Source organism: Lissotriton helveticus, chromosome 1_1, assembly GCF_964261635.1.
Source record: "Lissotriton helveticus chromosome 1_1, aLisHel1.1, whole genome shotgun sequence".
Classification (NCBI taxonomy): domain Eukaryota; kingdom Metazoa; phylum Chordata; class Amphibia; order Caudata; family Salamandridae; genus Lissotriton; species Lissotriton helveticus.
Genome location: NC_136057.1, coordinates 1,703,204,070 through 1,703,492,427, shown reverse-complemented (window position 1 = coordinate 1,703,492,427; position 288,358 = coordinate 1,703,204,070). Strand labels below are relative to the sequence as shown.

The following is a 288,358-nucleotide window of genomic DNA, read 5'->3' as shown; positions in this document are numbered from 1 at the left end:
AATTGATTAATTTTATTTCATTTTATATAATTTGTAACATTGAATACTATTTCTTTTAGTTTTTGTTTGAAACTTTTCACTGTTTTTGTAAATAGCACTACAATAACCAGAATGCCTTGCCAAGTAAGGGGGAGGTTATCAAGGTAACTCATGATCTTTAAAAACGAATGGAAAGAGAAGGGCGGCACCGTGATCAAGATCTCAGTCAGAGATTGAAACGCGTTGGTGTTTGGAGTGTTTGGAGTTGGTTAAAAATAAACATTTGGAATCTACTTTAAATGAGTATTGTGTGCGATCCAACTTCTTTTCCTTGTGGAGATAGATTATCATATATATATATATATATATATATATATATATATATATATATATATATATATATATATATATATATATATATATATATATATATATATATATATATATATATATATATATATATATATATATATTACCTACTGGCAGTCGCCAGTAGGTATATATAGTTAGGATTTTTTTGAATAGGGATTTCTGAAAATTCTATGTTGAATAACTTTGGCGTTGATGGACGGAATTGGCTGAAATTTTCAGGAAAATGGCACATTTTGTTTCTGAGCGTCCCCTGAAAGTTTGGGGGGGGTTTTGTCAAGCGGGGGCCGAGAAAAAAGGGGGGTCCCAAAACGTGTTTTTAACATTGAGTTTTCCATAGGGCGGTTGGACTCACTTTTAGCTCGAACGACTGAATGGATTTCCACAAAACTTGGCAAAATTGTAGGGACTGGTAGCCCAATGTGCCTTTGCTATGTCTCAAGATATATGCTCCAGTGGTTTTTACGAAAATTAATTTTGAAAAATATATATTGGGCTACATTGGGCTATATATATGTTAGAGCCCAAATGTAGCCCAATGTAGCCCAATGTAGCCCAAAGATGGCCACCAGAGACAAAAAAAAACAAATGTAGCCCAAATATCAGCCAGATGTAGCCCAACTATAGCCCAGTGACAGAATGTCCCAGAGTGTTCTAAAGAACAACTAGAGCGCTAACAGTCTTACTTATGACAAAAGTATGGCACACCTGAAGTCATCTTGATTGGAATAAAGTGTTAACACTTAAAACATTTAATTTGCAAAGGAACAAAATGAGGGGGTTCATTTTGCCATAGAAATTATGATTAGTGCTGAAGAAAGAAAAATTAGGGCACATTTTGAGTGACTTCTCAAATCCTCTTATATTTCATTAAAAAAAATTCTGATATGCAGTCTCCCAAGATGGCCACCAGAGACAAAAGAGCCCAACTGTAGCCCAAATATCAGCCAGATGTAGCCCAACTATAGCCCAATGACAGAATGTCCCAGAGTGTTCTAAAGAACAACTAGAACGCTAACAGTCTTACTTATGACAAAAGTATGGTACACCTGAAGTCATCTTGATTGGAATAAAGTGGTAACACTTAATACATTTTTTTTTTTTTTTTAAAACCTTTATTCGAGAAAAAACAGAAAGATACATATGCAGGCCCACAACCATCATAGCCGGCCACAAAACAGTCGATCAAAAAACAGGAGAAAGGCATACCAATATGCAAACAGGATATGTGAAAAAGCATCAAACCTGGTCGTGGGGGCTGTGACAAAGGATATGAGGTTTTCATTTTTAAATTTACAAAGAAGAGTAGGGGCTGTCACAACAAGGATAATGCACCTCCAAGGGAACAAAAGACATGGGGGACATACCCCAATGGCGCACTGAGGCAGGCAATGACTATAATGACTAAATAAGCAAGACAACCGAGACGGTAATATCAAATAACAGGCCACAATACAAGAAACGACATTCCCAGATATCCCCCCAGAAGTCCCACCCCAGAAAAGAGAAAGACAGGGGCTGAAGAAAACGCCCGAGAAGAAAGAAGGCACAAAACCAGGGGACAGCCAGCCCTACAAAAGAGGAAAGAACCCTCCCAAGCTAGAAAAGAGCGAAAGGGACCATAGAACAAAAAAAAACTAAAATAATAAACCCCCCCCCACACCCGCCACCCTGCACCCCTGTGATGGCTACGGCCTAGCCCATAAACAGCGTGCCTCTCGCCCCGGAACTGCCCCAAAGAAGGGAAAAAGTACAACAAGTACAAGAAATGGAGGAGGAGAGAATGAAACAATGAAGGTGGTAAGGATCAGCAGAAGAATAAGAAGACCACCCACAAATATGTACCCGGCCGCCCGCTACCGGCTCCCACACCCAACAGGATACCAACGGTCGGTGCAATCAATGTCCCGCTCACGCAACACAGTCCCAGCAACGGAAGGAATAACGATCCAAAAACACTGTCTTAACCTTGCCCCTTGCGATCATGTTGGTTGATCGAGTCGAGCCGTCCGGCCAGTGCCGCGGATGAAAGAAGCTCTCTGAACAGCCAGCATAGGATAGGAGGTCGCCCACAAAAGTCCACGCTAACCACAGTCACATGTCCAGGAGTGATACAAACAGAAACAGGGCAGTGCGATTGTATGTCGGAAGCAGCCGGCCAGAGCGACGACAACAGTCCCAGGAAGGGATGAAAAGTCACGCTACCAGCACACAAAGAAGACGACGAACATGGCGCCCCGGGATGGTATCCCCGCCTGTATATGAAATCACGAACTCCAGACCTCTTCCGGAGCATCGTGGTCGGCACCTCAGCAAAATCAGATCCATAATCCGCCAACCTCTCGATAAGCACCTCGGCATGGAGATCAACAGGAATTGGCCCAGGGTGTGGCGCAGTGTGCAGCACTGGGGGGTAACAACAGCCCACAGGAGAAATAGCCTCAAGCCTGCACCCCAGATCTTGGACATGGACACGAAGAGCAACTCCAACCGCCTCCAGAGCACACAGGACAGCACCGGTCCCCAGCGGTTTCTCAGGCAGAGATAGTATGGCAGCGTCTGCCACACCAAGCTCACAAATGGAAGGCAGCCCGGGAAGCCGATCGCCATCATCACTCGGCGCCCACAGATCACTGCGCCGACTTTTCGCTAGGGACCACCGGGCCAGAGACATGGGGGCGACTGGGGGCATCGCAGTACAGGCTCAGTCGTTTTAAACCATCATCAGGACCCCAAAGGAGCTCCGAGATCTCCACTGTCGGAAGCCGAGGTGCTGTGCAGAAAATGGCGTCCGTTACCGGCCGAGGAAACAAAGAAACTGTTCCGACCTCTTCAAAGCCAGGCAATAGCATAGGACGATTCCAGCAGATACAGTGTATCTAGGCGCACAAAATCACAGAGCGGGATGAGGCACTGCAGCGACTCGCACAACTCGGCAGACTTCCCCCAGCCGATCGGCTCCTCCTCCTCCGCGCTGACCGCTGCTGCTGTGGCCGAGGCCGGCAGATTCAACAAACAAAGCCCCGGTCCCCCAGCCGCGCCGGGCCGGGAAAAGAGCAAGGACGGATCATCGCCAATAAGGCTCGGATTTCGCCGGGAAACACACCGGAGTAGTCAGGATAGATTCCCCGTTACAATCGCTGGGTGGAAGGACAGGATAGGAAACAGGATAATAAAGAAAAGCGCTAGGGTCGGCGGAGCCGATAGCCTAGGCGGCCATCTCGATTGCAGGCTAGGCTCCTCCAACACTTAATACATTTAATTTGAAAAGGAACAAAATGAGGGGTTTCATTTTGCCATAGAAATGTTATATATATATATATATATATATATATATATATATATATATATATATATATATATATATATATATATATATATATATATTACCTACTGGCGGTCGCCAGTAGGTATATATAGTTAGAATTTTTTTGAATAGGGATTTCTGAAAATTCCATGTTGAATAACTTTGGCGTTGATGGACGGAATTGGCTGAAATTTTCAGGAAAATGGCACATTGTGTTTCTGAGCGTCCCCTGAAAGTTTGGGGGGGTTTCGTCAAGTGGGGGCCGAGAAAAAAGGGGGTCCCAAAACGTGTTTTTAACATTGAGTTTTCCATAGGGCGGTTGGACTCACTTTTAGCTCGAACGACTGAATGGATTTCTATGAAACTTGGCAAAATTGTAGAGACTGTTTGCCCGATGTGCCTTTGCTAGGTCTCAAGATATGTGCTCCAGTGGATTTTGAGAAATTAACGTTCCCAAAAATATATATATCTGTGACAGCATCCCGGTTAGCGCCCCGGTTCGCGTACCAGACGCGTAACGGAACTTCGCGAGGAGAAGCGGATTGGCTCTCCGGTGACTGTCAACATTCTAAACAGTCCGGAGCGGCCGCCATCTTGTCTCTCGGTAGGATCGAGAGACAAGAGGTGGACATAAACGAAGGGGGAATGAATGAAAGGGGGCAAGGTAGACCCCTCCTGACCTCCTAGGATTGATGTGGGGGCTATTAAAGGGCCCCGGGGGTCAAAAAAAGAAAATTAATTTTTTTTCGATTTTTCGCGGTGGAAGCGCTACCCGGTACGCGAACCGGGTAGCTCACCGGTAGCGTAACGGGAGTCCGCCATCTTGTGTTTTGGACGAATTTAGTCACAAGATGGAGGATAAACAATGTTGGGAATGGGTATAAGGGGGCACGGGAGACATATCCTGACCCCCTAGGTTTTCTGAGGGTGGCTGAGGAGGCCCATATATGTAAAAAAAAAACCTTTTTTTTTCCAAATTTTCGCACGGTTAGCGCCCGGTCCGCGCACCGGGTAGCGTTCCAGAAAGCGTAACAAGGGGAAAACCAAGGGAAATATTAAAATAATATTTTAGAGTGCTTTGAGGTAGGGTAGCTCTGAATAGAGCTGTTGTGTTGTGTGGGTGATGTAAGTACCAACATGTAGGTACCAATGAAGAGTCTAAAATTCAATGTACACCGTCTCCTCTGTAGATATTTTGTATGATCTAATATGGGTTATTTAAATGTAAATGTGTGGAAAAGCACTTCATGCTTTAAAGCAATTGTATTTTTGAACTGATTGTTCTTTCCTCTTAGTCCTCCTCTTTGTTTTGTTTCCCCACACTCTTCTTCAGCATGATAGTTGATAAATTCGTTCCCTCAAAAAAATTATATACATAAAAAAATTATATTAAATACATATAAAATATATTTTTCCTTTAAAAGAAGAATACATTTTACAGCTTTTGATATTTGCTATTAAAAAACATTGAAATTCCTTGAAAAAACCATAGGTTATAGACCATATATAGTTAGGAATTAGCATTTACAAAACCTTGAAAATTCACTGAAAAAACCATAGGTTATAGACCATATATAGTTAGGAATTAGCATTTACAAAACCTTATTTTACTCACACAAAACCATTGAAATTCGCATATATAGTTAGTTGCACTAACTATATATCGCGCACCCGCAATCCACTGCTGATCATGTCACATATTACATCATTCATGACATGGTCAGTGACATCACTGATGATATCACTGATGACATCTCAAATGACATCACTGATGACAACATCCAGTGACTGTATGTTTCTGTAAAGTTAAAATATGTCTTACATATTGAAGAATGAGTGGATGTATAAGTGTCTGGATAAAGGATTTAGTAGGTGCATGACTGACTATGAGTGAGTGATTAAATGTGTCTCACTGAGTGCATGGGTTAGTGACTAAACTGTCTTAATTTGTGCATCACTATGTCTGTTGTTCTGTAAACTGCTGCATGTGTTGATCAGTAGCTATATGAGTAACTATATGGGTTATTGATTGGTTGCCCAAGTATTTGTATGGGAGACTGAGTGTGTGTGTGGGTGGCTGGGAGGTGTATGACTCTGTGCATAGATGTGTGAGCAGTTGATTCACTAGATGTATGGGTTCAAAAGTGCATGTGGAAACAGCTGTATGGGCGGTTGACTGTGTGCATGAGTGTATTGGTGAGTGAATGGATATCTCAGTGCTACATGTCAAAGTAAGTACATATGTAAAACACAGTACATGTGAGAGTTGACATATATAAATAACTGTGCATAAGAGCCAGTGAATGTGTGAGTGGCTGTATGGATCATTGTGAACTTGTATCAGGGATTGTATAAGAGAGTAAATATGATTTAGTATATGTTTGAATAAGTAAGGTGTGTATAACTGTATAGTTGAGGAAATGGAGGTGTGATTGATTCTTTGCATGACTGACTAGGTGTGTGAGTAACTCCATGGATGAGTGACAGTCTGTGAGTGTCTGTTTACACTGAGTGTAGCTAAGGTTATATTAGAGTCTGAAGAGGTTCATCGTATTATCACATGAATGATGTCATCAGTGATGTGATCAGTAATGTCAAATGAGATGTCATCAGTGATGTCATCAGTGATGTCATTTGAGATGTCATCAGTGATGTCATCAGTGATGTCATTTGAGATGTCATCAGTGATGTCATCAGTGATGTTATCAGTGATGTCATTTGAGATGTCATCAGTGATGTCATCAGTGATGTCATTTGAGATGTCATCAGTGATGTAATCAGTGATGTCATTTGAGATGTCATCAGTGATGTCATCAGTGATGTCAATGACCATGTCATGAATGATGTAATATGTGACATGATCAGCAGTGGATTGCGGGTGCGCGATATATAGTTAGTGCAACTAACTATATATGCGAATTTCAATGGTTTTGTGTGAGTAAAATAAGGTTTTGTAAATGCTAATTCCTAACTATATATGGTCTATAACCTATGGTTTTTTCAGTGAATATATATATATCTATATATATATAGATATATATATATATTTTCACTGAAAAAACCAAAGGTATCAGGCACGTTATAGTTAGTTGGACATTTTAGTCATACAAAACCATATAAATTCCCCCGTTATAATTAGTTCAGCTAACTATAACTCGCGCCCCAGCAATGCACTGCTGATTACGTCACATATTCCATCATTCATGACATGGTCAGTGACATCACTCATGACATCACTCATGGTCATCATCCATGTGACAATCTGATGACCTTCTCACACCCTAATATAACCTTTCAAACACCGTCTCCAAAATACAGAATACCATTTTTGAAACCATAGACACACCGATACCAGTTACTACATATCTAGTCACTGATTTTTAGGTCTACACATACATCCACTCATTAACCCATACAATCACTCATACATGCAGTCAATCATCAATACAACACTATCATATGCACTCATACACCTACACAGGCACTCATACACCAGCACTCCTCCACAGCTACTCACACACCTAGTCAGGCAGGCAAAGAATCAATCACACTTTAATTTACTGACCTATACAGTTATACACACACCACCTCACTTATTCAAACATATACTAACACATACTTACTCTATTATACACCCACTGATATAAGTACACACTCATCCATATAGCCACTTTTACAATCACCGACTCTTACATATAGTAATTTTTATACACCAACTCTCACATAAACTGCCTTTCACATATGTACTTAGGGGCCGATTAGGATGGTGGACGGACTTTGTCCGTCCGCCATCCCGTTGTAGGAAGGGACCGTCCGCCACAGGGGCGGAGGTCCCGTGCATCGAATTAGGATGCACCCGCCACAGTGGTGGGTGCATCCCGCATTTTTAACATTGCGGTGGGCGGTGCTGAAAGCACCGTCTGCCGCAATGCTAAAAATTCATGTTGGGCGTTTCAAAGCACAACATGACAGGCACAGCGTGGTGCCTGCCATGTTGTACTTTGAAACGCAGGGGGGTGCCATAGGTACCCTCATGTGCACCCCCCCCCTTCACCCTGGGGGCCCGCAACGGGCCCCCAAAGCAAAGACCGTATGCCTTTCCACGGCGGCAATGCCGCCGTGGAAAGGCGTAGGACCGCCGGCCTCGTAATATGGTCGCAGACACCGCCACCATATGTAAGCACTTTTTTCCGCCGGTCGTGAAGGTGACCGGCGGAAAAGCGGCGGAGGGTCTTGCCGTCCGCCGCGGACTCCCCCGCCATCCTAATGTGGTGGGAGGTCATTTCTGTGAGGATGGCGGACGGATTGTCCCCGCCGGGCCGGCGTTGGCTACCGCCAGCCCGGAGGGGCAATCCGTCCGCCATCCTAATCGGCTCCTTAGTTGGACATGTACCACTGAGACATCCATTCAGTGATGTCATTTAACCATGTCATGAATGATGTAATCTGTGACATCATCATCAGCAGTGGATTGTGGGCGCATGAGTTATAGTTCAATGGAATTTCAATGGTTTTGTACGAGTGAAATGTCCAGCTAACTATAATACCCCTAAAACCTATCTTTTTTTCAGTGAATTTCTAAGGTTTTTTAAATGTTAATTCCTAACTATAACATGTCTGAAACCTATGGTTTTTTCAGTGAATTTCAAAGGTTTTTTTAAATGCTAATTCCTAACTATAACATGTCTGAAACCTATGGGTTTTTTCAGTGAATTTCAAAGGTTTTTTAAATGACAATTTTTAAATGTATTAATTGTTATATTTATTTGTTTGATACTGATTTACTAAATTTTTTTAAACTATTTATTTTTAGATATTTTATTTTTTTAACTACATTATAATTGCATTATACATTACATTTCAAAATATACTTTCTCAGAATGAATTACTTTAGTTTAAATACTATGGAAATAGGCAATAGACTTTTAAGTACAGTAGTTACAGTTGTTGCAATTGGCACAAGGCACGGTTCAGGCACGCCAACATCCCAAAACACAGTTCCACCAGAAACTATATATATATATATATATATATATATATATATATATATATAAGGCTGATGGTGGTGTTTCTTTTAAATAAATCAACTGGCACGAAATTGTGGTCTGCTCTCGTCTTTGTCCTCGCAAGTCCTGTGCATACTGTGGAAGTTGCGTTGGAGTGGAAAGCAAGGCTTTTTGCATGATCAATCTATTGTGACTCAACATACAAGCAGGTCTACTTCGCAAAAAGAATTCTACTGCTCGAATCCCATCCATATGATTTATACTCGTGTAAAGGGCAGTCACATCAAGTGTGATCAGTAGGTAACTGTCATGCCATTCTATTGGTCCGATCTTTTCCAAAAAGTCACCAGTGTCCCGCAGATATGATGGTAAAGCTCTTACATGCTCCTGGAGAAAGTGATCAATATATCTAGATGTATTTTCAAACATACTGCGCTTGGCCGAAATAATCGGTCTCCCCGGCGGCTTCACAGGATTTTTATGTATTTTCGGGATTAAGTAGAAAACCGGAATCACAGGATAATCTGTTTTTAGAAATTTGAATTCGTTGCCACTTAATATATATATATATTACCTACTGGCGGTCTCCAGTAGGTAGTTATAGTTTGGACCTAGTTTCCATAGGAAATCCGCAACATTCTATTTGGAATAACTTAGGCGCCGGACGACGAATCTTCGCAAAATTCTCCAAGAAAATGGCCTGCTCCGCTCGGCTCCTTCCCTGAAAGTTTCGGGGTGATTTGTCAAGTGGGGGCCGAGAAAAAAGGGGGGTCCCAAAACGTGTTTTCCCCATGCAATTTTCCATAGGGTTCTTTGAGGCTACAGCCCGAACTGCTGAACGGAATTACACCAAATTTGGCAAAACGGTAGAGTTTGGTTCGCAGATTACGCTGTTTGTTAAATGGTGTAAATCCGTTCAGTAGTTCACTAGAAAATCAAAAGTAAATTCATAGATATATCTATAGACGAAGTACCGTACACGTACCATCCGAGGACAGTACGCGTACCATTACGAGTACGAGCTGCATGCTAATTGTCTAAAAACTGTCTGTCGGGGCGTGGCTTGACCGGCGATGTGAGCTGACGCACTGCTGCGGAGCTCCCGCCGCCGTTGGGCCTTTCATTGGCGATTAAAGCGGATCTCGGGGTGTCCAGACCCACTACACACCTCCCCGGAGCCCCCGACAAGCTGGGCAGTACTTTTGTGTTTGGTGCCTCCGTGCTACGCCTAGTGGAAGGCAGAAGCGAGCGGACGGCTCACTCCAGGCGGGACCGGCCGGCCCGTCCGCCATCTTGCGACCCTGAGGGAGCGGCCTACGGCGGAGCCCAGCGGACGCTGTGAGCGTCGGCGGCCACCAGCTGAAGCTACCCCCGCCCTTCCCACACAGGGAGACTACCGCGCCCTTACCTGTGGCCGCTGAGGTGAGAGGTGGTGACCGGGCTGAGACCCCTGGGTGGCTTCTGTGTCCGGTGCGCTCAGGCCCCCGCGTGTCAAGGCGGAGCTGGGAGGCAGCGGGACCTGCTGCCCGGACCCAACGGGGGTCGGAGGTGCTCCTGATCTCGCCTCCCCAGCGTGCTGCGGAGGAGAAGCGGAACTGCGGCGGGGAGCGGCGGTGAGGATCGGAGCGGAGCTCTGGTGCGGACGGTGCCCCTGGGGCACTTTGAAGAGCGGACGGCGCCAGCCACGATACAGGCCCGCATAGAGACGCCGTGACAGCGCGGCAATACAGCGGCTCCTCCCTGGGGGTGAGTGAAGACTTGGGACTGCTGTGGGTGGCGCTATCTGGTGCCGGCGCCCCCCCCCTGGGGAGATAGTGACCTCCTCTGACCGTTACCAGTGGGAGTTGAATGCGAGCACTGCGTGGGTCCCCACTGCTGAGGGAGGTCTGTTCCCTGGCCTGACCGGCCTCTCATACCTGAGGCATACCCCTGAGCTGGAAGATTCCTGCGGAAGGTCTGATCCGCGTCGGTGCGTTCGAAAGTGAGGTGCTGTTGCCTGGTGATCCCTGGTCTACCTGCTCTGCCACGGGGGGTGTGCTGGGAGCTCTCCGCTGCGGGGGGTGACAGTGCAGAGCCCGGAACCCCTGGGTGCGTTGGGATTTCGCGCCAGTGTTCCCCCCCCCTTTTTTGACTTTGCCCGCACGACCTACAACGGGCAGGGGCCCTGACACGGCTTAGGCGGCACTCTTTAGACCGCGCGGAGGATGACGCGCACGAACAGGAGCAGCAAGGCGGAACCGGCGCCGACCCCCAAGGGAAACCCGGTGACGGCCATGTGGGGCAAAGTGGGAGTACCAGCGGCCAGTGGGGGCCCACCTGCGGAAATGGTGGATTCCCTCCGGTCACACAAGCGTTCATGGCCGCCTTCATGACTGACCTTAAGGCCGAGATCGGATCCCTGAGGACAGAGGTCCACTCCTGCGTCACAGAACTCAGGAAGGAGGTCGCGGAACTGGGGGACCGCGTGGACAGTCTGGAGAGAACCGCGGACACGCGCACCGAGGACCAGGAACACCTATGGCAGCGCTTAACCGCCCTGGAGGAACAAAATATTGAACTCCAAATCAAGCAGGAGGACTTGGAGAATCGGGGTCGACGAAACAACCTCCGCATCCACGGCGTGCCACTCGGCGAAGAAGGGGAGGACGTAATGGACTTTGTGGCGCAATTCCTCCACGAGGTGCGGGGCGACGAGGATGTATCACCTCCCACACTAGACCGGGCTCACCGGGTGGCGGCGCCTGCGGGGAGATCGGGGCTTCTCCCGGACATTATTACGCGGGTGCATTTCTTTGTGGAGAAGGAGGAGATTTGGAAGCGCGCACGAGACAAGCCGGATCTACAATACAAGGGCCACAAGATACAACTCTTCCAAGACCTAGCACCCAATACTCTGAAGCGACGACGCGCTTTTCGCCCAGTAACGGAGAAGCTGCTGTCCATGAACATCCCATATCAATGGGGCCATCCCTTTGCACTTATCTCTCAATGGGAGGGTAAGCGTAAATTCTTGCGGTCCTACAACGGTCCTACAACGAGGCGGCGCGGCTCCTCAACATTGCGGGCTCTCCTCCGGTGAGCCCCTCTCGACACCCTCCACGCAAGAGGACACCGCTTGCCCCGGACTGGACCACGGTGCCGAGGAGACAGCGAGCGTCACCTGTTGACGCACCAACAACCAGCCAAGCCAGGCAGGACGTTATCGCCCACATTAGAGCGCTAGAGGAAGCGGAGATCGACCATGCCCCTGCGGGGCGGCCCTCTACACCGTGAGATGGACAGCGCACATGCGGCACACTACTTGAGGTACTGTTCCCTCACACCCCTCCGGCGGGCAGGGGATGGCTGTGTGGCGGGAGGGAGGTTGCTTGGACTCCTGATCCCCTTGTGCCGGGCCTGGGAGGGTGGGGGCTCCATACCCCCTAGTGTTTCCGGCCAGTCATGTCCCACCAGAACTGTCTCCTGGGGAGTGACATCCCGATGGACATTCAAACCCGTGGGTGTAGGATGCCCTACTCTGGAGACAGTGTAATTTGGCCCTGTTGGCCACACCTTAACGGTCTATGCCGTCAGCCCTACAGGCTGCTGAAAGTTTGGCTTCTTCATTTGGCTTTCTTTCTCCTCTCCTTTCTCTCTTTCCTTCCTTTTTCTGTCTATTATGGGGGGCTGGGGGTGGGGGGTGGTGGGGGGGGCGTGCTCTCTGGGTGGGGCTCTTGGCCAGTGGGTGCTCTGCTGCGCGTAGCTTTGCGTTCCTATTTCAGGGATCCCTACGATGATGAATGATGCGACCAGACCCCTTAAGATTTTATCACTCAATGTTAAGGGCCTTAATTCACCTAATAAGCGCCAACAGCTCTGGCATTATTTCCTGCGACATGACCCGGACATCATTTTCATACAAGAGACCCACCTTCTCCGGGCTGATACAAGGCGCATGGCGCACCCTAGATACCCCCTCCAATACTGGGCGGCTGCGGACACGAAAACGGCAGGGGTGGCAATTTTGTGCAAGGCTGGCATCAGGCGGGGTTCTGACAAGCTCTTCCGGGGTGGTGACGGCGGTTTCCTCAAGGTGTCGGTCGAGGTGGGTTCCCGCCATCTTACGCTGTGCAATGTGTATGCGCCCAACCTGGCACAGGATCGCTTCCTTCGGGATCTTCTGCGCGATCACGTCCTCCGGGGTGGGCCCTCGATTGTTCTCGGGGGCGACTTTAACCTGGTATGGTGCCCTACGATGGACCGGAGTGCGGGCTCCTTTCATGGAGCAGGGGCGATGTCCTCGGCTCTACGCAAGCAAATAGGCGACTTAGGTCTCTTCGACGCGTGGCGCTACTTCTCCCCCGAAAAAAGGGAATACTCTTTTTATTCTGGTGCTCACCGCTCTTACTCCCGCATTGATCATATGTTCATATCTCACGATCTGCTTTGTGATGTGGTGGATGTGGAGATGTCGGACATATCCATCTCGGACCATGCGCATGTGGAGCTGCTTCTTAGAGATCTGCGGAGCGGCCCTCCTAGGGAACGGAAATGGCATCTGCCCCCGTACCTCCTCAGAGATGCAGCGTCGGTTGACGACATCCGCATGGCCATTACCTCCTACTTTGAGTTCAACGATCTGCCGGAAACGCCGTTCCCAGTGGTGTGGGACGCCTTTAAGGCTACAATTCGGGGCCATATCACCTCCCTCGAGATTGCGAGGGCACGGGAGAGGAGGGCGGTGAAGGAAAGCCTGGTAACGGACCTGCGGGTGGCGGAGGTGCAGAATCAGGAGGAGTCCACACTAACGACGCGGAGACGCCTGGCTAATCTGCGGGGGCAGTTGCGCATGCTACGAGGGAACCGGGCGGAGAAATCTCTCTTGGCACTGAAGCGCTTGCACTTTGACGGGGGGGATAAGGTGGGGAAACTTTTGGCGAGACGACTGAGGGTCAAGGCGGCCAAATCCCACATTGCGAACGTGCTGCTCCCAGACGGGTCCCGGGCGACGGCGATGGAGACTAAAATGGAGGCGTTTCGAGACTACTACGCCTCCTTGTACGCGGCGGCTCCGCTGGCCCCTGCCCAGTCGGAGGAGGTTCTGGAGCATTACGGCGGGACGCGCTTACATTCCGATGCGGCGGAACGGTTAGAAGAGCCACTCTCGCTTGCTGAGGTGACTGAGGCCATCAAAGATCTGAACTTGGGGAAGACGCCAGGCCCTGACGGCTTGCCGCTCTCCTTTTACCGCCTTTTCCAGGGGCTATTGAGTCCTTATCTTCTCAGACTCTTTGCCTCCTTCGATAAAGGGCCAGGGTCCCTCCTCGGACATGGGGATGGCGGAAATAGCTCTAGTTCCTAAGCCTTGGAAAGATCCAGCACTTTGCTCGTCGTATCGCCCGATTGCGCTGCTTAATACTGATTTTAAAATTTACACGAAGGTGCTGGCTAAAAGACTTGATCCCCACATGCCGGACCTTGTTGACCCTGATCAAGTGGGCTTCATCCGGGGCCGCCAAGGGGCCGATAATGTGGGGAGATTGGCACACTTGGTGGGGAAAGTGCATCACTGGCACATTCCGGCGTGCCTCCTGTCATTGGACGCTGAGAAAGCGTTTGATCGCGTGGACTGGGTGTTCCTCCAAGCGGTCCTCTGGAAGATGGGGCTCGGTCCAAAGATGATTGCCAGGATCATGGCACCTTATGTTGCGCCGCGGGCACGGGTCCCTAAGCGTAAATTCTTGCGGTCCTACAACGAGGCGGCGCGGCTCCTCAACATTGCGGGCTCTCCTCCGGTGAGCCCCTCTCGACACCCTCCACGCAAGAGGACACCGCTTGCCCCGGACTGGACCACGGTGCCGAGGAGACAGCGAGCGTCACCTGTTGACGCACCAACAACCAGCCAAGCCAGGCAGGACGTTATCGCCCACATTAGAGCGCTAGAGGAAGCGGAGATCGACCATGCGGAACGCTCCCCTGCGGGGCGGCCCTCTACACCGTGAGATGGACAGCGCACATGCGGCACACTACTTGAGGTACTGTTCCCTCACACCCCTCCGGCGGGCAGGGGATGGCTGTGTGGCGGGAGGGAGGTTGCTTGGACTCCTGATCCCCTTGTGCCGGGCCTGGGAGGGTGGGGGCTCCATACCTCCTAGTGTTTCCGGCCAGTCATGTCCCACCAGAACTGTCTCCTGGGGAGTGACATCCCGATGGACCTTCAAACCCGTGGGTGTAGGATGCCCTACTCTGGAGACAGTGTAATTTGGCCCTGTTGGCCACACCTTAACGGTCTATGCCGTCAGCCCTACAGGCTGCTGAAAGTTTGGCTTCTTCATTTGGCTTTCTTTCTCATCTCCTTTCTCTCTTTCCTTCCTTTTTCTGTCTATTATGGGGGCTGGGGGTGGGGGGGGCGTGCTCTCTGGGTGGGGCTCTTGGCCAGTGGGTGCTCTGCTGCGCGTAGCTTTGCGTTCCTATTTCAGGGATCCCTACGATGATGAATGATGCGACCAGACCCCTTAAGATTTTATCACTCAATGTTAAGGGCCTTAATTCACCTTATTTAGCGCCAACAGCTCTGGCATTATTTCCTGCGACATGACCCGGACATCATTTTCATACAAGAGACCCACCTTCTCCGGGCTGATACAAGGCGCATGGCGCACCCTAGATACCCCCTCCAATACTGGGCGGCTGCGGACACGAAAACGGCAGGGGTGGCAATTTTGTGCAAGGCTGGCATCAGGCGGGGTTCTGACAAGCTCTTCCGGGGTGGTGACGGCCGTTTCCTCAAGGTGTCGGTCGAGGTGGGTTCCCACCATCTTACGCTGTGCAATGTGTATGCGCCCAACCTGGCACAGGATCGCTTCCTTCGGGATCTTCTGCGCGATCACGTCCTCCGGGGTGGGCCCTCGATTGTTCTCGGGGGCGACTTTAACCTGGTATGGTGCCCTACGATGGACCGGAGTGCGGGCTCCTTTCATGGAGCAGGGGCGATGTCCTCGGCTCTACGCAAGCAAATAGGCGACTTAGGTCTCTTCGACGCGTGGCGCTACTTCTCCCCCGAAAAAAGGGAATACTCTTTTTATTCTGGTGCTCACCGCTCTTACTCCCGCATTGATCATATGTTCATATCTCACGATCTGCTTTGTGATGTGGTGGATGTGGAGATGTCGGACATATCCATCTCGGACCATGCGCATGTGGAGCTGCTTCTTAGAGATCTGCGGAGCGGCCCTCCTAGGGAACGGAAATGGCATCTGCCCCCGTACCTCCTCAGAGATGCAGCGTCGGTTGACGACATCCGCATGGCCATTACCTCCTACTTTGAGTTCAACGATCTGCCGGAAACGCCGTTCCCAGTGGTGTGGGACGCCTTTAAGGCTACAATTCGGTGCCATATCACCTCCCTCGAGATTGCGAGGGCACGGGAGAGGAGGGCGGTGGAGGAAAGCCTGGTAACGGACCTGCGGGTGGCGGGGGCGCAGAATCAGGAGGAGTCCACACTAACGACGCGGTGACGCCTGGCTAATCTGCGGGGGCAGTTGCGCATGCTACGAGGGAACCGGGCGGAGAAATCTCTCTTGGCACTGAAGCGCTTGCACTTTGACGGGGGTGATAAGGTGGGGAAACTTTTGGCGAGACGACTGAGGGTCAAGGCGGCCAAATCCCACATTGCGAACGTGCTGCTCCCAGACGGGTCCCGGGCGACGGCGATGGAGACTAAAATGGAGGCGTTTCGAGACTACTACGCCTCCTTGTACGCGGCGGCTCCGCTGGCCCCTGCCCAGTCGGAGGAGGTTCTGGAGCATTACGGCGGGACGCGCTTACATTCCGAAGCGGTGGAACGGTTAGAAGAGCCACTCTCGCTTGCTGAGGTGACTGAGGCCATCAAAGATCTGAACTTGGGGAAGACGCCAGGCCCTGACGGCTTGCCGCTCTCCTTTTACCGCCTTTTCCAGGGGCTATTGAGTCCTTATCTTCTCAGACTCTTTGCCTCCTTCGATAAAGGGCCAGGGTCCCTCCCCGGACATGGGGATGGCGGAAATAGCTCTAGTTCCTAAGCCTTGGAAAGATCCAGCACTTTGCTCGTCGTATCGCCCGATTGCGCTGCTTAATACTGATTTTAAAATGTACACGAAGGTGCTGGCTAAAAGACTTGATCCCCACATGCCGGACCTTGTTGACCCTGATCAAGTGGGCTTCATCCGGGGCCGCCAAGGGGCCGATAATGTGCGGAGATTGGCACACTTGGTGGGGAAAGTGCATCACTGGCACATTCCGGCGTGCCTCCTGTCATTGGACGCTGAGAAAGCGTTTGATCGCGTGGACTGGGTGTTCCTCCAAGCGGTCCTCTGGAAGATGGGGCTCGGTCCAAAGATGATTGGCAGGATCATGGCACCTTATGTTGCGCCGCGGGCACGGGTCAGGGTGAATGGGAGGTTGACGGAACCGTTCGCCATTGGCAGAGGGACGAGGCAGGGCTGCCCCCTCTCGCCCCTGCTGTTCGGTCTGGCGATTGAGCCTCTGGCGGACTTGATCAGGCGAAACCCAGACATCCGCGGCGTTCGGATGGGTGGGCAAGTCCATAAGGTGGCATTATATGCGGACGACCTCATCCTCACTCTCACGGAGCCCCGACAGTCCTTACCGGCGCTCCACGCAGTGCTCTGCTCCTTCGAAGGCGCCTCCGGCTTGAAAATTAATCACGATAAGTCGTGGGTACTCAACCTTACGATCCCTCGGGCCGATATCCCTCTCCTAGAGCGATTGTGCCCCTATCGATGGACGGATCAACATATCCGATACCTCGGTCTCTCCCTGACTCCCTCTTTGGAGGGTTGGTCGGCACTCAACTGGGCAGAATGTCGCAAATCTGTCCTCAATGATCTGCAGCGGTGGAAGCCTCTTATCCCCTCTTGGCTGGGTAGATTGAACGCAATCAAAATGTCTATACTACCCAAAGTACTCTACCTGTTTCAATGCCTTCCTACGCCGATCCCTCTGCCGAAGATTAGAGCCTTGCAAAGGGACTGTACTAAATTCATTTGGGGGGGCAAGAGACCCCGCTTCTCTCAGGCACTCCTTATGGCCCCGCGAGATCGCGGAGGACTGGGATGCCCAAATCTGGTGGACTATTATTGGACTGCTCACTTGCGGTTTGTGATTGAGTGGGGTATTCGGCGGAGTGAGAAGGGGTGGCTACATCTGGATCGGGCGGTCACAGGTCGCACCATCTGGAACTTGGCCTGGATCCATAGGGCGGGACGGTCCCCTAGTGCTTATTTGGCGGCCCCCACGAAGACGGTTCTGAACGTGTGGGACGGGGTGGCGGTACGGAGAGGCCTGACGACTTTTCCCTCACCACACACCCCCATAGAGGATAACCCATGGTTTCCACCGGCCAACCACACTACCGCCTTTCGCAGGTGGACGCGAGAGGACTGCAAAGTCCTTACGGATCTTTTTGATGGAAGCTCCTTTAAGTCCTTTGCCCATTGTCGGGACGAGTTCCATCTTCCCCCAGAGGCCGAATTGCAGTTTCTCCAACTGCGTCATTGGGCCTTATCGGATGCGGTATACCCGGGGGCCACCCGGGCCTTCACCCCGTTCGAGCGGCTAGCCCGTTCTGGTGCGGGCACGACTGGCCTTATATCTAAGATCTATCGAATTCTGCAACATCCGCATACTCCCCCTGCTCATCCGTATCAGCGGCGATGGCAGGAGATGCTGGGCTCTGATATCGATCAGGCACAATGGGCCCGCCTCTGGAGGGATGTCCCTAAGATATATCGCAGCGTGCCACAACAAGAAAACGCATATAAGGTAATGACGCAGTGGTACTACACGCCACAACGTCTGCACAGGATGTTCCCCTCTGTGCCGCCCGGTTGCTGGAGGTGCCATCATGTGCCTGGAGACTTCCTACACATCAGGTGGACTTGCCCCGTGATCGCTATCTTTTGGAAGGAGGTGTTGAGCCACATTCGGGGGGTGGTGGGATTTCCTCTGCCTGATGCAGCTAGTACAATGTTGCTGGGAATTAAACCTGCCGACTTGCTGGCCCTGACCCGCAGTGACTGGACCATAGCGATGCAAATGTTGGGTGCCGCCAGACAACTTATCGCCCTGTATTGGAAGAAGGTGGAGGCTCCCCCTCTAGCTATATGGTTTGGCAGATTGTGGCAGGTCATCACTATGGAGCTACTCTCGGCTAGGCTACAGTCTCGCACGACCCGCTTTGATAAGGTTTGGCGGCCCCTGGTGACTTATCTTTGCAGGAGCGAATATGCTAGGAATATGCCCCCGGCGCTGCGAGCATTGCAGCTGGTGGAGGATGCGGTGCTCCCCTTTACCCCTCGCAACCTGTGACACTGGAGTGGACCTTCTGAAGGGTGCTCCGTAGGCTGCGCCCCCCCCCCTCCCCGGGCTCTTTTCGCCCTCGCTGCCCTGGCTGTCCCCCCTAGCTCCCTCTGCTCTTCCTTTCTGCTCCCTCTAGTCTCTGTCTCTACTCTTTTTGCTGCCTTCTGATAGGCTTCTGGTTGAGTGTTGGGCCCCTACGGCCCGTTGTTTGTTTCTGTTTGAACGGTTCGTACCGGCCCACCTTTCGGGGTGGTGTATAAGGCGGGGTATCACTGGGGCGTGGTGGACTGCGCTTACGGACCTCCCCTTTAAGCGACTTACTGGGGTTCTGGACTGACCTTGATGCGCACGACGACGATTATGATTGAACGTACCAGCTCACGCAGAGTCTACGCCACGAGTTATACAACGCGGCCGGCCCCATGAGGGTTGTAGGCTTATCGCTGTGTCAATGTGACCCTTTTATTATGTGTGTCTCAGAATGGGACTTAATAAAAAAAGATGTTGAAATAAAAAAACTGTCTGTCAACACTCCAAACCAGGAAACGTTGGCAGCCATCTTGTGCCGCGGTAGAACCGAGGCACACGAAAACAGAAAAAGAAACGCGAATAACGTGAAAAGACCTGCTTAGGGGGTCCCACAAGGACCCCCAAGGCCCTAAAAAAATGTTTTCTTTTTTTTTTTTAACTTGCGGGATAAGCGTATGGTACCCGTACCCTGCCGATCCCCCCCAAAAAAATGAAGGCACCACTCTGCAAACGCGCCCCCTGGTGCGTTTGCAGAGGGGTAAATAATTCCCCTTGAATACTGGGGGTATTTTTACACCTCTCTGCAACGCAGCCCCCTGGCTCATACTAGAGGTTCCTGGTGGGCTTGTTGGCCCCCAGGGACCCCCAGTATGCAAGGGGAATTAGTTCCCCCTCTGCAAACGCGCCAGGGGGTTGCGTTGCAGAGGGGTGTAAAAAGGGGCGTGGCCTCATTACACCTCTCTGCAATGCAGCCCCCTGGCGCATACTGGAGGTTCCTGTTGGGCAAGTTGGCCCCCAGGGATCCCCAGTATGCAAGGGGAATTAGTTCCCCCTCTGCAAACGCACCAGCCGAACTACGAATTCCGATTTACTCACCTGTTATCAGAAGAGACCTCAGTGCTGCATCTTTCAGCTCACTACTGATCCTGAAAAGTAATTCTAACCATACTTACAGTAACTTGAATTTCCTTCCATAGGCTAACATTGACTGGTTTCACTTGGAAATTCTTTTAAGTGTGGAGTTTTGGAACTTTAAAAAATTCCTTTAAAATCAGTCGAACTACGAATTCCGATTTACTCACCTGTTATCAGGCGAGACCTCAGTGCTGCATCTTTCAGCTCACTACTGTCCCTGAAAAGTAATTTTAACCGTACTTACCAGTAACATGAATTTCCTTTCCTAGGATATCATTGCCTGCTATATAAAATATATATAAATTTAAAAAATATAAAATAAAAAAAATATATTACAATTTCAATATTTTTAAAAACATTTTTTTCAATTTATATTAAAAATATGTAATGTAATTTAAAAAATAAAATATCTAAAAAATAAATACTTTAAAACAATGTAGTAAATCAGTATAAAAAATATAACAATTAATACATTTAAAAATTTTCATTTACAAAACCTTTGAAATTCACTGAAAAACCATAGGTTTCAGCCACATTATAGTTAGGAATTAGCATTTAAAAAACCTTAGAAATTCACTGAAAAAACCATAGGTTTCACACGTTATAGATAGCTGGACATTTCACGCATATAAAACCATTGAAATTTCCCATTTATAGTTAGTTCAGCTAACTATAACTCGCGCGCCCGCAATGCACTGCTGATGACCTCACATATTACATCACTCATGACATGGTCAGTGACATCACTGATGACATCTCAAATGACATCACTGATGACATCATCCTTGTGAAAGAGTGGCAGACCTCCTCTCAGCGTAATATAACCTTTGATACACACATTCAAAAATAGAAACTAACATTTTTTTTAAAATGGAGATACCAATACCAGTTACAACAACCTATTCAGTAATTCCACCATCTACATACACATCCACTCATTCAACAACAGTTCTATATAGTCACTCATGCATGTACTCACTCAAAATATGTACTCATACACCTAAACATCCTGTTACACACCGACACTCATCCATAGAGTTACTCACACACATACTCACACATGCAAATAAACTACCAAACATCCATTTATTTGCATATACAGCTATACACACACCACTACACTTACTTTTACAGAAACGTACACACACTTACTCTCTTAAACAATCACATATAGAAACACATACTTATTTATACAGGAACTCTTCCAATCTCTCACTAATCACTTATATACATCAATACTCACATATACTAGATTAAAACATATGTAGTTACTCATAAAGATACTATTAAGACAGTCATTCACTCACTAACACACCCATACACACACTCATCCACCCATTCAGTCCTGCACACATGCTGTCTTCAAGTAATACCCCCCACCGAACCATACAGACACTCAAACTGATACTCAGAAAACCAACTAATAACCCATATAGACACTCATGAAGCTACTCACCAACCCATGCAGCCACTTATAGACAAAGTGAGACACTGATACAGATATTTACATATTTAAACATTACTCGCTAATACATGTATTCCCTAAGATACACTTAATAAGTCAGTTATGCAATCATTTTTACAAAAAAAACATCCATTTAGACACTTATTTACCCATTTATTCTTCCATAGACCTTTAGATATACATATATAAAAAATATTTATTTTTCAGAAAGACACACATTCACTGGATGATGTCATCAGTGATGTCATTTGAGATGTCATCAGTGATGTCATGAGTGATGTCACTGACCATGTCATGAGTGATGTAATATGGGTCGTCTTCAGCAGTGCATTGCAGGCGCGCGAGTTATAGTTAGCTGAAATAACTATAATGGGGGAATTTCAATGGTTTTGTATGAGTGAAATGTCCAGCTAACTATAACATGTGTGAAACCTATGGTTTTTTCAGTGAAGATACACATATATATATAGTGATACATTGTGGTCAGTCGCCAGCAAAAGTACTGGTTGCAATTCATGGATAGTGACGAAATACTCATGTTTTCAGCATTTCCAACATTCAATTTGCAATTCATTTCGGGATTATAATCATTGGTCTTCAATGTTGTATACCATAATTGAAAGAGCATGCCATTTGCAAATATTTCATCCTTTAAATTATATAGAATCAAAATTCAATAAAGTTTTCAATTCAAAAGGATTGATCGCTAACAATTATTTCCCAACCAAACTCATGGTACCATCCTGATGATGTACAAATGGGATTAAAATGTGAAAAACATAAACAATATATTGGAACCCACTAGGTTACATTCTTGTTACAATGCTAACTAGTCCCTTCCTGATGTATTTTGACTCCACTATGGGAATGGTGGTAATATATGGGATGTGGCCTGGAATCTAGATGTTCTTAGACTCTACGGGATGACATTGCAAAAACAGCATATAAAGAATTTAATAAAGTTTACAATTTAAATTGCCTCATACGTGTTTAGAACACACATCTAATGCATGTCAAAGAAAATCATAAGGCATAGGGCCTGAAACAAAATTGCAGTAAGCTCCAAAGCCAATATTACTGGTTGACAGCATATTCGGTGTAAAAAAGAAATCGATAATATACTGAATATCGCCGCAAATGCACCATCGCTTAAGTTTGGCATTCAAATCCCCTCCAACACAATTCAGACTACAGCAACTGCTAGTCAAACGATAAAATGAGACTTGAACCAGGTTTGTACGCCCTAAAGACAATAATACATTCAGCAAAATCCAGGTCACATCTAAGAATACCCAGATCACAAGGTGAAACACAAGTGATTTCTCGTCACCACCCTTAATAGCAACTGCACAGTGATCACAAGGCAAAATTGTGAGACATAATCATGTGTGTGTGCCGGATAGAAGTTAGAAATCGTGATATAAGGGGGAGTAAAATTAATGAATGAGTTTTAAATCTTGGAGTTGAGTTTTTTACGAATTCTCTCCAGGTCGTGTCCCTGACCTTCATCTCCCTTCTCTAATATACCACAACATATCGGGAATACTGCTATCAGATACTAGTATCTATGATACTGTCAGTCAAAAATAATTCCATAGACAAGTGTCTTAAGACTACAGGAACATCTAACCTCGATATTGTAAATATGCACTCGTTGTGTCAGGGACACGACCTGGAGAAAATTCGTAAAAAATCCCAAAAAGTAAAATCCAAGATTTAAAACTCATTAATTAAAAGTCATTAATTAATGTTACTTGATTGAGCAGAATGTATCACTTGAGAAAGTCTTTGCCGAAAAGCGTCGCATTGTGCACAATAAATTATTGTGCTGCCCTCAGGTGTTCCGCTTTGTTTTTTCTGTATATTCCAGAATTTTGTTTGGATTATATTATTTTGACGGCAGGTGGGATGGTAGAAAGGCCTCGCACAGCAAATGTTTGGATATATATCTATGAGGCAACAGCTGATAGTAAATAGCCCGGAAAGTGATTAAGACAGAGGGGTGGTTGAAAGCTAATCCAGGTTTTAATAAATGCCAGAAATGCAAGGCATGTCAACATGGAGTCAACAAAAAGGAAATTCACTCACCCTTGCTGCGTAAACCTTAGGAAATTCTTGTTTCTTCAATTGTGTGAGTGACCATGTGGTTTACATTCTTCAGTGCACCGGCCCTAAGGTAAATGTGGGTAGCACGATCCACATGGTACACGTTAGGAACCTTCAACACCTAAGGGCAGTAAAAAACAAAGATAGAACTTATCCAGTAGCCAGACACATTAATGAGGCCCATTGAGGCAATTCAAATGAGCGTTCTTACTATGTAATAGATTCAGTCCCAAAGAACAGACGAGGGGGAAATCGTGAGATAAAGCTCAGGCAACTCGAATCACGCTATATATTAATGCATGACACTAAAACACCCAGAGGCCTGGATTCAGAAGAAGACATGTATGTCCATCTCTGAGTAAGAAGCAAATTAACTTGACCAGTCTATAGTCAAATATGAGAAAAAGTATGAATTTTACCAATGCTTTAGGAAATTTGCAGAACTAAAAAGACATATTTTATTTTATTTTAAGATTGTGCCCCTATTCTTGGCATTGTGCAGAGGCAAATCGATTGTAAAAGAAATGAAGAGAGAATATGAATGCTTAAGTATGGGTTAATATCAGGTTTCTGGATAATTAACGTGATTGGACATCGATCAAAGTAATAGATTTTGGACTGCACTAGCACTTTAGATATTGCAAGTGCTGACAATGCTTGTTATTATCTGAAAGGCAGAAAGATATTGTTCTTCCCTTGATGTAGATGCAAGAATGCCAGCAGCAAGAAAGTAGGAGTCATCATTTGTATGCGATATTTGCAGGAGAATACGAATAGGGCACTTGCACTTTCGTATTTAAAATAATTTTTCATAGCTTCATTTGCACTTTGAGCCCAAAGTTTAAATGAGAATATGAAAAAGGCACTTGCACTTTCATATTTAGCAATATTGTACAATTGCACTTGCACATTAGAATGTGGGTAAGGCACTTGCACTTTGATATTAAAGCAGTCTTGCACAAATGATTGAGTCCTTATACTAGCATATTATTGTACCGGACTATGACTAGAGAAGAACCATAATGGGTTCATTGAATAACGCTAATTTACATTTGTACTTTAGTATGAAAATGTATTGCCTCGGGTGAGTATCAAACACCAGTGCACTTGCATTATGTGCTTTTTATTACGAGCATTGATGAAACATGATATATTTGTACAATTGGGCGAAAAGAGAGTAGAATTTGAGGTACCATGCCAAGAACACAAGATTGAGTGTTATATAAGGGGCATAGTTTAGTAGCACTTAAGAAAATCACCATTATGGGATTACTAGATAAACATGGATTTAACCATAGGGTAGCACTGTATTACTTTTCACGGTCTATGCACAAGAATGGAAATTAAAATAAAAACTAACAAATGGAAAAACGAATCGAAAAATAAACAATACAAAAAATAGATTTAAAAAGTATAAATAAAGATACCAAGAAATGAGGAAGATAAATTGTTGGCATGACAAATTCATAAGGTTTTGATTTTAATATGTGCATTAGTAATGTTTACGTGTTGGAATGTGTTTAACACATGATTGTATCTTTATAACAAGAACGATGTTTAAACAATGATGGTCAAATAACAAGTGTTGAATTCAAGAAGTATGTTGTTCATATCTATGGAATCATGTGACTGACACTCCTAAAAAAGGGAGAGTAGCAGTGGATCTCGATGGATAAGAAAGGCAGGGGATCCTTTTGAAACGCATTACAGCACATCAAATAAACGTACTTAAAACTGAAACTGCGGTGTCGGTATCTCGCTGTTGGAATTGGAATGCTGGAGTTGGATGTGGATCTATCTGTCTCTCTCTCTCTCTCTCTATATATATATATATATATATATATATATATATATATATATATATATATATATATATCAATATATATAGTTACATACACATAAACAGAATTAATACATGTAACAAATAAACTGCAAAAAATGTAGCATATTTCTAAGTTAATTATACGTAAAACAGTATACAACAATAAAGATATGTTTTACTTAAATATGTTGACAAATATAAAACTACATGTATAAAAATATAAAACTAAATACACAAACACATTATATTGAATATGTAAACAATACTAAAAAAAAGTCTTGAATTTCAATAAATGTCCTATTACTTACCGATAATCTTCAAATAAGTAATAGGGCATTACCCCCTCACCTCCATCCTCCTTGTTCTAGTCCTGACTTGTGAGGATATACCAAGAAAGAAGCACACCGCCACAAAAATCGGATACAACAAGTCTTTATAAGAGAACAATTACACCATTGTTGTTTGCAAAACAGATATCCTAAAAGAACGCTTAGCCCCAGTCAAATCCAGACGATAATGACAGGCAAAAGTCAGCTGAGAAGACACAGTCGCAGCACAATAGATCTCCTGAATAGAAGAGCCACCAGCCTCAGAACAGGAAGCAGCCACTGCACGTGTAGAACACCCCAAACCTCAGAAGGAGGAGACACATCAGCAGAGGTATAGCCTGGATGATAGCCTGTTTCACCCATCGGCCAATAGACTGGGAAGAAACCTTGTTACCCAGTGTACCGGATCCAAAGGAGACAAACAAACTTAAGGACTTCCGAAACTCAAGTGTTCTAAACAAATGATTAGGCAGGGCGTGACCCACATCTAAGGAAGGCGTAACCCCCTCTGAGGGAAATGCCAGCAAAACAAATTCTTGGTTCAGGTGGAAAGAAGGGGAGACTTCAGGAAGAAAGGTAGGATCTACCTCGTCCTTGTCCGGAAAGAAGGGCAAGAAGGCAAAAGAAGACAGACAGACGCAGACACCTAGCAGACATGATGGCAACCAGGAAAGGTCTTAGCAGACAACCAAGACGTAGGACAGGAAACCAAGTCTTCAAATGGGGCCAGCTGGAAACCTTTAAGGACCACCGACAATTCCCACGAAGGGACAGATTTCTGCACCACCGGTCTCTTAAACCTGAAACTATTCAGGAGACGAGACACCAAAGTTGAAACCTTGGAAAAATCCCCTTGCACAGGAAAAGCCCGGACAGCAGCCCACTGGGCACAAAGAGTGGAAGGAGCCAGGCCTTTCAGAAACTCATCACGCAAAAAGTCAAGAATAGAAAAACTATTCACAGTCAGGGGATCCAAATTCTCAGAAACATACCATTTCTGAAAAGAACACAACAGTGTTTTTGTGCGTCTTCACTGCCAAAGGTTTATGCGATTCCTGAATATCAAGAGCTACAACACTAGAACACCCCAGACTCTTCAATCTAGTCCTTTCACAAACCAGGCTGTCAGCTGAAGATGACAAAATGTGACACTGGGAGAGAGGAAAACTGGAGTGGAAAATGCTAGAGGGATGGGGAAGATACATCCCCTGAGAAAGAGACAATAGCAGAGGGAACCAAGGCCTCCGAAGCCAAAAAGGAGCAATCAGAATAACCGATTTCATCTCCTCCTGAATCTTCTGCAGCTCCCTCAGAGAAGGGGAATAGGAGGGAGCACATAGAGAATCCCCTTAGGCCACGGGACTGAGAGGGAATCGACCACCCACACCCTGGGAACTAAAGTCTCAGAAAAGAGGAAGCTGCGCATTGTGTGGAGATGCCTACAGATCCAGCCAGGGATCCCCGAATGCCGCGCACAGTCGACTGAACTCTTGATCTGAGATGTGAAACATCACCGAAGATGGCATGTTCCTGTTCAGAAAGTTGGATGTTGAGTGACCCATGCACATACACAGCAGAAAGAGCAAGAAGATTGACCTCCACCCAATTAAAGATCTGAGCAGCAATGCCATTCAGACTCCAACACCTGGTCCCCCCTTGTCTGTTCAGATAAGACCTGAAGACCTGATTATCCATATTAACCACAACATGCTGCCCCACCAACAGGGGAAACAACCCTCAGGGCCTGCTGGACTTCCGACAACTCCCTCCAATTGGGGACTGACGTGCTTCCCAAGCCGTCCAGGAACCCTGCTTCTTCTGATCTCCTAACACCTCCGCCCAAACTCACATGCTGGCATCTGTAGTGAGATATACTGGTGGGGGATAGTAGAATGGCATGCCTCATGCCAGATTCGCCTCCAACTTCCACCAAGTCAAAGCGTTCCTGACTGCGGGTGTCACAGGGATCAGATGGTCATAATTGCATGAGCTGGGACTCCAAATGCAAAGGACATGAGTCACTAGGGGCTTGAGATTAAACCATGCCCACAGGACCACCACCTTTGAATCCGCCATCAGGTCCTGAACTCTCAGCCAAGCCCTGGACGACATGGATGGATGCCCCAGAAGAAGATCCACAGAGGCACAAATTGCCAATACCCTCTGTGCAGGAAGGCGAGCCAACCCCTGCAATGTGTCGAACAGAACCCCAATAAAGAGCTTTTTTCTGAGTCGGCTCCAACTGGGATTTCGGAAGGTTGACAAGAAAGACCAAGTCCCACAGTGCCTGAAGCACAAGACAGAGGTCTTCCTGAGCCCTAAAAATAGAAGGAGCAGATAAGAGCGAGTCATCAAGGTACGGAAAAACAGAAATACGTTGTAAGTGAAATAGGGCCACCACTGGGGCTAATACCATGGTAAAGACACTCAGAGAGGTGCCCAGATCCCAAAGGGCAAGACCTGGAACTGAAAGTGGTCTTCGCCAACAGCAAACCCAAGATACCTCTGACCTGTCTGATAAATGGGGACATGAAAGTACGCATCCTGGAGGTGTAATGTGACTGAAACCATCTTGAAGTGTTCTACCATCAGATCTTTGTTCAGCAATTTGAGGTCCAGGACAGGCCGTAGACGCCCATCGTGTTTTAGAACTACGAACAGCAGTGAATAAAATCCATTTCTCCTTTGTAAGGGAGGTACAGGAATGATCGCCCCAATCTCTAGCAATAACTGAATCCCCTGGATCACCGTCAGTTTTTTTGATTTTCCCCTTACAATAGGATAGCAAGGAAACAATCCTGGGGAGGGGATGCCTGGAAGGGATTCTGATAGTCCTGAATGAAAAACTGTCGGACCCATTCATCAGTAATCGTGTCACGCCACTGAGGATAAAAATGACATAGCTGTGCTTCCAACCTATGATAGTCATTTGGGTGATTGTTCACCTCCAATCTGGAAGTTACGTCAGGATTTTCTGGCAAATGCAGCCCCCTGAACATGGACCCAGCCACAAAAGGGACGTTTGTCTGGAGGAGCAGGTTTAATTTAAACAAAAGAGCTTCTGTCCAAAGACAATTGGAAAGCCTGCAAAGTCTTTTTTTCCTCTGCAGCTTTTTGCATCCAGTTCTGGCCCAAAAAGTAGCGGTAGAGAATGACGTGATGGCCAGTAACTGTCCACAATGTGACTGGTTTATAGGTCACACGCAAAATACCCCAACCCTTCAAGCCCCTATCCAGTAGACTGGCGAGTATCCAGTAGGCAGACCTCCAGGGAGAAAAAGCAGAGGAAGGGAGGGCAAGAGGTTACCTTTCAAGGCTTGTACCTCAATACTAGATCTATCCCTAAACATGCTGGGGAAGTCTGGGACCTCCTGGATGATCTGAAACCAGACATCTGTTTTTTTACAGAGACCTGGTTGCATTCTCAATCTGCTCCTTCCTTATCGACAGCCTTTCCAGCAGAATATACAGTAGCTAGATCAGACATAACAGGCCAGAGGGGAGGAGGGCTGGCCATAGCTACCCGCTTAGCCCATCAGATAAAAATCCTAGATACCATTTCCACCCCTAGTATGGAATTATTGGTATTTAAAAAGGAGCCTGCCCAAACCACTAGGCTGATGGGAGCGGCACCTCCCCGGGGAAAGCAAAAAGGCCTTCTGTGTGTCATTATTGGAGAATCTGGCCCCATATACCATGCGAGCTGATAATTATTCACTCCTAGGGGATTTTAACCATCATTTAGACATTAGCTCTATTACAGGTTCCTTAGGCTTGCTAGCAGCCATGGAGTCCTCAGGCCTTTTTCCCAGAATACATAGTTCAACACACACAGCAGGACATACGCTGGATAACATCTTCACGAACATTAAGGATCTCCTAGTAGAACCTCCGCTAGCATTAACCTGGACGGACCATATGGCTCTAGGATTCTCCTTGGTAGTTCCGACGCCATTAAGCCTGGCCCAAGGGCGGAAGAGTTCCCGTAGGTCATGGAGAAAAGTGACTTTATTAGCATTTAACTCAGTATTTTCTCCCCTGTCACTCAGCAACATACTGTTAGTAATTCAGCCCTCCCCGACCAAGCCCCACTTTTGGTGGCAAGGTTGGCGGAAAATGAGTAGTCAGGAGAGGTGTGGCCCTTCTCTTTCAGCACCACCCATAAGGTGCCCTGGACAGAGGGGACCCCCTCCTTAGAAAATCCTCCACCTTGAATGGAAGGATTTTAGCCAATCAGGTTAAGGGATTACCCCTTCCCAAAGGGAGGGGACATACTAAGGGTGTAGTCAGCCCAAAAGGCAAGTAGCCTATTGGCTGCCATCTGCCAGTACTGTAACACCCCTAAATTCAGTATTTAGGAGCCCCCCTGAATCTTGATCATCAGATTCCTGCTCCCTAAGGAGAAAAGGACGGAGAAGATGCTGTGCAGCCAAGCCTGAAGAAGACTACAGGTTTGGCCCCGGCCCTACTGGCCTGTCTCCTACTCAAAAGTCCTGTGGAAAAAAACCACACCTGTCCGTTCGACAGCAAGTTCCAGAACCCGAAGACGACTGCTCATGCTTCAACAAAGACCTAATCTTCAGAGGCCACGGCCTTGTCCAGAAGAATCCATCTATAAGAAATCTGGATCCAGCTCGAACTGCGATCCCTGCCCTCTCGGCACCAGACGCCCATGGCCGAGTCTGAGTTGCTAACCTGTCCAGTGAAGTCTCCCCTACGATCCTGACCTCCAATCCAGCATTGACTGATCTCTCCTGGACTCCACAAGGACGTCTACAGCCTCATCTTGAAGGGTCCCCCTGACTGCGACCAGCTCGGGTAAAGAAATCCGACACCAAAGGGCACCCGTACATATTCAGCCCCCTTCCGACCTTGGGGAGCCCAGCTAATGGTGCCCAGCCCTCCTCTGACATCTCAACTTACCTGCCCAGCCAGTAGCCACCTTCAACCAGTATCCTGGGCCGAGCCTGCAGCCTCTTTGTGCGACCAAGATTCCCCATTGTATCGCATTGGGTGCCCACCGCTGATTTGCACCCTGCACCCGGCCGACTCTGTGCCACTGGTGGTGTAAGGTCAGTGCTACCATGTGACCTCTCTGTGCTTGCTTTAACCCTTGGGGCCGGTGCCCTGAAACCGCGGATACTTACCTGCAAACCACATCTCTTGTGGGTAACCCCAGTCTCCATTGACTAACATTGGGCCCAGTGACCTTTGCACATGGCTGCCCCAGTGCCACTAGTGGTGCAGTATCTACCTTGATCTGACTCTGGCCCAGTGTTGCTCCAATCCCCCAAAGATTGTCCATGTATGTCGAGTACTTACCTGTAACTTCATATAACTGTTTTGCTTCCATAGGATTGCATTACATGTCTATCTTTTGCATTTGCTACTGTTTGATTAACATTGGCAATGTGTTTTTATACTACTGTAAAGTATTTGATTGCCATTACAATTAATACCTACTGCAGTTAACTATCCTTAAAATTGTTACTTACCTGCAAATGAGTTCATCTTGGTTATAAAATAAATAAAAAAGTAATAACTTTTTATACAAAACAATTGGTCTTGGATTCAGTCTATGAGTGCATGCAATCATTTCTTGCCTGACTGTGTACAACAAATGCGTAACATAGCCCTCTGATAAGCCTAACTGCTCGACCACACTACTACCAATAGAGGTTTTAGCAATATCTACTTAAGCCTCAGTAAGTCTCTAGGGATCCACCGGACTCTGTGCACACTATACCTTACTTTGGTATAGTATATACAGAGCCAGCTTCCTACAAAGTGGCAGCGGGATAGCCAGCACAGGTTCAGTCTATGAAGACTCTACCATTGATGTCTGAGCTGGTGGCATCTGAGCACAAGTTGCTATCGACCACTGACATGTGGCACTGCAGGAACTCTCAGCCCTCAGGAAAGGGCAACATGTGTGGCCTGTCTACCACCCTCAAAGCTGGTTTTACCATGGTTGCAGAAACCAAGTATATAGTATTATAGTGAGCCTTAGTCACTGTATTCAGCATACAAAGACTGACCTTACCTTGGCCACCGTGATGTTTTCGTTGTCCCACTTTCCATCCTTCTTTTTCTCCCTTTTTGTCCAGTGAAGGGAGTCGTGAGAAAAGCACAGACAGAGAAACCATTTTATTCTATATAAAGAACACTGATGGAAGGTATGGATGATTGGCAGTAGTTTGAACATGGGTCAGGTGCTGCCAGCCCTAGCAATGAGGTGCACCCATCACAAAATACAGCAGCAAAATTTAAAGTTAGGAATTTGTAGCCTTTAAACAAACATGGCAACATTTTAAAAGTGTAAAGAGAGACTATAAAATAAATTGGTTTAACAAATTAGAAGTTTCCCTCCTGAATTGGGTATGATGGCATGTATGCCTTTAAAGGGAGTCCCTTGAACTGTGGCCACCTCAGACGTTTCCATGGACATCATGTGATGATATTAAAAACAAGCATTTGCAATTCAATAGGTCTCACATTTACGCAAGTTTAAGCTATTGGCATTGTAAATGACAATGCCTATTATTTTTGTTTTTTAAATCGTAAATAAAAGGCATTGTCATTTACAATGCCAATACCTTAAACTTGCGTAAATATGAGACCTATTGCATTGCAAATACTTGTTTAAGTGTAAAACTGAGCACGGCGCCGCTTCAAGGACACCGCGCTCGGTTTCTTTCTTTTTTTTTTTACTTTAACAGTGAGCGCGGTGTTCTTGTAGTGGGCCCTGCCATAGGTGTTAAAGTTTTAAAAAGAAATAAAGAAACCGAGTGCAGTGTCTTTGAAGAGGTAGCGCGCTCAGTTTTGCAGTTAAAAAGAAATTCTTAAACAGAGCACGGTGTCCCAGAAGTGGACGCCACGCTCAGTATTAAATTAAAATAAATAAATAAATAAATAATCTGAGCGTGGTGTCCCTAAAGCGGGGGCGTGCTCAGGATACAAATAAAAAAATAAATAGCAGCTGCAATTGGCCCCATAAGTGCCCATAAACAAAATAGTGCTCACCCCCTAGATAAAGACTGTGTACGGAACCAAGTAAAAGATCCAGTCGTCAAAGGCGGTCAAAAATGGAGGCAGGGCGGTTACAAAGAGGGACTAACAAGCCTCATAATGAATCAGAAGCCAGCATTTAACAAGGACAATGACACCAGCCACTCAAAAATTTCCAAGGATGCTGCGTGGGACATCGAATTTTCATGTTATCTGTAAATTTTCTTGCATTTATCCCCAGGTTGGGGTACTCGCTTCTGGACATTTCTCCTTGTTGTTATATTCATGCAAATTTATTTGTTATATTCATGCAAATTTATTTATTTATTTATTTATTTTATTCTTTAATTTAATTTCATGTATTCTCCAACGTTTTGTATCAATATATGTGAACCTTCTAGCATTAACCGCTCGGGTTTGTACCCCTTGGTGTAGATATGCCGCGTTACTCCACTCTTTTCCTTTAGTCCTTTGTTTAGCTCTAGTTTTTGACCCCGTGTCACGTGCACTCCATCGTATTTACACTTCCGTGTCAGTTTCCTGTTCACGGCGCAGTGTTTTGAACCTTCGCTCATGATGCTGCTGTGATTTTTCACTCACGTAAGTTCACAGAACCCTTCTTAAAGCATGTTAGTTAAAATCTTTACCGTTTGACACGCTGGGTTAAATCTGGTAACGTTCGCACGCAGCCATATCACGTACCATTTATTCTACACTACTTGGGTGAACTTTATTTACGCGGGTTCGGGTTAACGTTTACTTTTTACTTTTGCACGCCTCCGAGCACTATTTTTCGGTGTAGTTCTCTTATCAAGCCGTTTTTCACGTACCTCGACTACCATGTTTTATTCGTTTCCTACACTGGTTTCCAAATTAACTGCCACATAACGCTCACTCTTATTCATCACACCCGTATTTTTTCCAATTGAATTTATCAGGTATATATACAGACCTGTGTGTATGTCGTTCTTTTTCTAGATGCTCCCCGATGAAGGACAATGTCCGAAATGCATTGGAGCAAGAGAAATCATGTTATATAATATGTGGATGAACATATTAAAATCAAATACAATGGATTAAAATTCATTTGGTCCGAAAGATATTCTTTATCTTTGGTTCTTTATAAACTGTGGAGGCAAGAATCGCCATTTAGTGTGCCCCAGGGGATGCTATTAGTTTTCAATTGATAGCACATTTTGCTGTGAACTTTACTCGTCCAAAGGGCAGAGGACGACACTCTGAGAGCACCTACCTTATCTTTTGAATAGCAACGCTGAATAGATTTGAATTATAGCTGTGCACTTGTCCACTAACTTTACTCATTATTTACGTGGATCTACCCAACGGCCAGGTGGCACGCCAGAAATTTCATAATGAATTTTGAAGACATAGCCCGCTCAACGGAAGCAAGAGCAGATACGTTTGCCTTCGGCATTGAAGAAGCAAATAAAATCTATGCATTAATTCAGGACGACATCACTCAATCATCAACAACAAGGAGCAAAGAACAGAACGCCAAACAATTGTTATATCTGTCTAAACGCAAGATTAACCAGACATTACATGCAGCGACCCTAATTAAATACCATAAAACATTGCGCATCCCCAGGGGCTTGCAAATTGCACTCAAACCTTCCTTGTGCAAGAACTCTAAACCATTTCAAGATCGATGGTATGCGATATTAAATAAATGCAGCCTTGATTTGATTCTTTTAATAGTGGAAGAGTTATCTAAAATCATAATGGAAATTGAAAAAGAAATCGAAGAAACCAGGGAAGAGCTGACTAAGAACATTCCCACGGAAGAATGGGATGAATTTATAGCTGATATCAAACAACAACTGGATAAACATCAAAACGAAATTAACGATCGAAAAATCCGAAAGTTCAGGCGTGACACGCTTGATTACAAGTTAGATGAGGTATATACCTGGGCGGAAGTTTACGCCCAGAGAAGAAGATCTCGTCCATATACCCAAAATACAGACACGTCTTCGTCGGAAGGGGATTTCACTGAACGTCAACAGAAATCTGGACAACAGAGAGGTCGTTCATTAGGAGCACGGCAAACTGTAAGAATACAAGAATCGATTCCGAGTACTTCAATTGATACTACAACAACTCCTTTTTTAGAACAGGTTGTGGAACAAGACGACCCCGGAGGGGCAAAACAAAAAAGCATGCCGCAAACAAGAAGTGTAACTCTACCAAAGGAGAAAGAGAGGAAAAAGAAATGAACGAAGACAACCAGTTGGTCATCAACATATCCGACTATACCTTCACAAGTCAAGATATGCAAATACTACAGAAAGGCACTTCTTTTGTACCTGCCAGCAAATCCAACCTGTTGGAATTAGAAATAGCAACTTTCAAACTAGTCAGAAAATTGAGACTCAGACATTTTTTCGATAACATCGTTATCCAACAAGGAGAGAAAAAAGAGGACCCATTAATGGGTCTAAAACCATCAAGTACTTTTCAGGCTCCAGTAAGCCACAAAACGATTGATCTCTTTGAACAACTTATCAAAAAGGATTTGACGAGGTTTAATTATAACAAAAACTCATACAAGAACATGACTCAGAAAGACCAAGATCGTTTAAAATCTATAGCTCACAACGACAAGATAATTTGCACTAAAGCTGATAAAGGAGGCGCAATTGTTGTTATGAACGCTTTGATGTACCATCAAAAACTACATGAACACGTTTCTGATGAAATGGTTTACATGAAATTACCCAGTAATCCGACACAACAGTTTGCCACAGAGTTAAAAACCATCATTGACAAAGCCCATTCTCAGGGCATTATTGACCAAAGAACCAGAAACTTTCTCCTGCAATCTCATCCTAAAAGTCCATCGATATATGCCATGCCCAAGATACACAAAGATCTGATGAATCCACCAATTCGCCGCATAGTATCTACATGTGGCAGTATTCATGAACCTGTAGGACAGTATCTGGATCGGAAACTACAACCCACGGTTCAATCACTGGCAAGCTACATTAGAGATACAACTGATTTTTTGTGCAAACTACAAGAGTTAGACATTCATCCTAATGAAAAATTGTGGTTATGCACTGCTGACGTCAGTGCACTATACACCTCTATTCCGCATGCAGGAGGAATAGAAGCCATCGAACAAGCGGTTTTAAATTTAGACTTGGACGAAGCCACCAAAATCTTCCTGATGGAATTAATGACTTTCACACTTTACCATAGTTATTTTAAATATCGTGATAACTGGTATTTGCAACTCGTGGGCACCAGCATGGGGAACTCTGCAGCTCCTGTCTACGCCAATATCTATATGGGAGAATTCGAACAAACTAACATCTGGTCAAGATCCGAATGGAACAATAACCTCAAAATTTATGTACGCTACATTGATGACCTATTTATTGTGTGGAAGGATACCAAAGAAAGCCTAGAAACAGCCCTTGACACGTTAAATCACACTGATGACAGAATAAAATTCACATGGAACATTGAACCTAACTCGATTACTTTTTTGGATGTAAGAATTACACTCAAGGATAACCAGATAATCACAGACATTTTCTGAAAACCTACAGATCGCAATAACACTTTGCACTATACCAGTTTTCACCAGCCATCCTTAAAAAGACATCTACCCAGATCACAACTACTCAGAGTCAAACGTATAACGTCGGATCCCACCACTTCAGAAACACGCAACAATGAAATGACAGAGAGATTCCGCTCAAGAGGATACCCAGATCAAATCTTGGAGTCGGCCAAAACGTTCATCCAACCTATGAAGCGTGAAGAGATTCTAAAAAAAAACACCCAAAAGTCTAAAAGCGACCGGCTGGTCGTTGTTTCAAAATTTTCTAACGTTAGTACCACCTACAAAAGTACCATACTAAAATATTGGCCACTACTACAATTAGAGACTGACTTCAATGACATTTTTAAGTCGTTACCACTATTCGCTTATACCAGGGGCAAAAATTTAGGAGAACTCCTCAAAGAGACCAAAACATTGAACGTTCAATTCCGTGGTACCAGACCTTGCAACAATTGCAATAACTGTCATAACATAATAACAGGCACAGAAATCACGCATCCTATGAAAGGACATAAAATTCAATTACGAGTTACTGCTACTTGTGATACCAATAATTGTGTCTACCTTTTGAAATGCCCTTGCGGAAAGACCTATGTTGGCAAAACTAAATGCAAAGTCAAAACACGCCTCAATGAACATAAATCCAACATCCGCACCATGAACCAGAAATCGACTGTAGCAACCCATTTCAATGAAATGAAACATTCTATTTCTCAACTAAAATACACAATTCTTGAAGTCATCAATAAAGAAGAGGGAAAAGATAATAATAAACAATTGCTCCAAAGAGAAAATCATTGGATTTATAGACTGCAATCAATGAAGCCATATGGGCTTAACGAACGCATCGAATTTTCATGTTATCTGTAAATTTTCTTGCATTTATCCCCAGGTTGGGGTACTCGCTTCTGGACATTTCTCCTTGTTGTTATATTCATGCAAATTTATTTATTTATTTTATTCTTTAATTTAATTTTTAATTTCATGTATTCTCCAACGTTTTGTATCATTATATGTGAACCTTCTAGCATTAACCGCTCGGGTTTGTACCCCTTGGTGTAGATATGCCGCGTTACTCCACTCTTTTCCTTTAGTCCTTTGTTTAGCTCTAGTTTTTGACCCCGTGTCACGTGCACTCCATCGTATTTACACTTCCGTGTCAGTTTCCTGTTCACGGTGCAGTGTTTTGAACCTTCGCTCATGATGCTGCTGTGATTTTTCACTCACGTAAGTTCACAGAACCCTTCTTAAAGCATGTTAGTTAAAATCTTTACCGTTTGACACGCTGGGTTAAATCTGGTAACGTTCGCACGCAGCCATATCACGTACCATTTATTCTACACTACTTGGGTGAACTTTATTTACGCGGGTTCGGGTTAACGTTTACTTTTTACTTTTGCACGCCTCCGAGCACTATTTTTCGGTGTAGTTCTCTTATCAAGCCGTTTTTCACGTACCTCGACTACCATGTTTTATTCGTTTCCTACACTGGTTTCCGAATTAACTGCCACATAACGCTCACTCTTATTCATCACACCCGTATTTTTTCCAATTGAATTTATCAGGTATATATACAGACCTGTGTGTATGTCGTTCTTTTTCTAGATGCTCCCCGATGAAGGACAATGTCCGAAATGCATTGGAGCAAGAGAAATCATGTTATATAATATGTGGATGAACATATTAAAATCAAATACAATGGATTAAAATTCATTTGGTCCGAAAGATATTCTTTATCTTTGGTTCTTTATAAACTGTGGAGGCAAGAATCGCCATTTAGTGTGCCCCAGGGGATGCTATTAGTTTTCAATTGATAGCACATTTTGCTGTGAACTTTACTCGTCCAAAGGGCAGAGGACGACACTCTGAGAGCACCTACCTTATCTTTTGAATAGCAACGCTGAATAGATTTGAATTATAGCTGTGCACTTGTCCACTAACTTTACTCATCACCCACAGCAACACCCGTGGAACCCCCCTTTCACGCAGAGTAATGAGTGAAAAGGGGCCATATTTACAAGGCCATAAAAAGCCAGGCTTTATGTGGCCTCGTAAATATAGGCAGGCACACAGCGCTGTCAGTGCAACACAAAAAGTAACTCACAAGACATACAATGGGCTTGTAAATAAGCCCTTTTGTCTTTTGTGATCCAGTATTTGTGTCCATAGCTCTCCCCTAACCCAGGTAGTTTGGTAATGGCGACTCCTCTAAACACCACCTTTACTGCGTCCCACTCAGTTGCTCTAGAGTTTATTGCGTATATCAAAGTGATCCAGGATTACGTTCTTAATTCTTATGGTGAATTCTGCATCTTGCAGGCTTATGACCTCACCCGCCTGAGCGTTTGTTGTATAGAGGTAAAGGCCTATGTATTCAGTGCAAATGCAGCCTGCAGTTCATTCCTGACTGATGCAGATACAGGGAAGCCTGCTAAAGGAACCTTGGGGGGAGGGGTTGTAGGAAGGTGGATATCTGACTATGGTTACCCCCAACTTTTTGCCTGGTGTTTTGCTGGTTTTTGACTTAGTTGGCCTGGGATCCTGCTATTCAGGACCCCAGGCTTCCTGCTCTCTCTGTTAAAATGGATTCCATGTACCTTAGGTACATATCTAATTGGTACTGGGCCAACTTATCAGTCCCTGTACAGTATACCTTAGGTATCCAGGGCATAGGTGTACCCAGGGCCTACCAGGGGCTGAAGCATGTATTATGCCACCCCTGGCTGGCCATCTAAATCTGACACAACTGGCTGCATGACAGCTGGGGCAAGGTGGTGTAAACACCCTTTGCTGTAGATATAGTATACCTATATCTAACCCTAAAATGGACACATATATTCCTATCAGTCACTCCTATGGAAGGCCTTAACAATCCTGAAGGCAATTATGTGAGATGGTGCTCTGGCATGAGCTGAGCCCGTTTGCAGCTTGCGGAATCAAGTCCTAATAGCTGTTCCATGATAACGCTATACCATATACTCTTAAGTGCATTATAATCCTTGCGGTTAAATGCTAACTCTGGTATAACATTATCAAAACATGTCGAGTAAGGTGTCAACCGATTTGGAATACTACCCCCTCGCCAATTCTGGCGACGGGGGTAGCATTCCACCCTTCTAGAGGGACATGACATGTATGTAACTGTGAACCCCGGTTAAAGTTAACTCGAGCCTCAGCATCACAAAATGGATGCTGCCACCACAGACACAAGTCTGACCTCCTGCTGCTGGGAGTCCTTCCAGCAAGGATGGCTTGGACAAAGGGTTTCCTGCCTTGGGAGGTGCTAGCACCACCCCAGACAGGACTTTGTGTATTGAGGTAGGGAGGCCTGAAAGGAATGAGACATGCCTGGGGCACACAAGGTGCCCTGTGCATACACCGGTTCAAACCAGTTGCTGGGGCACTCCAGCCCCAGGTCTGGCGGGAAACCGGACAAAGGATAGGGGGTGTAGCCACCCCCCTTCCTGGTCCCACCCAGGGGAGGGACCTAGTCAGTAGTGCAGCCCCCTTTAGGAGAATAAAGGTAGGAGATGGTCCCATTCCAAATTGGATTATCCTGAACTATTCAACAAGATGAAACTCTGGCCTTCGACGTTCTGCTCCACAGAAGACTGAAGAATCTCCCTTGTGGGCAAGGAGTGTCCATCCTGCAACTGCAGGCACCATCAAGCGTCCAGCGGCTTCACTTTGTCGTCTTCCCTCGAGGATCCAGACTTCAGAGCCCGACGAGACCCGGATTCCCAGACCTCTCCGACCTCAACTCACATCTACAGCAAAGCTGAGACCCGTGGGTGCGACGAGACACGTGGGACCGGCCATCTTGAACGAACCTGCACTTCGCTTCCAGCACGACTCCCGAGGTAAACTCGACCAAGTGCTTTGGGGACTGAGAAGCCCCAGCCCCGAGCAGCTCCTGCACCGAAGATCAGCCCTCCAGCCTCCACGAGATCTGCGTGGGGCCCTTCTGCTTGTTTGCTGCTCGACGCGTTGTCTGGTCACTTGCCGGCTGGCTAGTGGCCTCCTAGACGACGAACCTTTGAATTTTCACTGCTGATCTGGTTGCTCCAGATTGGCCCTTGCTCCCTTCCAAAAGAAGGGCACCCCGGACTCTCTTAGTCCGCACCAAACGCTTTCTTCACTCACCGCGTGGGTTGCCTTTGCCAAGGCCTGTTGCCTCCAATCCCGGATCCAACACCGCCGACAGCGAGAGCATGCGTGGGACAGCTTGTGCCTCCATCCTGGTCATCGAAGACACCTCCTGGTCCACGTGGCTGCAGAGTCAAGCGTCCACTCTTCACCTGATCGCGACAACGACATCTGGTTCCTTCCTGGTTCCACTCCAGTCACTGGCTAGTGACTTTGAACATTGTCCCCTCTGCTTTCAGGTCTCCTTCTTCACCAATCCACCCTTGGATTGCACCAGACATCTTCCTCCTGGTCGCCTGCAGCATCTTTTCTTTCAGGCTCCATAGACTTCAACGCGAGAACCCAACGCACTTTGACACCTATGCACCCGCGGCCGTGGGTGAGGTAACGAGAGCATTTCGGTGCTCAAGGGTAGTTTAACTGTCCTAGTGTCCAGTTCTACAGTCGTTGTTGTCCTAACTAGTCAGGATTGTCCGTACTCACCTTTTCTTTGAACTGTACTGTCCATAGACGTTGTTACGCATCTCGCGTGTGAGTTCACACTCTGCACACGCATTCCGTGGGCCTCCTATTACTTACCTGAAGTTAGTATAGCGTGGTCCCATCGATCCTACAGCCTCTGGACAGCTCCATTCCTCTTATCGACTTTCACATCCCACTTACTTAGTATATGGTTTGTCGTGCCCCTGGGGCACCATTGTAATTTTGTGCAACTTGTAGTGTTTTTCGTAAGAGATTGTCATGTGCTTAGCCCTCTGACCTCATAAAGAGTTCAGAGGTGTTGTTATTAATAAATAGACTGTTTATTTTCATAACAACCTGTGTGGTGTCCTTTCATCTGGTATTCAAGGGGTTATATTGTGGTAAAACAGCTGGCTTCACATGCCAAAAGAGTTTAGCCTAAGACTGCTTTGTCCATGCTACCATTAGGATAGCTGGTCTATAAGGTTGACTTACAACCAATCACCATAAGGGTTGTTTGGACTGATACAAGGTGATCACTAGAACTAGTGAGCATCATATATCAGGCCAACTTCTCACATTGGTGTGCAGCGGTTGGGATTTGAGCTTGCTGTTGTTTTTACCAAATATAATCTTGAAATATCATTTGAAAGATCACATAAGGTACCTAGGTACATATAACAAGCTTAGAAATACTCTGAGTTCTACTGAACCAGCTGTTGTAGTAGAAAGGGCCTAGCACACCCTGACTACAACTCTTAGCAAGGGATCAGTAGGAAAACCCATAGTGTAGGTAGGTGCATCACTTACACCTCACTAGAAGCATGTCTATCCATGGAGAGTCTTCACAGACTCCCCTAGTGGTTAGTGACCCTCCACAGGTCCTTTCCAGATATGCAGCTCTCAGTTTCCAGGAGATGAGACAGTTGTGTACCTCCAGGAAATTGAAACAGGGTTCTAACCCTACCACTCCTTTTCTGTTAGGTCTCTTAGAGACATATGATGCCAGAAGGGCTGCCAACACAGACCCCTCTAATCCAGATAGGAGCATGCCCCCCTTAGAAGGTACTCTTGGAGATCCAGACCTCCCTGAAACAGAGAATGTAGAAGAGGAGGAGGAAGAAGAAGAACAGTCTGGGGATGAGGCAGACAATGGTTCTGTGATAGTCAGCAGACTCACAAGGGCCAACTTAGACATGCATATGGATAATACTAGGGGACCCGCAGTACTGTCCATAAGCAGGCCTAACCATGGAGTTAGAAGAGATAGGTCTCATTCTAGGGACTCCATTAGATCTGTGCACTCTCGTGCCTCTTATGCATCTGCTCAGAGGAGGATGAGTTCCCCCCAGAGGAGAGAGCATGAGGGAAAGATGAAGGAGGCTAATTTGAGGATCCAAAGGGAAGAACTTTCCCTGGCCAAAGAGAAGCTTGCCTTTGCTAGAGAGCAACAGTTGAGTGGGGTAGTCCCCACTGGTGGCAGCAATATCCCTAGGGATAGAGACAGGAGTTTTGATAATAGACACCTGAGTAAAATAGTGCCCTCCTATAAGACAGGAGATGATATCCACAAGTGGATAACTGCTTTGGAGAGAGCCTGCAAAGTACAGCAGGTACCCCAGAGTCAGTGGGCAGCTATATTGTGGCTCTCCTTTGAAGGTAAAGGTAGAGACAAGCTCCTCACTGTTAGAGATGAGGATGCTAATGATTACCAAGTCTTGAAAACTGCTCTGATTGATGGGTTTGGCTTAACCACTGAACAGTACAGGTTGATGTTCAGAGACACCCAGAAAACTCAGACTCAAGATTGGACTGACTTTGTTGATTGTGCCACTAAGGCTTTGGAAGGCTGGCTACTGGGAAGTAAGGTTACTGATTACAAAGGATTGTATAATCTAATTATGAGAGAGAAAGTCTTAAATAATTGTCAGAACCAGTTATTACACCAGCACCTGGTAGACTCTGATCTGACCTCTCCACAAGAATTAGGTAAGAGGGCAGACAAATGGGTCAGAACCAGGATTAGGTCTAAGAACCAAGGTGGTGACCAAAAGAAGGAATCAACCAAGCCTCAAGAGAAGGGTGGGAATAAATCTACAGATCAAACCACATCAGGGCCCCAAAAATCCTCTGAGGGGGGTGGGTCCCAGAATCCTTCCAATACCCAGAAGAAACCTTCTTGCTATACCTGCAAACAGGTAGGCCATTGGAAAACTGACAGCAGTTGCCCAAGGGCCAATAACAATAAGGAGAACATACCCCCAAGTAACACTTCCAAGCCTCCTGTAACTACTAGTAGTAATCCCCCAGGTGGTGGGAGTGCCCCCAAGAATTTGGGTGGATTTACTTTGGGAGTTCCTGGGGACTCTGGCCTAACCAGGTCCCCTAACTCAGATACTCTTGTCTGTGAGACTGGCATGGGGTTTGCCAACTTCACTGATTGTCCCAACACTTTGGGCAAATACAGACAGGAGCCCCTCATCAATGGTCTGAAAGTTGAGGCCTATAGAGACACAGGGGCTAGCATCACCATGGTGACTGAGAGCCTAGTCCCCTCAAGGCAACTTTTACCTGGTGCCACATACCAGGTGACAAACATTGATGGAGTGCAGAAAAATCATCCCATGGCAGTGGTAAATCTCAGCTGGGGAGGTGTCACTGGCCCCAAGAGAGTGGCAGTGTCATCAAACTTGCCTGTAGATTGTCTACTGGGAATGATTTAGAAATCTCAGCCTGGGCTGAGGTGGAACAAGAAACCCATTCTAAAATGGTAAATCTTCCTGAGCAGGTTAGGAGGGCTGTGCCAGTCTCAGCCCAATCTCAAATAGATTCCTTCCCTGAAAAAGTTAGCAGGGCTGTGATGGTAACAGCCCATACCCAAACTAAGTCCCTTCCTAAAAAGGTTGGTGGGGCTGTGATGGCCACAGCCCAAACTCAGACTGATAATAGTGTTGTGAAGCCTGAAACTATGGATCACTCCACTCAAACAGAGAGCACTGAGGAGAAAGAGAAGTCTCCCTCCCACCAGACATTAGGAAAGGGTCAGCCTCCTCAGGGAACTGATCTTACCCCTTGTGAAGAAACTGCCCCAGAGGTAGTCAGGCCTAGCCTGGCAGAACCCCTCATGTCAGTGGACCCTTCCAAGGTGGGACCCAGTCTGGAGCAGGTAACCTGCCCCTCTCTACCCTGCCTCAGTCAGCCCAGGGCTGTAGAGGTCAGGGAGGCCAGTGGTGGACCCCAAAGGGCCCCCTGTCCAAAAGAACTCCCCAATCAGCAAATTAAGGGCACTGAAGCTAGTAGTCCTAGCCAAGTGAAAATAAAACAAATTCCTGAGGGATCCCCCTTAAAATTAGTTAGGGACCTCCCACAGATGGACACTGTTGGGCACAGCCAAACCTGGGACCTAAGGGCCCCAAACCTGACCTGTCCCTCCAGTAAGCCAAACAGAGGGACCCAGCCTCCAGCTTTAGGTAGCCAGAGGTTGACCCTGAGAGCATACAGCAACTCAGTCCTGGAAAGAAAGACATATATGGTGGATAGAGATTGGAGGAAGTTGAGCCCAACATTAGTGGAGCCTCACTTCAGTACTCCACCCCAGCACCAGCCTTTTACTTTGCCAAAACACTCCACAGGTAGAGATTCCCTATGGTGGAGACCCTCAGATACCCTTAGGGTGAGGGGTTGCTTAGTGGACCATGAGATAGGGGGTAACCATGCCAGTGCATGCACCTCCTCATATAGCCACTCAGGCAATATAGGCTTACCTGGTCAAGGATAGCCTTATCTCCTTTCGTTTGGGGGGGGGGGGGGTTATGTAGGAAGGTGGATATCTGACTATGGTTACCCCCAACTTTTTGCCTGGTGTTTTGCTGGTTTTTGACTTAGTTGGCCTGGGATCCTGCTATTCAGGACCCCAGGCTTCCTGCTCTCTCTGTTAAAATGGATTCCATGTACCTTAGGTACATATCTAATTGGTACTGGGCCACTTTATCAGTCCCTGTACAGTATATCTTAGGTATCCAGGGCATAGGTGTACCCAGGGCCTATCAGGGGCTGAAGCATGTATTATGCCACACCTGGCTGGCCATCTAAATCTGACACAACTGGCTGCATGACAGCTGGGGCAAGGTGGTGTAAACACCCTTTGCTGTAGATATAGTATACCTATATCTAACCCTAAAATGGACACATATATTCCTATCAGTCACTCCTATGGAAGGCCTTAACAATCCTGAAGGCAGAGTGCTTGGAATTATGTGAGATGGTGCTCTGGCATGTGCTGAGCCCGTTTGCAGCTTGCGGAATCAAGTCCTAATAGCTGTTCCATGATAACGCTATACCATATACTCTTAAGTGCATTATAATCCTCGCGGTTAAATGCTAACTCTGGTATAACATTATCAAAACATGTCGAGTAAGGTGTCATACGATTTGGAATACTACCCCCTCCCCAATTCTGGCGACGAGGGTAGCATTCCACCCTTCTAGAGGGACACGACATGTATGTAACTGTGAACCCCGGTTAAAGTTAACTCGAGCCTCAGCATCACAAAATGGATGCTGCCACCACAGACACAAGCCTGACCTCCTGCTGCTGGGAGTCCTTCCAGCGAGGGAGGCTTGGACAAAGGGTTTCCTGCCTTGGGAGGTGCTAGCACCACCCCAGACAGGACTTTGTGTATTGAGGTAGGGAGGCCTGAAAGGAATGAGACATGCCTGGGGCACACAAGGTGCCCTGTGCATACACCGGTTCAAACCAGTTGCTGGGGCACTCCAGCCCCAGCTCTGGCGGGAAACCGGACAAAGGATAGGGGGTGTAGCCACCCCCCTCCCTGGTCCCACCCAGGGGAGGGACCTAGTCAGTAGTGCAGCCCCCTTTAGGAGAATAAAGGTAGGAGCTGGTCCCATTCCAAATTGGATTATCCTGAACTATTCAACAAGAAGAAACGCTGGCCTTCGACGTTCTGCTCCACAGAAGACTGAAGAATCTCCCTTGTGGGCAAGGAGTGTCCACCCTGCAACTGCAGGCACCATCAAGCGTCCAGCGGCTTCACTTTGTCGTCTTCCCTCGAGGATCCAGACTTTAGAGCCCGACGAGACCCGGATTCCCAGACCTCTCCGACCTCAACTGACATCTACAGCAAAGCTGAGACCCGTGGGTGCGACGAGACACGTGGGACCGGCCATCTTGAACGAATCTGCACTTCGCTTCCAGCATGACTCCCGAGGTAAACTCGACCAAGTGCTTTGGGGACTGAGAAGCCCCAGCCCCGAGCAGCTCCTGCACCAAAGATCAGCCCTCCAGCCTCCACGAGATCTGCGTGGGGCCCTTCTGCTTGTTTGCTGCTCGACGTGTTGTCTGGTCACTTGCCGGCTGGTTAGTGGCCTCCTAGACGACAAACCTTTGAATTTTCACTGCTGATCTGGTTGCTCCAGATTGGCCCTTGCTCCCTTCCAAAAGAGGGGCACCCCTGACTCTCCTAGTCCGCACCAGACGCTTTCTTCACTCACCGCGTGGGTTGCCTTTGCCAAGGCCTGTTGCCTCCAATCCCGGATCCAACACCGCCGACAGCGAGAGCCTGCATGGGACAGCTCGTGCCTTCATCCTGGTCGTCGAAGACACCTCCTGGGCCACGTGGCTGCAGAGTCAAGCGTCCACTCTTCACCTGATCGCGATGACGACATCTGGTTCCTTCCTGGTTCCACTCCAGTCACTGGCTAGTGACTTTGAAGATTGTCCCCTCTGCTTTCAGGTGTCCTTCTTCACCAATCCACCCTTGGATTGCACCGGACATCTTCCTCCTGGTCGCCTGCAGCATCTTTTCTTTCAGGCTCCATAGACTTCAACGCGAGAACCCGACGCACTTTGACACCTATGCACCCGCGGCCCGTGGGTGAGGTAACAAGAGCATTTCGGTGCTCAAGGGTAGTTTAACTGTCCTAGTGTCCAGTTCCACAGTCGTTGTTGTCCTAACTAGTCAGGATTGTCCGTACTCACCTTTTCTTTGAACTGTACTGTCCATAGACGTTGTTACGCATCTCGCGTGTGAGTTCACACCCTGCACATGCGTTCCGTGGGCCTCCTATTACTTACCTGAAGTTAGTATAGCGTGGTCCCACCGATCCTACAGCCTCTGGACAGCTCCATTCCTCTTATCGACTTTCACATCCCACTTACTTAGTATATGGTTTGTCGTGCCCCTAGGGCACCATTGTAATTTTGTGCAACTTGTAGTGTTTTTCGTAAGAGATTGTCATGTGCTTAGCCCTCTGACCTCATAAAGAGTTCAGAGGTGTTGTTATTAATAAATAGACTGTTTATTTTCATAACAACCTGTGTGGTGTCCTTTCATCTGGTATTCAAGGGGTTATATTGTGGTAAAACAGCTGGCTTCACATGCCAAAAGAGTTTAGCCTAAGACTGCTTTGTCCATGCTACCATTAGGATAGCTGGTCTATAAGGTTGACTTACAACCAATCACCATAAGGGTTGTTTGGACTGATACAAGGTGATCACTAGAACTAGTGAGCATCATATATCAGGCCAACTTCTCACAGGGGGGATTGGTGTAAACCAAATCGTCTGGGTTGGTCTAGCTCTTTAAGTCCATAGCACTCTGCGGATACGTAAACAGAAGATTATCCGCAGGTTTTCCAGTTGGAGTCAACAACATCCTTTGAACTTTACAATGTATTTGAGGACAATGCTTGCGAGTCACAACTAGCTCCGTCTTTAACGTAACTGCTTGGTTCACTTCAAAGAGCCCCTCTGGTGTCTAGACAGTGCTACACACTCTGGCATTTCAAAGGGTTTCCTAAAGATCTTGATCTAGTCTCACCTTTTTTCGCAAAAGGTCTTTTCAAGAAGGGAAACTCTGCTCTGGGCCTTTTCTTGGCCTCACTCACCAGAAAGTCCAGGGTTCAAGGGCGAGAGAGAGGGGCCGTTAGGGCAGACTCTATCCCACGTCTCCAAGGCGACGGTTGCAAATCCGGAAATTGGCCTCGCGAGGACTAATTTTATATTCTGCGCCATGAGGCCACTAAGCAGGCTGAGTGACAACCGATGCTCTAAAAGGCACCCTGCCAAATTATAAGACTGTATCTTAGTTTTTGTACCTGCACAAATACGCGCTGTAAAATACTATTACACTCTGTATTTTTTTCAGTATTATACAGCGCGAAGTGGGAGCAAGGACATTCGAGTGCTTTGCATGAGCATACGATTACATAAAACCAGATCACTTCTTTTTACAGACACAGGAAGTGTAAGTGATTTACAGAATTCAAACTGATGCCGGGACGCAAACCTGGCTCCCCAGTTCTAAATTTAGGAGCCTTCACCATTTTTCCATATCTCCGCATGGCAAACCTTGCGAGTTATTAACCTTGGAAGGGTGAAATTTCGAGGTGGTCATGCTCCAGAAGTGCAAAACAAAGCAAACAACTGTTTTCGAGCAGTGTGCAGCGAGCCCCGCAGCCTCAGCTCGGCGATCCGCGAGTGCAGCAGGGCCATGTGCGAGGGCAGTCGTGCGCCAGGCTTCCTTCTGCTGGGGGTGGGCGGTGGGTTCGGCCTTAGCGTGTCTGCGTGCGCTGCCGGTATCCCGGCAAAAAAGAGGAGACATTAAAATAAATATATAATAACTCCCCTGGGAAGAGCTCTCCTCCGCCCAGACCAGAGCTCTAAGAAAAGGAAGGCGGCATGAGGATGAAGTCAGCGTCTGTCCGCGGCCAGTGAGTGCTGACAAGCTAAAAGTGGGAGGGTTGAGAGTGCGGCCGAGAGCAACCAAAGCATTTCCCTTGCGAGAGCAAGCCAGGGGCACCATGTGTTTGCGATAATTACTAACACATGTCGCAGCTCGCTCCCGCAAGGGAATCGACAAACGTGCACACGTTGCCATTTAAAGCAATGCAACGCGTGCCCTTTTATGCCTGCAAACCTGGAGCGATTTCTAAAGGTCTCTTTCCTATGCAGGGCATGCGCGCTGCGTAGGACGAGACTTAAAAAGGGGAGAGACGGTAGGTAGTCCCCCATTTCACAGCATTATTAAACAAAATCCTAGGAAGCATGCAGGAAAGTTTCAGTTCTATTAAGGAACTGGAGGCAAAGATTATGCTTAGTCTTTCTTTACTGTCAACTCACAGTAGCCAATACAAATCAAACCTACATCACCCAATTTGTATGTTTTACAAAACTACAAAACACATGGTATCCAAATAACTAATCAGAACATACATAGTCCCATAAAACACACTTTAAACTGAATCCCTCCTCTTTCATTGCATGTGACTCAGGAGTACAACATTCCAGATGTGTTCCCTGCCTCAACATAGACATCACTGAAATGGGCTTAAAGTAAAATGTCTTGAAGGTGGAGCCAGAAGAATAGTCAGCTGACTTTAAAGTGTCCTCCAATCTAGTCCTAACAGTAAGGGCTTCTGAGGACATGGCACTTCTAGTGAAAGACTGAAGTATTGATAGCCGCCTCCTGCAGCATCCATCTGGTTAATGGAAATATCAATCAATCAATCAGGGGGATTGAAAGTGCGCTACTCACCTGTGAAGATCCCAAGGCGCTGCGGGGATAGGGGGGTAAGCAGCTCCGTTGAGTTGAACAGCCAGGTCTTGAACATCTTCCTGAAGATGTTCAGGGAAGGGCCGCGATGTCGGAGAAGGCTCATCCTCCTGTTCTGGCTCTGCGGATTCATGGGGTTTTGGCGAGGGCGAGGTCGGCGGATTGGGGGTTTCTCTTGGGTACGTGGAAGGAGATTCTCTCGTTGAGGTATTGGGGTCGGGTGTTGTGGAGGCATTTGTAGGCTTGGGTGAGTATCTTGCCTTCTTCTCGACGGGGAGCCAGTGGAGGTTGCGCAGGTGCTGGGTGATGTGTTCATACCGTGGGATGCCGAGGACGAGTCTGGTCGCAGTGTTCTGGATGGTCTGGAGTTTGCGGAGTACAGGGCATTTCTGTGGTCCAGTCTCCTGCTTATGAGTGCGTGGGTAACGGTCTTCCTTGATTCGGGTGGGTCCACTTGAAGGTCATCCGGAGGATGCGGAGGGTGTTGAAGCAGCTGGAGGTGACGGTGTTGACCCGTCGGGTAATGGAGAGGGAGGAGTTGAGTGCGATGCCGAGGTTCCGGGCATGGTTGGTGGGAGGGCTGCCGAGGGTGGTGGGCCACCAGGTGTTGTCCCATGCAGCGGGGGAAGTTCCGAGGATGAGGACCTCTGCCTTCTCCGAGTTGAGCTTCAGGTGGCTGCTGCTCATCCAGGATGCGATGTCCTTCATTCCTTTCTGGAAGTTGAGTCTGGTGGTGACGGGGTCCTTGGTGAGGGAGAAGATGAGCTGGGTATCATCGGCGTAGGATACTATGCTGAGTCCGTGCTGTCTTACGATGGCGGCAAGGGAGGAGATGTTGAAGAGCGTGGGGCTGAACGACGATCCTTGGGGTATTCCGCAGTTGACTTCCGTGGGTTCGGAGAGGAAGAGTGGTAGTCTGATCCTTTGGGTTCTGCTGGCGAGGAAGGAGTGGATACAGTTGAGGGCAGTTCCCTGTATGCCGGTGTTTTGGAGTCTGGTGGTGAGTGTGCGGTGGGAGACGGTGTCGAACGCTGCAGAGAGGTTGAGTAGGATCAGGGCTGCGGTGTGTCCTTGGTCGAGGAGGCTGCGAATGTCATCTGTGGCCGCGAGTAGAGTGGTCTCTGTGCTGTGGTTGCTACGGAATCCAGATTGGGAGGGTTTGAGGATGGAGTTTTCTTCGATGAATTTTGTTAGCTGGGCATTGGCGATCTTTTTGGTAACTTTGGCCGCGAAGGGGAGGAGGGAGTTGGGTCAGTAGTTCTTGAGGTCCGTGGGGTCTGCTGAGGGCTTCTTGGGCAGGGGTCTGACTTCTGCGCATTTCTAGTCATTGGGAAAGATGCCGATCGTGAGGGTGGTGTTGATGATGCGTCATAGTTCTGAAGTGATGGCGGCTCCATGGTAGTTGTGCGGCAGGCAGGGGTCCGTGGGGGCCCCAGAGTGGATGCCTTTCATGGTCGAAGTGGTGTCTTAGGTGGTGACTGTGGTCCAGGACGAGACAGTGGGCTGCCTGGCGTTACTGGAGAGGGAGGTGGTTTTGGAATCAGGTGTCTGGTCGCTGAAGTGTCTTAGATGCCCTTGATATTCAGATGGAAGTAGGATTCAAGCTTGTCGCAGAGGTCCTGGAGGGGGTGATGTCCGTGCTATCGCTGGGGGATTGGTAAATTCCTAGATGAGGCTGAGGAGTTCCTTGGAGTTGCTGGAGTTGGCGAGGATCTTATTTTGGATGAAGGTCCTCTTGGTGCATCTGATGCGTTGGTGATATTCGGTCATGGCGGTTTTTTAGGTAATGAAATATATCAACAACTGGTGAACTCCCTTGGATTGAATGTCTCTACACACACTCAAGTACTCTTGAAGATAACAAACCACACACAGTCTAGGGTTGTTAAGGAAAAATGGATACATTACTGTCCAGGTATTGGACTTGCTACATCTGGTGATAGCAAAGACACCCCCTTCCAGATTAAAAGAACGTCCCAGTAGATCCAATGCCTGCACATCAGAAACCTTTTTACATGATATAAGGCATAGTAACATGCTGAGGTGTGCAAAAAGTTGCTTTCTAGATAGATTTGTGTTGTCTGGCAAATTACTAAAGAGGTTCAGGCCTACATTAACATCCCATATTCAAACGTATTTGGGAGTGGGCTGGCAGGAAAGTGTAATACCCTTCATCAACCTACATAACCAGTGGATGAGACATGACTGGGTTGTTTGTTATGGGGAAAACCCTGCTGACATTGCTGAACTGAAAGAGTTAATGGTAAAGTATGATCTGCCCCCTTCTGCCAGCTGAGTCAGGAAGTTCAGAACAAAAGTAATGTCTAGCCAGCTACCGTGGCTAGCCCTGGAAGATTAACAGCCATCATACTTCCTTCCTTCTCCAGACAGTAATTCCAGAAGTCCTAAGCAATCTGTCAGGGTTCTTGAGCGGATTTCTCCTAGCTTGTTGAAATACTGGATTGCCAAGGTGTTTTCCATTTTCAGGAGACTACAACACATGACTTTGACTTAACAAGACTCAAGATGGCGAACAAGCCAGCCAGGAATTCCAAGCAATTGATGGGTAGGGACAATTTTCCTGGAGACCTTCATCCTCCTGTGAAAGTATCTCCACAATGAGCTCCCCAGCCCCACTGGCTAGCATCTGAGTCTATAACTATATCTAGTTAGATTCTGTAAAACTTTTCAAAGTTAGAGGTCCCTGCAATGGAGTGGGCCTAAGAATATCACTTGTATGGAAGAGGTGTGGCGCCGCGGCCAGGGCGACTGACTCCGGAATCTGGGGATCACGGTACGATCCCCGGCACCGGCGGCAGATTAGCCCAGCACCATGTGACTCTGGGCAATAGCTTGCTTAATCTTCCCGACGGCCCCCAGCACCTAGAGACCCTAACGGGTGATTGTGCGCTTTACAAATGTGGATATTATTATTATTATTACCTACCGTACTGGCAATGGATCGGAGAGACACTGATTGTTTTGAGATGAAATTGTGTAGCTCCTTTTTGATAACAGAAATGTTGGTGTTTAGGAGTTTCAAAGTTGTGAAATGTGAGCCTATTGTAAATACAAGAAAGTCCAACCTCTTCTTGGGGGTCAAGTCTGACCTCTCTGTGTTTATTTGGAAACCCAGATCCTCTAAAGGGATATGATCATCCGCAGCTGCTATAGGAGTGTGAGCTTTTCTTGAGACATCAAGATGATATTGTCCAGATAAATGATCCGCCTACAACCTAATATCTGTAGCCAAGCTACCACCGGTTTGAGAACTTTCAAAAAACACTAAGATGCCAATGAATACTGATTGGGAGAACCTTGAACTCCCAGATCTGTTGTTTCTAAAGGAATTCCAGGAAACGTCTGTGGGAGGCGGGGAGATTAGAATCGCTAGGTAGGTGTTTCTTAAGTCTACGCGAATCATCCAAAAACCCTGCCTTAGAATGTCCCTTGAAAGATTGTCAAGTGCCTTCAGACCAAAAAACCTTTGACTTCTCTCTGGTTTATGACTGGTCTTACTTCCTTGTCTTTGTTCTCTACTACAAATATGTTGCTTGAGAATCCATTTGGGTGTAAAAAGGATGCTACTTTAGCCCCCTTTCTTTTAGGGATTGGATTTCCTGGACTATCTCAATAGAGACCTCCTCTGAAAAGGATATAGAAGTTGTATTGGATAGCCCCAGAACTTCATCTGAAAACCTTGGACTTTTTGAATGGCCCAGGCATCTGAGGAGATTTCCCTCCACTTGTAAAGACACTTGGCCATCCTGCCTCTTAGACTTATGGAGGAAGAATAGCAGACTCTGAACTAGGGGAGTTAGGGCTCCTTGTCCAGCACATAATCTGTGGAATGTAGCTCAATGGTTAGAGCGGCAGACCCTGATGCAGAGGTTTAGCCCGGGACCAGTGTTCAATTCCCCGCCTCGGCGGGTCTTGGGCTCAAAATTCCACGGACCTGATAATTCTCGCCTTGGTGCCTATTCCAATCATGGAGTCCCACTCTGCAACTCTGGGCAATAGCTTGCTTAATCTCCACAACGGCCCCCACAACGCTAAGGATGCCTGGCCTCCACCTTGGGGGTGTCCAGGAGTGGACACCTCACAGGGAAAGCCAGGATGGGTTCCACAGCAGTATTTGTACAAGCGCCTTGAGACCCTTGTGGGTGAGTAGTGCGCTGTACAAGTATCAATTTACATTTAATGTACTGTGTGAAAGGTAGACGGGAGTGTATCCCCTTTTGTACGTCCAATCTCCTCTTCTTTGCACCAGGGCTTACCGAGAACTGATAGAAAACTAGTAGCTGGATGAGCGTCCACTTCCTCAACCGGCCCAGCCAAACCTTATAGGGGAACAAATTCTCTTAAGGGAGGATTGGGCTTTGTCCAACCTGTGACGCCTCAGATGAACTTTGAAAAGTCTTTGATGAAAGCCTCCCCAAATAGATTGTCATTGGCATCTTGAACCTCCTCTGAGAAAACCAGTTCCCCTTATTTTGGGTCCGAACAGAGTAAGATAGAACTTCTGCACTCTATGGACAAAGCACAATTTGCATTACCTAGTATGCATACTTCATGCTGGGCCCATCCTGGGAGGACCACTCGGTCTACAGGAGTCTCTGTTTCTTTAGCTGCCTCTGCAAGTCCCATGATCTTTATGTGGGGACCTGCTATGTCCAAAGGTTTGTCCTGGCAATATCGCCAGTATTTACCAATGCCACATTTCGGAACTTTAATTTGATAGCCCAACGATATTACCATCATGGCGTCTCGTTCTGAATAGTGGCAACTTTGTTGTCAATGGAGGGCCTCGGACATTCCACCCTGAGTCTGTTTCTAACCTCCTTATCTATAGGTTGGCTGAGTCCAGTAGTGGCTACTACCAGATGGGGGTGGTGGGTAGTCTATGGTGGGGGAGGTGGGGGGAATGAAAAAGAACAAAAAAAAACACTAACCTTGGAACAGTCGGCTGGCCGCCGCCTCTCCTCCATCCTCCTTATTTTCTTCCTGTCTGGAGTCCTGGCAGCAGGAAGCACCTGGTCTCCCCTTAGCTAAACACAACGCTGCTATGCAGCGTTGTGGTTGGTCTGGGCACTGTAGTTCAGCACTCAGATGGGGACTGGGAGCGTGCTCATGCTCTACACCCAGGCTGTACAATAATGCGGGGGGAGAACTTGCAAAGTGCGCATGACTGTTTGGCCGGCTCAAGACAGCCGGCCAAACCGTCATGCGCCTTTGGAGAGTGCCACCAGTCCTCCCCCTGCAGTGCTCTGGCATCACAGAGCCCAGCCGCACCTATACAAAACGAACTGAGCCACTGCAGTAGGAAAAATAAAATGATAATAAAGTTGCATTATCATCATTTTATTTTTCCTTTTTGAACTGCTCATGGAGCAGTGGAGCCCCGCTCCTCCGCCTTATTGGAGGATCCGCCATTGGCTGAGTCTTTTTTTCAATTAGTAAGCTATTGTAGGCATGGGTTCCCACTCCTGAGGAGCAGGAATGCCTAATATAGTCGGAATCAAAACGTCACCATGTTGATCCTGGTCATTGAAGGGTTTTGGCAAGTCGCACTTGCATTTTCTGGTGGCCCCTTCCGAAGAATACTAATCCCCCAATATTGTGGACTCTCTGTCATAGTTGCTCGATTAAGTAGAGCCAGTATCTCCGTGGGCATGGTCCAAGAGTTTAGAGGAGGTCAACATGCAGTGTAGCTGAATAGGACCTGCCATCTCTTCTGATAGCACATCTATTTGAGACGTGCAAAACCCTGCTCAATTTGGAGAAGGAATCCGCCTTATCTATGGGACCATTCAGTTCCGGCTCTCATGTGGGATTCTCACTTGCACCTGATCAGTTCGGCAAAGCAGGTATGCCTTGTGATACCAGCGGGGTCGTGGTGAGGGTGTCCTGCATTTCTGCAAGGCCTTAGACCATGAGTTATTTATAAAAATTAGATTGAGACAAAACTATTTGCTCCTGTCACTTCTAGTGAACTTTTACAGTTTAAATATAGGTAGTGCAACGATCTGGAAGATCAATCTCCTAATCTCCCACACAGGAGTCCAGCTCCATAATGTCTATTTTAAATGAGTGAGCAGTACACATCTTCCATTAAAACAATGTACGTCAATTACATATTATTCCATTTAACATAGTGCACAGACTCCATCCATGTTTTTCTAAAGGAGGTTACTTTATTCAAATCTTCTTATTCTCTTTACTAAAAACCTTTCTTTCAGAGTAGCCAACGTGTTTCGTCTAGTGAAAGAGACTTCTTTAGGGCTACAAGATACAGATAATGCATACATATTAAAATCAATTTTACAAAAATCCCTTTCTGCACAAAACACTGTTTTAGTAAATTGTTACTCTTATAGTGCATTATTTTATTTACAAGTTCAAAATTATCATCATGCCTAACACTTTGTGCACCTCTTATCGTACAGTTCATTCTGGTTCCAAACAGTGAACCCAATTATTGAGGCTTAAAATTCATATCCTAACCATATTTGATTTGTATGACACAGATTCAATATTTTATTAAACAAGGGGAAATTACTTTGAACTTTTATTTTCTCCCACGGAGGAAAACCATTCCATTAAAACCATTTTAGATATATCAAGTTGTAAATAAGGTACCTTATAGTAGCACCTATATTGACTATTGATTGTAGTCCACCACGTGATTTGATGACCACTCAAACGGTATATTCTTCTAACAAATGTTACTATCTACAAAACAAACAGTAAATCATTAAACACTTTATCGTTATCCTGTGGAGGTTGTGTCACTTTTTTCCAAATACCTCTTCTTCAATATACCTTGATTCACACACTCAAAGACTGAACTCCAGGCCAATTGTTTTTATATCAAAGATATAGTTGTTTTATTTTTAGAACCAACAGGTATCAAAATATACTGGTCTCAATATGAGAGGTCTCAGACGAGTACTTTGCAGGAAGGCAATAAACTTTGTAAACACAATAGGTACAGGGGTTGCAGTAGGCAACACAATTCTAAACACAATTTAGCATTGAACTCAATGGGTTTTTCTACATAAATACAGCTGATTACTTTGCAGATTACTCTGGTAGTTCCAGGACTGGATCCTAGATTCAGTCATGGGATCTAAGCTGAAAACAGTTTAGTAAAAACGTTTTAGTTATTGCAGTGATTTTTTAAGGAATATAAAGCTATTTTAAAAGTTCATACTTAGAAACTTTTTAATGAAAATCTGGCAATGTTATCCAATGGGAGAAAATTCAGGTTGCAGTTAAAGTACGATCTTGTTACTTTTGTAATCCAGAACTGGGCTCCAAGATCCAGCACTGGGGTCTCAACTTAAAACAGGTAAGTAATTACGTTTCAGTAAGGAACTGGAGGCAAAGATTATGCTTAGTCTTTCTTTACTGTCAACTCGCGGTAGCCAATACAAATCAAACCTATATCACCCAATGGGCATGTGTTTCAAAACTACAAAACACATGATATCCAAATAACCAATCAGAACATACATAGTCACATAAATCACACTTGAAACTGAATCCCTCCTCTTTCATTGCTTGTGAACCAGGAGTAAAACATTCCAGATGTGTTCCCCGCCTCAACATAGACATCACTGAAATGAAAGTCAGAAGAATAGTCAGCTGACTTTAAAGTGTCCTCCAATCTAGCCCTAACAGTAAGGGCTTCTGAGGACATGGCACTTCCAGTGAAAGACTGAAATATTGATAGCCGCCTCTTGGAGCATCCATCTGGCTAATGGAAATATCAATCAATCAATCAGGGGGAATGAAAATCTGGCAATGTTATCCAATGGGAGAAAATTCAGGTCGCAGTTAAAGTACGATCTCGTTACTTTTGTAATCCAGTACTGGGCACTAGGTCCAGCCCTGAGGTCTCAACTTAAAACAGGTAAGTAATTACGTTTCAGTATTTGGTATGATTTTTAAAGAATATTTCAAGTTTTCAAAAGTAGACACTTAGAAGAAATTTCACAGAAAAGCACACAATGGATTCCTATGGAGAAAATTTAAGTTACTAGTAAACCCGGCTAGGATTTCTTTTGCGGTTCAGTACTGCGCTACAAGATGCAGCACTGGCTTCTCTCCTGATCACAGGTGAGTACTTCGGAATTTGGTTGATTTTATGGGAATATTTTAAGTTTTCAAAACTTCACACTTAGAAGATTTTTCGAGTCAAACCAGTCAATGTTATCCAATAGCAGGTAAGTGAGTTACCGGTTTCCAGGTGAGTACTCGACTGGTGAGGTTAGGGTTCTGGGCAAAGACTCAGGGGTCCCCTAGGAGGGTCAGGTAGGTACAGTTGGTTCACCCTCAGCGGCACAGGGGCAGCCGGGTGTAGAGGTAGTTAGACCCAATGTTATCCAATGAGGGGAAGTGGGCCTTCGGTTGGTGGCTGCTGGCTAGCAGGCCCCGCAGCTGTGGGAGCTGGGTTCCTGGTCACTTGCTCCCGGCAAAGGGGGAAGTAGGATAGGACAAAGGTTGCACAGCCAGAGGCACTCGGGCGGTTGGGTGCAGGGTGCTTTTGAGCCGCCGGGCGCTCAATGTTATTCAATGGGAAAAGTAAAAAGGAAACAAAGGCTGCAGACTCGGGGACAGTGATTCTTCAGGTGCGACCACCACTTCGAGAGGTAAGTTGGGATCTTGGAGAAGAGGTAGGTACCCCAAAGGCAGGCACAGGGGGCTGCAGGAGCCGGGTGCAGGGGTGTCTTTTGGGCTCTGGAATCTTACCCTCGGCTGGTCGCGGTTGTGGGGGTCTCTGGTTCTTGAGGCTGCAGGCGACGTCTGGTTCGTCGAGGAGGGTCTTTGGGTACTGGACTTCGGGTCCCAGTCGCCGGGGGGATGTCCTCGTGGTCTTGGATCACTCGGGCAAGGGCCCGGCTAGGCGGGTGCAGAGTGGGCAGGTCTTGAGCTTCCTGGCTGGCACCAGGGGGTGGTTGTTGAAGCAGAGCCTCTGCTTATGGGAGTCCCAGGGCCAGATGTAGGTAGGCTTTTACCGGTCGGTAACGGCCGAATTCGGCCGTTACCGACCGGTAAATGGAATTTGAGATGTAGGGGGCATATTTTTACAGAATCGGTAAATTTACTGATCGGTAAATTTACCGATTCTGTAAAATACCGAATCGTTATTTTTACCGATTCGGTAAATTTGATATGTAGGTGGGACTCTTCTGAGTCCCACAAGCCTTACCGAATCTGTATTTTACCATCAAATTCAATTTGATGGTAAAATACCGATTCCGGTGTGCATGCACATGTGTGCATGCACACCTGTGCCATATGACAGGCAGACCTGCCCTTAGGGCATGTATGCCTGCCACATGGCACCCGGACCTGTTATGGGGGTGCTAGAGGGTGTCAAAGTGACACCCCCTGCACCCTTGTGAAATTCGGTATTTACCGATTCGGTAAATACCGAATCGGTAATGCCCATTCATTCCTATGGGTTTCAAAGCCCATAGGAATGAATGGCCATTACCGGTCGGTATTTACCGAATCGGTAAATACCGAATATTACCGATTCGGTAAATGCACATCTGGATTTACCTACATCTCAGTACTTCTATTTTACCGATTCATAAATACCGAATCGGTAAAATTCGGTATTTATGAGTCGGTAAAATAGATTTACCTACATCTGGCCCCCAGTCTTTAAGAGAGTCAAGGCAGGCAGGTCCTCTGGGTGTCCCAAGGTTGCTGTCCGTGGGAGTCGCCGGGATTAAGCAGGAGCAGGTTCCAGGATCGACAGGTCGGAAGGGCTGGGGCCAAGTCAGTGGGTGTCGTCCTGTTGTTAGCAGCTGCACGACGGGTCTTCTTCTTCTTGATCTTCTTTTCTTATCGGGATCAACGAAAGGAAGGTTCAGGGAGCCCCTAAATACTGAATTTAGGGGCGTTACAGGTAGGGTAAGGGCAGGGACCAATAGGTCCCTGTCCTGGGGTGGGTACACCCCTAGCCTGCTCCTCTCCCCTGGTGGGAGGAGGGCAGGAACCTAGCTGGGATTGGGCAGGGCTCCCCATCTTCAAGATGGCAGGAGCCCGGGTTCGTGCTTCACCTCGCCTTCCCCACCTGAGGGGTGGGGTTGGCACAGGCTGGCAACCCCCCCTTCCTGACGTAGGGTTTCCCACCAGTATTCCCGCCAGAGTGGGGGTCAGAACTGGTGGGGGGCAGTTGCTGGGTACAGCAACTGGTCTGGAGAAGCTCACAGAGGCGGCATGCCTTTGAAGCTTCCCCCTGCCCATCATGGGGGAGGAGACCTAGCACCTCGCCTAGGATGTGCATTGTTGCAGGCCCAGGAGAGTGGGGGGCTCTCCACCCAGGGGTCCAGCAACATGTCTGCTGTGTGGCAGCCGAGGCAGCCTCTCAGTCCAGACGTGGATTGTAGGTTTAGGTTACAGGGGGCATCTCTAAGATGCCCTCTGGTGCATTTTACATTAAACCTCTCACTGGCATCAGTGCGGGTTTAATGTGCTGAGCAGTTTGATACCAAACTTCTCAGTCTTCAGTGAAGCCATCATGGTGCTGTGGAGTTCGTCATGACGACTTCCGAGCACCATATACTCTTAAATGGCAGCACAGCACTTACAGTGCCCAGGAATGGCCCTGTGTACTGTAGGGGCACGGGCTCCTGCACCTGTGCCCACACCACTAGCATAGGGCACTCAGCTAGAGGGGTGACTGATGTATGCCAGGGCAGTGGGGGTTGTGGGCATGGCACACAGGGATGTGGGCCATGTGGACTCTCTGTTTAGTTCTATACTTAGACACTCAGCCTGCAAAGGCAGTGTGTGGGTGTCAGGGTACCGGGCCCCTAAGGGTGGCACAATAAGTGCTGCAGCCCTTAGGGGTCTTCTCTGGTCACCATGCCCTGAGTACCTAGGGTACCATTTACTAGGGGCTGATAGGTGGCCAGAGAAGCCAATTGGGTTTTGTTTCAATACAGCTTTAGGGAAGGAACACAGGCACTGGGTACCTGGTTAGCAGAAGCCCAGGGCACACGCAGTTAAAGCACATCAGCAGTTCAGCAAAGAGTGGGGGCATACCAATGCAAGAAAGATAGCACTTTCTCACCCCCCCCCAAACGAAAGGTGATGAGACTAACCTTGCCCTAAGGAGTCTTCATTGTCTAAGTGGAAGAACCTGGAAAGTCCATCTGCATTGACATGGGCAGTCCCTGGTCGGTGTTCCACTTCAAAGTCCATTCCCTGTAGGGATATGGACCATCTCAGTAGTTTTGGATTTCCCCCTTCATCTGCATTAGCCATCTGAGAGGTGTGAGGTCAGTTTGAACCAGGAAGTGAGTTCCAAACAAGTAGAGCCTCAACTTCTTCTGGGACCAAACCACAGCAAAGGCCTCCCTCTCAATGGCACTCCAGCGCTGCTCTCTCGGGGAGTAGCCTCCTGCTTATAAAAGCAACCGGTTGGTCTTGGCCTTCCTCATTGACCTGGGATAGGACCGCTCCTATTCCCAGCTCTGAGGCATCTGTCTGCACTATGAACTGCTTGGAGTAGTCTGGTGCTTTTAGAATGGGTGCTGAGCACATTGCTTCTTTCAGGGTGTCAAAAGCCTTTTGGCAGCTAGCAGTCCAGTTTTCGTTCTTGGGCATTTTCTTGGAGGTGAGTTCTGTGAGGGGAGTCACAATGGACCCATATCCCTTCACGAACTTCCTGTAGTATCCAGTCAAGCCAAGGAATGCCCTGACTTGGGTCTGGGTTGTTGGAGCTGCCCAGTCCATGATACTCTGGATCTTGGGCTGTAAGGGTTGGACCTGCCCTCCACCAACAAGGTGGCCCAAGTACACCACAGTGCCCTGCCCTATCTGGCATTTGGATGTCTTGATAGTCAGTCCTGCAGATTGCAGAGCTTGTAGAACCTTCCCAAGGTGGATCAGGTGATCCTGCCAGGTGGAGCTAAAGACAGCAATATCATCAAGATAAGCTGCACTAAAGGACTCCAATCCAGTCAGGACTTGGTTCACCAACCTCTGGAAGGTGGCAGGGGCATTCTTTAACCCAAAAGGTATTACAGTAAACTGATAGTGCCCAGCAGGGATGGAGAATAATGTTTTCTCTTTGGCTCCTAGGGCCATGCCAATCTGCCAGTACCCTGCAGTTAAGTCAAAGGTACTGAGGAATTTGGCTGCCCCTAAGTTGTCTATCAACTCATCTGCTCTTGGAATGGGATGAGCATCTGTCTTGGTGACAGAGTTGAGTTCTCTATAGTCCACACATAACCTCATCACTCTCTTTTCAACCTGTTGATGAGGCTTGGGTATCAGGACCACTGGGCTAGCCCAGGGGCTCTCAGAGGGTTCAATCACCCCTAGCTCCAGCATCTTGCTGACTTCAGCTTTGATGCTTTCCTTGACTTGGTCTGATTGTCGATAGATTTTGTTTTTGACAGGGTTACTGTCACCAGGGTCCACATCATGGGTACACCAGCTGGTCAGACCGGGGGTCAAGGAAAAGAGACTACCAAACTGTTGCAAGACTTGCTTGCAGTCAGTCTGCTGTTGGGTAGAGAGAGTGTCTGAAAAGACCACTCCATCCACTGACCCATCAGTTGGGCTGGAAGAGAGGAGATCAGGGAGCGGTTCACTCTCTGCTTCCTGTTCCTCATCAGTCACCATCAGCATGGTGAGGTCAGCCCTGTCATTGTAGAGTTTAAGGCGGTTCACATGGATAACCCTTTTGGGTGTTCTGCTGGTCCCCAAGTCCACTAAGTAAGTGACCTCACTCTTTTTCTCCAGGATAGGGTAAGGGCCACTCCATCTGTCTTGGAGAGCCCTTGGTGCCACTGGCTCCAAAACCCACACCCGTTGTTCAGGTTGAAATTCAACCATGGCAGCGTTTTGGTCATACCAGTGCTTCTGAAGCTCCTGGCTGGCCTCAAGATTCTTGGGTGCCTTTTCCATATACTCAGCCATTCTGGACCTTAGGCCAAGCACTTAGTCCACAATGTCTTGCTTGGGTTCTTGGAGAGGCCTCTCCCAACCCTCTTTCACAAGACAAAGTGGTTACCTAACAGGATGACCAAAAAGAAGTTCAAAGGGTGAAACCCCCACTCCTTTCTGTGGCACTTCCCTATAAGCGAAAAGCAGGCATGGCAACAGGACATCCCATCTCCTTTTGAGTTTTTCAGGTGTGTCCCATGATCATACCTTTCAATGTCTTGTTGAATCTTCCAACAAGACCATTGGTTTGTGGGTGATATGGGGTAGTAAACGTGTACTGCACACCACACTCCTTCCACATGTTTCAGGTACGCAGACATGAAGTTGGAACCTCTGTCTGAAACCACCTCCTTAGGAAACCCTACCCTGGTGAAGACACCCAGGAGGGCCTTGGCTACTGCGGGAGCTGTAGTAACCCTAAGGGGAATTGTTTCAGGGTACCTAGTAGCATGATCCATTACTACTAGAATGAATGTGTTCCCTGAGGCTGTGGGAGGTTCAAGTGGACCCACAATGTCCACACCTACCCTTTCAAAGGGTACCCACACCACTGGCAGTGGTATCAGGGGGGCCTTTGGGTGGCCACCTGTCTTGCCACTGGCCTGACCGGTAACACAGGAGCTCACAAACTCCTTCTCCTTTTGGTGCATCTGGGGCCAGTAGAAGTGGCTAACTAGCCTTTCCCAAGTATTGTCATTGCGTAAGGTCATTACAGAAAAGCCAAATATCATACACAGTAGGGGGAAAACACTCAGACAAACCTTATGTCACAGCTACCTGAGCTATGACCCAACCCAGTCAATACTTGGCTACCAGCATTGCCGTCTTGCTTCTACAAATGCGGGCAATGCAATATGTGCTGCCTAGCGAAAAACAAATTGACCGAGTTTCAATACAACACGCAAAAAGTTTATAAAATCAATGACTTTATTAACTGTAATTTGAAACATGTAGTATACTGTATTGTGTGCTGTTGCGGTTTGATTTACGTAGGCAGCACTATACGACCGTTGAAAGAACGGATCCAAGAGCATGTGCGAGCAATCAAGAACGGAAACATTGAATACCCATTAGCAACACACTATAAGAGCATGCACACAGTTGAGGGACAAATACAAATTGCCTTCCATGGAATTGAGACACTAAAGACTTCCAACAGAGGTTGGGATAGAACCCTTCACCTTGGACAATTGGGGAGCAGGTGGCTCATTAGACTCGGCAGTGGACATGGGTCTGAATTTAGACAGGGACCTTCACACTTTCCTGTAGCAAAGAAGTTCGATTGGAGTTCAGCAGCTATCTGTATTTGAACCAGGTTGTTGATAATGCTTTCTGTTTTGAATGCCCAAAGATATATGAATATCTTTTTAGGTGTAACAAGGACCATATTTGGCAAAAACTATCTACTGTAAGTCTCGAAAGACACATTCATGTATCATCTAACTATGTTACATGTATGGTCCTTGGACAGAGATGCTCATGTATGACCATTGTTCTGTGTTTAATGGAATCCCTATCAATCAACATTGTTGAATGATTTGATAAATGTATATACGCAAGTTATATAGCATATGGGGACATTCCGTCTCATGTATGACATAGAGATCTGTGTTGGCTATGACTCCGCCACCAAGCAATGTTAAATGGCCTGAGAAATGTATATAGGTTATCTCTTCTCTTTACTATATGGGGACCTCCCGCCAGATGGATTGTAATATGTGCCTTACCAATTTAACCCCTTCGGCGCTGATGACGAGCTCAGCTCGTCATCAGTTGCGCCGCTCGCGCGCAGATGACGAGCTGAGCTCGTCATGTAACACGGCTTTTGGAAAAGAGCCGCGCAGCGCGAAAATAGCCGCAGCCCGCATGCGGTTAATCCTTTGCATGTATTATCGGACGGTGATTAACTGAGGGATAATGCCGCAGGATTATGTGATGCAGTGTAGCCAAGCTTAACCCTAGGCTTCCACTTCGGACATCAGAATACATGTATTATATTCATTGTGTAATGTAAACACTAAGATAGTTGTGTGTAGATTTCTACAAACAGCATAAAACCATATAAACATATTTGTTGGACCTGAGAAGGTGGGTGGTTCTATACTACCGCACGCTATATAGTAGGATATGTATGAAAAAAGTCTATGTTAACTGGTCTCTTTCACGATCTTTGGTGATTAGAATACACTGTCTTTCATTCATTGGGCATCTAAGGACTATACTAACTATCTTTCCACCCTAATATGTGTATTTAGATCAGGGAATATGACACTACTGATTATCGATTTTAGAATATCATTCATAGTATGCATATCATAATAGATATGCTCTATTCATTCTTTAGGTATCAGGTGATCTATATTTTTTCAAACCTGATACTCGGTCGTTCGGGCTGTGTCGCCTTCTGTGCAATTCATGTATGGCGTCATTTGTACTTCATCTAAGCCATTTCACTGTTTTTTCACAATTCGAAGACGGCCCCCATGTCGAGGGACAAGAGTGTCTCTCCCCTATGTTTATTCCATGACCACGCATTTCTAATTCAAAACACGGGTCTCTAGGTGGTGGTTCGGCGCATCGGAGCAAGATGTGAGCCGTGCCGTCAGAGCTGAAGGTATGCTGATAGAGGAAGTTTTTTACCTTGTTTTTGCAACATGCAGCATATGAGGGACGTGTGCCATCAATTTTTGATGTGTGTCTTTTTAACAGTTGGCAGGCTTATCAGGGCTTGCCCTGTGAAACTGTGATAGCTGGGGCGGCCACGTACCGGTTCCTATCGCGACAGGTAATTTTTGTTTATACTATTCAGTCTCGTGTTTTTTTTGTTCTATTTTAAACACAGGACTATCATTTCCTTTATTATAACTTATGCAGACCCCTCCTCTCATGATACATATCCATGCTTGGATGTTGCTGTTTGTTACTCTTGTTGTAGCTGCCGTGTAGGTAAATTTAATTTCTTACCGCATCTGAAATGGCTCACACCTGTGGGAGCATAACGATGAAAACATACTGTGCAAATATGCTATGTTTATAAAAATGTGTTTATAATGCCCACAGTAGTTGTTTCTGCTAAATATACTTAGTTTACAATTGATAGATGCACTTTTTGTTATTCACAGTCTACATCTGCTGATCCCAATAATTCTGTTGAAACATCCGCTGCGTAGTTTTACTAGGATGTTTTCGTTTTACAGACAGTTTTTTCGGGTTTGAGACCATGACTTATAAGCTACTATTCATGGTCAGTCCATGGCTAGCATGTACGGTCATTTTCATTTCATGAAGCTTTATTCGGTTCATAACAATTAATGACCATAAAAGCACATAGCAAAATGCATCAAGATAAAATACAGGTTAATTATCATAATGTTTAAAAAATCATACTTTTCCTAAAAGCCATAGATTTACAAATAAAACTCGCAGTATAAAAACAAAGCATGTACGGTCAATCTTTGGTTGGTTTAATAGTGGGAATCGACATGTGTATCACACTCTAAGTCCCCAATATGTCTGCTACTGCGAGTGGCTACTGGTAGTTTATTGACCAATGGGATTGATATTGGAGTTTTTGGATTGTTTTTACAAGCTACTACTGACTTGCCAGTACAGCAGACATACCATGCTTACTTTGTGTTTTATGTCTGCATATCTACTAGGTTTCAAACCACAATTGCGGTTACAATCTTTTTTTTTAACACACTTACTTTGGAGCTACGACTCGCTCTACAATTTCTGTTAGGTAAGATGTGGTTTGTTTCTACACTATGCCAGCATCTCATGGTATGGAGACTGGCATTTTTTAAAATTTTTACGTTGATCACGGTTTTGGTGGTAGATCTTTTGGTGTTTTATATTCCTATGGACATGTCACGCTATGGTAGGGCTAGTATGTACATTTCTGCATGTATGCGCTCATTCTTTCCTATATTTATTATCTCTAGTGGAGAAATGTTAACACTGGGAATGTGGCCCCCCTTTTTTCTGGAGAATACAGCTACAGGGTACTTCCAACAGCACCTTTCTGACTCGTGGTTGCAAGATATTCTCCATCTCTACTTGTCTCTTTCATGGCGCTAGATTGGGTATTTCTGGTAGCAAATGGACATAAGTGCAATACTTTGTCCGTTTGTGCTAATGCAAGTTTTTGTTATGTTATGTTAAAAAGTATTTATTGAGCGCACTGCCACCGATTGGTTTCCTGGCGCTAGGGTAGATAGAGAACGGAGCCCGGGGACGTGAAAAGAGGGAAAATTAATGATACGCTTGTCTAAAAAGCCATGTTTGTAGAGTTTTCCTGTATGTCATGAGGTCCGAGCAGGATCTGATCTCGAAGGGAAAGGAGTTCCATAGGCGAGATGCAAGAACAGCAAATCTGCAGCCACCAGAACGTTTGCGTTTGAAGGCAGGTGTCTGGAGGAGGGCTTGGTGAGCAGAACGCAGATTGCGGGAGGGGGAGTGCTTGATGATGAGATTATCTATGAATTTGGGGCTTTTGCAATGAAGAGATTTAAAGATCATGCAGCCAGTTTTGAAAGAACAACGTTGGGCCAGAAGGAGCCAATGGAGGTCCCTGAGCAGGGGGGATGCTGAATGCCATCTAGGTTGTGCAGTGATCAGTCTGGCTGCATGGTTCTGGACCATTTGGAGGCGCTTCAATAGATATAAGGGTAAGCCTAGATATATCGAGTCTGCATAATCCAGGTGGGACAGAACGGTAGTAATCACCACCTGGATCATGGCCTCTGGAGTAAAAAAGCGTCGCACCTTTCGGATTTTTCTGAGTTGGAAAAAACACTTGGAGACCACTTGACCCACTTGTGTTTTTAAAGAGAGGTCGCTATTCAGGGTCACTCCGAGTGTCTTTGCAGAAGAAGAAGGGGTAGGAGCTTTGCACATGTCAGATGGCCAGTAATGAGGGCCCCATAATTTAGCACTATCCCCTGTGAGCACCAGCTCGGTTTTACCAGGATTTAATTTTAAGTGGTTTTGGTTCATCCAAGTACGGATGAACCGCATGGTAGACTGGAAATGAGCAATGGAGTTTGTGGAGTTGTCAACAGTGAAGAGCAATTGCAGGTCGTCCGTGTAGTTAAACACTGACACCCGCATGTCTCTTAAGGCCTGAATTAGAGGGAGAATGTAGATGTTAAACAGGTGGGGTGACAATGATGAACCCTGAGGGACTCCACAGGTAATGGACCGTTTAGGACCAACCAGGGTACCAAGGCGGACCGACTGGGAACGATTCTCCAGAAAGGACTTCAACCAGCAGGCTGCTAGGCCCCTGATGCCGGCCTGGTTGACACGGTCGATCAGTATGTCATGGTCGACCGTGTCAAAAGCGGCCGACAGATCTAAGAGTACCAGGGCCTGAGGACAATGTCTATCAGCGCTGTCACGGAGGGAGTCTAGGACCGCAACTACCACTGCCTCTGTTGAGTGGGCAGGGCGAAAGCCTGCCTGATGGGGATCTAGCCAGTTTGAGCTCTCCAAGAAATTAGACAGGTGTTTCGCGACATGGGCTTCCAAAACTTTAGCCAAGAAAGGGAGCAAAGAGATTGGCCGATAGTTTACCATGCAGGAGGGATCCGCCCCAGGTTTCTTCAGGAGTGGAATGACTGTTGCCTCCTTAAATGCAAGGGGTACTATGCCGGATGTCAGAGAAGCGTTCAATAGAGTATAGGCCGGCGTCAGGACGGAGGATAAACATTCTTTGAGGATGTAAGGGGGACATTTGTCAGCGGGTGCCCCAGATTTGACTCTTGCTAGTAATTCTAAGAATTGCTCAGGGGTCATAGTAGGAAACCTATTTAATGTGACCTTATTGGTGGAGGTGTAGTAAGCATATGGAGCAACACCAGGGGAACTAGGAATGCTCTCTTTGATGTCCACGATTTTATCAATGAAGTATGTGTTTAGGGCATCACAAAAGGTCTGCGTTGGAGCCACCTTAGGGCGGACGCTGTCTAAGTCAGTCAGCTCATTTAAGATTAAGAAGGTGTCCTTAGGTCTGTCTGCTGAGTTTAGAATACGTGAAGAAAAATAAGCAGATTTAGTGACAAGAATGGCCTTTATATATTCCTTCCTGGCCATAATGAACTCGGATTTTAAGTCAGGGGAGTAACAACGGCGCCATTTCCGCTCAAGTTGGCGCAAGGATAGCTTTTTGGCTTTTAAATCTTGGGAGAACCAACGTTGAGCATCAGCTCGCCGAGCCAGTCTAACAGTTTTTAACTTTTATAATAGGTATTTTCATATTATACTGTTTTAATGTATATCCATAATTGTGTGCAGCCTTGAGAAAGTCCCTTCGGACTAAACAGGTGTTTGGCTGCCTGTTTCTTATGTATGGATTATGACAAGAAATAAAGAACACATAGAAGGAGACAAAGATGAACTTGTGGACTTCCTCTCTCTGACTATGATGGTTAATGCCTACTTTACAGCTTTGGACTGATTTTAAATGTGCCTCGTCATTTGTGTAATACATGGGTCAGCTGTTCTGGCTGCATGATGTACAGCACGTCTCCCTCTGAGAAAATTGGGCATTGCAGCTCAGCGGACGGGCAGGAGGGAGGCCGGCAGGGACTAACAGAAGAGTGCTCTGGGCTTCTCTTCAGATACTAACAATCATACCGATTTCAAGATAAGAACAATGCAAAGAATGAAACACCATTACATAGACAAATCCTATAATATTTCCAACAGTTATTAACACAGTCCCAGTGGCTGGGCTTGGAGAACGGTCAGGTTTCCCTCACGATAGATCGCTTGATGAATGTGTGACTACAGACTGCATTGTCTCCTCGCAGATCAGGAAGCATAGTATCCTCTAAACTAGGGAAGCACTAATTATCTCTATGGTAGGACTCATCTTGATATTACTAATGTCACATTACTCTTACTGATGTTAGGTAGGTCAGTTCGTTAAGGGTGGCCCTTGGCCCTGAAGAATGTTCATAACCTTGAATTGGATAAGAATAGGGCAGAAACATGTTGGTGTAACATGGCTGGATTGGGTAATTAAGCCTGCACTCCATCCCATTATTGTTTTTAAACTCTAAAAGAGGTTCAATTAATAAAGTTGATAGCCTGAGTTTACCTATAAGTATTTTAGTTATCTCTTTCTGCCCAGTAGAATTTTATCTAAGAACTTCCTCCCTTTCTTCGAGGTTAAGTCCGCCCTGGTGGTACCATCCAACTAAGCTGGGGATAGGTTGGGTATGATGAAGCATGCTACAAAAAGTGGGTGGGGCTTCCTCTTCCAATAAGATTGGTATCTTGTAAGGAAATCTCCTAGTACTGCAATTAGGCCTATTATCACGCCATAGACAAAAACAGGTCAGCCCAATCAAGCCACTCCACCTGCTTGCGTTGATTAACACAGTAAAACATTTCAGAAATATAGGCAAGAATGTAATGGAACAGGAAAAAAAGTATCTTTATACACAGATGATATGATGATATTTACATCTGATTTTACAAAGGACATCACCTGTATATATAATTTAGCTGAGCAGTTCGGAAGGTTCTCAGGATATGAGATAAATCAATGTAAAACTGAATGCATGGCTTGGAATATTGATGTGCGTCCTACTAATTACTCTCTAAAAAAAGAAATAAGGTATTTGGGTATCAGAATCACTCAGAATGTTAATGATTTAGTTGATACAAATTTACATAGAGTTGACAAAGAACTTTCTGAATCTTTAAAAAACTGGGCACACTTACCTTTGACATAAATCGGTAGAGTTAACCTGGTAAAAATGATGCTCTTGCCAAAACGTATTTTTCTTTTTCAAAACATACCATTAGCATTTAAAGAAGTTGGACTGAAAAAAAATCCAGGCAAAAATAAATTCTTTTATATGGGCTTCTAAAGGAATTAGAATCTCGTACAAAAAGCTCAGGCGGAAAAAGAACAAGGGAGGCTTATATACACCGGATTTAACATATTTGGGTATTCTTAATAAAAGCAGGAAAAATGCTTATGTGGGAACCAAATAACTAAGATATAGGAAAAATGTTCAAGGTAATGCTCCAAGACACAAAAGGAGGAGATCAAGCTTTTTCGTATAAATTTGGAGACCCACATTTCTTCAAGAAGGTGCGTCTAACGATTTTAAAAGACTTAGCCAATACGTGGTATAAAATCAGGAAACTTCTGAAGATCAGTTATTACAGTGCATTGGATCCTATATGGGACACACCAGGGTCTCCTCAATGGACTAAAGATCTATTAGTGGCGCCACTAAAAGCAGTGAGGATCAACTCGTGGGCCCAACTTGTTCCGGAAGGTAGTATACTATCTTGGGAAGATCTCAAAGAAATAACAAACAATCAACTTTCAAAATTTAAATATATACAAATAAAAAGTTGGTCCCAGTCAATCGGCATTACTGTTGGCTATACAAATGATTTAGAGTTAGCTCTAAGAAAGAATCAACGGAACAAGAAAGTATTGGCAAATCTCTATTGGCTTCTGACTGAATTGGCAGATGAAGATTTTATCCTTCCAACACAACTGTGGGGAGAATGCTTGCTGGGATCCAGCACAGAAACGTTAAGGCAAGTATCTTATGATTTACTATACTCCACAGTACAAACTGCCAATTTAAGAAGAAACCATCTCTTCTCTCGTCACAGAGTGTATTGGTCTCCTTACAAGCTCTCCAAGTTTGCAAAGGGAGCAGCTCCCTGATGTCCAAAGTGCCAGCAGGATAAAGCAGATGATGAGCACATGTTTATAAGTTGCCCAGTGTTAAATCATTTCAGGAATTCAGTCACTAGAGTTATGACAGAAATATTTGTTTTCGATATACAGGTGAGCATTTCCTTGGTATTTTTTGGTCTGCTTTCAAACTATGAGTTATTAACATTAGATAAAAACAAGTTGTGTCTGTATCTTATTATATTAGCTCGGAGAGAAATATGTAAATGCGCGGGCGTAACACAGGCCCCCTTAGCCCCTGCGGAGCGGGCGGGGCCTCTAGCTCAAAGGGGCCCCCTCGGCACTGCACTCTGGCCGAAGAGCTCCTGATTGAGCCCGGAGGGAGCCCCTCTAAGTACCGTCCAGGGAGGCCCCCTCACTTTTCGTTACGCCAGTGTGTAAATGCTGGATTAAATCTTTACCCCCTACTTCTTTAGAATGGATAATTCTATTAAATATGTAATTAAATTGGACACAGCTGTAATGACAAATAAGAGCAAAAAAAAGAAAGAGTTCTGGTTATCATGTAAGACTTGGCTGGATAATTTATAAGAACTAAGAGAAATATTTCTAATGAGTAAGCCTCTACATAGAAATACTTTACTACTAGGGTCAGATCCGAAGGCCATCCAGTTAGTAGAGTGGGACAGACCGAAACGGAGTAGCTCTGATAATTAAGAAAACAATATATGAGGTTTCTCGTGAAAGAGATTCTAAATTTTGGTATACAAGATCTGAATCATGTTTTGTTTGTGTGCCCTGCACTCCACTCAATACGACGTAGACATTTAAGGATTGGCTTTTTAAAGTGTAACATCTCCACAGCAGAACAGGCCCGTAACTGCCTTCTGTCCCCTCCATCCAAATTGATGTGTTTTAAAAATTTTCGCTTTTTTAAAGAATTTTTAAATATTTATTAAGATCGTAAAAAGCTCTTTTGATTTTAATGTCTATAGCACTTGTATTTTCCCGTCATTGGCTAAAGAAATTGTATGGTGCTAGTTATTGTTGGTAAGACCATTCTATGTGGATGCATAGAACACTTGCACTTTATTGCGAATTTTATAAAAATACCCTGCTGCTAGGGGTGGTTGTGAAATACTTACCCAAACAGTTGCACAGAGCACTTGCACTTTTTTCGATGCGTCAGTTGTCTTGCTCAAGTTCTTACGTGCACTTTACAAGATACCTTTTGCTGCTAGTTAATTGTTGGTAAAGAGTGTTCCATAGAGGATGCTCAGAGCATTAGCATTTTATTGCGCACCTTATACAAACTTTTTGCTGCTAGTATTAAGTGGGAAAGCTTCTCCAAAAGAAGTTTCATGGAGCACTTGCACGTTTTTCTGACTTCAGCCCTCAGGTTTAGGTTTTTATGTTTACAACCAAACATGTGAAACTTTTCAAATGTTGAGTGTTGTTTGATATTTATTTTTGGATTATAAACTATTGTTGTATTTAAAATAAGTGTGTATATGTTGAAAGACCATTTGCCCTGTAATTAAGTTGACCGCTGCAAAGTATAGTTTAGTGAATAGAAAAATTGTTCTCTTTTAATTGAAAGCTTTTAGAAATAGAAGTAGCTTAAACAATCTGTATAAACTGGTAACAATCCATATACGGTAACTTTATTATCTGAAGCTCATGTCTTTTTAAAATGAAAATGAGAATCTGTAATTTTATTTGAATTTTTGGGTGTATGGAATTGTTTTAATTATGTATTTTATGTGGAATTCTTCGGAATTCTAAATCATAATAAATAATAATTGAATTGCATCAAACAACATATAATTTAGAAAAGCCCGAAACATCCTCTTAAAATTAAAATTGTTTCTATTTGTTTGTGAACTGAATAAAATATTTCATCATCATTTGAGTAGCTCTGTGTAAAGTGCTTCCATTTAAACCAAAGCGCTTACGGTGGTGCCAACCAGTTGGGGGGCCACAGTGGACATCAAATTACCTCTGGATGTATCTAATGGCCAATGAGGACTTTAAAAAAAACATGTAATGGAACATACTGATCTCAGCTGCTGTGAGCAGTAAAGAAAGAGGAGATTAAGTATTAAAGGTGTTTTACATGACTATAAATGTTATGGTTGGTTATTCGGACACCATGTGTTTTGTAGTTTTGTTACAGTGCCCATTGGGTAATGTAGTTTTGATGTGTATTGGCTGCTGCGTTGGAATTCAAAATTTGCAAACATTCGTGACAAGAATTTTCAATTCTATTAAGGACTAGGAGGCGAGGATTATGCTTAGACTCAATTTCTTTACTGAAATACAGCAGCCAATCACAGTACAGTAAAGAAACGAAAAACTACATTACCCATAAACCCTGGGTAACCATAGAGTACACCAATTGTATATAAACAGTCATAGAGGTAACCACTTCCTCTTTCTTTGTCCAAAATCCATTAGGAAGAACAACTTGAACACCAGAAAGCCATTAAGGACGTCCTCCAGAAAAGCCAACATCCAGACGAAGGGGCGAAGGAATCTCCCAAAGCCACAGGAACAAAAGCAGGCCAACGAGGAGTAGAAACTCGCAGCACACCTCATACAAGGACGAAGCCGGAGGAGCGTCACTTGGGATCAGAGCCTGAAAAGAGACACAAAGCCGTAATACACATTCCGTGTAATCCTGAGCATATAAAAAGGGTGGGTAGAGAAAAAATAAAGTAAACACAACAGTACAGTAGGAATAAATCCATGAATAAGTGCACAGTAACAATATGTGATATAGCAAATGCATAAACAATGGGTGGGATAATCCTCGGCTCCTAGTCCTTAATAGAATTGAAAATTCTTGTCACGAATGTTTGCAAATTTTGAATTCTATTTCAGGACAGGAGGCTCCGATTATGCTTGTTTAAAGCTCCTCCACCACAACAGAAGCAACAGTAGCAATAGGCTTAAAGTAAAAAGTTTTAAATACAGAATCCGATGACCAGTCAGCAGCTTTCATAATGTCCCACAAAGTGACACCCAAAGAAAAAGCCTTAGAGGCCATGGCCCCACGGGCAGAATGAGCACCAAACACAGAAACATCAATGCCCGCTTCCCCCATGAGCCACCGTACCCAACGAGCTAGCGTGGCCGGAGTAACGGGGCGAAAGGGCTTCTGCAATGCAATCAACAATTGACCTTGCATATCAGATCGATGAAGAGAAGTACTCACCTCATAATCCTTAAGGCATTGGACAACACAAAGGTTAGGCCGAGCGGGAAATGAAGGGTAAGAAATGACTTCAGTATTAGTTTTAGTGCGCCTGGAAAGGCGAAAGGTAACCCCTTCAGGCGTGAAGCTACGCCCCGCAAGATCCAAAGCGCGGACATCCGAGACTCATTTGCAGGAAAGCAAACACAACAACATAGTAAGCTTGGCCGAAAGTTGTTTACGATTCAATAAAGAATTAATTGGCCAAGCTTCCAGGAAACGTAAGACAACCGAGACGTCCCATAAAGAAACATATTTAGGACGTGGAGGAGTAGCCAGACGAATACCTTTAAGAACCTTAGCCACAAGTGGATGTTCACCCACAGGTTTCCCATCCACAGGAAGATGGCCCGCCGAGATAGCGGAACGGAAATTGTTGACGGTGCGGTAGGCCAAACCAGAAGAAGAAGATAGAGAAGCCAAAAAATTAACTATCAAAGAGACATCAGCTGATGTGGGATCAACTTGCCGTTGAGCACACCAATCACTCCAACGTTTCCAGGAACCTCTGTAACGTTTGTGAGTACCTGGGGCCCAGGCGTTGCTGAGAAATCTGGTAGTGTCTGCAGAAAGGCCTGACACCGCCCAACGTTCCCCGAAATCCGCCACGCCAGGAGAAGGAGGGAGCCTGACTGAACCAGGGGATGCGGATTCTGAAGCGGATCGAGCAGGAGATTCCACTTCTGAGGAAGAAGAAATGGCAATTCGCATGCCATTTCCAGGAGAACAGGGAACCACGGCTGAGCCCTCCACAGAGGGGCAATCAGAATCAACTCCGCCCGAAAGCGTGTCACATAAGCCAGAACCCTGGGGAGCATCATGAATGGGGGAAACGCATAACAGAGTGTCGACGGCCACGGTTGGAGGAAAGCATCCGTGGCCAGAGCTTCCGGATCCGGTCTCCAACTGAAGAACCGGGGAAGTTGGGTGTTGAGACGGGACGCAAAGAGGTCGATCAGACACGGGCCCCAAGTTCGAAGGAGTTGGCGAAACACACGAGGATGGAGCCTCCAGTCGCTGAAGTCCTTCAGGTACCTGGAGTTCCAGTCCGCCACAAGATTGCGAGAGCCGGGAAGGTACTCCGCAATAACTGTGATCTTGTGCTGAAGGCAATAGTGCCAAAACTCCTTGGCAATCTCTGCCAACAATCTCGATCGAGTCCCTCCCAGCTTGTTGATGTAGCGTACTGCTGAGACATTGTCCATCCGGAGAAGGATACAGCAGTGGGACCGAAGAGGCGACAGGCATTTGATCGCAAACGATCCCGCCAGCAATTCCAAACAATTTATGTGGAGTGAAAGTTCCTGCGGAGACCACCGTCCCCCCCGTCGAGATCGGACCGCAACGGGCCCCCCAGCCCCAACGACTGGCATCCGATTCGATCAAAATCTCCGGAGAGGAGCCGAAAAGAGCCCGGCCGTTCCAGGCTTCCATATGGTCCAACCACCATTGCATTTCCGATTTCGCTTCCTCCGAGAGAGGAATCAGATCGGAATAACGAAGACCCCGTTGAAGATGTTGAATCTTCAAACGCTGTAGGGCACGATAGTGCAGCGGAGCTGGACATATCGCTTGTAGGGAAGACGCTAAGAGACCGACAACTCGTGCTAACGACCTCAATGATACAGTCTGACTCGAGATGACGGAAGTCAATTCCCGTTTGATGTAACGAATCTTCTGTTGGGGAAGCAGAAGTTGACAAGTGAGGGAGTTGACCCTGAACCCCAAAAAGTCGATCACTTGAGTAGGTTGTAGCACAGACTTGGGAACATTCACCAGAAAACCGAGGGACTGAAGAAGGTCTATGGTCCAGTCCAGATGAGTCATCAGTTTGACAGGACAATCCGCCAGTAGGAGGATGTCGTCCAAATAGATGATCAAGCGAACTCCGCGACTGCGGAGAGATTCCACAACCGGACGTAACAACTTCGTGAAGCACCAAGGTGCTGACGAAAGGCCGAAGGGTAGAACCTGATACTGATACCAAGTCCCCAGCCACTGAAACTGCAGAAAGCGGCGATGGGGACGGAAGATCGGAACAGAGAGGTAAGCATCTTTGAGGTCCAGACGAACCATCCAATCCCGTTCCCGCAGGAGATCCCGCAGCAGATGGATGCCCTCAATCTTGAAGTGCCGATAAACTACTCCCGCGTTGAAGTCCTTCAGATTGAGAACCAACCTCGAGCCCCCTCCCTTCTTCTCCACCAGGAAGATTGAACTGGCAAAACCCTGAGGGTGGCGCACTGTCGGCACAATGGCCCCCTTCAATTCCAGAGACTTGAGTTCCTCTGTGATGAACTCTTGACTTTGCCTTGAGAAGTGAAGGGGAAAAGGAGGACGAGACTGGCGTAAGGGATGATAGAACTCGATTTTGAATCCCTGAACTGTCTCCAGCACCCAAGCATCGCCGGAGATTGCGCGCCAATTGGCTAGAAAATGGCGAATCCTGCCCCCCAGAACAACACTGCATGCAGGAAGAAGTCTCACCTGAAGTGGCGGAATCCTGATATCCTCCGGAGTTGCCACCTGATTGTCCTTTTTTGTATTGCCCACGGCCTTTTCTGGAAGGGTAGAAGTTAGAACGCTGGGCATAGCCTGAATCTTGCTGGCCTCCCCTATGGGACTGATACCCACGTTGACTGGGTTGGTGTTGACCACGGCCGGACGAGCGTCCCCTGTTTTGTCCGGCCCTGGTGAAAACCGGACGCATGGCCCGTTTTAAGGATGCCTGTGCTTTGTCAATACTGCTGAAAGTACTGACAAAATGAGTGAGTTCCTTTAAGAAAGGCTGGCCGAAAAGGAGGCCCTGAGCCGCAGCTCCCGCCTCAGAAGATGAAAGTTCAGACAATTTCGGGTCCAACTTAAGCAGAATGGAACGCCGACGCTCACTAGAGAGTGCACAGTTGGCGTTTCCCAACTGGCAAATGGCGCGCTGCGCCCATTCAATGAGTTCATCAGGATCAACTGTGGAGGATGCTTCCTTGGCCAAGAAACCCAGATCCAATATTTTAGTGAGAGGCCCTAGGAGGTCCAAGACCTTGTCCTGGCAAGCCCGCCAGGACCGATCCGGTCCCTTTTTGGGGTCCTTAGAAAACTTTTTTAAGTATGTCAACATTGTAGGGTCGACCTCAGGCGTGTCCGCCAGGTTATCCGCCAAATCAGGCCGCGGACAATCTGAGCGAAGACGCGCACGCACGTCCTTATCGAATGGATGGCGGATATGTTGTTGAACGTACTGCGCCACAGCCGGGGAGGGGAGCCACGCAGAGGAATGAGGATGCATTATATCCTCAGGTTCGAAAGTCAAGACAGGAGGGTGCGAAGGGGCATCAACAAAATGTTCTTTACATTTACGCTTTTTAGGCGGAGGAGGCAGAACCTCCGAGGAGGAGGAGGAAGCATGTTGGTCATCACTGTCAACATCCACTGGAACAGCCTTCAACTTGGAGGAGGACAAGGACCGCGCCAGTCTACGAAAGTCAGAAGTATGGGGATTACCAGGGGAAGAAGTGGACTTCTTGGAAGGCACCCAACCTTGCTTTTGCGCATACTGCGTTAAATGGCGCTTCAGGGGCGTAATGGCGCGTACCAGCGCCTTATTCATCGAATGCTGAACCCCTTTGTCCAGTGCCTCAACAAGGTCCTGCTCAAAAAACTCGGACCCCTCTTCCTCATAGTCACCCTCCTCCTCATAGTAAAATGAATCACTCATGGTACACAGAGAACGTGTAAATACAGCCCACTTGGTGACTAGAAATCCTGTATGTCAGTGACAAAGTCTGAGGGAGTGAAAAAACCTCGCAGCAAGCAAGTAAATGCAGAAAAAACTGCATGGAAACAACAATTAGAGAGTGGAGGGAGGCTTGCTGACACAAAATATGCTCACTCTCGGCAAAGCCTATGCAAATTATACGACCGGGACTTTTTCAGAAGCTCCGGTGTCAGAAGGGGCCAGCTGAGAGGCAGTGGGCGTCTTCGTCGTTCTGACGAGTTCAGGAGCCGGCGCTGCTAAGTAAACAAACGCAGCGTGAGGAGGAAATGCAGCGAGAGGAAAGCCGCGCATGCGCGGAGAACCGGCTGGCCAGACAGCACCGGAACCGCTCGCGCGAGGCAGTACCACCCCCAAAGTATGGGACAGAGGCGGCACGCGCCCGACCCAGGAAGGTGGCACACGCTCCCTACCGCGAGCGCCGGTCGCGGGGAACACACACAACGAACGGCAGCAAGTGCGCGAGATAAGCGCCCAACAAAGCGGTACACAGCGCAAGCAAAGCGGTAACAACAGCATAAAAATACACAAGTAAGCAAAGAATAACAACAAGAATGCACTTAACTGGCTGCGGAGCAGCAAAGAAAGAGGAAGTGGTTACCTCTATGACTGTTTATATACCATTGGTGTACTCTATGGTTACCCAGGGTTTATGGGTAATGTCGTTTTTCGTTTCTTTACTGTACTGTGATTGGCTGCTGTATTTCAGTAAAGAAATTGAGTCTAAGCATAATCGGAGCCTCCTGTCCTGAAATAGAATTGTGGAAAGACTGCATAATCTGAGCTTCTAGTCCCTAACCCTGTTTACAGGCCTTTCCAAAAGTTTCTCAAGGCCCAAGAGGGGGTAATTTCTTCTATCATCTCACTATATGGAGTTTGTTCTTGACTATCCTCACAATAATGTATTCCACAAACTGTCACACATTTTACAATAAAACGTCACTCATAGACACAATGAAAGCATGGAAATGTCACCGCTAAGCAGACTCGAAACTTGGCAGTTATGAAAGTATTAAGCATTAGAAAAGTAACATGAAGCCATTTCCTTTTGTAATAAATTCAGAAGGGTTGGCAGCTACAATCTAAGATCCAACCCCTCCTCTCTAAAATATTATCAGAATGAGAAAACATGCCCGAGGGACAAATTAGCTTTTTGTCTTCTTGTTGTATTGTCTACTGTGTAATGGATAAGCACCACCCATCTCAAAATGGCTACCACACTACAACTAGCAAGGCGTTGCCTGGGCAACCCTAGTTGACAGTTTGGTATTACGGATAGCACCCAAGACACGCGCGCGTAGTGTTTGTCCTGCCTACAACTAAAGACAACTATGGCGCGAGCAGAGCGCCCGGCAGGCGGGCATATGCGCAGTAGACGCACCATAAAAGCAGGAGGGAGGGGAGGTGGGAACGTGGAACACGGTGGAGTTCTCTAGAAAACGTGAACGTAACGGCTGTAAATTTCGCTGCGTCACCGTGCGTTGCACCAGCATAGAGGACGGACTACAGTGTCCGGCCGTTAGTGCTTTGTATTTGTCCGCTATTATCAAGAGGATTATTTTATAGCGTTATTAGAAAGGATGGGAAATAACCACTTGGAAGAAGCAGTTGTTTAATAGTAAATTGACACCCGCAATGGCCACAACGTACGCCGCGTTATTACAAATGTAAATCAATAAAATAAAATGGGTATTTTAATTGAGACTACAACATCTTTGTTTTATGTGATTGCTAAAACTTAGAATAATATATGCTATTTTCATTTGACTATGTGTTTTCTTTTCATTTCCTTTTTCCCGTTCATGCGATAAAAAGCACACCCATGTTTTAAAAATGGCCGTCTGGTAGTGCATTGCTATACAGCGTGCAGCCATTTTAGGCATTTTCATGTCCTATTTCTATGTTTGTTTTTAGCCGGGCTTAGCGTAGCGAGCGCGCGAGGTGGAGGTGATCGCGAGGAAGAAGCGGGCAGTGACAAACCGAGAGGTTGTTACCTGTCTGATTTAGAGAAAGCTGTTCTTAGACACGACGTGAGACGTATCTGATAATCCATAGACCCTCTTGAGACTAAGACAGGCGCCGACGGGGAGGAGAGAGGCCTTCTAGATCCACGGAAAAAGGCCGAGGCCCGTGCCCAATCCGACCATGTGAGTTTGGGTGGTGAAAGGGGAGTCGGGGTACGTGCTCTCCGTTTAATTTCCGCGAAGGGGTGTTTGGGTGTAGCCCTACCTATCCCCGCACGACCTTTCAGGACATATCCTCCTACACCAGAAAAGGCGTTATGTTTTTTATCTACACCAGGACGAATCCGTGGACTCTTGTCATAGCACATTGTAGCAGGTTTATGACATGACCCGAGAAGATAATAGCTTAATATTCTGGATAACAATATGTGTATATTCCAAAATGTAGCGTGGCAATAGTAGTGCACACCCCATCGTGCACAACGGGATCCGTGTCACCGAACATGCAGACAGAATATTTTGTGTGGGTGTTGCATGAGGGTGAATTTATTTCCTGCCTCTTTTTTTTTTTCTTACAAGGACTCGATGAAGGCCAGTTTCATTCATACTATCACGTATAAACTTGGAATCCTGAAGAATAATGTACTTTCTTTTTTACCGGGTCATAGTTTTCTTTTGGAAGAATATTATTCTACATTTGGTGTTATGACGGCTTTGCAATCGTACTTGTCAATGTATTCAATTTTTAATCGTAAAGCAAACTTGATTCTGTGCTTTAATTGAACAGGATTTTTGTCAAAGATGATTGCTGTCTTGCACAGTTAACTTGGAATTTCTAGTAAGAGTAATATTCTGGCATGGTGATCGGTTAAGAGAGCTGTCGCGTTGCACGGTTAAGAGGGTTGTTGCATCGTCCAATGTTTTACTCAGTTTACTTTTGGACTAGTAGATTAAACAAGCATTGAAAATGCAATAGGTCGCGTACTTCTGGAAAATATTTGTGAACTGCTTTTTAGCACTGGCAAATATGCAGTTGTACATTTGCTCATGCGAAAATCTTTTAAGCGTTAAGAACCTCACTTTACCTCCAACCACTTTTTCCCAACCCTGGAAGAAGTTTTACATCAGACATTATCAGGAGTACATTTCAAACCTTTTCTCAGTGTGGGAAAAGATTAGGGAAGAGCTGGAGAAAACACTTTAAACATGCCATTTAATACGTTTGCACAGAGTCAAAAGGGCATTATGACCCTGGAACTATGGCTTAACACTACCTCTAACCCCAGTATGCAGATCTGTGGAAATGTGGCAAAGCAAGGAAATGGTTAGAATTCAAACCCTACTACATACATTATGAGCCCTGGTATAATCAGAAAGGCTAATATCGGAGCTTTTATGTAATGAGGTTGCTGCCATAATTTGTCCCTGCACTACGTGCACCAAAGTGACAAGTATTTTTTTTTTAATTGGACAAGTAGATTATTGAAGCAACCTATCCAATGGACAAGTAGTGTATTGAATTCCACACCCCTGAAAGACCAGATCATTTGAAGTGTCTGTAATTTTTTTTAACACAAACAAATGATCTGGGTTTTCGCCAAGATGATTTCTAAACATTTGCCATAATGTTTCTCTCCAGAAAGCATAGGCTTCGCTTCAGACATACTGGGACTCTGTCCAGGAATACTACATTATGTATAATATATATATAATGCAGCCTACTCGTCTTCCATCCTAAGTAAAAATGCACAATCTAGTTCTCTTTTGCCATTTAAATGATATTCGGAGGTGTTGGGCACACAGGATTCTTTCACACCAAACTCGCTTATTATAGTCTCAGAATATTGCACTTAAAGTCAGCACAAGTGCCCCTGTACATAAAGATGATAATTTGGATTACCTAGTTGGGTAAATTACTGTGGGACATTTTTTCACTTGATGATCACCTTTTCATAGTGTAAAATGTTGCTAGAAAGTCCACAACTATACAGTACAGTGACTGATGTGTTGCATAAATCGTATGCTCAACCATCAAAGAAAGGGCCACTGCCTTTTGCATTGAGTATGTCCCTGCAAGAAAGCCTGTCTTTAGGTTAGCTGCAGTCTTCCCACCCTCCTTTCTAGGCCTGGCATAGAGATCGCTTTTTACACTTGTTATAGTTCCATAAAAATACATTTAAATATAAAGCGACATACAGGGCTTTTGGTTGGCTCTCATCACCTGTTGGTCTGTTAGTGTCAATTCATGTTTTGCATTTTAGGGTGACGCCCACTTCCATTGTTTGCCGTGCACTGAGTGGAGCTTTTTAGGTCGAGCCTAGGCAGCTCGCATGCACTGTCTGGAAGAACTGCAGTAATCACTGTACAGAGTTTAATTCTGCCTGCTGCTTGCCTTTGGTTCACTCCTACGTTGCTCTTTTTTTTTTCTTCACTCCTTATTGGTTGTTGCTTACGATAAATCATTTCCGTTTTATGCTGAGGACTACCTGCCAACTACAGTTTACTTACACTGTAGGTGGTTATGTGTTCTTTTAGGGACTACTTTTACTTTATGCTAGTCATTCACAACGGCGCCTGCTTCATGGGCCACCACGTGCAAAAAAAATGTGTACACCGACGCCACACTAAATGTTCTAGCACGGCGCTTGCTTTCATGTGGGCCGCTGTGCGAAGTTGGTCTTGTATATGATGTCCAATAATGAAAGTGGGCACCTTGCACCAGTCCAAGGAAATCTTACGGTGATTTTAAGAGGTCAAAGATAACCGTAGAAAGCTATCCAAATGGTAGCTGTGGAGAGCCGCCTTCAGACTTAGTCTTGAAGGAATGTTAAGCAACTTGTTTTACCAGGATGCGACCTTACTGTATTGGTTAAATGAAAGGAGAACCACACAGTTATAAAAATATGTATTTGTTAATATAACTCACATTAAATACCTTGCAGTATCTGCTACATGCAGATGAACACAAAGCACACAATACTGTACCACAGAAACAATCGTAAGTACCACTAATACACAGTGGGCTCCCGGACCAAACCATATACTAAAATAGTTGTGTAAGAACCACGACTCGAGTCAAGGCAGTGTCTATAGGTTGTAGAATCGCTGGAACCCCAAAGTGAGTAAGGAGGAACCCTACGGAGGACGGGTGCAGTGTGAGAACACGACCGCCTGCTATGTACAATTCAATGGGAGAGTCGTTGTTGCAATTTTAAAGTTTAAGAACCCTTCCCAATGGATTACGAGGAAGCCCTTTGGATCATAGAAGGTTGGAGGGCCACCCCACCCGTGGATACCGTAGTACCAGAGTTACCTATCCCAGGGAAGCTGGGTGCACAGGGCTGAAGTGGTGTTGGAAACCGCTGTCAATCTCAATGGAGGACTTCAAGGAAATGCCACTGTGGGAAGGAAGAAACGTGTCTGTTAGAATCCAAAGGTGGATTCTTGGTGAAGAGGACCTGAAAGTAGAGGGGACAGAGTCTGTGTCACTCGGGAGTGACCAGGGGCTCAGTAGACTAATGCCCACCTATGTCGAGTGCTTCAGGTGTGATGATATAGACCTTGACTACAGCTGCAGGGACGAGGAGACGTCGGACTACCATGAGCCAGATACGAGCTGTCCCACAGAGGATGTCGAGTGCTGATGGGTTGGTTTCTGGCTTGAGCACCAACAAGCCTTGGCAGCGGCAACCCACAAAGATGGTCAAGGAAGGTTAACGGTCTGGCCCAGCAAGGACCAGGGGACTCACCACAGCAATGGGAGTCGGTCCAGGCCTGGAGCAACCAGGGGAGCCCAGGAAAAGCAATGTTGACCCTCAAGAGGACCCACAGGCCGGAGGCACAGGAGTCGCGAGGGGACCTCGAGCAGATTTACAAAGCAACGGAGCGCTCGGTGCGAGGAGGCTGACGTTCTTTGGTGGAAATGTGACCAGAGGTTGGGGCTATTCGTAGCCCACTGCACTTGTTTGGGAAACACCAACAAGCATATGCACTTGCAAAAGTATGCGGTGCACAGGGGTTCGGGTTATGCGGTCTCTACACGAACTACTGGCCTCAGACTTGGTGAGAGGGCAGCTCGACCTCAAGGAACGTAGGAACCCACCTCCTGTGTTGCTGGAGCCTCCTGAGTCTGCAGGAGCTTAGAATCAGCAGCCCGGTCAGTTGCGTTACGGTGCCTGCAAATGCGTGGGAATGACTCCTTCACCTCAAGGGAGATCACGTCAGTTGTCCTTTATGGCGCACGTGCACAGACGATGCTTTGGATGGAGGGGGAGACTAAGTCTGGCCCAGTGGAAGTCCGGAGTGTCCAGACGGTCTAAGGTCAGTGGTTTTGTGTTCAGAATCTTTCTTGTCCACGTTGAATCTAGGGTCCTACAACCAGGTTAGCCTTTTTGTACCCACGGGAGAGGGTTGAACAGATTCAGGGGACCCTCCCAGGGAGGATACTCCCCTGTCTTTTGTCCAGTTTTGCATCAGAGCAGGAGCCAACGGCTCCCAGGACTGGTTTGAACTGAGCTATGCAGAGGGACACCAAGTGTGCCACTCGTGCAGACCCACCCAGCCTCAATACACTAAATCCTGTCTGGGAGGTGGTTACACCTCCCCGTGACAGGATGCCTATTGTGCTGCCTTCCCCTACTCAAGCTTGGCTCGGCAGCAGGAGGGCAGAATTGTGTCTCTGGTTGGCAGCAACCATTTTGTGCTGTCCGGGTTGAGAAGGCTGGTACCGGGAAGACCAGTGACCCCACAAAGCTCACTTCAGAAGGGTGGCATCATACCACCCACACCGGCGTGGAGGTATGATTCTAAGGTGTTCGATACCAAACACATGATTGGTTGCAGCCGTTTTTGTGATAGTATTTTACACAAGCACATATTGCGCCTCTGCCTATGTGTCTGGCTGCGTCACCGACAACCCAGGAGAATGGTCTTCAAAGGCTGTAGGAGTGTCCTGGTCAACGCATGGGCACCCTCTCACGTAAAACTCAGCATTGTTAAGACCTGCTAGAGGGGTTTTAAGTTTAGTGACCTATAGATAAAGGAAACCTATATCTTCCGTAAGTGGTGCAAGCACCAGCTTGCAGAGGCTGCACAGGCAGGCCTGTGGTTCCATTTTGCATGGTCACTCATGGGTGGCCTAATACATGCTTCAGCCCATGGGAGGCCTCTGGGGTACCTATGCCCTGGGTACATGTGTACCATATACTAGGGATTGATAAGGGTACCCCAGTATCCAATCTGGAGTGTACCTAAGTACATGACATACCATTTTAGGGAGAAAGCAGATAGACTGGGGTCCTGATAAGCAGGATTCCAGTCAGACTAGTCAAAAACAGTGTAACATCAAGCAAAGTGGGGGTAACCTTAGAAGCAGATCCTACTTTCCTACAGCCGCCATGCGCATAACTTTTATATAGAGGCGGTGCTCTTTGTTTCAGCACGGCGCCCACTTTCATTTTTGCGACTGACGCCACTCTTTGATTTAGCACAGCGCCTGCTTTTATTTTTATTATTCCAATAGCTTTGTCTCGCAAATGCGAGACCGATTGCATTGCAAAATGCATGTTATGTATTAGTGTTATTCACGCCCTCCATAAACGGCGGGCTTTTATCAATCCACATGATTGCATTGTAAACCAAGTCCAACAGTCAATCTGGGCTGCATTTTTAGAGGGCTCGGTGAAAGAGAAGCAATAAGAGTATTGTGGAGTGTGCAGGAGAGAAGCACGAGCAAGGGATTATGGGTTGGAGAAGAAAAGCAAAAGGTGACTGAAGGACACAGGTGGGTGAAGCAACACGGAGGCAGGAGAAGCAATGGATGAGACGTATGGCGCGGGCAGAGAAGCACACAGGCAAAAAAGCATTGGGGGGGTAAATGGAGGTGAGCGCAACATGCAGGAGAAGCAGGGAGAAGCGCATAGAAAGCAGCAAGGAGTGGAAGGGAAGTACACAAAGGTGACTGCTGGAAAAAAACATGCACTCATGGAGGGCTTAATCAAAAAGAAGAAACGTAGTGCTTGAGGGCAAGTGGTGGAAGCATAGAAGCCAAAGAAAAGTGTTTGTAGAAAGGCAGTCTTCAATGGGAGGGACAAGCACATGATTAACAAGATGGGACACTAATAGTATGCAGTGGCTAGCAATAGATTCCCCCAAGCTACCGTATGTTGTGCCTAAGCCCTTGCAGCAGACATCGCATGCACTGTGTAGTAGAAGACCTAAGTAGCTATTTAGACCCAAACTTGTTTGTGCTTTAGCTACGCCTTACATGAAACTCCCACTTCCCGACATTAAGCCCCATGGATATTAGTCCACTTGTATGCTGCTTTCGTAGAGGTTTGTCATGACCATTTTAGAATGATTCAACACATCCAGCTCTTATTCCTCTTTAGGTCTAAACCCTTCTTGAACATAACATTTTGACACCTGACTGAGCTTCTTACTTGAGTACGGTCTACCTCACCCTCAACAAGTAGCACTTTCTAAACTTCATGCGGAACCTGCTTATTTCATGAGAGATTCAAATGTTTTTAAATATCACAACATTGTCCTTCCTTACTATATTCGGACTGCCATTTGTTGTGCTGAAGTCACCGAAGACCTCAATATTTTCAGTCTGCATACCATCAGCAATGACATATTTTCATAAAGCCTATGGTGGTGGGGGTGTTAGCTAGCTTGCCTTATAGGCCTGCTGCCTTCATATAAGTAACATTTTATCTGACGTTCTCAAACACCGTAAGATTTTTTTTGCTTGCTAAAGTTTGGGTCCATGTGTTTACGTTGCTGTATCAGATGACGCTCTTCATGCAATCCAATAAATGTATGTCCCTATGGGTTACAAGTAACATGCCACTGATAATTGTGTAATCAATTATGGAAGCTGAGATAATTTTTAATCTTAGTGGTGTGAAAATCAAAACCCTTGCTGACATGCTCTGTCGTAGCTATACCACTGAAAATTGTTTTAAACCACTTTTATTTTTCCTTGAGTTTACAAAGTTGAGCAGTTATTGTGACTGTCGGATGGTACGTAAAACAATGAATATCAAGCATGTCAACAATATGACCATCTTTTGAATTGACCGAACATGAATAGAGGGGAAAGTATGAGAAAATCCAGTTACAACACCGCCCCCCTTTTGATCTGCTTATATTAGTGGGTTTAGAAACTGTCTCGAGTATGAGTAGGAATATGTGGTTGGTAGCCCCATGTTTTTTGTAAAGTATTATGTCTAATTGCAAAAGAACAATTGAATTGTTAGATCGACCTGTGTGCTATTGAGTCCTCCTGGGTTCCAATGAATTAGGGCAGCCATGCTGGTCATCCTCCAGTGTACCGAGATCTCTTCAGGTTGGTTACTTTTCTCCCAAGAGGTAGTTCTCATTTACTTCATTCTCCTGAGTCGTCATCGTTATGGATTTGGTTATCCAGTATTTTTGTTTATTTTCTGTCATGGACTTATTCGATTCATGAGGTAAGGGCCAACAAGTGTTGGGGTTTTTATTTATCTGCGATTTAGTACTTTAATTTGGGACGTTCTTGTTCACTGTCTGGTGTCTGTCTGAGAGCTATGTTTGAATCTTTTGTGGGACACACAAGATCACTGATGCGGGAACCAGTTCCAAAGTGTTGCCTTTGTAATTCCACCTGAACTAATGCCCACCACGTTGCTGATGTCCCCAGTTCTTTGTAATAATCGTTGACTTTCACATCACATTGGCTTCCAGAGCCTCCTTCCTATCTGATGCTTCCATAGATTTGGCAGTGGTTTTCAAACATCTGTCTTCCCTTTTTGTCCTTTTAGTTCTTGGCTTCCCTCAGGTGATATAGCATCTGTGTCCAATTTTATTTTCATCCATTTAAGAATTTTTATGCACATCACAAAAGTTGCTCCTTTCTCTGTTTCAGTTCAGAGCACGGGGTTCTTCAGTTGTCATTTCCCCCCACTAAAACAATTAAAATATAAATTAATAGGAAAATACTTTCAATTATTGTTACTTGTCCTTAAAGTCTTTAGTCAACCATTAGTGTGGCAGTGTCCATCTGGAGATACATTTTCAAACTTTTCTGAAGTTGTCTTTGCAGAAATATTTTGAATAGGTATGTATAAATGTGCTGTCGATAAGGTAAGTGGAACTCTAGCCATAAAAGTGTCAGTGAGGCTCGATGTATTTTTTTATTTTTTTTTGTCTAGTGCTTGATATGATGGGTGTTATGCGTCATTCCTCAACACATAAGAAAAGGTTATCTAGAAATAAGCAATTAGTTGTTTTACTGTTAGTTGAGAACCAGACTTGGCGACAAAAGGTTAAAAAGAGTAGCAACTCACTCCCCAATAAGTCTTTTGCTCATGCCTGTCTGCTAACTTAATAATCTTGTCGTTTTTAGTCATTTGCATTTTACTTGGTTTTTATTTCGTTCTCAACATTTCAACATTTTAGTTTGTGTTCTTCCAGAATCCATGCAATCTTGTTTGTTAAAAGAAAATGTACTACATACCCGATTTCTGGTTCAAGTCAAGCCTCAATACATTTTAACCCGTAAGATGAAGGCATTGCATTGATTTAGATTGCATTAAACTGCCCTATGCACGTGAACTAAACTCTGATTAATGTGTATATAGAAACAGTGTTCCTGGATACGACTCAAGACACAATTTATGTAACTCTTATTGTTAATATAAACAAATTCCAATTAAGCAGAATAAATCTGTACCTGAGATGTATGATTTGCAAACAACAATATTAATTTGCAATGAACCCAACACGTAAAAATCAAAAACCAAAAGTACTTTATATCACAAGTTTATTTACATAATCCTAAAAATAATTGATCCAGGAAAACTGCAGAATGCAGTGGACAGGAAGAAGATACAAAAGGGGTGCTCAAGTGGATTGAAAGGAAATAAGCTCAAAGGACAGAATTAAAATTATTCAGTACAACTCAAAAACCAAATTTTCCAGTTGAACAAACAAAGGCCTACCCACACATTTGTATATACATCAATTGAAACAGTAAGGGGGTGGGGCGAGGAAAAAATTGGGTGTAGGCCTTAGGTTAGGGGAATAGCCGTCGTCGTTTCGACCCAAGCGCAAAAAGGGGCGATTTTCAAGGCCTCTGCTGCGGGTCTTCTTCAGGACAAGGGTGGGAAGGGCGGGGACTGGACCAAAGGACCTAACATTTAATTAGTCAAATTAGATTTGCTATTCCAATACAAACGTTATGTTGAATTTACATGAATGGTGTTGGGTACATTACCAAGGATAAAGCAAAGGGGTCACGTCAACACAATTGGAACGGGCCACCTAAAAGGGGACAAAGAACAGACTCAGTGCCCATCTCCAAAAAGCACGGTCTAATGTCCAACATACCCAATGGTAATAGATTTACTCGAAAAACTAAACTCACCAATTATAGATGTATCAAGGAATCCGAACGATGGAAATGTCTACTCCGGATGTTATTGATACGTATCTAAATACAAAAAGGGGGTGTGAATACAATGTAATTCCCAATCTCCCAATGTTCAATCAACTGAGTCAGTCCTCTAAGTGAGGTAGAAAATCACTCACCCACGCCTGGAACCACAGACGTCTCAGTGTAGGATCAATTCGCTACAGGTAATCAAGTTGAGAGCGGGGTGGAGGGGGGACGAACCCACATAAGGTACCGAAGTTGATTGTAATGGCAATCCTATTATAAACATAAAATCAACCAGGGTCAATAAAGTATAGATCGATAATTTCGAATAATATAATGCCAATGGTTATACTAGCATTCGGGACCAAAACAGGTATATAATTACCTCAAACAATTGTTCCATACAAAAAGGTTTCTTTAAGTCAGGGTTACTCCATACAGAAAGGTTTCTTTTAAATCAGGGTCTACGTAGCTGGAGTTCTTCTCTGTTATAGGACAAGAAAGAAACGGAGAGGAGCCGTGATTAGGCTAAATCTATTCGTAATTAGTAAGTTCAAGGTAAACGGTCTGGCCAAACATACAACCAAGAGTTACCTTAGTCGAAGTAAACCGTGAGGGAAAATCCAAACCGCGTTCTGCCAGTAAACCCGAGCCGCGTCTCAGCCGAGTTTACAAAAACAGGGGGCGTGGCCAATGTTACACGCAACGTGACGTACGGTCACATGGTATCCCGCATTACAACTAAGTTCTGACACAGACTGCGTAGGGATAGAAAGAGGGCTTGCATTAGTGGTGCCCTACCGTACGAGAGTGACTTGTGTAGTTCGCTAGCCACTCAATGTGGCACGATACTAATGTAAATGTCTTCTTCGATTACTTGTAAATCGCGAGTCAAAGCTGCTCAAAAAACTATAGAGACGGTGCCGGTTGATTGGCCTGTAAAAAGGGGGCAGGCCTAAGTAGTTATTTATGTCATATATTATACATGGTGGCATACAATTTATACATAAAATTAGACTGATTAATACCAGGTTTAATTGGTATTACTTATTTGGACAGAATACAAAGACTCTCAATTAAAACAATACATTCAATACAGTACGATGCTGGGTATATAAGTATCCATATCTATTGCCAGAGCCCTGGACAACAGACATTATGTACATAAATACAATACCACAGTTATACGGATCATATACATAAACAATACAGATTATACATCAAAGAACACAGATGAAAATGTCATAGCTCTAGCAGAGGTTAATGCCAAGTGGTGCTCTCAGTGATGTTTTGACCTCTATGCCTAACTAATAGTCTCAATGAGGAAAGATATCAACCATTAGGGATCAAAGCCATCTGTCTGCTGACTTCCTCATGCTCATTCAGTCCCCTATTCACTGTATTTAATGTAACCCAGTCTTGTTTCGGTCTATCTCTTTCATTAATTTCTGTTGTAAATAATGCACCATGGTTTCCTAGTCTAAATATTAAACTTACAATTTGGATGAGTTTTATTTTTAATTTCACTTATTTTACTTAAGTAGTGGGTTAATGCTTTGTGCTCCTGAATATAGGGCACATTACTAATGTTTGTCTTTGAATCTCATGCGCTCCAGAATCTCTTAAATTCTTTGTGGAGAAAACGCTTTCATTTTTGAAAGGCAAACTCACTCCTTTAGCGTTTTAATGTGGGTGATCCAAAAGGTACTTTATGTGCAGATCGTTGCCTACTGGTAAAGGTAAGTATACTTGTTTAGCGCACTGTTACCCCATCTCGGGGTGTCCTGGCGCTGTATACCGCTGGGGAACCCGTCCTGGCTTTCCCTGTGAGATGGTCCCTCCTGGGCACCCCCAAGGTGTAGCCAGGCATCCCTGGCGTTAATGGGGCCATTGTGGAGATTAAGCAAGCTGTTGCCCAGAGTTGCAGAGTGGGACCCATGGTTAGCGTAGGCACCTCGGCGAGAATTGTCGAGTCCGCTGACATTGACCCAAGACCCTGCCGCGTCGGGAATTGAACCCTGGTCCCCGGCCGACCTCTGCTTCAGGGTCTGCCGCTTCTAACCAGTGAGCCACACTTCTTCACACATGTTCTCCACTACTGTTGCTTTTAATGCTTCCACCTCGACTGTAAATCGAGGTGTATGGTAGTCCTACACCGACCTAGTCATTGGGTCAATCTAAAGCCACTAAAAATGCCAGACGCTGGTTTCTTTTTAATCTATTCTTTCATTGGAAGCAGCACTTTTTATGTGTCTTTCTTGCGCGGGACATTTAAGGACAGATTGTTCTTTGAGTCGCTTATTCAGTGGTATGTTTACTGTAAATTTCAAAGCCACTTCGTTCCATCCCCCGTTTTGGTACAGATTCACACACTGACTCACTTGCTATTCAGACTATTGCCAAGACCCTTAGGTCATCCTTCCTTGTCTTAAGATTGCGCTATAATACCTGGCATACAGTGTACTTTTACTTTCTCCCATCTTGGCGGTGGCGTGTGGCTCATGTTTCAATGAATGACTTGCATGGTTCCGTTCATTTTTATAGGATTGGACACAGTGAGTCAATCTTGAATCTTGTACCCCAAGGGTCACCTTTCCCCCTTACTATTTGACGTTGCCATAAAGCCACTCTTCAAGGTGCCTAGACATAAAGCCCTCTCGTGTACAGTGGTCCTCATGATAACTTTTCTACCACGCGGCATGGCCTTCGTGAAATGGATGCGACTAGGAGGACTCAATTGATCAGGCTTTAAGACTGCAGCACTGGGTCATAGAGTCCTATATATGGATGAGCGTGCCCCCCAGCTTTTTGGTGTAACTGTTTTTACTAACGGCAAAAAATAAAACACTTGGGCAATTTGATCCTACTTTTGAAGTGCCCGTTGGACCAGTTGTGTTCTCTGCGTTCAAAAGAATTTGCATTCGTTGAAAACATTTTTTTTGTTTTCATTGAGCCAAATCATAAGGTGCTGTTCAGTGCTAAACTGGAATGTACGAATGCACTGATGGGAGAGGCAGGAAGATCTCTTTAAACGTCAGAAAGTTTGCAGTGTCTTCGATTCTAAACCTCATCTTTTGAGAGCATTTGTTATGGGATGAAAACACTACAGCCAGAAAGCACGATTTAAAAAAAAAAAGTTTTGTTTAGTCTATTCCAAAAATGAGCTTAGGGTCTTGACCTTTCAATTCTTGTTATGTCCTTGCCAGCACAACGTGTATTTAATGCCGGCCATCTCTCACTTGGATAGAGGAGCCCTGAGACAATTGTTTGTTGAACACACTGTATAAATAGACGAAGCAAACATTGCTGACAGTGTTCTTGGTCTTTCAGTCACAATGTATTAAAAGATCCCAACTCTTCGACCCATATCCTCCTAGACTATTGTTAATATGTAAAGAGCACTGTGGCAAATTACTGAAATCTTTTTGGAACTCTGAAGGCCGTTTTGGATGGAATGAGACCGTTTTGAACTCTCGGGCTTTAATACGACATTTGTTTTCATGTTACTTCTAAAATGGGAATGTCATAAGACTTATTCTGTTCTCCACAAATATTTGTGGTGTACGATATGCTGTTTTTGCTGATATACAAATTTGTCTCATCAGTCAACCATGCAGCATATTGTTAGTTTGAATATTCACTGAAAAGTAAGGACCCTCTGAGACCGTTTAAAATCTGGGTTTACACGTATATTATGAGAAATAGGCTTTTACTCCAGTTCACCTATTGGGGGAGTTAACAAAAATGTCGCAAAAGCTTATATTTTGAATTACATCCTGATTTCTGTACTCAAAGTGTGGATTTAAGCCAATTTCTAATCGGGTGGTTATGCTGATTCATCTCTGAGCGCATGTATTTTGCATACTTGTGAGTCAAACGTACGTGTGGAATCTGTGAGAGTATTTAGAGGATCAGCGATGCCACTTTAAAGAGTTTAGGATGACAAGCTGACTTCGCTGGCTCTCTAATTGGTTGTTTCCTTAGTGCTACCAGGAGTACCTCCTGTTAAGAAAAACCCTCTTCCAATATTTATTCCTCCAACATTAATGACTACTACTCTCCATGAAATATGAGGTGCTCAAACGGGGAACTACAAGTTGAATAAAGGCATTAGAATAAAGAACAAGTAAGACATAAACATGTCCAGCACATGCACAGGCTGCTTACTTTGGTAGTCCTCCCTGCTTTCCTTGCCTTTGTTAGAGATCAAGATGATTTGGCACAGGCTTGTGTGTTCATTTGCTCTTAGTGATTACCAACCGTGCCTCTGAAGGCACCAGGGTCGACAGACAAAGGAAAGTTTTACTGAAGGACACATGGGTGTTGAACGACTGAGTTCTTGGGGGATTCTCTTCCTTGGGGAAAGTCCGATATCAGTCTTGTTGCAACCCCAAGAGACAATGTAGAAACCATGCATCAGAGTTCCTGAAGAACAGTTCCAAAGAGGATGCCACATTAATGTCAGATAAAAACGACATTCCTGAAGCACCCATCAGTTTACTCTCCACACAGTAGTCGGACAGAATGAGTCTGGTTCTCTTTGGGTAGCGTGTAGATCATCCTCTCCCGACATGAAATACAAGCAGAAGTCTTCTGCGGAGACCAGAATCGCCAGTGAAGGATGTTGGGCAGATTATTACATCATGGCCTACCATCACTTAATTAGATTCACTGGCTCGAGGGTATTTGAGTATTAACATCTGAATTTTCCCTTTGTTGCATAAACCTCTTGAAGGAGGACACATCCTTCCATGAGGCAGTTATATACCTTCAAATGGATGTTTTTTTTGTCTTATTGTCTAAAAGAAGGTTGCTTCAAGGGTGTAAGAAAAAACTGTACATTTGTATCTGTACCTGGCCTCACATTTTACTCAAAATTCCATTTGGTTGCCACTGCTTCTTAACACTGGTTTCAGCCTAGGCTACACTGGTTTCAGCCTAGGGTATGTTTTTTTACTTAAAATACTGAGAAATTTTCATGGTGAGATTAAAGAAATTATATTGTATTGATTTTTAATTCTGGTCTGCCTTGTCAGATAAACATTATCTTTTCAACGCAAGCTAATGAACCCACATTTCGAACACGTGTGAACACCAGCATATTTCATAATGCGTTTACAATCCAGTAGATATTAGGTGCACTTTGTTTTAAAAAGCAATTCATAGTTTTCCACCTAAGAACTGTTCCTTATCCCTCTCACCCCGAGTCAGACCTCTGCAGCAGAAGGGTCACTGTACTTTAGAAGGCTAAGTGCTATGAGCTGTTGACTTAGTAAAGCAATTATTTGGCGTTATCTGCACTTATTAAAAATCCAGCAAACCAGTACTGGATGAAAAATGTAACTCCTCGAGAGGGACACTTTCTTCACTCGTGGAAAAGGGTTCCCTCTTCACATTTGCTCGGTAGCATCTTAGAAATCGAGCCACTGATTTTCGAAACATTACTGTTTTGATGTAGTAGCCGATTCCTTAAGAGGGTTAGGTAAGCCTTCCCTGTGCAGTTTTGTGACTTAAATCGGTTATTTACTATTTTCCGATTCTGGTTTACTTGCCTTCAAAGTTAAGAGGTACACCTGTTGCGTTCCACTTTTCCTGAACGTCAATGAAAATATCACATTGAAGAAGGAATAGCTACCCAGCTCACTCTAGCACAGGGAGGCTTTTGTATCCTTGCCGAAGAAGAGTAAACATTTAAAGAGTACTGTCGGTAAGCACCACTACCAGCTTTGGAGTTTAAAAAAAAAGGAATAATTAAAGTGGGTCTTCATGTCCAACTTGAAGAATTTTCGTTAGATTATTTATAATTGATTGGGGGGGGGGCAAAGTACAGTTCCTTTCTTTGTGAAAGTGTCAACATATTTGGTTTCTGAACACAGGCAGAGTTATTTTGCTAGTTATTAATTCCAAGAAGCTGCGCACACAGAGGAAACATTATTTCAAAGTAACTTTTTCCATTTTCATGAACCATATTCTTTCTGTGTTTCTAGGCAGCCAGCATCTGCAAAGTGGTATGACCGACGGGACTACGTTTTCATTGAGTTTTGTGTGGAAGACAGCAAAGAAGTTAAAATAGACTTTGAAAAAACTAAACTAACCTTCAGGTGAGAACTGTAGATTCTATCGATATAAATTATATATTTTCATTCCTGTTCCATTAAGCAATTTTTAATTGAGATGTTAATGTGCAGAAGAACCAGACCTATTGGTTGATTGAGCTCTTTCCATTTGGCGGTAGAACACTGCTACAGTTCCTGCAGAGTGAACTGCCTACTGGACCACTATACAGTTCAAGTTGGAAAAGATTTGATATTGAGGTGTATATATATATATATATATATATATATATGTGTGTGTGTGTGTGTGTGTGTATATATATATATATATCTGTTGTGAGACTAACCGATCGTTCTCTCTATTAGAAAGTGTTTGACGTCTGTGGCATAATCTAAAACACAACTTCAAGAAATATCTGATCGACTATTTCAATAGGTAGTAGCTGTTGGTGATTGAAGCCCTATGAACTCTCATCCAGTATCCGATGCCTTTGCGAAGCTTTATGCCCTAGTCCTTAACAAAATCGGAGCTCTGTGAAATTGTTACTGTGCCATTCCCTGACATCGCACGTGCAGTTCAATGATGAGTGCATGGCAGCAGGGTGTCGTTGCAGCAGCTCTGAACAAGTCTACTTCTAAAAAGTTTTCATTTGTGAAATTACTTTAATAGCTGGATAGCCAACAGTTTACAGTTATTTTCTTTTAGGCAGATCTTCTGTAGAGTAGTTCCTAGAACCCTATACAGGATCTACGCATTTAGACAACATAGGGCCAGATCTAGGTAATTCTATTTTACCGACTCATAAATACCGAATTTTACCGATTCGGTATTTATGAATTGGTAAAATAGAAGGTGGGAGATGTAGGTAAAATCGGTATTTGAAATACTGATTCTGTAAAAATAGGTATTTACCGATTCTGTAATTACAGAATCGGTATTTCCCATTGATTCCTATGGGCTTTGAAGCCCATAGGAATCAATGGGAAATACCGATTCTGTAATTACAGAATCGGTAAATACCGAATCCTGCAAGGGTGCCAGTGGGTGTCACTTTGACACCCTCTAGCACCCCAAATACAGGCATGTGTGCCATGTGGCACACAGACATGCCCTAAGGGCACGTCTGTCTGTCACATGGCATAGGTGTGCATGCACACATGTGCATGCACACCTGGATTCTGTATTTTACCACCCAATAGGATTGGGTGGTAAAATACCGAATTTGTAAGGCCTTTGGGACTCAGAAGAGTCCCACCTACATCTGGCAGTTACAGAATCGGTAAAAATACAGATTCTGTATTTTACCGATTCGGTAAATTTTACCAAATCGGTAAAATTGGCCCCCTACATCACAAATACCCATTTACCGGTCGGTAAATGGCCTCCTACATCTGGCCCATAGACTGTGGGATTGGTGTCCAAACTGATTCCAGACACCCCCACTGGGTATGTTTGCCTGTATACCAGCTAGTATGTAGGTGTAGAGCCAACAATACCTCTAGGATAAAGTCAACCCCATTACCTGGAGTGAGAGACTGTGGGACCCATTCTTGGTTTCGGGATGGACACCCAGTGAGGGTTGTCAAACCACTTTGAGCTGGAGTGTCTGCATGCAGGAACCTCAGCGTCTCGCGTCAGTGTGTCATCATGGAAGTACTTATTCTCCACTTCTTGACTCGGCAAAGATATGGTGTTTATATAACCAGAGTGGTACCCTCGGGGGACCTACCTTGCTGTCATGTCTGACTTAGCATGACGGAAGGAATGACCCTTATACATAGTTATTATGCAGGAGATGCTAGTCTTGCTGAGATTCCAAGAATCCTCATGCATAATGAATGATGCAAGTTTTTGGAGAAAACCCCACGTCCTGTAAGCACTACCATAACTAGGTAAAAGATCAGTCCCAAGAATTGTTATGTAGTGTAATGGCAAGGAAAATATAGGTGAAAGGTCTGGTTACTACCAGAGCCTATATCCAGGTACCTACATGAAACATAACCCTTCTGTAAATCCATTTACTTGAGTTAGATTCAATACAATTTGTCGTTCACTACTTCTTGTATGGGTATGTAATGTGTAGTTAAGATGTTCACTCATTTGCAACTTTATATTTATAGTCGCTTCTTTCATCCAGGGGAGCCTTGGATCTTAAGCTCGTTGCAACAAAGTGGGAAATTACTTTGTTGCTAAACATTTAGGTAAAAATAAGGACCGCTGCTATTTATGAAACTGTTAAAAAGAACATATTAGTTGCTCTCTAATGCTCTTTCTGGTGGACACTAGTTGACTGCAGATTCCTCAGCGGCACCAAAGTTACATTTAGCACTGGCTGTGAACTAGCTCCTGGACCCTGGCAGGTAGTGCCAGCGCTTCTGTTGCAACTTTGTTCTGCCTCCTGACATGACTGCCCATAACCACATGCAGGCACTGCCCCTGCATGCTAATGTAAATGTATTCAGTGGCACTCCCATGCGGAACTTGACTGGCATATTAAGAATATTGAACTCGTTCATGACCCAACTTTACACTTTACTACTGAACAGTCCACTACAGAGAACCTGGAGGAGGGCAGATGGAGTTATATGCAGGTAGAGTATTGTAAGAAAGTGGCTCTGTATATACTGGACCAAAGTAAGGTACAGTGTGCACAGAGTCCACAGTCTCCAGAGGTATGACGGAGGCTAAAATTAGATATAGCCTTACTCTCCAAAGTGGTAGCTTGGTAGAGCAGTAAGGCAGTACCAGAGGACAGTGCAAAGCATTTGTTGTACACACTCAGTCAGCAAAAGGTTTCGCACACTCGAGAACTGAACTCTAGGCCAATTGTTTTGTATCAAGATATAGGTATTTATTTTTAGAACCAACAAGATATCAAAATATACTTTCTTAGCATAGATTACTTAAGTTAAATACTTTTCAAATAGGTAAAAGTCTCTTTAAATACAATAGTTAGTTTGTTGCAATAGGCAACACAATTTCAAACACAATTTAACATTGAGCTCAATGGGGTTTTCTAGGTAAGTGCAATTGATTACTTTTTGGATTATTTTTCTAACCACCGGACTGGATCCTAGATTCAGTCCCGGGACAAACTGTAAACAGTTAAGTAAAAGCGTTTTGGTTATAGCAGTGATTTTTAGGAATATTATTGTTTTGCCACTTAGAAACTTTTTCAGATGAAATCACCAATGTTATCCTATGGAAGGAAATTCAACTTGCAGGTAAGGTATGTTCACGTTACTTTTGTCATCTAGTACTGGACTCCTAGGTTCAGCACTGAGACTTCTATCTAAGACAGGTAAGCAATTATGTTTTGGTAGTTGGTACGATTTTTTTATTTCTGTAATTTTTTATTGTGTAAAAAAATATATATTTACATGGAGCACGGAATATACATGAGTGGAGGAAAAAAGGGAGGAGAAAAGGCAAAAGAAAGAAAAAGAGAAAGACGCCGGGGGGGGGGGAGGTAGGAAGGGGGGGGGGGCGTTGGCCACCGTCGTTCCGTGGCTTTGTTCGAATGTCAGTTTCAAAGTCCAGTTTCCAAGTCCAGCTTGACGCCGATGACGTACTAATAGTCACAGAAGATCCAGAAAGATCAATCAAGGTACTGACTGACACTATCGAAAAATACGCGCAGGTATCCGGGAACAAACTCAATACAGACATATCGGAGTGCAAACCTTTAAACATCCACACGACAAGAACAGTACTAGGAATGTCTGGACTAACCTGGCAACAGAAGCCCATAAAATACTTAGGCATCCTCTTTGAGAGAGACCTAAGAACGACACTAGAACATAACGAACAAGCAACAATCCAGAAAATCAAGGATAAAGTAGAAGGGTGGTCTCCCAGATTCACAACATGGTGGGGAAGGGTAGAAGCGATTAAAAATGATGCTCACACCGATGGTCAACTACATACTAACCATGCTCCCACTTACCATCACAGAAGATTTCCACAAGAGACTGGACAAAATACTGAACAACTTCTTGTGGAGAGGGAAAAAACCTAGAATAAGCCTGCACAAGCTTAGACTCTCAAAAGACCAGGGTGGGCTAAACATAACTAATTTCAAACGATTCCAGGCAGCCTGCATAGCCAGACAGGGGCTACACTGGCTAGACCCAAGACAGGAATACACCCCAGCATGGCTCACACTCGAGCGAGGACTATTAAAAGGCATGAACCCCATCACCCTCCTCACCGACACCCAGCAGCCAAGGACAACCCAGTCCTAAAGAACACGAAATTAGCTCTCCTAAGTGTTGACAAACTCCTGACAACAAGCATCAAGGGAGGCCAATTAGAATCCATCTGGTATAACCCTAAGTTAAGATACAGGGATAGGGTTCTAGACATGCACGAATGGTACAAACATGGCATCTCCACTGCCCACGACCTGCAAAAGCAAGGCGAGTACACAACATTTGACACCCTCAAGGAAGCCCACAATCTACAAAGCATAGAGCTCTACAACTTCCTGAAAATAAAAGTGGCAATCAGGAAGGCGAACCTTAACAACCGGACACCATCACTCATACAGCTGGCAGCCAGTCTCAACACACTAGGACACCAAGTAGCACACCTCTACAAAACACTCCGCCCCAAAAAGACCAAACTCAATGATAAGCTTACAGATTTCTGGGGGGCGCAGCAGGAAAGGAACTTAGCGAGACCGAGAAAGCGGAACTATGGAGATAAACTTCTAGGAAAAAAATAACCAACTCTAAACCAGACCAAATACTGGCTAGTACACAAGGCGTACTGGACACCAGCCCGCCTGGCCTCCTTAGGGATCCGAGAGAGTGATGCATGCTGGAACTGCGACAGAGAGAAGGGGGACCTAGAACACCTGCTTCTCAGCTGCCCTAAGATCAGGGGATTCTGGGACAGAATTGGGACACTTATCAAAGAGATCACAGGAGTAGCCATACACATAGATTTCCCAAATCTAGTCCTAGGTTTTACTTCCCCGGCCATCACAACAAAAGAGGAACGAGACCTCATTGACCTACTGCTGACGGCTGCAGTCAAAATAGTCCTAAGTAGCTAACTGGAAGGACACCTCAAAGGCTGCGCCCCAGGCATGGCTAAATTGGGTCACGTTCCTAAGGGGGGCAGACAACATCACAGCGAAACGCAAGCCGAAAACTCATAGGCAGTCGAACATGTGGGAACCCCTTGACCTCTACCTATCCTCGCAGAAACCCCCATAGGCACGATTCTCGACCACCGCAGAGGGTCGCACCCTGCGGATCCACGCGCCAACAAAAGGAAAACTAATACGCAAGGCTCCTCCACTCTTTCATTCTCGACTTCTATCCTCCGCTATCCTCTCTTTCGTCCGGGGCGTGGGTCAAGGACACCAACCGAGCTTCGCGGAGGGGGCGGTAGTTGGTACGGTTTTTAAAGAAAATTTGTAGTTTGTAAAAATCAACACTTAGAAGAAATTTCACAGAAAAACTGTCAATGGTTTCCTATGGGAAAATTCAGGTTACTGGTAAGTACGGTAAAGATTACTTTGCAGGGTTTGTGCTGGGCTAAAAGAAGCAGCACTGAGGTTCTCCTGATAACAGGTGAGTAAATTGGAATTCGTCGCTCGACTGATTTTAGGTGACTATTTTAAAGTTCCAAAACTCCACACTTGGAAGAATTTCTAGCTGAAAAGCAGTCAGTTGGCCTATGGAAGAAAAGTGAGTTATCGGTTTTTAGGTAAGTACTCGTCTGGCAGAGTTAAGGTTCTGGGTATAGACTCAGGGGTCCCCCAGGGTCAGGTAGTTATAGTTGGTACACCCTCAGCGGCACAGTGGCAGCCGGGTGCAGAGGTAGTTAGGCCCAACGTTATCCAATGAGAGGCAGGGGGCCTTCGGTTGGTGGCTGCTGGCTAACAGGCCACGAGGCTGTGGGAGCTGAGCCCCTGGTCACTTGCTCAGGGCCAATGGTAAAGTAGAATAGGGCAAAGGTTGCACTGCCAGGGGCACTCGGGCGGCTGGGTGCTTTTGAGCAGTCGGGCGCTCCATGTTAATGGAGATCTTAGAAAGTGGAAAAAGTCTGCAGGCTCGGGGACGGAGTTTCTTCAGGAGCGACCAGCACTTCGAGAGGTAAGTTGGGGTCTTGGAGGATATGTAAGCACCCAGGAGTTGGGCACAGGGGGCCGTTGGGCGCCGGGTGCAGGGGTGTCTTTTGATGTCGGGAAATCTTACCCTCTGCTGCTCGCGGTTGGAGGGGTCCCTGGTTGTGAGGCTATAGGCATCGTCGAGCAGGGTCTTTGGGCACTGGACTTCGGGTCCCAGTCGCCGCGGTGACGTCATTGTGGTTTTGGGTCGCACAGGCCGGGCTTGGCGGGTGCAGAGTGTGCTGGATTCGCGGTTGCTGGCTGGCACCAGGGGTATTGCTGTTTGACCAGAACCACTGCTCGTAGGAGTCCCAGTCTTTCAGAGGGTGCAGGCGGGTCCTCCGGGGTCTTCAAGGTTGCTGCTCACAGGAGTCACCGGGATTTAGCAGGAGCAGGTTCAAGGATCGACAGGCCTGTAGCGCTGGGGCAAGTCAGTTGGTGTTGTCCTTTTGTTAGCAGCTGCACAACGGGTCGTCTTTTTGATCTTCTTGTTTTCGTATCTGGATCTGAGGAAGGAAGGTTCAGGGTGCCCCTAAATACTAAATTTAGGGGCGTTACAGGTAGGGTGAGATCAGGGACCAATATGTCCCTGTCCTGGGGTGGGTACACCCCCCTAACCTGCTCCTCTCCTTTGGGAGGGGGGCAGGAGCCTAGCTGTGAGCGGGTAGGGCTCCCAATCCTCAAGATGGCGGTAGCCCGGAGTTGTGCTTCACCTCCACCTGAGGGGTGGAGTTGGCACAGGCTGGCACACCCCCTTTCCTGACGTAGGGTTTCCCGCCAGAGTGGGGGTCAGAATTGGTGGGGGCCAGTTGCGGAGTACTGCAAGTGGCCTGGAGAAGCTCACAAAGGCGGCATGTCTTTGAAGCTTCCCCCTACCCATCCTGGGGGAGAAGACCTAGCACCTCGCCCAGGATGTGCATTGTTGCAGGCCCAGGAGAGTGGGGGGAGGGGGGCTCTCCGCCCAGGGGTCCAGCAACAGGTCTGCTGTGTGGTAGCCTAGGCAGCCTTACAGACCAGACGTGGATTGTAGGTTAGATTTCAGGGGGCATCTCTAAGATGCCCTCTGTAGTGCATTTTACATTAAATCCCACACTAGCATCAGTGTGGGTTTAATGTGCTAAGAAGTTTGATATCAAACTTGTCAGTCTTCAGTGTAGCCATTATGGTGCAGTGGAATTCGTAATGACAACCTCCCAGCACCATATACTCTTAATGGCATCACTGCACTTAGTTCCAAGGAATGCCCATGGGTACTGTAGGGGCACAGGGCTCATGCCCTTGTGCTCACGCCACTGGCATAAGGCACCCAGCTAGAGGGATGACTGATATATGCCAGGGCAATGGGGTTGTGGGCATAGCACACAGGGATGTGTGCCATGTCGACTCTTTGTTTAGTTCTGCACCAGGACACACAGCCTGTAAAGGCAGTGTGTGTGTGTGTGTGTGTGTGTGTGTGTGTGTCTGTGTGCGTGCGCGTGTTAGACCTGGCATCCTTGGCGTGGTTTCCCCCATCTGTTTGCCTCTACCTCCTAGATTTTTAATGCTGTGCTGGATTTCGTTTTTGCTTTTGTAGATGCTTTGGGCCCTTTGCCACTGCTGATCAGTGTCAAAGCGCAAGTGCTCCCTGTATAAATTGTTATTGTGCTTGGTTATCCCTGATTGGCATATTTGTATTACCAAGAAGTCCCTAGTAAAGTGCACTGAGAGTGCCTGGGCTGGTGATTCAAATGCTACTAGTAGGCCTGCAGCACTGATTGTGCCACCCACATGAGTAGCCCTAAAATGGTGTCTCGGGCCTTCCACCGCAGTGCTTGTGTGCAGTCTGTGAACTGCCATGTCCTCCTGGTCAGTGTCCCCACTGACCAGGCCTAACCTTTCCCTTTCTGTGCACATAGGTCACCCCTATGATAGGCCCATGGTACCCCCTTGGGCAGGGTGCAGTGCACGTGAAAGGTAGAGCATGTAGTAGTGCAGGTGACATGCTCTGGTAGTGAATTACAGCAATTTTCGTTTTTCACTATTGTAAGGCTATCTTGCCCCATAGGCTATCATGGGGAATGCTGGCTACAGTGGCTACCAGCATATCTTCCCATAGGAGCAAGATAGGACATAAAAGTCTGGTATTCCTGAACTCAGAATTTAATAACACATCTTTTAGGAAAGGTTGTTTTTAAATCCTGTTTTTGAGAACAGCACTTTTAGGAAGTGGCTGTTCTCTTGTCTGACCTTTCTGTATGCCTCGGCCTGTTTGTGAATTGACTGTCTGCTTTGTGAGTGACAGGGGCTGGGTGGCTCCATGAGGCTGAGTGGGCCATCCTTGGGCTGAAAAGCTCCATCTGCATCTAGAGTGGTGGGAGGGGATAGCACCTGGGCCTGAATAGGGCTGTGCCTGCCTTCCACAATGCTGGCTCCACCTCCTGCTGGGCGGCTGACGACCCTGCCCCTCACTCTGAAAGGAAAGGAGAAGCCAGGAAAACAAAGTACTCAAAGAACACCCAGAACTGATTCTGACCGGGCTCAGAGCCCTCCTGCACAAAGGGAATGAAGACGTTTAGGGGTATAAGTACAGGACCCCAGACTACAGAAAATTAGATCATCCTGGAATCAAGAAGGAACCTCTGCCAAGGAGAAAGCTGAAAGACTGAAGAAGGAAGACTGCCCTGCTGTTGCTTTGCTTGACTGACCTGCAGTTGCTTTGCTGCCAAGGGGAGGGGAAGGACTTTGTTGTTGGTTGGTCCCCTTGCTTGAAGAGATCTCCAAGGGCCTGTTGTGAGCTAGCCTCCTGTTAAGAAGTCCCAGGAACGAAAGGACTTCACCCCCCAGCTTTCCCTGAACTCTGCTGAGAGAGTTCTGCCCTTCCTGAGTGCTGAACCTGACTGAGGGGCATCTGGAAGTTGTGGCCTGCTGTTTGGAAAGCTGGAGAACAAGAAACTAAGACTATCTGCAAATTTTCACGCATAGTTCGCTTGCGGAGCACATCCCTGTCAGTGCGAGGAAATTCCCGCCGCCGTGAAAATAGTTCGTCGCAGCACCTGTTGCCACTGCAAGAACCGACGCATCCTTCGCTTGCAGAACACATCACTCCGGTGCGGGAAAAGTACCATCACTGCAAGTATCGTCGCAGAGCCTGTCGTCGCTGGGTGAGATCGCCGCATCACGTTGTCGCAGAGCCATCGCATCGAGGGGCCGCGAGAGAAGATAGACGCTGCGCCGCGCATTGCCGCTGCACCTGAGATTGTCGCCGTCCCGGAGATCGTCGCATCGTACCTTTTGCGAGACGCTCCCTACGGAACCTACGCACTGGAATCCATACATGGTATCACCTCCCTCCCCATACAGAGCGGATTCTTCGCAACACGCGCGGGGCTGTCTCATTGCCTCCCCAGGGTCTCAGGAGTGACACATAGTTTGTTTTCCACCGCACCAGCTTCTGTTTTGGAACTTTGTCGCATCTAAAGGTACTGTTGGCTAAACGTGACGCAACTGTGAACTATTCTAACGCAACTGTGGATTATTTTGACGCAACCACTAAGAACTCTTTAAAAAACATATCTTGAACTGTGTATGTTGGATTTTGTTGTTTTGATCTTGTCTAGTTTAGAACAAATACTTCTATTTTTCTAAACTGTTGTGGAGTCCATTTGTGGTGTTTTCACTGTGTTACTGTGAGTGTTGGTACAAATACTTTACACAGATTTAAGTTGGAGAGAATGGGCGGTCACTCGTTCTCCCACTTAGGCCCGAAGATCTGGAATTCCCTGCCTACCTCATTGAAAACTGAAACCGTTTATCTCAACTTTCGTAAAGGCCTCAAGACATGGCCCTTTCTGCAATAATCTACTTTTTGTTCACTTTTCATTCTTTTAATCTATCCCTTGGCGCCGGGAAACCCTGTGTGGGTAGCTGCGTGCATTAAAAGTTAAATAAATAAAATAAATAAATTGCCTTTGATAAGCCTGACTGCTCGTGCCAAGCTACCAAGGGGGTGAGCAGGGGTTATCTAAAGAGTGTATTCTCCTTACCCTGACTAGAAGCAAGGGTCCCTATTTGGACAGTGGTTCCTATCTCTGCCAACGAGAGACCCCCAGTTCGAACAGTGTGTGTTCGGGTGCAGGGCACCTAAGGGTGGCACAATGAGTGCTGCAGCCCTTAGGGGTCTTCTTTGGTCACAATGCCCTGGGTACTCGTGGTACCATTTACTAGGGGCTGACATGTGGCCAGAGATGCCAATTGGGTTTTAGCTTCAATACAGTTTTAGGGAAGGAACATAGACCCTGGGCTCCTGATTGGCAGGATCCCAGGGCACACTCCGTCAAAGTACATCAGCAATTCAGCAAAAAGTGGGGGCATACCATGCAAGAAAGATGGCACTTTCTCACAAGTATCCACAGAAAGCGCATTACAGCACGTAAGGAACTTGTTCTTCTGATGGATAATTCTAACCATAGGTTCCTCTGTCTGACTCCATACCCAGTTTATACCAGGACAAGATGACCTTTCTCTGAAAGAATAGGTTAGTTTCATTTATGGTGCCTGTTTAGGGTTCATTAGCCTACTTAGGAAGCCTTTCCAATGCCTGCCCCTCCAAACTAGAAAATCCCTCACTTAAGTAATGATTATAAGCAGCTTAGACTATGGCAAAGGTCTTATGGTATCCGCAAATGAAGCTCTTTTAGCTAAACTTCAGGTAGTGCAGAACACAGCTGCCCACCTAGTCTGTAAACTTCCACGTGCACACCTTCCGAGCCTACCTGTAAATCTCTACATTGGTTGCCAATGGAAAAGCTTTCCCATTTCAAACTGCTGCTTTGTACACAAGTATCTATGTGGTAACTGCCCACTTTACTTTAAAAAAAAAAAAAAAACGCCAGCCCTACCTTCCAACGTGTAACCTCTGGTCCAGTGGGCACTCTCTGCTACGCCCTCGCCACATATGTAAGGCTAGATACGGGGGGAAGATCTTTCTCATATCTTGCTCCTCACCACTGGAACAGACTACACCTACCTGCCTTGATTTGACCCTTTTCAAGAAACCTCTCAAAACCTGGCTCCTCTGACCTGTTTAATCTCTTCTTTCGGTTTATATGCCATTACGCTAAGAGGCCCTATTGTGGGTGATTTATTTGCTCTTGATAAATATAAATGGAATAACGTCCTGGAGGGCTGAGTGGGCAAAATGACCATCCTTGACAACCTCCAAATTGGTTCAGTAGTGCTCTATTCAAGTATGGACAGATGTCCAAGTGGTGGTGTGGCAGATGTCCAAAACCTGAACACCCCAAACCCGACCCATTGTAGCAGCCTTTACCTGGTGGTGAGAGCCTGAAGGGCCTCATAATTGCCCCCCTCCTTTTTTTGGGCAAGATAAAGTTTGACACAAACAACAAACCCTTGTGATATGGCCTGTTTTTGGATGATCACCCTTACTTCGCCACATCCCAATCTAGCAGAGTTTGGTGCTCTGTTTGTTCTGTCAGTGTATAAACCAAAGGCCCACTTAGGTTCCAGCAGGTATAGTCTTGATTCCATATAGGAATGTGGCAGAGGGATGAACACAAGCAGCTTATTGCACACTGCCTGGCAGTTGAGAATGGACTGTGCCCATGAAGATCAGGGTCTGTACAATTTTGCGTATGGTGGACCTCTGGCTAGGGTGGCATGGTGGGTGAAAAATGAATGATTCGCTGTAATTCTGTCTGAGCGAACCACCGAGGCTGAGATCAATTCAAGCATTCCATCCAGCATGCGTTGCAATTGATGCCCTAAGTGCAGTTGCTCTGCCTAGATGTGGGTGTCTACACTGTGCCATAGGACCCAAGCAGTCCCGTACTGAAGAAGGCCTAAGTGTGGAGTAGCTTGTGTTACCTTGTGGAGGACGCATCACCTGGAATTTTTGCATGGACTGTTCCCCATTGATGGCATGTAAGGTGAACAAGGACTAGAAAGTGTCCCTAAGTGATCGCCAGTGGTCATGATTGCTTAAAGCCTTCCGTTCATAACCTTGTCACTGCTACGTGAAAAGTCGACTCCACTTGTGGAAGCAAGGGTACGTGTCCGAAGTACCAATTTATCAGGAAACGAGGTGGCTGATTGATTGATTGATTGATACCTGTAATTCACTGACTCGACAATTACTGTGAGAAACCCTGACTTCAGAGTGAAGAACCTCCGGGCACAACTGTTCAGAGGCTCTTAAGGAGCACACTTCAAAGCAAGGAAAAAAACATAGATTCTGCTGCATAATGAGCAGTCTGGTATTGTGCGTCAGTTACCACTGTAAATTCTGAGTGGTTTAAGGAGAGTATTTCCGCCTTCTGAGTTTGCATCCTTCAAGCCCAACCAAAGATCCTGGGCTACTTTGTCCAAAAGGCACCTTAAATGAAGCATTTACTACTTGTCTGCATGTGCCAAGGAGCATTAGACACCAGCAGGATGCAGTATGCCATGGCCACTCTCTGGCATGCAAAAGCTGTTGCGTTTTTTTCTTTTTTTGTGGATTCAGTCTTGCACTTGGGGAGACTCTCTAAAGGTGAGGAATCTGCCTTTAGAAATATCTGAACTTCACCCTAAGGTGCATTTAATTATTGTAAAAAGCAACAAATAAATAAGAACAAGCCTGCTTGTGTTGGTTTTCTTCACTAAGAAACAAAAAGCAAGTGTATCCAAAGGTTTGTTAGACTATAAAAATATGAATCATGTCATTGAAGATGCATTCCTGGAAGAGTGAAGGATGAGTAAAATTGGAGAAAGTTGAATCTTTGCAAGGATTATAGCTTAATGAAAAGTGCAACCTGATGTAAAGCTTCTGTCAGATGTGATGCCCTAGTACGTTTTAAAATTAACCCCAAAGTAGAGCTTTATTAAAGTGGACCGTACTAGAGAATTACTATATGAACAAAATGATGGTAATGCGTTTTAAAACTGGCAAGAAAAATCCAAAGGATTAAAGCTGCATCTCCATGATGTTTTCTGTCTTGTCCGAAACTGGCCTGGGGTTGATTGTGTTCTGGTCTGTCTGCTTAGGCTTGCATTTCAGACTATACTCTTCCTATTGAAGTAGGACACAGTCTGATTTGACTATGGCTGATCACTGTCTGTGTAACATATTGGGCAAAACAACACTGGAATGGACTGCTGCCCGAGCAATCACCTATCACAGACACTTGTGCAAGCATTCCACATATCATTTTGGGTCTTAAATGTAATCCTCAAGCAGATAAGTCACAAGAGCTTCTTGCTAAAATACTCTACAATAAATAGTGATCCTGCTCTCGAATTATGCAGTCAACAATGGGGAAAAAAAGAATCAACGTGCTCTCTAAAACTGACAAGGAACCCCAATACACAATAGTGTTTATAGTACATACCAGCTAATCTCAATAATGGCTATACAGTAATCACCTTAAGTATCATTCTCTAGGTTCTAATACTTCAGAAGTAGGCCAACAACTGCAAGACTTGATAGGGATGCGAACTCGAGCACCAGAATGGTGATAGAACATGATGGCATGTTGGTAACCTGGTAGTAAGCTCCAGTACACTACTGAGAACAAAATGCACTAATCACTCTGGAGGTCTACCATCACGTGTTCATGGTAGACTTTTTTCTTGACATTTTTAAACTGTGCAAATGTCTAAAGAAGATTCCTTGAATTCCTTGATTCATATGGAAATCAAAGGGTACTTCTAAACAAAGGAGGCGGCAAAGCCCCATCAGTTACCGTTTTAATGTCCGAAATTCTGATCGATTTAAACTGTGATCATGGCAACAAGGCACCACTGTACATGGGCCACTGTTAAATGGAAGCCACGTAAAAGAAGGTCAAACGTTCAACAAACGTATTTTATTTAGAACCAGAAAGTCTGTTAAATTGTTTCTGTATGCTGCAATAGCAGCCAAACAATGTTAACAGAATTCTTTTTACTTATATAATGGTCTCAGTAAGAACCCAAATGTTAAATAGTCTATATCTACATTTTTAAACATGATCAAGTGTTCTCATACTGGAAACCAGTAAAATGTTTACATAGATGCTAGTACAGCTAACTAAGGCTTCATGAACAAAGCTTCCACAAATGAAGTGAGAGACAGAGAACTTAAACTTCTTGTTGGGTCCAAGGCAACTCTCCTGAATAATAGTTTCCTGCCACTGGCCAAAACAAGTGAAGTCTCAGAACTGCAATCTGTTCACATATCTGCAAACACTATCATAATCAACTGTCTTCACTACAGCCCGTCAGGTAAGAATGGTGGGGTGGGGTGGGGCTGGTGAGTTGACAGACGAGGGAAAATAACATAATAATTTTGAAAATCTCTAGGTTAATGTATTGGTTATTGTTGTGCTGACTCATATTTCATCTTTTGTTTGTGAGTTATAATCATGTTTACATTTCGCAGCATCTCTACATTGCTTCGCTATCACTGTTCTTGTTGATCTCTTTTGTTTGTGAGTTATAATCATGTTTACATTTCGCAGCATCTCTACATTGCTTCGCTATCACTGTTCTTGTTTATCTATGTATTTATATAAAGCCTTCTCTGGTGCGGGCTACGTTCTTGTTGCCAGAGTCCCTTAGAGCTGGAGATTCATAATGTACAAACTGATAAAATATGCAATATATTTCTTCAGAAGACCGGTATCTGATATATTCATCATACAAATAAATCGGGCAAAAGAGAACAGATGCAGGTTAATCGTTATCTGGCATCACTGGCATTCAAGTGGTTCCTAAGTGGCTAAAATTCTAGTTCACTCGAAGGCATGTAAAAGTAGTAAGAGTGTTCACTGGTGATAAGTAAATATAATTTAGTTCTGATATTTAATGAAATTACATGAAGACTTCCAGAATAGGTGTCAGAGACTTGTGAATCCTCTGAGATCAGAAGCGTCACTATTACTAAAGAATTTCTGAACAATATGAAAACATTTAGACCAATCCTTGTGAGTGTTAAACACACGGGTAGACAAATGTAACTGAGCATTGTGAATTGTTGTACATAACTTTTTTAGGCAAAACTTTATAGCATAGGGAAATAGTACAACGTTATGTTAACATCTCACTCCATTGAAGAAAGCATTGTGCATTTTTTTATAAGCGAGACAACAAGTGTGTAAACGTAACCAAAGAGACAAAATAGCAACTGGTGATGCATCTTGGGATAGCCTCAAGTGGCAAGTCCTCAACGTGAAATTATTATGATGGCCATGTTGGTTGCGCCAAAATCAGTCATTCTTAATTTTCTTATGTAACTCTGCCCAATTAGCTGCCACTTTTCAAGGTGACTGCAAGTTAAGTAACTTTGATGGGAGGGTTAGAAAAGGATAATGGACGTCTTCTCTATTTCTGGTCATATCAATAGCAGTCTTGCTTGGTCGCTCCTGTACCTTTTATCCTATTGCACAGTTTTTTTTACTGATGGTAACCACAGATGTTGCCATTGAGAGAATGATGCTGGGCCAGAGGCTATGCTGTCAGCTTAACTACCGACCCATCTACATACATATTTTGTCATCCACAATTTTTATTCCTCATCACCAGGACTTTAGGAGTCCACAGAGCTCTCTGTTTTGGATTGGATGCAACAAAACTTAGAAGTATTGAATATTTGCTCTGGAAACACTTACCAGAGGCTCTCAAGTTATGAAACCATAGACTGAATGTAGTTGTTCTGAAATTGTACTTTTTTACTTAAATTTGTGAGGATGGGTATGTTTCTTGTGTGAAATCCTACCATTTGATGTTCTTAATGGTAAGAGATTTCATAGGTGTGAAAGGTTGATGAAACCAGTTGGTATGCATTCGGTATTGTCCTTTTTTGCAGTATTAGTTTTGCGGGCTCAGTAGAATTAGCACGAGGGCAGACACCAGAGAAAGATTGAAAATATTGGTGTCCCATGTCCATAATGGTATTCAGGTAGCTAATGTTACAGATAAGTAACTTTTTACTCTGTCTAGTTTCACACTAGACAGTGTTGCACACTAAAGCTTATAGCAGTGCCTCGTTTGCATCTATTTTTTTAGGCGGTACAAAAACGAAACCCAGCCACACGTTTCTCCAGCTATCATTTTCAAATAATTCCATTGATGAGGATACTGGTAGTGGACTGTTATGGTCAGTTACATAGGAGGTGTTGCAATGTTTTTACTATATTATTTAATAATAAAAATTTAATAATAATTGCCATAGAAATTGTGCATTACATTCTACAAATACTACCTCTGAAATAAAAAAACATTCTTAACACCACATCAACTGTAATGTGAACTTTTGTAGTTTTCTTTGCCTTTTATAGACCATAAACCATTTCTAAAAGAGGAAAAAAAAAATATCTGAACTTTTGGTGACTCTTTAAATGTGACTAACAGTAAGTTACGTTTGTTGCTTCATTCATTTTGTTGGAATTTTAGACTTGATTGGTGGCGTTTATTAAATTTGAAAGGGGCCACTTTCTGATTTGTGGCTTATGGACTACTATTTTGGTTGACTTGATACTCCTAATTGCTGTCTTGGTTAAACAAAAAATATGGTACATTTTGGGTAAAGATCTTACATAAGTCGGTGCCTCAATGAGTACTTAAATGAAGACTTGTATCTGGGTATGATTTAAACAAATATATTTAGCTAATTGGCAGCATTGTAAGCTTCAGTCTTGGTACTGGTACCTGGAGTGTGCGTTAAAATTAACATTAAATTCCCACGAAAAATACAGAACAAAAGAAGGGAAGCAATCGCTGAACTTGTCCATACAATCAATAAATGTGACAACTAGAATCTTGCTTAAATCTTCCAGTTGATTTGAGCAATGTGTCTTGACTCGCCCATTATTTTTTATTGTGAAGTCCACATAGGAGGTAGTCCTTTCGGTGGTCTCACATGGAGTACAATTCGGTCCGCTGTTTTTTTAGATGTCCAAAGCATTCCTTTATTTATTCCATATTAGATGACTACTCCAAATGAAAGTGTCTACTCTTTTCATCCCTCATTACTGTGTGCCTCTTCAGGACAATGGAAGAAGGAAGTGCCGCCTTTGATATTTATTGGTTTGTATAGCGCTGGAATCAACTCTCAATGGAGTATCTCTGCGCTTTGACACCTGTAGAACACCAAGAAATAAATGGGGGTGGAAGCAAAATTTCATTTTTTAACAGTATTGTTTTCAATTGTTTTCGAAATTTTAGATGGTCTGTGCATTGTTTGAGTGACAGAGGGAGTTTATTCCAGAGAGTAGGTCCTGGTATGGAAAGTGCCTTGTTCCCGTATCTGGCTTTCTTAGCCCGTGGTACCTGCAAAAGAAGGTCATTACTGGACCTAAGAGATCGAGTGGGGGTGTAAGGGACAAATTTCTTTTTCAAATAAGCAGGTCCTTGGCCATTTAGGCACTTGTGAATCAGGCAGCATGTTTTACATTTCGTTCTCTGCCGGACAGAAAGCCAGTGTAATTGGTCAAGAAGGGGTTTGGAGGCAGTTCTGGGAGGGGCATTAAGAACCAAGCGGGCCGCAGTATTCTGGATGACTTGTAGTTTATCCAATACCCCTTCATTGGCATCAAGCAGTAGACCATTACAGTAATCAATCCTGCTTAAAACAAGTGCCTGAACTAGAGTTCTCCTCACCGAATCAGGCAGAAGAGGAAAAACCTTGCGCAGTAGGCTGATGGTATGAAAGCATATACCTGAGATATAATTAACATGTTGCTTGAGTGTCAGATCTTGATCCAGACGGACCCCTAAGTTCTTTACAATCGACTTGGGTTCGGGAACAACACCCAAGTCGCTGGGCTACCAGTCCGGGGACCAAAGCAATTTACTTCCCCAAACAACATAACCTCAGTTTTACTGACATTGCGTTGAAGGCAGTTGGCCGACATCCATTGTGCCACTGCCTTCATACCAGCTGAGAAAGAGCTCTTCACTTCAGCGGAGATAGTTTTGAACGGGAAGGGGAGCTGCGTGTCATCAGCATATGACACGGGGATGAAACCGTACTTACGCATCACTCTTGCCAGGGGTGCCACATAGATGTTAAAAAGAGTAGGGCTCAAACAAGAGCCCTGTGGCACCCCTTTGGAAATCTCTACCTCCGCTGACCGGTATGCACCCATGGTGACACTCTGGGTGCGGTCGGATAGGAAGCTCTCTAGCCAGGCAAGGGCTTTATTTTTGTTCACGGCGTCGAACGCCGCTGATAGATCTAACAAAACCAGGATCACTGAAAAGCCCCTGTCTTGGTACATGTGTAAGTCGTCAGTCACAGATACCAAAGTGGATTTCGTACTATGCCTTGGCCTAAACCCAGACTGGGAATAGTCAAGAACGTCCGCCACTTCGATATATCTGGATAGATGGAAATTAACATGCTTTTCAGATATTTTCCCCAGAAAAGGTAGCAGTGAGATTGGCCTTAGATTAGTCAATTCCGTCCAAGGGATGGCAGTGTTTTTCCGAATGGGTCTGACAAGGGCTCGTTTCCAATCTTTGGGGACATGGCCGGAACTGAGAGAGAAATTCACAAGTTGCTCAAAAACAAGGCAGAGCTGCCCTGTCAGAGCAGGTATAATCCTGGCTGGAATAATGTCCTCCGGGCTCCCACTTTTAATACTGGTCATCAATGTCAAAATTTCCTCCCCAGAAATGGGGGGGAAAGATTCCAAAGAATGTGTATCCTGTTTCCACTCTGTGTCCGCTTGAGAGAATGCTGTTCTAGAGGAAACCTTATCATTACCAGCACTAATTATTTTTTCATAGATTTTATCAATTTTCGTGGTGAAAAAATAGGATATCTCATCACACAACTGCTGGGATGCTATTTCTACAGATTCGCAAGCTGTGGGCTTAACAAAAGATTGCAGAATCTGATAGAGAACTCCTGGAGGAGTTTCCAGCCTCGGCAATTTGCACTGTTGTGTGTCTTTCGTGCTGTCCGAATTGCCTTATGGTAGATAGAAAGTGAATCCCAGTATCTTTTTTTTATCTTCTACCAAGTGGGTGGTTCTCCATCTCTTCTCTAACTTCCTCGCAGAAAGTTTTAGGGTCCTTAAGTGATCTGAAAACCACACTTCCTGTTTAGCGGCTGGTCGAGGTTTAAAATGTCTCAAAGGGGCTATTTTATCAATGGCTATTTTAGTCGCCTTATTGAATTTAATTAATGCCCTATCAATATTCTCAGTAGGAAGAATAGTGGGCACAATAAACTTCTCTTGTGATGCAAGGCTTCCCCAGACAGGGGAAATTCCACCACCTGAGGCCTGGACCCATTTAACACCAAGACAGACTAGAAAATAAGCTAGTCAGGAGGCGTGTTACCCATAAGGCTAGTTCCACCCCTAAGGTCCCCTTTCTTGATGTGAATACAATACTTAGAATTCCACTGGGCCAGGAATATGCTTATTTCCCACAGGAAATGGTCATATAGAGGGTGTAGTCACCCTTAAGGTAAGTAGCCTATTTGCTTCTACTGGTCACTCCCCTTAAAGCCCCTAAATTGAATATTTAGAAGGCACCCCTGAAGGCAGGAACTTTGATTAGATTCACATGCCTGAATCATTCCCCGTCGTCGAGATGGGAGTCCCCGGTACATAAATAAAGTAATGTCCTATAGACATATAGGGAATAGTAGGCCTAAAGGCCTCACATTAGTAACATATCCATGTCCTTTTGTAAAAAGGACCAAACTCTAGAGAAGAGCCAATCAGCTGTCACCTCCCTCTAGAACCCTCCTGGCAGGAGCCTCAGTCGCTCAGATTTTCTACCGCACGTTGTGCTAAGGGAGTCTCTCCTGAGTTCTGCTCACGTTTGTTTCTTCACAGCTTTTTTCTTCAGCATTTTGGAATATTTTCCAGTTTTTCCTCAAGTGGAAGCTATACACTATGGCTGACACTCCAAAGAAGGGTCTCTTTAAAGCCTGTGGCTCTTGTGGGAAGAAAAGACTACACATTTATGACCAACATAAGGACTGCCTGTACTGCCTATACCCAGATCATTCTGCTAAGGATTGCAAGGTATGTCAAACCTTTTCAACTAAGACCCTCCGAGATCGAGAAGGACGCCTTTTAATCTGGCTCCAAAGGCTTAAAGATAGAGATAACTTGGAATCCTCTGAGGAAAGTGAATGTTCTTCAATCTCCTCAAAATTATCTCTGAAAAGGCCAAGGGTAGCTTCCCCATGTCCCTTGGACACTCCTCAAAAGAATACATCAAAAAAGTCTTCAGAGGCTATGTCAAAAACAGCTTCTGAGAAAGAGGTTCACACCTTCAAGAAGCCTGCACCGTTGACGACCACAATATCGTCGATGACATCTTCAGCAACGAAGAAAGCAGTGTCTCCTGCTTATGTGTCTACGCCGACGACGACCGTCTCGACGATGACGACCTCGTCATTATCATCATCGACGACCCCATCATCGACGGCGGTTAAGGCTTTATCGTCGATGTCCAAGATCCTGTCGACGATTGCCTCGCCGACGACAGCGTCGACGAAGGCCTCGTCAACGATTGTCGAAGGCACCGTCGACGATGGCAGCATCTATGACCGCTTCACCGGCTATGGCAACTGTCGACGATCTCACCGACGGGCCCGTTGACGGGCCGTGATTCTGGCTTCCAAACAGCTTCTGTGCGTCTAAAGATCACAAGAAAGACGCTGACGCCGGAGTTAACTTCTCCTAGCCGTGTGCAACTATTGCCACCAGCATGTCTCCTTCAAGATGAGGATTCTGACTGGGATATGTTCCAGTTGGCAACTAGCCCCTCAGAACTACATGTTAAATGCCAGAGCTCAGATGAGGAGGATGTTCAGGAAAAGGGTAGTTCGTCTACCAGCTACACCTATGGTCTGTCTTCCAGCATCCCTAGTTACAGATCTGCGATACCTCATCCAAGATTACAAGCAGAGGTTCCCAGAATCTCCGGCTCCTCCAACTTCCACGGCAGCTCCATCACCAAGACCGCGACCCCTGCCCTTTACCATTCAAAAGGAACGAGTGGATTTGCCAGGTCCTCAATCTTCTGATGAAGAAGAGGAGGAACAGTAAGAAGGTGAATTGCAGGACGATCAATCTGTCCATGAGGCCTGGGAGGATTAAGTCATACATTCGCCAGCATCTCCAGTGCCCGCAACCTCGGATTCTCCACCGGTTGACATCGGCGGTTTCCATAATGTGGTGGAAAGGGCCGCTAAGAGCTTCCAAATTACTATGGGTTCCAAGGAGCAGGACTGTTTCCTGTACGATTTCAAGGAATCTCTCAAGAAATCAACGAGGTCAATTCCTATTATTGATTAGCTTTGGACATATGGGGTTCAGGTTATGTAGAATCCCGCCTCTGTTTCACCAGTGGTCCCTCGATTGGAGGAAAAGTACAAAGCTCCAAATACGGCACCGGCCTGTCTGACGGGTCATCCTAAACCGGATTCAGTGGTGACACAGGCGGCCCAAAAGAACTCCAGAAATCCTTCATCTCCTTCACCTGATAAAGACGGAAGAAAGTTGGACAACATCGGGAAACTGTTTTCCTCAATGTCTGCAATGACCGTCAAGGCAGCAAATGCCCTAGCGTTTCTTGGGCGTTATAATAGACAATTGTGGGCAGATATAGCCCCATACCTCTCTGAATTACCTGACGCGTCCAAAGAGGATGTAAAGAAAATACTACTGGAGGGTGAAACATCCGCATCGGAGATTATAGACTGTGCAATGGATGTCGCTATGACAGGATTCCGCCAACTGGCTGGAGCAGCGGTTTTGAGGCGCCAAGGATGGCTAAAAGCAACCTCATTCCGTCCTGAGGTGCAGACAAAGGTTTTGGATATGCCATATGACGGCCAACTATTATTTGGATCCAAAATTGACGAGGCTCTACAAAATATAAAAAAGGACACACACTGCAAGAACCTTGGGCACACTCCAATATAAAAATCAGTCCTTTCGGGGAAATAGAAGAAGAGGTCAATCTTCCTACAAAGGAGGTTTTCAATACAGGTCCTCTTACTCTTCCAACCAGAGTAGGCCACAGTACCAGCAACGCCAGCAGCAACAAGGCCAACAATCCTCGTATGGAAAGTCGTCCTTTCGGGGTAGAGGACAAAGGAGAAACAACGGACGCAGCCAATGACTTGTTTATTCAGCCAGTCCAGACCTCATCTCACTTATTAAAAATTTGAGGAAAAATTACCAATTTTCTGCAAAATTGGAAGATAGTTACTACGGACCGTTGGGTCCTTCAATTAATACAATTCGGCCATTCTATGGAATTCATACGCACCCCTCCACAAACTCCGCCTCGCCCAATGCATCACAAAAACCTACGGCTGCTTCTACGAGAAATCTGTTATGCTACAGAAAGGAGCAATAGAGAAGGTCTCCAAAATTAGAGAGTCTCCCAGGGACCAGAAAGGACTGGGTAACAAGAACTATGTCAAAAAAGATTCCTTTCTGTGTATTAATCTTTCAATTGGTGACCATGAGGCCTACACATTTAAATCAATTATTATCACTTTTTGATTATAATTTTAGTTACCAATAGTACGCCACACATGAATGTCATTCTTTCTAACTCTCAAAATTTTATTTTTTTAGAATTTTTTTTTAAAAAGAAAGAAAAACATATTACATCGGTAAACCTTGTGGATACACTTACAATTATAAAAAGTGTGCTCTGTTACACTCTTAACCACTTTCTAACAATTCCAAATTACGGTATCTAATGCAGAGTCACACCAGTTAAAATCTTTATGTAATCAAATTAAATACATGATACAAACAATTTATACATAATAAAAAGTCCCATTGTCGACGCGTTTCGGTGCGTAGAAGTACATTTGTGGCACCTTCCTCAGGACAGACGAAATATTAAAAACCAATGATTTTAACTTCTTTCTAAAAAAGAAAAAATGAATATAATCAGTGCATTATTCCTATAGAGAGTTTTTTTAGACTAACTGTGGGCTAATCTAGTGGTGTTCACTGTTGGTATATTAAATGCCCTTACTTGAAGTATAGGGTTTACGGTCCTTGTATTCACTTTCAGGACTTCTTCGCTTTTCGTTTGGCGTTCGCATAAACTCGCTCACACCGTGATATTATTCGTTCATTAACTTTCTATGGAGGGAAAGCATGGAATTATATACCATACTAGAACAAGGTATTGGCTGATTTATCCATATCTCATGTGTTACTTACTCATAGGGTTTTAGATGACCCCTTAAAAAGGATGTCTATCAAAGCAGATGCCTTTTTCCAAATATGCCCCGTATGTATTCTGTAATTTTACTGCGCCTATAAAGAGTACACAGTTACTCGGGTTTTTTTTTATCATTTACAATTGCTAATTATGCATGGGATCAATCACACCTATACATACCGATAGCTTTTGCAACTAATGCCGGCACCCAGGCTGTTCTTGCTCGCACCCTCTCACGTAGTGTCTTTATACCTGTGCTCAAGTGACATAGACTTGTATTTTAGTGAGTTCGATGTCTTGTATCTTCCGATTATACCCTAGCGGAGGATGTGATGTACATACCTAGTTGGGGTGAAGAGTTCTTTAATCGCCCGAGATGCAGCTGTTAGTTTTCTTTGGCCGCTACTGGTTTCACCGTTTGGTGGAGATTTGTTTTCAATTCAATCTTTTCCAACCTGAACAGTAAATACAGCATATTTAGTAGGGTACTAAATAAGTCGATTGGTGTTGCTTTATCTAACTCACATAATTGCACTATATCGCAGCAACCGATACTGGTCGCTACTACTGGGGCTTTGACCGAGTCTAGGGCTCCTTTACATAGTGCTAGTTTTAGTCAAGGTTAAATGCTATATTAGCACTGTCTGCCCCAAAACGCTTGCTATTTTGATGGTCATACATTAGTATGGGGTCGGCGATCTTCGTCCCAGGGGCAGAGGTTCACACTCCTTGTTCAAAACCCACCGCTGCCTGACTCCCAGGGACAGAATGCTCACCTTCTAGTTACGGGCGTTCGGCGGACCTTCTTCCGACGGCTTCCTGCTTCCGGCTGCTTCTGATGGCATCAGTCAGAAGCGCCGGCCTTAAATACCTATTCCTTTGTTTAATTGGTACCAATCATTCAATTACGAAGCATATCCGGCGCCATAGTTGTAGTTTTTGCGGCTGTGGATATGGTTGAAAACTACCGAACTCTCGGTTATATTTTCGTCCTCATTTTGTGGTTCGTTAACGGGACCCAAAATTAAGCATTCGTTTCCTTGATATATATAAATCACAGAGTTAATAATACTCTCCAAATGTGGCTTACACTTAGTACTTGTTATATTCTAACTTTGCGGCGCCCGTGTGTCAGCGCCATTTTGGTAGTTTTTGGTGATTATTCTCTATGAACTACAGGGCTGCGTGTTCGAGCCCCCTATTCTCTTAAAGTTTATTCCTATTTTTCAATTCTTTACCTTTGCGCGCTGACTACGCGCTCGATGTTTATATTTATTTTTCGAAATTTAGCACGGACCCTTGCCCTTGTATTGAGGCCACATTTCTCCTGTTTTCTAAAGTAAACATCATCCTCTAGGGACTCCATGGTTACCGGTTCGAGTCGTGAGCTCGCTGTGTTTTCCCAATAACCCTTTAGTCGATCGTCCATATTTCAACATAATTACACATTTTATATAGGTAAATTTATAATCAACCTTCATATGTAAATTTAGACATTCCCTTTTCATCAAAATTTCCAGATATCGATATTTTTAGAAACAAATTTCCACTTACAAAGCCAGGTTTAATTACAGTCTTTCTTGCATCAATGTCTCATTTTACTTGTAGTCCCTGATCGTATATGCATAAAACCCACTACTGTCTTTGCAGGTCGAGATGGTGGTAACTTATATTTCATAGTCAGTTTTTAATGTTTAACACAGACTTAATCACTTTCAAAAGACAGATCTACTTCAATTACCCAGTTCATTAAAACAATTCCAGTGATCAATCTTGTTCGGACAAATAGTCAATACATAGAATATTGCAGCATGTTTATCACATTCTACAGGTATTGCACAAATTCCATAAGGGAGGCATATGTCAACATGTATAATATTATCTAATCATTCTATCCCACTCCTCCCGGCAGTTTAGTCCATGATAGTATGACTTGAATTTAGACATATATGAAATTGTTCCCTTTGTTTTCGTTTTTTATTAAGGTCACCTCCTCTTGCTGAAATCTTAATCTTTTCCAAAATGAACCACTTAATTTCATCAATGTTGTGATTTTCCGCTATCCAGTGCTCTACCAATGGGGCGTTCTTTTTTTTGATTTCTGATCGCGGAGCGATGTTCTGTAAGACGTAGGCGCATTTCGCGCCCTGTCTCTCCAATATAGCATTTATTGCATGGACACAACAATAGGTACACTACATTTGTAGTGCGACAATTGACGTGTTCATTCATCCAGTGGGTTATTCCCTGCACCTCCAACTTGTCAGTCTTAATGATATTCTTACAATGTGTGCAGGAACCACAGGGCAAATTTCCCCTAATGGGATTATTGGTCACAACATCTTTGTCCTCCTCTTTTTGACTCTTTAAAAGTGTGTACTAAGTGATTTCTTATGGTCTTGTTTCTCCTGTACGCATAGACTGGTTTTGTCATAGGTGTTATTCCTGCTTTGTTTAGTATGGTCCAGTTTTTGTTTATAAGATTCTTTACTTTATTACTGAAACCATTATAGTCAGTAACCATAATAATTTTTTCTTCATTGCTGTTCTTTTGTTTAGATGATACCTCAAACAGACTGTCGCGATTGTAGTACTTCGCACGCTTATATGCTTGTTTTATTAAGCGTTTGGGATAGCCTCTTTGGGCGAGCTTGGTTTTTAAGTTGGCTGCATGTTTTTCATAGCTCGTTCTATCACTACAATTCCGCCTTATTCTTAGTAACTGACTAAAAGGTATCCCATCTTTGTGACATCTGGGGTGGTAGCTTTTATGGTGAAGGAGCGTGTTTCGGTCAGTTGGCTTTACAAACAAGTCCACATTGAGGACTCCTTCTTTTTCATGGATTTTAATATCGAGGAAGTCTACTGCTACTTGGCTTTTATTTGAAGTAAACTTGAGGTTAGGGTCCCCACAGTTTATCCATTCTAAAAAGGTGTCTAGATCCTTTTCCTCGCCCTCCCAAATAAAGAAAATGTCATCTATAAAACATGACCAGCACTTCACATTCTCGAAAAAAGGACACATTTCATTGTAAATATGCTGAGTCTCGAAATTACCAACATATAGGCATGCCAGGCTGGGAGCACATGTGGCTCCCATACTGGTGCCCTTGATCTGACAATAATAGTCCTGTTTAAATAAAAAGATATTGTTTTTTAAGATTATCTCTATACATTCTATTAGGAATGTATTTTGCGAAGTTAAGTCACCATTTTCATCGCTTAAAATGTCCTTCATCATCTTAACAGTATCTTCTTGCGGGATGTTTGTATATAACGCTTCGATATCAAGACACACCAGCCATTGTGTGTCTTTATTGAACTCTCTCCCTTCTATTTTTGAGATCATGTGGGTAGTATCTTTTATATACGAAGGTAATTTCGTGACCAAAGCTTGAATGAAGTGGTCAACGTATTTACTGAGGGGCTCAGTCAAAGATTCTATTCCAGACACTATCGGGCGCATTGGAGGATCTTCCAAATTTTTGTGCACCTTAGGCAACCCGTATAGTGCCGGGATTTTAGGATTTTCATTTATCAGGAATCTGTATTCCTCCTCACAGATGATATTGTCTTCTTTCGCAAAGTTAATAACATCATGGACTTTTTTCTTAAGATTGTTCCATTCCCTCACATTGCTGGGTTTGTAATGTGACTCATTATTTAAAAGTATTAGCATTCTACTTTCATAGTCTTCTGTGTCTAAAACCACTATGCTGCCTCCCTTATCTCCAGGTTTTATCGTTATTTGATCACAGGAAGCTAGGGATTTTAATGCATCCCTTTCCTCTTTTGATAAGTTGTTTTCAGTCCATGCCTGTGTCTAGTAGCTTTTCTAGGCCAATGGTCACCGCTTTTTCAAAAGTATCTACCTCTGGTCCTACCATCCCGATATTGGGAGTCCATGTGGACAAAGGTTTTAGGCCAGATTTGTTGGTGGTTTCTCTACCTTCCTTGCCCATGAAAAACTTCCTGATTCTGATTTTTCTGAATAGGTCCCTTACGTCCCTTTCGATGTTGAATCTACAACCTGTTGTACTAGGGGCAAAACCCAAACCCTTTTCTAAGACACTAGTTTCGTGTTTACTTAATACTTTATTTGAAAGGTTAATTATTGGGGCTTTTAAGACTTCACCCTCTATTCTCTGTTCCTGATTAGGGAATATGGGGTTTTCTCCTATTAATCCCATTCCTTTTGGCTGCGAGTCCGCATGTATGGTCTCCTTGTCATTCCCCCTGCTTGTTGGTTGCCCTGACGTCCCCTCCCCCGGGCTCTGAAGCCACGTTGTTGTCGCCTCTGTGGCTGGCCTAAAAAAACTGGTTGGTATTCTCTGTTTGTCTGGCCTCCTTGTCTTTCCTCAGTTCTATTTCTAGGGTCCTGATGGTTATCCCCTTCTGATTCAGAGCTGTTATAGGAGGTATCAGAGAATGTTACATTCTTTTTGTAATACCTATTCCTGTTGTAGTTAAAGTGTTTCCCATTATATTCTGTAGGTGCTGGTTGCTCATAAGTCTTTTTGGATGTATGGGTACACAGTTTCAATTTTATAATTAGCTATATCTTTACGCAGCTTATTTGTTTTTTTGTTTATCATGTACTCCTGGTATCCACTAATGTCCTCCTTTATCTCATCTAGTTTTTTCTTAGCGTCCTCCAACGCTGTACTATCATTTAGTTGTTTTTCAAGGGTCTCGATTTCCTCCCTCTCAATTATGATTATGGCTTGTGCGGTCTCTATTATGAGCAACATCCAGTCGTGACTGCATCTGTTCGCGATTAGTGTCCAGCTCTCCTTAAACTTCTCATTATTAACGAACAATCCTGGTTCGTTCCTAATTTGAAGTCCTACTGGTATAATCCCTTTCCTACAATACTGAATTATAAACTCAGAATGTAATTCTGTTCTTATCATCTTTTTCTTTAGGTTCCAGAGTTTATTCCACCTCTCATCATCATTTTTAGTAAGTGTCTGTCCTGAGGAAGGTGCCACAAATGTACTTCTACGCACCGAAACGCGTCGACAATGGGACTTTTTATTATGTATAAATTGTTTGTATCATGTATTTAATTTGATTACATAAAGATTTTAACTGTGGTTTGACTCTGCATTAGATACCGTAATTTGGAATTGTTAGAAAGTGGTTAAGAGTGTAACAGAGCACACTTTTTATAATTGTAAGTGTATCCACAAGGTTTACCGATGTAATGTTTTTCTTTCTTTTTAAAAAAAAAATCCCCCAAAAAAATTTCTAAAAAAATAAAATTTTGAGAGTTAGAAAGAATGACATTCATGTGTGGCGTACTATTGGTAACTAAAATTATAATCAAAAAGTGATAATAATTGATTTAAATGTGTAGGCCTCATGGTCACCAATTGAAAGATTAATACACAGAAAGGAATCTTTTTTGACATAGCAATAGGGAAGGTACCACCATCCCAAAGGGGAAAAAGATTTTATTCCCGATTCTTTCTGATCCAGAAAAAAGAAAGAAAATGGAGGCCAATCCTAGACCTCAGGGCCCTAACAAATTCCTGAAGAAGCAGTCGTTCCGCATGGTAACGATCCAGGAGGTCTTGCATCTTCTGGAAGAGGAAGATTTCATGGCGTCACTAGACTTACAGGACGCTTACTTCCATATACCAATTTACAAGAATCACAAAAAGTACTTGAGGTTTGCAGTAGCGGGCAGGCATTTCCAGTTCTGCGTCCTGCCCTTTGGACTCAAGTCTGCGCCCCGCATCTTCACGAAATGTCTTTCCCCAGTGGCGGCATATCTCACAGCGCCGTCATCCAGTCTTTCCATATCTGGACGACTGGCTGATCAAGGCACCATCCTTCGAAGACTAATCCAGGTCTTCCAACGGCTGTCTAAGTCTTCAATTGCCTGGGTCTCACACTCAACCAGGAGAAATCGACCATACGACCTTCTCAAACATCAACTTTCTGGGTGCAACCTTGGACACACGTTCTGCAAAAGCGTTCCCATCTCAGGAGAGGAAAAACAAACTCCTAGCACTAGCGTCTGGAGTAGCCTCGAAAAGAGTGTTGACTGTCCGCCTCTTCAAATCCCCTTTGGGGATGATGTCATCGTGCATCCTTTTGATCCCTCATTGCCATCTACGGATGCGTCCTCTGCAGGAGGCACTCTCGAGGCAGTGGGTCCAATGCGCAGGGTCATTCGACGACCGCATAAAAGGTGACTTCTCAGATGGTCAAAGCTTTGCGATGGTGGATGTCATCACGAAACCTGTCTCAAGGATTGACATTCCTGCTTCCAGCGGCTCCTCATGTCATCACAACAGACGTATGCTTAGAAGGTTGGGGAGCCTTCCTACAGGAGCTGCAGATACGCGGAAAATGGTCAGCTGCAGAGAAGAAACTCAATATCAATCTGCTCGAGCTGAGAGCGGTCTTCCTGGCCCTGCAGTCTTTCCTACCAAGGATCAAAAACTCCCTAGCGCTCGTCAGGACAGACGACACTACGACGATGAACTACTTCAACAAACAGGGAGGGACGCGCGTGCTGACACTCTCGCGAGTCGCAGAAAATCTGGAACTGGCTAATAACGAACAATATAGCCCTATGGGCGGAATATGTCCCAGGCATGAACAATGTACTCGCCGCCTCGTTGAGCAGGCAGAAAACATCATCTCACGAGTGGGAGCTAGATTGGAAGATCCTCAACCAAATCTTCTCCAGATGGGGCACGCCACAGATCGATCTCTTCGCTACAAGGATCAACGCCAAATGCCCACACATCGCAAATTGGCATCCCCAGTCAGGATCTCTAGGGAATGCATTTTCCATTGCATGGCGCAACGTCTTTGCGTAGCCTTTCCGCCATTCACGATGCTTCCCAGAGTCCTCAGGAAGATGAAAGTGGAGCATTGTACTCTCATTCTAATAGCCCCAACTTGGCCAAGACAACATTGGTTCACAGAACTCCACCGTCTATCCCTGAAACCGCCGATCCGTCTGAAGCAGTGTCCGTCTCTGTTCACAATGAACAACCGGCAAGTTCAACATCCGGATCTGAAGTCTCTCAAGTTAACCGCCTGGCTCGAGAGTTTCGAAATTTGAATATTCCACAGCACTGTAGAGACATCCTTGCCAGAGCACAAGCGGATAGCACCACCAAAACGTATTCCCTGAAATGGAAGAGGTTTTGTGTTTGGTGTGCAGATCAAGGGATACACCCTTTCTCTTCCTCACCGGAGCAAGTTTTACCTTACCTGTTACATCTGGCAAAGTCGGGCCTAGCCACCTCTTCCATTAAAGTCCACTTGGCTGCAATATCCCGTTATAAGAGTACTTCAGCGGGTCGATCCCTCTGGTCAAACAGGTTGATCAAACAATTTTTGAAGGGATAATACAGGTCTTTCCCTCCAGTAAGGATGTTGCCACCTACCTGGCATCTGAATGTAGTTCTTAATCAGCTCATGAAGCATCCATTCGAGCCAGTGCACAGAGCTGACCTGAAATACATCTCTTGGAAGACCGCGCTCCTTCTTGCGCTCACCTCTGCAAGGAGGGTGAGTGAACTGGAGGCATTTTCAATTCAGGATCCTTTTATGCAATTTAAAAATGACAGGGTGGGGGAGGAGCCTAGCTCGAGAGCGTAATGGCCGCCTTTTAGCTCGGCTCCGTCGGCCCTCCGGCCAACCTCGAATATCCTGCAATATATCCTGTACTGCGACGATACTTCACTACAGATTTTGGAATTTAACGACCCACTCTTACTCACAGTCTGGTCCGGAGGCTCCTGCGTGCTGTGGGTCCGCAGCTGTGCCCTCGGTGGGATTGGGGCCTCCGGGCGCTCGAGACCGGGACCCGACCGGCGGTGCTGAGATTGCCGTCCCCGGCCGCGAGAGTGAGCCACTGGTGGGAGCCGTTGTGTGTACGCCCCGGCGATCCTGAACCGGCCCCGATTTGTGGACCGTGCGGCTGGAGGGGGACGAGATGTGTCGGGGGCTGACTGTGTGAAGGGGTCCCTTCGCCTTTGTTCTGTCCGGTAGCCCTGGACCCCGCGCCTGGCTCTCGCTTGTGGGGCCCGCCACTGTTCGGAGGGGCCCCCCCCCCCCCATTGAGCGCCGGCCTGTTCTGTGCCGGTGAGGCCATCGTTGGGAACCTCCGGAGGTCTGTAAAGTCCTACATTTGGCAACTGTTTGGGGGCCCACGGTGGAGTGCGGGGCGGCGAAACTCACAAAATGGCTACCAACAATGTGTGGGGTGATCCGCTCTGCACCGACGAACCTTGCTGGCCGGATTGCGCGGAGGCTTGGGCGTGTGCTTGAGCGCCCACGCTCGGAGATGTCCTGGACGCCTTGATGTCCCTGTATGCTGGCTTGGCCCCCGGTGCTTCTACCGACCCCATGCGGCCCACCGCCATTTTGGGTCGTCGCTCTTTCATGCACCCCTATCGTCCTGATGCCTCCATTGTTTTGCCCCCTTCGGCTGCGCCAGGTGTCGCTGTCGCTGTTCTTCGGCCGCTTGATGGGCTGGTGGCTTTTGAACCTCCGCTTTCTCACTGCCCGGACTTCGAGGACCTGCACACGACGCGGAGATCTGCTCCTTCCCGGACTATTGGGAACTATGGTGGACCGCTGTTTGCTCCCGCTTTGATGGATTCAAGCTTTTGTCCTGGTGGGGTACCTTTGCATTGTCGAACTGCGAAACTGGACTCCGGCTTGCTTTTGCTTGCCCTGTCGTTGCTGCTACAATTGACTTGCTTCATTGACTTTTTGTATTCCATTAGTATGGTGGCTCTCCCTACTCTACATCACTGCCGTAACCCTGGTCAACATTACGATTATTCTGTGCTGGGTGGTCCGCTCCATGTTATCCTGTATTGGGTTGGTTTTGTGATTAGGAAGGGCTGGGGGTGAGTTGCAAGACACTGATATACTGCTGGTTTACCTATCCGTTGCACTGCTGCTTGTACTCTCGACATTGTGAAACGTTAACATTCCCCCCCCCCCCCCCCCCCCCCCCCTTGCCGGTTTTTGCTGTATGTGAAGGTGTAGCATTGATTTGATAATTATTCATTTGCTGGCCGGGGGAGGGTCGTAGCCGAGTGTGTTTGTTCATATCCTTTGGCTCCTCCCTCACATCTTATTTTTGTTTCATATTCCCTTTCCTCCTTCTTTTTGTCTCCTTATTCTACTTTCTTTCTTTACTATATTTCGGGTTTCGGATTAGGGCGACAGGCACGCTGTTTGGAGGGTAGGCCGTAGCCTTCTGCAGGGGTGCGGGGTGGGACAGGTGGGCGGGGTCTTTCAGATGTTTCTTTTTTGGTTCTATGGCCCTCTTCTATCCCTTTATAGCGGTGCCGCTTCTGTCCTCGCTTCTCTGGCATGAGTGGGTTGGGGTCTGTCGCTATGCCACTTTTATCTGTTTCGATGCTCCGTCGCGACTGCCATACCCTTCTTCTCGCCAGCTCTCTACTTTCTTCTGTATTATTAGCCGCGGGATGCCTGGCCCGGGGTGGCGCCCATCTTGCACGATTGTGTTTCTCCTCTTATATTTCTTTTATTTCTTTTTCCTTTTTCATTTTTCGTATATTTTAGATCAGACGGGGGGGTCGGGTGGTGTTCCTTTTGGGTAGGATTTAGCACTCTGTGCTTATGTTGTATGCACTGTTTATTGGATTTTGTGTGTACGGCGTTGATATTAGTACATAGCCATTGAATGCTCGCATATCCTGTTTTCCCTTCCCGATTATATTTCTTAGAGGGCCTGTATCCTCCTACATGGCTTGTTCCGCGTAATACTTGCTTTATTGTATGACACTGGATCCTTTCTTCCTGCTGTAAGAATGTGCCCTCTCATGTCCTGTTATATAGTGGTTAAGTTTGCAAATGAATCCTGCAGTGATATATTGACTGGGTGGGCACTGACTGGCGCGGAATGAAGTATAGTGTTTCTGTATCCTGCCTACAATGTTCAACGCACAAATCCTAACTATTGCTGCTCCTTTAGTTGATACTATGTCGTATGGCTCGCCCTTTCGGTTGTCTGGTCTGAATGTATGACACCTCTTTAAATTTATAAAATGAAACCTACGTTATTCTTATGTCTGCTGCTACTACACCGTGGCTCTCTTATTTTTAGCTTTTCCGCATAGTAAGACGACCTGGAATGTTGTTGATTGTCATAGCGGCCGGCCCGTAGTGGTTGTAGGCAGACGCTGTGTACTATGCATAAGATAAATAAAGGTTTTAAAAAAAAAAAAAAATGACAGGGTGATCCTGAGGACCATTCCGAAATTTATCCCAAAAGTTCTGTCGGATTTCCACCTTAATGAGCCTGTGGTTTTGCGTTCCTTCTTCCCAAATCCCAGTACAGCAGCAGAGAGATCATTGCATTCCTTGGATCTCAAGCGATGCTTAAACTTTTACACCGACAAAACAAAAGCGTTCAGGAAGTCAAGCCAGCTTTTTGTCGCTTACAGCAGACCTAGGAACGGTCTCCCACTTTCTAAACAGAGCATCTCACACTGGATTTCTGCGGCCATCTCTTTCCGTCATGAACTAGCAGGACAGCCACTATACTCTAAGGTGCGAGCCCACTCCACGAGAGCTATGTCCACTTCTATGGCACTCTTTGCAGGGGTGCCGGTCATTGACATTTGCAGAGCGGCAACATGGAAGTCGCCACATACCTTCACTAGGCATTACTGCCTGGACACGAAGCTTATGAAAGATGCAGCGGTGGGACAAGCAGTACTACGCCATCTATTTCACTGAGGTGAGCCTTCTTTCGTCCCTCCATCCTTCTCTTGTATGCACATTTCTTTACTGATACTTGTTGTTGGCATCTATTGGCTATTACTAGTCGCTTAATGTTATTATCTAATGACTTGTATATGCTGTACCATCCGAAATGTGCATTCTGCATTGCTTGCTACTCTGATCAGGCATGTGAATCTATGAAAGACACCCATAATACTGGATAAGAAATGCGTTACTTACCTGTAACTGCAGTTATCCAGTATTGGTGTCTTTCATAGATTCACATGCAACCTTCCCGCCTCCCCTGGAAGGACTCACCTAATTCTCTCACTAACACGCCTACTTAGCTTAGTGCGTACGAAAATCTGAGGGACTGAGGCTCCTGCCAGGAGGGTTCTAGAGGGAGGTAATAGCTGATTGGCTCTTCTCTAGAGTTTGGTCCTTTTTACAAAAGGACATGGATATGTTACTAATGTGAGGCCTTTAGGCCTACTATTCTCTATATTTCTATAGGACATTACTTTATTTATGTACCGGGGACTCCCATCTCGACGACGGGGAATGATTCAGGCATGTGAATCTATGAAAGACACCAATACTGGATAACTGCAGTTACAGGTAAGTATCACATTTCTTCAGTGGATCCAGAAGAAGGGGGCAAAGGAGAGCAGGGGGACAATGAGAACTAAGGCTGCTGTGGACTTTTGACAGAAAACCCTGTCTGCACCAGTCTCGACAATCGTGACAGAGTGACTCGTCCTGCAGCTGAGCACCTACCAAAATCCCTGGTAGACTGCCAACCCTTCCCAAATTGCCAGCAATCCCCCATGGAGTGGAGGAGCTACTCCCCTGTAGTTCGTAGGCACAGACAAAGCAGAAACTGGTTTACCGTGTTGCTGCTTTCCAGCCAGTCCGATGCCGCAGCCAACCAGGAAGAGGTGCCTGTGCTACTGAAGGTCAGATCTGTCCACCCACTGACCGAGAGGACACCAGAACCGACCAACACCAATATCCAGGATACCGGACCCCTTGCAGCAAACAGCCTGTGAGAGTCCAATCTGGCTTCACTGTGACCGGGCAGTCATCAAGGAACCTCTGCACCCCAGAAATCCTTTCCACAGTGACCCAGCTGTCCTGATTTCTGCCCCCCTCAACCAGCGAGACCAACAACTGCGAGGACCTTGGATGCGCAGAGCCCTGCCAACCTATCTGCTCTCCACCTGATCGTCCCAGCCCGGGTACCAACACACCTATTGTGCCCCTGTGCTCTCAGGACTCTTGTGACTCGAGCCCCCCTTTTGGAGCTCCTGGACTTGTCGCCCCTCTGCAGCCTGTGTTCAGGTTCCCCCCTTCTCTCCACCAGGGTGGAGTGCCAAGCTAACCACCCGACCAGCACCCGGATGCCCTAGGGCAGGTAACGAGTAACTGCTGGTGATATTTTGGACCTTGGCCCCCTACGTTCCTAAGTCCTGAAGGAGACCCCAGGAAACAGACCATAAATATCGGTATGCAACACATGCCTTTTTTTCCCCATAGGAAAGCATTGCTGCCTAATGAAACATTAAAGTGAGATTTTACTTACCTGTAAAGATCGATATTTTAAGAAGTACTTACTTGATAATTAAGTTCTTGGTATCAACATGTATATGAAATATGACGGTCAAGTCTTTTATTTGGAATACATCCATGAAAGATGCACAGAATACAGTATTATATCAATTAGATACATAAAACCAGCTAAATATTAAAAGATCTTCTAAGAATATAGATAATATACAGGTACAGAGGTTTTATGGTGGCGTAAACAGTGGGGTTGATGTTTATATATTAAGCATCAATCGGACATTAGAGACATTTAGGTAAGCTCTTCCACATGCCCATTCTTGGGACTGCTACTACAATGTGTAGTGTTCCTAACTAAAGTCGCGTTTTAATAAAACCTTACCTGAGTGTTAGTTACAAGTAATAAATATCTTGGAATTTCCTTATACCATTTACCCCCAATTTATATCTGCTCTGTTTTTTTATCACACTCGCCGGATTCCCGGATAGCTTCTCTATGACTCTTGAGAACCATCTTTAGTTACTTTTTACTATAGTATAAAATGCTTGTAAGGTCATCCAGAGTAGATTTTTTTTCTATTAATGTTGTCTTTTCACAGCACAAACCAAGGGATTTTGTCCCTACAGTCAAAAGGCCAGGCAATCTCTTATTATTTCTTTGGTAAACTTAGTTTCGGCCATGGTCAAAATACTATTCCTGGTCAAAAGTACACCGGTATTAATGGGATCTTCAATATAAAGAATCGCTAATTCACTGTGAACAATATACAATGAAGTGGATCTAGGTACCGCCAATAGTCTATGTAGAAAATGATTCTCGAGCATTTGTAAAGATTTGCAATTTGACGTGCCCTACAAGGCTGCCCCATAACCCACACTGCTAATACATTTGCTCTTATAGAGTTACATCCTCTCCCTTCTGGGTTTATTTCTAACTTTGGTTTCGAATCTAAAAATACTTATGAACCCCCTAATACATTTCAGCTTTCCAATTATTTAAAAAAAAAAATCTTTTTATTGTAAAACACCGCTCCATAACAGGGCACATCAGTCCGCATCGGAAGTTCATTGGCAAATACAGACAAATTCTATCAACAAAAAAACATCACCCAGATCAGCCTACCCACAATAAACAATCCCTTATGAACATCCTCAATACAATAGAAGGCCACCTTTAGTACCCCAGCCTAAATCCTCCCCCCTACAGTCAACCACCCCAACCCGCACCCTCTCCATCCCACCCATGTCATAATGCGTCCAATTCCCTCCAAGTCAGCGGTCCATTGGGCCCCATGGGAACAGGGCAACCCACATCTTCACTATAAACATTTCACACATGAGGCAGATTGATATTAACATGCACTCTATTAAGCCATTGCAGACCCAGTCTGGGCGTCCATCCATTCCCCCCTGTACCGCCTCCACGCCACCCATATTTTCTCCCATTTCTTGGGGCAACCTCGACTTTCATAGATGACCTTCTCCGCCCTCTGGCATCAATCCAAGTCACGCTCCCACTCTTCCACCGTTGGCAATAGATCACTCCCACATAACCTCGCTAGATTTCTCTTTGCCACCATGCTTGCCAGGGCCAGCCATGTCTTGTCCCATTTTGGCCATGTAATGTCGCCTGTCTCCCCCAGGAAATGCCATCGGGCCTCTAGCGGGACCTCCGCCCCACCACCTCCTCCATTATACCTGTCTGTCTAGTCCAGTACGCTCGAATTTTGGGGCAGTCCCATAGAATGTGGAAGAAAGTGCCCACATCCCCGCAAGCAAAATCGTGACGCTACATACCCAATCCTGTACTGTACCGTACGTGGGGTGTAGGACCTGTGGAGAATACGTAACTGAACCAGCCTGAATCTTGCACGGACCGCCACCTCTCGGGGACACTGCAGGGCCTCACTCCAATCGTCATCTTCCAGCAGCCCTATGTCCGATTCCCACTTTTCTCTCGTAGGGGCCCCAGTGGGTCTGGAAGGTTGTTTATGAGCTTTTTTATAAGTAAGGGAAATAGCTTTATCAATCATGGGGTCTAACAGTAGCCTATCCTCGAGCGGGGCGTGTTCAGGCAGCTGATCTCCCTGGCTCATGTGTGTGTGTGTATGGTTGATAATGCAAAAATTCTCCGCCCGCCCCCCATCTGAAATTCCGCCTGCATCAGCTTTCCAATTTTTAAATGGGAGTTCCATGAACCAGAATTGGAAATTTGAGGCCCAGATGGGGAAAGATTTCTACTTTTGCTAATGTCTGACTGTTAAGAAAATGATTCAGAAAAGGGGGTTGTGATGAACAGAGTGCCTGAATTAAGCAGACCACTCTTACCCAGTCCAAAGATCAGGGCTTGATCCATCACCGTTTTTTAGCTCGCTGCACCATCCCAGCTCAGAACTTGGCTATATGCAAATTAGTCTGTTCCTGTCCCAGTGCATGATGGGAACAGGGCAAACCAAACTACCAAGCCAATTCTTGTACTGGGAAGGAAACAAGCTTCCGGGGACCGGTTTCTGCCATTTCAGGCGTCTTCGGCCCGGCTTGCTTGAATCCTGATGGTGCAATGAGCAAGGGACTCACATCTGAGTATACCCTTCCACGCTTATGGTGGACAAAATGATTCAGAAAAGGGGGTGGTGATGAACAGAGTGCCTGAATTAAGCAGACCACTCTTACCCAGTCCAAAGATCAGGGCTTGATCCATCACCGTTTTTTAGCTCACTGCACCATCCCAGCTCAGAACTTGGCTATATGCAAATTAGTCTGTTCCTGTCCCAGTGCATGATGGGAACAGGGCAAACCAAACTACCAAGCCAATTCTTGTACTGGGAAGGAAACAAGCTTCCGGGGACCGGTTTCTGCCATTTCAGGCGTCTTCGGCCCGGCTTGCTTGAATCCTGCTGGTGCAATGAGCAAGGGACTCACATCTGAGTATACCCTTCCACGCTTATGGTGGACAAAATGATTCAGAAAAGGGGGTGGTGATGAACAGAGTGCCTGAATTAAGCAGACCACTCTTACCCAGTCCAAAGATCAGGGCTTGATCCATCACCGTTTTTTAGCTCACTGCACCATCCCAGCTCAGAACTTGGCTATATGCAAATTAGTCTGTTCCTGTCCCAGTGCATGATGGGAACAGGGCAAACCAAACTACCAAGCCAATTCTTGTACTGGGAAGGAAACAAGCTTCCGGGGACCGGTTTCTGCCATTTCAGGCGTCTTCGGCCCGGCTTGCTTGAATCCTGATGGTGCAATGAGCAAGGGACTCACATCTGAGTATACCCTTCCACGCTTATGGTGGACAAAATGATTCAGAAAAGGGGGTGGTGATGAACAGAGTGCCTGAATTAAGCAGACCACTCTTACCCAGTCCAAAGATCAGGGCTTGATCCATCACCGTTTTTTAGCTCACTGCACCATCCCAGCTCAGAACTTGGCTATATGCAAATTAGTCTGTTCCTGTCCCAGTGCATGATGGGAACAGGGCGAACCAAACTACCAAGCCAATTCTTGTACTGGGAAGGAAACAAGCTTCCGGGGACCGGTTTCACTGCTCCATCAGGATTCAAGCAAGCCGGGCCGAAGAGGCTGAAATGCCAGAAACCGGTCCCCGGTAGCTTGTCTCCTTTCTGGTGAAGAATTGGCTTGGTAGTTTGGTCTGCCCTGTTCCCATGATGCACTGGGCCAGGGACAGACTAATTTGCATATAGCCAGGTTCTGAGCTGGGATGGGGCAGTGAGATAAATAACGGTGATGGATCAAGCCCTGATCTTTGGACTGGGTAAGAGTGGTCTGCTTAATTCAGACACTCTGTTCATCACCACCCCCTTTTCTGTATCGTTTTTGGCCACTATAGGTGTGGCAGGGTATACTCAGACATGAGTCCCTTTCTCACTGCTCCATCAGGATTCAAGCAAGCCGGGCCGAAGAGGCTGAAATGCCAGAAACCGGTCCCCGGTAGCTTGTCTCCTTTCTGGTGAAGAATTGGCTTGGTAGTTTAGTCTGCCCTGTTCCCATGATGCACTGGGCCAGGGACAGACTAATTTGCATATAGCCAGGTTCTGAGCTGGGATGGGGCAGTGAGATAAATAACGGTGATGGATCAAGCCCTGATCTTTGGACTGGGTAAGAGTGGTCTGCTTAATTCAGACACTCTGTTCATCACCACCCCCTTTTCTGTATCGTGTTAAGAAAATGAGTCGTCTTCATTGCTTTCTCTGCACCACAAGCCATGACATAGGTTTTTGTTAAGTTGAATCTCATGACTTTATCCTCCATAAATGCAGTAATCCCGTCAATAAAATGCTGTAGACTGTTTGCTGTCTGTGATAATACCACATCGTCGGCATACAGGAGTATGGTGGTTACCAACTTTTGGGGGACATCTGCAGGCAGTTGTAGGCATTTATCCACCCCATTTGTTTATAATGAGATATGAAAGGGTGCAAGGACACACCCTTGTCGTGTACCTTTCATGCCTCTAAAGCTTGGGATACACTCACCATTTGTACCATAGCACATACGAGCAGTCAGGTGACCATAAAACTTTGATAAGAAAGAAATCACACCGGGAAGGGCAACTATGTGCATCAAAGTCTTCCACTTGGCATGATTAAGTCAAAAGCGCTACTTAAGTTGTCAAAGCACAAAAATTGGTGTCCTTTCTTAGCCACAGTATATTTGCTCAGGATCACAGAGTTAAACATTGCTCAAAAGTGCCAATTTCACTTCTAAAGCCAAATTGAGGATCAGGAAGCACTATTGTCCTCCGCTCAGGGCTGCAATCTTTCTAATAAAATCCTGCCCAACAATTTAACAGATGTATCTATAAGGGAAACAAGTCTATAACACTGCGCATCCCCCCATTCCCTTTTTTTGAATATCAGGACTATAGTACTTTCACCCCACGTTGCTGGTATAAAACCTTTGCATCTGCTGTGTATACTTGTGTTAAGATCGGTCCCCATAGTGCCGGTTGCAATTTATTTGCATCAACGGGACCCCATCTGGACCAGGGGCCTTCCCCATAGCACACTTTTCTAAGGCTGAATTAACTTCAAGGAAAAATGTAGTTAAATAAGGAGGGCCTACCATCATTATTTCACAACTCTGGGTTGAAAATCCCACGGTAGTTGACTAACCTGTTGCCTGCTTCACATACGTCTAACTCGTGGGAGCAATTATATCCCTGAGGAACGGTTGGTTTATAGTCTTCAAAAACAGGGCAGTGTCCCTTAGTTTGTCTTCCTGTTCTAGAGCTTCCCAAATCTCTTCCCGCAATTGGGCTTTCCTGTTCTCTTCTGCGTGTTTCTATAATACCTGCTTATTTTTACTTCATCCCTGTTTCTTGGTATTAACTGTAGGGTTCTTCTAAGATCCTGATTTGCACATGTACACTGTTGTTCAAACCAGCCCGGCGTATTTAAATGACCATGTTTAATTCTAGCTTTTAGCTATCTCCGATTGCCGCAGGGAGCTTACAAAAGGCTGCAAGTTTTTTATGCAGACAGGAATCTCATTCTGTGCAGGCAAAAATAATCTTTATTAGCTTTAATAATCTTTTCTAACCGGGTCATTTCATTAATGCTTGACCATTTTAGGCTAATCGCATTGTGGTATTCTGTTTAAATGTTTCGCTAGCTGTACCCCTTCCTTGTGTTGGATCCAAATATTTCGGGCTAGGACTAATGGCCGATCACTTCAGTAACTAGGTGCGACCCTAAAAGAAACCACCATTTCGAAGCCATGCTTAAAATTAGGATGTGCTAGATGATTGAGGAGTAGCCACCTCCCAAAGGTCGGTCACACAACTCTATCTTGTCCCTTATTCTGAACCATTCATTCTAAATTTAGCTTATAAATCAATTCATTTAACATCTCTCCATATACATTATGTAAAGAATTGGGATGGCCATAAATGAAATCGTCCATACAGCCACACATTAAATCACCTATTACTTGACATTGATGAACATTAATATCCCCTGCACAGATACTAATATAAAGTACCCTTACACTGCCAATTAACACATTTGTCTCGTTCTGTAAAGCAGAACTCGCCATGCTTTGCGATGAATCAAATCTGTTATTGTAATAGTGAAAACAGTTCCCAAATTATCCTTTGATTGTAAATGCAGAATCTGATAACTGGGTGAACTGGTCTATGATTTCATGAAGGTTAGTGAGGCTACGGTGAATATCAGTACAGCTAGTCCCCCTTTTCCACTGGGTGAAGTTGTAGCTGGGGTTATTACGGAAGAATAGACTTTGACCCATTGTGCCATGTCTCTTGTAAACAAATTACATGTGAGGATTTTAATGTCTAATGCATTCAATATTCAACAGCTTGTTTTTAACTCCAGCTATATTTCAAGTCAGAATTTGTAATCCCTTGTCATACAGGTTAGAGTGTGGTTTTTTGTTCTGACCATGTGCTCAATCCTGGGTTCCACAACTACAAGGGGTTCTTTCATACTTACTGGATGCCCTGATTGTCAATCTAAGTCATCACAACTACGAAGGTGCAAATCCTATTTGAATTTCTTCATGTATTTTCCCTATCTTGATTTCTTCTATGGTGGCTTGAGCGGGTATCATCTTGGATAATGGCTCCCGTGTTAGGTTTATAACAGAAACCCAATGGTACCGCAGTAATTTGTTTCCCCGTACCAGTACTATAATGCTGTCTTTGGAGTCGCTTGACCATGGGTGCACGGGCAATGTTTACCACAATGCATTCGCCTTGGCTGTACTTCCTTGTAGGTCTCACCCATGCCCCTCGTTTCACCATAATTATGCTCCATCTTAAAGCATTAGGTGCATTTTTATATAAAATGTGAACAGCAGTGCGTTTGGACAGTGGCCTTCGTTCATTCTTGCCACTTTAAAGGATTGTGGTTTGTCCATAAGATTTACCTTAACTTGATCATCCTTTGAGGAGGGTAAGGAAGCTTATGTATCACGCGGTTGCACATCTGGTGTTGTATTGTGGCCAGTGTTTAGTCCAAAGCAAGCGCAAGGAGATCATGAACTGTGTGCTGAGACTTTTCAGACACTCACCCCCAGTCACAGATCTGGGTTGAATCCATCATCCTTCTTTAGCTCACTTCGCCAACCACAGTCCAGACACTGTGCTTGTTTCCAGTTCAGGGAAGACCTGGCTAGGTAGTTCGGGCTGGACTGTTCCCATTAGGCACAGGGTCAAGACTGATAAGCATATAGCTGGGTCTGAACTGAGGTGGCGAAGTGAGCTAAAGAATGATGAAGGATTCAACCCAGATCTGTGACTGGGGGTGAGAGTCTGAAAGGTTTTAGCGCTCCGTCCATCTCCTTGTGTTGGCAGTATTTAGTCCCGGCAGATTGTTCGTGCCCACCAGGTTTTTTTAATGTCTGTTCAAGAATTAGCGAGAGGATGTGGCATAACTGCTAAGGCGGTCGATCTCTAAGCTGGGGAACCAGACTCTAGTCTTGGCAGGGACGCTCCACATCCTGCGATTCTGGGCAAATCACTTATTCTCCCTGTGCCTAATAAAATGAATGTGTCCATCTGTAACACAACTGGCGCTCATGTAAAGCGCTCCGATACCTTTGTGTCTAGTTTGCGCTTTATAAACACCCCCCCCCCCCCCAAATACAAAGGGTGACCATACAATCCTTTATCTCCCATGTTCTTTCAATGTTGCTGTATCCTTTTTAGCAATAATTCCAGACTTTTAGCGAGGGAGTGGTTGTGCTCCTTCTCGTTTGTCAAACCCTGACCCTATGTTCCTTTTACCCTGGGGCCAGGCCCTTTTTAGGTCGAGCGACCTATCTCAATGCGCATGCGCATTGAGCGGGAGCTCGATATATAGGGGCTTATCGAGAGTTTACCTAACTGGCGATTCCACTGGTGATTTGATGCTGTGCCCGTGCGCTTTTAGGTCAATGTGCACGCGCATTGACCTAAAATGCGCGTGCACATCATGAAATCTCCAGTCAATCACCAGCAGCACTCCTCCCAAACCTTTGAAGTGAAGCTTAGCTTCACTTCAAAGGCCCCTGCTGCTTCACACCCTCATGCCGCTCTCCCCGCTCAGCCCCCTCCCCTGCCCGCCGTGTCACATTTCTCCTCCCCCCTCCCCACAGCAATGCCCTCCGTCTTGTTTTTATTTCAGCACTTCGTGGGAGACCATTTGCTTTCTTGCTCCCTCGTTTATATACCGCTTCCCACTCATTTAACCACTCTCCACTCTTGCGTTATGTACCGTTACCTTACACTGTCTACAACGTTTCTTCTCAAAATATTATTGCAGCTCAACAAATATATAAATCTTTGAGATGCCCCTCCTAATCGCTCCTTCGCACCAGTCTTCTCTGCTGTGGATGCATATATGAGGGACTGAGTATCTGCCATATGACTACGCTAAGGGGGAGCTGTTATTTTCGGACTCTGTTGCTGTACTGTAGTGCAGAATAGCCTTGCCCATCCCTTTTTACTATCCCTGTGCGTGGTGCTGCTGCGCACTTTGTCCCGTGCAGTAATTTCTGTCACTTGCTTCTCATGGCTCTGGCAGTAACCTTTAACTATCAGTGTGCCAAGCATTTTTTTTTTGCACCAAAATCGCCCCTTGTTGTGATGATCTTACCTCACTGCGCCAAAATAGCCTTCCTTTTAGGGAGCATTAATTTGCTTGTCCTTAAAGTGAGCACGGCACAGATTACGTGGCTTTACAGCCGAGAACGAGCGGCACACATTCCTAAAAGTGGTAATATTACCATGGGAAGTTTCTTTTATACAAAATCAGGGGCGTAGCTTCCGTTGGTGAAGTGTCATAGGGAACCAGAGGTGTCGCGGGCCCATTCAACCCTGAATATCGCTGGCTTTTACAATTCAAACAGTAACTAGGGACACTCGGCTCCTTCCTTGTACTAGGGCCTATGATACATCGCTAAACTTTAAACATGCTCAAATAATCCTTAAAGCCGCTGCAGCTACTATCAGGCCACACATGGCGGTGCACATGGTCACAATCAGGAGTATAGGACTGGGCACTCCCCGCCCCCCCCCCCCCCCTCCCCATTTTAGGCCTCTATGACATACTAAATTAGATAGGGGCTGAATTAGAATCGTGCCCCATCTGTACCAACCCCCACCTTCTCCTGTTCTTGGACCCTTCAACCCCCCACCCCCTCCATCTTAACTCATTGCACCGGACTGCTCTCTGCTGGCAACATAGTGGGTGCAGTGCGCCCGAAGAAGAATCTTAATACCTCTAGGTTTCCTTGAAGAGCAGCTTCGGTGTCGTAAATCCTGAAGGGCTCGTGTTCCACAGACAGTAGCTCTACTTCTGGAGCACCGTCAAACCACATCGCCTCTCATCCTTCCAAGGCGGATAGTAGGAACACCGCTATTTAAAAGAAAAATCTTTAACGAACACCAAATAAATATGTATAGTTATTGCTGATTTGTCACACTTATTTTATTTTTGCAGTTCTATGTAATGCGAACTCGGCCTAAGGGCATTGGCGCGCTTTATATGAGCACACGTTACACTACACAAAGTGAGATTTGTTTTTTAGCTTTTAGCCCATCGGAAGATAAGGGGTTTTGTCAGAATCAAAGGCTATCGAGTCGAACCCAGGACTCAAAGGCTCCACAGTTCTAAAGTTGGCAGCTCAGGCAGTAACGTCACAAACCTCCCCAGGATGCCATTACAAATTAAATACATTATTTAAGTATTAATTATTTAAATAAATCAAAAAGCATTGTTGTTTGTAATATCAATACATCTAAGTCACGTAAATACAAAACATGTTGCATTACAAATGCTATAGGTGTCACATTTGCGAAAGATATAACTATTGGCATTGTAAGTGACAGCTATTAATTTAGCTATTTTAAAAAACAAAACATAAATAAAAAAAGTCATTTATAAGACCAATAGCTCAAACTTTCCTAATGCGAGACCTATTGCATTTCCAATGCTTGTTTGTTCTTGCTGGTTTTATTGGTATCTTAGGCTTGGTAATAACAGAATAGAAGGGGGTTCCCCAAGGGGATTTAGGATGCTGGCAGGAAAAAGGGAAAAGAACAACTGAATAGAAACAAGAACTACCCCGCCAGGGTTAAATTTCAAGGTCCCGCAAGGAGATCCTTACTGTCAAGAGAGGTGACCAGGAATACGTGTCAGAGCTGACAATACATCACACAAAATCAAAATCAGTATAACTATTTTTATGAAAATATGTATAATTTATTGGTTATTTGTAAGATTTGAGTTTATATAGGAAATCCATATAAGTGCTTTGAGGGAATATATATATATACATTGATTTAGACTCTTACATGGTGTATATCATAGTTGAAGTTAGACAAAGTGCATTCATTCAAGTCCCACACACTCCCACAGTCATCCACTAAAAATACACTCACTCTCAACAATAATAATACAATCACACATATACAATTATAGGGTTACATTAAGGCCTGCAAAGGACATATCTTATAGCTGCTAAGGCTGAAATTACAACATGGAGGCAGAACAATGTGGACAGGGTAGTCTAACAGACTACACTGGGGCAATCCATGTGGGTCACGCCATTGCTTGGTAATCACTCTGTTACCGGTTTTCTAAATTTTTTCAACGATGGCGAGTCCAGGTCAAGACTAGATAACTGTAATCTCAAGGGGCTCTGACACATTTAGCATTGGGGCAATGCTCCATGTATTCCCAATAATTATTGCATTATCAGATGCTAACTGCTGGTTATTTTCCAGGATGTTGGCCTCAATGACAAATTCACCTATAGCATTGTGTAATGCACTTTTAGGGGCTCCAGTCTGGCTTCCACATTGATTTCCTTTTTAAGCCTGCTCGTGGTTTCCATAAGATAGTTGGTTATAACATTACTGGACTTCCCAGTTTTTGTACTGTTGCTTATTTGCTCAGTTTTTGCTTCCCCATGATATTTAGCCTAAATATCTCCTGCATAAACGCAGAGCACCACATTAAGGTGTTTGACAATAAATTAAATGTTACTGGTCATGCCCAGCATCACAAACCAAGAGAATGGGCCCAGCCTCAGTCGGGCGTGCGCCAGCTATAAGCACAATGGAGAATGCCTCCTCCTGACAGCAGCTGTATGTGATTTGGAGCGGCGGGCCCTGGGACTGTAAGTCCCACTAGGGCACAAACTGAGTTCCAGGCACTGACAAGCCTGAAAAATGACTTCTTTCTAAATTGATCTCGGAATTATTTTTGAGTGGGTCTCATTTATTGCCTCTGGGCACAACAAATGCTTAGACTACCCTCTGATGAGCCCACACTACCACAAAAGAGAGCATTTAATAATATAATTGTTGCCTCTCTTAACCAGAAAGGTTTGCCTGGACTCTTGACACAGTGTACCTTGTTTTGGTCCACTATATAAAGAGCTAGCTTCCTACATGCCGCAAGAGAAGAAGGCATTATGCAGCACATTTAAGTAAATTATGTGGCAAGAAAAAATAAATATGTGGTGCAATGCAATATTTTGTGGCAGTATTCCCAATGTTGTCACTTTTACGATGTTAACATTGTGGTAACAGAGGTTTCATCTTATATTATCAGTTTAATATGTAAAATGCAGGAATCTGCAAATGCTTGCCAGTGCACAACTTATGTAGCCGTTTTTGTACCTTTTGATCTAATTGTGGATTTTTTTTTGTTAACCTTTCAATTGTGTAGAACAGTGGTTCCCAAACTTTTGACTCCTGAGGACCCCCATTGAGTCACCACTGGAAGCCGGGGACCCCCAAGCAATTTGTATGAGTTACATTTCAAATATTAAAACAGTAATTCGAAAAAAAATACACACGTGTGCACACAAAACAAATACTCAAAGTACTTAGGGTCAGATTTACAATAAGTGACGCATCCATGCATATCAGCAGGGATGCGTCACTTATTGTGCGCCATGCCTCCGCCACCATTGATGCGCCGCATTTACAATGCTGCACCTCATGGGGCAAAAAAGCACAGATGCATGACGCATCTGTGCCGTAAAGGTGGCGCATTGCTGGAGTTGCGTCGGAAGCGCGACACAGCTCCAGCAATGCTTTGGGGGGCCGAATCTTCTTAATGCTGCGTCAATCCTTACGCCTGCTTCAAGCAGGCGCAGGGTTTTGACGCAGCATGGGCCCCAAAGTGACTGAGTGAAATCTTGTAGATTTCACTCAGCCAATTTTAGGAGGCGTTCCTGTGCCGGAGCGCCTCCTTCTGGCGCAGGGCTTTACAACGTGGCGCATCTCTCAGATGCGTCACGTTGTAAATACCCTGCACCATGGTGCATCTTTTGCGTCGCTGCTGCATCACGAAAGTGACGCAACGGTGGCGTAAAAGAGGAGCAAGGGGCTTGTAAATCTGCCCCTAAGGATTTTGGGGCCAGATGTACGACCATTTCATTTAGCGCCTCGCAATTGGCGACACATTGTGAGTGGCAAATTGCGAGTCGCTAAATGAAATGTACAACAGTGTGTTTAACACTGTTTCGGATTCCCAATGGGGTCGCAAATTGCGAGGTTCATTAATATTAATGAGCCTCTCGCAATTTGCGAGCCTATTGGGAATGCCAGCCCTCCTAGGTATGGTGCTTGCTGGGCTCTGCAGGCCACCATGTCTGGGACTGCTTTTAAATAAAGCAGTTTAAAAAAAAATGCAGCCCATTTACCATGCATTTTAAAAAAAAAAAAGGAAATGAAACGTTTTCGTTTCATTTTCTAAGGGCAGGCAGAGGTCCCAAGGACCACTGCCTGCCCTTAGAAAATAATTTTGGATGCATTTGCAAAGGGGAAGGGGTCCCCTGGGGATCCCTTCCCATTTGCAAATGCATTACCATCTACTTGAAGTAAGTGGTAATTGCGAGTGTTTTGCAACCGCAAAACATTTGTACATGGTTTTAAGACTCGCTATTTGGAAGGGAATGCCCCTTCCAAATAGCAAGTTGCAAAACCTATTTAGCGAGTCGCAAACAATTTGCGACTCGCGAAATAGGCAATGTACATGGCCCAATACGTTTTTGCATGTGAAAGCGGGTTCACAAACCCGTTCACGCATATAAAACGGATCGTACATCTGGCCCTTAGTATTTTATATTGAAGTAATAGCCCCTCTATCACATGTATTTCATTTGTTTTATAGCATCTCTCATACCATTGTAGGATGTCGGAGCACTTTACATCACACACATATAGAGACATTGAATCGTACATGTAAAACAGTGTGTATATGAAATGTTTAAAGAGTGCTTGGTCTGGAAAAGCACAAACTCAAGATTCAGAACATAACACAGTGGCTAGCACTGACTTTAACATTAAAAATGTATTTCCACCCAAATAAATCTTTTTAGCAGCATCAGGATAATGAATAACTGGGAAAAAACAAAAGTTAATAACTGGTACCATGCAGTTTGCAAGCAGCTCTTTCATGACAGTTTATAGGTCCCTCTGCTACATTACGATTGTCACTTATGAAGTGCACAGTAACAAAAGAATCTCTGTGACAAAAGCAGTAACCATGGACCTATGTACATAAAATGCTGCTTTTTAAAATGCATGTTACACGTTCTTTGCAGTAGGCACATTAACCCTCAGTGTTACATTAGTTAATCAAAGCTGCCACTAAACAAAACTCTCCTCACCTCCAGCAGGTACATTAATCACTGGCTTTATCCTGACACTTTTATTGCTGCTGGAAAGTTGCTATTTATACAAGAAACTTTTCTGTGCTTTTAAAACTGTTGCCTGCGGACCCCCTGGGAATGTCACGGACCCCTGGGGGTCCGCGGACCACAGTTTGGGAAACACTGGTGTAGAAGATTGTGGCAAATCATATTTATATGGAAAACACTGCTGCCGCCGAATTTCATAATTCCATTGGTTTTTAAAGGGCACTTGAGCAAGCATTTTTCTCCATAATGTTGATTCTCTCCTTTTTAGGTTTTGCCTAGCGAAAGCTGCGCTCTGCGCAGCTTTTCGCGCAGGCGAAATCCTGTTGAGAACTGTAGGGTGCTTTGGGTCGGCCCTCGTCATTGATTGGCTGGCTCCGTAAACGGAGCCTTGCCATTGGATGAGGGGCCTGTCCGTCAATGCCGGACCAGACACGGGGGCGTTCCTGACATTCTTTGCCTTTTGCCGACGTCACGCGACGCCGGGAACGCCCCCGAGTCTGGTCCGGCATTGCCGGCACCTCCCTTGCTCTACTGTCATCACCACAACACTGCGCCCATTTTATCCCAAGCTAAAGAGAGGCGCAGTGACCGGGTCTTTGAAGGCCGCTCTCCCAATGAAAACAAGTTTTCTCTCTGAGTCAGCACGAGCAGGAAGACGAGCAGCGCGCCTCCCAGCTGGCCTCTCGCATCAGCATCCAGAGCTGCCCTGCGCGGTGTGGAGCTTCAGAGTGGAGCTTCAGAGTGGAGCTTCAGAGTGGAGCTTCAGAGTGGAGCTTCAGAGTGGAGCTTCAGAGTGGAGCTTCAGAGTGGAGCTTCAGAGTGGAGCTTCAGAGTGGAGCTTCAGAGTGGAGCTTCAGAGTGGAGCTTCAGAGTGGAGCTTCAGAGTGGAGCTTCAGAGTGGAGCGTGGAGCTTCAGAGTGGAGCTTCAGAGTGCAGAGTGGAGCTTCAGAGTGGAGCTTCAGAGTGCAGAGTGGAGCTTCAGAGTGGAGCTTCAGAGTGCAGAGTGGAGCTTCAGAGTGGAGCTTCAGAGTGCAGAGTGGAGCTTCAGAGTGGAGCTTCAGAGTGCAGAGTGGAGCTTCAGAGTGGAGCTTCAGAGTGCAGAGTGGAGCTTCAGAGTGGAGCTTCAGAGTGCAGAGTGGAGCTTCAGAGTGGAGCTTCAGAGTGGAGCTTCAGAGTGGAGCTTCAGAGTGGAGCTTCAGAGTGGAGCTTCAGAGTGGAGCTTCAGAGTGGAGCTTCAGAGTGGAGCTTCAGAGTGGAGCTTCAGAGTGGAGCTTCAGAGTGGAGCTTCAGAGTGGAGCTTCAGAGTGGAGCTTCAGAGTGGAGCTTCAGAGTGGAGCTTCAGAGTGGAGCTTCAGAGTGGAGCTTCAGAGTGGAGCTTCAGAGTGGAGAGTGGAGCTTCAGAGTGGAGAGTGGAGCTTCAGAGTGGAGAGTGGAGCTTCAGAGTGGAGAGTGGAGCTTCAGAGTGGAGAGTGGAGCTTCAGAGTGGAGAGTGGAGCTTCAGAGTGGAGAGTGGAGCTTCAGAGTGGAGAGTGGAGCTTCAGAGTGGAGAGTGGAGCTTCAGAGTGGAGAGTGGAGCTTCAGAGTGGAGAGTGGAGCTTCAGAGTGCAGAGTGGAGCTTCAGAGTGGAGCTTCAGAGTGCAGAGTGGAGCTTCAGAGTGCAGAGTGGAGCTTCAGAGTGCAGAGTGGAGCTTCAGAGTGGAGCTTCAGAGTGGAGCTTCAGAGTGGAGCTTCAGAGTGGAGCTTCAGAGTGGAGCTTCAGAGTGGAGCTTCAGAGTGGAGCTTCAGAGTGGAGCTTCAGAGTGGAGCTTCAGAGTGGAGCTTCAGAGTGGAGCTTCAGAGTGGAGCTTCAGAGTGGAGCTTCAGAGTGGAGCTTCAGAGTGGAGGTGCAGAGTGGAGGTGCAGAGTGGAGCTTCAGAGTGGAGGTGCAGAGTGGAGCTTCAGAGTGCAGAGTGGAGCTTCAGAGTGCAGAGTGGAGCTTCAGAGTGCAGAGTGGAGCTTCAGAGTGGAGCTTCAGAGTGGAGCTTCAGAGTGGAGCTTCAGAGTGGAGCTTCAGAGTGGAGCTTCAGAGTGGAGCTGCAGAGTGGAGCTGCAGAGTGGAGCTGCAGAGTGCAGATTCAGAGTGCAGAGTGGAGCTTCAGAGTGCAGAGTGGAGCTTCAGAGTGCAGAGTGGAGCTTCAGAGTGCAGATTCAGAGTGGAGCTTCAGAGTGCAGAGTGGAGCTTCAGAGTGCAGAGTGGAGCTTCAGAGTGCAGAGTGGAGCTTCAGAGTGCAGAGTGGAGCTTCAGAGTGCAGAGTGGAGCTTCAGAGTGCAGAGTGGAGCTTCAGAGTGGAGCTTCAGAGTGGAGCTTCAGAGTGGAGCTTCAGAGTGGAGCTTCAGAGTGGAGCTTCAGAGTGGAGCTTCAGAGTGGAGCTTCAGAGTGGAGCTTCAGAGTGGAGCTTCAGAGTGGAGCTTCAGAGTGGAGCTTCAGAGTGGAGAGTGGAGCTTCAGAGTGGAGAGTGGAGCTTCAGAGTGGAGAGTGGAGCTTCAGAGTGGAGAGTGGAGCTTCAGAGTGGAGAGTGGAGCTTCAGAGTGGAGCTTCAGAGTGGAGAGTGGAGCTTCAGAGTGGAGCTTCAGAGTGGAGAGTGGAGCTTCAGAGTGGAGCTTCAGAGTGGAGAGTGGAGCTTCAGAGTGGAGCTTCAGAGTGGAGAGTGGAGCTTCAGAGTGGAGCTTCAGAGTGCAGAGTGGAGCTTCAGAGTGGAGCTTCAGAGTGCAGAGTGGAGCTTCAGAGTGGAGATTCAGAGTGCAGAGTGGAGCTTCAGAGTGGAGATTCAGAGTGCAGAGTGGAGCTTCAGAGTGGAGCTTCAGAGTGGAGATTCAGAGTGGAGCTTCAGAGTGCAGAGTGGAGCTTCAGAGTGCAGAGTGGAGCTTCAGAGTGCAGAGTGGAGCTTCAGAGTGCAGAGTGGAGCTTCAGAGTGCAGAGTGGAGCTTCAGAGTGGAGCTTCAGAGTGCAGAGTGGAGCTTCAGAGTGCAGAGTGGAGCTTCAGAGTGCAGAGTGGAGCTTCAGAGTGCAGAGTGGAGCTTCAGAGTGCAGAGTGGAGCTTCAGAGTGCAGAGTGGAGCTTCAGAGTGGAGCTTCAGAGTGCAGAGTGGAGCTTCAGAGTGCAGAGTGGAGCTTCAGAGTGCAGAGTGGAGCTTCAGAGTGCAGAGTGGAGCTTCAGAGTGCAGAGTGGAGCTTCAGAGTGCAGAGTGGAGCTTCAGAGTGGAGCTTCAGAGTGGAGCTTCAGAGTGGAGCTTCAGAGTGGAGCTTCAGAGTGGAGCTTCAGAGTGGAGCTTCAGAGTGGAGCTTCAGAGTGGAGCTTCAGAGTGGAGCTTCAGAGTGGAGAGTGGAGCTTCAGAGTGGAGAGTGGAGCTTCAGAGTGGAGCTTCAGAGTGGAGCTTCAGAGTGGAGCTTCAGAGTGGAGCTTCAGAGTGGAGCTTCAGAGTGGAGCTTCAGAGTGGAGCTTCAGAGTGGAGCTTCAGAGTGGAGCTTCAGAGTGGAGCTTCAGAGTGGAGCTTCAGAGTGGAGCTTCAGAGTGGAGCTTCAGAGTGGAGCTTCAGAGTGGAGCTTCAGAGTGGAGCTTCAGAGTGGAGCTTCAGAGTGGAGCTTCAGAGTGGAGCTTCAGAGTGGAGCTTCAGAGTGGAGCTTCAGAGTGGAGCTTCAGAGTGGAGCTTCAGAGTGGAGCTTCAGAGTGGAGAGTGGAGCTTCAGAGTGGAGCTTCAGAGTGGAGAGTGGAGCTTCAGAGTGGAGCTTCAGAGTGGAGCTTCAGAGTGGAGCTTCAGAGTGGAGCTTCAGAGTGGAGCTTCAGAGTGGAGCTTCAGAGTGGAGCTTCAGAGTGGAGCTTCAGAGTGGAGCTTCAGAGTGGAGCTTCAGAGTGGAGCTTCAGAGTGGAGAGTGGAGCTTCAGAGTGGAGAGTGGAGCTTCAGAGTGGAGAGTGGAGCTTCAGAGTGGAGAGTGGAGCTTCAGAGTGGAGCTTCAGAGTGGAGAGTGGAGCTTCAGAGTGGAGAGTGGAGCTTCAGAGTGGAGAGTGGAGCTTCAGAGTGGAGCTTCAGAGTGGAGAGTGGAGCTTCAGAGTGGAGCTTCAGAGTGGAGCTTCAGAGTGGAGAGTGGAGCTTCAGAGTGGAGCTTCAGAGTGGAGCTTCAGAGTGCAGAGTGGAGCTTCAGAGTGGAGCTTCAGAGTGGAGCTTCAGAGTGGAGCTTCAGAGTGCAGAGTGGAGCTTCAGAGTGCAGAGTGGAGCTTCAGAGTGGAGCTTCAGAGTGGAGCTTCAGAGTGCAGAGTGGAGCTTCAGAGTGGAGCTTCAGAGTGCAGAGTGGAGCTTCAGAGTGCAGAGTGGAGCTTCAGAGTGGAGCTTCAGAGTGCAGAGTGGAGCTTCAGAGTGGAGCTTCAGAGTGCAGAGTGGAGCTTCAGAGTGGAGCTTCAGAGTGCAGAGTGGAGCTTCAGAGTGGAGCTTCAGAGTGCAGAGTGGAGCTTCAGAGTGCAGAGTGGAGCTTCAGAGTGCAGAGTGGAGCTTCAGAGTGGAGCTTCAGAGTGCAGAGTGGAGCTTCAGAGTGGAGCTTCAGAGTGCAGAGTGGAGCTTCAGAGTGGAGCTTCAGAGTGCAGAGTGGAGCTTCAGAGTGGAGCTTCAGAGTGCAGAGTGGAGCTTCAGAGTGGAGCTTCAGAGTGGAGCTTCAGAGTGGAGCTTCAGAGTGGAGCTTCAGAGTGGAGCTTCAGAGTGGAGCTTCAGAGTGGAGCTTCAGAGTGGAGCTTCAGAGTGGAGCTTCAGAGTGGAGCTTCAGAGTGGAGCTTCAGAGTGGAGCTTCAGAGTGGAGCTTCAGAGTGGAGCTTCAGAGTGGAGCTTCAGAGTGGAGCTTCAGAGTGGAGCTTCAGAGTGGAGCTTCAGAGTGGAGCTTCAGAGTGGAGCTTCAGAGTGGAGCTTCAGAGTGGAGCTTCAGAGTGGAGCTTCAGAGTGGAGCTTCAGAGTGCAGATTCAGAGTGGAGCTTCAGAGTGCAGAGTGGAGCTTCAGAGTGGAGCTTCAGAGTGGAGCTTCAGAGTGCAGAGTGGAGCTTCAGAGTGGAGCTTCAGAGTGGAGCTTCAGAGTGGAGCTTCAGAGTGGAGCTTCAGAGTGCAGCTTCAGAGTGCAGCTTCAGAGTGCAGCTTCAGAGTGCAGCTTCAGAGTGCAGCTTCAGAGTGCAGCTTCAGAGTGCAGCTTCAGAGTGCAGCTTCAGAGTGGAGCTTCAGAGTGGAGCTTCAGAGTGCAGAGTGGAGCTTCAGAGTGGAGCTTCAGAGTGTCAAGAGCAATGCCAATAGCTCTAACTTTAACAAAGGCAAAACCATTGCATTGTAAATGCTTGTTTTTGTTCTGAATAAATTGCACTAAAAATGTGATTTCAGCATGCCACTAAATGTGCTTATTCATCTTCTAGTTGTCTTGGAGGCAGCGACAGTCTTAAACACCAAAATGAAGTTGAACTTTATCAATCTATTGACCCAAACGTGAGTACATTTAACTTTTTTCCTTTATTTCTTAGGCACCTGTTGGTGTCAGCAAGCTGCTTCACTGTGTTTTAACGTCTGTCTGATTGTAAATTTGTAGTGTTCATGGAGGCTTGAGGATGGAGTGAATTGAATTCTGTGATCGAATTCAGTATTGTTTAGAGTCTTAAGTATTCTTTCTTTGTATTTTTTAAATTCCATGAAAAATTCATTAAGGAGCTTAAAGAGCCAAATGTTGCCTTGTGGCTGCTGCAGAATGCTTGTGTGTGGTACATAGCAATAATAATTTGTTTCTTGTTGCGATCTTTATTGTGAACCGTATTTTTTTTACAATATTTTTGGTTTTGCGATTGATAACACCAACAATGTTCATGCAGACAGAATTTAATTTTCAGGACAGTATTTCACCACTCCTCTAGTAAATCCATTATCGCCATTCCAGGGTTGACTGGAACTGCGTGATCAATGCCATATCCCAATTCTGCACACAGTTTTCCAATATTTCTGTATGGTCACACATGACAATATATGATCGAAAGTTTCCTCTTGAATTGCACATCTAGTTCAGTGGGTAGGGTCTTGCTCTTCCAATGCACCAGAGCTGTGTCGGTCAATAGTGAAATCTAGGGAAGTTTTTAAATTGAATGAGGCACAATCTAGAGACCCGGCGAGGCACCTCATAGTCATTACCTTCCTCCAGTCATCCTCATCCAGGTCTCCTACATGTAGAGTCCATCTATTACGGAGTTGTGTAAGGGTTTTTGAAACTGGCGGCTGATCGTGTGCCCAGTATTTGGGGTGGAGGGCTTTTCTGAGTGAACTCCTAGGCTCAGGCGTGTGGGAGTCTGGAATATATTGCACTTTCTTCCCCTTTTTTTCCCCCAACCTGATATCGAAGAAGACCAGGGATAAGACCCTCCCAAAGCAAACTAAACACTACACTAATTGCCGTGCTTGGTCCTACGGAGATGACATGCAATACTCTCAAAGTGTAACCTGGTACTGACACGTCTATGAATGTGATCCTAAGGGCAATTGCAGACAGGTCATTCGAAGAGCCAGGTCTTGAGGTCCTTTCTGAATTGGTGCAGTGTCGGGCTTCGTCGGATGCGGCGTGGGAGTTTGTTCAGGTCTTGGTCGTGCAGTAGTAAAAGGATCTGCCAACCGCTCTAGCTTGTGGATGCGGGGGACCGTGGCTAGGGCGGGGTCGGCAGAGCGGCGGTTTCTCTTGGAGCATGGAAGGAGATTTGTTTGAGGTATTGGGGTCCGGTGTTATGGAGGGCTTCATAGGTGGGTGTGAGCAGTTTGAAGGTAATTCTTCTTTCGACTGGACCAGTGGAGGTAGCGGAGGTGTATGGTGATGTGGTCCTGTCATAGGATGTCGGGGAGAAGTCTGGCTGAGTTGTTCTGGACGGTCTGAAGTTTGCGGAGGAGTTAACTCCCCTCCCATATAACGTATGACTGAGTAACCCTCTCTATGCTCCCTTTATTCTTTGCCTTCATTTATCTAGGGCTGGCGGTCATTGACTGACTGCTCACCATGCCACTTACTTCACTTTTGGTTTTGGAACGGAATCCTTTGATTTTATATGGATGACTGATGCTTCAAGGGTGGAGGTGTAGTGTCTGGGACTCATGGGGGTGGGAGTTTTGGTTACGTTCGTTTTCTTGTTAATGTTCATCAGCCAGCAGCACCAGACTTCTCCTCAGGTCACTACCCAACATGGCTGACGATTAAGAGGGCTCTGACGAGAGAGGACTTTGTGTAATGCCCTGAAATGTTACTGTTACAAAAGGGGATGGTGATGGATGGATGGAGCATCTGAACCAATCAAACACTCACACCCAGTCAAAAGATCTGGGTTTGATCCATCACCATTCTTTAGCCCACTCTGCCACCCCAGTTCAGACATGGCTATATGCAAATCAGTCTGACCCTGTGCCCCATGGGAACAGTCCAGCCTAACTGCCAAGCCATGCCTTCCCTGGACCAGAATCAAGCTTCCAAGGACCGGTTTCTGGCATTCCAGCCGTCTTCAGCCCGGCTTGCTTGAATCCAGTGGCAAAGTGAGCAAGGGACTCACGTCTGAGCATACCCTGCCACACTTATGGCGGCCAAAGAGGTACAAAAGGGGGTGGTGATGGATGGAGCATCTGAACCAATCAAACACTCACACCCAGTCAAAAGATCTGGGTTTGATCCATCACCGTTCTTTAGCCCACTCTGCCACCCCAGTTCAGACATGGCTATATGCAAATCAGTCTGACCCTGTGCCTCTTGGGAACAGTCCAGCCCGAACTGCCAAGCCATGCCTTCCCTGGACCGGAAACAAGCTTCCAAGGACTGGTTTCTGGCATCCAGCCGTCTTCAGCCCGACTTGCTTGAATCCAGTGGCAAAGTGAGCAAGGGACACACGTCTGAGCATACCCTGCCACACTTATTGCGGCCAAAGAGGTACAAAAGGGGGTGGTGATGGATGGAGCATCTGAACCAATCAAACACTTACACCCAGTCAAAAGATCTGGGTTTGATCCATCACCGTTCTCTGAAATGTTACTGGGCAAAACAATAAAATCAAATAGGGCAGTTATCTCATGTAAAGTGTCACACCTTGGAAGTTCTTCTTTGCTAAGAGACCCCTCCCTCCTGTGCCTGTAGGCCCTCACAGGTGAGTAGCGCACTTTAGAACGTCTAATTGATTGATTGTGGCCCTGAAGTCTACCACCTCCAATAAAAGCGGGCTGCCATGGCCCCCGCGTCCCATTCCCAGCCTCGCAGTATTGTGCCTCGAGACATGGGTTCTGTGGAGCGGGTATCTTCAGTGTTCTAAACCCTGCTTCTCCAGGAGCTAGTGTTAGCTGCAGGGGAGTTGTAGTCAGTTGCATCTGCCTAGTTTTTCCTCCATTCCCCAGCCCCCGTCATCGACCATTGTCCCTTTTCCGGACTCTGATGTCCCTTCCATGCGTCGATGGGTCTTTCTGAATCTCCTTGGTTATTGGTGTCTTGTCCACTGTCTGTTGCTTCGAGTTTGAGCTCCGGTCTTCCGAGATGAGCCTTTAGAAAGCCCTGGACGCTGCTCCACCCGCTTCCAAGCCTGCTCTGGGTACTCGAAGAAATGTGCCTCGTCTTGAAACAGGACCTTCAATTTTGCCGCAAAGAGCAGCAGGTTTAGAAGACCCACAGCGCTTAATTTTGCTTCACCTGATCAAAGGATCGTTGTTGTCGCTGCACAATTTGAGTGTAATTAAGGAAGATTAGGATATAGTGGACTTCGTGCCAAAGGTAATCTCTGACGAGCACAGCACAGTGTTCCGGTCTCTGTAATCTAGAAAATGAGCAATAATTAGCACGTGGCAGTGCCTCAGGGGGTGGTTCTCGGGCCCACCGCCGGATGCACACTTTCAGTTAAGAAGTATGTTGGAAGCTTTGCAGTTTGGAGATCTTTCAGGAATTGAGCTGGGTCAGTCCCTTCCACTTTTCAGGTCTCAAGTTATTGCAACAAGATCGTCCTGCTGCGTCTTCCACCTCATCACATTCTAATGTCTTTCTTAACTTCTGTAGCGTTGATTGCATTCCTTTGAGATCATACTCTGAGGAGCTGCACCTGTCCGTGGAGATCTGCTGTATCAGGGTAACATCAAAGCCCTCTGCGCTTATCCGAGATTCTAGAGTCAGTCTGAAGTCTGCAATTGGCCTTCCGATCACATTTGTAGATGTGTGGGCACCAGGTTATACTTGAGAGTATTGTATATCATCTCCGCTGGACCAGAGACCTGCCGTGGTAAATTTGTTGTGCTTAGTTTGCTTTGGGAGGGTCTTCTACCTTGTCTTCTTCGATGCCAGGTTAGAGAAGAAAAGGGGAAGGGAGTGCCCTATATTCCAGACTCCCACATGCCTGAGCAACAGACTTCACTCAGGCAAGCCCTCCTCCCCCAAAACTGGGCGGCACGATCAGCTGCCAGTTTCCTGCGAGCAAGGTGAGGAGAGCTAACGTGTTAGCTGGACCTCTCCCAGAGAGGCAAGAGGTAATCTGACGCTTGACCGGGGAGGGGCTGCCTTGATCTTCAGTCGTTCTGGACCAATACTAATGCCGTAAGTCTTTCTATGCCTTCAGTCCTTTTAACACCAAGATCGGGTGGCACATGCAGCCCATTGGCTGTCTCGTGGGTGAGGGCCGCATCCACACTGTGTCCGTAGGCCGGTTGCCAGATGCAGCAGAGGAGGCCAAGGAAGGTGTCCTCCTAAAGAAATATCCCCCTCCCCACTTACGTGTTCTTGTCCCCAGGTAGGCTGCACTGTCTTGGGCTTCATCAGTCCTCCCTTACCCCCTAGCTCAAATTGCTTGTGTCTCCAGACCTGTTGAATGTTTTGGGCCAGCCGCAAGTCCAGATCTCCGAGGGTTGTTTCGCTGGCGGTCAGTTTCAGCAGGTTGGTCTTGTGCATGCTGGAGCAAACTACACCGTGCTCCCGGTCACGTGGCCCACTCTTCCATCAGAGATGCCAGCTCTTTTGGCCATTGGCTCTGTCGTGCACATTCGGCATGGGCAAGTACCAGGACCGCACTACTCACGTTGCTGGACCAGCCCATACGCCACCTAATTTTCTCCCAGGTTCACTGCTGTCGTAGGGCCCAACAGTGCTGCCTCGCGTGCGTGCTGAGGGCACCCACGAGCCTTGGATGGGTAGTGCTGTGAAAGGATACTGACGGATAAAAGGGCTGCCGCCCTGGAGCTCAGCAAGTTGAGCCTATCTTGTGAGCTCTGTAGTGTGGACCGATTGTACCGTATCGATCATTCTTTGAGAAACCTCATATCTAAAATCTTGAAGCGTCTTGCACCCATTGTTCTCTATGGTCAATATTTGTGTAACTGTTGAAGTTGTGAGCTGCTCCCAGAGACCTGAACTTTGGCACCAGTTATCTGAAGGTTTGAAGTTCAAGAAATTAAAGTGCTTAAGAATGGTACAAGATTTAAGCTCTATTTGAAAAAGTAAATGAAATAAATAATTTTAAGTAGTATATTTTACAGATAAAAATACCCCAAACCTGTGAGGTGTGAGACTAGTCATCTGCAATTCAGATGCAGCTCCAAAACAAAAAGGGCACCTGGGAGGACAATTGTTTATGGGAATAACAATTGAAAACAGTTATCAACCATTTAAACTGTTTGCTTTTAATTATGAGAAAGGGGCATGTCTATTGAAGTTATTTATTAAAACTCTGAAAACGCCAATGGGGTTGTCTCTGCCCTATCCACTACAATAGAAGAAAGTGCTTGTGTGCCTTTTGTAAAACCTCATTTGCCTAGTTTGCCAATTCCCAGCCTAGTTACCATTTTGATTGAAATATTTGTTGACACCACCTTATAATTTGCACATTTTTCTTTTCATTGGTGAAATGGTTTATTTTAGAAATGCTTTATAATAATCCCTAAAACCATCAAAGTAACAGATTATGAAATGCGATATCAAAGATGCAGTTGTGCAATTGAGCTGTTTAAAAAAGAATACATAATACCTTCTGTAATGCTCTTTCAGGTGGATACTTTATGTAACCTTAAATTCTTTACCTTTAGAGTATCCCCAGGCGCCAGTCTGGATCTAGTGAATTTTTTTAAGCACTATGATGGGAGGTGATTCCATTCTGCTCCATACCAACCAGAAGTGATGGAGCAAGGTCACAAATCAGCACCACCACTGCGCTCTTACGTCGGTTTTCATTGCCCTCACCCCAAAAGCAGAGCGTAACATAATTAAGGCAGTTCTTGGTGACTGCGCTGATTTCTAAACTTGAAGCCTTGTTAGCTGTTAAATAGACACCACTCCACAGTATGGGGGTTGAGAGGGCAGTGAAGATCATACAGTTAGTGTTCTCCAAAAAGAGCATTACCCAAGATGAGAAACTTTTCTTCAGGTGGGTACTTAGAATTGCAAATTTGTCACCTTTAAATCCTAACAGTAACTGTGGCTGATTTAGGCAGTGGACTTGTCCAAACAGTCCTGCCGTGCCGAGAATACGAAGTGATTTCATCAGACCAGGCTGCACAGCAGGCGAGGTAAACGTTCAAAGCCCTCTTGGAGTCAACTTGGTGGAGCAGCCTGTCTTCCTCATTTTTGAGGGCTGAAGGAGCAAAGAACTCCAGTACAGTGATTGCCCACTGTGGAAGGGAGTTACAACCATCAGTATAAAGGCTGTCAGAATCCTCTGCACAAATTTTTCTTGAAAAAGGTGGTAAAGGGCGGTTGCACTGAAATGCCTGCAGTTTTGCAGCGTGAATCTTTCTGGATTCACTATGCTGTGCATTATTCCGCGGTCTTGTGGTTGGGTCCGGATTCGTAGTCCTTTTTTTTTTTTTTTTTTTTTTTTGTAGCCCAGGTGGGCGTCGGCGTCACACCCCTTTGGGTGTATTTCCGGTGACGTCGGCATGCTTCCTGCGGAAGCTCCCACTCTTGGGCGCCATCTTCAGATTCTTTTTTTCCGCGGTCGGGTCTGGATCGTTCCCGTTTGGGCTCCAGACATTTTTGGAGAAAGAAGAAAGAAAATACAGAAAAGACGAGGAGAAGTCATCTGAAGACTACAGGGGACTTCATCGACGAAAAGCCGGCAAGGAGAAGGCGTTTTTTCATCGAGATCGACTACCGTCGACGAACACGCGACCAGAGAGGCCCTGGACGCTCGATGATGGACAACACGCCGTTCAAGTTCTGCCGTAACTGCCACCACAAGTACGCGCAGAAGGACCAGCACCCGGTATGCAACCTTTGCCTACCGGTGAACCACGAAAGCGGAGACTGCAACGCCTGTTCCGCCTTCCCCCCGAAGACCCTTCGTGTGAGAGAGAGGCAGAGGGTAGCACACGCCACCCTGCAGGGGAAGGCCCCGACTCCGTCCCTCTACAAGCTGGGGATGTCCTCCGAGGAAGAAGACAACGCTGCCGCCGAAGACGACAGCTACACGGTCGTAGAGACCGATTACACGAAGACTTCGGACAAGGTAGGAGACTCTTCGGCCCCCAAGAACCCGAGAGACTGAGTCTAGAAAAATCGAGGGCAAGACCCCGAAAGCGCCGACGCCAAAAAAGCGGCGTCCGCGACTACTCCCAGGCCCAGCGGATCCTCCGAGAAGGAGTCCCCGGCGCCGAGGGCTGCTGATCAGCAGAAAACGTCGAAAATCGTCCCCGAAAAGGATCGATCGACGCCGAGGGAGAAAGACCCAAAACTGACGACGACGACCAGAGACCCAAGATCCGGTCCGACGTCAAACTTCGACGCCGAAAGATACGGCGACGAACCATCCGCCGAAAAGAACGGCCGACGAGGAACACGCGGCAGAGATGGAGAAGAAAAGGCGCCTCGAGGCCGAAATGGAGAACATCAAGCAGCGGAAGAAAGATTTCGATGCAAAGATGAAGGCCTTCACGATCCCTCACAAGACCAAGCCACCGGTGGTGGAGGCAGTCGAGGAGGAGGAAGAGATCGCCGAAGTCGTCGAGGAACAAGACCAGGACGTCGAGGTGATCGACGACCAGGAGGAGTACGAGAATCCCTACGATAGTTACAACTATGGGGAGGAAGAGGAAAGCAGGACGGACGCAGACTCGACACCCTCTGACCTACAGGAGGTAGATTACATAGATGTCGACACCGACAGCCCGGAGGAGGTGGTCGACACTTACCCCTCGAGGCCCTCGCCGCCGGACGACATCGGGGCCTACAACTCGGTGATACAAGCTGCCGCAGCAGCTTTCAAGCTCAAGCTCGACGAAGAGAAGCAGAAAGCAGACTTCCTTCTAGAAACATTGCTCCCAACACAAACGAGGAGCCAGTTCCTTCCAATGCTCGAGAGCGTCTTGGCTCAGGGGAAGGAAGCTTTCAGGGAGCTCGCAACATGCAAGGCAGTAACTCCCAGAACTGAGAAGAAGTACAAGCATTCCACAAAGGACCCGGCCTACATTCAGGGCACGGTCTCCGCAGACTCCATTATCACGGCCACAGCAAGGAGGGGGGCTAACGTACCCACTACCTCGGGCCCACCACCGGATAAGGAGAGCAAAAGGATGGATCTGGTGGGCAGAAGGATCGAACGGAATGCCGCGACCCACTGGCGCATGGCTAATTCCAACGCCCTGATAAATAGGCACATGTACCAAATCGTGGAGGGGCTGGGGCAGTTGGTGAAGGACTTGCCCCAGGATGCCAGGCAGAAGGCCGAAAAGCTGGTTGAAGAGGGAAAAAACGCGGCAAATTCTTGCCTTAAGACGGCCCTGGATGAGGCAGACACCGCCAGCAGGCTCATGATGATAGGCGTCACGGAAAGGAGGCACGCCTGGCTCAGGATATCCGGTTTCAAACCGGAGGTGCAACACAGCATCCTGAACACAGCATCCTGAACACAGCATCCTGAACACAGCATCCTGAACACAGCATCCTGAACACACCGTTCAACGGCAACACGCTTTTCGGAACAACAGTTGATGAAAAGCTCAGTCAACTGAAAAAAGATAACGAATTAGCAAGATCCATGGGAGCATTGCAGTTCAGAGGGAACAAGAGGGGCACCCCGTCACGGAGGCCCGGCGGGAGAGGCGGAAACCAGCCAGGTACATCACACCAGGCTTTCCAGCAAACGCACCAGGCAGACTTGCAGACTCAGCGTGGTCAGCAGAAGCAGTCCTGGCAGTACCAACAAAGAGGCCAGTCCTTTCGAGGGAGAAATGGACGGGGACAAAATAGAAGAGGGGGGCAGCAGCCCACCTCTAAATGACTTCAAAAAAACTGTGTGCCCGCCCACAAAAAAGATCCCAGGGGGCAGCACGTACAGATGGGTCAAGACAAACTAGACACCTACGACCACATGACACCAGTGGGAGGAAGATTAAGATTTCACCTCCGAGAGTGGAGAGAAATCACATCAGACAAATGGATCCTCAACATTATCCAATTCGGATACTGCATAGAGTTGGAGGGGAGACCAACAAGCAGAAAACCAAAAAGAAAGCTACTAGCAGGCAAGCAGCTGCAGTGTCTGCAGGAGGAGGCAAAGGAACTCCTGCGGAAGGAGGCCATAGAACGGGTACCCTTCAAGGAAAGAAACACAGGAGTATACTCAACGTACTTCCTGGTACCAAAAGTAGACGAGACAATGAGACCCATTCTCGACTTACGGTTCATGAACAAATTCATAAGAACGCAAAAATTCAAAATGACCTCCCTGCAAGAGGTGCTCCCACAATTGCAGATCGGGGACTTCATGGTCACAATAGACCTCAAAGACGCATACCTGCACATTCCAATGAACAGAAAGCACAAGCACATGCTCAGGTTCACCATCGGAGAAAGCCACTACCAGTTGACGACACTAGCCTTCGGGCTAAAGTCAGCACCAAGGGTCTTCACAAAGTGCCTCGCAGCAGTCGCAGCGCACCTACGAAGGCAAGGAATACACGTATACCCTTACCTGGACGACTGGCTGGTAAAAGCAAACTCATACCAGAAATGCAAGCTGCACGCACATACAGTGACAAGCACGCTCATAAACCTGGGGTTCTCCATCCATTGGAAGAAATCATCAATGGAGCCGGAACAGGTCAAGATCTTCCTGGGAGCACAGATCAACACCTTACAGGGCAAGGTGTTCCCCAGCGAGAAGAGGGCGCTGGTGAAGGAAACTCGACTCTACCGGAAGGGACAAGCTCGGACAGTGAGCACTGCGAGCAAGATCATGGGGATGATGGCATCATGCATCCACCTGGTACCGAATGTACGACTCCACATGAGACCCATTCAAGAATGGCTACAGGAGCAATGGTCACAAGCTACAGGCAGTTGGGAGGATCTAGTGGTTGTAACACACGCAGTGCAGAAGGAGATGACATGGTGGACCATGGAGAACATAGCAAGGGGAAAGCCTCTTAACGCCCCCAACGCCAACAGTGACCATCACCACAGACGCATCCCTGAAGGGATGGGGCGCTCACATGGAGGAGCTCATGGTGAGGGGACTGTGGACACCAACAGATGTGACAAAGCACATCAATTACTTAGAATTGAAGACAATCTTCCTTGCTCTGAAAGCCTTTCAAACAAGACTGTACAAACACAAGGTGTTGATACAAACAGACAATACCAATGCGATGTTCTACATCAACAAGCAGGGGGGCACACAGTCAGCCCCGCTTTCAACGCTGGCGCAGGAGATATGGAGATGGGCCATACCTCTCAAGCTAGACCTGCTGGCCATACACCTGCCAGGGAAGGACAACATACAAGCAGATTGGCTCAGCAGGCAGACATCGGCATCCCACGAGTGGGAGCTCAATGCTCAGGAGACAAGGCGCCTATTCGACAGATGGGGAACTCAATCGGTGGACCTGTTTGCCACACGCCAGAATGCAAAATGCCAAGACTTCGCATCCAGGCAGCCCGAGGAAGGGTCATTAGGGAATGCCCTATGGATAGATTGGTCAAGGACATTTGCCTACGCCTTTCCCCCGATACCACTGATGCACAGAGTACTGAGCAAGTGCAGAGCGAGCAACATGACACTGATACTGGTCGCACCACAGTGGGCGAGGCAGACATGGTACTCTCAGATCATGGAGATGACAGTGTGCACCCCACAGATTCAGCAGGAGGAAAGACCTACTCTCCATGCAGAACGGAGAGGTGCTACACCCAGAGCCAGAGAGCATGAGCCTAGTAGCGTGGCTCCTGAGGACATAGAGTTCGCACATTTAAGATTGCCAGAAAGTACCCTGAAGGTCCTGCGGGAGGCAAGAAGGCCTAGCACTCGGAAGTGCTATGTTGCGAAATGGAAAAGGTTCACAATATGGTGCAGACAAGAAAGACTTCACAATAAAATGAAGGACTCCACAGTGCTAAAGTACCTGACGCACTTGCTAGAGAAGAACCTTAGCTCATCCTCTTTGAGAGTTCACTTGGCAGCGATAGTCGCCTACACAAGGGGAGAAACTTGCAGGAGTTTCTTCACATCACAGGTGGTGAAGAGATTCCTAGAAGGTGCGAAAAGGATCGCACCACCCAAGTGGGTGCCGCCACCTGCATGGAACTTGAACACCGTCCTAACAGAACTCATGAAAGAGCCCTTTGAACCACTTCACAAGGCCTCCCTAAAGATGCTAACTATGAAAACAGCTTTCCTGGTTGCAATAACGTCCTTACGCAGAGTAAGCGAGCTTCAGGCTCTGACGCTACAAGAACCCTACATACAAATACACAATGATAGGGTTGTGATGAGGACTGACCCACACTTCATGCCGAAGGTGGTATCTAAATTTCACATGAACCAGTCTATACAGATACCGAGTTTTTTCCAAAAATCAACAACTGCTGCAGAGCGAGCTCTGCACACCCCGGACGCCAGAAGGGCAGTCATGCACTACATTGAGAGGACGAAGGGACACAGGAAAACAAAACAGTTCTTTGTGTCATTCGCCAACAGTTACATGGGAAAAGCAGTAACCAAAAAGACCATTGCACGATGGATCGCACAGACAATTCAACTCTGCCACAAGCGTGCAGGACAAGAGCTAGCAGAGGGGACACGTGCCCACTCCACTAGGAAAAAGGGTGCTACAATAGCCTTCCTGGCTAACACACCCATACAAGACATATGCCTGGCGGCAACATGGGCTTCGGTGCACACGTTCACGAAGCACTACTGTGTGGACATACAGATGAACAAGTAAAGTAAAGTAAAGTCCGCATTTGTAAAGCACACAATCACCCCCAACCGCCACAGAGATGAGAAACCGCTACAAAATCTATGCACAGCATAGTGAATCCAGAAAGATTCACGCTGCAAAACGAATAGTTTTCTTACCTGTCGGTGTAGTTTTGCAGCTTGAAGATCTTTCTGGATTCACTAGCGAACCCACCCACCTCCGCCAGAAAGATGAGGCTGGAGAGAGAAGAGGTGGAAATAGAATAAGTGGAAAATACTTTGAAGGTACAAAGCGGTAAAATATCACCTGAATAGAACATTGCCATTACTTCGGAAACGAAAGAAACACGGAAAAAAAGAACCCGAAGATGGCGCCCAAGAGTGGGAGCTTCCGCAGGAAGCATGCCGACGTCACCGGAAATGCACCCAAAGGGGTGTGACGCAGACGCCCACCTGGGCTACAAAAAAAAAGAAAAGACTACGAATCCGGACCCAACCACAAGACCGCGGAATAATGCACAGCATAGTGAATCCAGAAAGATCTTCAAGCTGCAAAACTACACCGACAGGTAAGAAAACTATTCGTTCTCTCCCTCGATGGGATGACTTAATTGTGGTGAGTCCGTTTTCAGTGACCAGAGACACACCTTTAACTTTGCATAGGCTTTAAGGGCGTACATATAAGTGAAGGGCAACCATCGGTAAAGATGGCGCATTTGGAGTACCCATGAAGTGCGTGTCCTTAGGGAGGGCCTGCAGGAAGTTATTGGATCCAACGGGGTGGGGAAAGGGCAGAGGACTGGAGTTGCTCAAAAATGCCTAGATCGAGCTTGGGCTAGAAAATTTTTGGAACGATCCCCAGTCTATTCATCGAAGAGACTCTCTTAAAGTCAAAAGATTGGCCCAGGAGAGAGCTATTGGCATTAGGGACGTTAATCCAAGCTAAGTCGTCTAACAAGTGCTTTCCTTCACTACAAATCCGTAACCAAAGTGGAGGAATGCCTGGATTTTATCTGCCTAGTGCGCGCTCAGTCACTCTTCCTCCAATTTAGATACTAGACCAGGTGTGTCCAACCTTTTCTGTAGTGAGAGCTACTTCTGATCAGTGAAAATCATAGTGAGCTACTAAAGGTTAAGCAACTTGCAATTTTTTCAGAGAGGCCCCCCCACGCCCAGCGTCATTGACTTTAAGGCTGTCGCACATCTCATGATTCACTGCTCTGTGTCCCACAACATGATAACCGCACCTTGGTGTTAATCAGTCAAGACAAGGAAACACTTCCCAGGGGTTCAGAAACCTGAGAAAACACTTGCTACCACCCACACTACACATACCATAGCTTGCTCTACATGTAGGTAATTACTTCAGTGCCATACAATGGGTTAGTAAGCACTATGAAAATGCTGCAACACTCTTTTTTTTCGATATCAAATAGACAAAGGGAGAAAAGCTATTCTTCAAATGAATACATATGATTTTCCTTCATGTCTGGGCCGTTGCCAACTATTAAACTATTAAAACAATAAATGTCAGTTTTTTGAAAGGTTGCAAACCTAGTTTCATTTATTTTTAAATGGCAATGCATGCATGCTGGTCATGTAATCGTTCCATAGCAGCGTACTCAGTGAATTAATGTACCTGCTGCCAAAATGCGCATATGTGTTAATGCGCCTGCTGCAGAGGTAGGCATGCAACCTTCAGGTCGCAGGTTCAAACCCAGTATGAAAGCTCAGGAGGTTAGTGCGCTTGCTGCAGAGCTCCAGATGTAACCAGCAGGGTACCAGTTCTTGCTGCAGTATGATAGTTTGATAGGATAACACATGGAATCTCCCTGCAGATCAGTTTCCTAGAATATACAGATTAGAGATCAATGCACCTCTTTCATTAATCTACGTTAACCTATTGCTCAATAGTTCCAATAAAAGTAAAATAGATCAGGGGATTAAAGCACCTGTTACGAAGCGCTGCAAGTCAGTCTCCATTAATTACCTCACAATCGAGATCTGTGAGGCATCCTGCAGGACAGAAGCTTCAGTTCTCAGAAGAGCACTCCGGTCAGTCTTACTAAGTTTGCTCATGGGGCAGAGCACCTGCTGCGGCAGTCAGGAACAGTGCCTTGAGACTTTTCCAGTTCTAATCTGCGTGATCAGATGGCGCATTTCAAGGTTACAAACTGCGACTGCAGGCCTGGTCCCATGCTTTGATTGTTCTTTTCTGAAAACTCTAACTAATTTTTTTTTTTTTTTTGTAAACCTTTATTCGTACAAAAAGGAAATACAATTCTGGGCCTACAACCAGACCGGCCGGCCACGATACAATAGAGCAATCCAAAAAATACAGAAGAAAAATATACAGATACAATCAGGATAATATGCAGTCAATACAGTTCGAAAAAGGAAGGGGGGGGGGAATCTGGACGGCCCACAAACAGGAAGAAGGAAGGTTAATTTTTATAATATTACAATAAGGAGTATAACAGGCTCGGATACAGTATAAATGAATCCAGGTTCCCAGAGCAAACTATTGGCCATAAGAAAACTAAAGGGGCAGCAATGCGGAAAATTATCACTACAGTCTACATCAGTACGAAAGCAGATGCGGTTAATTCAAATCAACATACAAGTAGACTCATCGTGTGCACCTCTACCACCCAATAGCACAGCAGAGATAGGACGATGGAACCGGAACACTAACATCACTAAAGCCAACCCGTCATACTAACCCTAGGGAAAGAGAGAAAGAGAAGGGGAGGGGAAAGAAAAGGGGGAAAAAGAAAAATACAGACTGAAAGAGAAGAGCGCCGCGCCGAGACAAGCATCCCGTAGTAAGGACACAGAAAGAGCAGGAGTATTAGCAACAAGGAAGGGATGGGAGTCGGCACTGAAACGCAGCATAGCCACAAAAGGAGGGAATCAGCAATCCAGACCCCATCCCTATAATACCACGGGAGGCAGGGACAGCCGCGGCTCTCCTATAAAGGGATACAAAAGGGCCATAGAACAAAGGAAAATAAACCGGGAAAGAAACCCATCCCACCCAGCACCCCTGCAGAAGGCTACGGCCTACCCCCCCAGCAGCGTGCCTGTCGCCCTAATCCCGAACCCGAAATGTAGGAAACACAAAAGAGAAAAAGAATAAGGAGACAAAAAGAAGAAGACAAAAAAGATGTGAGGGAGGAGTGAAGAAGTAAAAACAAAATGGTCGGCCTCAGCCCTCCGCCCAACCAGTCAATCGTAATACGTGTAGACGAAAGCGATACAACTCGAGCATCATAAAACGTACAAGGGGGTCACCCACCGCACTATGCACACGGGAAAGCTCGCCATGGAGATGTATACCAGCAATCCACCGGAAGCAATGTATCTCACCCCAGGCCTTCCTTAGCTACATGCAACTCCCACCATACGACAGCGAGAGGCGAACAATTCGGTGCAAGGCAATCACACGAACAAAAAATAGTCCGATGAAGACGTAGGCCAGGGAGGGCAATCCATAAGCAAAAGATCAAAAGTCCGGGTATACAGTGCAAGTGTCCCAACAATGTTAACAGGGGCAGGAAAAGACAGGAGTTCAGTCTCGCCGCTCGGGAAAGCGGGGGTTCCCCTGCAGAGCAGAAACACGACCTCATCAAGGCAAATAGATGTAGCAAGCCATCATGTTTCTCGGACACTCGAGTAGGATCCGACCCCAGAACGACATCCGGGCCCCCAAACTCCAAACAGTGAGGCGCAGGAGGTTCAGAAGCCAATCGTTCGCATACCTGTCGACGGCCATTGGCAGTAGTTCTCAGCACGGCCGAGGAGGGTGAGGCAGAAGCATCACCGAGACGAGAGGGGACCGTGAGAGACCGGCCCTCTAAGATGGCGGCGGACCGCACCGATACCCCAGAGGCAATGGGGGTCAAGGCCGCATGCAAGGACCGCAGTGCTTCCAGAACGTCGCCGATTGTAGGCTCGCGCACACATGTCCAGGCCCCCGTGCAGTCCAGTAGTCCAGGTCCGGAGGATATCTACGGTCTATCTCGATGGCCGCCATTTTGTGGATTCAGGCTCGTCACCACCTCCCACGACTCCCGGATCAGGGCCTCAGATGCGGACCTCCACAGAAACCAAGGGGGTCCCGCTATGGCAGCCTTGGTGTAGAAAGGAGAGCCGCCAAAGTCGGGTTGCAGCCTGCAATACCTTTGGCGTGGTCGAAGAGCAGATCCCGGGCGCGAGGCTCCAGGATGGACGGACGGATCCGCGGCAGGGGGGCCCCCTTCACACGAGCAGCCCTCGGTGCACCGTGCCCCACACCAGCTCCACGGCCGCCAAGGCAAGTCCGGATCAGGACCACCGGAATGTTCGCACAACGGTCTCCCGCCAGCGGCTCACGCTCTCGGCCGGGGCCGACGCGTACAACAATGCCAGGCTGGGTCCAATAGGCGAGGCCCCGGCTTCATCACCGCGGAGGCCCTGGTTCCTCAGGGAGCACAACTTCGGAGTCCCGGCACGTAGGAGCCTCCAGGTCAGACGGTGAGTAAGAGCAACATGTTGCGTTTCAATCTCTGCTCGAGTGCATCGTCCCGGGGCAGGATATATGGCAGGATTTGCGAGTCAGGCCGGAAGGCTGACGGAGCCGAGCTACAGAGCGACCATTACGATCGTGAGCTTGGCTCCTCCCCCTGCTAACTAATTTTCTGTTTGTGATTGCACCCACTTCCTGCCTCCTCTGTCTATCTCTCTGTGTACCGGGTGATGATCTTTTCATTAATCATCTATTTGCTGACAAATAAAGCAGTTTAAATGACATCTCTGAGAATGCATTTCTTCACTTCTGCCTCTCATAAACTGACTGCTCGTCGCTGGGGCTGGCCTCTCTGGCTGGGGATGCCTGTTGTCTGACTCCGCACTCGGTAACCAGAAAAGGAAAAATGAAATGCATTATTTTATTTATCTGATTATGCCTATTAAATTCCCATAAATAAAGAGTAACAAGACCACTAAGCAATTGTATTTCAGCTAGAGACAGCAAGGGGAATAGCTATCCGTAAGAGCATTTTGACTAGCAATCATAGTGCTTTTTCCGACGGGCTTGTTTCTTGAATTAAAAATGCAACATCTTTGAATCCGTAGCAATTGAAAGTGGGACTTTGCTGAATTGGGCAGCAGAGTTATTGAACATAAAACAGAACATTTGCTGAAATGTTATGATTAAAGCCCTGGATTAAAGTTATTGGTGCTTGTTTTTCAGCTGCACAAAGAGGATAGTGCTACCCGTGGCTCATGTTTGGTCTTGCTGTTATTAGTATCTTAATTGGGTATTGCAGAATCATTCAAACCAGGCAGCGTTTCACTCCAATTCTTTTTTTTGTTGTCGGGGAAGTATCGCATGTAAAGGTACGCACGTTCAAAAGAAAGGGTCTTAAATGCCCTGAGCTGCATTAACATACTATGGTGGAGCTACTGGAGTTCGCTTTCCAATCTGCTGCTGTCCTCCACTCAGGATAATAAGGCAGCTGCTGCGGTTCTCGGAAGGGGCAGTTGATCATTAGTGCTTGCGCCTACTTCATTACAGCTGTCAGGGGTTCCGTCCTGATTATCTGCGCCCATGTCTTTCAGGATATACAGTGCGATGCAAGATTGGAAATGGCAGGTGGCGCGGTTCCTGCTTGTTCCGGAGTTCAGGAAGAACGTCATGTTCTTCTGCCCGCCCCACTCCAGCTAAGCTCTGTTTCAGCCAATCTGAGCTGCTGGTGTGGGTGAGGGCAGGCAAGCACGCATAAAAGGCCTACAAAGAGAAGGAAAGGATAATAAATCGATGCGAGAACTCAGTGTGAGGCCATAATCATTCAATGCCGGCGCGAGCTACTCCCATGGGGCCGGCGAGCTACCGATAGCTCGCGATCGACCGGTTGGAGACCCCTGGTGTACACATTGCGGTAGAGGAATTTAGTGAATTAGGCTGCAGAACAGCATGCATTTTTTGTGTGATCTTGTAGTGTACAGTGGTTCTTGGTCTCATGTGGTGTTAGTGCTGGTTTTTTATTTTTATGTATTTAATTTTTTTAATGTCTTTTATTTAAGAGTTTAATATAGAGCTGGCTAGACCCGGCGGTATCAGAGCGCTTTACATGAGAATCAGCAATGTAACAGAAAAAGTTCAACAATTACACAATAAATTATATCAACAATTACAAAATGCATCGCAAAATAGGTAATACATTACGAGAGGGGAGAAGCGAGAGAGAAAAAAAAGTAGTGGAGGGGGTAGGGGAAGTGAGAGAGGGAGGATAAGGGGAAAAACGAAAGGAAGTCTGTCTAGGGACCGACTGGGTAGGTGACGACCAAGGAGGAAATCCACGGCCCATCTCCCCTATAGCTAAACCAGGTAGCTCCATCAGGCATAAGTCAAAATAGTTCAGTCTCAGTACATTGAGAGAGGAGGGAGGTAGAGAGATAGAGGGAGGATGTGGGAAGAGACGACAAGAGAGACGCAAGGAAGTTTGTCTAAAGACCGACTGGGTAGGTGACGTCCAAGGAGGGAAATCCCCGATCGGTCTCCCCTATAGCTAAACCAGGTAGCTCCATCGGGCATCAGACAAAATAGCTAGGTCTCAAATTGACTAGGGAAAATAGACAGACAGGGTGGGGGCTAAGGGCCAGGGCAAGAGAGGGCAAAGGTCAGTAGCAGGGAAGTGGAGAAGAGTAGAGCGGGGAGTGGTAGGGTGTAGGGGGAGGAGGGAGTATACATGACAGGTCAGGAGATAGCATTAATCCTAAAACCAGTGAGAGAATGCAGAGAATATACTGTTGACTATAGCACCCATAATGTATATATGTGTATATATATGTGTGTGTATATGTATATATATATATATATATATATATATATATATATATATATATATATATATATATATATATATATATATACAGCTGATGGGAGAAAAACTCCAGTTTAAATCAATTTCAAGAGTCCTGAATTACTGCAAGATAAAGTCAATGAATAACAGCAGATCAGCAGAAGGATGGGACACACCAGATTAGCAGATGGGCGCAGGTCCCAGATGGATGCCCCTGAGTCGGTAGCCGTTACAAGATGGCTGCCAGTTGAGAGTGGAAACAACCTAGTTTCAAATTGCCTATGAGAAGGTGGGTGAGGTTCTTCTGTCCAAGTTGGTATCCCTGTTGGTGCGGCGGGAACATGCAGGGAACAGTTATGTAATGCTGTACGGCGCCTGTGAACTGGTCCCAGGTTACCAGATGGTGTTAAGGAAGAACCCACTAGCGATAAACCAACCAGACGGTGGCTCCTTGGGGCCTGAAAGTGCATCAGAGTCATAAGTGTACTGACGGTTTGCAAGAATTCCCTCCTGGAGTCTACAACAGCCTGGGAAACTGAGCGTGTGCCAGGGCCAACTGAGGTTATTCGCTTTGTAGACTGCTTCTGTAAAGGAGTGCAGCTCAGAGCCCGACACCTTCACACCTTCTTTTTGTAACCAGATTGGCAGGAAGTGGTGGTGCTGCCATGCTTTCTGTGCATGCTTTTAGACTTCGGCTTACTGTCGTGGGAAGTCGAGCAGTTGCTGGAATGGCCTTGAGGCCGGGCCTGTGACTTGGAACGGGACAGGGTCAGTGGAAAGACCAGGACAACTACTTAAGTTCAGCAATGTACAGCTTCGACTCTGTCTCGAATCGCCTTCAAGTGCATGAGGACACATTGGTGACACAAACTGAAGTTGTATCTGGAGCGTTGGCTCCAAAAAGTCACGCCTTGTGGGGGTCTGTGACTGACGTCTGCTTGTGGCAGGCCAGGCACAGCGTTAAGAAGGTCCTTGGAGGGGCATAGTTCTCTAGCACACTTTCTTGTTGTTCTTAAGGGTCAGATGAGTTCATGAAAGATGATCTTGAAAAGGATGGAGACAATACTTAGGATATAATAAGTAGTGTTTACTTTTTTTTCCCTTTCAGGCCTCAAAGCAGAAAAGAACAGACCGGTCGGTGTTGTGTTGTTTACGAAAAGAAGAACCTGGTCGTTCCTGGCCACGGATAACAAAAGAAAAGGCAAAGGTAGGAGAGTAGAGACATTGTGCTTGTGAAGTGTTTCCCTAGCGCTCTCAGACTCTAGTATTGTATAAATCTTCAGACTGCTACTGAGAGCGATTCCGTTAAGGAGGAAAATGCATAAACGTTTAGGTGGATGAGTATCTAAAGCAGTATTCAAATAGAATTATCTGCTTTTGGTGTTAATAGAAATGCTTTTTTTTCCCCCAATGATTGTTTATAGTTCATGGCACAGATATATGTATTCTTCCATATATGTGTGCCCCAGTGAAAGGCAATTGTTTGTTGTGATTGAAGAGGCAACCGTCTAGTTGACGTCAACTGCGGAAGAACATCTGCTTGGTTGGTGCTTGTGTGAAGTGTCTAGATTTGAATTGAAAATAAAACAATAGTAGCTATTTGGTTGTCCTGCTCAGCAGTTTGTCTTGTGTGCAACCGCTTTAAGTGTGTGTAATGGCTTGTTTTGATTGCAAATGAGTTAGTCCCGAAATGAATTCTAAAATGCTTGTGAGATTTCTGAAATCCATTGCAAGCTCACCTTTGATGCATCTGAAATATTGCAATAGAAAATGGGGGATTTATAGGTTTTATTTCACGTTCTACCAAACTGTAACTTTGGCCATTACACTAAGCACCGAGTCTCAATCCATACTGGGAGTTGATTGCATTTGTTTAAGTTAGTTGATAATGAAATCACATTTCAGACATCTGGTGACAGTCCCAAAAATTAAATGGGTTAGACGTGGAGGCGGTATTTTCTCATATAATGTGGATAAGACCTGGAACCGCCCTCCCTCTATATCCGTTCACAAACAAACTACCTACATTTTCATAAGCAACTGAAAACTCCTTTTCCCTTGATATGTTTAGAACCAGTATAGGCGCTACTATTAGCGCTGGGATGCTCTCTGGTAACCAGGCGCTTTACAAATGTTAACTAACTCATTCATTCAGTGGGGGAAAAAATGACTTGTAAGGCCAAAAATAGCCAATAATAAAAAGAAACCCATCACTTCTAGACTGTATTCTTAGCCGTAAAAACATGCACGTTTATATAGAGCCGGATCTGGTGGGTTCGTGGACTAATGTGCCCACTGTAGGGGCCTTTGTTCGACCTCCTGGTCACATGTTTAAATCCCGGCAGGTCCTTTTAAGGTTGATAAAATGAATACCTTTGTGTTGGGTAAGAATAAACCTCTTTTATTCAGTGCCAAAATACCCTTCTGGGTGAATATGCTCTCAACAAATGCACGTTACGTTATGTTATAGCTGCATGAATTTAAAGCCCCACTCCTATCCCTCCAAAGTACTCTCCCTGTTACCCTAATCTTGCCTCTTCTTAGCAGGACTCTAGCTTCACTATTTACAGCACACTCACCACAGCCAAATTAATAAAACGAGGTAGACACTATGTTTCTTCATTCACTTAAGTGTTTGACCCCCGACGGAGGACACCACCAACAGCTGACTCGGTTATCCTCACTCTGTTGTTGCCCAGCTGCCCCTCAAGGTTCTGGTGATGCACCTAACATTCTCCCAGGTGCATCACCATTAAAGGGCAAGTTACAACACATCTTCCTTTTCACATATGATAAAGAAATTGAGAGCGGGGAAAGGAAAGAGAAAACCTCAAAATATACATTGCAACTGAGAAATACAAAGCAATGGAAGGAAAATAATTAAGCCGTCACTCTAAAATATAATCATGAAGATATGAGGGAGGTCTCCTCGCCCTTTTATTATGACACATTTGTTCCCTCTGACACATCATTTACATGCTCCCCACTACTAGAACCCAAAGTCTCACTACATCTGTAAAGATGGGACCTGCTCCAAACAACCCACCAGTTAACATCACAACATTCCGCATGACCATGACAATCCGTTGGGACCTAGAAATTTAGTTTCTCATTCCAGAGACCCCACAGCTTTCTTTACAAACACCTTATTCACCAACCTTCCATTCACAATTTTGCGCACCCCTTTTGTCACTCTCTAGTCGATCGCACGACTGTTCTTAGTTTTCCAAATTGACCACACCGGGGTGAGTTTCGATCCAGCCACTCTACCTTTGAGTTTTTTAAACAGTGTTACACCAGTAACACTATTGGGCGCATTCCTGTGCGCCCACAGCTTCTCATGCAAAATGCTTTTCAAAGACATACCAGTCTCAACAGCTGTTTGAGCACATGGTCTTACAAGCCTATTCATACTTTCAACTAATCCATTGGCTTGTGGTGCATAGAGAGCTGTGCGATGCTAAGTAATGGAAAAAGATCCTTTAAGAACTCCACCATACTCCATTATCAGTAACCATGACTTCAGGCTTGCCTTCGCAAGCAAACACATCCTGAGAAATTCAATGGTATTCTTAGTAACCACAGAACTTATGCAGCACGCAGAAACCCATTTTGATGTATAATCAAAGACTACAACAAATCTCTCATTGGGTGACAATACACCAAAAGACCTCACAATATCCATGACAAACTTGGTCCAAGGTTGCTCCGGTAAGTCAACAGGAGAAAGTGGTGTCGCTCTAAATTTTCAGGAATTATCATTATTTGCACAAAGAGTACAATCCCGAACTACTACCTCTACCTGTCGATCCACTTCAGGCCACCAATAAGACTCTCACCCTGGACTTAGTCAAACTTCGTCCAAGATGGCCTTTATGTGCCTAGTTGATGATTCTCTCACGCACATCATTGGGGCGAATTAATCTCGCTCCCCGATAGTTCTTCTGCTACGATGTAAAGTTCATCACATACATTCCAAACTCCTTTAGCACAATGGGGAACATCTATGAAGGCCACCCACTGACCACAAAGTGCATCGCAATCTTCCTAGAGTTGTCACTGTCAACACTAGCCTCCCATTCAGATTTGTTAAGTGCTGGTTCTTTGACCTATGACACAGACGAATCTGTACACTCTAGATCCAACCTGTAAAGGCGTTCAGGGTAAGTAGTCCGCAGGAACATTCTCAACCCTGGTAAGTACTCCACAATTATATTGTACTTCCAAGTCTATCTCTTTATCCTGGGTTTGGTACTCAACAGCCCTGCATGCAAACATGTGGACCAAAGGTTTGTGATCAGTTCTAACTGAGAAAGGCAAACCCCATAGATAAAATCTAAAAGGATTGATGCCCCACATACATGCTAACGCCTTGCGATCAATTACAGTGTAAAGTTCCTCTGCTCCTCTGGGTGAGCGTGAAGCGAAACCAATTACGCTTTCTTTGCCATCAACCATTTGTGAAAGTATATCACCCAGTCTGTGCACCAATGTTGGCATACCTGTAATTCCACTTTTGACTTAGTTGAAAGCATCAGTACAATCTTCAGACCACACAGTCTGCACCCTTTTTAAGGAATAGGCTTAATGGCCGCACCATACTTGAAAAATTCTGAATACATTTTGAGTAATATTCCGATAAACCAAGGAACAATTTAACCTGGTTCTTGTGATATCGCTTCTGCCAAGTTCATTTTTGGGCTGATACCTTTGCTAGAAATAGAATGGTCGAGATAAGACACAGAACCAACACTGAATTTACATTTTTCGCTTTTCAGAGTGAGTCCTCGCTCTTGTAGTCTTGATAGAACCTTATTCAGTACCATATTATGACCAGCTTTCTTTACCATAAAGCAGTATATCCTCCTGGAAGAAAGGAACCAAGTTTATTCCTGCTAAAACCTTCTTCATTAATCTCGAAGCACACCGCTGCAGATGCCAACCTAAATGGCATCATGATGAACCTGTAAGCTACCAGGGCTGTAAGGAACGAGGTCAAAGCTCTTGATTCTTCGTGTAGCATAACTTGTCGGTATGCAGACAAGTCTATCACACTGAAGACACACCCACCACTCAGTTTCGCAAGAGCCTTATTTATATTGGTCAGAGGTTGTCTGTCAACCCAAATGCAATTACTTAAACTCTTCAAGTCCACACACATCCTGATTTTGTTACCATTGTCTTTGGGTTCCAAAACAATTGCAGCAAACCACTCAGAGGACTCTATTTTCTTTATCATTCCCATCTCAAGTAGCCTTTTGAGCTTCTCCTGTACTGGTCCCACCATGAGGCTCGGCACCTTCCTTACTTAGTGAACTACCGGTTGTGCTTTTCCTTTCAGAATTATCTTATGTTTAAGTCCGTTGAGAAGGCCAAACTTATCACTGAAAACCTCAGGATATCTTTCAATGATGTCCATGTCATCCCTCTGTCCCATAACTAGCATTACTTGGTCATGTGCGTTGGGATTTAAAATGATCCCAAGAACTCTGGTGGCGCCATTCCAAAAGAGTATCACCTCTTTTGGCAACCTATACTTCTCCACAGTTTCTCTCCCCTTGAATGTAATGGTCAGAACAGAATATCCAGCCAAATCAATGCTCTGACCCCCATAACCTACAGGAGACAGTAGTGTAATGTTATAATTTCCAAATATGCAATCCCAGATTTAATCACTTACTAGTGTGTATGGGGAACCAGAGTCTGCTAAAACAGAAACAGGCTTGCTTCCAATGTAGAAGTCACACTTCGACATTATCGCAACATCAGAGTCAACTCTCTTCCCATCCTGTACCACACAACCTTCAGCTTCTGTTATGTGAAGGATATTTTGTTGGGGGTAAGTCATCTCCTCATCCACAACAATTTCTTTGGCATTTTTGCACATCAGCGCGTAATGCCTTTTTTTGCCACAATTCCTGCAATTTGCGCTTCTTGCAAAATAGTTAGGATAATTGGGGCCATGACTGACTTTGGACATCTCCACTTGGCATCTCTCCCTGCACTTGTGTTCCACTTATGCTTTTAATTTTTCCCAAACACCACCTCCTGTTTCCCAGCAATCTTATGACTCACTGCTGCATGTGTGCTTTGGTCAATCCCTTAAGATTTACCACCTTTCACAACTGCAATAGAATCATTAGGCGCAATAGCACTGCGGATTTGCTTCACCCAACTTGATGTATTTTTCTACACTTTCTCCGATACTTATTGCTTCCTTCAAATTGGGATTTTTTTGTCAACAGATTCTCCAAATCACAAGTCTGAGCCAGGGACTTAAGCACCGCCACATAATTACCAACTCTCTCTCCCTTAGCTTGTACGTGCATGAACACCTTCTCTCCATTATAACTTTTAATTGTAGCCCAAAAATGTGTTTGTAGTAGCAAAAGTCATTTCATAAATATCAACAGGTTATCCAACACCTTTTCCAATAGGTACTAGGTCTAAACTGTCATAAATGTTTATCCCTTCAATCCTAAGGTTGTGGAGCAGTACAGCTTGTTTCCTTGCAGCAGAGAACTCCAAAACATACAAAAACAATAAAATAGCCTCAAAGATTCCTTCTGACGCGATCCAAAGTGATGCTTCTGCTGTGGCTGAAATTACTGTCCGTGTCTTCTTTTTATACAAAAAGTCATACCGTGAAACCCCGCTGCACATTCTAGTTTCCGTCCGGATACTATTGTCCATCACTGTGACGTGATCACGTTCACTGTGACCACGCTTACTGTGACCACGCTTCAGACTTCCTCACAGCTTCCTCACGGCTTCACTTGGTTGAGGCTTGAGTTACTCCGCTCGTGCTAACATGCACATGCCCTGGTCATTCACAACTCAAGCTGAGCGCACCCTCAAGCAGGTACCACAAGGTGAGTTTGAACAATTCTAGGCTCCTCGTGCTTTAACCATCCCACGCCTCAGCTTTGCTGGCGCTCTGCCTATTTTTAAAGGTTACTGTTGGCAGTCTAATTGTCTCACTTAGTATTTCCAACGCCTGCTCATATAATTATTTTACTTGCCCTGTTGTGCCTTCAGGATTTAATTAAAACGAAGACTGACCTTTTTCTTGAACAACTGAAGTTTCAAAAAATAATTTTTCAGAATTGCATGTTTCTCGCTCTGCACACCAAGTTCTTTGGTGGGTGTCGTTCGTCCCTAGCAATAACATGAGGTAGACCCTGTGTCTTCTTTCACTTAAGTGTTTGACACCCACCGGAGTACACCACCAACCACTGACTCAGTTATCCTCACTCTGTTGTTGCTCAGCCACCCCTCAAGGTTCTTGTGATGCACCTAACATTATCCCAGGTGCATCACCGTTAAAGGGCAAGTTACAACAAAAATATTTTTCTATCCCTTTACCCATTGTTTCTTACCCTCTTTCAGCTTCCTGTCGCTGTTCTGCATTCCTGTGCTCTTCTGTTCTTATGGTTCTGTAGTAGGGGATCTCTGTGTATAGTCCTAATCATGTGAATAGTCCCGCCCATGTGCGTGGACCTCGGAGCAATCGAAATAGTCTCTTAAGTTGTCCTCTTCTGCAGTCCTGCATAGACACTTGAGAGAAAATCAAAGACAAATAATGCAGCCTGAAGTTAACAAGGCTACACTGGCCAGCACTTCATTCTGAAGTGAAAAGGATAGCCAGAAATGTCAAAATTTAACATTTTGGTAAGTTTCACACCTAGAGAAACTCCACTTCACAAAAATCCTTTGTCACGATAGAGAGGAAGGGTTGGGCACACAAGCTCCATAGGCTGCCATTATGTGTCTGTAAATGGGTACAGAGCCTTTAAGGAACCCTCCAGAGACTCTCGGTATCCCATGATGCACAGCCAAAGGCAAGTTACTTTCAGTTCTTTCTTCCGGCTCCGGCTAGCAGGACCCTGGAGCATTGAGCTCTACCTTTATTGGTATTTCTTCAAATATTTGAGCTTTTTTGTAAAACTTAAGAGTTTCTTTCAACGTCTGGGGCCTTTCTCTTCCCTTTGCTGTATGTTTTGGGCAGTTAGACCACTGCTTTCTTGTCAAAATGCCAGCTTTATTTGAGAAGTGCCCCGCATGTGGCAGGAAGAAGGCCAAGTCGGATTCTCACGGGGTGTGCATACTCTGTCTTCCATCTTCTCATGTTCCTGACTCCTCTGTCATCTGCAAGTCATTCTCCAGGAGGACCCTGTGTGACAGGGAGAAGATCCGTTTTCAAGGCCTGGAGCAAAGGAGACAACTGGTTGCAGTTGGGACCTCTGGGCATGGAGAGAGTTTTTCTTCAACCACAACCCTGCATCGGCCTCTGGGGGGCTCCCCAGTCAGAAGAAGGCCCAGAAACGGCACCTGTCCCCGTCGATGGCTACGACGTCGAAACAGGTATGACGACTATATTCTCCCCGTCGACCCAGGGCTCTGGGTCTAAACGACGTCTAAGATCTACGTCGATGGGAAGGATGTCGAGACCTCGGACGAGGTCAACGTCGAGGACATCGCAGTCGACGTCGACACATCGTCGTCGATCTGGGTCCCGAAGGCATCGGCGCTCGCCGTCGCGGCAACACCACCGTTTACTGTCGACGCCAAGGAGAAAGTAGATGTCGAAAGGGGGTTCGACGTCTAGAAATTCGACATCTAGGAAGTCTACGTCGAGGCGCCGTCGGAGCTAGTCTTCAAGGAGCTCGTCACCCTCGGTGGTCAGCATATCCACGTCTGACAGCTCTAGGTCACGGCGGCACCGGCATTCGCCGTCACGGGACACTGCCTCCAGAGCTCCCTCTTCGAGGTCTACCCGCAAAAGGTGTAGAGTGATTCCTATATTGGACTCTGAGTATTCAAGGACCTATTCACCATCTAGGTTGCCAGTGCCAGACCAGCCCGTGGCTCCGCCTAGGACTCCTCCTCCGCCTCCTCCTCCTTCATTACCACCATCTCCTTCTCCACGTTTGTCGACGCCTCAACCTCCCCCGCCTCAGCCGGTGCCGCTGGTCCCGGATGTGCCCAGAGGGCCAAGATATCAGTCCCGACCGAGACATCGTTCTCGCAGCCGGCGCAGATCCTCTACCAGGTCTCACCGTCTTCATCGCCACGAGAGGTCGCGGTCCAGGTACACGAGAGACACTGATTCCTCGAGTGGTGGAAGGTATTCTCTGACCATGTCGGACTCACCGCCTACGAGTGTTTCACCTATCTATGACGTTGCCACGTTCCAGGAGGTGCTGTTAAGGGGTGCAGCAAAGCTGGGTATCGCACTGTCTGTGCCTACCCCTTCCACGTCTGATTTTTGAGACGCTACAATGGAAGCAACTCTCTCGTCTGCTGCTTCCTTTAGTGCCTGGTTTGGAGGAACCGGCTATGGAACAGTTTCGGGTGCCTGCCACAGTGAAGTCCTGAGGGTGGATCCTCCTCTGGATTCGGTCATCGTGGTGGCGGCAAAGAAGTAACACTTGACAGCCCCACCTTCCACCGTACCACAGGACAAAGAAAGCCGCAGACTGGATTCTGCAGGGAGAAAAGTCTGCAGCACTGCAGCCACTTCAATGAAGGCAGCAAGCTCGACTTCTCTCTTGGGCCGATATGACCTCTCCTTGTGGGAGTCTCTCCAACAGTTAGTTGAACTCCTTCCCCAGAGATAAGCGTGAAGACTTCCAGGAGGTCCTCAATGAGGGGATGATGGTTTCTAACCAGATGATCAGTGCGGCTGCGGACACCTCCCTCGTGGCAGCCCATGAGTATTGTCATGGTGTGACTCTGTGGCGTCACTCGTGGTTGTGGCTTACCTCCCTGAAGCCGGAGGCCCAGCAAAGAATTGCTAACCTGCCCTTTTTGGGTGCCACTCTCTTCGGTGCCCATTCGGACGAGGAACTGGCTAGCATGAAGGCAGAAATCGAGACACTCTAGGCTGTTTGCTTGGAGAAGCCTAAAGAACAGCGCAAGACTTTCCGTCCCTACCAACACCGCTATTCTTCACAGCGTTTCCAACGCGGGCAGGGTCGTCAGGCTGGACAGCAGCAGCAGCAACAGCAGTTTCAGCGGCAACCCTTTCAGAGGCTTCAAAGGGGCAGAGGCAACCAACAGTCTACATCGGGGAATAAGGGCCGGGCTGGGTCTAAGCCCTGAGGGATTACTTCCCTCTCGTCTGTTACCCACTTCGGTGGGGGGAAGCATTCAGAACTACCTGGCAGAGTGGAGAAAAATAACTCTGGACAAGTGGGTGCTGAATATTGTTTGCAATGGATACAGTCTACGTTTCGTCAGCCCTCCTCCAGATATTCCACCAGTGCGTTCACAAAACCTGTTGCGCGAACTTCACGTGGAGGCCGATACCCTGTTAAGGAAAAGGGTGATAGAACTGGTGGTTCCTCCTCAAAGAGGAAAAGGACTGTACTCCAGGTTCTTGTGCACAAAAAAGACAAAAAATGAGATCAGGCCCATTCTGGATTTGCGACAAGCTAACAAATGGATTAGCAGAGAAAAGTTTCTCATGCTGTCCCTCCACCAGATTTATCCTCTTTGCATTAAGAGGACTGGCTATGCGTCATAGATCTGCAGGACCCGTACTTCCATGTACCCATTGGAAGGAAACATCGGAAATTCCTGCGGTTCCTGGTCGGCACGAATCATTACCAGTACACAGTACTGCCGTTCGGACTGAAGTCTGCGCCAAGGACTTTTTCGAAGTGCATGGCGGTAGTTGCGGCACACCTGAGGAAGAACAAGGTGTTCGCCTAGCCATATTCAAACACGGAGGAGGGGAGAGGGTCAAATCAGTTTATACTCTGGTGGAGTAGTGTGGCTCACTGGTTAGAGGCGGCAGGCCTGAGAGCAGAAGTCAGCCTGGGACCAGGGTTCAATTCCCGACGCGGCAGGGTCGTGGACCTTGGTCAGCGGACTTGATAATTCTCGCTTCGGTGCTTACTCTAATCAGGGGTTCCACTCGGCAACTCTGGGCATTAGCTTGCCTAATCTCCACAACGGCCCCACCAATTCCGGGGATGCCTGGCTCCACCTTGGGGACTCCCAGCAAGGGACCATCCCACAGGGAAAGCCAGGACGGGTTCCCCAGAGTTATACAGCGCCGGGACGCCCCGTTGCTGGGGCAGCTGTGCGCTTTACAAGTATACTACATTTAAATTTTTTACATTTACTCTACCACCCCAGACCCCCAAGAACCTCAAGTGAACGCACATGAGGGGTGTATAGAGTGGGTAACATATCACTCTGTTGGAAAAAACTGCCCTCACTCACATACCAAGGTATGTGACATGCTTCATCATCGGCCTGCTTGCAATACGCCCTGGTGTATCCCCACACAGGGCGGAGCATGAGGGAGGGGGAAAAAATAATAAATTTCTCATAACACAACATATAGTCAGGACAAGTGGACCAAGACCACACGTAACACATAGATTGGTGAAAGTCGTGCAAACACCAAGTGATCACAACCGAGAAGTGCGACAAAGTGCAGTATAAGGAGTGATTAAAACTGATTAAAGGTGTCAACAAGAACACAACCTTTATTAAACTTTTCTTGACACCCCTACCAGGATTAAAGAATGAAAGGATGGGAAAGCCTCAGAGATAATTAGGAACCTCAAGGCTTCCCTCCTACCACTGCCAGAGTCAACATGTTTCAACCGCTCTGTGTGTGCGCCTGTAAGGTCACTCCGGTCTTCTTCAGGACCGTCTCATTCGGTGCCACTCTGGGTTCCTCCGTACTTAGGATAATTGTACCCCAAGAGGGAGGTAGGTCTAATCGATCCGTACCTCTCCTATATTGTGTGTGGAGATTGTCCCCTCAAATGCGGGAAATGCGGGAGAACATTCACGAGTTCATATTTATTTATTTTATTTATTTATTCAGAGTTTTATATAGCGCGAACAAGATCTTTACAGATATCAGAGCGCTTCACAGAAACAAGGGTGAGGATAGCAGGAGGGTGACGCAACATAATATTGGGTGCAGTATAAAGTTCAATATCATGTACAATATCATTGTACATATCATGTACAAACTCGAACTGGTGTCCGGTGAGAAGGATGCCAAAGAACACAATCGTTCCGAAGGCACGTCCTGGCTTAATCACCTGCAAACCGAGACACCGCCTAGCCATACCTGGACGACTGGCTAATATCAAAGCATCCACGTTCCAGGCAGCGCCGCTCCATTTCAACAGGACGGCCATTCTGTTGAACCAGTTGGGTCTCCACATCAGCATGTCAAAGTCTGTACTGACACCTGTTCAGTGTCTGCAGTACCCTGGAGCCTCTATCGATACGCTCAGGGCAAGCGTTTGTCCTTCGGAGGAGAGACGCTTATCGATCCTTCGGAAGGCTCAGGCTCTGATGTCCATTCCTTTGGCAACGGTGAGGACGGTGTCCTCTCTCCTGGGTCGATGGTCTTGTGTATCTTTCTCACTCCGCACGCCTACATATGAGGCCGCTGCAGGAATGTCTGGAGGATCAGTGGGACCAGAAACGAGGGAGCTTCACCTGTCGCAACACACTGCCCAGTCCCTGAAGTGGTGGTTTTCACCAGTCAATCTCCTCAAAGGAATTTCTTTCCACAAGGAGATACCGACTCACACCATTGTGACGGATGTGTCTCTCCATGGCTGGGGAGCGCATTCAAACCATCTCCAGATACAAGACACATGGTCCCAGACGGAGTCCACGTATCACATCAATTTTCTGGAACTCAGAGCTGTTCATCTAGCTCTGAAGGCCTTCCACCCGTCTTTTCGGACCAGTTCCCTGCTTCTACAGACGGACAACACGACAACAATGTATTAGCTCAACAAGCAAGGGGGTTCGAGGTCGCGCACGCTGTCTCAGGAAGCATAAGCGATTTGGTTATGGCTGTTGGCCAGGGGACTGACGATAATGGCGAACCATCTGCCAGGTGTGCAGAATGCTCAAGCAGACTAGCTCAACAGGCTTGTTCAGAAAAAACACGAATGGGTCTTAAACGACGGGGTGTTGAGACCTCTTCGCAAGGTGGGGCACTCCAGACATCGACCTGTTTGCCACCGCATAAAACAGCAAATGCCGAGACTTCGCCTCCAGGTTTTACCAACCAGGGACGCTGAGAAATGCACTGTGGATCAACTGGTCGAAAAGCTTTCTCTACACTTTTCCGCCCATTCCCCTGATCCCAGCAGTGTTGATAATAATAATAATAATCCACATTTGTAAAGCGCACAATCACCCGTAAGGGTCTCTAGGCGCTGGGGGCCGTCGGGAAGATTAAGCAAGCTATTGCCCAGAGTCACATGGTGCTGGGCTAACCTGCCGCCGGGGATCGAACCCTGATCCCCAGATTCCAGCGTCAGTCGCCCTGGCCGCGGCGCCACACCTCTCCCACCAAACTGTCCCAGTCCCAGTCCAGGACCAGGATGATCCTCATTGCTCCGGAATGGCCTCGGCAGTGGTGGTTCACTGACCTCCTAAACCGGTCTCTCCTGCTGCATCTTCGACTTCCGTGTCGGATGGACCTTCTCACAAAGTTCGGAGGGCAGATGGTGCATCCCAACCTCTCGTTGTTGAGTTTGGCAGCATGGCTCCTGAGCTAGTGCAGTATGGACATTTAAACCTGCCTCAGAACTGCATGGAGATACTTGGAAGCAAAAAGACCTTCCACAAGGACTTCCTATGCATACAAATGGAAGCGATTCTGCATTAGGTGCACGTCTGGGTGCAGACCCTACATCCTGCAAAGAGGATGTCTTCCTCCCATACTTACTGCATTTGGCTCAATCTGGCCTTAATTTTCAGTCCATTAAGGTTCACCTAGCAGCTTTAACTGCGTATAGGAAATGCCCTTCACAAACTTCCTTTTTCCAAATCCCATTCATCAAAGATTTTCTGGAAGGTTTGAAGGTGTCTACTCCCATCAGTCGTCCTTTGCCTCCGTCAGAGCTGAATGTAGTGCTGTCTAGACTAATGAAGGAGCCTGTTGGGCCTATTCATAAGGCTTCTCTACAGCATCTATCCTGGAAGGCCGCTTTCCTTATGGCTATAACATCGGCTCGCAGGGTGAGTGAGAATCAGGCTCTATGCTGCCAAGAGCCCTGTACTGTATTTCATGCATCTAAAGTAGTGATGAGAACTCACCCAAAATTCCTTCCTAAGGTGGTGTCAGATTTCCAAGTGAATCAAATGATCACTTTGCCTACGTTTTTCAGAATCCTTCCTCTCCAGCGGAGAGGTCCCTTCATTCCCTTGATGTGAAAGGGTGTTGAAATTTTACTTAGATAAGACAAAGCAGATTCGTAGATCGGATAAATTATTTGTTAATTATGGATCAGTCAGGATGGGGCTTGCTACCTCTAAACAGTCCATCTCTAGATGGATTGTGTCCTGTATGCAACTGTTACCAGAAAGCTAACAAGACTCTAGGGGGTAAGCCTAAGGCTCACTCAACCAGAGGCAAAGCTGCTACAGCGGCTTTGCTGCGTAATGTTTCCATTGCAGACATCTGTAGGGCTGCCACTTGGAAGTCCGTCCATACCTTTGCTAACCATTACAGCCTGGACTCTGATGCCAGGGTAGATGCTCAGGTTGGGCAGGCTTCGCTGAGAAATTTGATTGCACAGTAGTGGTTCTTCTTTGTTTCTTCCGCCGCTGGGTATGGTTGTTTGGGATGGGCTTGCCATTCTATTCACATGATTGACTATACACAGAGATCCCCTACTACAGAAGGAGTAGTTTCTTACCTCCAACTCCAGTTCTGTAGTAGGGGTATCTCTGTTATAGTCCGTAATAAGCAACCCACCCTCCTCCCCGGTGGATGAAACAATAATATCCTGAATGCTACACCTTCAAAAAGAACTGAAAGAAACTTGCCTTAGGCTGTGCATCGTGGGATACCGAGGGTCTCTGGAGGGTTCCTTAAAGGCACGGTACCCATTTACAGACCCATAATGGCAGCCTATGGGGCTTGTCTGTCCAACCCTTCCTCTCTATCATGACAAAGGATTTTTGTGAAGGGGAGTTTCTCTAGGTGTGAAACTTACCAAAATGCTACATTTGGATATTTCTGGCTATCCTTTTCACTTCAGAATGAAGTGCTGGTCAGTGTAGCCTTAACTTCAGGCTGAATTATTTTTCTTTCATTTTCTCTTAAGTGTCTATGCAGGACTGCAGAAGAGGACAACTTAAGAGACTATTTTGATTGCTCTGGGGTCAATGCACTTGGGTGGGGCTATTCACATGATTATGACTTTAACAGAGATACCCCTACTACAGAATTGGAGTTTTGCAGCGTGAATCTTTCTAGATTCACTGTGCTGTGCATTATTCCGCGGTCTTGTGGTTGGGTCCGGATTCGTAGTCTTTTCTTTGTTGTTTTTTTTTTTTTTTTGTAGCCCAGGTGGGCGTCGGCGTCACACCTCCTTGGGTGCATTTCCGGTGACGTCGGCATGCTTCCTGCGGAAGCTCCCACTCTTGGGCGCCATCTTCAGATTCTTTTTTTCCGCGGTCGGGTCTGGATCGTTCCCGTTTGGGCTCCAGACATTTTTGGAGAAAGAAAAAAGGAAAATACAGAAATCACAAAGGAAAGTCATCTGAAGACTCCAGGGGACTTCATCGACGAGGAGTCAGCAAAGGAAAAGGCGAATTCCTCGAGATCCTCGACGACCGTCGACGAACACGCGACCAGGGACGCCTGAACGCTCGATGATGGACAACACGCCGTTCAAGTTCTGCCGTAACTGCCACCACAAGTACGCGCAGAAGGACCAGCACCCGGTATGCAACCTTTGTCTACCGGTGAATCACGAAAGCGAGGACTGCAACGCCTGCTCCGCCTTCACCCCGAAGACCCTTCGTGTGAGAGAGACAGAGGGTAGCGCACGCCACCCTGCAGGGGAAGGCCCCGACTCCGTCCCTCCACGATCTGGGGATGTCTTCCGAGGAAGAGGACAACGCTGCCGCCGAAGACAGCTACACGGTCGTAGAGACAGATTACACGAAGACTTCTGATAAGGTAGGAGACTCTCCGGCCCACAAGAACCCGAGAGACTCTGAGTCTCAAAAACGAGGGCAAGGCCTCGAAAGCGCAGACGCCGAAGCACCAGGCGTCCGCGAGTACTCACAGGCCCAGCGGATCCTCTGAGGAGTCCCCGGCGCCGAGGGCTGTTGAACAGCAGAAGTCGTAGAAAATCGTCCCCGAAAAGGATCGATCGACGCCGAGGGACAAGGACCCTAAACTGCCGACGCCGACCAGAGACCCAAAATCCGGCTCGACGTCAAACTTCGGCACCGAAAGGCATGGCGCCGAGCCAATCGCCGAAAAGAGCGGCCGAACCATCCGACGTGGAACACGCGGCCGAGATGGATAAAAAGAGAAGGCGCCTAGAAGCCGAAATGGAAAACATCGTGCAGCGGAAGAAAGAATTTGACGCAAAGATGAAAGCTTTCGCGATCCCTCACAAGACCAAGCCACCGGTGGTGGAGGTGGTCGAGGAGGAAGACGAGGTCGCCGAAGAACAAGAGCCGGACGTCGAGGTGGTCGACTACCAGGAATAGTACGAGAATCCCTACGATACTTACAACTATGGGGAGGAAGTGGACAGCAGGACGGACGCAGAGTCGGCCCCCTCTGACCTACAGGAGGTGGATTACCTGGATGTCGAGACCGACAGCCCGGGGAGGCGGTCGACACGTATCCCTCGAGGCCCTCGCCGCCGGACGACATCGGGGCCTACAACTCGGTGATAAGGTCTGCCGCAGCGGCATTCAAGCCCAAGCTCGACGAAGAGAAGCAGAAAGCAGACTTCCTTCTAGAGACATTGCTCCCAACACAAACAAAGCCAGTACCTGCCAATGCTAGACAGCGTCTTGGCCCAGGGGAAGGAAGCATTCAGGGAGCCCGCAACATGCAAGGCAGTAACTCCCAGAACAGAGAAAAAATACAAACATTCCTCAAAAGACCCACCCTACATTCAGGGGATGGTCTCCGCAGACTCCATTATCACGGCCACAGCAAGGAAGAGGGCTAACGTACCCACTACCTCTGGACCACCACCGGATAAGGAGAGCAAAAGGATGGATCTGGTGGGCAGAAGGATCGAACGGAATGCCGCGACCCACTGGCGCATGGCTAACTCCAACGCCCTGATAAACAGGCACATGTACCAGATCATGGAGGAGCTGGGGCAGTTGGTGAAAGACCTGCCCCAGGAGGCCAGACAGAAGGCCGAAAATCTGGTTGAAGAAGGGAAGAACGCGGCAAATTGTTGCCTTAAGACCGCCCTGGATGGAGCAGACACCTCCAGCAGGCTCATGATGATGGGTGTCACTGAAAGAAGACACGCCTGGCTAAGGATCTCAGGTTTCAAACCAGAGGTGCAACACAGCATTCTGAACACACCGTTCAACGGCGACACGCTTTTCGGAACAACAGTTTATGAGAAGCTCAGCCAACTGAAGAAAGATAACGAAACAGCAAGGTCCATGGGAGCATTGCAGTTCAGAGGCAGCAAGAGGGGCACACCGTCACGGAGGCCTGGCGGGAGAAGTGGAAACCAGCCAGGTACATCACACCAGGCTTTCCAACAAACGCACCAGACAGATTCGCAGGCCCAGCAGGTTCAGCAGAAGCAGTCCTGGCGATACCACCAAAGAGGCCAGTCCTTTCGAGGGAGAGGAAATGGACGTGGCCAGAATAGAAGAGGGGGACAGCAGCCCGCTTCTAAGTGACTTAAAAAAACTCTGTGTGCCCACCCACAGAAAAGATCCCAGGGGGCAGCACGTACAGAGGGATCAAGACAAGCTAGACATCTACGACCACATAACACCAGTGGGAGGAAGGTTAGGATTTTACCTCCAGGAGTGGAGAAAAATAACATCAGACAAATGGATCCTCAACATCATCCAATTCTGTTACTGCATAGAGTTGGAGGGGAGGCCAATAAGCAGAAAACCAAAGAGAAAACAACTAGCAAGCAAACAGCTAGAGTGTCTTCAGGAAGAGGCAAAGGAACTCCTGCGGAAGCAGGCCCTTCAAGGAAAGAAACACAGGAATATACTCAACGTACTTCCTGGTGCCAAAGGTAGACGAGACAATGAGACCCATTCTGGACCTAAGGTTCCTGAACAAATTCATAAGAACGCAAAAATTCAAAATGACCTCCCTGCAAGAGGTGCTCCCGCAATTGCAGATCGGGGACTTCATGGTCACAATAGACCTCAAAGACGCCTACCTGCACATCCCAATGAACAGAAAGCATATGCTCAGGTTCACCATCGGAGAAAGCCACTACCAGTTCACGACACTAGCCTTCGGGCTAAAGTCTGCACCAAGGGTATTCACAAAGTGCCTCGCAGCAGTCGCAGCGCACCTACGAAGGCAAGGAATACACGTATACCATTACCTGGACGACTGGCTGGTGAAAGCAAATTCATACCAGAAATGCAAGCAGCACGCACATACAGTGACGAGCACGTTCATAAGCCTGGGGTTCTCCATCCATTGGAAGAAATCATCAATGGAGCCGTAACCAGTGAAGATCTTCCTGGGAGCACAGATCAACCCCTTACAGGGCAAGGTGTTCCCCAGCGAAAAGAGGGCGTGGGCGCTGGTGAAGGAAACTCGCCTCTACCGGAAGAGACAAGCTCGGACAGTGAGGACTGCGAGCAAGGTCATGGGGATGATGGCATCATGCATCCACCTGGTACCCAATGTACGTCTCCACATGAGACCCATTCAAGAATGGCTACAGGAGCAATGGTCACAAGCTACAGGCAGTTGGGAGGATCTAGTGGTTGTAACACACGCAGTGCAGAAGGAGATGACATGGTGGACCATGGAGAACATAAGGGGAAAGCCTCTTCACACCCCCAACGCCAACAGTGACCATCACCACAGACGCATCCCTGAAGGGATGGGGCGCTCACATGGAGGAGCTCAAGGTGAGGGGACTGTGGACGCCAACAGATGCGACAAGGCACATCAATTACCTAGAGTTGAAGACAATTTTCCTTGCACTGAAAGCTTTCCAAACAAGACTGTACAAACACAAGGTGCTGCTACAGACAGACAACACCACCGCGATGTTCTACATCAACAAGCAGGGGGGCACACAGTCAGCCCCGCTCTCAACGCTGACGCAGGAGATATGGAGATGGGCCATCCCTCTCAAAATAGACCTGCTAGCCATACACCTACCAGGGAAGGACAACATACAGGCAGATTGGCTCAGCAGACAGACATCGGCATCCCACGAGTGGGAGCTCAATGCTCAGGAGACAAAGTGGCTGTTCGACAGATGGGGAACACTATCAGTGGACCTGTTTGCCACACGCCGGAATGCAAAATGCCAAAACTTCGCATCCAGACAGCCCGAGGAGGGGTCACTGGGGAATGCCCTCTGGATAGATTGGTCCGGGACATTAGCTTACGCCTTTCCCCCGATACCACTGATGCACAGAGTGCTGAGCAAGTGCAGAGCGAGCAACATGACCCTGATACTGGTCGCGCCACAGTGGGCCAGGCAGACATGGTACTCGCAGATCAACAAAAAGACAGGGTGAATTTGCTACTATGATCAGCACATCAATATTGCATTTTTCCCATAGTATTGATTTGTCCAGTAACACAAAAATTCTCAATTTGGGAGTGCCCAACTGATAGGATGCTTATTCACCCTTAAGCAATTTCCGTCACGATAATCTACCCACAGAAGGTGTAGTAGAATTTCATGAACCATAGATAGAGATAATTACACCAGTGCACATCCCTACTAGTTACTCTTATCCAATTGAGTTTCAATTCAATCACTTCAATGGTTCAATTTTCTTCAAATCCACACAAGTACAAAGTCCATTAGTTCTTAAAGTTCTTATTTATTGATTACTTTCTTGCCACATCGTCACAGCCGACGCGCGTTTCGCCCTCTGCGGGCTTTTTCAAGGCAAAGCAAAATAGTATGGTGAGTGGCGTGTTTTCATATAAATCAATAAAAGACGTAAAATCCTTAATCATTGGTCCTTAAAGCCTTAAATAGTGAATGTGAAAATTGTTCCATAAGTTTCTTGTATATCTAAATCCATTTGTCACTCGGTGGTATATAATTCAATAGAGGATTGAGGGAGCCATGATAAGTTCCATAGCGAAACCGGTCACGTCTCAGCAAGGCGTCTCTCTTCCGCGTTAGTCTTGCAGGACTAACGCGGAAGAGAGACGCCTTGCTGAGAACAACTTTCACATTCACTATTTAAGGGCGAAACGCGCGTTGGCTGTGACGATGTGGCAAGAAAGTAATCAATAAATAAGAACTTTAAGAACTAATGGACTTTGTACTTGTGTGGATTTGAAGAAAATTGAACCATTGAAGTAATTGAATTGAAACTCAATTGGATAAGAGTAACTAGTAGGGATGTGCACTGGTGTAATTATCTCTATCTATGGTACTCGCAGATCATGGAGATGACAGTGTGCACCCCACAGATTCGGCAGGAGGAAAGACCTACTCTCCATGCAGAACGGAGAGGTGCTACACCCAGAGCCAGAGAGCCTGAGCCTAGTAGCGTGGCTCCTGAGGACATAGTTTGCACATTTGAGATTACCAGAAAGCACCCTGAGGGTCCTTCGGGAGGCACGAAGGCCCAGCACTCGGAAGTGCTACGTTGCGAAATGGAAAAGATTCACAATGTGGTGCAGGAAAGAAAGACTTCACAATAAAATGAAGGACTCCACAGTGCTAAAGTACCTGACACACTTGCTGGAAAAGAACCTTAGCTCATCCTCGTTAAGAGTTCACTTGGCAGCGATAGTCGCCTACACAAGGGGAGAAACGTGCAGGAGTTTCTTCACATCACAGGTGGTGAAAAGATTCCTAGAAGGGGCGAAAAGGATCGCACCACCCAAGCGGGTGCCGCCACCTGCATGGAACTTAAACATAGTCCTAATGGAACTCATGAAGGAACCTTTTAAACCACTTCACAAGGCCTCCCTAAAGATGCGAACTATGAAAACAGCTTTCCTGGTTGCAATAACATCCTTACGAAGAGTAAGCGAACTTCAGGCGCTAACGCTACAAGAACCCTACATACAAATACACAATGATAGGGTTGTGATGAGGACTGACCCACACTTCATGCCGAAGGTGGTATCCAAATTCCACATGAACCAGTCTATACAGATACCGAGTTTTTTCCAAAAACAAACTACTAGCGAAGAGCGGGCTCTGCACACCCTGGACGCCAGAAGGGCAGTCATGCACTACATTGAGAGGACGAAGGGACACAGGAAATCAAAACAGTTCTTCGTGGCATTCGCCAACAGTTTCATGGGAAAGGCAGTAACCAAAAAGACTTGCACGGTGGATCGCACAGACAATTCAACTCTGCCACAAACGTGCAGGACAAGAGCTAGCAGAAGGGACACGTGCCCACTCCACTAGGAAAAAGGGTGCTACAATAGCCTTCCTGGCTAACACACCCATAGAGGACATATGCCTGGCGGCAACATGGGCTTCGGTGCACACGTTCACGAAGCACTACTGTGTGGATATACAGATGAACAAGGAAGCACAAGTCGGACAAAAGGTGCTCCAGCACATATTCAATAACCAACGCTCATCTTACACCCAGCCGCCACAGAGATGAGAAACCGCTACAAAATCTATGCACAGCATAGTGAATCTAGAAAGATTCACGCTGCAAAACGAATAGTTTTCTTACCTGTCGATGTAGTTTTGCAGCTTGAAGATCTTTCTGGATTCACTAGCGAACCCACCCACCTCCGCCAGAAAGATGAGGCTGGAGAGAGAAGAGGTGGTTAAAAAAGAAAGGACTTTAAGAGTACAAAGCGGTAAATTATCACCTAAATAGAACATTGCCATTACTTCGGAAACGAAAGAAACACGGAAAAAAAGAACCCGAAGATGGCGCCCAAGAGTGGGAGCTTCCGCAGGAAGCATGCCGACGTCACCGGAAATGCACCCAAGGAGGTGTGACGCCGACGCCCACCTGGGCTAAAAAAAAAAAAGAAAGAAAAGACTACGAATCCGGACCCAACCACAAGACAGCGGAATAATGCACAGCATAGTGAATCCAGAAAAAAAACTACACCGACAGGTAAGAAAACTATTTGTTACAGGTAAGAAACTACTCCTTTCAGGCAGTCTGTTCTGCTTCCTGTCTTTGTCTGTGCCTCCTTACTGCCCACGGTGCTTCTAATGTCATCCATTTTAAGTCCAAGTTCTCTGTTGTCTCTGATAGATGGCTAGATCACCCCATGTGGTTTTCAGAGTTGTAAATGCTAAGGCAGTCTCTTCAAAGTAAGTTCCATTTTCCCCAACATTCCTCAAACGTAACTGGTACTGTCAGATCTCTCTCCTCCCCCCCCCCCCCCCCCCCCCCCCCCACCCCCCATCCCCCCCAACACAAAAGGAACTAGTGGAGCCATAGGGTTGATGCCTCCTTGGAAGCACCCACTGGTTACCACTGAAACAGCTTTCCTTTCTCTTCGGAAAGCAGTTGGGGGAGGGGGGGTAGAGTAACTGTATACATGGGCACTGTGTTTTTTTGTTTTTTTTAATCAAGAATACTAGCGTAGTCGTACATTCTTCTCACCCACAGCTTTACCATAAGACCTCTGAAACAATTGCATAGTTTTGCTCTCCCCTCAAGCTAAGTAACATGTTTTGTGTTTATGCAGCTGAACTGGCTAAGTGTGGATTTCAACAATTGGAAAGACTGGGAGGACGATTCAGAGGAAGACCTGTCTAATTTTGATCGATTTTCAGAGGTAAACTATTGAAACCCTGATTGGTGGTTTATCATGCTGCTGATGTAAAAGATGTTACCAATGAATATATACTTGCAGCGAAGCTGTATTTTCCTCAAATGCTACTGGTGCTCCATACATGAATGGTAGACCAAATGTCAGTGTATGCAGTAACTTTCATCTTAGATGAGGTCATGGCTTTATGTTGGTGTACTTTTTCTTGTAAATTTAAGCTCCATTCTTGGCAGGCTGCACTAGTAGTTGATAAAGGAATGCATGGATAAAGTGAACTGTTGGCTCCTTTCCTCAGCCTTCAAGGGACCCTGTAACATAATTCATCCCAAAGAGGATGCAAAAAATTAACTTAAGTGTAAGGAATGCACCTCTAAATAGCCTATTTAGGGTGAATTTACATATACCACCACAAAAAATAGCTCTACACATGTACATTGCAGCACCCTTATCCTAAATCAGTGCTAAAAGGTTTGTTGAATGTGGGTAAACGGGCGTCTGACATATGTTACATTAGCGCAACGGAAACAAAGGCCATGTGTACCTTTAAGAATTCCAAAGTCAGTTCAATTTTAAAGGGCACAAGAGTGGAATGTAGTAACACTAGCAGCTATTACACAATTTCAACAGCTTTTTTAGTCAGTTTTGTAATTTTTCATTCCGTGTTTTTCATCACTTGAAATGTTTTCAGGCTTTTCTGACTATTCCAGTAATTTTTCTAGTCACTATGCTTTCTCACTTGAAGTACTTCTTCGTACCCCCATCAAGTCTGTGTGGTCTGCTTGCCAAGAACACATTTTTCAGTTTATCAGTAATGTGTTTATAATGTCCAAACGCCTGACCAGGATTGTGATTGTAGGGGTGAGGACACTTCTCAAGCAACAACCAATAACCCGATTTCTATGTATCTATACTTGGAATGTTTGTGTGTCAAAACTAGTACTCCAATCAAAGGAAGAGCTCCAAATGACTGTCACTCCTTCATTGATTACGATTATGTATCAGTTACCAGAAGGCAATACTAACTTCGGTTGAGACCCTGACTAGTTGAGACCCTGACTAGTTGAGACCCTGACTAGTTGAGACCCTGACTAGTTGAGACCCTGACTAGTTGAGACCCTGACTAGTTGAGACCCTGACTAGTTGAGACCCTGACTAGTTGAGACCCTGACTAGTTGAGACCCTGACTAGTTGAGACCCTGACTACTTGGGGAGCAGCTCCATACACAAAATATGAAAGTTTTGCCTTTGGAGTGCTGAGTTTCAACCCTCTGGAAAGTGTGTCAGCGCCTGAAGAGGTGTCCAAATCGGACTGTGAGTCCTATTTCATCACTGTTTGGTTCAGTGGTTTCATGAATTGCAATTGTGCCAAATACAAGACTTCACATGAGGCCACTCCAGCAATGTTTGACGGATCATTTGATCCAGAGGGGGAAGATCAGGGATGAAAAACAAACTTGACTCCCAACAGCAAGACCGTGCAGTCGGCAGCTTGGTGGTACAAGGCAAACCACCTAATGCAGGGTGTTTCATTTCAACAAGATCTTCCTACCAAGATAATTGTGACGGATGTCTTATTAATGTAGTTGGGGCACTCACTTTGGGCGTTCAACACTTGTGGACTCCAAAAGACAGTTCTTATCATATCTGTTTTTTCTAGCTCCAAGCACTCTGCCAAGATGTCAAGCATTCCAACCACCTTTGTCATCTTGGAGCACAGTGACATTGCCACCACAATACACAGCTTCAACAAGCAAGGTGGCCCCAGGCCAAGACCATTGTTGCAGAATGCTCAGAAAATCTGATCATGGTTGCTAGCTAAGGAACTCTCCATAAAGGCAGTTTGTAAGGAGGTGGCTCTATATTGTACACCAAAACTAGATACACTGTGCAGAGTTCAGGCAACTCATAATGGTTTACAGAGGCACAAGTAACAAACCCATATGCTCTCTTTTGTAGTATTGTGAGCGAGTGGTTTTGGCGTGCCAGAGTAGTGCTGAGCGTTTTGTTTTACTCAAAGGCAATAACTTAGACACGTACTACTACTACATACAGTTACTTGCAAGAGGTTTCTGGGGGTCCCGTTCAGGACTTAAGGTGGTAGGGGGACATGGTCCAAAGAACTACCAGCAGTTAGTCTTTACCTGCCCTAGAGAGTCCGGGTGCAGAGGTGCTGGCCTGGTTGGAAGCTTTACGCACACTGAGGAAGGGGGGGCTAGAATCAGGCTGCAATGGGGTACTTGGGGGACAAGTCTAGTCACTCCCAAAAGGGGCTTGGTTTGTAAGGGTCCTGGGAGCATGGAAGCACAGTCTGTTCTCAGGAACCCAGGCAGGGGCTTGCGGTGCAGAATGGTTCTGTAGTAGGGGATCTGTGTGTATAGTCAATCTGTGAATAGTCCCGCCCATGTGCGGAGATCCCCGGAGCAATCAAAATAGTCTCTTAAGTGGTCTTCTGCAGTCCTGCATAGACACTGAAGAGAAAATGAAAGACAAATAATGCAGCCTGACTCTAACAAGGCTACATTGGCCAGCACTTCATCCTGATTTGAAAAAGGATAGCCAACTAACATTATAAATTTACACAGTTTACAGAGTTTCACACATAGAGAAACTCCCGTTCACAAAAATCCTTTGTCATGATGGAGAGGAAGGGTTGGACAGACAAGCCTCATAGGCTGCCATTATGTCTGGAAAAGGGATACCGTGCCTTTAAGGAACCCTCCAGAGACCCTCTGTATCCCATGATGCACAGCCAAAGACAAGTTACTTTCAGTTCTTTTTTTCCGGCTCCTGCTAGCAACACCCTGGAGCATTAAGCCCTACCTTTATTGGTATAACCTCAATTTGTGGAGCTTTTTTGTGATATTAAGTGTTTCACTCTACGTCTGGGGCCTTTCTCTTCCTTTTGCTGTCCTTTTTGTCCTGCTAAACCACTCATTTTTGGCCTGAGTATGGTAGGAAGAAGGCCAAGTCAGACCCTCAGAGTATGTATACTCTGTCTTCCATCTACACATGTACCTGACTCCTGTAAAATTTGCCATCTTTCTCCAGGAGGACCCTGTGTGACAAGGAGAAGATCCGTCTTCAAGGCCTGGAGCAGAGAAGACATCCGGATGCAGGTGAGGCCTCTGGGCATGGAGGAACTCTTTTTATGTTCTCTGCCTGTGTATCGGCCTCTGGGGGGGCTCCTCAGTCAAGAGAAGACCCAGAAACTGCACCGGTCCCTGTCGATGGCTACGACGTCTGCGTCGAGAGGTATGACAATATGCTCCCCATCGACCCAGGGCTCTGGGTCGAAGCGCCGCGACGTTCGGCGTCGAGGGGAAGGACGTCGAGACCTCAGACAAGGTCGACGTCGGACTTCACAGACGTCGACACACCGTCGTCGTCGTGCTGAGTCCCGAAGACATTGGCGCTCGCCGTCGAGGCGACACAGCCCTTCGCCATCGAGTGGAAGGTCTGCGCTCAGGGGAAGGTCTGCGCTCAGGGGAAGGTCTGCGCTCAGGGGAAGGTCTGCGCTCAGGGGAAGGTCTGCGCTCAGGGGAAGGTCGGCGCTGAGGGGAAGGTTGACGAGGTCACGATCCCGGACGAGACACCGCTCTCACAGTGGGAACATATCTTCGACCAGATCACGACCTAGTCGTTGTAGAGGTCCGCGATCCAGGTATACAAGGGACACGGACTCTTCTAGTGACAGGAGGTACCCGCCTACATTGTCAGACTCTCCGCCTGCGAGAGTTTCGCCAGTTGATGATATTGCTACGTTTCAGGACGTGCTGTTGAGGGGAGCAGCGAAACTGGGGATAGCACGGACGGTGCCTACCCCTTCCACCTCTGTCATCTCCGAAACACTGCAATGAAGCACCTCTCTCGTCCGTTGCTGCCTTTGGTGCCTGGTTTGGAGGAACCGGCCATGGAGCTGTTCCTGACGCCTGCCTCTGTGAAGTCTGCTCCATCTTGACTTCAGAAGAAATACGGGCCCCCAGATTCGGACCCTGCATTCCTGAGAACGGATCCTGCCCCTGATTCGGTCATTGTGACAGCGGCCAAGAAGCAACATTCTACTGCCCCTTCGTCCACGGTCCCTCTCGACACAAGGAGAGCCAGAAGATGGATTTGGCGGGAAGGAAGGTCTGCAGTACAGCAGCCACTTCCATGAAAGCAGCAAGTTCAACTGCGCTTCTGGGACGACCGTTCGTTATGGGAGTCTCTCCCAACAGTTCATTGAACTACTCCCGAGGGACAGAAGCGAAGATTTTCAAGAGATCTTGAATGAAGGCATGATGGTTTTCAATCAAATCAGCGCGGCTGCAGACACCTCTCTCCTGGCTGCTCATGGGTACTGTCACAGGGTGAATTTGAGACACCATTCTTGGTTGCGACTTACCTCCCTGAAACCGGAGGCTCAACGGTGGATTGCCAACTTGCCCTTTTCGGGTTCCACCCTCTTCGGGACCCAGGCGGACAAGGAAATGGCCAGCATGAAGGCGGAAGTTGAAAAGCTCAAGGCTGTGGGCTTGGAGAAGCCAAAGGAACAGCGGAAGTCTTTCCGTCCCTACCAACAGCGCTACTTCTCCCAGCGATTCCAGCGCGGGCAGGGTCGCCAAGCTGGGCAACAGCAGCAGAAGCAACAACAATATCAGAGGCAGCCCTTTCACAGGGGCAGAGGCAACCAGCAGTCCACATCGGGGAATAAGGGCCCGGCTGGGTCTAAGCCCTGAGGGATTACGTCCCCCTCTTCTTTTACCCACTCTGGTGGGGGAAGCATTCAGAAGTACCTGGCAGAGTAGAGAAAAATTACTCCAGACAAGTGGGTGCTGAATATTGTTTGCAATGGATACAGTCTACATTTTCTGAGCCCTCCTCCAGATATCCCACAGGTTCGCTCACAATACCTGCTGCGCGAACTCCAAGCGGAGGCAGATAACTTGTTACGAAAAAGGGCGATAGACGTCCTTCTGTCTCAAAAGGGAAAGGGTCTATATTCAAGGTTCTTTCTTGTGCGCAAAAAAGACCAAATCGAGTTCAGGCCCATTCTGGTTTTGCGACAAGCAAAACAAATGGATTCGCAGAGAGAAATTTTGCATGCCGTCCTTGCACCAGATTTATCCTCGGCTGCATCGAGGAGACTGACTTTGCACAATAGAACTGCAGGATGCGTACTTCCACGTGCCCATTGCACAGAAACATCGGAAGTTACTGCGCTTCCTAGTCGTCACCAATCACTATCAGTACACCGTACTACCGTTTGGTCTGAAGTCTGCACCCAGGACGTTTTTGAAGTGCATGGCAGTGGTGGTAGCACACCTGAGGAAGAACAAGGTGTTTGTCTACCCGTATCTGGACGACTGGTTGATCAAAGCCTCAACCTTCCAGGAAGGTCAATTGGATTTCAACAGGACGGCTGTTCTGTTGAGCCAAGTGAGTCTGCACATCAACATGTCCAAGTCTGTCCCGACTCCTGTTCATTGTCTGCAGTACTTGGGAGCCTCCACGATTCTCTCACAGCAAGCATGTGTCCTTCGGAGGAGCGATGCTTATCGATCCTTCGGAAGGCTCAGACTCTCATGTCCGTTCCATCAACGACAGTGAGGGCGCAGTGTCTTCTCACCTGGGGTCGATGGCCTCTTGCATCTTCCTCACACCACACGCACGCCTCCACATGAGACCGCTGCAGGAATGTCTGGAGTATCAATGGGACCAGAAATTAGGGAGATGGGATGACAGGATCTGACTGTCTCAGCACGCTCAGCAGTCCCTGAAGTGGTGGTGTTCAGCAGAGAATCTCCTCAAAGGGGTTCCATTCCACAAGGACACTCCAATACAGACCATTGTGACGGGTGCTTCTCTCCAGGGCTGGGGAGCGCATTTGGACCATCTACATATCCAAGGAACGTGGTCCCGGGCGGAGTCCACGTATCACATCAATTTTCTGGTACTCAGAGCTGTTCATTTGGCTCTGAAAGCCTTTCATCCGTCCTTCCGGACCAGCTCCCTGCTTGTACAGACGGACAACACGACCACAATGTATTACCTCAACAAGCAGGTTGGGCTCGATCGCACACACTGTCTCAGGAAGCACAAGCGATCTGGCACCGGCTGCTAGCCAGGGGACTGACTATAACGGCTACCCATCTACCAGGTGTGCAGAATGCTCAGGCAGACGCACTCAGCAGGCTCGTTAAGGAAAACGACGAGTGGGTCTTAAACTACGAGGTGCTAGCAAACCTCTTCGCAAGATGGGGCACTCCAGAAATAGATCTGTTCGCCACCGCGGACTACAGCAAATGCCGAGACTTCGCCTCCAGGTTTTACCAACCGGGGACTCTGGGGAATGCACTATGGATCAGCTGGTCGAACAGCTTTCTGTACGCTTTTCCGCCCAGTCCCCTGATTCCAGCAGTGCTAATCATGCTGTCTCAATCCAGAGCACGGATGATCCTCATTGCTCCGGGGTGGCCTCGACAGTGGTGGTTCACAGACCTGCTCCACCGGTCTCCAACCCCCATCTGCAGTTCCCATGTTGGCCGGACCTTCTAACGAAGTTCTGGGGCAGATGGTGCACCCCAACCTCTCATCGTTGAGTTTGGCGGCATAGCTCCTGAGATAGTACAGAATGCATACTTGAACCTGCCTGACAACTGCATGGAAATACTCATAGGCTAAGACCATCCCCCAGGACCTTCAATGCCTACAAGTGGAAGAGTTTCTGCATTTAGTGCACATCCAAGAATGCTGACCCTACCTCCTGCAAGGAAGATGTCATCCTTCCATACCTACTGCATTTAGCTAAATCTGGCTTTAATTTCCATTCCATTAAGGTTCACCTCACAGCATTAACTGCATATAGAAAATGCCCTTCACAAACATCCTTTTTCCAGATACCTGTAATTAAAGATTTTTTGGAGGGTTTGAAGAAGGTATTTCCCCCTGTTGGGCGTCCTTCGCCTTCGTGGGAGCTGAATGTGGTGCTGTCAAGGTTGATGAAGGAGCCTTTTGAGCCTATTCATAAGACTTCTTTACATCATTTGTCCTGGAAGGCGGCTTTCCTTGTGGCTATAACATCGGCTCGTAGGGTGAGTGAGATTCAGGCTCTGTGTTGTCAGGAGCCCTGTACTGTATTTCATGCTTCCAAGGTTGTCTTGAGGACTCACCCTAAGTTTCTCCCTAAAGTGATATCTGATTTCCATGTCAGCCAGACTATCACGTTACCTACGTTTTTTCAACATCCTTCCTCTCCGGCGGAGAGGTCCCTTCATTCACTGGATGTGAGACGGGTGTTGAAATTCTACTTAGATAAGACCTAAGACATTCGTAGGTCAGATTAGTTGTTTGTTAATTGCGGTTCAGTCAGGACTGGTCTTGCCATCTCCAAACAGTCCATATCTAGGTGGATTGAGTCCTGTATACAACTATGTTACCAAAAGGCTAACCAGACTAGGGGGTAAGCCTAAGGCTCATTCAACTAGAGGCAAAGCGGCTACAGTGGCTTTGCTGCATAACGTTCCCATTGCAGACATCTGTAGGGCGGCTACGTGGAAATCTGTCCACACCTTTGCTAAACATTACTGCCTGGATTCTGATGCCAGGACAGATGCGCAAGTTGGGCAGGCTTCGCTGAGGAATTTATTTGCTCAGTAGGATTTTTCTTCTTGTTTTTCTTCCACCGCTGGGTTTGGTTGTTAGGGATGGGCTTGCCATTCTAGTCACAGATAATGACTATACACAGAGATCCCCTACAACAGGAGTAGTTTATTTCCTGTAACTCCAGTTCTGTAGTAGGGGTATCTCTGTGATAGTCATAAGCGACCCACCCTCCTCCCCGGTGGAAGAAACGTAGTTTTCCTGGATGCTACAGGCCTGGCTTTAAGAGACTTAAAAAAAAAAACTGAAAGTAACTTGCCTTTGGCTGTGCATCATGGGATACCGAGGGTCTCTTCTTTAAAGGCACGGTATCTCTTTTCCAGACACATAATGGCAGCCTATGAGGCTTGTCTGTCCAACCCTTCCTCTCTATCACGACAAAGGATTTTTGTGAGGGGAGTTTCTCTGTGTGAAACTCTGTAAAATGTGTAAATTTATAATATTAGTTGGCTATCCTTTTTCACTTCAGGATGAAGTGCTGGCCAATGTAGCCTTGTTAATGTCAGGCTGAATTATTTTTCTTTCATTATCTCTTAAGTGTCTATGCAGGACTGCAGAAGAAGACAACTTAAGAGACTATTTTGATTGCTCCGGGGTCCCCGCACATGGGCGGGACTATTAACAGGTTCGAGGCATGTGGGCTGCTAAATTCATATCTTAGCATTAGATCGCCGCCTAGTGTTGGGTCCGGATGATCGCACATTGTTGTCCTGGAAGAGTCTTCGAAGTATCCTGAGATAGGTGGCTCCTCCCCTGGACTACAGTGCGCATGGGCATCGGCTCCATCCCCAGATTGTTTTTTTCCGCCATTGGGTTCGGATGTGGTCTCGACGTCTTTCTGTCGAAACCGAGAAAAACTAACTTTTAGCGGCCAAAAGGCCTCGCTTTTTTTGCGTCGGTATTGTCTGCGCACGGTCTCGAGTCTTCCGTCTCTTGGAGCCGGAATAAGCGGAGTTTTCTTTCGCTCTTCGGACTTTGAGGCCTTCTCATCGCGACACGACTGCAAAACTTTTCTGAACATGGAGCGGAGCCCGTTTAAGTACTGCCCGCTCTGTGGGTCCAAGTACCCACACATCGATCTACACCCCGTCTGTAACAAATGCCTTTCGCCTGACCACGACGACGGCAAGTGCAAGGCCTGTGCACAGTTCCGGTCTAAGAAGACTCTCAAGCTTCGGCGCGCGGTGCGCATGGAAGCTAGACAAGCGGCCCCGGATCCGGAAAACATCTTCGGCGACCAAGAAGAAGAGGACCAGGGTCATCATCTTCAAATCTCCCCACCCGAGACGGAGGTCGAGGCGGATCCGGTAGACGACGACGGAGTCGTGGGTCAAGGCCTTGAATACGTCGACGAGGTAGGAGACGACGAAGAGATTTATGGGGCCGCGGCAGATAGCTCAGGGGACGAGCTCTGCCCCGAAGGTTACGAGGATACCGACCGGGTCACGGGATCGCCTGTAGGCCTTATCCAAGACCCAGTGCCGCAAGCCACAGCCCCGCCTTCTGGCCCGGCCACGGACTTACTTGCTGAGCAGACTGTATCGAAACCGAAACCATCGGGATCGACTACATCTAAGATGGCCGACCCGAAAACGAAAACGAAACTTAAGGACTCGAGTGTCCCTAAGATGGCTGCCGTACCGGCGAAAACGACTGTACCCGCTACTCCATCGACTCCGTCGACCTCCGGTCCGCAGAAGTCGAAGAAGTCCGTCGATTCCGCTGCTGCAAAATCGAAATCGACGCCAGAGATGGGGTCCTCTAAGAAAGATGGTCGGCACGGGTCAACAGCTGCGCCGCCGTCCAAGCACGCCAAAGCCAGCTCCACGGAGGCTACGCAGGCGCACGGATCGAAGACTGGCACGTCTGCGCACCGGTCCCAGGAATCGGGGTCGGTGACAGCGGGATCCGCGTCCAAAGCGCACAAGGCCCACAAAGACGTCGGATCCGAGGGAAAGGTCAAGACATCCTCGTCGGCGCCAAAACCCACTGTGAGTGAGACGTCCCCCATCGCCGAATCACTACAGAGAATCAGGGAGAAGGCCTCTGCTGCGTCGGCTCCGATATCATCGCCGCAGGCGCAAAAGGACAATCCAGCAAAGCCTTCCAGCAAACTTCTCTTTATTTTGCCGCCGAAAGAGGCGCCGAAAGCCTTTTCCACCAAATCGGCACCAAAGAAGACGGTTTCTTCAACGGCTGGCCCACTTCCACGTCGGGTACTCGAATCAGAGGATGATTCAGAGCATTTCATCGACGCTGACACAGGCAAATTGACCCTCTATAAGAGAAAAATCACAGTGGACTCATATGTCATCCCACTGAAGAAGAAAAGGGTGCCCCTTGACGCTTCAGGCCTCATGGAACCAATCCAGCCTCCTCCGAGACGGAGCCCCACTCCCTCACCAGAACACTCTGCGGGTGAGGGGTATGATGAGGACGAGCAATACAATTTCCCTATCAATGAACCAGATGCACAACCGGATTCATTTGATGACACTGGTGACCAGGGCACCCAAAGTGTGGGGCATGACCCGCAGCTTTTTAATGCACGTGCATCCCCAACAGAGGATTCAGCAGGGTTTCATGCACTAATTGAGAGGGCGGCAGCCAATCATGATGTGGACATGCATGCTGACCCGGTAGAGGAAGACTTCCTTTTCGACACATTTTCAGTCTCTGAAAGGACAGTAAAGACGCTGCCTATGCTTAAAGGAGTCCTCAAGCATGCTGGGGACATATTTAAGGAGCCTACCAGAGCACGAGTGGTCAATCCACGTATTGAAAAGAAGTACAGACCTGCACCTGCAGACCCCGCATACATTCGGGGACAGTTGCCACTGGACTCTCTTGTGGTCGCCAATGCCAGGAAACGTGCCAACTCCCAGACGACGGGTGAAGCTCCTCCCCCGGATAAGGAGTCCAAAGTGCTAGAGGCAGGGGGCAAAAGAGTAGCTGCACAGGCCGCGAACTTTTGGCGCATTGCCAATACACAAGCACTCTTAGCACGTTACGATAGGGCGCATTATGACACCCTAGACCAGATTATACAACACCTGCCTCCACAGTTCCAAGAAGCCACCAAACTGCTTATTGAGGAAGGGAAGCTAATCTCAAACGCAGCCATCAAGTGTGCACTTGAGGCCGCAGACACAGCTGCTAGAGCTATCAACACTAGCGTTATGCTGAGACGACAGGCGTGGCTCCGCATCTCGGGGTTTAAACCGGATATTCAGACAACCATTCTTAATCAGCCAGTCAATCCTGATAGTCTGTTTGGTCCAGATGCTGACACCACCCTAGAAAAAATAAAAAAAGACACAGAAACTGCTAAGTCCATGGGGGCCCTACAGTCACAACAGTTTCGTGGCAGCAATTTTCGTCGCTCAGGTGCACGTGGAGTCACCAGAGGACAAATGGGTCAACAATCTCAGTTCTCAAGAGGTGGAGCACAATCCTCGTTCACAAAACAGAACAAGGGAGGTTACAGAAATAACAGCAACAGAGGTCGCGGCAGAGGAAACAACAGCTCCCGCTCCTCTACCCCAAGCAAACAGTGACTCTCTGTCGCTGCCCCCCGACCACTTAACACCTGTCGGGGGGAGACTGCAGCAGTTCCTGCCCGTCTGGAGAAACATCACCACAGACAGGTGGGTGCGACAACTAGTCCAGTATGGTTATTGCCTAGAGTTGAAATCCACTCCACCCAACATCCCGCCAAGGCAAAGGCCTATGTCCGCAGAGCACTTGCACTTATTGCAGCAGGAAGTAGTGGTGATGCTGCAAAAAGGCGCAATCGAGCTCGTGCCGGTGGGAGAGGAAGGCAAAGGGGTATATTCCCTGTACTTCCTTATTCCAAAGAAGGACGGATCTCTCAGACCCATTCTAGATCTACGTCCCCTCAACCTGTACATACTATCAGAACACTTCCATATGCTTACACTGCAACAGATTCTTCCCTTGCTAAACCAAGGGGACTTCTTAGCAACCGTAGATCTCAAGGATGCTTATTTCCACATTCCACTACACCCGTCCCACAGGAAATACCTCAGGTTCACTATTCACGGCAAGCATTACCAGTTCAAGGTCCTACCCTTCGGAGTCACCACAGCCCCAAGGGTGTTTACCAAGTGTCTGGCGACAGTAGCAGCGCACCTCAGGAGGCAGAACATCCATGTCTACCCCTACCTAGACGACTGGCTCGTTCAAGCCAAGTCGGAACAACAGTGCGCCGCGGACATGTCGACTACCATTCACCTCCTTCACAATCTAGGTTTCTCGCTGAACTACCCAAAGTCGCATCTACAGCCGGCACATGTCCGGCAGTTCCTTGGTGCGACGATCAATACCCTGACGGCCATGGCTCAGCCAAACCAAGTCAGGATAGACAGCATGCAGTCTCTAATCCAGAAGTTCAGACCACAACACTCGCTTCCAGCGAGAGTGTTCATGCAGTTGATAGGCATGATGGCCTCCTGCATCTTCATAGTCCCTCACGCACGGTTACATATGCGCCCGCTCCAGGAGTGCTTAGCGAATCAGTGGACACAGGCTCAGGGGCAGTTGACAGACCTAGTGTTGGTTACCAGTCGGGCATACGACTCTCTGCATTGGTGGACTCCACACAACCTTTGCAAGGGCCGACTGTTCCAAGAGCCAGTGCCGCAGATTATCCTGACAACGGACGCATCTCTCCAGGGATGGGGAGCTCATCTGCTCACTTACACAGTGCAGGGACTATGGACGACGCAGCAACAGAAGATGCACATCAACTATTTGGAACTAATGGCAATCTTCATGGCGATCAAGTCCTTCATTGTACATCTGTGCAACAAGGTAGTGTTAGTCCGGACGGACAACATGACTGCGATGTACTACATTCAAAAGCAGGGAGGCACCCACTCGCCACAGCTGTCTCATCTGGCTCAGAGCATGTGGAAGTGGGCCATTCAGAGGAACATTTTCCTCATGGCAGAACACCTCCCAGGAAAGGACAACCAGATGGCGGATCTGCTCAGCAGGTACAGCCATCAAATGCACGAGTGGGAGATACACCCATCTGTCCTCCACCCGTACTTCCAGCAGTGGGGTCATCCGGAGATAGACCTGTTTGCCACAAAAGAAAACGCAAAATGCCAACACTTTGCCGCCAGGTTCCCTCACCCACAGTCGCAGGGGAATGCGATATGGATGAACTGGTCAGGCAAATTTGCGTACGCTTTTCCGCCAGCCCCTCTGATACCGCTGGTCGCAAGAAAGCTACGGCAGCACGCGATGACTCTCATCCTAGTTGCTCCAACGTGGGCGCGCCAGGCTTGGTACACCACGTTCCTCGAACTCTCAGTGGTGCCGCATCAAAGACTGCGCCTCACGCCCAGTCTTTTGACGCAGAACCATGGAGAAATTCAGCATCCAGATCCGCAACAGCTCAACCTGGCGATCTGGCTCCTGAAGTCCTAGAGTTTGGATACCTTAACCTACCTCCAGAATGCATGAACATCATCAAGGAGGCAAGGAAGCCAACTACCAGGGCATGCTATGCTGCAAAATGGAAGCGTTTCGTCATTTACTGTACAGCCAATGACATCAACCCGCTAGATGCATCTATCCCTAACATCATTTGCTATCTGTTGCATCTTTACAAGTGCAATCTAGCGTACACTTCCATTCGGATACATCTATCCGCCATAGCGGCTTATCTTCAAAACAGGCAGCATCTCTCTGTCTTCAGAGTGCCTGCCATTAAAGCTTTCCTTGAAGGTCTGAAACGAGTCATTCCCCCAAGAACACCGCCAGCTCCGGTGTGGAACCTCAATGTCGTTCTCACCAGACTGATGGGACCACCATTTGAGCCACTGCACTCGTGTGAACTCCAGTTCCTTACGTGGAAAGTAGCTTTCCTAATAGCGATTACGTCTCTCAGGCGTGTTAGTGAGCTGCAAGCGCTCACAATCCAAGAGCCATTCATTCAAATTCATCCAAATAGGGTAGTGCTACGCACTAACCCCAAATTCCTTCCAAAGGTGGTGTCACAGTTTCATCTCAACCAAACTATTGACTTACCGGCATTCTTTCAAAACCCACAAACGGTGGCGGAAAGAATGCTCCATACCTTAGATGTACGGAGGGCGTTGATGTACTACATAGACAGGACACAACCCTTTAGAAAAACAAAACAACTTTTTGTTGCCTTCGCACCACAACACAAAGGCAACCCTATTTCCAAAGCAGGAATAGCCAGATGGATTGTTAAGTGCATCCAGATATGTTATCAAAAGGCCAAGGTATACTATTGTATTTATTCATTAGCATGGACATCCTTTACACTTTTCACTCCATCTTCTGCCACAATGGCGAAAAACAATCTGGGGATGGAGCCGATGCCCATGCGCACTGTAGTCCAGGGGAGGAGCCACCTATCTCAGGATACTTCGAAGACTCTTCCAGGACAACCATGTGCGATCATCCGGACCCAACACTAGGCGGCGATCTAATGCTAAGATATGAATGTTAGCAGCCCTACATGCCAAGAACAGATGCATACTGGTAAGTAGCATATTCAATTATGACTATCACAGAGATACCCCTACTACAGAACTGGAGTTACAGGTAAGAAACTACTCCTTAGGTCAGCTGGGCCTATTCGTCTCAGACACTCATGGTTGTCGGTTTCACCAGTCGAGGGGGCCAGGTACAGGTAAGCACACCGTCTACGCTACAGTGGCACAGGGGTGGCCGGGTGCAGAGGTCAAATTTGAAGGGGAGCCTAATGCCTTCGAATATAGACTGGGGGTGCTTGGAGCCAAGCTGCTCGCAGGAAAGTAAATCTGTTGCGGAGGCCAAGCTTGGTGGATTAGAGCAAGCACAAGGGGCCACAAGCCAGCACCAAAGGGGGGGAGGGGGGGTGTGAGGGTGCAAATAAAGTTTTGGGGCACCCAATATTTTTTCAATCAAGGCACTTGTTTGTTCAAACAGGCTGCAGACGTCGAGCTGGCGACTGCACGAATGGAACCATCGACAGCAGAGGTAAGTTGAGGTGTAGTGGGTTGTAGGGACACAGTCAGTCAAGCTCCCCAAAGCCCAGGGACTTCGGGTGCTGGGGCGTCCTTTGATACCAGATTCTTCTTACTGGAGCAGTTCGCAGTCGGCGGGGTAGCCTCTGGATTCAGTCTGCAGGCGTTGCCATGGAGTCCAGTAGGGGTCAGCCAACGATGGACTTGGTCAAGCTTGCTGGGGAGCCTGTTTCGGATCAGTGGCCCACCCTGACACGGGTTGGAAGTGTCTAATGCGAAGTGGGCAGGACTTGCTATTCCAGAGGGCATCACAGTCCTTCGCGTAGATTTTTTGGGGACAGATCAGCTGTCCTCTAGAGTTCAGGTAGTCCTCCCTGGTTTCTGATGGTCGCTTGCTGCAGTACAGGCGGTGTCGCCTTTTGCAGCGTCCTTGAAGCTGGAGACAGGCTGGTAAGCCTGGTGCTAAGCCAGTATGAGTCTTCAGGCTTCACTGCACGGAGTCTTCGTCCTTCTCAGGCCGATAGGAACTACTTTCTGCGTCTGGGGGAGCCACCTAAGTACTAAATTTAGCGGTGTTTTAAAGGAGTGTTAGGTAAGACCAATAGGCATCTTACCTGGGGTGACTACACCCTCAGCTATGCCACCATCCTGTGGGAGGGACATAGCTAGCCCTAGTTCGAGAAGTTTCCCCTATCTTTAAGATGGCCTCCTCCACTTTAAGAGTGAAGTTGGCAGAGGTGGGCACACTGCCTTTTCTTCCTAGGTTTTCCCACACAAAGTGGGGTGTAAACGGGGGGCTGCCTTCTGCTGCCAGCAGCAGAGGCTGGCAGTCACATCACAAAGGCAGCATGCCTTTGAAGTGTCCCTCTCGAGCCCTCTGCCCATCCTGGGGAGGTGTGAGACTCGACCCAGAGGTCCAGAAACATGTCTTGTGGCGGCAGGCTACCAGTGTCTACACCAGGGTTGGTAGCTTTTCAGGGGGCCCCTCTGAGATGCCCTCTGGGTACATGTTTCAGTAAATCCCACACTGGCATTAATGTGGGTTTGAGTGGAGTAACTTGATAACAAACACTCCTGGGTTTAGAGAAGCCATTGTGGTGCTGGGGAACTAGAGTTGTCAGGTTTCTAATCCATGAACTCTGTCTACCCTGTCACTTAAAATATCTAAGAATGGACTTAAATATTGTAGGGGCATATCTGCTGGTGCAGATCTCCCCAAACCCAGTGGTAGAGAGCGCCCTGCCATAGGGCTGTAAGGACTGCTAGAGGGGTAACTTACCTATACTTTAGGCAGTTGTAGTTGGCATGGCACACGGGCAGTGTGCCATGTCAACTTTGTTGTTTTGTCTGCACCAAGCCAAGCATGCTGCAGTGGCAGTCTGCATGGGCTAGGTGAGGGGTCCTATGAGGCCCTCTTCAGGCCCAATGCCCTAGATACTCTGATACCATTTACTAGTGATTTTTCAGGAGCCTGAAGGGCCAATTATGGAACATTTTTAGGGAAGAAGCACTGGCACAACGGACCTGGTTGTCAGGGACCCAGTGCTCTACAATCAAAACCACATCAAATACCAGGCAAAAAGTGAGGGCTAACCATGTCAAAAGAGAAACTTCCTCACCAGGGGATAAAAACAGAACAGGTGGGCTACTCTCGAAGAGGGTCTCTGTGTTGTAGATGTCACTCGATGGCGGCACGGTCTTGGAGTCATCTGAATCCGGATTGTCCTTGAACAGGCGTTGGTCGCTGCAAGCGGTCCAGTACCCCAGGTATTGGTGCTGTGCAGCTCCGGTTGGTCCTGGTGTCTTTTAACTTAGTGGGGAAACTGATCTCACCTGCTGGAGAACAGCGACCTCTTCCTCTGGAGCTGCTGCTACAGTGACACCAGGGAGTGGCAGAATGGTTAACCGGACTTTAGTGTTTGGTGCTTGTAAGCTTAAAGAGAGTAGCTTCTCTACTCCAAGGGAGATTGCTGCCAATTTGCGAAGTGCTGGCAGCACACTGAAGTTCTTGTCAGATGCACTGCAGTAGATTGAGTCTGTTTGTCACAATTGTCGGTGCAGGTAGGCAGGGTTTGGTGCAAAAAGGTCTGCAGCTGGTCCTCTGTTCTCACTTCTTTACTTGTTTTTGTCGTCCTCTAGTGTCCGTCAATCTGAGCTCCTCCTGGTGTGAGGGGTGCCACCTAAATACTCCACCTAGGGGCGTTCAGGGGAGTGAAAGAAAGTAGCCAATAGGCTGCTTATCCTTGGGGTAACTATATCCCATATATAGACTTTTCCTGAGGGAAGTGGGCATAACCCTATTACAGAGTTCCTAATTCCTCCAAAATGGTGGCATCCTTCTTTCCTGGGTGACATCAGGTATCCCACCTTACGGTCTGGTAGTGCACTCCCTGCATATCTAATTTCCCGCCTGTCCTGGTGCAAAATGGGCCTAAGGGCAGGGGGTGGCATCCTGCAGGTCTGAAGAAAGCCAGTATCTCGTTTCAAAGGCAGCAAGGACTTTGAAGTCCATGGCTTGATATGCTAAATCACTCGCCATTCTGCTTTAGGCGGTGTGGGCACCTTCTCCTGGAGCAGGCATTGTTTCTGACCTCCGAGAACGGGATCTTTTGCCTACAGGGAGTCCGTAACCTGTCTGTGGTTGCAGGCTGGACTACACCAGTTAACCAGCACACTAGAGGCTTGCAGGTTTTCAGGGGGCACCTCTAAGGTACACTCTGGGTGCATGCCTTAATACATCCAGCACTGGCATCAGTATGGATTTATTAAGACAAGGTGTTTGATACAAAACACCATTGGTTTCAGTGAAATCATAATGACCACTGTGCAGTACATATAGAGGGCTCAAAAAATCATTAAACATTTACTAGACCTGCAGGTCTAGTAACTTAAAAAATCTACGCAACCTAACTATAATGTACTTGACCTCTGTCTCTGAAAGCGGAGCAAATGTGACAAGATAACTATGTTGGAGGCATTTGTGCAGTAGGTACATATGCTTTGTATACTCCTGCCATCTAGTGTTGGGTCCAGATGTTTGCAAGTTGTTTTTTTTCCGAAGAAGTCTTTCCTAGTCACGAGGTAAGATGACTTCTCCTTTTGGGGATAGTGCGTATGGGCATCGACTCCATTGTTTGTTTTTTCCCCACCATCGGATTCAGATGTGTATTGCTGTGCTCCGGTTCAAAACAGTTCCTCTGGTTCCCCCGCGGTGCACAATCCTCTCTACCCTCGATGGTATTGTTTTTGTACACTTTTCCACTTCTCCACGTATCGTTTCGACATCGGAATCGACCTTCCATCCGAAAGCTTCATGGACTGCCTTCGAGGCCTAACCACGCCCGGTCCGCTCTCAGTCGATGGATTGGACTCAGTTTAAATTCTGTGGTGCCACACGAAGAATCCGCACACTGACTCACACAAAGTGTGCAACTTGAGCTGATCTCCCGAGCACAAAGAAGAAAACTGTGATGCTTGCAAATCGTTCTGGTCAAAAAAGACTCAGCGACCGTCTGGCTCGATGGCGAGACATGCAGCGTCAAAGCATCGAAGACACGCTGGACATCTTCAGTGAAGACTTCGACCAAGAAGACATCGAGGCATCATCGGCAGAGGAGGAGGAAACCTTCTCTGAACAAGACTCTTAACTCTGAGCTTGAGATGGACCTCAACAACTAAGAACTGCCGCAGGAATAAGTACTGAAGACCCCTTGCCCCCACAAACACCGAAAAAGAAGGCTTCGGCACCACGTCCACCTTCTGGCCAAGGTTGGCACTCAGACGACATTTCCGACGCCAGGCCTCCTGGCTCTGCTCAGCCAGTCAGGCCTTCCGGCTCCGTACCCAGTCGCCAAAAGTCTCACTCTGTGCTGAAACCCTCCGGTTCCAAGCATAAGTCTGGCTCGGATCTGAAATCCTCAGGGCCGAAACCCAAGCAACCTTCGCAGCTGAAAACTTGTGTGCGAAAAGGCCAGCCTTCGTCGGAACCGAAAACACTGGCACCTAAATACACAGCCCCCTTCGGATCCGAAAGTGGACTCTATTCCGTTAACACCAGATCCAAAGCAGAAAAGGCTACAAGTCTGGTCATCATTACATGAAACCACCTCAAGAACGCAAGCTTCAAGATGAGGACTATCTTACAAGATTCCCTTGAAGAAAAAAATCTATAGCTACATGTCCTTTCCTTCTTCCATCATCTCCTTCAACACTTCCGTTTCCACTTAAGAATCCTTTGCATATTACACCCGCGGATTCCCCACAATCTCACGATGCAGATAATGGGGAGGTTGAATATCCGAATGGATCCATGGACAGATTATTCAATTGATCCCTGAGATGATACTGATCCAGACCTTTACCCATCCAAACCATCTCCTCCAGATGACAATGCATCACACCAAGCACTAATTGCCGAGGACTGCACATTATCATGGGGTTGAGCTGCACAAAGAATCACTAGAAGAGTTTTTGTTTGAGACTTTAACTTCTACACACTGGTCATCACAGGCATTTCCCATGCTTAAAGGCTTGATGCGACCTGCTGATGAGATTTTCAAAGACCCAGTCAGAGCACGCATCTTGACTCCTAAGGTGGACAAAAATTATACGGCGCCTCCTACAGATTGTATATTTATAATGGGACAATTACAAATTGATTCTCTAGTAGTATCTAATGCTCGTAAGCGGGCTAATTCTCAAAGATTAGGAGATGCTCCTCCACCAGATATTGATGCTCTGGCAAGAGCTTAGCTGCTCAAGCTGCAAACCCACCTCGTAACTCCCATTCCTCCAACAGTGACTTGCCCACGCTCCTTCCTGTAAGCCCTCCCCCCCCCCACGATTACACAACACCTATCTGGGGAAGATTTTAGCAATTCCTCCCCATTTGGCAGTCTATAACATCAGACAAATGGGTGCTTGGAATTATTGCCTGGAGTTTGCCAGCAACCCCCCAAACATTCCACCTCGGTCTCACAAGTTGTTTCCAGATAAATACTCTTGCGAAAACTAGAGGTCCAGTCTCTCTTACTGAAAGGGGCAAAAGAACCGGTTCCAATACAGTACCAGGGTCAGGGGTTTAGCACATATGCTCCACCACACAACTCAGGGAAGATGGACCGCTCAACAAAAGGTGCTTCACATCACCTAGAGTTGCTGGCAATTTTCCTTGCACTGAAGTCCTTCCAAGTACACATACAGAACAAAGCTGTCTTACTCTGGACGGACAACATGACAGCCATGTACTACATACAAAAACAAGGAGGCACACATTCCCTGCAACTGTCCCAGCTCGCACAACACATTTGGAGATGGGCTATTCCTCAAAAGATATATCCTTTCGAGGCTCTGGGCTCAGACTTTCGAGAGTCTGCCTCTGGTTTTCGAGGCCCTGTGGGAGTTTTCGGGGTTGTAGACTCTCCTACCTTATCAGGCGTTTTCTTATCGGTCTCCGCGACCGTGAAGTCATCTGGGCCTTCGGCGATGTTGTCCTCGTCGTCTGTGGAGTGGCCAAGTTCGTAAAGCGTCGGGGCTTGGCCCTTGCTCTGCATTGTGTGGTGAGCCGTCCTCTGTCTTTCTCGAACTCGAAGTGTCTTCGGCTTGAAGACGGAGCAGGTGTTGCAGTCTCTCTCTCGTGGTCGATAGGCAGGCAGAGGTTGCAGACTGGGTGCTGGTCTTTCTGTGCGAACTTGTGGTGGCAGTTCTTGCAGAATTTAAAGGGCGTCTTGTACATCCCTGCGCTCAGGGGGCCCCCTGTGTGCGCATTCCTCCAAGGACGTCGAAGATTTCGAAATTCTCTCCTTTCTTCGTCGTCTCTTCTCTAAAGGTCCTCTTCTCCCGATCTTCTCAGGTCTTCTCTGTTGAAGATTTGCTATATTATCTCCTTTTCTCCTCCAAAACTTCTGGAGCTTCACGCGACGATCCAGACCCAGCGGCGGAAAAAAGAATCTGAAGATGGCGCCCAAGGGTGGTAGCTTCCGCCGGAAGCACGCCGACGTCACCGAAGGTACACCAAATGGTGGGACGTCGACGCCCACCTGGGCTACGACAAAAAAAGAGAAGAAAGACTACGATTCCGGACCCAACCACCAGATTGCGGAATATGCACAGCATAGTGAATCCAGAAAGATCTTCAAGCTGCAAAACTACACCGACAGGTAAACTATTCGTTACTCTGGACGGACAACATGACAGCCATGTACTACACACAAAAACAAGGAGGCAAACATTCCCTGCAACTGTCCCAGCTCGCACAACAGATTTGGGGATGGGCCATTCCTCAAAAGATATATCTGCTTGCAGAACACCTTCCAGGAGTTCACAATCAGATAGCCGATCTGTTAAGTCGACAGATACAACAGTTTCACAAATGGGAACTACATCAGCAAGTTCTTCAACCATTATTTCACAAGTGGGGTTATCCAGACATAGACCTGTTTGCCACACACGAAAACGCAAAATGCCCAAGCTTCGCCGCCAGGTTTCCACACCCGTTGTCCAAGGGCAATACGATATGGATGAACTGGTCAGGCAGATTTGCGTACGCTTTTCCGCCAATCCCACTAATACCACTAGTGGTACGCAAGCTCAGACAACAGTCTCTCAAACTGATCTTAGTAGCTCCCACATGGGCACGCCAACCGTGGTTTACCACACTGCTAGAACTCTCTAGTTTCACACCAAAGACTGTCTCTGATACATCCATGTTTACGCAGAACCATGGAGACATCAGGCACCCAGATCCAAGTCAACTGAATCTGGCAATTTAGCTCCTGAAGTCTTACAGTTTGGTTTCCTTAACCTGCCACCAGACTGTATGAATATCAATAAAGAAGCCAGAAGACCTACTACTAGAGCTTGCTATGATGCTAAATGGAAAAGATTTGCCATTTACTGCACTAATAATCAAATTGATCCTTTAGATGCTTCCATCCAAAATATTATCTGTTACCCTCTCCATTTACAGAGATGTAATCTAGCATATCCATCTATACGCTTACATCTTGCAGCCATTGCGGCATATCTACAAAACAGACAACATATGTCGTTTAGAGTACCAGCAACAAAAGCTTTTATGGAAGTATTAAAAAGAATTATTCCTCCTAGGTTATCACCCTCTCCAGTGTGGAGCCTAAACATTGTTCTTACCAGGCTCATGGGACCCCCTTTTGAACCTTTACACAAATGTGAACGGCAATTTCTAACATGGAAAACGGCTTTCCTCATTGCTATTACCTCTCTTAGAAGACTTCGTTAGATACAAGCTTTCACTATACAAGAACCATTCTTACAATTACACCGTAACGAAGTGGCTCTAAGGACTAATCCTAAATTCACCCTAAAGTAATTACTCCTTTTCATCTAAACCAATCTGTAGAGTTACCAGTGTTTTTTCAAAACCCAGACTCTGTAGCAGAGAGAGCTCTACACACACGATGTCAAAAGAGCTCTTTATTATATCGATAGGACCAAATCCTTTCGCAAAACAAAGCAACTATTTGTAGCTTTCTCTCCACCACATAAAGGCAACCCCATTTCTAAATCTGGAATTGCAAGTTGGATTGTTAAATGTATACAAATATGCTATCACAAGGCAAAACGCACATTAACAGTTCCTCCTAGAGCGCACTCCACACGCAAACTAGGAGCCTCCATGGCTTTCTTAGGGAACATTCCCCTAGAAGACATCTGCAAGGCAGCAACATGGTCTACAACACACACCTTCACTAAACACTATTGTGTTGATGTGCAAGCCAAGCAGCAAGCTGCAGTAGGCCAAGCTGTCCTCAAAACTCTCTTTTAAACTACTACAATGGATACAGGTGACCACTGCTAGGGGAGACATAGCTGCGCAATCTATGCAAAGTGTAGAATCTGCAGCTCATATGCCTCGAACGGAAAATGCTACTTACCAGTATGCATCTGTTCTTGGCATGTAGAGCTGCAGATTTCTACACGCCCTCCCGCATCCCCGGGACCTGTATCTGTTCCAGTTTTATTTTAATTAAATATACATGCATGTACATCCCTTCTTTCCTTCTACTGACTCCATCATTTCCCATCATGGCGAAAAACAATCTAAAGTTGGAGCCGATGCCCATGCGCACTATCGTCCAAGGGAGGAGTCACCTATCGCGTGACTACAAAGACTCCTTTCAAGACGACGACAACATGCAATCATCCGAGCCCAACACCAGGTGGCGATCGAATGCAAAGTGTAGAAATCTGCAGCTCTACATGCCAAGAACAGATGCATACTGGTAAGTAGCATTTTCCTTCTCCAGTATTGGAAGCTTTCATAGATTCACATGGGACCCACCCTCCTCCCCTGAGAAGCCCACCTCGGATTTAACACAAAAGGTGTTTATGGCACAAGTGCGTAAAAATCTGAGGGGGCAAAAGGTTCTCTCAGGAGGGCTCTAGAGGGTGAGGAGCACTGATTGCTTCAGGGAGAAGTTTTGTCACTTTTACATAACAAAGGTTATGGGTTGCAAAAGGGAAATGGGCCTAGGCATCTTTTCAGTTTGCTATACTGCTAAGCATTGCTATTTTATGGTCCGGACACTCTCGTCTCGCCGACTGGGAATGATTTAGGCATGTGAATCTATGAAAGCTTCCAATACTGGAGAACTACAGTTACAGGTAAGTAACTTGTTTTCTTCAGCATCAGATAACGCTCACAGCGGAAAATGTGGCAGGAGTTTCCAACATCCTCGCAGACTCTCTAAGCAGGACAAGTGTCCCTTACTACGAGTGAGAGCTAGACTAACACATTCTGGACCACCTCTTCCACCTTTGGGGCAAGCCAAATTTGGATCCCTTCGCAATGAAGGAGAACAAGAAATGCCCAGTTCTTCGCAAGTTATAATCGTTTGTTTGTTTATAAAAGCTTTATTGCCCCAGTATTGGAACTTTCATAGATTCCCATGCTTTGTATCATTCCCCGCCGTCGGAATGGGAGCCTCGGTAGTATAAAAACCATAGAAACAAAAGAGAAGCCTAGGCCTCATCTCATTTTGTATTCTATCCACCTCTTTTTGTGAAAAAGAGACCAAACTTTTGCCAGGACCAATCCGAGCAGCCTCACCCTCTAGAACCTTCCTGAGAGAGCTCAGAGCCTCAGATTTTTCTACCGCACGTTGTGCTAGGGAGTCTCCACTGAGCTCTGCTCAGTTTTCACTGTTTTTCTACTTCTTTCTTCAAGTTTCTACTTAAAATCATCATGTCTGACAAGGAGAAGGCGGCCTTATTCAGGTCCTGTGCCTCTTGTGGCAAAAAACGTCTTTTTGTGGAGGACAAGCATGATAATTGCATTTATTGCTTATATCCTGACCACAAGGCCACAGACTGCAAGATCTGCAGGACTTTTTCGAACAAGACTCTTCGGGACAGAGAAGGCCGGCTTCTTACCTGGCTTCAGAAGATGAAGACACGCAAGGTGCTCTCTTCGGATGAGGAGGATTCCGTGTCTGCTGCTTCCTCGCAAAGATCAAAGAAGAGGGGTAGGTCTCCCCCTGGGTCTTCGACATCTGAGCCCCCTTTTCAAGCCCCTCACAAGATCTCTGACAGGTCTGAGAGGGCTGGTCCCCTTCAATCTCCTCACGTAAGTGTAAAGGAGAGGCAGGGACAGGCTACGGCAGTGGTAACAGCCTTAAAGGACAAAAAGGAGGTTGTGATCCCTTCTCCTCCGTCCAAAAAGATCAAGTCCAGTGACAAACATTCTACTGGCTCTTCAGGATCTGGTCCGGAGAGAAAACAGCGTCCGTCGACGACGAAAACACCAGGTACGTCGACGACTGTGACTTTGGCTAAAGTTCCCGCTGTTTCTGTGGCACCGTCGACGGGCTCGTCGACGGTAGCGGTGTCCACGACGGCGACTTCGTCGACGTTCAAGGTTCCAATCTCGTCGACGATGATGGCTTCCACGTCGACGACGACTAGCAGGCCGCTGTCGACGGCCGCAACGACGACGAAGACTACGTCGACAACGACAGCTTCCACGTCGACGACTATGATCATGACGACGAGTTCGTCGACGACACCGTCGACGGTGGTCCCATCGACGACGAAGATTGTGTCGACGAAGGCCAAAAAATGCCAGTTCAAAGAATGAAAATCACGCCGGAGATGACGTCTCCACGACGAGTCTCTTCCCGTCTACCGACAATGCTTTTCGATGATGAGTCTGACGAGGATGAGTTTCAGGATGATGGCACTTATGGACCTGCCTATAGTCCCTCTGATTTAAACGTCAAGTTACAGGAGACTGACACGGAGGAGTATTTCGACCAGGCTGGTGGCCAACAACTACAGCCTTATGTTGTGGGAGAGCGACTTCCGCCGACTCTGGGTCAAGGCATGGTGGCCATGCCCTCCTCTCTCATTTCGGATCTTCAGGACATGCTTCAGGATTACCGTAAAAGGTTTCCGTCTGACCCTTCTGGACAGACTACGGTTTTTCCACTTCCAGTACAGCCGCAAGTGCAGCCGGCTACTAGTGTTCCGGTGGTACCCTCCCAGCCACCGCCAGCTACTACTGTTCCGGTGGTTCCCTCACCACCACCGCCAGTGACACCGTTGGCCCGAGTTCCCACACCGGATCCCTCACCAGTTCCCGATGTCCATCAGGATACCTCTTCGGAGGACGAGGTTGTCCCAGTGGATCCCTTGATGGATCCTTTACAGGACCCCGACCCGGATCAGGGGGATAATGACCCGCAAGACCCAAATGCTGCTGGTCGCGACTCTTCCATCTCCCCTCCGGTGGATATAGGGGGTTTTCATCATCTGATGGAGCGGGCTGCTAAGAGGTTTGGCCTACCTGTTTCAAGAGAGGAATCGGAATGTTTCCTTTATGACTTTAAGGAACAATACCAACGATCTGTAAAATCTATTCCCATTATTGAGCATGTATGGGAGGAGGGCATGAAGATCATGCAGAGTCCGGCCACGGTGATTCCAGTGCTCCCCAGACTGGAGAAGAAATATAAAGCTCTGGAAGGCAGTCCAGCTTGCCTTATTGGTCAACCGAAGCCTGACTCGGTGATTTCTCAGGCGGCTCAGAGCAAATCAAAGAATCCGTCCACGCCGTTGACCACTCCGCCGGACAAAGACGTCAGACGTCTGGATAATGTTGGGAAACGGTTTTCCTCTATGGCCAGCTTACTGGTTCGAGCGGCGAATGCCCTTGCCATCTTAGGCCGTTACGACCGCCAGATGTGGTGCGACATGGAACCCTTCGTGGAACTATTACCTGAACCCACTAAGGAGGACGCCAAGAAGGTACTGGCAGAAGGAGAGAAATCTTCTGCAGAAGTGATTGATTGTGCAATGGACATTGCTTCCACGGCCTTCCGGGCCTTGGCCGGCTCCGCTGTGTTACGGCGTCAGGGTTGGCTCAAGGCCACCTGGTTTCGGCAGGAGGTCCAGAACAGAGTCCTTGACCTCCCATTTGATGGGGAGATGCTGTTCGGGAAACATGTGGATGATACCCTCCAGAATATAAAGGACACAGACACTGCAAAGTCCTTGGGCTCTCTCGCCTATCGCAAGGTCCCCTTTAGGGGCGCACGAGGTAGAGGATTTGCGTCTTACAGAGGAAACCAACGTTATTCCTCGCAGTCGTCCCAGTCATATAAACCCCAATACTCGAATCAGCGACAAGGGCAATCGGCATCTTTCTCTCGCAACCCTCCGCGAGGCCGGCAACAGCGTCAGGGTCGTGACAACAACAAACGACAATAGCGGCCTCCCGGCTCTACCTACTGTTCCTCCCCTCCCGATCACATCAGTGGGGGGCAGGATATCCCTTTGTCTGGACAGTTGGAGGTCAATAACATCGGACCAATGGGTCCTCAACATCGTGGAGAATGGCCATACGTTGGAGTTTCACAACTTTCCTCCAACACGAGCTCCGGGCGCCATCCGCTCAGGACATCTAGGATTATTACATCTAGAAGCCCACCAGTTGTTCCTCAAAGGAGCGATAGAACCGGTCCCGCTCTCTCAGAGGGGCCGGGGGTTCTATTCCAGATTCTTCCTAGTGCGGAAGACGAAAGACACTTGGCGTCCCATCCTCGATCTTCGGGAGCTCAATACCTATCTCATAAAGCTCTCCTTCAGGATGGTCACTCTCCAGGAAATTCTTCCTCTCTTGAATCCAGGCGACTACTTGGCGTCGCTGGATTTAGAAGACGCATATTTCCATATCCCAATACACCCAGCTCACAGACAATACCTTCGCTTTACAGTGGGAAAGAGCCATTTCCAGTTCAAAGTGCTTCCATTCGGCCTTCGGTCGGCACCAAGGGTGTTCACCAAGGTATTGGCACCGGTGGCAGCGTTTCTTCGACGACAATCCCTCGAAGTTTTCCCTTACTTGGACGACTGGCTCGTCAAGGCACCATCGTTCCAGGAAGCTTCGCAAGCCGTGTCTACTTGCCTCCATTTGTTCCGCTGCCTGGGCCTTCAGTTGAACGAACACAAGTCAGTCCTCCTGCCTTCCAAGACGGCCAGGTTCCTGGGGTCCGTGCTGGACACCACGCATTGTACGGCTCGCCCCTCGGAGGAGCGACAACAAAAATTGATGGGTTCTGCTCGTCTACTCTGCCGCAGCAAGGTTCTGTCGGTCCGCCAATACAAATCCCTTCTCGGATCGATGTCATCCTGCATACCATTAATACCGCATTGCAGGCTACGGATGCGTCCTCTGCAGGAGGAGCTAGACAAGCAATGGCGCCAGGCAGAGGGGTCGTTCAACGACAGGGTTGTCGTAACTTCAGCAATGAGAACAGCGAGCGAATGGTGGCTTCGGAAAAGCAATCTCGCTCAAGGACTAACGTTCAGGATTTCTCCTTCACCCATGATCATGACCACGGACGCCTCGTTGGAAGGCTGGGGTGCAGTGCTCCGAGAGCTTCAAGTCAGTGGCCATTGGAGTCCACGACAGCGCCAATGCCACATCAATTTCCTGGAGCTGACAGCTATTCGGTTGGCCCTGCAAGCTTTTCTACCCAGAGTGGGCAACCGTTCAGTGCTGGTCCGGACGGACAATACGACTGCCATGCACTATGTAAACAAACAAGGAGGCACCAAATCGCAGACTCTGTCCGTAGAAGCTCAACGGATTTGGGATTTCGCGATTCACAACAACATCACTCTGAGAGCCGAGCACTTGGCGGGAACTCTCAATGTCAAGGCGGACGCCTTAAGTCGCCAGACGGAAGTGACTCACGAGTGGGAGTTGAATCAATCCATTCTCGACGGAGTGTTCTCAGTTTGGGGGACGCCGGCCATCGACCTCTTTGCTTCGCCGGAGAACGCCAAATGCCGGTTCTACGCAAGCAAGGGTCACCATCAGGGATCCCTAGGGAACGCTCTTTCGATGGCCTGGTACAGCGTGTTCTTTTACGCTTTTCCTCCCATTCCCCTCATTCCTCGAGTTCTCAAGAAAATGAAGGGGGAACCCTGCAGGATGATTCTAATCGCTCCAGCGTGGCCCAGGCAATTCTGGTACACAGAACTACTGCGGCTCTCCCAGGCACCTCCGATTCAGTTGAAGCCCATTCCGTCCCTCTTATCCAGGAGTCAGGGGCAGGTTTTCCACCCGGATCCGAGATCCCTCCACTTGACAGCGTGGCTCCTGAACACAGAGAATTCAGTCATCTAGCATTGTCTCAAGAATGCAGAGAGATCTTGGCTCATGCCCGGGCACCAAGTACCAATAAGACTTACAAGGCGAAGTGGAAGAGATTCTGCTTGTGGTGTCAACGGGAAGGTCTCCATCCTTACACTTCCCAACCTCATCAGTTGTTGCCGTATTTGCTGTATCTGACTAAGTCTGGCTTGGCAAATTCATCGGTCAAGGTGCATCTGGCAGCCATATCAAGGTATCGGCGCAATTCCTCAGGTCCTTCCTTATGGTCCTCTAGGGTTGTTAAACAATTCTTAAAAGGTTTATTCCGGATGTATCCGCCAGTCCGCCCTCCTCCTCCGGTGTGGCAGCTCAATCTAGTCTTGGCGCAACTCATGAAGGCTCCGTTTGAGCCTGTGCACAAAGCGGACTTGAAGTTCCTATCTTGGAAGCTGGCCCTCCTTCTAGCCCTCACGTCAGCGAGGCGAGTGGGTGAACTTCAGGCGCTATCCATTGTACATCCATTCCTTCATTTACAAAGCAAGGCCTGGTTCTTCGGACAAATCCAAAATTCATCCCGAAAGTGCCATCTGAGTTCCACTTGAACGAACCTGTGATTCTGAAAACCTTCTTTCCACATCCTTCTACAACGGCGGAGCGTACGCTCCATTCTTTGGACGTTCAACGGTGCTTAAAGTTTTACTTGGAGCGCACACGTCCCTTTCGAAAGTCGACTCAGATGTTTGTGTCCTACAGCGCACCTCGTAAAGGGTTGCCTTTGACAAAGAGTGGCATTTCACGCTGGATCTCCAGTGCGATTCAGTTCTGTCATCAGGAAGCGGGCAAGCCGCTGGACGGCAGAGTCCGTGCACATTCCACAAGGTCCATGGCTTTATCGGTGGCTCTCTTTTCAGGAGTTGCCATTAAGGACATCTGCAGGGCAGCAACGTGGAGCAGTACTCATACCTTCACGAAACACTACTGCCTGGAGTCTGCAGGGCGAGATGATGCGGCTGTTGGTCAGGCAGTCCTGCGGAATCTGTTTCATTGAGAGGTGAGCTTTCCCTACGATCCCTCCATCCTGGTGAGCACATTTTGTTTGTTTTACTATACTTACTGTGTTCTTTCTATGGTTATGTGGTGCCATGTATTTACAAAATGTGTTTCTGGGTCCTTTACTGCTAGCTATTCTGATACAAAGCATGGGAATCTATGAAAGTTCCAATACTGGGGCAAGAAAACAAGTTACTTACCTGTAACTTTGGTTCCCCAGTATTGGTAACTTTCATAGATTCCCATGCGCCCGCCCGCCTCCCCTGGGAAAGCTCATCCTTTTACAGAGTTAGTGGCTGTTTGCACAACGGCTACGACAATCTGAGGCTCTGAGCTCTCTCAGGAAGGTTCTAGAGGGTGAGGCTGCTCTGATTGGTCCTGGCAAAAGTTTGGTCTCTTTTTCACAAAAAGAGGTGGATAGAATACAAAATGAGATGAGGCCTAGGCCTAGGTTTCTCTTTTGTTTCTATGGTTTTTATACTACCGAGGCTCCCATTCCGACGACGGGGAATGATACAAAGCATGGGAATCTATGAAAGTTACCAATACTGGGGAACCAAAGTTACAGGTAAGTAACTTGTTTTCTTTCGATAAGTAAATATCTTAAAAGCGATGCATTACAAAATACAATTCCAAGGCTTATAATGATGATCAGTTATAATTCATAAAACATTCAGATAAAAAATACAATAAATAGTTAAAATAGGATTAAATTGAAAAGGAAAGCCTTTTTGCTCGGATCATCCAAGCCCATTAAAAAAATTTGGGGACAGCACAGACAATGGGAGGGGATGTATCGGTCAATAAAATGCGGAGGGCCACCAGATGCGGTCTTGTGCCAAGGAGCCTGTATAGAGGTAGTAACCAGCGTTTCCTTGGGGCACGGTAGTCAGGACATTAAAAAAAGTGTGCCACCGTCTCAACCCGTGTCAGACACACCGCGCAGAATGCTGAGGGCTGGGAGGTTGAAGATCTCCACCTGGACACCAAATCGGCCAAAGGTAAGGTGCCCACTCTGAGTTTGAAATAAAGAGCCCTGTCCAGGGGAATGGAGATTAAGTCCAAGTAGGGCTCATAGGCAACTACGTCTTTAATTCTCAGAAATGCTGCGGTCGAGTTGCAGTGATGAGGATTGCGAATGAGTTTGGTGGCTACCCAGTCCCAATATATCTTCTTCAGGGTGGCTTTCGGAGGGGCGGATCGAGTAGACCAGCAATCTTCCAAACCCAGCTCCACCAGAAGGCTCTTAATGTCCCTTAGCCATTTGATTCGGTGCCATCCCTCCATTGCAATTACCTCAGACAGACCAGCTGCGTAGGAGGCTAGCTCCGGGACCCTCCACAGACGGGCCCACAAAAGCAGAGGCCGCAGTCGCGCCTGGTCCATGATTGATTTGCAACCCAAGTCAAGAAGCACTGGGACTGAGGGTGTGCTTGAAGGGAGTGCCAAGAGCTCTTTCAGAAATATATTTTCTGCTTTGCCTAATACCTCCAGGTTTGTGGAACCCCACAGCTCTGCCCCATACAAAGCCGCTGCAACCACTCTGGCTTTGTAAATATCTATAGCTTGGGAGATACAATGTTTGGGGGAAGAACGATGTTCCCTGAGAGTGGCACCAGTCACCCTTTTGTGATTAAGCAACATCTTGTGGATGTGTGGGGTCCAACTCATGGAGTTGCTGAGGCGAATCCCCAAGTAGTCAAACTCAAGGACCCTCTCCAGCGGAACGGTGTTTAAAATCGGAGGTGGCCCTAGCTTTTTGGGCGGGTTCATAGTCAGGAATTTGGTCTTATCCACGTTAATTATAAGGCCCCTTAGGGAACAGAACTCCTGGAAGTGGGTGAGGAGCTTTTGGAGGCCTTGCGGTGTTTTAGCAATGAGCAAGGTGTCGTCATCAAAGAGCAGGGTGGGGATCCGGGTGCCTGACAGGGACGGAGCATCTGCAGGTTCCTTGAGCAGATGCTCAACCACACCATTCACATATAATGAAAATAGTGTGGGAGCCAGCACACAACCCTGGCGGACACCCCTTTGCACTGGGATTCTGTTGGTTTTCTCCCCATTCTTACCCCACCGCACCTGTGCATAGTTATCTGAGTGGAGTTTAATAAGAAGCGACAGGATGTAGGCGGGTAATCCCAGCCCCTGCAAAACCCTCCATAGTGCCTCCCTTGGTACTAGGTCAAAGGCAGTGTTCAGGTCAATGAAGGCCATATAAAGACTGCCCTTGCCCAGCACCACCACCTTCCAGTACAGGAGGGTCAACCTGAATGCTTGTTCTCTCGTCCCTGTGCCTGAGCGAAAACCCGCCTGCAAGTCTGACAATATCTTGTGCTCCTCAGCCCACTGAAGGACCCTCCCCAAAATCGCCTTCCCCGCCACCTTTTGGGAAGTCAATTAGGCTGATTGGCCTGTAGTTGGCGGGGTTGTCCCGACACCCCTTTTTGAAAATCGGGACAACCTCCGCCCCCTTCCAGGAATCAGGTACCAGTGCGCCCCTCATGATTGCGTTTAGTAACGTGGCTACCAATTTACCCCATGCCTTTGGATTGGCACGCAGCAAATCACCGGGTATCCCGTCCGGCCCTGCACCCTTTAGGGGGACCAGGGACTTAATTACAGCTTCCACCTCCCTCTCAGTGAAGTCATCCATGTCGCTGACCACTGTGTCATTCTCCAAGGAAAAGGAATCGCTAAGTCCCTTCAGGATGAGAATACAGGGCCTCAAAGTGAGTGTACCAGAGCTGGGCGGGGATGTTACAAGTGACCAGCGACCCGTCTGGCCTATTCTTGTTCCTAATCAAACTCCAGAAGCCCCTTGCATCCTTCCCCTTACTTGCAGCCAAAAGATCTTCCCAGAACTTCTCCTCCCACTCCTTTTTCGCCGCCTTTATGGTCAGAGAGTAGTCCTTCCTGGCTATTCTAACAGCTATTGGGGACTTAGATTTAACAGCCTCTATCAGGCCCCCCCCCCAGTACCTCTAGCATAGACATTGAAGATGTCTAAGAGAAGGCGACCCCGAGAATCCTTCAACATAATGTTGAGGATGTCAGGAGAATTTGTGGGATGTTGCTCCACCCTGCAATCCAGGGAGACTGCAACCCAAATGAGGAGGCCCCCCCGAGGGGCGCCCCCTCCCTGCCTGAGACATGACAGCGGGAACAAAGTGCGACGAATAGCCCACCTTGTGACAGGGCTCCATGGCCCATGTCTCCTGGAATATACAAATGGAGTATCCCTCCACAAGGGCATTCCACTCGGGCAACTCCAGTTTCCTATCAATTCCCGCGATGTTCCAGCTGAAGATCCTAAGAACTGGATCCGTCACAGCTGTAACAACGCCGGAGATGAGGTCATTCTCTCCCGCCACAGATTCCTGGAGCACTTGTGTACTAACCCATTCTTGATCATCTCGAGCCTGGCTTCTCTCATGCATGGGAGTGGGAATTTCGCTGCACGTGAGGGGTGTAACTGAGGCAACAGGCAACCCACTCAAGTCAGAATCGCCAGCAAGATTGCCAACTCCGGGGGCCTCCCCAGGATTAGGTTCGATTCAGTATCCCGGAGGTCTCCACCCAGTTGGTGGCCAGACTGCCTGAGGATAGAATAGTGGTTTGGGAGGGAGATCAAAGAAGTTGGTGCCGTTACTCTGCCCTGAGCCGAAATCACGACCAGCCGAAGTTGGGGCTAATCTTGGATAGAAAAAAGTTAGGTCCACTAAACCAATTCCCTGTCCCCCAGAATTAGGTTTGGAGTCACAAATAGATTGTGCTACTCTGCTGTCCCTAAAGTTGACCACCACGCAGTCTCCTTCCACTAGCTTGTCCATAACCCACCCAATTCACCCTTCTGGCTCCTATAATGTGGCCATCAAGGCCCCTCCCAAGGGGTCTATTGGACTCGAGCCAGTGCATAGTTTTATTTAATAATGCCTGGGGGGATTCATTGTGGCCAGCCTTCAGTGTAGGTACGTTTATAAGAACAGCAACGTACGGGTGGCAGTCAGGGGGCAAGTTTACTGGGGGAGATTTAGAGGCAGTTTTAGAGAATGTGGCTTTGTGGACAACATTTGGTGATGGTATTTGCGGTTGCGTAGGGGGATTGTTAGCATGTAGGGTTGTAGCAGTACGGGCCTGCGGAGTAGTTTTGCCTTTGCCCGAACCTTTAGCCTTTGCCCGACCCTTTAGGGGTTCCCTTTGTTATTGCTTGACCGCTCCCCCCTGGCAGCTCAGCCCGACCTGGCGCTTTAGGGTGCTTCGGGATACTTGTAACAGCTTGCGCTCTTTGACCAGTACTACCCGAAGAAGAAGCCCTCAGCGACGGTGCAGTGTCAGCCGGCTGAGGTGCTGTTACATTGGCCACTGGAGATGTATCTGGCAAGGCGAGCTGAGATACCATGATAGAACTATTGGCGGAAGTCCCTCCCTGCCCCTCCTCCCTTGTCCAAATTCCAAATTCAAAATAGTCTTTATTCGATATTTTTCAATCATAAAAGACATTTCACAGTTAAAAAAGGTTGTTTTTGATACCCACCCACTATCCCACAAAAGAACAGGATCCACAATGAATTATTTCATCATACAGTAGATAGAAATTGAGAATATACAATAAAAGTAGAGTACATAACACCCTAACTCATCCTATTTACATTTTTACATTTTCTTAAATTAAGCCTATTTTTTTTTTAAAAGACATTTATAAAAACAGGCATATAAAAAAAAACAAATTCATCCATACCAAATACAAAATCATCAGTTACTAGTGCAATGTGCATAGTTAGTCACTTATAGCATGATGTGTGCGAATTTATATAGCAGCGGACAATGTCTTTCCCATAATTACTCCAGACTCATTTTGCGTGACCGAATAATCCATATCCAGTGCAGGAATTTCGACATGGCTATAACAACAGGCTGGGATGTATTAGTTCTTAAAACCCTAACAGCCTCATTTGCAGTTCTTAAGCCTAGCTGGGCACAGATCGGTTTTAGCCATGAGCGTCTGGGGACACTATATTCGGGGCAAGCAAATAACACATGTCCAATATTTTCATTTTGATCAGGACAGAAAGGGCACCTTGAGGTTTGGCTCTTATGCCATTTCACAGTTAGGGCATTTAAAGGTAAAGTCCCCACCCTCAATTGATGGTACCTTTTCCGGTCCCCTGGTACAGTAATCCAGTCCCAGTACAGTTCTAGGGTCGGAACATGCTTAAGTTCTAGAAAATCGTTTGTAAACGATCGATCAATACAGTTTCTAAAACACTTTATCTCAATCATGCTCCAGTATAAATCTCGAAGTGCCTTTTTTGGTGGAAATGTATTGCTTACAGGATCGTCCCACAATTGGGATAATCCCATCGCCCTATATATACTTCTTACTTCTCTTAACCAGACTATTTTACAACCTTTATCCAGGGTTCGAATCTCTAAAAAGCCTTGGGCGTACTGAGAGAGCTCTGGGGTTACCCAGAGCCTTCTCCAGTAGGCTACAGATCTATATTTAGCCATATCCTCAAAGCTACGGAATCCTAGATCATATTTTAAGGGTATCAAAGGTGTTGACATTGGTAACCCAGTAATGTTACGGAAGAATCTATTCTGCGCTACCATCAGCTTAGTAAGATTACTGGGCCCCCAGAGTTCAGCTCCATATAGAACTGCCGCTCCTACCTTAGCATTATAAATTTTTAAAACCGGTCTGATAGGTTTGGTCTGAGATGTAAAAAGTTCCTTAGTAAGGGCACCGGTTAGTTGAGCATTTCTTGTCGCTAACTCATTAGTATGATGTTTCCAGTCTAAATTGTAGGACAAGTTAATTCCAAGGTACTTGAAAACCTGGGTCTGTTCAAGCTGAACCCTGTCCATATTTACCTTCCCTCTAATGTGTCGCCGTTTATGCAAAACCATAAATTTTGTTTTACTTGTATTAATTACAAGACCATGATCTGCACAGAATAATTCAAAAACTCCAATGGCCCTCTGAAGCGCCTGTTGTGTCTTAGATATCAACAGAGTATCGTCCGCAAACATCAACAGGGGGATCAGTTTACCTGCCAATTTTGGGGCGTCTGTTGGTTGATGTTCAGAAGTATCTGATCACCCTGTTAATGTATAGCGAAAACAGCGTTGGAGCGAGCACCCATCCTTGGCGTACTCCCTTCGCAATAGGGAATTTATCAGTGACACTGTCCTGTTGGTTCCATCGCACTTGTGCAAAATTATTTTCATGCATTCTCATTAATAAGGACAAAATTTCATTGGGGATACCCTGATTTTGGAGAGTATTCCACAACTTGTGGCGGGGGACTAAATCAAAAGCCGATTTTAAATCGACGAAAGCAGCAAAAAGCATCCCCCCCAAGTATAACTACACACCAGTAAATTAAGACAAATCTAAACACTTGATCTATGGTACTTGTATGGCTACGAAAGCCTGCCTGCAGGGGTGACAGTATGTCCTGTTCATCTATCCACCCATGGATTCGCTGGAGTAAGTCTTGCCAGAACTTTCTGTATACATGCGATCAGGCTAATAGGCCTATAATTGCCTGGATCCGAGCATGCCCCCTTTTTATAGATGGGGATGATCTCGGCTCCCTTCCAGGTCTCAGGAATAGGCGAGCCCTTCGCGATACCATTTACTAGCAAGTGAATGTACGTGGCCCATAGGTCTTTATCGTGCATAAAAAGGTCTGCTGGAACAGAGTCTAGGCCCGGTGCTCTGGCTTTAGGTATGTTATTTAGAGTTTTTAGGACATCCGCTTTACTGAAGATTAGGTGGTTCTCCACAGTATCTACTGGGGCCACACTTTCCTCTCCAACAGTTTCTTCAGCAGCGAACTGGGCCGCATAATGGGATACCCATGCTTCTGGTGACACATGATTCATGGGTTCTACTCTTATGGCCCCCCTTCCCCATTTTACAATGTTCCAAAAGGGCGTCATAGATCTTTCCTCACTTGCTTTAAGGAGATCCCTCCAGTAGCCTTCCTCCCAATCCCTTTTTGCACTTGTTTGGACCTTTTTATACATAACACGTGCATCCCTTATTTTATTTATATCTTTTGTCTTCACAGCATCAGACAATGCCTTGTAAGCACCCCTGCAGGTTTTGTCGTACCACTGGTCTTCCTTTCTTACTGGCCTACGTTGCTTCTTAGTAGCTGTTTTAACAAAAAAAAATTTTAATCTGTTAAAAAATTCGTCATGGATCCTACTAACTTCAGATATCTGAGTATCCATAATGGTTATGCTCCTTACTTCTTTAATGGCCTGGGTTGTTAAGTCCCTCATAGCAATTATGCTTTCCTCATTGGCTGCACAAGTCGACCATCTGATGCGTCTGTTGTCATTTGAGAGATTTATTTGAACATTTTCCCTCAGAACGTCTTTTTCCAATACTCCACACAATTTAAATGTCAGAATTAATGGATCATGGTCGCTTTCCACTCTAGGCTCTATCCACATATCAACAACACTGGCCCAATTCTCTTTGTTAATTAAGATATAGTCAATACGACTTTGTGAATTCCCATTGGAAAAGGTGGTGGCACCATGTTTATCCGAAACCACTCTTCCATTGGTGGCCCGCAACCCAGATTCAACACAGAGAATTTTTAGCTGGAGTGCAGCCTCAGACCATTTTTTAATTGGTGGTAAGGAAAGCTGGGGGATATCCCAGATGTAGTCCTCTTCTATCATGAGATCTACATCATGGGTATCCAAGGGTTCAAAACAACAATTAAAATCACCTCCAACAATAACGTTTGCGTTGGAGCAATGTTGTTTAAGAAGAAAATCTAACGAATCAACCGCCTCCGTGGGTTTTCCACCTGGTAAACCCCTAGAATAAACATTGAAAATATAAAGGTCCTGACAGGAAGGTCGCTGTAGCTTGACCAACAGTATATCGGGGCTATTGGTGACCAATTGAACCACTGAATAGTAACTATTTTGTTTTACCCATGTCACTAGACCACCTTTAGGTCTTCCCTTTTTAGGTTTTGCCTGGCGAAAAGATGCGCTCTGCGCATCTTTTTCGCGCAGGCGAAATCCTGATGAGTTCTGTAGTGTGGCTTTGGGTCGGCCCTCGTCATTCATTGGCTGGCTCCATAAATGGAGCCTAGCCATTGGACGAGGGGCCTGTCCGTCAATGCCGGACCAGATTCGGGGGCGTTCCCGCGATTCTTTGGCTTTTGCCGACGTCACGCGACGTCAGCCGAAAGCCGGGAACGCCCCCGAATCTGGTCCGGCATTGCCGGCACTTCTGCGTCTCTCCACCCCCCCTTTCCCGCCCCCTCCCTTTTGCAGCCTCCCGCCCCTCGGTCAGGAAACTGGCCTGGCAGGTATGAGGCATGTCCCTGCAGAAGCAAACAGAGCGAGGTATGTGGGAGCAGAACCAGACGGGGAGGGGCACGGTGCGGGTGCACAGAGACTCCCTTCCGAAGGCCCAGTGCAAGAGCCTGGAATCCGAGCTCGCTCCCGAGAAGGTACCTTAGCCCTGAATCATCAAATGAGTTATGCGAGTATGACACACGCAAAACATCTCCCAGATTTCACAATCCTCTTTATGTGTGAGCAGATGCTTCTTCAGTAGAAAGGCGGGGATGGCTTCCGGACTGGGAGTGAAGGCCCAATGCCATGTTATTGTAGAGTTCACTTATAAACAAACGTAAATATATGGCGTAATTAGTACTCGAATACCTCAAGGGTGTGTGAAGTATACCATTCCACCGGGAATTCATACCAGTGACCCATTTTAGACTAGAGACAGCTCTCTACTGCAAGACGCAACCCACTGAGCATTATTTTGAGGCAGTTTTCCCGCTGGTGACGTGGTTGTACCACTGACACGTTAAATACATCAGAAGTACACACGGGTTCATGTTTCCAAGTTTAACATGCTTCTTGCACGTATTCTCTGATAGAGGTGTTACGTCCCGTCCCAGTAGCTGCTGCAGGTCACCAGCAGCGCAGTAACCCCCGGTGCAGCGTCTGCTATCTCTGTGCTTTCTTTATTTGGCCTCCATTGGTAGTTGCTCCTCTCCTTCCGAAAGACCTTCCCTCGAGCCAAGCTCTCTGTGCTTTCCTTCGTGTTCGAGTCTTGCCGTGCCTCGGCCCCTCCCACTTCTCTTCCGCTTTGTTTGAATTGGTCAGTGACTGTGTGGCCACAGGGTTCTCTGTCCCTGATGTTATGTCGCCATCCACCCCCCCTTTCGTAAAGCAAATAATGCTACCCCCACATTTTTTTATTTTCTTTATACCCTCCCCTTAACCATTAGGCTATGTCAGGGCTCGAGTCGGGGTACCACGCGGGTGGACGGCGCCCCCCCACTTATTTTACCGGGGAACGCCGCCCCCCTGCCAAACAGCTGGACTTAACTCTTTGGCCTCTCTGGGACGAGGAGCTCGGCAACTTTCGTGACGTCACTTCCTGTCGTGACGTCACTTCTGGTGACAGCTTCCCCCCCACTTCTATTTTTTACGACTTGTGCCCTGGGCTATGTACAGTACTGGATGGTTGGCGCAGTGTAGAAGGCTGGGCCGGCTTCTTGCTTTCATTGTAGACCACTGGAGATGAGTCGCATTCTTCTGGGTCAGAGATGTCAGACATGTTTCTTCTTCTCCTTCATACTTTATGAAGTGACATGCATTTCTCGTGATTGCACTGCTGTTACCTTGCATTTTCACTTGTGTTACCTTGAGCGGTTGAGTGTAAGATGGGACGTCTGTCTTCTTCCTCTGCAGCTGATGCACCAGTATCAGAGTTTTACCTAGAGGCCTCTTTATTTCGCTCACCAAAGCCAGTCAGTACATAACTTCATCTTTTCTCTCGGTGCACTGTCCTCATTGGGATCCTCGTCTGGGCCTTCCCTCCAAATACCAGGTCAGCTGGTCATTTGCTTGCAGTGCTGTCTGGTCGTGCTTCTTGCTTGCAATTAAGACCACTGGAGTAGGGTTGTGCAGGTCGCACATCACATCGAGAACTATGTGCGGTCTATTGGTGCTCTCCTTAGTGCCCCCCCTCCCCCCGATCTCTATGTTGTAGTATTGGCTTGTGGACACAGCTGTGTTATCTTCTGATAGTAAATGTCCATTTAGTCCCTGAATATTTCAAATTCATTTCTGTTGAATGCGGATCCATTGTCTTTCTTGGTGATTTTGAGAATGATGCATGTAGGGAAGCCATCCTGTAGTACCAGGATCATCTTGTTTACACTGATGTTTGGGCTCGCAGTGTGGTGGTGCTTGCAGTGTGTGTGGGAAGGGCGCAGTGTGGGTGTGTGTTGGGGGCTCTCTGTAGGTGTTTGTGGGTGTCATTTGCAAAAGATAAAGCTAGTGCCATTGCAAATAACAATGCCATTTAGTTATGTTAAAAAAAAAGGTCAAGAGCTTTGCCAACAGCTCAAACTTTAACAAAGGCAAAACCATTGCATTGTAAATGCTTGTTACTTGGTGTAGCCGGGACATAAAAATGTAGATATCCTTCAATAGGATCTGGATCTAATTGCCAAGTTTCCTGGAAAAGGATTACATCCTTTAAATCAAGGAAAGTTTGCCAGTCCTGTGACGGTATCTTACTTCTCAAACCTGCAACATTCCAAGACGTTAGAATATATTGGCCAAAGGCCTTGTCGTTGGTAGGTTCAATGCTAGTAGGTAGACTAGCCCTCTGTTCCTGAATGAGAGAGTTTTCACCTACATTATCCACATTTACAACCAATTTTGGGGATAAATTTACATTTAAATCTTTCATCGGTATAAACAAGACAGCCAGTAGGATCATAATCATTGCACGTAACACCTAAAACACCCTGTATACTGCTCACGTTTGGCAATAGATCAGTTGTTACAGAATTTGCCTGAGATTCCAATTCCCCCCCTGAACGCCCTCCATTGGGAGCAAGATAATCAACATCAAAATTCCTTTTGCCCAGTCAATCACAGGTATTTAGCCCTGATAGAGCTTCATATCTATTTCCAAGGACCACACCCCATTCATAAGGAGGAGCCCTTGGTCCTCTGTTAGTTCTCACATTTTCCCACTGCGGGCCAGGAGTTTTAGGAAATGTTACATTCTGCTGCTCCCCATAAAAGAATTTTAAAGTGAGGGGAACAACAGACCCGGCTCTTCTTTGTGGGGGAAAGATGTGATTTAGGACATTGGGTAGAACGGCTGCGTGGCAAAAAGTCACAATAACACAATCTCCTTTAAACCTTTTAGGCCGATTCCCAATCCAAGCAACCCTTTTCACGGACTTTATTTCACATGCAAGCTGATGTTTGCCTCCTGGTCCCATGTGCATGTTAGTTGTTAACCAGTGCAGTGCCTTGCTAGACAAAGATGCTGGTGATTCCATTTGAGTGTCCGTTGGCGGCGGCACATTGGCCAACGCCAATACCACTGGCGAAGCTTCTTCGATGAATTGAAGGGGGTCTAGATCCTGACGTGTCACTGTCGGAATGCTTATTGTCAGTGGAGCACCGTCTGTTGTCACGGACTGATTAGTAGAATTTGTCCCATTTTGGACTGGACATACAGGGAGTGTCAAGCCATTCTCTTTCTCTATGGTACTCCTCTCCTTGATCTCAGCTGACTTTCCCATTTGTGACACCAGAGTAGATAGATTGTCAACCCCATCCACAGTCTGCGCCTGGAGAGCACCCATTTTTTTTAGTTCCGCATTTAGCTTATCAATCTTTGCAACTAGCGGCTTGATAGTTTTAATTTTTGAATCAATGATATCAGCTATTTTCTGCAACAGATCATCCTCCTTATAGCTATTATCCTGTTCACTTTTTTCAAGGATATTGTTTTCTCCTTCTTCAGTGAGTTTTGCCTTGTTTTTCCCTATAGGTGATGCTTTTTTTCTCCTATTTCCTGATCGTAAACCCGACCGTTTTTCCTGAACTCTTCTATGTCTTCTCGCAGGTCGGGTTTCCTGATCGGGAGATGAAAGATCATCGGGTTTGTGTTCCAAGGTCACATGCTCAGAATCGGAAATGGCTTCTAGATCTGGTGATACTAAGTTTACTTCGTTATCTAGTATGAGGGTATTCTGTTGATCCATGTTAGGATTAGAGTGCGCCATAAGATCTATCAGGTCAGTAGAAACATCCGGAGCTATGGAGTTTGACTGTTGGCTACTTTGGGTCGGGCTTAGTGGATGTAAATCCGGAGACTGACTTAAGCCTAGTGACTGTCTCCTTTTGTCGTTGATTTTGCTCACTACTTGGACCATATAATTGTCTATAGTCTTGGTATTCAGTGGAGGCTGTTTTTTGGACATGTTTTTTGACATATGAAAGACACGTAAATACTTTTCCCCGGGCAGGAACAAGTGGTGCACGTGGACCTCTACTACACAGAACCGTTGGGAGAACTGGCGTCACAATCACAAGAGCATTCAAACAGAATAATTGCCTAGAGCTGAATGCTCTTTGGGCAACAAATGAGAACTCTGTTTATATGACCCACAGAAGGAGTATGTCTCCACTTTGCAATCACCCATACAATTAGGTAAACAATTAGTTTATTTCTTACTTGAGTGCGGCCGTAAAGGGGGGTGGCCCAGTCCAGTCCCGGCCAGTCTAGGACTGTCTAAGACTGTCCCGCCCTTGTCCCGGGTGCTTCCCGCGCGCGACTCGCGAGGCGAGAGGGGGCGTCTCCCTTTCAGCGCCTCCTGGCGCTCCCTCCGCGTCACGGGCGCGTCGCCCCTGGTGCTGCTGGGGGCTGGAGTCCAATACTGGGCGTCCCGCTACACTGCCGTTGCCCTCACGGCTTTGCCCGATGGCTCTGCGTGCTCCTGCTCCTCACGGTATGCCTCTACACTGTGGCGGTGATTCCACGAGGCTCCCGGCGGCGTCTCCCTTTCAGCGCCTCCTGGCGCTCCTTCCGCGTCACGGGCGCGTCGCCCCTGGTGCTGCTGGGGGGTGGAGTCCAATACTGGGCGTCCCGCTACACTGCCGTTGCCCTCACAGCTTTGCCCGATGGCTCTGCGTGCTCCTGCTCCTCACGGTATGCCTCTACACTGTGGCGGTGATTCCTCCCTTGTCTTAAAATGTAGTTTAATGAGTGCTTTCAGCGAGAAGAAGCTGTCCAGGGTTGATTGTTCAAGCCTGTCTAGCCTTTCTCCCAACCCAGCTACTCTATCAGCAATCGGAGACAACAGTGATTTCAACAACCCCTCCATCTGAGCAAAGGTAGCCGGGGCACAGGAAGACAGAGTCTGGGGGGTTGAGAAGGTAGTGGCACTAACATTTTCAGCAGTGGAACCCGTCCCCTTAAATACAAAAGGGGAATTAGATTGATGCTTAGAGCTTAAGCCCTTAGGTCCCTGTTTCCGCAATTTCTTGTACAGTTTCTGGGAGCTCTTTTTGAACGGGCTAACAATCCTTTTCCTTTTCGTTTTTCCTAAAGCCGAAGTCCTGGGGACCGGCATTGGTTTGGCCAGGGACCCAGGATTTCTTGCTGAAGGAACGGTGGACACAGGGCTAGTTAGTGTAGCAGGGGAAACCATGGGAAGGGGGGGGCCTCAGTGCCAACAACCTCGGGATAGTGGGTGGATAGTGCAGCCAAGTTTTCCAATCTATCAATACTAGCCCTCAGTGAGACAAGCCGGGGTTCATCGTGTATGCGGGAAGGGGTTTGTGGTGGGGCAGGAATACTTATGGGTGAATCTACTCGAGCTATAGAGCCCAGGGATGATCTCCTAGACGGGTTTAGCTCCATCGAGAGCCGCCGCTCCGTCATAACTATCTCCTTCTCTATAACTGCTGCTACCCGAGTGATAAATGTGTCCATGGTGCCTATGGCGCCACTTGGGCACCCTCCGCTTCCTCCCCTTAAGTTCTTCCCCCGAGCGGGTGGTCATTAGTTCAGGGAGCAGAGGGAGAGCAAATACTCACGCTGAAGTTAGAAGGTCCGGCAGCGCTATAAGGGACGCTGATGCCAGAGGGGTGGCCCTGCCCAGCCTCTGACAGCCCCGGGCTGCCACAGACTGCCCGCCCTTTGCCCGGTCTTCGCTCGGCGTCCCGCTACGCGCCCAACGTGATGTTATATAGGGAGCGTAGAGGGCGGGGGGCGTGTCTTCCAGGGGGCGCGGCCAAGGTTGCAGTGTCTGTGCAGGGACTCCTGGTCTAGCGAGTCCCTGCCTGTCACCAGCCCGACCAGCACGACAGAAGCTCCACCAAATGTCCCTCCTCCTGGCAAGCGGCAGCGCCCACAACACGATCAGCCCCTCGCCTTACACCGCGCTGCGGCACCCGCGAAGCGGGTGCGGCGAGTGGCGCTAGAGGTACCCCTCTAGCGTGAGGGATAAAGGGCAGCAGGTCGACAGGCAACAGGTCAGCTCTGCTAACAAGCTTCAATAGCTCTCTCTGCGCAGAGTACACGTTTTTGAGTCAGCCTTGCCTTGCCTTGCTGACTCTACTTTTTATCCCCAGCGCTTTAAGCTTACGCTTATGAAATCAGCGTTTAAATCTGATGGTCCGCCTCTGCCTCCAACGTCTAGGATTATGGCTCAGCTCCAATCAGGGTTAAGTTTTGAATAGCCACTTCCCCGAAGTCTCCTCACCTCCACCACCTCCTAACAGAGCGTCCGACCTCCTCACAGCTGCCTCTCACGGAGCTCCGCCGGTACGCGCAAGTTGATTGATGGTAGTATCAGCTCGGCTCATGCTGCGGGGAATGACCGCCGTATGGCAGCCGTAAAACTCCATAAGCAGCCTCCTTCAATAATCGGAAAACAATGAGGAGAAATGAAAGAAGACGCCGGCCAAGTCTGCCCGATGTCCGGTGGATTCCGTCAGTAGCCTGTAGCCGTAGCTCGTAGCCTGCAAGTTGTAATCACTAAGAAGGGTCGTGAGGGAATGTGTTTTCAATTAGATGGTCCGAAATCTATGCTTACGCTTTTCCTCCAATCCCATTGGTCTCGTGGGTGCGCAAAAAGCTTGAGAGCCTTGCATACTTCTCATTGCTCGCAAATGGCCCATACAGTTCTGGTTCACCAAGCTCCTGTTCCTGTTGGAACAACCTCTGGTACAGCTCAAACCGTTATCAACACTACTGACCCTAAACCAAGGCCAGGTCCGTCATCCCATCGCGACATTGCTACATTTATTGGCCTGGCTCCTGAGTTAAATGAGTTTGCCATGTGAGATTTCTTCTGGCTTGAGAGAAATACTTGCCAAAGCAAGGGCGGACACCACAAACCAAACTTAAAATCTCAAATGGAAACACTTCTGCATTTGGTGTGCTAAATCTAAGGTCCACCCTCTCGCATTACTGACGGAGCAAATCCTCCATTTCTGCTTAACCTGGCCAGAACCGGCGTAACTCATTCTTCCATCAGAGTACACCTAGTGTCAGTAATTCACCTTCTTTATGGTATAGTTTAATTGTGAAGCCGTTACTCAAGGGCTTATTCAGGACATTTTCTCCGGTAAGGAGACCTTTGCCATCATGTTACTTGAATGTGGTGCTGGGGCAGGTAACGAAAACAATTTTTTGAGCCCATTCACATTGCAGAGTTGAAGTACCTTACTTGGAAAACTTCACTTCTCGTGGTTCTCGTATCTGTCAAGAGTAAGTGACCGTCAGGCATTTATCATTGAGGGGCCTTTCCTTCAATTCAAACCAGACTGTGTAATACTTCTGACCAATCCTAAATGTATCCCCAAGGTTCCTTCAGACTTCCACTTGAATGAGCCAGTGATTCTACGGACATTTTTCCCGAATCCTCACAGTATTGTAGAAAAAAACTCTATATTCTCTAGACATCAAACAATGTTTCAAATGTTATTTACACAAGACCTATCAAATCCACAAAGCGGATCAGTTGATTTTGACATACAGTGGTATCAGAAAAGGTCTTCCAGTTTCCAAGCAAACCATTGCTAGATGGATTGCATCCACCATCAAATTTTGTCACTCGATCAGGAAAGCCATTGCTAGACCAGGTTAAAGCCCACTCCACCAGAGATGTCCTACCTCTACAGCTGGGGTGTCCATCGGCTATGTATATTATTTTTCACTTGGTTTACTGCTTACTATTCTGATTCAAACATGTAAAGCTATGCAACATCCAGTATTGGAGAAGAAAATTGGTCACATACCTGTAACTGTAGTTCTCCAGTATTGGTATCTTTCATAGATTCACATGCGACCCACCCTCCTCCCTTGAGAGGCTCCCCTCATAATATAATGTTAGTATATTACTCTTGTGGTCGAAAATGAGGGTTCAGCCTCTCATGGGAGTAATCTAGAGGGTGCTATCAACTAATTGGCTAATCCTTGAAGCTTGGTACTTTTTATAGAGGACGTAGGCTATAACACTTATGGTTCATTCCCATTCTATCTATTACAGTAATGTACATTGATTTATTATGGTACCGTGGGACTCCCACTTTGGGGAATGATTCAAGTGTGTGAATCTATGAAAGATAACAATACTGGAGATCTGTAGTTACAGGTAAGTAACTTTCTTCCTACATATGGAGAGTGGCAGCTCCCATGAAGAAGCTAAGTGAAACGGAAAATGTCTTTTGGGAAAGGGCTTCATTATACACTATAAAGCACAATCATCACACTGAGCTCCAAACTGGATAAATGAATGTATGATTGTTGAGTATATTTGACAGAGTTGCATTTCCTGGCCTGCCAAAACAGAATCACACAAGTTTGATATATTTTTTAAATATGTTTGTGTATTGCAAACACTAAGCCGATTGTACAGTGCTCAATTTGGGTGGAATTGGGTAAGTTGTAGTGATCAGGCAGAGCTTGAACACGAAATCGACCATGTCAAGAATATCTAGGTTGTGGTTGTCAGGCGAACAGCTGTGTAAAAAGGTAGTCTAGAGTAGTGCTGTGCAAGATGTTTTGTACAATGTAGCCAGTTTGTAATTGATTCTCTGCTTGATTGGCAACCATTGAGGCAATATTAGTGCAGGGCAGATGAGATTCGGTAGTTTGAACATGAGGATAGGGAGAACCCAGCAGAGGTCCGGTAAGGTCCCAAATTCCTTTGGCCATGGGTTTGAAGACCCACCTACCTAGTGTGCAGACCTGTGGGGCCTTGTTCGGGGTTGTGAAATGCTGTTAGGATATAGATGCAGTCCAGAGTCCCTGAACAGTTAAATGACGCATCCATGATGGACTAGCTGATCAAGGAATGCTCTTTTATTGCCAATCATTAGATATCCTCACTGAAATTACATAAAGTAGAAAGTGTTTCACTTTCACTAAGGGCCCACAAACCTTCAGACTGAGATCACAGTGAGAGAAAAGAGCATTTGATGCTTTAAAGGGGCAACCATGTGTGTTAAAAGTGCCTCCTTTTCCCTCGATGTGCTGTTGTAGCTCCAAAAGGTCCCGGGATATGCCATAAATTGGTAAAGTGCAGTTTTATGCTGCATCCATTTGTCATGGATTTTGACACATGCTGTGATTGGTGATACCATGAGCTTGAATTCAGTTTTATGCTAGACTGATCCTTGTGTGCAAATGGTTAAACTTTGTAATAACCCTCGCTACAAGCTGCTCAACCTGGCTAGGTACTCGATGCTTCATCAATGAACTTGTTAAACCCGGTGGCTGTAGCGTACCAGCACACTAAATACGTTCTGTAATACCTCTACAAAAAATGGCAAAAACAATTTGTTATATTTCGAGGGGGTATAACTTAAGACCATGTGATGATTAAGCCATTCTCCCATGTTAGAACTTCAGAACTTCCACCCTGGGGCCTGAGCCTAGTTGGAGATGCTTGCTCATAACGTCTTTAGGGCCTGGAGTGGTCTTCCATCGGGGATAAAGCTCCCAGGTTAGACCTCAGGAATGTTGAAAAGCGTATGGGTATTTGTAGGAGTGTTTAGTGTTTTCTGTACTTTTCTTTTTTTTTTAAGGTAGATTTACTTTAAATGTAACCACCTTTTTTCTGAAATATTTAGTGAGCTTTTTACTCTGCTCATATAGAGCAATTCGTTTTTTGTTCTTCACTGATGTTCTTTAAAACTCAATCTAAGGCTTTACCTAAAATTGTAAAATTCATCCTGGAAAGCTTCTTTCTGCTTCCAAGGATCGTTATTGGTGGTCATAAATGCTAGAATAATTTCCTCCTGTATATGAGTTTTGGGGAAAGAGCTCAAAATAGTCTTATTTTATACACAACATATTTACCCATTTAGACACAGAAATTTGCATTTTCCACACGTGGAGAAAATAGCAACACCACCTTAAAAGCTATTGCCTTACATTGTAGTGCATCATGAAAAGAAAGTGCTGCAAAATGTTATTGGAAATAGTTGCATTGCTTATATTTACAGTAGTTATACGTTATAAAGATTATAAAAATCTAAAAATGATTTCAGTAAATTGAATTTGAGAAATGTTCATGCGTGTATGTTTGAGAAACATTTGTGGTAGTAGGCCATATTTAGCCTTGGGCACGAACAAATGTTTCTTTATTGAAATGTTTTTCATTAAATTGAACTCTTAATGTTGACTTTATTTTATGCAAAGCTACCAATTGCCTTAGATGCATTTATTCATAACACTTTCAAAATGACTTTTAAAAACTGTAGCTTTACACTGCAATGTCTGTATTCATAGTTTACATTTTATGTTGATATATTATTGATGCGTACATTATCCTTTATTGAGACCTAGAAATGTTTGTTTTACCCTTTAGAAATAAGGAATTATCTACCATCAAAACCACAAATGTGCTTCCGAACGAAAGAATTAGTAAAATAATGTATAAAAAGGAGACAGTCCTACCGTTCATCTTGTTTTTATCCAAAACAATAAAGCAATATTTCTAAACTTTCAAGAGTTGTGGCTTTTAATACAAGTGTGTAAGTTTTCTGGTCTGTGACTTTCGCAGCCAGGACTTATGTTCCTGGGTTTTAGTCTATTTTTAACCCTGCACATGCACTCATAAATTTTAGAGACACCACGTTTGAACGTAAATCTGCGTGAGCGTGCCCCAAATCAAATGGGTATTTTTAAAGTGGCAGAATTGCAGTAGCTCCCATGGTGTAGGTAGATGGCATGCCGTACTGTCAACTCTTGTTTCCAGCTGTACAGCTTAGTTATCCCTGTTAGCTAGATGCTGCACTGAAAAGGCCTCAATAACAGACCTTGTTCAATTACTGGGTGGTGCTCAGCAGCTTGTTAAAGCCCTCTTGCTGGTGTATACCATGTGCCCAGGAACTGGAAATTAAATGTTACCAGCTGACCTGCTTCTTCCACCCACAGACGTAGCCTTTCAAACCTGTCGGTCTGCTAGTGCAGATTACTTCTACTATGACTTGGCATTTAAAACTACTTGCCAAAGTTTAAATTTCCGTTTTACTACATTTCACCCCTAAGGTAGGTGCTAGGTAGCGAATAAGGCAGGGTGCTGTACAAATAAAAGGTGGGGAATGTTGGTATTTAAATTTTTACATGCCCTGCTGGTGTCAAACACAGACATTCATTTTTTCACTGTGAGGCTTTTTCTATTTCTATTTTGTGCCTTTCTACTTGTAAAGTTAGTTTTAACATTACTATTTTATAAATGCCACTTTAGAACATAGGCATTTTTCTGCTCTTACAGTTGTGTGCAAACAGCATGTCTTCAATACACATCTAGTCTTTGTTAAAGCTACACTTTGTGCCTTCTCTACCTGTCCATACAAGCGCACAAACTACTTAACATATTTTATACAATTCATATCTGCAGGGCTATCTGCTGATGAATTTCAAACTTTTCCCATCCTGGCAGCTTTCTAAACAACTTTTTAGTGGTCTTACCATAGTTTTCCTCCAAGATCCACTCTTGTGAAATGTGCTTTTTACTCACAAGGTGAACTTGCACCCTGAAAGATAAACACCACAAAAGTCTCCTGCCAGGAAAAATAAGTTCGACAGTGGATTGTGGGAGGGAGAAAGATAAACAGTTGACACCTTTATGACTTTGTCAAAGAAAGTCCTTATACACATGTAACAAAACATATCTACACATCACCATTATTAGTCCAATCAAAATAGTCATTGATTAATATTTCAAAATGATTTTCCTATGTCCCCGTGCAACCTGCCAATCAGACGCTCCACTCACTATATATACCCTGGGAGGGTTTCTTTTCGGGGGGGGGGGGGGGGTAAACCTCCTTCTGGGACAGGCTCTTTTGTGTGGAGTACAATCCTCCGTAAAGATAATTCAATGTAAATTACTGACACAAAGTAACTTAGTTACTGCTAAGTCCCCTGTTTCACTGCCAGCTTCTGTAGCTACACCTCAATCCCCCATTTCACTACTAGCTATTTTCTAAACATTGAAAGGCCACCGTGGCAAGGTATTCAGCTCACCAGAGACATTTACCGCATCCCACTTCTGACGCCATTTGCTGGGGAAATACATACTTGTTCACCCACCCAGGAGCAATGAAAAAACACACAATACCGCAGTTTGCTCAGCAACAAATTAAATGTATTTGTCTGTATTCTTGCATACTTTCTGGCCAGCAAGGAAGAAGTCAGTTCACACACTGGTGCTTTCAGCCTGCTTCTTCCTTGAGTTACTGGTTTCTGGGTCTTATATACACTTAGTAATGCCTCCCTAGCAGAACTAAAAGGGACATGGTGCCAAATATGGTCAACAGTGAGAATCAAAATCGCCGCTGTGCAAATTATAATACAGACATAGTGTAAGCAGAAATGCACAACCTGATGAGCAAGGTAATATTGTAGTCAGAAAATTAACTGACCTTTAAATTTGTTCTGGACAGCTGTTAAATCACATCAGGCCTTGCTTGGACAAGATTTGAGTGCATACATATGGAGACATATATTTTTCCTCAACAATGAGGACTCCAGAACACCTTTTTGCATAGTTTCTTCAATGGAAACTACATCATAGAATGTCTGTCCATGAGTTCAGATCCATATTTTTGGAATGGAATCATTAGAGGCTTTTTATTTAGGAATGCACAAAATATCCCCATATCATTGTTCTTGACCTGCATTGCAACTTTTAAATGCAGAAAAAATACCCTTTGAACAGAGAACATGAACGTAAGAATGCAACCTACAAAGGAGCCTCTCCCTTTAAGAACCTCCAGTCAACCCTTCCCAGCTTGAATTGTAATAGCAGCTGCCTCTCTACCTGGTTCTTTTTTCCAACCTCATATAACTAGGATCTCAGCACACCTTATGAGTCTTTATACATCAAATATAATTTTTTCCTGGTAGAAAAACAATTTTGACTGCTACACTCAATGCCTTCACCCATCCTCTGTCAGTCCATTTTTTTCTCAATCATTGAGTTTTTCTGTCAAATGCCTGCTTTTTTGTCGAAGTGGCTATTATGTGGGAGACATAAGGCTATAATTGATGTCCACAAAATGTATATGTGGCTCGCCTCTGAGCCTCTAATTCAGTTTCTGAATGTGACCACTATAAAAATGCCTAAAAAACTTTAAAGCACAGTAGGGCGTTAGATTTCAAGGCATACTAGAGGACACAAGGGCTGAAGAAGAGGATATTCGCAAGATCGCCCTCTCAATCAGTCTATTTGTCTCCATCATTCACTGATACAGACCACCACAGTGATGCTTCCTAAGAGAAATAAAATCAAACGATGGAGAGAAATAGTGCTACCAAAGAAAGATGTTACAGTCAACGACCTAAAGAGGGATCGACTTGAGACAGCATTGCATTCCAGATTGATGTTGATAAGGTGCGGTCACCTGTCAATTTTGAAAGGGACTACATTGCCGTTGACCCCAACAGACAGACAGTATCAAAAAGGCACTGTATACTGTTTACAACTTCACGGTCAACGTGACACAGATTAACATTGACCACATCACGTTTATATCTGTCTCCTAGTTCTGCTAAGTTCTGAAAGCACTTGTCCTTGCCTGCTCCTTAGTGCCGAGATATTCTCTCTGGAGTGAGTCAAGCGATATATCAAGCTCACTAAATAAAAACTGTACTGACGTGTAGTCTTGCATCTCTGGCACAATCGTCATCAAAAGTGTCATGAGTCGATGTTGATTATCATGAAGTACTGGCAGGATGGGCATCAAAATTAAACATTCCTTTAGAAGACCCTACCACCGTTGATGTCTGTAATTTTGGAGACCCTTCGGACTAGGGTAGCTCCAAAACCGTTAACTGTAGCACCAGGTCTGCTAGAAACGGGTGAAGAAAAATGTCTGATCTTGGCTGAAACTAAGGCAGAAAGATCATGCATGTAAGAAAGAAATATAGACCACAGCAAGAACAAGTGTTTCTCATAGTTTATCTCAAAGCAGACTGTATTTGTCGTCGCAGGTAGGCGAAGACTCCCTTCTGCTCCAGAGTCAATTGCTCCCCCAATAGGGAGAGTAAAAATTGTACTCAATTGGGGGAGGGGAAGATGCAAGTACAACCGCACTATTGGGATCTGGGATATAATGACTTTCTTTTTGGCCAAAACACAGGATTTCTTGTAGATGGTTAATGAAGGATCCCTGATTTCCAGTAAAGTCATTACTGCTGCTGGCGACTCTGCAGAACTCTTCCTCAGAATACCTCCATGGTGCTTGAGATGAGCTTCCTGGTTGAAGAAGTCCTCTTTAAAATATAAGGCACAGCACAAAATAGCTATCCTTCCCTTCTCTGGTATGATTCTTTTTGAGCAACGTACACAGGAAGAAATGTTTTGTATGAGAAATAAAAACTGAGGCTGTGAAGACAGTTGGGCATGAAGAGGGAACGTTATTCTTTAGACTTTATAAACCCAAAGAATTATTTTTTCCCAACAAAGTGCAACACCCAAAAGGGCTCTATCAGACTATCAAAGAAAACCATTAACAACTGAAGAACTCTTATTGCAGAGAAAGAAATTCCTCAGGCAATCACCAATGATGCTCCAACACCCACCTCCAATGACTCGCCCGTGTAGGGAGAGCAGTAATGTTTCTCCTGGAAGAGACTAACTCTAACCACAGAAAAGATGGGTACTGAACTTCCTTAAACAAAGCTATTTCAGTCGCTTCAAGGCAATCCCACCTTCAATTCTACCAAAATCACCAACTCTCTGCACTAATGGAGGAATCTTGTCAGTTTGGGCAAAAGAGCAATTGAAAAAGTACAGCACCTCCAAAAAACAAAGTAGTCCAGGTACTTCCTTGTGCCTAAAGAAAGTTGATATAACCGTCGTTCAATATTAAGCAAACTATTTTTCAATAAAGATACTCCAGTAAATTTCATTAAGTTGAAGCGTCACCAATTTTTTCCTCATCAAAAAGAGCGATTGGCTTTGTGACCTAGATTTGCAGGACACATTTTCACATTCCACTTGGACTCATCACAGAAAATGCCTAAGATGTTTCGACGACTCCTGAATGGTATTGTCTTTCTATTTGAACTGAAATCGGCCACAAGAACTTTCTCGAGTGTATAGCAGTTTTTGCAGCCAATCTAAGCAAGAACAGTTATTATTTACCCTTCCAATCCACATCAAGGTTACTGAAAAGCCTACAGCTGAATATCAATATGTGAAAGTAGACCACACACTTGTTCAAAATCATACATACATAGAAGCGAAGATAGACTCAAAGTGTATGCTTTGGAGGAGCACATCTCATCTGTTCAAAGGCAGTGCTTAGAGTTGAGAGGCCTAGAGGCTCCTTGCTATGATCCATATAAATAGTCTCAAACGCAAGACTATTTTAGAACTCTCCAACAGTGTCTCAAGGATCAAAGATCTTATAAGGCAGACACAGAAAGACTATCCTAACAGTCCAGGCAATAAAATCACTAACCTGGTGGTGCAATGATCAGAATATCTGACTGGCTGACTGGAGTGTTATACAAAAAGAAAACTCCAAAGCATAACGGATGCCTCTCTATAAGGATAAGGAACTCTCCTCGACAACCTACCAATTCAAGGCTTTTGGAAGCTCAAAAAAACAAAACTTGCCACATAAGCCTCTCTAGGGGCTTTTCTGAACTCCAGAAGACAAGATCCAAACAGACCACACCACCACCATGCGTTATACCAACAAACAAGGTGGAACAATTGCAAGAACATTTTCACTTGAAGTTCAATCAATTGATGTAGACTAGGCATCAGCCAGAGTGATCACTCTGACAGCAATACACATTCCACGAGCCCAGAAACAAGAAGCAGATTTTCTTAGTCTACTTCACAAAGAAAATCACAAGTGAGTTCTCAACGCCTAAAGATTTGCAAGAAATAAAAACTGCCAAGACTTTGCGTTCAGGGCACCTCAGCAAAACAAAATGGCCAATGCCCTTTCGATAAAATGGTTGACTAAATTTGACAGCTTTACTCTGATACCACTCATTGCATGGTGATTGAGCAACTACATCAATCCAATCTCAACATGATTCTAATTGCTTCCGATTGGCCAAGACCGCGGTGGTACCCTGATGTTCTAGACTGGTCACTGGTACCCCCCAAGAGACTCTAAAGAAATCAAAAAGGGGGAAGGAAGAAGTGGTGCTGGTTGGCACCGAGGTGGGCACGTCCTCCTCTTGTCAAGGTACTAGTAATCAAAAAGGTCCACCTCCGAGAAGGTTAGTGTGTATCCTGTTGGTGTTGGAATACACTAGATGTGTTAAAATACCCCTCACACACCAAAAGGGCCCTTGGTGTCATGCTTCATCATCGGGGTCTTCCCGCTCGCCTGCCGAACAGGGCAGTGCTGCAACAAGTGACTACGCCGGAGCACCTTTTTGATGGAGGTGCTATGTGAGTGAGTGGGAGTGAGTGTCAGTAGGGTCAGGGGTGATAGTGATGTTAAAAAATACCTGGCCTAGTGAAAAGAAAAAATTATTTAATAGGCACTGGCTGGTATTATTAAAAAGTACGGTGATGTCGGAAAGATTAAGCTACTTAGTGGGCTAACTTTCCTGTGCGGGTCAACATGTTTCGGGCGCCATGCCCCTTCGTCAGGACCGGGGTCAGATCCCCCTGTCACTCACTAAATGTTCTTCCACAGTGCGTGTATGTACCCTACAATGTAAAGTACTTATTTCTATCAATGTGTATTTGACATATATTTTATATAAATACAAAGCCCTTGCTAACACTAGTATACTTGGTTGTATGCCTGAAAAACAAGAGCCAGGAATTAAAAGTGCGCGGATCCCAAAGCGCTTTGCTCTAAGGTACCTGTGGAGAAAAGTGGGAAAAGACTAACACATATAATACATACAGATGCTGCTGGATGTCTTGTGAGAGGTACAAAATTCATCATTGAATTAGTAGCCAAATATTGCTGTATACGTAATCTCAACTGAAGATAGCACACAATCAAACACACACACCAGTGGTACATCTAGGGAAAGAATGTGCAAGGTGGTTGATACATACTTGGCAAGGAGGGGTACAGTGCCCCATGAGCCAAAACTGGACAAATGGGTAATTGGAGGTCCAACTGTAAATTGGGAGTAAAATGGGAAGAAGACAAAAATGTCTGTTGGTTTCCAATAGCTGTTTTGCAATGAGGGAGAAATGCTATAAAAGCACACCAAAGTCTGGTGCTTGTCCTTGATCGGCTATGCCGTACTTACTAAACCTCCAGCCTCGTGGTGCTTCCTCCTCTGTCCGTGGCTTCCGTGATTGTGAGGAAAGGAGCTGGGACTCCCAATTTACAGTTGGACCTCCAATTACCCGTCTGTCTAGTTTTGGCTCATGGGGCACTGTACCCCTCCTTGCCAAGTATGTATCAACCACCTTGCACATACTTTCCCTAGATGTACCACTGGTGTGTGTGTTTGATTGTGTGCTATCTTCAGTTGAGATTACGTATACAGCAATATTTGGCTACTGATTCAATGATGAATTTTGTACCTCTCACAGGACATCCAGCAGCATCTGTATGTATTATATGTGTTAGTCTTTTCCCACTTTTCTCCACAGGTACCTTAGAGCAAAGCGCTTTGGGATCCGCGCACTTTTAATTCCTGGCTCTTGTTTTTCAGGCATACAACCAAGTATACTAGTGTTAGCAAGGGCTTTGTATTTATATAAAATATATGTCAAATACACATTGATAGAAATAAGTACTTTACATTGTAGGGTACATACACGCACTGTGGAAGAACATTTAGTGAGTGACAGGGGGATCTGACCCTGGTCCTGACGAAGGGGCATGGCGCCCCGGAACATGTTGACCCGCACAGGAAAGTTAGCCCACTAAGTAGCTTAATCTTTCCGACATCACCGTACTTTTTGATAATATCTGCCAGTGCCTATTAAATAATTTTTTCTTTTCACTAGGCCAGGTATTTTTTAACATCACTCTATCACCCCTGACCCTACTGACACTCACTCCCACTCACTCACATAGCACATCCATCAAAAAGGTGCTCCGGCGTAGTCGCTTGTTGCAGCACTGCCCCGTTCGGCAGCCGAGCGGGAAGACCCCGATGATGAAGCATGACACCAAGGGCCCTTTTGGTGTGTGAGGGGTATTTGAACACATCTAGTGTATTCCAACACCAACAGGATACACACTAACCTTCTCGGAGGTGGACCTTTTTGATTACTAGTACCCCACAAGAGACTCCATGTCAGACCAAATCTACTGACAAGACTTTAAGTCCAGATCCAACAGTCTCTCCAGTCTGTGGATTTGGCTGCATGGCTCCTGAAGTTTGACAGTATGGATATGAGTTTTTTTATGAAGAATGCATGGCTATACTTGGAGGCGAAACTCCTGTTGATAAAATGAAGCTGCGCACTAAAATGGAAGAGATTTTGCATGTTGTCCCACAGTGATGGATACAATCCGGTTTCATGCCAGGAAGAAACCCTTCTTTGTAGGATGCTTTATCTAGCGAAATCAGTGTTCTAAATCTCCTCTATCAAAGGCTACCCAGCTGTTATAATAGCATATAGAAAATAACATCAGCAAATTTCTTTCTTTAAGATACCAGCTAAATATTTTCGATAAATCTTCATCATGAAACTTCGTACTTTCAAAACTGATTCTCTCCGAGTCTATTCTTATAGCAACATTGCAGCTTCTTTCCTGGAAAACTACCTTTTTGATTGCGGTCACCTCTGTGAGCCAGCGAACCGCAAGCTCTATCATTAGAAGTACATTTTAGTGCATTTCACTCCAATAGGGCTGCTTTAAGAACACCTCCTTGATTGTTACCTAAACTTGTGGCTTAATTTCACATCAATCATACCGTAACCACTTTCTTTCCCAATCCATCTACACTAGCTTAGAGGTTTCACCTACTCACTGGATATTAGGAATGGCTTTCGTTTTTATCTGGACAAAGCCAAACCAGGTCACAAAGGCTGGCCACTTATAAACATTTTATTGAAAGATGGATAGTTCCTTTTATTTCATTTTGTTGCCAACTTTTCAACAAGGTATTTTCCAGAAACCCCAAAGCTCAATCCACAAGAGGGAAGGCGGCTACCACAGCATAGACAACAAATGTCCCTTTTACAACTCCTTTGTAGTTTGAGGCAACTCTCTGTACTATGCATCCTGGTAAGGGGTGCCTCCCAGGTTCTTGAAGGTACAATACAAGCCTCGCAGGCCGAATTCTTTGCCTTCATGTTAAATACTGAAAGGTGTTTCTATGTACTTGAATGCTGCAGTGCTTGATTTAAAATGTATAAAGCGCACAAATGCCCTAGGGCGCCTTGGTGCTAAAGATCTGCAAATTTACTCAACTGAGGCCGTAGGAGGGATAAAAAAAACTACATCAGAAGAGTAAACAACTAGCATTTCAGGTGTTTCCTAAAGATTGTCATATTGGTTTGGAATCTACTGCCTTGGCACCTCAAATGTCGAAGTTAGCAGTTGGAGTGAACAAAGCTTCTGCCACCACAGGAGATTTTCTTAATTTTTGGAACCATGACTGTCCTGGAAGCTGCAGAGTGCAACAATCGATTAGGAGTGTACCATATACCTTTTGTTTTCTGGTACTTGGTTCCAGAACCATGGAGTACTTTGTGTGCCATACGAAGAGCCTTCAAGGCCACTCGTTTTTAGGTCTCACTGAGCCAGCGCATGCGCTGCTCGGAGAGACATTTAGTAGGTGAGTTTTGAAAGTGCTGCTGGCTGGACTAGCGCTTGCGTTCACGCGAGCATGCATGTGCGAACCGCCAGCCTTCAGCGTCATCTGTCTTTCCTCTCGCTTGCTCGCCTCCGCCCCTGCTCACTTTTCTCTTGCTTCCATGCCTCCTCCAACGATCCACACTAGCTGCGCGGAGATCTCAACAGCAACCTCGCTAATACTTTGGATGATTGCCAACGTAGAGCGACACAAACACACATGCATGCACAACCACACACACACAACCCCCCCCCCCCCCACACACACAACCCCCCACACACACAACCCCCCCCCCCCCCCCCCCACACACACACACACACACACAACCCCACACACCCCGACCGGCTATTCACTGCCTATCAGCCTCCTCTCAGCCAGGTAGTGCGATTGCGACAGCAAATGCCTCATGTTCAATTGCACTCCACCTCTGTTACCGTGGAAGTAACCTCCTACTGATGAAGGCTACAGGTTGGTCAAAGCCCTCCTCAGTGATCTGTGAGAGAACAGCCCCTACACCATGCTCTGAAGCATCTGTCTGCACAAGGAACTCTTTGGAGAAGTTGGGTGCCAGGAGCACGGGCAGTTTTCAGGGTCTCAAAAGCTTTCTGACAGGTGTCAGTCCAAATCACTTTCTTTGGCTGCTTCTTGGAAGTCAGCTCTGTCAAGGGTGCAACAATGTTGCCATACCCCTTGACAAACCTCCTGTAGTACCCTGTGAGTCCTAAAAAGGCTCTCGCCTCTGTCTGGGTTTTGGGGGGTGCCCAACCAAGGATGGTTTCAATCTTGGGCTGAAGGGGCGCCACCTAGCCGCTCCCAACTTGGTGTTCCAATTACACCACATAACCCTGCCCGATCTGACACTTGCTTGCCTTGATCGTGAGGCCTGCCTTCCACAGTGCCAACAACACTTCCCAGAGGTGGCGCAGATGTTCTTCCCATGTGACACTGAACACTGCACTGTCATCCAGGTAGGCGGCACTCAACTCATCCAGTCCAACCAACACCTGGTTGACCAACCTCTGAAAGGTGGCAGGGGCATTCTTCCCAAATGGCATAACTCTGAACTGGAAATGCCCATCTGGTGTGGAGAATGCTGACCTCTCTGTTGCCCCATCAGTCGAGGTGATCTGCCAATGCCCAGACGTCAAGTCAAACGTGCTGAGGTACCGTGCAGCCCCTAACCGATCAATGAGCTCATCAGCTCTGGGGATGGGGTGCGCGTCAGTCTTCGTGACTGAATTGAGTCCTCTGTAGACCACACAGAACCGGAGTACGGGTGTGGCACCCGGCGCTGCAGCCTTTGGGACCAAGACCACTGGGCTGGCCCAAGGACTGCTGGAGGATTCAATCACCCCAAGGGCAAGCATCTTTGAGACCTCCTCTTTGATGCGAGCCCTGACCCTGTCAGTTACCCTGTAAGCCTTGTGCTTCATGGGTAAGCGGTCTCCTGTATCTACATCATGGATGCACCAATCTGTGATACTAGGAACCATGGAAAACAGATCAGAGAACTGCCCCAGCAACTGGCGGCAGTCATTCTGTTGCTCAGGGGTCAGGGTGAGAGAGAGGTTAACTCCATCCACTGACCCATCTTGCTCTCTGGTGGCCAGGAGGTCAGGAAGAGGCTCAGTCTCCTCCTCCATTCCAGCATCTGTTGCCAAGAGCATGCCCACTTCGGACCTCTCAAAGTGGGGCTTAAGACGGTTGACATGCAGGACCCTCAAGGGGTTCCTGGGAAACTGCAGGTCCACCAAATATGTAACCGGACTCTTGCGCTCCACAACATCAAAGGGGCCTGTCCACTTATCCTGGAGCACACAAGGCTCCACGGGGGCCAAGACCCACACCTTTTGTCCCGGCTGAAGCTCTACCAGAGTGGCATTATGGTCGTACCAACTCTTCATCTCCTCCTGGCTGGCTTCCAGATTTGCCTCAGCAAGTGCTCTGAATTACCTAGTCTGGTTCCTGAAGGCCAGCATGTAGCTATATACACTCTGGGGAGGTTTCCTGGGAGATTGCTCCCAGCCTTCTTTGACCAGACTTAGAGGTCCTCTCACTGGGTGGCCATACAAGAGCTCAAAGGGGCTGAACCCTAGAGACTTTTGAGGCACCTCACGGTAAGCAAAGAGAAGGCACGGTAAGAGGACGTCCGACTTACGCCTCATGGGTTCTTCCAGACCCATTTTCATGCCTTTGAGGGTACGGTTGAATCTCTCAACCAACCCATTTCCTTGGGGGTGGTAAGGTGTGGTAAACTTATAGGTTACACCACACTCTTGCCAAAGGGATTTCATATACTTGGATATGAAATTGGTACCCTGGTCAAACACCACCTCTAGAGGGAATCCCACTCTGGAGAAAATTCCCATCAGCGCACGTCCCACCACGGGGGCCGTCGCTGTCCTTAGAGGGATGGCTTCCGGGTACCGGGTGGCATGGTCCATCAGGAGCAGGATAAACCTGTTGCTCATGGCTGTCCTGGGGTCCAGTGGCCCCACAATGTCAATCCCCACTTGCTGGAATGGGGTACTGACTACAGGGAATGGCTGGAGAGGAGCCTTCTGCTTCCACCCACTCTTTCCACTTGCCTGGCAAGTCTGACATTTCCTGCAATGAACATCTGAGCTATTGCTCATTAGGGACCAATAAAAGTGGGTGACAGGCCTTTCAAAGGTCTTGTCCTGCCCCAAATGTCCTGCCAATGGCACATCGGGAGCCAGCCCCAGTAGGAAGGCTCTGAAGCTCTGGGGTACCACCTTCTCTCAATAAATGAAATGTGTTCCAGACTGATCACCGTTGGCCTGGGCTGCAGCCTGCCGCCGCAGACCCTCGAGAGAAGGGCATTCTTTCTGCGCCCTGTAGAATTCCTCCCTGGAGGGGCCTCCTTCCTGTTGCCAATGGGTCAGCTCAGGCAGGTCCCCCAGTTCAGCTATCTGTTCCCCTGTAGGTTCCAGGGCACCCCCCTCAAGGTCTGCTTCCTCCTGGATCGTGGGAACAACGGTGGCTGGTTTCCCGTGCCTCCTCCGCCTTCTCTCTAAGGCCGGTTCCTGGGCCTCTCCCTCAGGCTCGAGGACCTCTTGAGCACCTCTACCGGCTGCCATTGACCCGGTGGTCACGCACGCCCAATCAGGCAGACCCACCATCCTCTGGTGAGTACTCTTCTCCACCTTCTCCCAAGGTGAACTCTCCAAGTCATTCCCCAACATACAGGTATGGCAGTTCTCACAGCTACTTGAAGAGTACCAGAGACCCTTCCCCTCCCTCCCCCCAAAGGAAACCTGAGCCATTGGACACTGACTCTGTGTTGTCGGCGTTCACAACTCGGCAGAATGCATGTGGGACAACCTGCTCTTGAGACACCAGGTGATGCTTGACAGCTGTCACACTGGCTCCTGTAATCTCAAAGCCCCCACCTTCTTGCCATTGATGGTCACCCACTGCCCATATTTCTTAGTGTTGTTGGGCAGTTGGTTGTCTTGGACCATATCAGTCTCCTAATGAGACAAGGGACATCTCTGTGGGACCTCCCCCTCTTTTGACAACCCACTCCTCACCCAGGGCTACACTAGCCAACTGCCGGGGGGCTGCACCATGGGGTGCAGATCTGCCAAACTGGCGACACTTGGGATCATTGGCAAAATGACCCAGTTCACCACACTTGTAACACATTGGGGGCCCTCTTTGAACATGGTGTACCTGTCGGGGCCCCGGTCGGTTTCTGGGGTGGGGGAGGTTGAGAACCTTTCCCTGGGTTCCCTTGGGGATTACTTTGGGGCCTCTTTTGAATCTCCCTCTGTTTCCCCTTGTCCCCCCACTCTTCTGCTGGGGACCCTGCCCACCCTTGGCGGAGTCTCCCACTTGACCCTTATGGACCCTGGTACTGACCCAGCGGTCCGCCTCCTCAGCAAGCTTCCTAGGGTTAGTCAGCTTGCTATCAATCAGGTGCTGGCGTAACTCAGGAAAACAATTACTAGATGAGTGCTCCCATGCAATTAAATCAGAGACCTTGAAAACCATTAACTTTGCTACCCTTCACCCAACGATCCAGTGCTCTGCAGAAAAAAGTTACATACTCAACATACATACTGTTAAGAATCTTTGCACAACCCCTGAACCTCTGTCTATACAATTCAGGAGTAAACCCATACCTGGTCATCAAAGCTTCCTTCATGTGTGGGTAAGAATTATGAACCTCAGAGGGCAAATCTAGCAGTGTGTTCTGCCCCTCACTAAGGAACCGCCCCCACAACCCCGCTGCCCAATCTCTCAGGGACCCGGTGGGAAGACATGGCTACCTACCTCATAGGCCTTGAACCACTGCCCTATGTCATCATTCTTAAAAAATTCTTTCACCACTTCTTTTGGAATGTACACCCTTGATTCTACCTGCACTGGTGATGCGCTGCCACCAGAGGGAGTAAGTTCCATACTTTTAGCTTTCAGCTCCATCTCCCTCAATTTCATTTCACGCTCGATTTGGATTCTTCTCTCTTCCAGAGCCGGCGTTTTGCTTTCCAGCTCCAGTTGCCCATTCAATTTAAGTTTTGCCAACTCCATTTCATGTGCCCGGGATTCCTTCCTGTCTGCCAACTCCTCTGGCTACAGGACTCTGCCAAAATCAATGATGCTTCCTGCTGGTTCAACTTCCACCACATTCTCAGGTGCCCTTGACTCAATCCAGGCCTTGAGCGCCCTGTGGTAGTCTGGCTTGTTTCTACATCCAGCCAGGGGAACTTTGAACTTTATGCAGAAGTCCCTCATCTGGGCCTTGGTGTAGTTGTCTAGTCTCGCCTCTTCCCAATCTACTTCTTCAATTCCATCAGAGACTATAGATACTGCCTTTTCTATGCTGTTTGGGCCTGGCACGATTTCTCAAAAACTGGAGATCTCTTGGCAAACAAAAATCAAAAAGTATGTGGCTGCGTAATGGTCTGAACTCACTAAGTAGTGTTCACCAATCACTGTACATGAATCACAAATGCAAATTCGAAATCCTCACCGCTGACCACCAATGTTAGATTTGGGGGTCTCTGGTTGGCACAGGTAGGCACTTGTGACAAGCAGGGACCCTTTCCTCTAGTCAGGACAAGGGGATTACCCTCTAAAATAACCCTTGCTCATCCTCTAGGTTGCGTGGCGCGAGCAGACAAGACTTATCTCAGAGCGTTATAGGTTAAGTATTTGCTATGTAAGGCTTAGCACAAGACCATATATCATTAGCAAAGATCCACAGTACTTGATTAGCAAAAAGAGTTCTTTTAAAAATGCCTAACTTCTTGTTCTGTGCGCGTCGCGCACTCTGACTCTCACGAGGTTGAAAAACTGTCTAAGATGATTTACTGGCACTGCGGACCCTCCGATCTGAGGCGTACCCCACTGTGGTGCAAGTTGTATGCACAGTACCTTACAGTTCGTGGAGTCCGGCTCGGCCGATGCGGGCAAAAGAAAAGGCGGACCAGGAGCCTTGTCGGCCACTTCTCGATGCGAGCCCCGGCTTGTTGCGGTGTCCTCTGCGAGGCGTGGAGCTGGGGGGCGAGGCGGACTGTCCTGGTCGGGATGCGTTTGCTTCTTGATGCAGCGTGCGGCCGCGCCTTCAGAATGGGGATGCTTTTTGGGTACAAACAGCGCGGTCCAAGGCGGCCGGTAAGCTGCAAGCGTATGGGTCGTACTTCCAAGAGCGGGGCTGCCTGTTAGTTCCCAACAGCGCGGTGCGGGGCGGACGGTACGCTGCAAGCGTGCGAGCCGTACTCCGCGGTGCGCTACGTTCTTCAGATACCAGCGGCTGGGACACAGCGGGCGGTGCGGCTCGAAGGGGGGAGGGTGAAGCAGTGTGCGGTGTGGCCCAGGGAGCTTACGGTGCGAGCTACGGCTCGGAACAGGAGCGGAGTCACACGGTTCGGGTGGCATGGGCACAGGCTTCGCAGCGATCAGGGCTTCGAGGCGGATTTTAGATCGCCGGTCCAGCTGAGCGGGGAAGATGGTACAAAAGGGGGTGGTGATGGACAGAGCATCTGAACCAATCAAACACTCGCACCCAGTCAACAGATCCGGGCTTAATCCATCACCGTTCTTGAGCCCACTATGCCACCCCAGTTCAGACATGGCCATATGCAAATCAGTCTGACCCTGTGCCTCATGGGAACAGTCTCATAAAAAAGTTTCCCAGGGACCAGAAAGGACTGGGTTTCAAATGATTATCAAAAAAGAATTCCTTTCTGTGTAGTTATTTCAATTGGTGACCATGAGGCCTACCCATATCAATCCATAATTTTTAATTTACAACTATGAAACTTGAAAAATGTTATTGCTCCACACCAGGATGATTTGTTTATCTCAAAATTTATTTTCATAAAAATACTCTTGTGTTTAATAAAAATGTATTCAAAAGTGCATTCAATAATACTTGGGTGCTCTGGTACATAACAATTCCGTATTACGGTGTCTATCTCAGAGTCACCCATTAGTAGTGTAAAATCATATAGTTTCAAAATCACAACTTAAATAGAAGAGTAAATACATATCATATACATTAAAAAAAAGTCCCCTTGTCGACGCGTTTCGGTGCGTTGGTTACAATTGTTGCACCTTCCTCAGGACGGACAGAATTAAAAAACAATATAAGTATGGAGTTTGTTAAGATTCAGGTGTGACACGTGATCAATGGTGTCTTCTCTCACCGGGACTAACTGAAGCAGACCGTTGCCAGAAGGAGGTTTTGCCGAAAATCTAAAGCTCTGGAAGAAAAGAGGAGAGCGTTGTCAAACTCAGGCCACGAAGCTACAGTGTACACCCTAATCGGCACCAAGACCATCAGCAAAGGAGAGGAAGTGGTCAGCCTGAGATAAATCAATAGGCATAAATCTTACTGGCACGGCAATTGATAGAATATTGGAAGCGCACATTTAAAGACGCTGCTGCATGAAAGAAGACACCATTGATCACGTGTCACACCTGAATCTTAACAAACTCCATACTTCCCTGGCCCGCAATTGGAGTGGCTCTTACTACAAAGTTCACTAGTAATGACTAAATCGTCTGGATAATTTATAGAAGGACGTCAATCCTACCAATACAAAAAGAAGTATATTGGTTTTTAATTCTGTCCGTCCTGAGGAAGGTGCAACAATTGTAACCAACGCACCGAAACGCGTCGACAAGGGGACTTTTTTTTAATGTATATGATATGTATTTACTCTTCTATTTAAGTTGTGATTTTGAAACTATATGATTTTACACTACTAATGGGTGACTCTGAGATAGACACCGTAATACGGAATTGTTAGATAGTGTGTATAATATTGTCCCAGAGCACCCAAGTATTATTGAATGCACTTTTGAATACATTTTTATTAAACACAAGAGTATTTTTATGAAAATAAATTTTGAGATAAACAAATCATCCTAGTGTGGAGCAATAAAATTTTTCAAGTTTCATAGTTGTAAATTAAAAATTATGGATTGATATGGGTAGGCCTCATGGTCACCAATTGAAATAACTACACAGAAAGGAATTCTTTTTTGATAATCCTCATGGGAATAGTCCAGCCCGAACTGCCAAGCCATGCCTTCCCTGGACCGGAAACAAGCTTCCGAGGACCGGTTTCTGGCATTTCAGCCGTCTTCAGCTCGGCTTGCTTGAATCCAGTGGCAAAGTGAGCAAGGGACTCGCGTCTGAGCATACCCTGCCAACTTATGGCGAACAAAGTGGTACAAAAGGGGGTGGTGATGGACGGAGCATCTGAACCAATCAAACACTCACACCCAGTCAACAGATCCGGGCTTAATCCATCACCGTTCTTTAGCCCACTCTGCCACCCCAGTTCAGACATGGCCATATGCTAATCAGTCTGACCCTGTGCCTCATGGGAACAGTCCAGCCCGAACTGCCAAGCCATGCCTTCCCTGGACCGGAGTGGGATGGGTATGCTCAGACGTGAGTCCCATGCTCTCCACACCACTGGAGTCAAGCTATCCTGGCTGAAGACGGCTGATAGCCAGACACCAGTCCTAGGATGCTTGATTCTGGTCCAGGAAAGACATGGGTTGGCAGTTCGGGCTGGACTGTTCCCATGAGGCACAGGGTCAATGCTGATTTGCATATGGCCATGTCTGAATTGGAGTAGTGTGGAGTGCAAAAAAACTATGGATTTAGGCCCAGATCTCTGTACTGGGGTGAATGTATGACATTGTTCTGCATTCTGTCTATCAACTGTTGGTTGTGCGGGGAAGATGGCTATTTCCAGCAGCTCTTTGTGAAGGCGTTGGGAGTCCATTAGTCCTGGGACTCCGTTCAGGGGGCAAGCTCACACACAAGCCCTTGGAGATTTTTTAGAGGCACAAGTTGAACAAAGTCTTTTCCAGACTTTTCCTCTCCTCTCGCAGCAAGGCAACCACTGCAGGCCATTCCCCCAAGTTAGGGACAGTACTCCTCCTTGCAGCTTTCCCAGTTCCTTCTCGTCGGGCAGAGGTTCTTCTTGTTGCAGCAGGATCTAATTTCTTGGGAGCAGGGTCCCAATATTTATACCATAATTCTTTTGTTCTTTCAGGCCAGGGTGCCTTTGCCTAGTTCAGTCCAGTTTTTGAGAACTTGGTTGATACGACTCTGGCTTGTCTTTTCAGTGTGCAGGGCAGAGATATCAGACGCTCCACAGGAGGTGGAGCCAGCATTGTGGTGGCAGAGCACAGCCCTATTCAGAGTCTAGGTGCACTCCTCCCACCCATCTGGCTGTAATCTTCCTATTCACCACCTGGCTGCCCCAGCCTGTCTCCTGGAATTCCCCAGCCCTGTCACTCACAGAAACCAGACAGCAGATACACATCAGAGCAGAGGCGGGCTGAAATGGTTAGGCAAGCAAATACCCAACTTTCTAAAAGTGGTAGTTGCAAACACAGAACATTAAAATAAACTTTACTGAAAGATGTATTTTATTATTCTGAGTTCAGGCATACTAAACTTGAATCTCTACCATGTTCCCTGAGTCTGTTGGGATCATAGGATGTAACAATTCCAACAGCCCATTCTTGCCTATGAGAACAGGTAGCCTTACAATAGTGAAAAACGAAAATGGCTGTAATTCACTATTAGGACATGCCACATACATCAGGGCTTGTCCTACCTTATGCTTACAATGCCCCCTGCCATTGGGCCTACCATAGGGGTGACTAATATGAAGTTACGGGAAGGTTTAGGGACTGGCAAGTAGGTGCGCTTGCCCAGTCAGCATGACAGTACCAGAATGCACGCAGGCTCTGCAATGGCAGGCCTTAGACACACTTTACAAGGCTGCTTCTGTGGGTGGCACAACCAGTGCTGCATGCCCACTAGCAGCATTTGGATTTACAAGCCCTGGGCACTCCTGGTGCACTTTACTGGGGTCTTACAATAAACCAAGTAAGCCAATCATGGAATCCAATCAAGATATATATTTTATACAGGGAGCACTTGCACTGTGGCACTGATTGGCAGTGGCACAGTGCTCTGAGCAGCTAACACCAGCAAAAACACTTGAAGCAACAGCAACAAAATGGAGGGGAGACCCACTCCAATGGTGCCAGGTCTAACGGTTACTAATTCAAATCGTGTTGGCTTTGGCTTATTTGCAATGCAAACTTTATCTCAATAAGTTGCTGTAACAAGGTGCAAGTCTGCTACTGAAGCCCATTAATTTGCTAAATATTTTCCACATAAGGTTGCAAGACCATAAAGTGTAGTTTTCAGGATTTTGGATACTTCCTTGTTTGAAGATGTTATCGCCTGCGCACCCCACTCCTGTACTAAGGTTACGAGTGACCTGGCACCCGCATTTCAGAAGTTATTGCATCCATCCAAGTCTGACCTGGCACTAGTGCGTCCCAGCCTGGCACACACCGGGTGATGATCTCCCCACCTCCTTCTAGATCCCAGCTCACTACTGTTTGCAGTCTCACTCACCCTCACCTCCCTGGCACTCACCCTTCACCCCTCAGGCCTAGCATTCACTCCTTGCACCTGGCACTCACCCTTCTCTACCTCTGGCACTCCGCATTGACTCTCCGTGACTCAACTGTCACCTCCGTGACACTCACCCTCGACCCTCCTGGTACTCATACTTCCCCTCCCTGGCACATATCCTTCACCTTCCTGACACTCGCCCATGTCCCTCCTGTCATTCACTACTCACCCCCTTGGCACTCACCCTTCACCTCCATGGCACTAGCTCTTCATCCCCCTGGCCTGGCAGCTACCCTTCACCCGTTGCACTCACCCTTCCCCTCCTTGGCACACACCCTTGACCCTCCTGACTTACGTCTCACTTCTCTGGCACTCAACTTTCATCTCCCAGGCTCTCACCTTTCATCCCTCTGACCTGGCACTCAACCTTCACCTCCGTGGCACTAGCCCTACACCCCCCCTGGCCTGGCAGGTACCCCTCACCCCTGGCTCTCATACTTCCCCCTTCTCGGCACTCACCCTTCCCCTCCCTGGCACTCACAACTGACCCTCCTGACTCTTAAGTCTCAGCTCCCTGGCACTCACTCTTCACCTCTCTGGCACTCACGCTTCACCCCCATGGCCTGACAGTCACCCTTGTCCCTCCTGGCATTCACTCCTCACTTCCCTGCCACTCGCCCTTGACCCTTCTGGCATCCTCCAAGAACAAAAAATAACGAGCATTGGCATAGCCAATAGGTCTCGCATTTGTGACCATATAAGTGTTTAGCCACGCAACAGTTAATGTTGTTGCACCAAGGATATTGTGCTGCATAACTAAATACTTAGAAGGTCCCAAAAGCGAGACCTTTTGGCTATGCCAATGCTTGTTTAACTGGAATCGAACAATGCTGCTTTACGATGACAATGTGGGTCAGAATTTTGAACATAAAGTGGCTTCTGTTAGACTTCCATTCCACATATTTGGTTATGAACTCCTGAACAAAGATTCTTTTTCCATGTAAGAAAACTACAAAATTGTGTTTCTGGTCCATGCACGGAGCAAATCCTTATTCTAGCAATTGACTTCAATGACGATATCTCCAATGCCAGCACCAAGACTACAGGTAGTAAACCTTTTTCTTTTGAAGTAGCAAGAGATTTGTGGGTGGATAGCTTATATTGCCGCAAGAGCCATTCCCTTAACTTGTTTTATGGCTGCAGGGTTCTAATTCCTTTCCCAAAACTTTTAAACTAGCTACTTAGCTGTTAAATTCATTGCTTAAACAGTTTTTAATTTTCTGTTGTGGCCACCTCCGTGTACAGCAAGGTGGAGATGTGGAACAAGAGAACGGGGAAAATAGGTATTGAGGAATATTTAATGAGGCAGTAGTACTGTGAATAGAATTGTCTTCCCCAAACTCTTGTTGCACACCAGCTATAATTGCTTTGATTGGTCATACTTTGTTGTATGCTCAGCTGGACAAAAAGGTGGGAGTAGATCAGATTTAGGATATAGAGAGCAGAAGGTGGCCGAAGACTGAAGAAGATAATAGTGTGGCAGTTCTATAAACACAGACCTACTTTGTTACTTTCAGAGGGGTCAGGACTAACAGTAAGAAATCCTGGTGACCTTAAGGCGAGGAAGATTGACAGAAATGAGGAATGGAGCCCAGATGCGGTCTAGAGAGAAATGTGAAGGGATGAATGGAGCCTGAAAATCGTGGCACCCTGTTGACAATAGGGCTGGGTTAGCGCAGTGATTTTCACACCTCCTCCCCCCTCTCACAACATTAGCAATTGGCCTAATCAGCTGCCTCTTGCTGATCTAGTTACCTACAGGCCCAGGAGCTGATGGAGTTAGTACTGCGAGTGAATATACACTCTCGCCTTTTTCACTGGGTGTTCTCACACTGGGAGGACAGGCGGACAGGTTTTTTTTTTTGGTTTTGAGGAGGAGTGTTTCTCAAGGGGATAACATACCTGGCACAACATGACCTATCATAGAAGTCGCACTAGGTTGCTTGTATTGTTTTTCACATGATGCCCTTATGCTCCTGTCCTAGCAAGGGCTTGCACGGGGATGTTTGTGAGGCTGAAAGGTTCTGAAATGCTGCATGTGGCTTTAGATAAACTTGACGCATCAAAAACATTTGTCAGTTTTTTACCGAGATAACATTTTCTTTGTAAAAACATCTATAATTTAGGGAAAATCTAAAAGCACACTTTAGCTTTTGTGTTGGACTACAACTTTCTATGCCCGTGTCAATTTGAGATGCCATCATGTATGTAACACGAAAAAATAGGGGAACCCAATATACCCTTGTAGGTTTGGGCAGCTAACGTTTGAGGTCAGTGTGTACTACAAGGGATTTGCTTGAAAGTAACAATCGCTTATAGTTAGGAGTAGCACAACTGTATCGTCCTCCAGTAAATCAAATTTGATTAAACAATTCTGTGTTAGTGTTTATCAAGCAAGAAATGGAAGGAAAAGAACCAACGGAGAAACTGAATTATATGCAAAAAAAGTTTTTATATTCAGTGTCAAAGCATCTTATGGGGAGATATATAAACTGAATCAAGCAAAACAAAGTTATGAACAAAGGTATAGATTCAATCAATTCATAAGTTCATAACAAAAACATCAACTCCTAGTGGATTACACAAACAACCAAAGCAAAATAATAAAAATGGTCGTCTGTTGGTGCCAATGCAACGCTTTTCGGAGATGATGGAAGTGTCGACATTTTGGTCTATATTGCTGTCGTCAAGAAGACCATCATCAGGACAATCATAAATCGTTGCTGGGACAACCCCCTGTATCTGAAGACTCCTATGGCGTGTCTAGGTCGATGATTGCCGTGCTCACGACGTCTCTTCAAATAATTGTGCATCCATTTAGAGTCCCACTTGGGCGGATAGAACTCCACGAAAAGGATTTGATTTCCTATCGCTGTTCCACAGATCACTTTGACTCAGCTGACTGTCATACCGCGATTCGCCTTAACAAGGTTCCACGATTTAAAATCCCATTCCTCTTCAGATACAGGGGGTTGTCCCAGCAACGATTTATGATTGTCCTGATGATGGTCTTCTTGACGACAGCAATATAGACCGAAACGTCGACACTTCCATCATCTCCGAAAAGCGTTGCATTGGCACCAACAGACGACCATTTTTATTATTTTGCTTTGGTTGTTTGTGTAATCCACTAGGAGTTGATGTTTTTGTTATGAACTTATGAATTGATTGAATCTATACCTTTGTTCATAACTTTGTTTTGCTTGATTCAGTTTATGTATCTCCCCATAAGATGCTTTGACACTGAATATAAAACAACTTTTTTTGCATATAATTCAGTTTCTCCGTTGGTTCTTTTCCTTCCATTTCTTGCTTGATAAACACTAGCACAGAATTATTTAATCAAATTTGATTTACTGGAGGACGATACAGTTGTACTACTCCCAACTATAAGCGATTGTTCCTCCCACATCATATATGTAAATCCTTTTGTCACAACTTGTTAAATGAAAAAACTCTGGTAATTTTTCAGTTTAGTTTTATATTGTAAATTGTTTTGACTACTTACTGCCTAGCCCTCTGTTTTGTTTGCGCTTTTAACACGTTTACAATGAGTGGCTATAAAATGTGGTTCTGTATCTTATCTAGCTCACAATCCATCTGAGGCCTGCTTGCCCTGTTTGAAGAGCTCTTGCTCAGTATTCTGACGGTTCTATAGCTAAGCATGTAATGGATACTGTGGCTAAGTAATTATACATTCTGCTGTTCGGATTGCTTTTTGTAGATGTTAGTATCTCACACAAAGAACTGTCGGAACAGCATTCCCAGTGCGAATTTTGACTTTGCAGAATTTACAGTTAGGTGTTTAGCTACAAACTCACAGCTTAGATTATTGGCAGGTTTAACACTATTAATTCTTTAGCTTCACACTGTTGTAGACTGTAGCTAGAGAATTTGCAGTGCTGAGTTAGGTCACTTCCTGACCTTAGAAGATGAAAACCTTAACTTATGTTACCATCAATCTTTCACCTGTCCTTTGCTCTGTGCTGACAGGGCAAATAAGTTGGTCAGAGAAAGCAGCAGAGCCTCAGGACGTACAGGGAACCAACTTGTATGGGGTAGAATCAGTGGTCCAAACTATTGATCTCCTCAATGTGCAGAATGACCCAACCATTGAAGCGGCGATCAGGCTTGTGCCAGGAACTTGGTTTCAGTGGTGGATTTTTTTCCCACTTTAATTATTTTATGATAACTTTGTTTTATTGTTAAAAACAGATGATGAACAACATGGGTGGGGATGAGGACGTAGAATTGCCAGAAGTAGATGGAGCAGATGATGTAAGTAGTGTGCCTTAATCTTTTAAGTTGGCCACCTTGAATTTTCAACCTAATCTTGCTGTTCTGACCATTAAACAGAAACACGGATGTTAGATTGCTGTCATTAAGAACTGTTGATTCAGTGAAGCATACTTAATTTTCCTCAAGTAGCTACACTAGCAGTTGATGTGCTTAACCAGTTTAAGTATTTCTCAAACCTTCAGCGTTCACTTTCATTTAGTTTTCAAACATTTCTATTTTTGTCATCCAATACTTTTCTTCAAAGCATTTCCAATTCAGGATTCATTCTTTACCATACCCAGCTTTCATAGAACATTAGTTTCCATTATCTTCTAAACTACTGCTTTAGCTGCTATATCTGACGTGTGCTAGAGATGTTTTAGATTGCACTTACAGCTATGCGTGAATTGGAGGGGCGGTAGGAGAGTGGCATAGTCTAATGCCACATCATTATTCCAGGAAGCTCATATTACAAAGTCACTGTCAGCTCTTTGAAAACAAAATATAAACCATAAAAATCCTGTTGGTTGCTAATTACACAAGACCAAAATTAATTAAAGGTAAACCAGAAGCATTAATTAACAGCAACGTGGAGAAACAAAACACTACCTGAGAGAATGACTACTGCACAATGTATGTATTTTAGGGAAAGCACACGAATATCTATGTACAATAAACGTGAGCTGCACCATGAGGTGGAAACCGTGACATCAGTGCTCATGCAGTGAACAAATGATGGTTAAAGTAACTATTGATGTAAAATACAATAACATATAGAACTAAGCAGTGCTCTAGAAGCCTGCAAGCTGTGCGTCCAAAGTCAAATGAACAAAGGGGAGAGGAGTTGGCCTAACGGCTAGAGCGCTCGACCTCGGACCTGGGGATCTGGATTCGAGTCTCGATAACGACGCCAAAACCTCCTGTGATTCTGGGCAAATCACTTAATCTCCCCGTGCCTAAAATAAAAGTGACCTCATGTAACGTAACTGGAAAAATATGTAAAGCGCTCTGATACCTGATTCGGTTCGGGTCTAGTTAGCGCTATATAAAACTCTGCAAAAAAAAAAAAAAGTGGTTGAAAATCTGCAAGCCGTGGATGGAGCAATACAGGAGTATCCTAAGCTCGATAAGGCTAACAGTTAAAGCGTCAGACCGGCCAGCAAGCGATCATTCGTCTAATTTGTTTTGGAAGGATATGTGCATCCCCTACTGGCCCATTCTTGTGCAGTTAATGCTTGAAGGGCTAATATCCAGCGTAGGATATTCATTTATTGCCCTGGAGCTCAACTAAAACGAGTTGGCTTGCTCTCTTTCCAGCCACCCAAGAAGTTCTTTCATGGACGGGGACTTGCTTGCAACGCAAGGTTGCCCCCCTCCCACGCTCTGATGAAGACCCCCTGAGATGGTTTCTAGTTACCACTACTACGTTAAGTTTATTGTACATAGATATTTTCTTGAACTTGCGCTAAAATACACACATTGTTCAGTAATCATTTTCTCGAGATGTTTTGTTTCCCCATGTTTTGTCGATCACTGCTTCTGGGTGACTTTTAGTTTATTTTGGTCTTATATGTAATTAGCAATCAACAGGATTTTTTGGTGTTTTATACTAATGGTTACCCTGATCTGAGGTTTACAGGGGTACCGCATTAGATTATAACGAGGACTTTGAAACCAAAAGGCAGCAATGTCTCCAGGAATGGTCTCTTGAAGCTCTTTGACCTTTAATCCTTTATTTTAACATTTTTTCATAAAGCTGAAACCTGATCTTAATTGCAAATATTTTCCTTCGTTGTAATATAGATGTCTATTCTGTTCATACATTAAGCCCATTCCTCAATAATATATCTTCATTCAAAATATTTTATACTGATATTATTTGTACATTGCAGTCTTTAGTGATTTCTTGCTCAAGTACTTGAACTCCTAGTATTGCAAATAGCCTTAAAATATTATTAGAATATTGACCATTAAACAGCCAGACAAGTTAGTTTCTTTAAGTCTTGAGGTTCTGGTGCTTGCCTAAATACAAAATCTACAGCTTCCCCTCTTGTTGGTTGTTTTCAGATTTTAGTTGGCTGGGTCAGTGAGTGGCATAGTGGCTGCCTCCATACACCTGTGTAATGCCAGCATACCTGTGGGGGGATTAGTAGAAAAAAATTCAGTATACCTTTTTTGTGCTAGAGCTAATAGATCTTTCTTCTCTCCTCCATAGAGTTCACCCGATAGCGATGATGAAAGTAAGTTTTTTTTATTTTTTATTAAATCATGGTTATGCGATTTTCTGTTATTTGTTTACCAAAGTATGCAGATGAATAAATGCTTTTGTTAGTGGCATGCCCATGTTCTTTCCCTAAGCTTTCCTCCAACCCATATTCCACACCCTCCCAAATGGAGATTTGTGCAAAAACAGGGTTTCTGATAAATACTTCTAACACCACATTCCTCACCTTTATGATATTCCTCAGATAGGAGCTGGAAGTTTAATTAGCAGTTTTCCCACTTGCTGCTTGAGTAGACTGTGTAACTCCTTGTTGGATCTGTACCGTCCCAGAAGTGATGGAGCGGAACCGCATTGAAGTGCCACCCCGGCGCACTGACTTCTATTCCTTTCAGTGCCTTCGAGCGAGGATCTTGATCTCTGCCCCCACATTCACCCACCCTATCATACTTAAAAATTGAAATCGAATGTGCAAGGGAACAGTGCCCCTCTCCTAAATCTACAGGCCTCAAACCATGTTGCGTCTGCAGAAAACTGAGGTAAATCATGGACATGCATGAGTTGTCTCCTTAGTGTTTGGGTCCTGAGCACAAATCTAAGTTGTATGCGCCTGATGATTTTGGACCGAGAAAGAAAACTGCTGTACTTGGCTGAATACAATAAAATGCAGACCTGTTTTTTATTCCGAGGTCCTCCCCAAGTAAAGTCATCTTATTCGAGTTCTCTAGTAAGTCGGAGTCTAAACGAAAACACAAAGCAAAGCAGATCTCAACCTAGTCTCATTACTCTATGGCTAAAGAGAAGGCGCAAGCACAAACTGTGTATGCTGGTCTCCCTCCCAATCTCTGATTGCAGAACCAATTCTGTAGTTGGTCCTGGAACAACAAGTCTGCCGCAGAAACATCCTCTGAGGTCTCCATTGTGGTTTTTTTAACTCTTTCCAAAAATTGCCACCACCCAGCGTTGATGGTGGTGTTGCAGGGAACTCCCCCCTCGTTATGATGAACATTTGTCTATAGACTTCCAGGTCCCCAGTGAGCTTGATACTTAACATGATACAGGGTTGAACTCACCTTTGGACCCCTTATTGAAAATAGTGTTATTTTTTTTTTGGTGTGGTAATTTGACTAGCAGAGAGGTACTGGACCTACAGCTGCCTTCTATTGAAGTCAACACAAATGTCCTTAGACAAATGTTGCCACATGGGCCTGCCCCACCTGAGATCTTGCTTCCATGCAATAAAGCCCTTACAGATACCTTAATGGGCACTTGGTCGAAGTCCAGTTCTTGACTGCCTGTGAATAGGGAGGTGACCTGATGCAGCAATCTGGCACCTAAAGAAAGATGATGGATTCAACCTAGATTTGTGACTGGGGGTGAGTGTCGGAAAAGTTTCAGTGCTCCGTCCATCTCCTTGTGTTTGCTTTGTTCGCCCTAAATTGTCAGGGTATGCCCAGACGTGGGTCCCTTGCTCACTTTGCCACTGGATTCAAGCTAGCCTGGCTGATCAGGGTTATTACTCCGAAACCGGTCCCAGGATGCTTGTTTTCGGTCCAGGGAAGGCCTGGCTTGGCAGTTAGGGCTGGACTGTTCCCATAAGGAACAGGGTCAAGACTGATTTGCATATGGCTGGGTCTTAACGGGTGTGGCAAAGTGACCTAAAGAACGATGATCGATTCAACCTAGATCTGTGACTGGGGGTGAGTGTCTGAAAAGTGTTAGCGCTCCATCCATCCTCTCTGTAGGTTTGCTTCATTTCTCTTGGACAAGCATGATGCTACATCTAACATCACTGAAACTTGATGCGCAATTTAAAATTGTGCGCAATCTCAATCGATGAATCACCCACTTCTCTAACAAATATTCCAGTAGTTTCCCTTCATTTTGGAAAGTGGCAAATCATAACTAAAAATGATCTTTCAACTAACATCTCATACTCATCGTATCTCCTCAAAAGTCCCTTGGAAGCCTGAGCCAAAACACCAGCTGCATTTATTACGGATAGATGTAACCTCGCTACTATGAAATTAAGCAGTAGAGCCTGTAATAAAATCTAAGATAGTTTTGGTACCCAAAAAAGATCCCTAGAAATAGTTCAGAAAGATGATGGGTCTCGGGCCAAGCAACAGGGTGATAAATAACAACAAAAAACTTGTGGATGTTGGTTCTGCACCAGATGTATCCCGTGCTCATGAAAGGAAGTCTGGATGCATGCTGTGGATACAGTTTTTGAAGCGCATAATAGGCAACACCCGTACCCACTGCAGAATTCTTTCTTTTAAACTACATTTTGCCCCTCGGACTTTTTCAAAGAGTACCTCTATAATTGCAGCTTATTTTGTGAGAAAAAAACTTCATCTATCCTTGTCTCATCAATTGGTTGATAAAAGCCCTCATTGTTTAAAGGACACTTGAAGACTTCATGGCCACTATTGCACTTGTTTGTTGTCTGGACCTTCAAGTCAATTTCCAGGAATCTTAAACTCCTGCCCAAGTGTTCAATTAGCTAGGAGCAACGTTACACACGGAGTTCAGAGTTCTCTCTTTTCTGATTAGTGTGCCCTTTTTTTTTTAATGCCTTTCTCAGAAAATTATTTTTCCTACTGCTGATCAGATTTCATGAGTATACTGTGGTTGATGGCCTCTTGCGTCTGCGTTGTGCCACGTGCAATATTTTATGAGGCCTCTCCATCAAGGTTTACAAATCTGGTTTCAGTGGTAAAACAAATGAGGCCACATTGAGCTTCTCTCTTCTGCAAAACATTTTGTCAAGGTGGCCTCTCTTAAGGACATGCCCTTTCATTATGAAAGTGTCTCACAGACCATTGGGATGTGTCAATAATGGGTGGCTTAGGGTCTCGGAGCCTGACTGTGGTCGGACAAGAATGAGTTTACCACATCAGTGCCCTAGAGTTAAAAGCAATTTATCTGCCACCCAGTGCTTTTCTGCCTTCCTTAACAAGGAACAGAATCTTGATTCTTCCAGACTACATGACTAACTGCAGTTCCCTGTCTCATCGAACCAGGTGGCATCAGATCCAGAATTCTATCCCTGAACGCCCAACCAATCTAGAACTGGTTCTTGGCAAGGAGTCCGGCCATTTGGACTGTACATCTTCTTGGCCTTTAGAACTCTGGCACACCTGCTGAGCTGATAGTTCGTAAGAAACCACAAATGAGTTCTCAGCAATGTATAAAGAAACATTTTTCAAGGCTGTTTCCAGTAATAAATCTGTTTGCTGTACCAATTTGCACCAATTCTTAAAGATGAGGGCTTCCAAATGACTAAGACATTGGTGATTTCAGAACTCCTTTACCTAAAATCTCACTATGAAGCTGCATTGAAACAGTGTCTGTTGTCTAGGATGCAAACTCAGTGATATTATCCCTACATGAAATCTGTTAATGTTTGAGCAAGGCTCCTGAGTTTATGCAATATGTCTGTCTCAAGATTGTTTGAACATTAGGGAGACTAAAGGGTCATCAATCTGGTCATATCCTTTTAAGTGAAGAGATTTGTACTATGGTGTCTTCTGAATAAACCTGATCAGTTATCCTGTCAAGGAGATGTGATAATCACTTCCTTCATGTGGCTTAGTCAAACACAACATTTTGCTCTCTAACAGTACATTCGGCTCTCATCAAGGCATACAGAAAAGAAATCTCACAAAGATCATAATTTAAAATTCATCTGCTAAAAGATTTTTGGAAGATATGAAAAACATTTACTCCAAGATGGAAGCTTTCTTATCTGTGAGCGCAGTTTGGTCCCAACTTGGAATGTAGCGTTTCTAGTGACCTTTGTATCTGCTGTAGAGTGAATGAGCTTCAAGCCCTCTCTACAGTAGAACCCTACATAATTTTCCATCATAACCAGGTTAACCATTCTTTTCTTCTGAAAGTAGTTTCCGATTTTCACATTACCCAGGCAATCTCACTGCTGGTTGTCTTTAGTACTCTTCTCCTTGCGTTAAAAATCTCACTACTGTAAAGCAGCCACATGACTCTGCAGAGACATTCATGAAGATTTACTACCTAAAGGATTTTAGTCAGGTTGGCCAAGTAGAGGTTACTAGAGCCTCTTTGGAAAAGTGGGATTTTCCAACATTGCATCTTTTATATATTAATATGCTTGAATCATTTCCCATTGTCAGGCTGGAAATAGCAGTATACAGTGTAAAAATATACTACATATAGTATTTAATGCAAAAAGGCCATAGACATAAAACAATGCCAATGAAGTGGAAGCTCAAGCACTTCTGCTCCCCCTAGATGCCACCATAGTTCAGATTTCTACTGCTCGACCCGTGTGAAGGAATTCTTTGTCAGACCTCTGCTCCAACCTTTCAGTGAACCAGAAATTGTTTACATTTTGGTCTGTCCTGTATTTGAACTAGCCCTGCCTTCGTGATTACAGTATTGAGATTCGTTTTTAGGGAAGGGTGTTACCTTTTCTAAGTCTTTCTCCCCTAAGACTCTTAAGGACTGAGAAAGGAGGTTGGCATTCTCTAAGAAACCAACATTGGCAAACTTAGTGGGTGTCACCAATCCGAGAGCTATTGGCAGGGTATTTTAGCAGTGTTGAATAGCAGCATGGCTGATAGTCGTTAATAGAGCCCTATGACCCAGCCTGCACTGTATTATGAAATCCCATACTTGAAAGCGCTTTCATTCGCGATAATGAAGAAAAGGGTTTTGGTGAAATAAAATATTTGGGCAAGAGCACACATTTTAATAGGGGAAGCCAAGCTTTATCCAGGTTTTCTGGTTTCACTTTGTATAACTCTATACATATCTATATAAGTATTTTTTCTTTCCTTACTTTAAGGCTTTGTTTTGACCTGTTCCTTCGTTTTGCTGTATTTTTTTTTTTTTTTTTTTTAAATACAGCAAACAACCGAAGGCAGAGCTCTTTACTGGAGCACTAGTTACATTACACAAGCATTTTCTATAGGCCTGGGGGAGATTAAGCTTCCTCAGCTGCTCCTTGCCCTGGCCAATACTCTGGCGCATACCCAGCCCCAAACAGGAGACCTGTTTTTATCGGTTTGAGCTGTGGTGTGCTCCGTTGCGACTCGTATGCTAGAACCTGGAAATTACGTTTAAATGAGTGGTCGAAGTGGGAGAGTTGGAATGAGAGACATGTGGATGGCACCTGGCTTGATGAACATGCCTCGTAAACCATGATTTTAAAAGCCTTCGCCTGTGGCTAAAAATTTACATTTGTTAATTTTGGAATGTCTGTTTCCATTTAATTTTTTTTTAAAAAAGAAACACCATAAGCAAGTTATGAAATTGTACAGAAATGGCACAAGGGCAGGTGAGGAGATGAATGAAAAAAGCCGATCTGCGATGGAAAAGAAGTAGGGTTGGGGTTTGAGAGTTGACCAGGTTAGTGAAAATACTAGCACTCGTGGAGTTTTCAAAGTCAAAAAATTTTGCTCCTGAAACAAGAGCAGTGGATGGACACAAGTACTGGGTCCATGCTCTGGGGGAGGGCCAAACACAGGAAGAGGCATGATGCATGCATGCCATGAACAAAACTGGAATGAAGTATATGAGAGTGATGTTGGAGCAGAAAAGGGTAAGACTATGGGCAGGCTGAAGTCCACTGAATGCATGTCTCTTTGAGAGAGTGCGCTGTCTAGCAGAGATCTAAAAGGGAATGTAGATTCTCAAAGTAAGTACAGCATGAATCTGGATTTTATGAAAGACATGGAGGCTAGCATTATGCATATATCTTTTATTGCCAGCTCCTTACTTCACTTCAAAGCAAAACCTCACCAGACACAAAATTCCAGAACTAGAATGTCCCTTAAGTCTATAGAATTCTCCACACAGTCATATTCCCCATTAAGCTGCTCCGTTCCCAAAACTTGAAGCGTCTTGCAAGCTAACGACCAAAACAATTGCCTCGTTCTCTTTTTCTCTTATTGTGCATCTATAAAAAACAGCATATGGCAAATATAACTTGATCCTCAAAATCTAATCATAACATTGCTCACAGCATTTAACAAAATATTGCATACCTATTCCCTCCTCCAAACCTACTTGGGAAGGAGGGATAATGCTAGCCTTTGTGTCTTTAATGACATCCAGATTTTCTATTCACTTATTGGAGAGTCTACATTTCATGTCAAGATGATAGGCTAGTATTATACATGTTCAAAGCTGTCTCAACACCACATAAGATGCATGTTCCATCAGCTTTTATTACAAATTTGCAAATACATCTGTATTACCAGTCAGCCACTTTCAACATTTCTTCTAAACATCCACCTAATGTGAATACTTTACTTGCCTTTGCTCCTCTTACTGAATGTGCCCCATGTTTTTGCAAATTAACACCTGGTGCAATCATGCAGCTCCGCACCCAACGGGCTATAGTTGCAGAATTTATAGGATTGTAAGGCCTGACACACAAAATCAACAGTTGGTTAACTCAATCTCCTCTGAACGTTTCCATTCTGTTCTCATGCTCCTTCAAACATCTCATCACACAATTTTGGATGGTCCTCAAACTTAGGATAAAATATTGAAGACAACATGGTCTTTGTCCTTTTTGTGATCTGAACTATTACTCCGTCTGGATTATAAAGTCTATTACCTACCTACAAAGCTCTTGCATTCGAAACTCTCCTAAAAGATTAAGCAAAACAAAGTTGCCATCTTCCCCGACAACTGTTTAAATTATAAATAACTATTGAATGTCCAACGTTCAAACAATTTCAAAAGCAAATTTATTTTCCACATATAGTTGTACCTTCGCCTAGGAGGCCTTTCAAGCTTAATTCCTTTAATTTTGCAGTGTGAATCTTTCTTGATTCACTATGCTGTGCATTATTTTGCATTCTAGTTGTTGGGTCCGGAATCGTAGTCTTTTCTTTCTTTTTTATTTTTTGTCACCCAGGTGGGCGTCTATGTCCCACCTTTTGGTGTACTTCCTGTGACGTCGGCACGCTTCCTGCGGAAGCTCCCACCTTTGGGCGCCATCTTCAGATTCTTTTTTCTGCCGTTGGGTCTGGATCGTTACCGAAAGGGCTCCAGAGTTTTGGAGAAAAGACGCCAAAAAGTCGATTTTTGCACGAAAAGGATTGAGAAGACTACGAGAAACTACACCATCGAGCGGGTCGACGAAGGAGAACTTCAAGAGCTTCGACGTCCAACGGAGATTGCGCACACAGGGGGGCCCCTGAGCGCAAGAAATGGACAAGACACCCTTTAAATTCTGCCGTAACTGCCACCACAAATAAGCGCAGAAGGACCAGCACCCGGTTTATAACCTCTGCCTACCGGTCGACCACAAGAGCAAGGACTGCAACGCCTGCTCCGCCTTCACACCGAAGACTCTCTGGGTTAGCGAGCGACAGAGAAGGGCCAACTACAACATGCAGGGCAAGGGCCAACCACCGTCCCTTCGAGACCTGGGGCTCTCGACTGACGAGTAAGACAACGTCGCCAGAGAAGACTACACGGTCGTAGAGACCATTAAGAAGACTTCTAAAGAGGTAGGAGCCTCTACAGCCCCTAAAGCCCTGACAGACCCTCGAAGGTCTGAGCCAGACTCTCGAAAATCAGTCTAAGCCCTCGAAGGGAGCAAAGGTGCCAAAAATGTTGACGGCCGCAGCTGCATCCAAGGACAAACAGCCCAGTGGATCCTTCGAAAAGGACTCAGGCGGCGAAGACCGGCGAAAAGCCATGGTCGTCCAAGCACGTCCCCGAAAAGGAACGTTCGGCTTCGAGAGAAGGACCCGAAGGTCGCTTCGACGTCTACAAAGGTCCCGAAACCTGTTTCGACGTATACGTCTAAGAGAACAGCTGAACCATTGAACGCCGAGCAGGCTGCCGAAATGGAGAGAAAGGAAAGACGGCTCGAGACAGGGATGGATAATAATAAAATAAATAATCCACATTTGTAAAGCGCACAATCACCCGTAAGGGTCTCTAGGCGCTGGGGGCCGTCGGGAAGATTAAGCAAGCTATTGCCCAGAGTCACATGGTGCTGGGCTAACCTGCTGCCGGAGCCGGGGATCGAACCCTGATCCCCAGATTCCAGCGTCAGTCGCCCTGGCCGCGGCGCCACACCTCTCCCTGATAACATCCTGCAAAAGAAAAGAGTTCGACGAGAAAATGAAGAAATTCTCAAAACCAAAGACACTGGTCGTCGAAATAGAAAAGGAGGAGGACTTCAGACCCGAAGTGCCGTCAAAGACCCGAGATTCTGGAAAATCCAGAGGAAGAAACCTACTATGAGGGTGGCGACGATCAGCGGACGATCCTCGGCTCAATATCCTCTGGGACACATGACCTGGAGTGGCAGGACCTCGACACCGAAAGCCCAGAAGAGGCCGTGGACACGTACCCTTCGAGGCCTTCGCCGCCAGATGACATTGGGGCCTACAATATGGTCATCAAGAACGCGGCAACAGCTTTTGGAGTCACGCTGAATGAAGAAAAACCGAAAGCAGACTTCCTCTTGGAGACCCTGCTCCCCACACAAACTAGGAGCCAGTACCTCCCCATGCTGGAGAGTGTCATGGCTTAGGGGAAAGAGGCATTCAAGGAACCGGCAACATGCAGGTCAGTGACGCCGAGGGCGGAGAAAAAGTATAAACACTCCTCTAAGGTCCCTCCCTACATCCGAGGATCAGTTACAGCGGATTACATTATTGCGGCGACCACCAGGAAGAGGGCAAATGTGCCAACATCAGGGCCACCACTAGACAAGAAAAGCAGGAGGATGGACCTAACCGGGAGGAAGGTACAAAGAAATGCAGCCATGCTCTGGTGCATGGCAAACTCTAACGCACTGCTGAACAGGCACCAGTACCAAATTCTGGACGAGATCGGACAGCTGCTCAAGCACCTCCCAGACGAGTACCAACAAAGAGCTTCGCACCATGTGGAAGAGGGGAAAAATGTGGCACATTCTTGACTCAAAACAGCCCTGGACGGAGCTGACACGTCCAGCAGGCTGATGATGTTGGGAATCACGGAGAGAAGGCAGTGGGGAGACACTGTTTGGGGCACCAGTGGATGAAAAACTCACCCAGCTCAAAAGAAAACAAAACTGCAAGGTCCATGGGGACCTTATAATTCAGGGTGACGAAAAAGAGTACTCAGTCGTGGAGTCCGAACGGTAGAGGGGGAAACCAGCCAGGAACGTCACACCAGACCTTCCAGCAGTCCCACCAGGTACGGAGCCAAACACAAGGACATCAAAAACAAACCTGGCACTACCAGCAAAGGGGCCAGTCCTTTCGCGGGAGGGCGAACGGACGTGGACAAAATAAGAGGGGGCCAACAACCCACCTCTAAGGGACTCCGTCACGCAATACGTGCCCACACACAAAACTCTTGCCAGGGTGGAGCACAACAAGACCAACACAGGGTTACACGGCCAGAACATCAACGAACATGTAACACCAGTAGGAGGCAGGTTGTCGTTTCTTCCGGGAGTGGAAGAAGATAACCACAGACAAATGGATACTCAACATCATACAGTTCGGATACTGCCTAGAACTGGAAAAGACACAGCCAAACAAGAAACCAAAAAGGGCGCTGTCAGGAAAGGAGCTAGAGCTACTTCAAAAGTAAGCGAGGGAACTCCAAGACGAGGCCATCGAACCAGTACCATACAGAGAAAGGAACAAGGGAGTGTACTCCACCTACTTCCTGGTACCAAAGGTGGACGAAACACTGAGACCCATCCTGGACCCAAGGTTCCTAAACAAGTACATAAAGGCACAAAAGTTCAAGATGACGTCCCTACAAGAGGTCATTCCTCAGATAAGCGAAGGAGACTTCATGGCCACCATAGACCTCAAAGATGTCTACTTGCACATCCCAATGAACAGGCAGCACAAGCATCTATTGAGATTTACCATCAACAAAGATCACTACCAGTTCACAGCCCTAGCATTCGGACTAAAATCCGCACCAAGGGTCTTCACAAAGTGCCTTGCAGCAGTGGCTATGCACCTAAGGAGGGAGGGGATACATGTATATCCTTACCTGGGCGACTGGCTAATAAAGGCAAGTTCACACAGGACATGCATTGAACACGCACAGCGCGTGACAGGTGCACTGGCGGACCTGGGATTCTCCATTCACTGGGGGAAATCCTCAATGGAACCAGAACAAGTAAAAATCTTCCTAGGAGCAGAGATCAACACCATACAGAGCAGGGCGTTCCCCAGCAACAAGAGAACAATGGCCCTGCTGAAGGAGACGCGCCTCTACCAGAGGGGGAGAACTCTGACAGTGAGGACAGCGAGCAAGATCATGGGCATACATCTGGTCCCAAATGTACGGCTCCACATGAGACCATTCCAGGAATGGCTGCAAGAAAAATGGTCACAAGCTACAGGAAGTTGGGAAGATCTAGTGGTTGTAACGCACGCAGTGCAGGAGGAGATATTGTGGTGGAACAAGGAGAACATAACGGAAGGGAAGCCTTTGACACCACTGACCTCAACTGTGACCATCACCACAGACGCATCCCAGAAGGGGTGGGGAGCTCACATGAGCAAGCTCAGGGTGAGGTCTGTGGACTCCAGCGGATGCGGTCAAACATATAAACTACCTGAAACTAAAGACAGTGTTCCTCGCCCTGAAGGCCTTCCAGACAAAACTGTACAACCAGAGTGTGTTGATCCAGACCGACAACGATGTTCTACATCAACAAACAGGGAGGAACAAAATCGGCCCCGCTATCGAACCTAGCACAGGAGATATGCGAGATGAGCCATTCCACTAAAAATAGACCTGCTGGCCATACACCTACCAGGGAAGGACAATGTGGAAGCAGACTGGCTCAGCATACAGACATCGGCCTCCCACGAGTGGGAGCTCAATACACAGGAAACGCAAAGGCTATTCAGAAGGTGGGGAACACCGACAATAGACCTATTTGCAACACACCAGAATGCAAAATGCCAAAACTTTGCATCCAGGGGAAGGGTCCCTGGGGAATGCCCGATGGATAAGCTGGTCTAAAACATTTGCTTACGCTTTCTCCCCCCCCCCCCCCCCCCCCCGATACCTCTGATACACAGAGTACTCAAGTGCAGAACCAGCAACATGACTCTGATCCTGGTGGCACCGCAGTGGGCCTGGCAGACCTGGTACTCACAGATAATGGAAATGGCACAGGGTGCACCCCACAAGTTCGGGAAAAGGAAAGACTTACTCTCCATGCAAAACTGAGAAGTACTACACCCACAGCCAGAGAGCCTCCGCCTAGCAGCATGGCTCCTGAAGACAGTTTGCACACCTGAATTTACCTGAAAGCACCCTGCGGGTACTACGAGAGGCAAGGAGACCTAGCACACGAAGGTGCTATGTGGCAAAATGGAAAAGGTTTACACAATGGTGCAGCAAGAAAAAGCTACACAAGAAGACTCTGGAATCAACGGTGCTAAGATATCTCACGCACCTACTGAAGGCAAAACTAAGTTCATCCTTGCTAAGAGTATACCTAGCTGCGATAGTAGCATACACAAGAGGAGAAACAGGGAAGAGCTTCTTTACTTCACAGATAGTAAAAAGATTCCTGGAAGGGGCCAAAAGGATTGCACCACCAAAGAGGATGCCACCACCGGCATGGAACCTCAATTTAGTCCTAACAGAGCTCATGAAAGCGCCCTTTGAACCCATTCACAAAGCCACCCTACAAATGCTAACAATGAAAACAGCCTTCTTGGTGGCAATCACCTCGCTGCGCAGCGTGAGCGAACTACAGACGCTAACGCTACAAGAACCCTACATCCAAATACACAATGATAGGGTGTTAATGAGAACTGACCCACACTTTATGCCAAAGGTGTTGTCAAGGTTCCACATCAACAAGACAGTACAAATACCAAGCTTCTTTCAGAAACCGACCACAAGCGCAGAGAGGGCACTGCACACTCTGGACGCCAGAAGGGCAGTAATGCACTACATAGAAAGAACCAAGGAACACAGGAAGACCAAACAGTTTTGTGTCCTTCGCAAGCAGTTTCATGGGTAGACCAGTAACAAAGGGAACCAGTGCACGATGGATCGCACAAACTATACAATTCTGCCACAAACAGGCAGACCAAGAACTAGCAAAAGGGCCATGGGCCCACTCTACCAGGAAAAAAGGGTCAACAATAGCCTTCCTGGCTAGCACACACATTCAAGACATATGCCTGGCGGCAACATGGGCTTCAGTGCACACGTTCACTAAGCACTACTGTGTGGATATACAAATGACCAAGGAAGCACAGGTAGGACAGAAAGTGTTTCAACATATATTCAACAACCAACGCTCATCTTCCACCCAGCCGCCTCAAACATAACAAACCGCTACAAAGTCTATGCCCAGCATAGTGAATCCAGAAAGATTCACGCTGCAAAACTAAGTTTCTTACCTGTCGGTGTAGTTTTGCAGCTTGAAGATCTTTCTGGATTCACTAGCGAACCCACCCACCTCCGCCAGAAAGATGAGGCTGGAGAAGCAGGTGGTAATACAAGGACAATACAGAAACAGACACCTTGAAAGACAAAGCGGATAAATCTCTTACTGGAGAAGAAATACTGAACATTGCCAAAGGATTCGCAAACAGAACACAAAAACCAGAAAAAAGAATCCGAAGATGGCGCCCAAAGGTGGGAGCTTCCGCAGGAAGCGTGCCGACGTCACAGGAAGTACACCAAAAGGTGGACGTCGACGCCCACCTGGGCGACAAAAAAAAGAAAGAAAAGACTAAGATATGCACAGCATAGTGAATCCAGAAAGATCTTCAAGCTGCAAAACTACACCGACAGGTAAGAAATTATTTGTTACTCTACAAACCTATAGAACATCCTCCTACAAGACCAGACCATACCATACCATGCCCGACGCAACTGCAGACCTATAACGATTTATAGTTCTGTAACTCAAACAGTTTTCCAACAGGAAAGATACAAAATTAGAAAGCTCTATGGCAGATGCCTCCACGGGATCCAAACCCCTCTCCATGCCCCAACAAATGATTTTCTAGTGCCTATGATTCTCCGAGTAACTTTTGAGCCTGTTGAAAAAGTCCTGCAAACTGTTTTCCTCTCCTGAAAGTTTCCAAACAAGAAGGCGCAACACTGCTTCCACAACAATAGGATTTAACTTTTCCTTCTGGCCCCAACATTCCTTCCTCTGATTCCGGAATCAAATAGGGCTCCTCCACTGCGAACTCAAGCAGTCCTGGAAATCAAGGTTGACCTGCTGAAAAAGGAGTCACCAGAACTAACTGACATCGGTTTCCTGACCATCAACAACACCCTCTGAATCTTAGGAAAGGTGGGAAAAGCATATCTCGGCACTGCATTCCAATCCTGCTGAAAAGCATCCACCTCCTCTTCCTGAGAATCTCGTCTCCAGCTGTAATAACAAGTTAACTGGAAAGTCAGTCATGATGTGATCTTTAGGGGACCCAAACCTGAAGTATTCTCTTGAAAATAAGAACATCTAGCTTCCAATCACTAATTGCAGATCTCGAATTCTAGTCCACCACTAGATTGTCCTACTCCTGAAAATACTGTACCTGTAACCCTATTTTCCTCTCCTGACAAATTTTAAATCTGCTTTGCAACCGGTCAGTCCTCGATCCGTTTTCTCCTAACCCATTTATATACCGTACTGCCGGAACATTGTCCATCTTTAATAAAACATTGTAATTTCATTTTTCCAAAACTCTACAAAGCAAAGAGCCCTATCTTCATTTTCACAACATTTATGTTGTGAACTCTCCTGCTAAGACCACTTGCCTCCTGATGACCAAGACAAGCCCCCGACCAAAAAGGGTTCAGTTTGTCTCCAGCACAAAATTTGGACACACACAAAATATTGCTCAGCCATTCCAGGCCACCAAATACACCCTCCCTATTAATTCCTCTCGGGCTTCCACCAATAAAGGAATCTGATCTCCATACCATAAATATTTCTTCAACCCTACAGCTTTTAATCTTTGCAAGGGTCTGTAATGCAGCGGTTCTGGAACAACCGCTTGAATTGAGGATGAAAACAAATAAATTATTCTCGCCAAATATCTCCGTTATAAATTCTTTTACCACTTTCTTCTCTTGTAAACTGAGTTGCCTCCTTTGTGTTCACCCTGTAACCAAAAAATTCAAACACTGGTTGGGCTTCAAAACTGACTTCTCTCTGTCGATCATGAAGTCTAGAGATTCCAACAGACTTAGTTAAGTGTAGCTGCTCTTTAAACTTGTTTTGATTCTGTGACATTATTAAAAAATCGTTCAAATACATTATCATCCGGATACCTCTCTGAGAAACGTCGCTACCGGTCTCAACACCCTTGTAAAGCTCCATGGTGCTGATGTCATGGCAAAAGGACTTCTAACCACCTGAAATGAAGAAATCTGCGAATCTCTGTTGGAAATGTAAAAGAAACAAACTTCAAACCCAATTTCCCAACCAATCGTTTAAAAAAAAAAAAAAAAAACAACCTGTAATGTATGCCTTCCATCTTGAAATGCCGGTAAGTCGGAAATCGATTCAGTTCCCTCAAATTTATTACAGGTCGCCAGCCCTGGTCTTTCTTTCTCACAAAAAAAAAGGTACCGGCAAAAGTCCAACTCCTCTAACCAGCTCTGTATAGCTTTTTTTCCTTAACATCTCCTGCACCTTTGTTGTCACCAAATTCTGTTACTCTTTTGGATAAACCATCTGTCTTGGTTCCTCAACTGTATTGTTTCCTCCTTGAAATCTAACCTTACGGTACTTATCTGTCAAGGAGCAGCAGGTAAGAGGAAGGTGGCAGCTGTGATGAGTTATATAGACTTGATGGAGATTCTAGTTCTGGAATTTTATGTTTGGTGATGTTTTGCTTTGAAGTGCTGCAAGGAGCGGACAATAAAAGATATATGCATAATGCTTGCCTCCGGTCTTGACATGAAATATTTCTCCTTATAAAGGATATGCCCCCTCCTCAGGGGAAAATTCCATAAGTGCTCCCATACCTCCCCTCCCCCCCGGTACTTCCATTAAGGGAGCGCAAAGGAGCAGACATTTAGATACAGCTCAAAGGAGGAGACATTTTAGATACCTCCGGCAGAAACTGCCGGAGGTATCTAAAAGGAGTACTAACCTCTTCTTTCATTATTGATGCTGCGATGGATGCTTCAGATGCAGGTTTTCGCCAGTTGGTTGGAGGTACTGTGCTAAGGAGGCAAGGCTAGTGTAAATGTCCAATCTAAGATTTCAGTGATGCGTTTTGATGGCCAAACTCTTTTTGGAAAAGACGTTGAGGAGGCTCTGTAGGGCCTTCAAACAGAATGATACTGCAAAGGCTTTAGGACATTTGCAATGTCGCAGATTTGGGATATCTAATTTTCATGGCTCACAAAAATGTTCAGGGACGATCTTATCAGACAGTCTGGATACAGTTGAGGATACTCTTTCCATCTAAGCCAAAGACAAACTTATGGGAGGTCTTCAGGAAGGAAAAGGGGTTCCTCACAAGTATGAACCAATGACAGAAAAGAGCTAGACTCCCAGCTTCCCCCCTTCCCATCTGGTACTCAAAAGGTAGGGGGGAGAATTTCCTTTTTGCTCCAGCATGGAACAACATCACATCGGAAAAATGGGTGAGCCATATTATTCAATCCTGGCATACGTTGGTGTTAATTCAGAAACCCCCTAATTTGTGCACCAAGAAAGGAACATCCTCTTCATCTGACGCAGCTGCAAATGGAAATTCTCATGCTTCTCTGTAAAGGCACTATAGAGATTGTCTCCAAATATTGAAGGAATCAAAGTTTTTATAACTGGTTTTCCTAAACAAAAAGACCAGTCATTTGAGACCAATTCTGGGTCTGAGAGAGCTGAACAAGTCTGGAAAGAATGTCATTTTGAATGCTTACCTTGCGAGAATTCCTCATGATGCAGGAAGGGGATTTTTGTTTACCTTTGGGATGCTTACTTACCCATACACATTCATCGAAAGCACAAAGTACCTTCGATTTTCGGTAGCGGGTCAGTACTATCAGTTCTAGGCGCTCCCTTTTTGGAGTCAAATCAACCCGAGAATATTAGCCAAATGTCTCACTTCAGCTTCCTCTATTCTCAGGAGAGAACATCAACGGGTGTTCCCATATCTGGATGACTGGTTAGTCAAACACCATCCAGGTAAAGAGCAACTGCTTCCATGAATGCTTTCATCATACCCTTCTGGAGATTAGATCTCACTTTGAACAGGTAAAAGTCATTGTTGCAGTCCCAAACAAAAATCAGATTTCTGGGAGAAGTACTCAACACTGTTGGGAAAAGCTTTTCCATTGGCAGAAAGTGGTAAAGTTAGACTTTGTCACAGACTATTGGCTGGAAACAATTAATTACAGTTAGGCAATACAAGTACATGTTAGGCCAGATGACATTATGGATGGCCTCATTCCATTTTGCAGACTACATATGAGACCTGTTAAGCAGCAACTGGATTTTGGAGAAGTGTGGCTCACTGGTTAGAGGAGGTAGACCCTGAAGCAGAGGTCAGACCCGGGACCAGGGTTCAATTCCCGACGCGGCAAGGTCTTGAGCCCAAATATCCACGGACTCGATAATTCTTGTTTCGGTGCCTACTCGAATCACGGGTTCACACTCTGCAGCTCTGGGCATCAGCCTGCTTAATCTCCACTACGGCCCCCCGCGGCGGGATGCCTGGCTTTCACCTTGGGGATGCCCACTATGGGTATCTCACAGGGAAAAACCAGGACGGGTTCCCAAGGCAAGCGCCGAGATGCCTACGGGTAATCGAGCGCTATATAAGAACGCATAATAATAATAATAATAATAATAATAATTTTCAATGGCGATGGGTGGAAGGCTCATGGTAAGGTATGGTCTGTCACAAGTCACTTGAAACCAGCTCTAGTGTGGTGAAGGATTCCGGTAAACCTAAACCCAGTTCATTCTTTTTTTCCTGCCAATACCGAGGTTATTACTCAACACAGATTAATCCATGGATGGATGGAAAGCTCACCTCCAAAAGCCTTCAACCAGGGGTCTGATCCGATGCAGAAAAGTAGCTACACATCATTGTGTTGGAACTCCAGGCCATGAGACCAGGTTTACAAGCGTTCCTTCCCAGAGTGGCAGGCCAGTCAGTCCTAATCAGAATATACAACACAACATCCATGTTCTACATAACCAAGCAAGGAGTAATACAGTCCAGGATCCTTTCAGAATAAGCACTGGTGCTGTGGAACTGGGCCATTTCTCTCAGGATAGAGAGATTGCTGCGGGACATCTTCCAGCTTCCAGAACAATCAGGTGAATGCACTCGACTGGCAGATGGTGGTGGATGGCTTCTTCAATCAGTGGAGTCGCCCCACAATCAATCTGTTTGCCACTCCAAACAATTAAAAGTACCAGTGTTTCGTGAGCAGGTTTTGTCATCCCGGGACAATGGGCAATGCGCTTTTGATCATTTGATCCAAGATATTTGCCTATGCCTTTCCTCCTTTTCCCCCCCTGATCCCCAGGGTGTTGAAGAAAGCGAAGGTAGACCATTGCATTCTGATCTACTTTGCTCCGGTATGGCCTCAGCAGTACTGGTACACAGAGCTGCTGCAGTTGGCCACACGTCCAGTCATTCCTTTGAAGGTGCATCCCGAGATATTGTCCTTAAAACAAGAAGAACATTTTCACCACAATCCCAAGTAGTTTGTTGGCTCTCAGCCTGTATTGCTTTCTGTCATGCCAAAGCCAGGTGTCCTCTTTAGGGGCATGGCTTTGACTTTAGCACTCTATGCTGCGTTATCGTTGAGACATCTGCCATGCAGCCACCTGGAGGAGCAGACATACGTTCACAAAGCATTCCTGCCTAGACAAGGAAGCGGTAGAGGCAGTCATGAAGAAACCTCATTAAATAAAGGTGAGCCTGTGTCCCGCTTTGATGTCTTTCATATGCACTGCTTGCAATTCTGATTCAAGAATGTGAATATCTAAAAGATCCAATGTTAGCGAAGAAATGTTACTTACCGGTAACTCCAGTTCTCCAACATTAGTATCTTTTATATATTTACTTGCTACCCTCACTCCTTCCTAGTCGGGGCTCATTGTATTTTATTCTCATACTTGTGCTTTGAATTCTGAGCTATTGTGGCTTGTAGGGGGAGTAGGAGTGCTTGAGCTTCCACCTCATTGGCTAAAGTTTGGGTTCTTTTAAATGAGGTGGATGTTACTAAACCTACTGTTTCAGGCCTATCGTCTTTTGCCATTATATACTATGTTGTATATTTTTACACTGTATACCACTATTTTAATGTACCGGGAATTCCCACCCTGAGGACCGGGAATCAATCAATCATGTTAACAAATAGAAAATATAAGTAGAAACACACAGAAGTAAGTCTGGTAAATATGGGGAGAAAGGAAAATAGTTCAAAACATGTTATGTAGTCAATATCCAGTCCCATGTTTGCAATTTTACTTGCCTTTATAGTTGAGTACTAGTGCACTTTACACTTCACATGGGACTAGATACTGACTGGTGTGGGCCATGGTCCACTTAGCAATTTTCCGCACAAGATACACACGCTACAAGTATGCATAATTTTAAGAAAACACTAGATTATGTATATTTACAAACCTACTTATGTGCAATAATAGTGACTTCGACAAGAGGGCATAATACAGATTTCAGAGCGACTACATGGCCTCATCTTACACTTACTATCTGATATATTTATTCCTCTGTACTTTACTGTCCTCTGTGATAGGCAGCCTTTGAGACTTGACAATGAGTAAAACATTATTGATTATAAAATAAGATATGACCCCTGTTTTATCAAAAGACTAGTGTGGATTGTGATGGTGGTTGGTTGACTGACTCATCTCCCCAAGTCACTGTTTCAGATACTCACTCCGTTGTCAGATGTTTGAATGCTCTTATCCTCTTATTGTTTTGTCTTCTTACTTAATACCGAAGTGGATCCCTTGATTTTGACACTTTGGGCCATTTACTCTGTATTTTCTAGCTTACTATGATGAGCAGTATATGGTTGTTACATACAATTGTTTGCAGAGTGACATCGATTTTTGGTCCTGACGATTGTCCCTGAACCCTGGCTGGGGTCCCTGAAGGGCAGCAACATGTTGACCTTGATTGCTATAGGGAGTGTTTTTAACAAACTTCATGTCATTATTTCTAATCCTGTCTATTGGAGGCCCCAGAATAGGATTGAGTTTCTGCCTACCAAGATCCTAATCACTCCTTTCATATTTACTTTAATAGCAAGTCAGCACTCTGAACATCATCTAAACATTTTTGCCCATCTATCTCCCCCAAAAAACACCTCTCCTTTTGAAAGTTGTACCCCACAGCAGGTACCTTGCAGTGCAGATGTGAGGTGGGAGGGAACCCTATGATGAAGCATGTTAGCGAAGGGTGAGTGAGGGTTCTCGTCCTTGGAAAAGCATTTTGCAACATATAACACTTTTTGAAAGGTTTTCCTTTCTCTCCATATATCCCAGACGTACTTCTGTGTGTTCCTACTTTAATCCGGGAGCAGTACGACTTTGGCAGGGTTCCCTTCTCCCTCAGGACCCCTTGTGTGTAGTAAATATGTAAAATATATCAATGTTTGAGAACTGGAATTACAGGTAATTAGTTACTTTTGGGTAAGCTTGCTGTTATGCTCCACATGATGGAGAAGGAAATGTTACTTGTCGAAGCTGTATTTAGCAAATGGCAGCTATTCGCTCCAACACTAGACATGCAAAAGATTTTTTTTGTAAAAAGTGTTCTGGAGTCCCTGCCCACAGACTGGAATATTCTATATTTATGGCTTTAGTAAAGATGCCTTCAAAGCAGAACTAGGCAAACCACAGTGGGACTTCACCAGGTGGCCCAATGAGCTAGGACCGACTCCCAACACCTATAACCTCTGGATCATCATGAACAGCAAGCTCAGCATGACCCGACCCCCCCCCCCCCCCCCCCCCCCCCCCCAGTCAATGCTTTCAGCACCTCATGCTTTCATACCCTGAAGATGCTGAGGAAGAGTTTCAAATAGCTCCCAATTAGTGCCTGGAAAACAATACAAGCCCAGGTCACAAGCAAACTGGACTTTAGGAACGTCCTGTATGCCAGGATCTTTTAAAAAATCACCAGAAAGCTGCAGCCAGAATCACTCAACCTCCCATGCCGCACTTTCATCGCACCACACCTTAAGGAGCTCCACTGGCTCCCCATTCACAAACTAGCACAATTTAGATTCCTCACCCACACTTTCAAGGCACTACATAAAACTGGCCCAGCACACCTCAACAATCTCAGCTTTCAGAAACCTTCAACTCTTCACCTTGTCTGGACTCCTACTTGCACAACCCCCACACAAATGGATAACTTGATCTGGTGGTCATACCTAGAAAGCCTGAGCCCTATTAGTCTTTGGAATATCAATGCCTAGTACAGTAGCTGCTGGTGGTAAGCTGTGATTCTGCAGGTTGGAATTCAGAAATTACAACTAGGCAGTTATTTCTCTGCTTATAAGCAGGATGAACATGCCTCCTCAGCAATGGTTGACACGCTTCTAGATTGGTAGAGTTTATAAGACTGAGAGCTGGCTTGAAATTAGTTAGGGGAGACAGAATATATATGATAGTGGTTAGAATTGAAAAAGAAGAAAATGTAGACTGCGGTATGTGTGTATATAAGCCCAGGAGAGAATGGTATATCAAATGCTGTTTCAACCTGAATGCTGTTTATTGCATTTGTAAACTGATTATTTGTATCTCTTTACAGAAATGCCAGACCTGGAGTAAGAAGTTGCCTTCAGACTTTGCTGGGATTGAGGAGTGTGAGAAGGAGTGAATTTGGGGGGGATAGGGTGAGGGAAGTTTGATTTTTCATCATACACTTTTAAAATTAAGTTTAAGATTCCCAGGCTGGTCGCTAAGAAGACAGGTTTATTACATCTTCTAAGCCATTTTCCTGCATACTAAAATAACAAATAAAGAAGGATTCATGGAGGGTTTATGTGTGCCATTGTACAGGACTGTCTTATGCCATGTGACGCAATAATGTTATGCATGAACATTTTTCCACGGACTTCCAGGATTGTGTTGAGGTATAGACAATGAAAGCAAACCCGTTCCAGGCCTTTTTTACCCCCAAGCCAAACATCCTCACAGTGGGAAAACAAAGTTAGACTACTACACCACTATGAATAGTGTTTGTGGGTGGATCTCTTTTAAACCTTTAACATTTGGCTCTGAATTTTTACCCTGGACTGGAACTGGATGTGCAAACTTTTTTTTAAATTTGGCTTGAACATTGAACTGTTAACATTTACTATACCTCAGGAGAGTCTTCAGGGTTTTCTTTTTGATTTGTCATTGTTCTTCTATTTCAAGAAAATAGTTGCGATCAATATATTTAATCGCTCACTAGTGTTCTGAATATTGTCATACTAAAGGCCTCACTCATATCCCTTGCCTCTTGCTTGCTGCTCGCACTTCATGGCAGGAAGACAGAATTAAACGTAAATTCCTACCTTATTCACTGCTCTTCTTCATTACCAGTTCTTTCTTGGGCCCTTTTAAAGCTTGCTTACCTCTTTGTTTAGATTTGCTTGCCTAGTTTCTCTTCAATATATAAACTGTATGAGAAGCAAAGCTGCAGCTAGGGACACATTTAGATTAACCTCTTTATTGGTAACCTGTATTTAAAACTTTTAAAACCACAACTGGTCTCCAGACTTTCCCAAGAATGTTAGCCGCCTTTGAACAATCAGTTATTTTCTCAAAAGCTTGTATGGTTATTGGTTAATTGAAGGCTATAACCTATAGGCTGGAATAAAGCAGTTCAGATAGTGAGCGTGTCTGCTGCATTACTGCTTGCTTAGCATTCTTGTAATGGCTGGAACATGTGATTTTAAAAGAATGAGGAATGGTGCTGGATTTTGGAGATGTTCATTTAATTAAGAGGGAAAATGTAAGCTCTCTGTTGATGCAACATCGTGCTATTTCATTCTACAGTGTGCTATTTTAACTGCCATTTGGCAGGGAGCTGAACATTTAGAGGTAGTTGAACTGGAAACGAAGAGTGCAAAGTAAATGGAAAAATATTTTAATTCCTTTTTTCTTTTTGTTGCATTGCTGCTTAACTAGGTGAAGCCTGTACATTTGGTATTGTTCGCCTCCTGAGCTTTTACTTCTCTCGGTACAGAAGAGTGAGAACAGCTGTACATTGTCGCTTGTCAGTCTACACATTAGACCAAACTGTATTTGCACTGTTCATATGAAAACGAGTAACAAAATGTTAATACACAATCAAATTAGATTTTTTTGGGGGACTGATCAGGTGAAAGAAAGTTGTTTAGACTGTGGGAATTTTTTTATGTGTCTACATTCTTTCTAATAAACTGTTGAAGACTCCATGCCAACGTCTCATTAATCATTTTATTTTCCCTCTAGTCTTTCCTTCTCCTTGAATGTTCTTTTTAAAAGTAGTATTTTGAAGCCAAGCAGTTTGTGTTCAGAAGTGAACAAAAAGGCAAAAGTGAGAATCTTAAGAACCATTGGCAGGTGCACAAAGTTAACCATGTCTCCCATCATGAATTCTGGTCTACCAATTCAATAAACTAATTTGTATGTGTATTT

General features: G+C 46.2%; 1 protein-coding gene across 3 annotated transcripts; it reads left to right on the top strand.

Annotated features, from left to right (window-relative positions):
* Positions 1-80,243: 80,243 nt before the first annotated feature.
* On the top strand, positions 80,244-288,135 carry PTGES3 (prostaglandin E synthase 3). 3 transcript variants are annotated; one of them, XM_078689016.1, is made up of 8 exons: positions 80,244-80,490; positions 95,716-95,829; positions 150,481-150,550; positions 170,185-170,283; positions 191,725-191,814; positions 263,442-263,504; positions 265,720-265,744; positions 286,500-288,135. In XM_078689016.1, coding segments are annotated over exons 1-8 (483 nt in total). In that variant the 5' UTR covers positions 80,244-80,488; the 3' UTR covers positions 286,520-288,135. The 3 variants fall into 3 exon arrangements, 2 of the variants coding, with proteins under 2 accessions (XP_078545142.1, XP_078545143.1); XM_078689017.1 differs by lacking the exon at positions 263,442-263,504 and having other exon boundaries at positions 80,271-80,490; XR_013610962.1 differs by lacking the exons at positions 263,442-263,504; positions 265,720-265,744; positions 286,500-288,135 and adding an exon at positions 192,997-193,274 and having other exon boundaries at positions 80,270-80,490; positions 191,725-192,851.
* The last annotated feature ends 223 nt before the right edge of the window (positions 288,136-288,358 follow it).

Excerpts from the sequence above, each read along its gene's own strand:
- PTGES3 (XM_078689016.1), top strand. Across the intron at positions 263,505-265,719 it reads AAGTAGATGGAGCAGATGAT|AGTTCACCCGATAGCGATGA; the intron begins GTAAGTAGTGTG and ends TCTCCTCCATAG. Across the intron at positions 265,745-286,499 it reads ACCCGATAGCGATGATGAAA|AAATGCCAGACCTGGAGTAA; the intron begins GTAAGTTTTTTT and ends ATCTCTTTACAG.